This window comes from Ochotona princeps, chromosome 2 (assembly GCF_030435755.1).
Source record: "Ochotona princeps isolate mOchPri1 chromosome 2, mOchPri1.hap1, whole genome shotgun sequence".
Taxonomy (NCBI): Eukaryota; Metazoa; Chordata; class Mammalia; order Lagomorpha; family Ochotonidae; genus Ochotona; species Ochotona princeps.
Genome location: NC_080833.1, coordinates 11,880,705 through 12,125,196, shown reverse-complemented (window position 1 = coordinate 12,125,196; position 244,492 = coordinate 11,880,705). Strand labels below are relative to the sequence as shown.

At 49.2% G+C, this 244,492-nt stretch overlaps 1 protein-coding gene and 3 non-coding genes across 10 annotated transcripts; 3 read left to right on the top strand and 1 right to left on the bottom strand.

Moving 5' to 3' along the window:
- The first annotated feature begins 18,860 nt into the window (after nt 1–18,860).
- UBR4 (ubiquitin protein ligase E3 component n-recognin 4) lies at nt 18,861–169,393 on the top strand. 7 transcript variants are annotated; one of them, XM_058675913.1, is made up of 108 exons: nt 18,861–19,131; nt 26,187–26,284; nt 28,192–28,295; nt 28,938–29,067; nt 29,155–29,294; nt 31,328–31,430; nt 31,516–31,657; nt 31,785–31,909; nt 37,550–37,674; nt 38,233–38,292; nt 38,387–38,577; nt 45,148–45,247; nt 45,359–45,496; nt 46,891–47,008; nt 47,855–48,042; nt 50,749–50,908; nt 51,017–51,102; nt 68,156–68,325; nt 70,847–71,129; nt 72,604–72,739; nt 73,457–73,536; nt 73,980–74,108; nt 75,157–75,339; nt 75,472–75,594; nt 75,683–75,912; nt 76,626–76,747; nt 77,827–77,924; nt 78,734–78,891; nt 79,989–80,198; nt 81,145–81,246; nt 81,550–81,650; nt 81,898–82,096; nt 82,439–82,627; nt 83,064–83,127; nt 84,433–84,624; nt 85,143–85,213; nt 85,303–85,450; nt 85,848–86,075; nt 87,547–87,717; nt 89,297–89,479; nt 90,867–91,025; nt 91,266–91,418; nt 91,851–92,078; nt 92,343–92,500; nt 93,752–93,923; nt 94,422–94,623; nt 95,651–95,814; nt 96,194–96,410; nt 97,165–97,381; nt 98,142–98,174; nt 99,298–99,361; nt 99,856–99,990; nt 100,842–101,016; nt 101,662–101,745; nt 101,839–101,976; nt 102,942–103,063; nt 103,729–103,840; nt 105,998–106,128; nt 106,247–106,424; nt 106,869–106,973; nt 108,462–108,599; nt 109,290–109,464; nt 115,772–115,868; nt 116,715–116,822; nt 117,236–117,352; nt 121,547–121,756; nt 124,018–124,167; nt 128,640–128,867; nt 129,546–129,624; nt 130,038–130,283; nt 131,340–131,508; nt 132,026–132,170; nt 132,649–132,734; nt 133,380–133,467; nt 133,729–133,922; nt 135,664–135,903; nt 136,608–136,746; nt 137,778–137,903; nt 138,001–138,129; nt 138,917–139,260; nt 140,942–141,032; nt 141,289–141,373; nt 141,535–141,662; nt 142,913–143,042; nt 143,485–143,642; nt 144,304–144,413; nt 144,936–145,077; nt 145,421–145,502; nt 145,794–145,967; nt 148,176–148,297; nt 149,344–149,541; nt 150,245–150,325; nt 152,108–152,195; nt 152,651–152,778; nt 153,620–153,727; nt 154,440–154,559; nt 154,955–155,145; nt 155,574–155,747; nt 156,099–156,198; nt 158,061–158,279; nt 159,021–159,134; nt 159,995–160,137; nt 160,366–160,491; nt 161,146–161,340; nt 163,846–164,070; nt 167,316–167,406; nt 167,973–168,135; nt 169,009–169,393. In XM_058675913.1, the coding sequence occupies exons 1-108, from the start codon at nt 18,932–18,934 to the stop codon at nt 169,071–169,073; spliced, it is 15,684 nt and encodes a 5,227-aa protein (XP_058531896.1). In that variant the 5' UTR covers nt 18,861–18,931; the 3' UTR covers nt 169,074–169,393. The 7 variants fall into 7 exon arrangements, with proteins under 7 accessions (XP_058531896.1, XP_058531899.1, XP_058531891.1 ...); XM_058675916.1 differs by having other exon boundaries at nt 101,836–101,976; nt 108,468–108,599; XM_058675908.1 differs by having other exon boundaries at nt 101,836–101,976.
- On the bottom strand, nt 60,316–60,422 carry LOC118758654 (U6 spliceosomal RNA). Its single transcript, XR_004995755.2, has one exon. It is a non-coding gene; the product is annotated as a U6 spliceosomal RNA (small nuclear RNA).
- LOC118758637 (U4 spliceosomal RNA) lies at nt 79,173–79,319 on the top strand. Its single transcript, XR_004995740.2, has one exon. It is a non-coding gene; the product is annotated as a U4 spliceosomal RNA (small nuclear RNA).
- Nucleotides 169,394–226,507: 57,114 nt separating the features above from the next.
- Nucleotides 226,508–226,614, top strand: LOC118758659 (U6 spliceosomal RNA). The gene has a single exon (XR_004995760.2). It is a non-coding gene; the product is annotated as a U6 spliceosomal RNA (small nuclear RNA).
- The last annotated feature ends 17,878 nt before the right edge of the window (nt 226,615–244,492 follow it).

Below are 244,492 nucleotides of genomic sequence, written 5' to 3'. Positions count from 1 at the left end.
GAGCAAGCAGGGTTTGCATCTTACCGGCCTGATCTTGGGAGCTTTAAGATAGGAAGCTGGCATTGCTGACAGCTGCTGTGTCTGTGACAAGTTAAAGGAACCCTAAGCATTTTCTCTTGCTCGTGGGTGTGAGGGCAGATGGGCCCTTTCTGTTCTGTGCAGAGTGACACGTACAGATGTGCAGGGAGTAGACCACTTCCAGCCCTGTGGGAGAGGTCCCATGCAAGTGTCGGAATAAAGCAAATGATGAGTGACACAGGTCTCAGGCCTCTTTTGTGTCTTTGCGGATCACCTGGAGTGGCCTTTGCAGCAGAAGAAATGAAAGCAGTACGCAAGTGGAGTGAGCTTATTCTAGAAGGGGGACATGCTGATTTAATCCTGTGCAGGCTTGGGGTGTTTGCGAATAATGAAGCTACCCATCTTTCTGCGATCAGGTGCTGATGGTAACGTAAGGCAGAGGAGGAGAAATGGTGATCATGTCACTGTAATGATAAAGTTGTCAAGTCGGTAACAACGAGTGAGTGAACATTTAAAGCTCTCCAGGAAAAACAGGCGTTTGTTCCTTCTCACTCGAGCCGTATTTCGGTGAAGGTGACATGGGAGAGCCGAGTAAGTGCTAGCTGAAGTTCTGTAGTGTGGAGGCCTAGCTGGGATTTTAACAGTCTTACGTATCTTTTTAAAATAGTTTATTTATTTGAAAATAAATGTCACAGAAAGAGAGAGGCAGAAGCAAGATCAGAGAGACAGAATGTTCCATCTGCTCAGGACTGGGCCAGGCTGGAGCCAGGAGCCAGGAGCTTCATCCAGGTCTCCCACATGGCTGGCATGGGACATGGCCCTGAAGAGTTGGATCAATTCTGCTGCTTTTGTGGGTGGATTAGCAGGGACCTGCCTGGGAAGTGGAGCAGCCAGGACTCAAACTGGCACTCCCAGGGGGTGCCGGCACTGCAGGCAGTGGTTTAATCCTATGTGTCAGAGTTGGCCCACAGCAGCCTGAGGTGAATGTGAGGCAGCCAGACCATGTGCACCTGCTAGTCTCTGTACTTGCTTTAATCATCACAACTAGTGAGAAGTCATCTCAGGACGTGCTGGAAAAAACTAAAGCCGCACAGAAGCAAGTCCTTCCTTATTCCCAGCTTTCCTGCAGAAATCTCAGCTCTCCCATCTACTTATGTGCTTTTTTTTTTAAGATTCATTTATTTTTACTGTAAAAGCAGATTTACAGAGAAAAGGACATACAGAGAGCAAGATCTTCCATTCACTGGCCAGAGCTGAGCCAATCTGAGGCCAGAAGCCAGGAGCATTTTTTTGGGTCTCCCATGTGGGTGCAGGTCCCAAGGCTTTGGCCTTCCTCAACTGCTTTCCCAGGCCACAAGCAGGGAGCTGCTGGATGAGAAGTGGAGCAGCCGGGATATAAACCAGCACCGATTTGGGATCCTGGCACGTGCAAGGCGAGGACTTAAGCGACTAGGCTATCACGTCAGGCCCATTTACTTGCTTTTCTTCCTTTCTTCCCCATGCATATCCCTCCAGCCATCTTTTCCACTGTCTTCATGAATCAGGTTAGTTGGGAGCCTCCTATAGTGATTGACTTTAAAAGGGCGATCCTCAGTATTTTCCAGGCACTTTCATACCAAGTTTAGTGTGAGTCTAAATACGTAGCACTTGGTCGACGGACTCATCCTCACTGGGCAATAGTGGGAAACGTGGCCTCTGTCAGTTTCCTCAGCCTCTGACTTGCAGTGAGGGTCAGTGCTGCGAGTGTTCCTGAAGCAAATACCGAACTGCAGTCAGAACAGAAGATTCAGGAAAGACAACACGCCTCCCCCCTTTTCAGATTTATTCATTTGAAAGAGTGATGGGGACACAAAAGTCAGAGAAGTCGCCCATGTGATGGCTCACTCCCCAAATGGCTCCAATGTGCTGCAGGGACCTCTGCCTTTCAGGCACACTAACAGGAAGCTTGATGGGAAGCATGGAGTAGCCAGGATTAAAGCTGGTACTCCAATGTGGGATACAAGCAGCAGTATAACTGCTGTACTGTAATGTCTGCCCCAAATACAGTCCATTTTTGACTGATGGAATCGTGTGTGTGTGTGTGTGTGTGTGTAAAACAGGAATATGTTCTTACTGACTCACCCTTTGAAAAATCATAGCTATTGAGGCCAGTGTGGCACAGGGATTAAGTGGCCCCCTGTTGTGCTGGTATCCCATGTGAAGACTGGTTCAAGTCCTGGGTTCTCCTTTTCTGATCTTTACTGGATGCCCTAGGTAAGCAGCAGAAGACAGCCAAGTCCTTGGACTGCTGCCTCCCACATGGGAGACCTGGTTGGAGTTTCTGACTCCTAGGTTCTGCCTGACCCATCTCTAGGCACTGCAGCCATTTGGGGAACAAACCAACATACAGATGACTTTCTCTCTGGTTCTCCCTCTGTAAATACATCTTAAGAAATGCTGGGCCCAGTGCAGTAGCCTAGTGGCTAGTCGTCACCTTTCATGCACCAGAATCCCACACAGACACCAGTTCTAATCCCGGCTGCCCCACTTCCCATCCAGCTCCCTGCTTGTGGCCTGGAAAAGCAGTCAAGGATGATGGCCCAAAGTCTTGGGACTCTGCACCCACATAGGAGACCCGGAAGAAGTTCCTGGCTCCTGGCTTCAGATCAGCTCAGCTCCAGGCTTTGCGGCCAGCTGGGGAGTCAAGCAGCACACAGAAGATCTTTCTGTTTGTCTCCTCTCTCTGTAAGTCTGACTTTCCAATTAAAAAAAAAAAAAATACATATATATATATATATATATATATATATAGAGAGAGAGAGAGAGAGAGAGAGAGAGAGAGAGAGAGAGATGTTTTAGGGCCCGGTGCAGCAGCCTAGCAACTAAAGTCCTCGCCTTGAACACGCTGGGATCCCATATGGGCACCGGTTCTGATCCCAGCAGCCCCACTTCCCATCTAGCTCCCTGTTTGTGGCCTGGGAAAGCAGTTGAGGACAACCCAAAGTCTTGGGACGCTGCACCCGCATGGGAGAACCAGAAGAGCTCCTGGCTTCTGACTTTGGATCGGTACAGCACCGGCCTTTGTGGTTACTTGGGGAGTGAATCATCGGACAGAAGATTTCCTTTCTGTTTCTCCCTCTCTCTGTATGTCTGACTTTGCAATAAAAATAAAATAAATCTTTAAAAAAAAAGGAAAGTATTATTATTTATAATTATTATCATTTTGTTAAAAAAACTGACAATTGGGGCTGGCATGTGGCTAAGCCTCCATCTGTGGTGCTGGCATCCCATATGGGCACCAGTTTTTGTTCTGCCTGCCCTTTCCAATCCAACTCCCTGCTAATGGCCTGGGAAAGTGGCAGATGGCTCAAGTCCATAGCCCCCTCCATCCACGTGGGAGACCCGGAAGGAGCTCCTGCCTTTGGATCAGCTCAGCTCTGACCCGTCGCAGCTATTTAGAGAGCAAACCTGAAGCTCATGGTCTCTTCTCTCTCTTTCTAACTCTCAAATACAAATAAAACTGAAATGATTCAGTATTATTGAAACTATCCTTCAATAACAAGAGAGGCACTGGCATTTACTATGAATTTTTTGTTCCTAAGTTCTTTGAAAAAATTTTTGAAAGTAATGTCAAAAATGAAGATGAATCTCCCCTTCAAACGCCTCTCCTCACACTGTACTTCCCAGAGGTCACACAGCGGAGTCGAGTTTGTCGCTCCCCTCTCCTGACCACCATGTTCTTGTCTGTAACACATCAGGCGACTCCCATCGCAGCCGTGGGGATCTCACACTGCTGCTGGTGATCACAAGGTTTATTTATTTGTCAAGTAGAGAGACACATCACATGTTCCCACCCCTTGCCTCATTCCCCAGGTGCCTGCAAAGAGACAGATCTGGAAATACAATCCAAGTTTCCAACTCAGTGACAGGAATCCAATCACTGCTGCCTTCCAGGGTCTGCTTTAGCAGGAAGCTGGAGGCACAATCTGAAGTTCCAGATTGAACACAGGCACCCTGATACGGAATGTATGTTCAGGCATTTAAAAAAAAAAAACAGATTTATTTATTCTCATTTGAAAGTCATACAGAAGAGACAGAAAAAAAAATTTCCAGCTGCTGGTTGACTCCCCAAATGGCTTCAAAGGCCAGAGCTGGGCCAGTCCAAAGGCAGGGGCTTCTTGGTCTCCCATGTGGATGTAGGGGCCCAATCACTAGGATCATTCTCTGCTGCCTTCCCAGATGTTAACAAAGAGCTGGGGCAGAACCATAGTCACCAGGACTTGAGTAGTGACCATGTGGGATGCTGGTGCTGCAGGTGGGGGCTAGGCATGCTAAGTCACAGTGGCATCACCGTGTATCCCGAGCCCAGCAGAGAGACTAGGGTTGAAAAGAAGACAACACACACTGGGTCATTCCTGTAAAGAGAATGCAGGATGCCGTTTATTAAACTCCAGGTTGCCAGTTCCTCCCAGTATTTATCCAATCCTCAAGTGGCCGCCCTGAAATCCCCTGGGGACATAACTTGACAAGCAGGAAGCAGGAACTTGTGGTTAGGCCGGGGGGCTGAATGTGTCATGCCAAGATTGCATGCCCTGTTACACCTCCTGAGAAACAAGCTAAGCTGTGGAGTTAACCCTTGGGAGACTGGGCCCTGCAGATGTCCCCCTTTTTTTGTTTTTTAATGGATGCCTGTCTTAGGTTGTCCAGCAGTCAGCTGACGCCTTACCCGTCATGGGGAGCCCCGCCTGAGGCACGCCGGATCCCTGTCTTAGGTTGGTCATCAGCTCTGCCAGATCTTACCTGTCTCTGGCTGCCCATCACGCATCATGCTCAACCAGACTTGAGTGCTAGGGTTTTCCACAGCCAAGGTCATCGTGGCTTTGCCAAATGATGAAGGTCATGATGGCTTTGCCAAATGATGATCTGCTCCAGGGCTTGTTGCCTGCATAGGCGGCAGAGAAGAAGAAACAGTGCTGCAATCATGGCTACGACCATCAGTCCCATGGCCAAGATTCCGCTCCATTCCTTTAACATCCATGCTGCCAGTTTAATGCTATTCCACGGGGTAACACATATATGATGGTACATCAGGGAGCAGCTGGAGATCTGCATTTCCCATGGGCATGATACCGGGAAGTTGCACCACTGCTGCCAGGGTCTCCTCCTCCCAACGGCTTTTATCCTGCAAGAACATCATTAGGAGTGGGATCATGCAGAGTTGGAGCCAAGGAGATTTGTCGTGTAAGTCTCTTGGGCACCCATCTCGGTGTTTCTTCATCCTGAGGAAAAACACAAATGGAGCCTCGTCCCCATGTTAGTACTGGATCTGGTCCCCGCCATTTATTTGTGGCCAGATCTTTCCATTTTACTTGGCCTTTATTCTCATTAGCAGGGCGGAGCCAATGGCACTCTGCAGGACCTACATCATTAGTGACAGTCAAATTTAACACATAGATGGTGCATGCCAGTAGGGAATGGGGTGAGCTGCAATGCTTAGCCACATCCCCCTTTTTTACTTTTTCTAGATAAACTTTAAGGGTGCAATTGGCACGTTTGACAATGGCCTGACCCTGAGGATTATAAGGGATGCCTGTTTTGTGAGTTATATTAAAATCTTGGCAGAACTTCTCAAAACTCCGGCTAACATAGGCCAGCCCATTATCAGTCTTAATTTGTTTGGGGACCCCCATATAAGCAAAGGCATGTAAGCAATGGGCTTTAACATCTTTTAATTTCTCTCCTGAATGAGCGGAGGCATATATTACATGGGAATAGGTACCAATAGAAACCTGTGCATATTGAAGTTTTCCAAAGGAAGGGATGTGGGTAACATCCATCTGCCACACATGATTGGGCAATAACCCTCTGGGATTAACCCCTAGCGATGGGACAGAACAATATTGAGCGCAGACTTCACAATTGCTGACAATCTGGGTGGTTTGTTCTCTAGTCATCCTAGCATGTAATCTCAAGAGAAGCTGCATTGAGATGGAACCTTTTGTGAAGGCACTCTGCCTGTTCATAAGGGTCCATGGTCAGGGATACGTGCAACACCTGAGTCAGCGCATCTGCCCGCGCATTACCCTCGCTTAGGGGGCCAGGCAAGGAGGTGTGCACTCTTATATGCCCAACAAATAGGGGATCAGTGTGCTGCCAAATCTGCTGCTGTAACTGTAAAAGAAGCAAATAAACTGAGGAGGTCGGGGCTATATAGGCTGCGGTTTCTAAAGGTAAAATGACATGAGCCACACGGCAGCTGTCTGTGTATAAATTCAGGGGCTCATTATGATAAATTTGAAGGGCAAAAAGAACAGTGGCTATTTCGGCGGCTTGAGCTGATTTGTGGGAGATGGAAACAGCCCGTTCTTCATGTCCAGAAACTATAGCAGCCTTTCTTCTAGCCAATTCATCGGTAAAAACCACACGGCCTCCTAATACAGGTTGTTGTCTAATTATTTTGGGAAAAACAACCGGACGTCTTTTGAAAAACTGTACCAAGGGATGGGAATGATAATGATTAATTAGCTGAGCAGAAATCATCGCACAAAAGACAGACTAATCATCAGTATTATTCTGCAGCCATACCACCTGTTGAGAATCATAGGGAAAAGAGATGAAATCAGGATATTTTCCAAAAATCTGCAGGCTGATCCTACATGCCTTATACAACAGAGATACAACAGCAGTGGGATAGGATTGCACGATTTGTCCAGTGGATGCTGGGGAGTGGACCCAATATATAGGTCCAGTCTGCCAAAACAGTGCTGTAGGCGCGTGATGGAAGGAAAGACCAACAACCATACTGGTGCCTTATAACTCACATAGCTAACATGAGCATTATGAATGGCCTGCTGGGCTAACTGTAAACATTCCCTGCCTTCTTTGGACAATTGTCTGGGTGAGGAAGGATCTGGATCACCTTTAAGAATATCAAAAAGGGGCTTGAGTTGCCCAGTGGAAATATGCAAAGCAAAATTGGTCAGATCCAATTAATATCACCCAACAAACTCTGCAGATCATTCAAGGTCTTCACATCACTTAATCTGATGATCAAATTCTGAGGGGTTGGCAAAAGTTGATGGCCTAAATACTGATAAGAAAAATCCATCTGGGCCCGGCGGCGTGGCCTAGTGGCTAAAGTCCTCGCCTTGAACGCACCCAGATCCCATGTGGGCGCCGGTTCTAATCCTGGCAGCTCCACTTCCCATCCAGCTCCCTGCTTGTGGCCTGGGAAAGCAGTCGAGGACGGCCCAAAGCTTTGGGACCCTGCACCCGCGTGGGAGACCCGGAAGAGGTTTCTGGTTCCCGGCATCGGATTGGCGCATACCGGCCCGTTGCGGCTCACTTGGGGAGTGAATCATCGGATGGAAGATCTTCCTCTCTGTCTCTCCTCCTCTCTGTATATCTGATTTTGTAATAAAAATAAATCTTTAAAAAAAAAAAGAAAAAAAGAAAAATCCATCTGAATTTTATCTGGGGTAACAATCAACCGGCTATGGCTAAAGCCTGATAAATGCATTGTCCTGCTGAGGATAGAATGGAACGGGTTTCAGCCCAATTAAATAAATATTTGGAAATTGTGATTTAAGTCTTTTTAAGGCCTTATCCACATAGATCTGACAAATGGTAGGGCTGTCATTCCCTGAGCAGGACCCAATGGAAATGCTGGAAAGGAGCTTTTAGATTGATGGACGGTAAGGTAAAGGCAAAACGCGAGCATCTTCCGGTGCAAGGGAATGGAGAAAAAGCAGTCTTTTAAATCTAACGCAAGCATATGCCAATCTTTCGGTATTCCCACAGGAGATGGCAAACCAGGTTGCGTGGCCCCCATAGGGGCCATGAAGGCATTTACTGCACGTAAATCTTGCAAAAGCCTCCAGTTATTATTTTTCTTTTTAATAACAAAAATTGGGGTGTTCCAGGGAGAGGTGGATGGAATAATATGTCCAGCCTCAAGCTGCTCCTTTACCAATTCAATTGCAGCCTCTAATTTTTTGCTTGAAAGGGGCCATTGTTCAACCCAAACTGGTTCATCTGTTTTCCATGTTATTTTAATGGGTTCCACTAGCTGATGAGGCTGCTCTACAATGGCCCCTGCGAAAAATGTCCTAACCCTGTTTTATTCCCTGGGCTATGAACTTCAATCTTTTTATCACAGACCAGTTGGGGGTCACCTTGAAGATATCTGCCCAAACCTTTTCCAGGAAAGTATCCCTGTCTATTAAGCATATTTGGCACAGGCTGAGAGGTCAATACAACATTCACGGCACTCAATAAATCTCATCCCCACAGGTTGATAGGAATATGTAGCAAAACATGGACGGAAAACTCCTGCATGTCCTTCTTGATCCTTCCACCTTAACAACTTGGTGCTTTTCTGTGGCTGAGAGGTTCCTATCCCTTGGAGAACAGTTGGGGTGGCCTCTAATGGCCAGGAGCTTGGCCACAGTGACTGGGATATAACTGTGCTATCGGCCCCAGTATCAAGTAATCCTGTGAATTTTCTCCCTTCTATCTCTAACTGCAAAGTGGGTCGGGTTTGTATGTTGGAGACTCAACATGCCAAGGGGCCGGAATCGCCAAACCCTCCTTGTCTATCCCTTATAAACGGGGTTGTCGGTTGGAACCTTGGGGATCAATATCAGCTGGGCAAATCCAGCTCCTGGTGGAATGATCATAGTGCCTTTGGCTGATTCCGCCATGACTTCTATTTCTGCAGGGGTATTCTCATCTATCACTCTTGGGAGTACTCTGATTCCATGCATAGTAGCACTGCTTCTTCCTAGGATCAGGCCCAAGGTATTCTTAGGCAACGGGCCCCTGACTCCTGTTTTTGTCCATTGGGGCCCCAGGAGCGGGGTCAATACCTCTCTGGAGGTGGCACAGAGGTCCAGTCCTGTGCTACCTGGTGTTGCTCTGAGGAGGGTTGAAATGTCAGTGTTCCTTGCCATGAGAGAGGGACTCTGAAAGGAGTCAGCGCTGTTCCAGAAGTTGCAGGTGTCTGCTGGGCTCCGTACACCTGAGGCATGGGGGGTCCGGAGTGGGTCCCTGGTCCCGTTTCTTGACAAGGGATTGCCCTGGGTATCATATCTGGACCTGCAGTCACTGCTCCAATGATAGCCTTTACGGCATCTTGGACAAAGACCTGGAGCCGGCAAGGATTGTGGGGGTGATCTTCCTTGTCGGGGAATTTTGGGGCACTGTTTTTTAAAATGTCCAGGCTGTCCCCATCTGAAGCAGGCTTTAGGACGCGCCCTAGGGTGGAGCCGAGGGTGCTGAACAGCCGCTGCTATCACTTGCCCGAGGACATGGGTGGAGTCAATATGTCTGCAAATTTTAAGATAATCATGCAGGGACTTATCTCTGTGGGACTGGAGAGCATCCTGGCAATATTTATTAGAGTTCTCAAAGACTATATGCTTAATTACTGGCATAACCAGTTCCACGTTACCAAAGATTTTAGTAGCAACCTGCATAATACGGTCCACAAATTCTTGAAAAGGTTCTGTAGGACCTTGCAAGACCTTGGAAAGCTGGTCTCCTGTATTAGTGTTAGGTAAGGCCTTCCAGGCTCCAAGGGCTGCATTTGCTATCTGTGCATAAACTCCTAGATCATAATTAACTTGTTGTTGGATGCCAGCATAAGGTCCTGTGCCAGTAAGCATTTCAAGGCTTCGATCTGCATGTCCCCCAGCCACGTTCTGCTCAGCAAAAAATCTGCACCTATCTTGAAAGTCCCCACTCCATAGGAGAAAGTTGCCACCATCGAGAGCGGAGCGGCACAATTGCATCCAATCACTAGGAGTAAGATTCAAACTCGAAAAGGATTCTATGAGTGCAAGAGTAAAGGGCGCCTGAGTGCCATAATCTTTAACGGCCTGCTTTACATTTTTCAGGTCTTTAAATTGAAGGGGCTGATGCTCCCGGCGAAGGGGACCTCCTCGAACTGGGACCTTTAGTTCAGGGAAGCATTGAACCCCGCCCACCGGCTGATCGGTGGGGCCGTCACTCCATGGCCTCGTGGGGTAATTATTGGGCAGAGGACCCATGGCTTCCTCCTCAGGAGGAGAGGTAGGGATCACAAAATTAGGGGCATATGGTGGCAGCCATGAACTGGACAATTTGCCAGAGGAACGTTCACCTATTCCTGCCTTCTTTAATTGCCTTTTAATGTCGCTAATTTCCCATTTTAAGGAAACCTTCTCCTCATCTCCTTCGTCCTCACTCTTTTCCGAGGAAGAGGCCTCACTTGGGGTGGCCGAGGCTTGGATGGACCGTGGAACCTCCCTCCCCTGGATTTCTTCAAAAGTAGTCTGCACTTCTCTTAATTGTTTCTTAACTTTCATTTTATCAGTAAATAATGAATCACGGACTAAACGCCACAAAGAAAAGGTGGTAATGGGGAAATTACCTGGGTCTTTTTGTAGGCAGAACCGTTAAATCGGCCTTAACCTGTTCCCAATCAGGGATACTCAAACTGCCTGAAACAATAAACCAAGGACTACTAGATTGAATGGCTTTAACAAAATTTCTAATTATCCTAATTTTAACTGGTGTCCCCTGTTGATGTAAGGAGTTCTTTAAGCTCGGTGACTAATTTATCCTGGGAGAAGGCAGAACCCATTTTATCGTCCTTTTCGCAGGATAAACTAATCACCAAGACCTAACTATATTTCAAAATAAATCTCCCTCTCCTGTCAAGGAAAGGCTTACAGTATGTCCCACTTACCTTAATCAGCTGACCAGCCTCCCGGAACGACCCTTCGTGGAATCCTCTCTCTCTCGATCTTGCTGGGACCTCCAGATGTTGGCAACACCCACGTCACCGTGTGTCCTGAGCCCAGCAGAGAGACTAGGGTTGAGAAGAAGACAACACACACTGGGTCATTCCTGTAAAGAGAATGCTGAATGCTGTTTATTGAAACTCCAGGCTGCCTTTTATACTCTCCCTAGTTCCACCCAGTGTTTATCCAATTCTCAAGCAGCCACCCTTAAATCCCCTGGGGACATAATTTGACAAACAGGAAGCAGGAACTTGCGGTTAGGCTGGGGGCTAAATGTGTCATGCCAAGATTGCATGCCCTGTTACACCTCCTGAGAAACAAGCTAAGCTGTGGAGTTAACCTTTGGGAGACTGGGCCCTGCAGATGTAGGGGCCCAAACACTAGGATCATTCTCTGCTGCTTTCCCAGATGTTAACAAGGAGCTGGGGCAGAAGCTTAGCCACCAAGACTTGAAGCAGTGACCATGTGGGATGCTGGTGCTGCAGGTGGAGGCTTGGCATACTAAGTCACAGTGTTGATCCAACATGGGCATCTTAACTACTAAGCTATGCCTGCCCCATAATATTGAACATCTTGAGTGTTACTCCATTAGGGATGTTTGAGTTCAAACACTTTAGGAAAGCCTAACTTAAATTATTTAAGCCTTCTTTCCAAGCATTTATAAAATCAAGGATAAAATGCTTTGCCATTTTTAAGGAGTTAAAAATTTAATGTTCAGGGGCCTAGTGTGATAGCCTAGTAACTAAATCCTTCTGTGCACCAGCCAGGATCCCACATGGGTGCCAGTTCATATCCTGGCTGCTCCACTTCCCATCCAGCTCCCTGCTTGTGGCCTGGGAAAGCAGTCAAGGATGATGGCCCAAAGTCTTGGGACCCTGCTCTGGCTCTGCTTCAGATCGGCTTAGCACTGGCCATTGCAACCACTTGGGGAGTGAACCAGTGGATGGAAGATTTTTCTTTCTGTCTCTCCTCCTCTCTGTATGTCTGCCTTTCCAATAAAAATAAAAATAAATTTTTCTTTAAAAATGTAATGTGCAGAGGCGGCCTTTGACACATTTCACACTGGATGGTACCAATTTCACACTGGAGTGCCTGGTTTTGAGCTGTAGCTGCTCCTGTCTGCACTGTGTTTCTAACGGATGCCCTAGGACGGAAGCAGGGGGCAATGCATCAACTAGTTAGGTCATTACCATTCACATGGGAGTCCTGGTTGAGTTTTGAATTCTTGTCTTTGGACTGGCCCAGCCCTGGATGTTGTGGCCATTTGGGGAGGGAACCAGCAGATGGAAGATCTCTCTCTCTCTCTCTGCCTCTCCAATAAAATGAAAGTAAATAAATACATTTTTAACAAGAATGTGATGTCACCTGAGTCTGACCTACTTGTCACCAGCACCGAGACTCATGCCAATTTTTAATTTGGGACACTGAGAAGATTCCTTTTCCAGGACGGAGACTAAGAAGACTTAGGGAGGTGTGTATACATGCTCCTCTGCAGTGTTCTACCATGCTATCTGAATCAGTGAAAGCCAGAAAAGGAAACTAAAAATATGTTCAAAGAGCACATTGGATTAGAAGTTCCATGGTTCTATGGTTCACACCATGGCTGTATTATATATCCTATGTGCTATATGGACCAGAATATGATTAGCATGCGAGGGGCTGGCACGGTGTCATAATAAGCTAATCCTCTGCCTGTGGTGCTGGCATCCCAAATGGGTGCTGGTTCTACTTCCAATCCAGCTCTCCATTAATGATCTGGGAAAGTAGTGGAGGGTGGCTCGGTTCCTTAGGTCCTTGTAACCACATGAGTCGGAAGAAGCTCCTGGCTCCTGTCTTTAGATCGGCTTAGTTTAGGAGATTGTGGCCATATGGGGAGTGAGCCAGTGGATAGAAGATCTCTCTCTCTCCCTCTCTCTCTGTAGCTTCGATGTTCAAGTAAAATAAAGAAATGGTAGCTTGTTGTTGATAGTAAAAGCTAATTGCAGAAAGACCTAGAAAATTTTTCTGCCAGGTCAACTACATATTTCCTCCTCGAATAAAGCTGTTTTAAGGTGGTTTGGCTATGGAGTTAGAACAGGAGCGGTACTGTCCTTTCTGTGGTTTTCACTGCAGGCTTCTCTCTAGGGAGGAGATCAGAGCACTCTCCCTTCAGGCCCTCCCAGCCCCATTCCCACCAGTGCTGAAAACTGCGACACAATTCTTTAGCTCTGCTTCTCCTGCACTTTACATTGTGTGTCATGGTAGGATCCTTAGTGTTGCTTGGCTAATCATATAACATGTTGATAAACTGTTGCTTGTGAAAAATTTTATTCTGGGGCCTGGCGGCGTGGCCTAGCGGCTAAAGTCCTCGCCTTGAACGCACCGTGATCCCATGTGGGCGCCGGTTCTAATCCCGGCAGCTCCACTTCCCATTCAGCTCCCTGCTTGTGGCCTGGGAAGGCAGTTGAGGATGGCCCAATGCATTGGGACACTGCACCAGCGTGGGAGACCCGGAAGAGGTTCCTGGTTCCCGGCATCGGATTGGCGCGCACCGGCCCGTTGCGGCTCACTTGGGGAGTGAAACATTGGATGGAAGATCTTCCTCTCTGTCTCTCCTCCTCTCTGTATATCTGGCTGTAATAAAATGAATAAATCTTTAAAAAAAAAAAAGAAAAATTTTATTCTGACGCAACTTGAAACCAACTGGAAAAGCTGTAAGAATAGTAAAAAGAGGGCCCAGCATGGTAGCCTAGTAGCTAAAGTCCTTGTTTTGCGCGTGACAGGATCCCATATGAGCACCGGTTCTAATCATGGCCACCCCACTTCCCATCCAGCTCACTGCCTGTGGCCTGGGAAAGCAGTCAAGGACGGCCCAAAGTCTTGGGACCCTGTACCTGCGTGGGAGACCCAGAGGAGGCTCGTGGCCTCAGATCGGCTCAGCTCCAGTCTTTGCGGCCACTTGAAGAGTGAAGCAGCAGAAGGAGGACCTTTTGCTCTGTCTCTCCTCTTCTGTATGTCTGACTTTACAATAAAAATAAAGAAATCTTAAAAAAAAAAATAGTAAAAAGAATTCCCAGGTGCTTTCCAAAGTTCTCAAGGCAAACATTTGATGCATTTGCTGTTTCCACTCTGTCTCATTTTCTCTCAATCCAGCGGGTCAAACTTTCCCAAGAAGATAAACCTTAGAAGATGGGAGTAGCAGAACTGAGATATTAAAACTGGTATTTTGTTTGTTACTTTTAAAAAATATATATTTATTTTTATTGCAAAGTTAGATATATATAGAGAGGAGGAGAGACAGAAAGAAAAATCTTCTCTCCAATGATTCACTGCCCAAATGACTACAACGGCCGGTGCTGAGCTGATGTGAAGCCAGGAGCCCAGAGCTCTTCCAGGTCTCCCATGTGGGTGCAGGGTCCCAAGGCTTTGGGCCGTCTTCGACTGCTTTCCCAAGCCACAAGCAGGGAGCTGGATGGGAATCCAGGCTTCCAGGATTAGAACCAGCATCCATATGGGATCCTGGCGCATTCAAAGTGAGGACTTTAACCACTAGGCTACTGCACTGGGCCCTATTTCTTACTTTTTAAAAAGGATTTATTTATGTGAAAGGTAGAGAGAGATTGATACCACTGATGGTTCACTCCCCAAATAGCTTCAAAAACCCGGCCCAGGCCAGACCAATGTGAAGAGCCAGAAACTTCTTCCATGTTTCCTACATGGGTGTAGGGGTCTAAGTGCTTTGGGCCATTTTTACAGTTTCCAAGGTGGGTCACCAGGGAGCTAGAACAGACGTGGAGGAGTTGGGATTTGAACAAGTGCCCATATGGAATGTTAGTGTTGTCTTACCCTGCTGCCCACAATCAGTGCCCCTGAGTACTTATTATAACTTTTGTTTTAAAGGTATATTTATCTTACTGGAAAGAATTCTGAAAAGAGGGAGAGGAGAAAGACTTTCATCCGCAGGTTCTCTTCCCAAATGGCTGCTACAGCAGAGCTGGGTTGGTCTGAAGCTGGCAGCCAGGAACTTCTTCTGGGCCTCCCATGAGTGCAGGGCCCCAAGGGTTTGGGTGTAAGCTCCCACGCCAAAAGGGAGCTGGATCAGGACTGGAGTAGTTGAACATGAACCTGTGCCCATATGAAATGCCAGGAATGGAGACAGTCATTTGGTGTTGCCTCAGAGACCTTGATGTGGGGAAGAATGTTCCAAGGGTGCCATTTTGAGCGGTCTTGGTAGTTCTGAGATGCAGTCAGTTTTGTTGCTCCAGGGTTAGGTCTGTTGGCTCACCGGGTCTGTTTCGGTGTATTCACAGGTCTAGCATTCACCGTAAGGCCTGGTCAGGAGAGCTGGACAACCTGTTCTGCTTGCCATCTTTCGAGGATGTACTTGATGTCCTCTGTTGGCTGAGATGAGCTGGGTGTCATGTGCATCTGGGTGTGTTCACTGCATGGGTGTTGCAAGTGGAGACATCCAGTCCTGATAACTCTACTCTAAGGTCAGTCATCTATTTTGTGATTTTTTTTCCTGAGGCTGCGGTCTGAGTCTAGTGATCTTGATGGGGAATCCCACTTAAGCCACCATCCCGCCCCCTGTCCCAAGGAGTCCACAGACTTGACTCTTGTGTGTTCCAGCTAGTACAGGGTCAGGTTCGGTCCATCACCGACATTAGCCAACATACATATTGGTGGATGCCATAGTGTGGCCAGTTTCATTCCCAGCCCCATCGCTCATGCAAACTGGCAGGTGCTGTGGATTAGCTTAGCTCAGCCCACTGCAGGAATTTTTTTTTTAATTGAGTGGCAGGGCAGGGGTGAGGGAAGAGGGTACTCCCAATCTCTTGTTCGGTCCCCAAATGGTGCCTGTTTGGGGCTGAGGCCTGGAGTTGGGACCTCTATCCAGGTCCTCCACATAGTTGGCAGAAACCATTTGAGCCATCCTCACTCCCTCAAGAGCCTGCACTGGCAAAAACTGGAGTCAGGAGCCAAGCTTGGGGATGAAAGTCTGGTGCTGTAACGTGGGGCAGGGTGTGTTAATGCTAGGCCACATGCCAGACCCTATGCTCTATTTTTTCTTTTTTTTTAAGATTTATTTTCTTATTGGAAAGGCAGATATACAGAGAAAAGGAGAGACAAAGATCTTCCATCCACTGGTTAACTCTCCAAGTGGCTGCAACAGCCAGAGCTGAGCTGATCCAAAGCCAGAAGCCAGGAGCCTCTTTCAGGTCTCCCACGCAGGTGTAGTGTCCCAAGGCCATCCTCGACTGCTTTCCTAGGCCACAGGCAGGGAGCTGGATGGGAAGTGGGAGAGCTGTTGGGATATGAACCGGCACCCATATGGGATCTCAGTGCATTCAAGGCGAGGACTTTATCCACTAGGCTATAGCACCGGGCCCTATGTTTTACTTTTTTTTTTTTTTAAGGTTTATTTTTTTTGACTAGAAAGTCAGATATACAGAGATGGAGAGACAGAGAAGAAGATCTTTCGTCCGATGATTTACTCCCCAGGCAGCCGCAATGGCTGGAGCTGAGCCGACCTGAAGTCAGGAGTTTCTTCCGGGTCTCCTATGCAGGTGCAGGGTCCCGAGGCTTTGGGCCATCATCAACTGCTTTCCCAGGTTACAAGCAGGGAGCTGGATGGGAAGTGGGGCAGCTGGGATTAGAATTGGTGCCTGTATGGAATCCTGGCTTGTGTAAGGTGTAGACTTATTTATTAAGCTATGGTGCTGGGGCCCATGCCATCTAAATTCAGAGTATAGATGCCATTTTAAATCTTTGTGGCAACATAAGAACAAACTTTCCAAGTAGAAATTGTGTAAAAGAACATTAAAACAAAGCTTTATTTTTATGTATTGGAAAGGTACAGTGACTGTGAGGGAGAAATCTTCCACCTGCAGCTGCACTCCCTCAAACTGGGCAAAGCCCACATCAAAAGCAAGGACCCTGGGCCATCGTCCACTGTTTGCCCACAGAGGACTTGAGCTGGCCTTCACCTGGGTGCCAGCTTTGCAGGCACAGGCTTCACTTGCTACACCACCACACTAGCCTATAAAGCGAGATCTTCAGAGTACCGGACTGCTTCTATCTGGCGAGAGCCGGAGCTATCACACACACAGAATTCTGAGTTTAGATGGAGGTACACATCTTCTTTTGATAGTTTGTAATTGTCTTTTAGTCCTTTCATTTTTTTCTTTCCATGTTTTAAACACTTTTTAATTGAAAAGTTCAATTTACAGTGAGAAGGAGAGACAAAGAGGAAGATATTCCATTTGCTGGTTCACTCCCCAAGGAGTCGCAGTGGCTGGAGCTGGGCTGATCTGAAAGCAGGAGCCAGGAGCTTCCTCCAGGTCTCCCACGCAGGTTCCAAGGCTTGCCCATCTTGCACTGCTTTCCCAGGCCACAAGCAGGGAGTTGGATGGGAAGTGGAGCAGCCAGGATATGAACTGGCACCCATATGGGATCCTGATGCATGGGGAAGACAAGGACTTTAGCCACTAGGCTATGGCGCTGGTCCCTATTTTCCTTTTTACAACATTAATTTAAAAGGCAGAGTGACAGAAAGAAACCTTCCACCTGTTGTTTTATGTCCCAGATGGCCACAACAGCAGGGGCTGGGCCAGGCTAATGCCAGGGGCCAGGAGCTCCATGTGGGTCTTGTCTGGGTGACAGCACCCTAAGCACTGTGGACATTTGCCACTGCCTGCCTGGGCACATTAGCAGCAAACTTGATGCTGGCGGGGGAAAAGATATGAATATTTGATATGAATGTTTGATCCTCTGTTTCCTGAAACTTTTCCACAGGAAAGATTGTAGATTAGCTTTGTCCTCTAGTTAAAATAAAATGAGTGTCCTGAAAACACTATAAAATTCTCAGTCTCGGGCTTTTCCTTTGGGGCCTCGTGCAGTATCTTAGAATAAAGCAATATTTATTGTGTTCTGAAAAGTTCTTTCCTGCTTGTTTGTTTGCATGTTTGCATGTTCCAGAAGCTCTCTGGGGCTGGTGCTGTGGAGTAAGCAGCTGTTGCCTGCAATGCTGACCTCCCACTAGGGATGCTGGTTCAAGTCCTGGCTGCTCCGATTTTGATGCAATTCTCAAGTAACTGGCTAGAAAAAGCAGGAGGAGAGGGCCCAAGTGTTGGGGCCCTCTACCCACATGGGAGACCTGGAGGAAGCTCCTGCCTTTGGCCTATCCCACGCCAGAGTTGTTGCAGCTATTGGGAAAGTGAACCAGCAGAAGGCAATCTCTCTCTGGAACTGTGCCTTGCAAATAAGTAAAAAAAACAAATTCCTCTCTCTTTCTCTTTTTTATTTTTAACGAAAATTCCTGTTCTTACTCCGGGTAAAGAGTCACGAAAGAAGATGCCAGCCCTTCACAAGCTCCATTTTCCTTCACACGGGCTAGGACTTGACCCAATTTTATTCCGAATGCAAAAGAGATCTTACAAAAAAAAGAGATCTTCTTCCTGCGGATAACCGCGCCCCACGAGCCTTTCCCGCCGTCCGCAGGCGCCTCGGTCTCCCTCGGCGGAGAAACCCGGGGCAGACGCAGCGTCACCTCTGGCGGTACATTCTAGAATGTCCAGAGCAATCCGAAGCGCGAGGCTGGGGCTGAGCAAGGCGGCAGAGCACCTGGCAGTGCCTGCAGAACACAGAGCCAGGGTCAAGGTCATTTCGGGGCAGAGGACCCTCAGGACCACACTTGGCGAGGTCGGGACGTGAATAAGAATAAAAGTAACGGAGAGAATGTAAAGGAGAAACGCTATTGGGCTGTCCCTCGGGGTCTTCTCGCTTTTAGCTGTCCCATTCTACTCACGCACTAGTGAACTCTACTGTCCTACAAAAACTCACTGAATCCAAGTCACACACCTCCACCTGGAACCTGGAAGCCACTCGCGTCTTGTCAGGCTTGAGCGGCTCCCACTGCGCAGGCGCGCATCCCGCTGCATCCCGCCGCTACCTGCAGTGTTCCATTCCGCGCAGGCGCGACGCCTCGGCCCTGCCCCCTCCGCCACGCCGCGCCTCTCTAAGCCTGCGGGAGCCAGAGACGTCACGTCGTTTGGCCGGCGACTGCGGCGCGCCGGCTGACGCAGCCGCACGCGTCACTTCCGCCCCCTCCCGGGAGGCGGCGCTGGGCCGGTGGCAAGCCCCCGGAGGGAACCGCGGTAGTAGGACGGAAGATGGCGACGAGTGGCGGCGAGGAGGCGGCGGCGGTGGCGGCGGTGGCGGCGGTGGCGCCCGCACCCGGGGCTACGACCCCGGGGCCAGACGCCACCCCGACCCCGGGCTGGGAGGTGGCCGTGCGGCCCCTGCTGTCCGCGTCCTATTCCGCCTTTGAGATGAAGGAGCTGCCGCAGCTGGTGGCCTCGGTCATCGAGAGGTAGCGGGCGGCGGCCCCGGCGGGGCGGCGGGGGGGAGGGAAGGGCCGGCAGGTGGTCGGCGAACGCCCGGCCGCCTCCCCCGCCCCCGGCCCGCGGCGCTCGCGGACCCCCCGGCCCCAGTCGTGGGGCGTGCTGCCGGAGACGCCCTGTGCCTCAGTGTCCCCGCCTGCGCAGCCCAGTCCTGCGGCCGCCCTCGCGGGAGAGGGGGACTCGGAGCGGCCGGTTCCCGGGGCTGAGGCTGGATGAGTTGGCATTTCTGCTTCTCTACCCGCGCCCAACCCGGCCCCGGGCGGGGACGGATCCCCCCAATCGTTTAATAACGGTCTCTCTCTCCTGGGATGGTCTCCTCGGTCCCTCCCGTACCGCGCTGTGTGATCGAAGGCCGCTAGCTGCCCACTGGCGACTTTGTGTTTTGGATTGTTTGCACGCCCTTTGTACATTTCTGCTGCGGTGTGATTAAGAACTCTTCAGTGGGTGCGTTCAAGAGATCGTTTCTCCAGAGGGACGGATTCGTTCTCTCGGGGAAATCCCTCCAGATGCGTTCTTTCTCATTCTTCTCCCTTGCCTTGGGTCTGTTAGCTGGCACCTGTGTGGTCCCTCTTTTTGCAGCGAGATGCCCAGATGTTGAGGTTGCTCTGCGAAGGTGGCATCTCCCAGGCCTCTCTTCCCTGGCAGTCTGTCATTAGTTTGATGGTAGACCTGGGTGTGTAGAGCCAAGTTCACTCAGTTTTTTTTTTTTTTTTTCTGGTCAGAGCTTGTTTAAGCAACTCCTTGCAGTTGCTAACTGTGTCATTTTAGCTGCATGCCAGAAAGGGTATATCAAAATGTTATCCACAGAGTTTGAAATCGTTATTTCTCCAAGGAAGGGGTGATTTTACAACCTGTTTATTACAGTGCTTCTTGTTACTGTTAGGTTTGTGGTGCCTTGAATGGGAGGATTTTAGGAAGTGACGGCTGGGTTTGGTAAAGCTCCAGCGCTCAGGGCTCAGATGGATTTTCCTGTGTCATTTTTCTTTTTCATCTTTTTTTTTTCTTTTAAAGATTTATTTGTTTTTTATTGGAAAGATATGCACAGAGAAGGAAAGACGAGAGGAAGAGCTTCCATCTGATGATTCACTCCCCAAGTGGCTGTAACGCCCAGAGCTGAGCCAATCCAAAGCCAGGAGCCAGGAGCTTCTTCCTGGTTTCCAATATGGGTGCAGAATCCCAAGACTTTGGGCCGTCTTCACCGCTTTCCCAGGCCACAGGCAGGGAGCTGGATGGGAAGTGGGGCTGCTGGGATTAGACTGGCACCCATTTGGAATCCTGGTGTGTGCAAGGCAAAGGACTTTAACCAATAGGCTACCGCACCAGGCCCTCTTTTCATCGTTACATGTTGAATGAGTGGCTTCTTTTTTGAATGGTACTATTTACCACATTTGTGTGTGTATTTTTAGGAACGGAACCATGAGCTGAGTAGGTTCTGAGTCGTGTGGTCTGTATTCTGTGACCCTGTCTTTAAGCTGTGATAGTTAAGCAGCTTCCTCCAACCTGAAGAAGAAACCATAACTAGGTTTGCATTTTTTTTAAAAAAATTTTTTTATTGGAAAGTCAGATATTCAGAGGGGAGAGACAGAGAGGAAGATCTTCCATCCATTGACTCACCCCACAGGTAGCTGCAATGGCTAGAACCGTGCCGATCCAGAGCCAGGAGCCTCTTCCGGGTCTCCCACATGGGTGCAGGGTCCCAAGGCTTTGGGCCATCCTCAACTGCTTTCCCAGGCCACAAGCAGGGAGCTGGATGGGAAGTGGGGCTGCTGGGATTAGAACTGGTGCCTGTATGGGATCCCAGCGTGTGTAAGGCGAGGACTTTTAGCCACTAGGCTGCTGTGCTGGGCCTTAGGTTTGCATTTTACCGTGCAAGTGATGATCCCCACTGAGTACTGGCTCCGAGAATCCAGATGGTCTGTGTGTGTAGACACCAGTAAGACCTCTTTATTATGGGGTTTCTATAACACAAAGTTGGTAGAAGGCAAGGTCTTTGAAGTTTGTTCTGGTTTTGGGGTTAAGTTCATTTCAGATGTTGTGCGTGCTCTTCAACTCTGTGACAGGAGTGTGATTTTTAAAAATTCATTTATTTTTTTGGGCCCGATGGCGTGGCGTAGCGGCTAAAGTCCTCGGCTTGAACGCGCCGGGATACCATGTGGACGCTGGTTCTGGTCCCAGCGGCTCCACTTCTCATCTAGCTCCCTGCTTGTGGCCTGGGAAAGCCTTGGGACCCTGCACCCGCGTGGGAGACCTGGAGGAGGTTCCTGGTTCCCGGCTTTGGGCACAGCACCGGCCTGTTGCGGCTCACTTGGGGAGTGAATCATTGGACAGAGGATCTTCCTCTCTGTCTCTCCTCCTCTCTGTATATCTGACTTTGTAATGAAAAATAAATAAATCTTAAAACAAAAAAAATTCATTTATTTTTTTAAAAAAAGATTTGTCTGAGAGGGACAGTTTATGAGGGAGGAGAGACAGACAGGCATACCCTCTATCTGTTCACTTCCTGATGTCTGTAATGTCCAGGCTGGGCCAAGTGGAAGCCAGTAGTCTGAAATTTTGTCCAGGTGTTTTGTGTGGGTGAAGGGGCCCAAGGACTCAGCTGTCCTGTCTCTTTCCCAGGCACATTAACAGGGAGCTGGATCGAAGTGGAGCAACGGGGTCTTGAACTGGTGCCCAAATAGGATTCAGGCATTGCAGGCGGCAGCTTGATGTGCTGTGCTACACCACTGGCCCTTGTTTTAATTTTTATTGACTTGAAAGGTAGAACACTAATTCAGGGGAGGGAGAGTGAGTGATCTTGTGTCTGCAATGCTTTTAACTATCCAGGCTGGCTCAGGCCAGAATCACACAGGCCTCCTGCGTGGGTGTCAGGAACCCCTGGCATTCCAGGTGTGGGTTAGCAGGAAGCTGGATGGCAAGTGGGGAAGCCAGGACTGGGACCTACACTCAGATGCAGGTGTCCTGAGTGGCCTCCTAAACCACTCCACAACAGTACCTGCCCCTGGAGTATCGTTTTAACAAAGACTTCCAGGAATATTTGGCTGTTAAATTCTTAGTGAGAACATAAACATACCAGGTGGTCACTTTGCTCTGCAGCATGACTCAGCGGAGTGTCGGTAAAGAGCCAGAGAGTAAAGAATTGTTGGCCGTGTGGTCTGCCTGCCGACTGCTCAGCTCTGCCGTTGCGGTGTGGAAGTAGCCACCCACAGCTGTCCGGATTCCTGATTGGGCATGGCTGTATTCAAAAATTTTTTACTTTTTTTTTTTTTTAACATTTGCTTATTTATTTGAAAGAGGGACAGAGAGATTGATCTTTCATCTCCTGGTGTGCTGTTCCAGTGACTGCAAAGCCAGGTGGGTCTAGGCTAGCGTAAAACCAAGAGCCAGGAACCACCCAGGCTTCCCATATAGGTGGCAGGGGTCCAGTTGTGGGAGCTGCCAGCTGTCTTCTGCCACCCTGGAGCTGCATTAGAAGGCAGCTAGCTGAGCGAGAAGCAGAGCTGGCGCTCTGATAAGGGGTGCTGGCTTGACCTCCTGAGTCCCAGGGCAAGCCCCCCAGTCTTCACCCCTGGCTTAGCACATGTAAAAGGTGCCTAGCTGTCGGTATACTGTTCTGCTAAGTTTTGTTTGCCTTTCCGGACAGCAGTAAGCATTTCAGGATTGTGGAAGTATTTTTTTGCACTGCGGGCTGTCACGGGGCACCAGATCAAGCCAACAATGATGGAGGTTGAGATGGGCTTTGTGTTCTAGATTCATCGCAGGTTTAGATGTTTAGGCTGCTGCTTGTGAGATTGCCACTGCTGTCTTACACAGTGTCCCCTGGGTGGACGTCCTGCTGTTCTAGGGTGGTCTCTGCTCCCTGCTGTGAGGTCCTAGGGTGGTCTCTGCCCTGCTTCCACCCGGCAGCCTGCTCATCACTGCTGTGCCGTGTGAAGACACGTGCTGTCAGAGACGTTTCAGCCCTCCTCTGCTCTTGCGTGCTTGGGTGGTTGAAATAGATTTTTTAGAGAAAAGATAGATGAAAGAACTTCCTGGATCTTGAGCCTGTTGCGGCTTGTTTGAATGTGTTGCTGAACTGTGACAAAAGGAGTAGAGCAGATAGGCGAGAAGTAAAGCCTCAGAAGTGCCCTGCGCTTTGTAAACAAAGCTGCTTAAGGGGTCCGTTCATTCTGAGGTCTGTTGCCTGTAACTAGCATATCTTTTAGTAGTAAAGATTGGGAATCTTAGGGGTCTGGCACGATGGCCTAGTGGCTGGATCCTCTCCTTGCATGTGCCGCGATCCCATATGAGTGAGGGTTCATGTCCTGGCTGCTCCACTTCCCATCCAGCTCCCTGCTTGTGGCCTGGGAAAGCAGTAGAGGATGGCCTAACACTTCGGTGTGGGAGACCCCAGCAAGAAGCTCTTTTGGCTGTTGGCTTGGGATTAGCTCAACTCTGACCGTTGCAACGAGTTGGGGAGTGAACCAGCAGACAAAAGATCTTTCTCTGCATCTCCTCTCTGCAAACCTGCCTTTCCAATAAAAATAAATAAATCTTTTAAAAACATCAACAGAAAAATCTTATAGGACTATTATTTTTTCAGACAAGAAACGGCACTAGAATTAGCTCAAGATAGACCACGTGTCAAATGTGGGATTAATTACTCTCCTCTTCAATGTAGGTTTCTGTATTAAGGTTCAGGAATTCCTTTCTTAACTCAGGGCAAGATATGCTGGTGAGTGTGGTTGTCATTGGACAATCTGGCTGAATTTATAGAGGAAAGAATATGCCTGCTTCCTCTCAGCCAGGGCTTCCTGGGCCACCTGGCCTCTTTAGTCACGGATCCCAGGGATCTGGCGGATTGTAAATTGCAGAGCGCTGCTGGCCAAGAGGCTATTAAAATGGTTCCATCACATGTTGTGAAGAAATTTCCTGAAGATATTGAAAAGGAGAGGAAGGAGATACAGCAATGAAATGTTTTGAATTTATGTGCCGTATGTCATTAGTTGAGGGCGGACCTACAGGAAAAACAACAAAACAAAATAGTCCCCCCACCGAAAGAGGTGGGTAGTCCCGGGGCTCAGCCCGCAAATCTTTGCAGGTGCTAATGGATCAAGTCAGGAATGTGAGGGAAGCATCTGGAAGCTTTCAGTTCTCTGCTTGACACAGCAGTGTGTGTGTGTGTACACATACATGTAGGTGTCTTGAAGCAAGGTGGTTTCTGTGCTTGGGAGTTCATGAGTCTCATGAGAGGGAAGAGGTGTGTGGGTTTTCATAGTTTACAATAAGAAAAAGGAGCAGTTTGTTACCCGAGGGGAGGAGGAGATGAATCTGTCTTATTATCCACCCCCTTAGATTTCCATATCTTCCCAGAAAGGCTGGGCATTTGCATTAGCCAGTTTTGCCTTATTTATACCGTTGTTGCGCCTCCTTGCTGTGCTTGTAAAAGCTGCAGAGCCGTGGCTGTGCGCGGTGTGGGCGGCTGTGCGCGGTGTTGGCAGCTGTCCTGGGCCTCAGCTGGGAAATTCCTTAGAAGCAGGTGTTGCAGGAAGATGGCTTGATCGACCTGAGGAAAGACAAATGTTCATCTTTAAGTCTGCTTTTCTTCTTCCTGTGTGTCAGGTTTGCCTTCGTTCTGCCCCTTCTCACCAACTCGAGCCTTTTGTCCCATTTTTTCTTGTTTTATTTTGTTCTCATTTCTCAGTAGTCTATGGTGTTTCCATGTTTGTTTGTTTGTTTCTTTTTTTTTTAAAGATTTATTTATTTTTCAGTACAAAGATATACAGAGAGGAGGAGAGACAGAGAGGAAGATCTTCCGTCCGATGATTCACTCCCCGAGTGAGCCACAACGGCCGGTGCTTGCCGACCCAAAGCCGGGAACCAGGAACCTCTTCCAGGTCTCCCACGCGGATGCAGGGTGCCAAATCCTTGGACCGTCCTCTACTGCTTTCCCAGGCCACAAGCAGGGAGCTGGATGGGAAGTGGGGCTGCCAGGACTAGAACTGGCGCCCATATGGGATCCTGGTGCGTTCAAGGCAAGGTTTTTAGCTGCTAGGCCATCGTGCCAGGCCCCTCCATTTTTGTTTCTTGAGAAGTGTGGTTGGGGTAGGGAAGTATGGCAGCTCCTGGTACTTAGTGGCTTGTACACTTTGTTTCTTTATAGTTAAGAGGTTTGTTATGTCTGCTGACTCTACTGGCTCTTCAACTTCCCACGTTTCTCCCTTGCTGCTCCAAAAATGTTGTAAGTGGTGCTGAAGGCCACTTCGCCTGCTCTGTCATTGGCTGTCTTTCCCCAAAGTGCCTTCTTCCCCATTCTTTTCTCCTTCCTTTTTTCCCTTTCCTTTCCTTCCCTAAGTGACTGCAGTGGCTCGGACTAGGCCAGACCGCAGCCTGGGCTCCCACATGGCACACGGGTCTAAATACTGCTGCCACCTTCTGCTGCCTTCCCAGGCACATGGGCAGGGAACTGGACCAGCAGTGGAGCAGCCGGGACATGAATTGGCCTCTGTATAGGAGGCCAGTGTCACAGTCGACGTCTTAGCTGACTGTGCCACAACACTGGCTTCTTTACAGGGAAAAGGCTGCTGTAGGTGTCCTGGGGAGGATGTTGTTATAAGGGGTGACACTGAACCGGGCAGTTCAGTGCCTTTACTTCTACATAGTAGGTATGTTTTGTTATCAGAATGGGAATGAGAGAAACCGATCGAGATCATCCTTGAGGTGGGCAGTGCTGTCGTTTCTGTGGGAAACCCGTCGGGCTGAGAAGAAAGGGGTGACTCTGAGCTCTTGAAACGGAGGCTTCTTAATTAGTGTGTCACAGGTGCCCCCCACCCCCTCCACCCCATCCTCCTGGCTCTCCATCATCTTAAGCCTGATAGGTGGAACAGGATTTAAATTTTTCCCGGTTTTGCTTTCTCAATCTTGATTATGCAGATGGTGAGGCTACCTACTAAGTGGGATTGCTAAAAGCTAGCTAAGGCAGTGCCTACAAAGGGTGCCTGGCGGAAGTGAGCCCTGAGTAAGTATTGTCTGCATTCTTCTCTTGCAGCGAATCAGAAATCTTGCACCATGAGAAGCAGTACGAGCCATTCTACTCCTCTTTTGTTGCACTTTCCACACACTATATTACAACCGTCTGCAGCCTCAGTGAGTATCCCGCTCTGTCGCTCCGTCTGAAGGCTCATGGATCAGAGGGTTGTTTGTTCTCTTGTTATCGTGTCGGGGCAAGTTGTGAATGCAGCCCATGTTTCCGCAGTACACCAAGAGAGGACACAGCTGTCAGTGATGCTGAGGCAAATGAATGGGCATTGGATTCTGTTTATTTACGTTTTAATTGAAAGACAGCAAGACTGAGACAGATCCATGTCTGGGCCAGATCAAACTAAAAAAATTTTTTGTAAGATTTATTTATTTTTATTGGAGAGTCAGATATACAGAGAGGAGGAGCGACAGAGAGGAAGATCTTCCATTCGATGATTCGGTCCCCAAGCGGCCGCAACAGGTGGAGCTGAGCCATTCCAAAGCCAGGAGCCTGGAACTTCTTCCGGGTCTCACACACAGGTGCAGGGTGCCAAATCTTTGGGCTGTCTCTTGACTGCTTTCCCAGGCCACAAGCAGGGAGCTGGATGGGAAGCGGGGCTGCTGGAACGTGAACTGTTGCCCATATGGGATCCTGGCACGTGCAAGGCAAGGACTTTAGCAGCTAGGCCACGCTGCCGGACCCTCTTTTTTTTTTTTTTTTTTAAGATTTGTTTCTTTTTATTGGAAAGGCAAGTTCACAGAGAAGGAGACAGGAAAGATCTTCCATCCTCTGGTTCACTCGCCAAGTGCTTGTAATGGCTGGAGCTAAGCCGATCTGAAACCAGGAGCCCGGAAATTGTTTCAGGTCTCCCACATGGGTGCAGAGTCCTAAGGCTTTGGGCCGTGCTCTGCTGCTTTCCCAGGCCACAAGCAGGGAGCTGGATGGGAAGTAGAGCTGCCGGGACATGAACCATTTCCCATAAGGATACCTGACACTGGGAAGTGAAGGATTAGCCAGTTGAACTATTGCACTGGGCCCCCAGCTGCTCCATTTTTGATCCAGCTTTCTGTTAATGGCCTTGGGAAGTATTGGAAAAGGGGTCATTGGGCCCCAGCACTCACATGAGAGATCTAGAGGTTGCTGGCTTCCAGCTTCAGACAGCCCAGCTCTGACTATAGCGCTTGTTTGAGGAGCAAACCAGCAGATAGAAAAATCTCTCTGTGATTCTGACTTTCATGTAAAAAAAAGATTTTTTTTTTTTTAGTTACTGAATCTTTATTTCCATTTTTAGCGATTTATGCTTATTCTAGGAACTTGCTGCTCATGGGAGAATCACTTTTAGCTTAAGGAAATTTACTTTTCCTTTCATGGAATGTCATTTAAAACCTATTGTAATAGAGAACGATCACTTGTTAAAAAATGAAGGAAAGGATAGGGCCAGTGTTGTGGTGTAGTGGGTAAAATGGCCACCTGTGGTAATGGCATTCCATGTGGACACTGGCTTCAGTCCTGGCTGCTCCATGTCTGATGCAGCTCCCTGCTAATGTGCTTGGGAAAACAGTGGAACACGGCCCAAGTGTTTGCAGGGGACCTGCAGGAAGCTCTTGGCTCCTGGGTTTGGCCTGGCCATTATAGCCATTTGGGGAGTGCACCCGCAAAAACAAGATCTCCTGCTGTTTCTTCTGTCTGTAACTTTGCCTTTAAAGTAAATTAAAAAAATGTATTTTTTAAAAAATTGAGGGAAAGGCAATGATGATATCTGCTTCATTGAATTAGTTTAAGGATTAAACGAATTAATTAGTTTGAAGAGTTTGGTGCTGATACTTTAGTTCTCGTAATTTCTGGTGTTTATACGATCTAACTGGTGTATAATCAGCTGTCTGTCAGGTTATCTTTGTCTCTTGGTTGTTGGTTGTGAATTGTCATCAGAATGATATGGAATATGGTGAGCTCAACAGTTGATTTGCCTCACTTACTCACTGTGAAGCGGAGCATTTAAACTGAGCTTAAGTATGTCTTCCTGCTTTCTCAGTTCCTCGGAACCAGCTTCAGTCGGTGGCAGCAGCTTGTAAAGTCCTGATTGAGTTTTCTCTTCTCCGTCTGGAGAATCCTGATGAGGCATGTGCCGTGTCCCAGGTAAGAGCGACGCTCCATTGCTGCTCCTAGTTTTGTAGTAGAATTGTGACTAGTGGAAGTAATGGAGAATGGTGACGTGGAGCAGGGGCTAGTCCACTTTCTCTTTAATAGGACGCATGGTGTCACTTGCAAGTAGTTACTCTATCTTTGTACTGTGAAAGAATCAAAGACATTACGCTGTGCTCCGTTAAACACGACCTAGTACAACAGGCCTGGGACTGCAGTGGGGCTGTGCTTTGCTAACCTGGGGTTCATGGAGCAGTGCAATCTTTTTCAAGGATTGACAATTTATGTACCTACACAGACCAGGCAGGCAACATAAAAGGAGTAAAAAGCCATAGTTGAGAGGTTTCAGATCCCAGCTATAAGGACACAGGCTCTAGGTACTGTGGCCATGTGGAGGTCTGTATGGGAGACCTTCCCATTTTTAAGAAGCTGGTTATAACTTTAAATTAAAACAGATAACACGAACGCAATGATGCCAGTCTGCAAGCCAACTACGTGGCCTGAGAGCCATCAGTTTGCAATCTCTGCTGTAATGATTTCTCTCAAATTACAGCTGTTTCTGTGAGCCTAAATTTGTCCATTGTGATTCCCAAAAGTCGAAAGGTGTTTATTGAAAGATACAATTTTTTGTTCCAGAAACACTTGATCCTTCTCATCAAGGGCCTGTGCACAGGCTGCAGCCGACTGGACAGAACTGAAATCATCACGTTTACAGCAATGATGAAGTCTGCCAAGCTGCCGCAGACCGTGAAGACGCTTTCTGACGGTGGGTGAGCCTGCTGCAGATGGCTGCTGCTTGTGGGGCTTTGCAGTGCTGCTCTGCTCACCCAGTGTGTGCTGTTGTGTTTTGCAGTGGAGGATCAGAAAGAGCTGGCTTCCCCAGTAAGCCCGGAGCTGAGGCAGAAGGAGGTGCAGATGAATTTTGTGAACCAGCTGACCTCGGTTTTTAATCCTCGAACTGTAGCATCACCGCCCATCAGTCCACAGGCTCTGGTGAGTTCCTTCAGACAAATGTCTTTATCGCTGAGGAATTTAAGAATTCGCTAGAAATTTACTGGAAAGTGAGTCACGTATTTCATGTAATGTAAATGGAGCAGGCATTTGGCACAATGCTGAAGATACTGTTTGGGGACCTGTATTACGAACATCAGGTAAAGCAGTGCTGGTGTCCCATGTGAGTGCCTTTTGGAGTCCCAGCTGCTCCGTTTCGGATCCAGCTTTCTGCTACTATGTCTGGTAAAGCAGTGGAAGATGACTCAGTAGGACCCCTGATCCCCATGGGGGAGAGCTAGTTGAAACTGGGTTTCTGGTTTCTGCTTGGCCCACCCTTGGCTGTTGCAGGTATTGGGAGAGCAAACCAACAGATAGAAGTTCTTTATCTCTTTCTTTTTGTAACTCTGCCTTTGATAAAATAAGTAAATCTTTAAGAAATTGATGCTGTTTGCGAGTGTCCGGATTGAAGCCCAGTTCTCCTGATTCTAGCTTCCTGCTAATGGGCACCTGGGTGGGCAGTAGGGAACGTTCCAGGAGTTGGGTCGCTGCCAGCCATGTCCAAGACCCCTATACTGTTCAGGCTCCTGGCTCTGGTCTGGCCCAGGCCTGCTGTTTAGTGCATTTGGAATATGAAGCAGGAGAGTGCTCTGTTGTGTCTGCAACCTTTTATACAGCAATATAAAAATATGGTATTGTATGCCATACTAGAAAAGAAAATTGTTTGTTTGTTTATTTATATCTGAAAGGTAACATTACCAAAAGAAAGGAAGAGGTAGATCTTCCATTTCTGGCTCACTGCACAGAAGGCTGCAACAGACAGGACTATGCCAACCTGAAGCTAGGAGACAGTGTGACCTGGGTGCAAGGGCCCAAGGGCCGTTTGCTGCTGCTTTGCCGGGCGCGTTAGTAGAGAGCTTATAGGAAGTGGAGTGCCCAGGGCTTGAATCAACACCCAGTAGGATGCTGGCATTGCAGGTGCAACTCGGCCTGTTAACTATATATAAGATTTGTTCTATGTGTTTGGAAAACAGAGTTGAGAGAAAGAGGGAGAGACAGATTTTCTATTTACTGGTTTACCTCTAAAGGACAATTTGATGTCAATCAAATATATTTTTCTTGGAAAGGCAGAGTTGCAGGGAGAAGGAGAACAGAGAGATCTTCATTCCCTGGTTCTGGCTTTGCCCTAATGACCACAGTGACTGGAGCTGGGCCAATTCAAAGCCAGGAGCCTGGAGGCAGGAGCTTCCTCTAGGTCTCCCACATGGGTGCAGGGACCAACGTACTTGGAGCATCCTCTGCTGCTTTCCCAGGCCACAAGCAGAAACTAACTCGGAGGTGAAGCACCCAGAGCACAAACCAGTACCCATATGAAATGCTGGCACTGCACGGCTGAGGATTAGCTTGCTGTGCTACCAAACTAATGCCAGTGCCAGTCTCTGCAGAATGTATATATATATGTTCGTGTGTGTGTGTGTGTGTATTTTCAAGATTTATTTATTTTTATTGGAAAGTCAGATATCAGAGAGGAGAAGAGACAGAGGAAGGTCTTCCATCTGATGCTTCACTCTCCAAGTGACTGCAGTGACCTGGAGCTGAGCCAATCCAAAGCCAGGAGCCAGGAGCCAGGAGCTCCCTCCAGGTCTCCCTCCAGCAGGGTCCCAAGGCTTTGGGCCGTCCTCGACTGCTTTCCCAGGCCACCAGCAGGGAGCTGGATGGGAAGCGGGGCTGCCGCCATTAGAACTGGCTCCCATAGGGATCCTGGCACGTTTAAGGCGAGGACTTTAGCCACTAGGCTACTGTGCTGGACCCCAGAGTTTATATTTTAAAGCCATGTATTTGTTTTCACTTCTGTTGTGAAAATAACCTGTATCATATCCAATATTAAGTGAGGAATGCTTTTTTGTTGTTACTAGCGTGTCTGAAGAGTGTCCATGGAGCTCCCAGTTTCTTTGCACTGTGGCTTGCTTCTGAGCTCCAGGGGCATGGCAGCGCACAGGGGACAGGGCCTTGATAGGTCCTGTGTGTTTGTGCAGGTGGAAGGGGAGCATGATGAGCAGTCCTCTACAGATCAAGCTTCTGCTATCAAAACCAAGAATGTGTTCATAGCTCAGAATGTGGCGAGTCTTCAGGAGCTTGGTAAGAGTCGCAGTGAGTGTCAGAAAGCTGGTTCCTCTGCTTCCGTCAGCTCTGAGATCTGCACGGTGTCCTTCCTTTACTCCAGGTGGCTCCGAGAAACTGCTGCGTGTCTGTTTGAATTTGCCATATTTCCTACGTTACATCAATCGATTCCAAGATGCAGTGTTGGCCAATTCCTTCTTTATCATGCCTGCCACTGTAGCAGATGCCACTGCAGTTCGTAATGGGTAAGGTATTCTCCTCTTTATACTTGGCATTCAAGTAAAGGATCTAAGGGGTAGTTTTTATGATATGCTGATTTTCTTTATTGAAAGTAGGTGATTCTCAGAGACCCCAATGTCTGTTCTGTTGCAGTTTTCATTCCCTTGTGATAGATGTGACTATGGCTTTGGATACCCTTTCTCTGCCTGTGTTGGAACCCCTCAATCCTTCCCGTCTGCAAGATGTGACAGTCCTCAGCCTAAGTTGTCTGTATGCAGGTGAGATGCTATTTCTGGTGTCATTTTCCCTGGAGTACAAGTGTAGTTTTAAGAAAGTATAAGAATCTGAGCACTTTTTTTGCATTTCACATCTTGGTAAAACAAGGTCTCAGTAAGACATTTTGTAAATGATCCTATTACTTAGCTCCTGGGTTAGTGTTGTTTGCATACGTTCTAAGATGTGTGGGTATTAGCTGTCTGCTATATAAAATGTCAAGGACTATTGGGATGTTGAGATATGTAAGATACAGTCCCTGCCCTCAAAGCGTACTCCCAAGCAATGAAGGAGAGAGTGTGCCCTACAGAATGGGAGGGTTAGAGGAGTAGGGTAAGTGCAGGATATTTATGACAAAGCAAGAGGAGAGCATTTGAATCTCGCTGTCTGAAGAAGGCTTTCTGGAACACATGCTATCTGTTTATGTGGCTAAATATGAAGAATGCTTTTATTCATGTTTGCTTAAAATTTCTGTTCTTCCTCTTGATTCTACGCTTTGGAAGTAGGATTTTATTTAATGTTTACTCTTTGCAGTTATTGTTAAAATATTTTTAAATGCAAATTACTACTGCTTAGTGTTAAATGTAAATCCAGTGAGAACCTTGGTATGTTTTATCAGGGATGACAATGTCAGATGTTTGCTTGGTTCTGCACCTGAGGGTTGGAATAGGCTGTCTTGAGAGCACCAAAAAATTGGAGAAGTTGTTTGATCTCCTTAAATTGTTTGTGTGAAATAGGAATATGAAGATAAAAGTCTCTTATTACTAAATAAATTTTATGTCAGGGATAATGAGAGGTGAGGAGTAAATGCTATGGAAAGTAGAAAAGGCAGACTTCCTTTTTGAGTTGAGAAGAGCAGTAGTTATGAAGGAGTTCTGATGTATCTTTTTAGTTTTAGTTTTGATGGTGTTTACGTAGTTGATCAAGGTGGGAAAGGTCAAGGATCAGGGGAAGTGGGCAAGACCATTGTTCACACATTTTCCTTTTCTTCCTGTACCTGGGGGAGGGGAAGGGAGGATACAATGGGAGAGACCACACCCAGCCTCCCCAGTACCCGACGTCATCCCAGGGTCCCTGTTGTGCAGCAGGTTCTGAGGGTTCTGCTCAAGTGGTTTCGATAGTTCTGAGCTGATGTTGATATTGCCGCTCCAAGGATGAGGAGATCCTTCCAAGGTCGATTGACTGACATTGTCCACCTCAGAATCTCCATTCGCCCAGAAGTTTGCTGTCAAGCTTCACTGGGGTAGTTGATCAATTTGTTCTGCCTTCCTTACTTGGCACACCAGCAGGTGCTGTGGTAAAGCCCAGCCCTGGCCACCACGCTCTTTTGGCCCTCATGTACACAGGGGACGCTAAACCCAGTCAGAGTGACCCCCAGGAACCCCCACTGCACGGCCCCCGGCTCTGATTCCTGCATCTGCCAGCATGTCCAGTGGGCTAGGTCTGTTCCACATCCTATTCAGCTTTTGTACATATCATTGGGCATTGAAGCCTATCTCAGTCCAACCAAATACACCCTCCAGCCCACACTCATGCCAGCGGGTGCTACTCTCTGTCCAGCCAGTCCCGCCCCCAGTCCTGGTTCTCATGCTCACCAGTGAGAGTTGCATCCCATCAAAGAGGCGCCCACAATCCCTGCACTGGACCCACTCCCTGCCCTGGATCTTGTGCTCTCCAGGTGGCTCTACAGTCTGGCTCGACAGGACCAAGTTCCAGGATTTGCCAGCTGCTGCGGCGGCGGCAAAGCCTAACCCTCCTGCCCTTATACTGGCTCATGCCTGTACCGGTGGATACCGTTGGTTAGCTCAGCCTGGCTCTCCCCCAACCCAGCTCACATGTAAGCCAACAAGTGTTGTAGCCTTGCCCAGCCAGGTCTGCCCCCATTTCTAGCTCTTGCGCTCGCAAGCAAGAACAGTGTCTCAGTTCCTGGGCCAGATGTGGGGTGGTCTCCACATCTCCCTTACTGTGTTCGCATATGCCACCTAGTCTTGCAGGTACTGGTGGGTGCTGTGGTGTAGTCTGTCATGGTCCATCTCATCTCGGCATTTGCAGGCTGGTGCTATATCCTAGCCTGGCCTGGCCTGGTCAGCCCCCGTCTCAACCCTAATGGGAACTGGCTGGTGCTGCAGCCAGACTCTGGCTGTCCTGCACCTCATCCTGATTCTCAGAGCTGCCAGTGTGTGTTATGAATTGGCACAGCCTGTCTGGCCCCCAGACTTGAACCACATGTATGCCGGCAGGTACTGTAACCTGGTCTGGTCTGGGCTGCTCCTTGCCTTGGTTCTTGTGCTCACCTGCAGGAACTCTGTCCTGACAAAGGAGTTCCTTAAGCTGCTTCTGAGGTATCTTTTTTTTAAAGATTGATTTATTTTCATTGGAAAGACAGATATACAGAGAGAAGGAGAGACAGAAAGATCTTCCATCTGCTGGTTCACTCTCGAAGCGGCTGCAGTGGCCAGAGCTGAGCCAATCTGAAACCAGGAGCCTGTAGCGTCTTCCAGGTCTTGCACATTGGGTGCAGGGTCCCAAGGCTTTGGGCCATCCTTTCTTGCTTTCCCAGGCCACAAGCAAAGAGCTGAATGGGAAGCGGGGCTGCTGGGACAAAAGTCATTGCCCATATTGGATCCTGACACGTGTAATGTGAGGATTTTAGCTGCTAGGCTAAGGCGCTGGGCCCCAGGTGGCATTTCATCACAGCTATTCCTGGCGAAGGGCATGCAGAGCCATAAGCTTCTTGAGGTTTTGAAAAGCGTGATGCATGTTTATAATTCTAGAGCTTTTTCCTTCCTCTGTTTGACTTTTTATTAGAATTTTATCTTTTTAAAAGATTTATTTGTTTGAAAGACAATTCCACAGAGATGGGGGAGAACCCATCTGCTGGTTCACTCCCCAATTAGTCACAGTGTCGGGGGCTAGGACAGGCAGAATCCAGGAACTTGAAACTGTTTCTGGGTCTCCTGGTGGGGGCAGACACCCAGACACTGGTGCCATACTCTGCTGCTGTTAAGTTTCAAAATGGCAACGGATGCCAGGGTTGCTCGTGGCAGTTTTACATACTGTGCCACAGTGCCAGCCCCTCAAATTTTATTATGCATGTAATGAGCTAGTGTGGTTTTTGACTGGATCAGCTATTCAAGAAAGACGACTTTATTGTGCTGGCTTCAACTTTATGAAGCCAGCACAATGGCTCAATTAGCTAATTCTCCCCTTGCAGGTCCCAGAATCTCATATGGGTGCCAGTTCGTGTCCCAGCTGCTCTACTTCCCATCCAGCTCCCTGCTTGTGGCCTGGGAAAGCAGTAGAGGATGGCCCAAAGCCTTGGGACCCTGCACCCACATGGGAGACCCAGAAGAAGCTCATGGCCCTTGGCTCAAGATCCTCTCAGCTCTGGCCGTTGCAGCCACTTGGGGAGTACAACAGCAGATGGAAGATCTTTCTCTCTGTCTTTTCCTTTTCTATAAATCTGCCGTTCCAATAAAAATAAATACAAAAAAGGGGAAAAAAGAATTTGATAGCATGTGTTAAGGCTATTTCAGAATCTTTTTTTTTTTTGACATTTTGCATGTTTGATTGCCACAGTGAGACAGACAGTCCAACAGGTAGACACAGATCTTCCAAACGCAGCCAGCAGCCGGGGCTGGGCCAGGTCAAAGCCAGGACTCCACTTGGGTTTCCCATGTGGGTGTCAGGAACTCAAGCTGTTGAGCTGTCCTGTGCAGCCTTGACCGGCTCCTAAGTAAGGAAGTGGGTCAAAATCATAGAGCAGCGAGGACTGGAAGCAGTACCCTGAGAAGAGATGTGAGCCTCCCAGTGGCAGCCTAACTGGCTGTGCTGCTGGTCCACACTGTGGATCCTGCTGGCTGCAGCAGACCCAATGGGAGCAGGCCCCTGGTTCTATTTGTGCCATGGCTCTAGTAGAGCTCCCTTCACAGCAGTGTATCGAGAAAGTGCTGGTGCTAAGGCAGGCATCAACTCTTGGTCCATAGGATTCATGGGTGGTGGTGGTGGTGTTACATGTAGCTGGACAGAAAATGGGATTGCAGTCATTTGGATCATATCCTGTAGATGACGGAGACCACTAAGGATTCTGAAATGTAGTGGGCTCTGAGCTGCATCTTAGGCAAAAGCTTTCAGGTGGGTTGTGCGGGAGGTTGTGGTGTGAGGAAGTCCTGCAGGTGGGCAGCTTGGTGAGGAGGAGTTTGCAGTCACTTGGATGAGATGCTCTGCGCGCTGACGATGAGCAGCAGCATCGAGAAGAGAGAGCCATGGTAGGGGTGAGGCTGTCTTGCTCAGCCAGAGTATGCTGCCTTTGACCTTGAATTTATAGGTTTGAGTCTTACAGGTTTTCAGGGGATTTCTTTCCCTTTTATTTATATAAAAGAAACAATTTTCATTGATTTTGTACATATAGTTGTAAGGACCTACCCTCCCCCATGCCTTTTTTTTTTTTTTTTGAGGATTTATTTATTTCACTACAGTCAGATATATAGAGAAAAGGAGAGACAGAGAGGAAGATCTTCCGTCTGATGATTCACTCCCCAAGTAAGCCGCAACGGTAGGTGTGCGCCAATCCGAAGCCGGGAACCAGGAACCTCTTCCGGGTCTCCCACGCGGGTGCAGGGTCCCAAAGCATTGGGTCATCCTCAACTGCCTTCCCAGGCCACAGGCAGGGAGCTGGATGGGAAGTGGAGCTGCCGGGATTAAAACTGGTGCCCATATGGGATCACGGTGCGTTGAAGGGCGAGGACTTTAGCCACTAGGCCACGCCGCCGGGCCCCCCATGCCTTTTCTTAACTGTCACATGGAGCTCAGTGTGCTCAGTTCATAAAGATTAAAGATTTTACAAACTCATACTTACATTAAAGATTTCTGGCTTGGTTTTTCATTGAAATTTTGTCACTAGAAGTCCAATGCGCTATCCATTACGCCACAGAGCCACCTGTCATTGAAATTGTGTAAGGCTTAACTTTATTTATTTGAAAAAGTTATAGAGGGCCGAGCGCAGTGGCCCAAGCCACTAAAGTCCTTGCCTTGAATGTGCCAGGATCCCATATGGGCGCCAGTTCTAATCCCGGCAGTTCTACTTCCCATCCAGCTCCCTGCCTTTGGCCTGGGAAAGCAGTTGAGGACAGCCCAAAGCCTTGGGACCCTCTGCCCACATGTGGGACCTGGAACAAGCTCCTGGCTCCTGGCTTTGGATTGGTGTAGTACCGACCGTTGCGGTCACTTGGGAAGTTGGATGGAAGATTTTCCTCTCTGTGTCTGCTCCTCTTTGTATATCTGATTTTGCAAAAAAAAAAAAATCTTAAAAAAGAGTCATAGAAAGAAGGACATTCATCTGCTGATTCACTCCAAATGACTGCTACACCTAGGGCTCGGCCAGCGTGAAGCCAGGAGCCTGGAGCTCCATCTGGGTCTCCCATGTGGGTGGCAGAGGCTCAGGTACTTGTGGCATCTTGTGCTGCCTTCCCAAGCAGATTTGCAGGGATCTGGATTGGAAGCAGAGTAGCTGAGACTCCATATCACAGTCTGTTATGGGGTGTGTTGTATGCTGCTTAGCCCACTGTGCCACGGTGCCAGTTCTTGTGTCTCAGCTCTATGGATTCTTGGGAATACTCGCTTGCAATCGGTGTCTTCTTTTTCAGGTGTGAGTGTGGCAACGTGCATGGCCATCCTTCATGTAGGTAGTGCCCAGCAAGTGCGGACAGGATCCACAAGCTCCAAGGAGGAGGACTATGAAAGTGATGCAGCTACAATTGTCCAGAAATGTGTAAGCCAAGCATGTGGGAATATGGCAGCCTTGTGGCCGGTTGTGTTTTTCTTCCTGGAGAGATGGGACTTAGTGTATCCTCTACATTCCTTTCCTGGGTGCTAGGTCGAGAAGGAGGTGGACCTTTAGGTTGTTCATTTGGTGTATTGGTTTGTACAGGTGCTTGGCCGCCTCTGCTGGCACCACAAGACGTACTGCACCGTATGGTGGCAGTAGACCTTGTGGAAGGTTAGTCATTCACTTAGGAAATACATTTGAGAGAGTACTGTGTGTCGGTGTAGTTACGGGACATGTGTAAGAACAGGTCATGTCAGTGGTAAGTGCGTCATGAACTGTGGTCTCAACGACGTGGGCCGAGTGTCCTGTGTTACGTGTGTGAGGGACTTCCTCTGAGAAGGTGACATTGGGACTCAGGTCCCGGTGAAGATAGGGAATATGAGCATTGAAAGGGGACCCAGGCATGTTTAACTGTTCACGTTTATTTAGGGTGGGATTTAGCATTTATAGTGAAATATGTGAACTTGCTCAGGTTTTTTTTGTCTGTTTGATGTTGGGCAGCTTGAAATCTATGACATGATTGGACAAGCAATCAGCAGTTCACGCCGGGCTGGTGGTGAGGTAAGAAGCAGTCTCTGCTGTGTTTCTGTTCTGTCTTATCATTTCCAAGGTGTGAATACCTCTGCTCATGCTGCCTTCTGTGCCTTGACAACAGCACTATCAGAACTTCCAGCTGCTGGGTGCCTGGTGCTTGTTAAACAGCCTTTTCCTCATTCTGAACCTGAGTCCCACTGCCTTGGCTGACAAGGGAAGAGAGAAAGATCCGCTGGCCGCGCTCCGCGTCAGAGACGTCCTATCCCGTACAAAGGAGGGAGTGGGCTCTCCTAAACTGGGGCCTGGAAAAGGGTATGTGTCCGTTTGATGAGTAAAAAATCGTATTTGTTTTGTTTCCCTGCCATTTCATATTGATGAGGAACTAAAGTTAATAACTTAAAAATTATTTTATTTTATTTTTGATATTGTTTACGTAGCTGAAGGGATGTACATTCATGTGAGTCTCCAATTAAGATCAGAACGGGGAGGTATGAAGCGTAGGTGGGTGGGACAAATGTTTTTCTTTCGTTTTCTCTCTCTTTCTGCTGTGTCTGCAGAGGGGGAAGAGGAGGGGCAGCTCCTTGCTATCAGAATATGTCAGCATCTAAGGATGGGAATGGTCATTCAGTGACACCGTAGAGCTTGTAATGTGGGGGAGAATGTTCTAAGGGTGTTACCCAACTGATTTTCATGCTTCTGAGACATCATTGCACCAGGATTGAGAAAAGTTTTCTAAGGGGTGCATATGGACATGCTGTCACTGCACAGGCATCAGAGACTGAGCAGTCCCAGTCCTGATACATGAACTCAAAAGGTTGAAGTTCTTGGGCATCTTCTGTGCAGTAGCCTCCAAGACCACCGAGGGGTGAGGCGACAGTGCTCTTCCTCAGCAGAAACATTGGAGGCAAACTGGTGGTGAAGAATGTCTGTTTATTTGAGAGAAGTCACAAGCTTATATAGGAGAAGGGGGCAGGCAGAAGGGCGGTCCTGACAGTACTTCCACCCAACAATGACACTGTGAGTGGCTAACAGATATGTCTATCTCTCTGGACCCTCCAGTGAAGTTAAAGGTTGGGAAGCACAGGAAGCTGTGTCTCAGGGCAGACTCCATACCTGCTGACAAATCAGGATGAATGTAACATTTGACTTCCCAGGGTTGTTTACAAAGGAAGTCCTAGCATAGCTAGATAAAGGAGCACAGAAGAGAGACTGGGGTGCAGCCCCGCATTCTTGTCTCATGCCCAGCAAACAGGCCATGTTGGGGCCTCAGTTTAGCCCAGGACACAATATGCTCTGTATCTATGGCCTCTCACATGGGCTAGGCAGGCAGAGATCCAGGGACGATCTCCCGCATGAATCGCATATGTTGCTTCTGGATCCAGTCTTGTCATGTTTAGGTTGGTGATGTGGCCCACTTTCCCCTTCTCTCTTAGGCAGATACTGCAACATAATCTAGCCAGGCATGCTGCTCAGCCCGTTTTTACTTATGCCAGTGTGCAAGGGCAATGCTACTTAGCTCAACCCAGGCCTCCCAGGTGGGCAGGTGTCTTGGCCTGACCCAGACATGCCCTCTAGTTTTCTCCTTCTAAACCATCTTGTCTCAGTTCCCTTACCTACCTGCAAGTACAGTGGCCCAGTCAAAGCCCTCCTAAGCCACTCCTTGTCCGTCAAACATGCCCCAGTGTTCCCTAGTCCAACATGTTCCTAGACCCGCTTCCCCCAGTAATCTGTAGGCCCCCACTGCCCAGTGGTACGCAGTATGACGGGGCCAGGTTGGTGTGTCCCAGCCTAGTGCCCTTGCATGTACCGGGATCCTATATGGATGCTGGTTCATATCCCAGCAGCTCCGCTTTCCATCCAGCTCCCTACTTGTGGCCTGGGAAAGCAGTCGAGGATAACCCAAAGCCTTGGGACCCTGCACTCATGTGGGATACCCGAAGGAAGTTCTTGGTTTCTGGCTTTGGATCGGCTTAGCTCTGGCTGTTGTGGTCACTTTGGGAGTGGGCCATCAGATGGAGGCTCTTTCTCTCTGTCTTTCCTACTCGGTGAGTATTTCTTTGCAAAATAAATCTTTTTTAAAAAAGGTAGAATAGGCACTGTGCTGATTCAGTGGCATAGTTACCAGATTTGGCATTAACCAGGCCCAGAATGCCCATAGCCATTGGCTGCTTTTCCCAGAAATACAGCACTTGCCTAGGTTACATGGCAGTCTAGGTAGTTGCCTACAGTTGGGGGTAGCAACTTTTTGTATTAGCAATATTTGGCTTCTGTCTGTTTTGAATTTAACAATTCATGATGGTTGTGGACCACTGTTTCTACATATTAGCTGCTTAGTTTTGGATAAGTCATTTTGACTTTTGATAACCCTTGACTCTGGCTTATTTCCTCACCTGTCACAGGGAGAAAGTTATTTTTTTGTAGTTTACATTGTAAGGTTTTTATGAAGTCCAAATTAGGAAAAATACTTCTGATTTGTAATTGGGCTTGTTTTACTTGGAGATGTGTATTTAGCCTGTAAATATGAGAGTGTTCTCCTCCTCTTGTTTGTTTCCTAAAACACTTGAAAGTGTTTTGATTAAGTCTGTGCAGAAAGCTTTGCCTTGGAGGAAAGAATTGCTGTTCATTCAGTTCCTTTGACATGCTAATCACTTGAGATGTTGAGATTTTTAAACTACAAAGAAACAGTGCTCTGGCCTTTGTAGAGTTTATTTTCTCTCTTCTTTGGAAGGACTAAGCAAATTAATTAAACACCTATGGTTAGTTATCACAAATAAAAATTAGTAGGTGCTGTAAAGAATAAGCCAGGGTCAAGAGTTATCAAGAGAGCTGGCAAGTATTTTAATTAGGAAGGTCCGTAAAGGTCTCTGCAGGCACAGTGTGGAGATAATGTGTTGAGAACGAGTATGCCAGGTAAGTAGGTAGAATGACTCAGGTTGGAGGCTTAAGTGTGACTGGCATTTCTGAGGACCAGCAAGGTCGATGTGGCTGGAACGGATTAATTGAGGGGCAGGGATTTTAGAAAACTAGGTGCCAGCGGGCCCGGCAGCGTGGTCTAGCGGCTAAAGTCCTCGCCTTGAAAGCCCTGGGATCCCATATGGGCGCCGGTTCTAATCCTGGCAGCTCCACTTCCCATCCAGCTCCCTGCTTGTGGCCTGGGAAAGCAGGAGAGGACGGCCCAAAGCTTTGGGACCCTGCACCCGCGTGGGAGACCTGGGAAAAGGTTCCTGGTCCCGGCATCGGTTTGGCGCGTACCGGCCCGTTGCGGCTCACTTGGGGAGTGAAACATCGGATGGAAGATCTTCCTCTCTGTCTCTCCTCCTCTCTGTATATCCGGCTTTTCAGTAATAATAAAAATCTTTAAAAAAAAAAAAAAAAAAAAAGAGTGAATGTGTAGTTGTTCCCCACCTTGCTAAACTCAACTGCCAAATCTGACAATTTGTCTGCAAATTAGTAATATCTATTTCTCTTAATTTAAAAAAAAAAAAGAAAACTAGGTGCCAGCATTGTGGTGCAGTGGCCTTCACCCGTGACATCAATTTCCCACATAAGAGCAGTACCAGTTGTTCCACTTCTAGTCCAACTTCCTGCTAATGTGCTTGGGAAAGCAGTGGAAGATGGCCCGGGTGCTTGGGCCACTGCCACTTTCTTGGAAGACCCAGGTGAAGCTCCTGGCTTCTGACTTTGGCCTTGTCTACTCTGAATGTGTGGCCATTTGGGGACTAGAGCAGTGGATGGACGGGCTCTCCTCCTGCCTTTCCCACTCTCCCTCCCCTTCTCCCTTTCCATCTCCCCCTTTCCTTCTCTCCTACCTTCCCCCTTCCCCTTCCTCTATTTTCTTGCCCTCCTTCCTTGCTCCATCCCTCCCTCTTTCTCTTCCTGTCTTCCTGTAATTGTGCCTTTTAAAAAATAATCTTTAACCAAAAAATTATCTAAAATTAGGTCAGAGAGGTAGGCAGTGCTAAATGCAGTGTGTAACTGTTCATGGGTTTCATGGGTTTATAGCAGGGACGATACATGACCTGATTTATTAATGATCTTCAAATGCAGCTGCTTTGTGGAGGCTGGACTGCAGAGGGCGGAGACAGGAAGGAGGGAAAACAGTTTGGAAGCTAGCACTGTATTCCAGAGCAGAGAAAAGGACAAGCTGAACTAGATTGGCCAAGACAGAGCAGGCATCCAGTTGGATATGTTGGAGGGTACAGCTGACAGGGTTTGCTCATGGCTTTAGTGTTGGCTCTGGAAAAAAACAACAACGCCACAAGTTTTTGGCTGGACAACTGGGCTGTGTAACATGTACATATACATATGTATTTGAGATTTATATATTTTTATTGGAAAGTCAGATACACAGAGAAGAGGAGAGACAGAGAGAATGATCCTCCATCTGCTGGTTCATTCCCCAAGTAACTATAGTGGCTGGAACTGAGCTGATCCGAAGTCAGGAGCCAGGACTTCCTCCAGGTCTCCCACGTGGGTACTGGGTCCCAAGGCTTTGTGCCATCCTTGACTGCTTTCCAAGGCCACAAGAAGGAAGCTGCGTGGAAGTAGAGCAGCCAGGCAGGATATGAGCTGGCACCCATATGGGATTATGACATGTGTAAGGTAAGGATTTAGCCACTGAGCCATCATGCTAGGCCCTGTGTAAAAAAAAAAAAAAAAAAAAAAAATATATATATATATATATATATATATATATATATGTACGTATATATAATATATATTTTATAAATGTGTGTGTTAAGGTTTATTTTTATAGTAAAGGCAGATTTATAGAGAGAAATAGATACAGAGAGAAAGATCATCTCTGCTGATTCACTCTCCAAGTGGCTGCAGTGGCTGGAGCTGAGTCATCCGAAGCCAAGAGCTAGGAATTTCCTCTGGGTCTCCCATGCAGGTATAGGGTTCCAAGTCTTTGAACCATCATTCACTGCTTTCCTAGGCTACAAGCAGGAAGCTATTACGCTGGGTCCGATAAATCCTGTTTTGATAAACTTGAATCATAAATTTTTGGAAACATGATTAGTTTTCATTTTTGGGTAAATTCCTGGAAGTGTAATTGTTACAACATAGAGCACACACATTCAGAATTAAGGGGTAAAAAGAGAGTTCCAGTTTGCTAGTTTGTTCTCCAAATAGCTGAGGTGCCTGGAGCTGTCTTGGGCCAAAGCTGGGTGTTTGGAACTCAGTCTAGGTTTTCCATATGGATGGCAGGATCCCAATTCCATGAGCCATCAGTGCTGCCTCATGGGGTGTGCTTGGCTCTAAGCTGCGGTCAGGAGCTGGGACTCAAACTCAGTAACTGCTATAGGAGGCAAATATTCTGCTAGCTGTAGGGGAATGCTGGCTCTGGGCAAGTGTATTTGTTAATTTGAAATGTTAAACTCCTAGAAAAATTGCACTGATTTGCATTGCTCTCCATGTGTGTGCGCATGCCTGCTTCTCCAGTCCTCTCACACTGGGGATCGTAGTCTTCATGCTTGCATAGCTGGAAGAATCCTGGTGACTTTGCTCTCACTGCTTTTCTTTGGTTGACACTGTAATCTTACTCCATTTTGCATGTTCATTAGTCATTGGGGTTTTTTGGGGGGAACTCTCTTATGTCCTTCTTTTATCTGTTTTTTTTTTTTTTTAATTTTTGATTATGGGCCTGGTACTGTAGGCTAGTGGCTAAATCTTCGCCTTGCATGTGCCGGGATCCCATGTGGGCACTGGTTTGTGTCCCAGCTGCCCCCGTTCCCATCCAACTCTGTGCTTGTGGCCTGGGAAAGAAGTAGAGAATGGCCCAAAGCCTGGGGACCCTGTGGCCGCGTTGGAGACCTGGAAGAAGCTTCTGCCTTCAGATTGGCTTACTCTGGCTATTGCCGCTAACTGGGGAGTGAATCATCAGACAGAAGATCTTTCTGTTTTTGCTTTTCTCTGGAAATCTAACTTTCCAATAAAAATAAATCTTAAGATTTTTTTTTACCTGATTATTTGAAAAGCAGAGGAAAAGCTAGCGAGTCAGACAATGGGAGATCTTTGATAGCAGTTCTCTCCACAGATTCCAAGGATAGCTAGGTGGGGCCCGGCTGAAACCAGGACCCCAGAATTTAATCTGGGTCTCCCACATGGGTGGTAGGTCCTAAGTCCTGACGTGTCTGCTTCTGTCTCCCTGGTGCACAGTGACAGGAAGCTGAATCAGAAATGCAACTGGAGCAGCCAAGACAGGAATCAGTGCCCATATGGGTTGCTGGTATTGTAGATAACTACTCTATGTGCTGTGTTACAGTTCTGGTCCCTGACCCCCCAAGACTATTTAAAAAATAGTTTAAATTACAAAACACGCAGAGTTGGGCAAGTTTCTTCTGGGCGGAGTATTCTTTTTTTTTTTTTTTAAAGATTTATTCATTTTTATTACAGCCAGATACACACAGAGGAGGAGAGACAGAGAGGAAGATCTTCTGTCCGATGATTCACTCCCCAAGTGAGCCGCAACGGGCCGATGCGCGCTGATCCGAAGCCGGGAACCTGGAACCTCTTCCGGGTCTCCCACGCGGTTGCAGGGTCCCAATGCATTGGGCTGTCCTCAACTGCTTTCCCAGGCCACAAGCAGGGAGCTGGATGGGAAGTGGAGCTGCCGGGACTAGAACTAGCGCCCATATGGGATCCCGGGGCCCCCAAGGCGAGGACTTTAGCCGCCAGGCCCTGGGCAGAGAATTCTTAACCTGAAACCTATAGAAACCTGTCAACAGGCTGTAAGTGTTTTTCAGTGACTGTGACCTCACACACTTATACAGGGTAAGAGCTACAGATTTTGTAAAAGATCTGTGAATCCACAAATGCAGGATGCACTGTGAGGTTGTAATTCATTTAAGATTTGTGTTTCCTCTTCTCTTTGTGCAGCCATCAGGGCTTTGGGGTGCTTTCAGTAATACTAGCTAACCATGCGATCAAGCTGCTGTCGTCACTGTTTGAGGACCTGCAAGTGGAGGCCCTTCACAAGGTGAGGAGATCACGCCCCTGGGAATTAGCACATTGAGTGCGGGTACAGTTCTGTTGACTTAGGCTGTTCTTTCTGGCAAGTCATTGTCTGAATTCCCTTGGGTTCCGTCAGGGTTGGGAGACAGATGGGCCCCCTGCAGTGCTCAGCGTGATGGCCCAGAGCACTTCCATTCAGAGGATTCAACGGCTGATTGACTCAGTGCCACTGACGAACCTGCTCTTGACGTTACTGTCAACTTCCTACAGAAAGGTAGGTGCAAATTAAACCATTATTTCAACGGAAGAACTTACAGCATGTCATCTTTTTAAATTAGATTGACAATAGTGCTGTGTTTTTTATTTCTGATAATTTTTTTTAAAGATTTATTTGTTCGAAAGTGTGTCAGAGTGTGAGGCAATAAGATCTTCCATCTGCTAGTTCACTCCCTAAAGGGCCACTGTAGCTTAGGGCTGTGCCAGGCCAACGTCAGGAACCTGGAACTCCTCTGGGTCTGCTATGTGAGCAGCAGGGACCCAATTCTTGGGCCATGTGGCGTATTAGCGGAGAGTTGGGTTAGAAACAGGAGCTGAGGCTCAAAATTGTCTCTGATACGGGATTCTAGGATGGTAAGCACTGGTTTAACTGCCTGTGCTGCTGTGCTGGTCCTAGTGTTAGTGGTTTTGAAGAAGGTACTTAACTAGTTGCACATAACCTAGACATTTGAGTTGACTGGTGACTACTAGGATGTGTTACGTGAGGCCACTTGGTGATTTGTGATGATTGGTAAGCTGAAGTAAAACCAGAGGACACATTTGGGGTGGAGGTTGTTACATTGCGTGACCTGCTACCTGGAATGCCTGTCTCCTTGACAGATCAATGGTTTGTGTTCTGGCTGCTTGCTTTCTTTTTATTTCCCCCTTTTTAAAAAGATACATTTATTTTTATTGGAAAATCAGATATACAGAGAGGAGGAGAGACAGAAAGATCTCCTGTCTGCTGATTCATTCCCTAAGTGGTTGCAGCGGCTAGAGCTGAGCCAATCCAAAGCCAGGAGCTTCTTCTAGGTCTCCCATGTGGGTTCAGGGTCCCAAGACTTTGGGCCATCCTCTACTGCTTTCCCAGACCACAATCGGGGAACTGGATGGGAATCGGGGCCCCCAGGACACGAACTGGAACCGATATGGGATCCTAGTGTGTGCAAGATGAGGACTTTTGCTGCTAGATTATCATGCCAGGCCCAGTTGCTTCATTTCTAATTCAGCTTTGTGCTAATGCGTTCTGGAGGCAGTGAATGATGGCCTAGTTGTTGGGACGGAGTTCTGGGCTCCTGGATTTTGCTCCTGACATGGCACTTGAGGAGTGAGCCAGGGGGTTGAAGGTCTTGGTCTCTCTGCTACTCTGGCTTTCAAGAATGAAAATAAATAAATAAGTATTAAAAAGAAAAATAACCCGTGGGTGCTCTGGAAGTTTTCCTGTCTGTATTCTTGCCACGTCGCTGCTGAGGCGTGCTTTGTGTGGTCCAGCCACTGAGAGTTCGTCATAAAGAAGAGAAAGACTTCTCAGATTTAGAGAGAAGGAATGAGCCACGGAGACGGTGGCTGGGGCTCAGCAGACTGGCCCCGGCGTTGTGGTCGCTGTTTCCCAAGGCTCTGCTGTCTCCCCAGGCCTGTGTCCTGCAGCGGCAGAGGAAGGGCTCCATGAGCAGCGACGCCAGCGCCTCCACCGACTCCAACACGTACTACGAGGATGATTTCAGCAGCACGGAGGAGGACAGCAGCCAAGGTAGGGCTGCCCTTGCCTGTCCAGGGATTCTTGCCCAAGGAAACAGTGGAGTGGGAAGTTTTCTAGTAGGTTTCTGTTGATGCTTCTGCCTGCCTAGCACTCAGAAATGACGTGTTACTCCAGTAGAGCAGCTTGAACTGTTGAGGATGGAATGATGGCCAGGGCTTGCAGCTGAGCCCAGGCTGCTCTTCATTGCTTGTTCTCCAAAATCCTGACACCTAACAGTTGCTCATATTTCTTCCCTTGGTGATTCATTTTGTGATACCTACCCTGAGCTCTTCATTGCTCTTCATTGCTTGTCCTCCAAAATCCTGACACCTAACAGTTGCTCATATTTCTTCCCTTGGTGATTCATTTTGTGATCCCTACCCTGAGCTCTCTCAAAGTGAAATCAGGAGGTATTGAGTTTGGCTGTTACTATAGATCTGTGGCTTAGGGAAGCATAAGGAGTGAAACGCATGCCTTGTAGTGCCTCTAAGTCTGGGAGAGAGTGAAAAAGCTAGCTACCTAAGCTTCACCTGAGAGTACGGGAGAGAGGCTTGATTCTCCCATCATGGGGTTACATTTGATTAAGGCATGTGTGAATTGCTTTTGTGAATGTGTGGCTCATTTCTAATAAAATGAAGTTGTTTCTCATTTTTGCAGCTTTATTGAGATATAATTAATGTAAAATTGTTAGGATGCTCTCATTTTATGCATGCATTCAGATGCGTTTTGACAAATCTACGTAACCTGTAAGCTCCACCACAGTCAGGATACTCTTCTGTGCCTTTTGATGTAGGCACCTTTGGAAAGCAAATATACCATTATTTTGAAAAGATGCTTTTTGTTCCGTTCTCTATTCAGATGATGACAGTGAGCCCATTCTGGGGCAGTGGTTTGAGGAGACCATCTCTCCCAGTAAAGAGAAAGTGGCTCCTCCACCCCCTCCTCCGCCGCCGCCACTGGAAAGTTCTCCTCGGGTGAAAAGCCCCAATAAGCAGTCCTCCAGTGAAAAGGGCAACATTTTGGCTAGTCGCAAAGATCCTGAGTTGGTAAGCATGGGTTCCTGGTTTCGGAGGTGGGCATCTGCAGGAAGGGATGTGGTGAGAAGCAGATGATTTGAATGTAACTGGATAACTACCTGTAACTGCCTGTAATGTTTAGTGATGTTTTTGTGTAGGACTTACCTACATTGGTAATATTTCATTAAATAACTTGTATTCCTTCTCGTGCATACCCTGGAAGGTAGCAGGAGATGGGTGAAATACTCAGATTCCTGCCACCTGAGTGGGAAACCCAGATGGAGTTTTGGGCTCCTGTGATTGACCTTCGTGTCCTAACCTGTTGCTCTGGCCATTTGGAGGGTGAACAAGTGAATGGAAAATCTATCTTTCTGAGTCTGTTTCTATCTTTCTGTCTTCTCTGCTTTCAGATAAATACAGTTCAATAAAAGAGGAGAGTTTGAATACTGCTTTTACAAATACTTGCTAACTTGTGACCTTGGGAAAGTATCCGAACTTCTCTAAGCCCTGGTTTTGTCTGTTAATGTATAGGAAGGATATTATGAAATATTATGAAAATAATGATGCCATATTTTGAAAGCTCTCAGCGTATGTCTCATTGTAAGAACTTGTTAAGTGTTGGTCCGCCAACATTTGTTAATCATTTGCTGTCCATATTAGTGATGAGTCAGGCACATTATCTAGTGAAGGGTATGGGCATTAAAGATTTATTTATTTATTAATTTTTTTTAAGATTTTATTTATCGGTATTGAAAAGGCAGACATACAGAGAGGAGGAGAGACAGAGAGGAAGATCTGTCTGTTGATTCACTCCCCAATGGCCGGAGCAGGGCTGATCCAAAGCCAGGAACCAGGATCCTCTTCCAGGTCTCCCACATGGGTACAGGGTCCCAAGGCTTTGGGCCGTCCTCTACTGCTTTCCCAGGCCACAAGCAGGGAGCTGGATGGGAAGTAAAGCAGACGGGAGTAGAACCGGCGTCCATATGGGATCCCAGCGCATTCAAGGCGAGGACTTTTTTTTTTTAAAGATTGATTTATTTTTATTACAAAGTCAGATATACATAGAGGAGAAGAGACAGAGAGGAAGATCTTCCATCCGATGATTTACTTCCCAGGTGAGCCGCAACGGCCGGTGCTGTGCCGATCCGATGCCGGGAACCAGGAACCTCTTCCAGGTCACCCACATGCGTGCAGGGTTCAAAAGCATTGGGCTGTCCTTGACTGCTTTCCCAGGCCACAAGCAGGAAGCTGGATGGGAAGTGGAGCTGCCGGGATTAGAACTGGCGCCCATATGGGATCCTGGTGCGCGGTGCGCGTTCAAGGCGAGGACTTTAGCCGCCAGGCCACTGCGTCGGGCCCAAGGCAAGGACTTGAATCGCTAGGCCGCCATGCCAGGCCCTAAAGATTTGTTTTTTCATGTAGCTTTGGTTATTTGTTTGAAAGGCAAAGAGAAAGAATCCTCGTTTTCATCTGCTGAGTTACTTCACAACTTACCACAAAGGCTGGAGCTGGGCTAGGCTGAAGCCTGGAGCCTGGAACTCCAATTCAGTCTCTTACGTGAGTGGCAGGGCCAAAGTGCTCGGACCATCCTTCCTTACTTTCCCAGGTCCATTGACTGCTGAATCAAAAGTGAAGCAGGGCCTGGTGGCGTGGCCTAGTGGCTAAAGTCCTCGCCTTGAACGCACTGGGATCCTATATGGGTGCCGGTTTGTGTCCTGGAAGCTCCACTTCCCATCCAGCTCCCTGCTTGTGGCCTGGGAAAGCAGTTGAGGACAAGCCAAAAGCCTGGGGACTCTGCACCCATGTGGGAGACCTGGAAGAGGTTTCTGGATCCTGGCTTTGGATCGGCATAGCATCGGCCGTTGCGGCTCACTTGGGGGGTGAATCATTGGACGGAAGATCTTCCTCTCTGTCTCTCCTCTTTTCTGTATATCTGACTTTGTAATTAAAAAAAAAAAAAGTGGAGCAGGCTGAGCTTGAACCACTGCTCGTACAGGTTGCCGATTTACCGGCCAATAGGGCCGGACACTAACATTAAATATTTACATGATAATTCAATTTTAATAGAGAAGTCCCAGGTATTTTATCTGTAATAGTGATTAATATAGACATCAGAATTGAATAAATACATCAGTGATGTTCTAGACTTGAAGACAGGGCCTTATAGAGGTGAAAGAAGAGGCTGATTATATCCTATGTAAGTCCTGTGTGATCCTAGGCTGTTTAGCGAAGCTGTTGTCTTAAATGGAAGTTAGTATTTTCTGTATCTGGTGGAGTTACACGGAAGGCCAGCATTATGATGCATTCGGTTTAAGCTGTTGCTTGCAACACTGGCGTCCTACTTGAAAGTTGGACTGGTGTGCCGTGCTCCATCTTCCAGCTAATACCCAGGGAAGACAGTGGATGACGGCCCAAGTACATGGGCCCGTTACTCATGTCGGAGACCAGGATTGAATTGTAACTCCCGGCTTTTGCCTTGCCCAGCTCCAGCTGTTGCAGGCATTTGGATAGGGCGTGAATTATTACATGGTAGATCTCTCTCTCTGTGTCCCTCTTTCAAAGAAGTAAATAAACAAATGTATTTTTAAAAAAATGACAAGGGGAAAACTCATATAGTTGAACTGCCCCATGTAAGTAATTTTAAATTTATTTTTATTGCATTAAACCTGTGGATGGATTGTGTTTCTTGTATTCTGAGCTTGTGATTCTGATCTGAAGTTTATCTGTTCCTTCCAGTTCTTAGGTCTGGCTTCCAACATTTTGAACTTCATCACCACTTCCATGCTGAACTCTCGGAACAATTTTATCCGAAACTATCTGAGTGTGTCTCTTTCAGAACATCATATGGCCACGCTGGCCAGTATCATCAAGGAGGTGGACAAAGACGGGCTCAAGGGTCAGTAACATGCCGTGTGCCTGTGAGGTGCTTCCTGGTGCGGTTTGCCCATTGGAGAGCAGTGTGATGTTGAGCTGGAGGAGTGATTAGCTTCCCTTTGTCTTCAAGGTTCATCAGATGAGGAGTTTGCTGCAGCTCTCTATCACCTCAACCACGCTTTGGTAACTTCGGACCTTCAGTCCCCCAATCTTCAGGTTTGTGTGCACCAAAAGCTTTTTGTTTGTTTTAAAGATTCATTTATTTTTATTTGAAAGGCAGAGACAGGGCCTGACGCAGTGGCCTAGTAGCTGAAGTCCTTGCTTTGAACCAGCGGGGATCCCCTATGGGCGCTGGTTCTAATCCTGGCAGCTCCACTTCCCATCCAGCTCTCTGCTTGTGGCCTGGGAAAGCAGTCGAGGATGGCCCAAAGCCTTGGGACCCTGCACCCATGTGGGAGACCTGGAGGAAGTTTATGGCTCCTGGCTTCGGATCGGCGCAGTGCTGGCCGTTGTGGCTCACTTGGGGAGTAAATCATCGGACTAAAGCTCTTGCTCTCTGTCTCTGCTCCTCGCTGTGTATCTGCCTTTGCAATAAAAAAATAAATCTTAAAAAAAAAAAAGAAAAGAAAGGCAGAGACAGGTTATCCATCTGCTTATTCACTCCCATAATGGACACATTGGTTAGAGCTGAGCCGATCTGAAGCCTAGAGCCGGGAACTTCCTCCAGGTCTCCCATGCGAGCACAGGGTCCCAAGGCTTTTGGGCCATCTTCTGCTGCTTTCCCAGGCTATAGCAGTGAGCTGGATAGAAAGTGGAGTAGCAGGGAATTGAACCAGCAACCATATGCGATGCCAGTGCTGTAAACAGAGGCTTAGCCTGCTATATACCATGGCATCAGCCCCTAATTGCTTGTTTTGAAAAGATCAATTTATTTGAATGATAGAGTTGTAAGTAGTGAGAAAGAGATCAGGCAGGGTGGGGAGAGACATAGGTATTTTTTTTTAAATATTATTATATTTTTCACAATCTTTACATAGTTAATTAGGGTAAAAAGGTTCAAGGGCTATAGGAAAGTGGGTAAGACTATTATTTCCGTATTGTTTCCTTCATGTATCTGAGGTAAAGGGGTATATTGAGGGAGAGGCCCTACCCTGTTTTCCCACCCACCCCAGGTCCTGGATGTAGGGCATGCTCTGAGATTCTTGCTGAAGTGGTTTTAATAGTTCACCAGTTATGAATCACTGCCAATCTTGTTACTCCAAGCATGATGAGGTCGTTGAAGAATCTACTGATTGACATAGTCTATTACAGAGTCTCCATTTGCCCAGTATTTTGCTGCCAACATATAGCTGAGATGGTTGATTGACTTGTTCTGTCTTCTGTATTTCTTGGTTAGGGTTCTGAGTCCGACGTTTCGATTGGGGAGATCTCCAAAGAAACTTTGTCTGAGGTGTTCTTAGACCAGATTCTTGTATGCACTAGCAAGTACAGGGCCCGGCATAGTCCATCTCCATGATCAGCTGGTGGTTGCAATTGCTGGGTTGGTTCTGTTTCAGCCCCAATGGGTGAACCAGTGGGTGATGCAGTCCAGCCTGGCTCTGCCCAGCACATACTCGGCCCTCGCATAAACCAGTGGGAGCTGCAGCCTAGACGGAGCGACCCACAGTAACCTCCACCAGGCCCACCCCTTACCCTGGTTTGCCAGTATGTGTAGCAGACTAGTCTAGTCTGTCCCATACCCATTTGGCTCTTGTACATGTCAATGGGTATTAAAGCTTAGTTCCATCTCATCAGCTCAACTCTCTAGCCCTCATGGATGCTGTTGGGTGCCTCTCTGTCTAGCCACCCCAACCCCTGTCCTAGTGTTTGTGCCCTCCCGTGGGAGTGGTAACCCAAGAGGGAGGAGCCTACTATTTCCCTCCCAGGCCTTTCCCACTCCCTGATTATTCACTCTCCAAGTGGTTCTGTAGTTTGACTTGACAGAATTAGCCCCCAGTGCCAGCTTCTGCCAGCTGATGCTGTGGCTAAGCCCAAACAACCCTCACCACTCTAATTGTAGATTGCACCAGTAGGAATAATCCACCCTGCCTGGCTTTTGCCTGATCTAGTCCACATGAGGCGCACAGGTGTTGTAGCCCTGCTTGGTCTGGTCTGCCCCCATCCCAGCTCATGCTCTCCAGTGGGAGTAGCTATCCTGCAAGGGAACCCCCACTTATTCCCCCTGCCGGCTCCGGCCCCCTCCTTTCCTGGTTCTCACATGTGCTGGTTGGGTGCTGCAGTCACATCTGGCACAGGCAACCTCGCCTTGGCATTCCGTATTGTGCACTGGTTTTTGTTGCGACCGAACCCGGCTCGACCCACACTGTTCTGGTGCTCGGATTTGTCAGTGGATGACATGAACTGATTCAGCCTGGTCTGCCCCCGACCCGTGCCGAATGTATGCCAGTGGGTAACTTTCCATGGCCTGTTCTGGGCTGTTTCCTATCATGTTTCTTGCGCTTACCCGCCGGGTCTGTGTCCTGCCAGAGGAGTTGCCCAGGCTCCTCCATCAGAACCTCTCCGAATGCCAGATTTTGCGCATACCAGGGGTCCATGAGCCATACCTACTCAGTTCACCTCCTGTCCTAGCAGGAACAGTGGCTTTTCCTGACTGCCATTCAAACCAAACTGGTCCTTGCTGTTGGATGTTTCAGCCCAGTCACGGCTCGTCCATACCCACATATAGCTCATACATGGCTCAGTTGGGGTTGAGACCTAGCCTAGTCCATCCCACATCTACCCTCGTCCTCCAGGACACCAGACGGTGTTGAAGTCTGGCCCAACTCGGTGCATCCAATCCCAGGCCACACTTGTGCCAAGGGAGACTACATTCGTTTCCTGATCAGAACGCAGCCCCCATTCCGGGCCACACGCCCCTTGGTGGGAACCTCAACCTAGCCAGGGTGTTCCCTTAGCTCTCCAACCAGGCCTGTTTCCAGCCATAGATCACATGCATGCCAGTGGTTGCTCTGACTCAGCTTGGCTCAGCCCCTCACCTGTCCCAACCTCTGCCTTAAACACTGTGGCTTAGTGTTCCTGGCTCACACAGACCAGTAAGTGCAAGAGCGTAGCTCGGCATGACCTGTGCTCCATCCTGGTTCCTAGTTTTGCTTGTGGGCTAAGGTTTGTTCAGTCTTTCCTGGTACACCCCGTTCCATTACCAATTGACACATTAACCAGCTGTTGGAGCTACTCTGCCCAGCTTGTCTGACCCCCAGGTCTGGACCACATGTTCACCAGCGGGAGCTATGACTTTGCAGAGGAGTTTCCCAATCCCTCCACTTGATCCACTCCCAAACCCAGTTCTCATACATGTCATTGGGTTTTAGGCCAGTTTCCGGCGAAGTCTGGTCTTCCAATTGGCCTTTTATGAGCTGGTGAACTTTGCAGCCCGGCCCACCCCACACCCTATTGAGGATGCACATTTGGGTGCTGCTGCCTTGACCAGTCCAGACTGTTGTGGGTTCCTTTACTTGTGATTGATGGCAGGCTCCTTGGTCACACCTAGCTTAGTCCATCACCACCCCAACTCTTGAGCTAACCATTGGGGCTAGAATTTCCACAGGGTTTGGCCCACACATCCCCCACAGAATCTACCCCCGGGTATGGTTTTCGAGTTCTAGTTAATGTAACGGCCCTGCCTAATGTGACCCGTCTCTTGATCCATCATCATGTCAGGTAATAGGATATCCTGCTGGACAAGTCCCGAGCCTTAGCTTTTGTGTGAACTGGTGTTCAGTGGTCAGCGTTGTTCAGCATTGTTCTTCAAAGGAAGAGTTACTGTCATTGAGAATCTTTAGGATTGATTCATGTTCCAGAAGCACAGTGGGTTCAACTTGGAGCTACCTAAGCAGCGATTCAAAGAACCAAAACCCCAGAGGTCCTGGCGGGGTGGCTAGCAGGCTGAGCCTGGCACCAAATGGCGCACTGGCAGCCCCGGGGGACAGCTCACCACGTGCACGAGGTGGCTGGAGTCAGGCTCCGAGCAAGAAGACGCCCTGTCCTGAGACCCACCAGCAGCCAAGAGGCTGCTGAAAGTTTAAACCACCAGGCCCAAGGTCATACCTCTCCCCAATCCCATCCACTGCCTAGTGAGGGTGGTGGGTGGGCCCCTGGCCTCTGCCCGCTCAGCCCCTGAGATACGGTATTGTATGTGCTGTTTTACTCCTCCAAAGGCTGCAGCAGCTAAGGCTGGGCCTGCCCTAACCCAGGAGATTTACAATCCATCTGGGTCTCCTATGTGGCTGGAAGTGGGGGAGGCAAGAACTGTTTGCTGTTGCTTTCCCGGGTGTGTTAGCTCGGCACTGGATCATGACTGGATCAGAAGGAGAGTGGCCAGGACTCCAAAACTGGTGCTCATATGGGATCCTCACGTTGCAAATAGTCACTTAACCCACTGCACTAAAATGGCTATTCTGTCACCAGGTTTTAGAGGATTTGGTTTCGGAAAAGTTTTTGATTGTTTTTACATCACCTTACTGAAATGCACACCAGGAGATTATTCTAGAGTGTCCCTATAATTTAATTAGGAATATTTGAATAGAAGATATGCGTGCTTTACCCCTAAATCTTGGTGTATAAAGGGAAAACTGCCAGAATGAACTACTGGTGGTTATTCTAGTAAAAATGTAAATGAGACATAAACAGGGAAATATGTGCAGTGTCGTTAGTAATTGAAGATTGACGTCACAGAAATTAAAATGCTGTTTTTTATTTTTATGATGTTTACATAGTTGAGATGGACAGATTCACATGTTGACCACTTTTTAGGGTGGGATGGATTGAGGAATGGGGGAAACTAGTTTTTTTTTTCCCTGTATCTGGAGGAAGGCAGGAGAGAAGGGGCGAGGGCCTCTCCCAACAGCCTAACCACATCAGTACCTGGAGATGAGGAATGGCCACTCCATGTCATGATAGGGTCCAAGGGTACTGCTTAAGTACACTAGTTCTGAGATGCTGTTGATTTTGTTGATAAAAGGATGAGGAAATCCTTCCAAGGTCCATTTACTGACATAGTCCACCTTGGTGTTTCCACTTCCCCATATACTTGCTGTCAAAGCATGGCTGGGAGAGTTGTAGAGTTTGTTTTGCCTGCCTTGGTACTACATGTCCTCTGCAGGCCTCAGTGAACTGGTTGTCATGTCCCCCATGTGCACCTGTGCATGCTGTCCACTGCACAGACTTCAGCAACTGAGGAGGCTGGTTCAGACACATGCATTCCACGGTCAGACCACAGATGCTATGGCTTTCCCTGTGGTTGGTTTCTGAGTCCAGCAGTTCAGTTAGGGGATGCGGTGTTCCCAAAGAAATTTTGTCCACAGTGACATGAAACCTGACTCCTGTGTGTGCCAGTCAGTGTGGGTCCAGCTTGGTCCATCACCCACATCAGCCTACACACACTGCTGGTTGCAGTTGCCTTGTCCGTTTTCTCCCCATCCCCATCTCATAAGCAAACCGGTACATGCTGCTGCCCACCACATACTGCGTCGTCATACACATATGTGGGAACTATTGCCTAATCAGAGTAAGCCCCCAATGACCCCCACCAGGCCCTATCCCCAGCTTTGGTGTCTGCACATGCCAGCGTATATAGCAGACTGGTCCATTCGGTCCCGCATCCCTTTCAGTTCTTGTATACATCGGTAGTTGCTTCATCCTAGCGCAGCCTAACCCACCCTACTATCCAGCACACACTAATGCCTATAGGTTCTACTCTTGTCCAGCCTGACCCACCTCCAGCCCTGATCAGCTTACGTGTGATGGTGAGTACTGTGGCCCACTCTGGATGGCCCGCCTTAGCTTGGCATTTGCCGGCAGCTACTAAAGCTTGTCTCGGCAGCCTACCCCAGTTCCAGCTCATGCTGGCAGGTGCTGCAGCCTGGCCCAGCTTAGCTAGCCCCCAGTCCCAGCCATAATGTGAACCAGCCAGTGTTCCGCAAGTTCTCCTCTAGGCCAACTCCCAGACCCAACATGGTCTATCTCCCACTCTAAGCCTTTGTGTGTACTGATGGATGTTGTAGCCCAGCCTGCCCCACATAAATTCTTGGGTGCATCTATGGGTGTTGAAGCCTGAACTAACCTCGCCTTTTGCGATCCCCAGCACCTTATGTGTAGGTGAGTTCCATGATGTTACCTAGTTTGGTCTATCACCACCCCCAGCTCTTCAGCAAACCAGTGGATATTGCAGTGCCACAAGGGTGAACCTGCATATCCTCCTCAGAATCTGTCCCCAGACCTGGTTCTTTCATGTGCTGCTTAACGTCATGGCTCAGCCTAATGTGACCTATTGCCTGCTCCAACAGTCACTGGTGGGTACTATGGTCCAGCCCAGCCAGATAGGACCCCCTAGTCCTAGCTTTTGTATACAGTGGTAGACAATGGTAGATGCTAACTAGCACAGCTTAGGTCTCCCCTGAGCAGGTGCCTTGGTCTGACCCAGACCAATACTCCATTTTTTCTGTTCAGAACCGTTGGGTCTCAGCCACCTTGCTTATTGGCAAGTATAGTGGTCTTGTAAGTGGATGTCCCCTGAAGTTATTATTCCTTTTAAAAGAATCAAACTGGGGCCTGCACTGTGGTTCATAGGTTAAGCCTTTTGGTGTCAACATCTCATTTGGGTAGTAGTTTGAGTCCCAGCTGTCTCACTTCCATTCCTGCTTCCTGCTCATGGCCCAGGAAAGCAGCGGAGGATGGCACAGTTGCTTGGACCCCTGCAACCACATGGGAGACTTTGGTACAACTGCCTTTCCAGGCTTCTTGCTTCAGACTGGACCACCTCTGGCTTTTGTTGCCATTTGGCAAGTGATGGAAGAGCTCTCTCTTCTCCTTCTCTCTGTAACTTTGACTTTCAAATAGAAAGAAACAAATCTTAAAGAGAAAAATGAAGACAATATACAAACCCTGCTTCTCAGTCTACCACTGAAACCTTTAGACCTCAATCGTGAGCTAGAGTTCTGTAGTTTCTCGCCCTACACAAGCAGCTGGTAATTTGCAATCTAAGTCTCAAGCTCCTCATTTTTAGTTCCCTGTGTTTCTACATTCCTTAACTGGAAAACAGCTGGGTCAGTTGGTTTTTTTTTTCTAGCAGGTGACTCCATGCTGAATGTAATCCTTTCAGCTCTTTTGTACTTCCTTTTCTGTCGTGTGGATTTGCTGCGATTGTGCTTCTGCGTGACTGTTGTGTGCTTGCTGCTGTTTTGTATGTGGTTGTACCACTCTGTTCACTCTTTCCTTCCTCATTGATGGACATGAATTTTATCCATGGTGCATTGCTATTACAGGTGATACCTTGATCGTTGTGCTGGGATTAGAATTACCAGGTTGTTGAGTGTGAACCTTAAGTCCAGGATGCCCAAATATTCTGTACTATGGGTGTGCGTGTTTTTAGCCTGAGTAGCAGTGTGTCAAGTCACATGGATTCACATCCTGCCACAACATTTGATGATGTCATTTTTTTTTAAAGATTGGTGTATTTGAAAGGCAGAGGGAGACAGAGATCCTCCATTTCCGACTCACGTACCCAGTGCCTGCCACCGCAGAGGCCAGGCGGGAACCGGAACCGGGAACCAGGAGCTTCCACGTGGGGAGGGCAGAATTGGAGTGCTTTTCCCTTCATCCTGTGCTCCCAGGATGAACCGGGGCCCACAGCAGGTGCTCTGGGATGGGACGGGGACAGGCTGAGCGGCAGTTCCACCTGCTGTTCCACATCCCCTGGCCCAGCAGTATCATACTTCGATAATTTTTTTTTCTTACTAAAATTTACTTTAATGGGTCTCAAAATTTTGATAAATTTTTTGTTTCCTTTAAATGTACAAATTTTAATAACTAATAACTTAAAACACATAGGATCACTGGTGAGTACTATGATCTAGCTCTGCCAGATGGGACCCTCGCCCTAGTTTCATGTGTAATGGTGGACGGTGGTAGATGCTAACTAGTCGTAGTTCTCCCATGTGGGCTGGTGCATTGGTCTGACCTGGAAAGATCACACACCGCACTCCCATACCTGTTCACAGAACATTCTCCTTTCCTTCCGAAGGTTCTGTAGGCATTGTGTCACTGTCCAGCCCTTCACAATCCACCAGCAGATTTCAGGAATTTAGGGCTGCCTTCCAGATTCTTCCCAGAAGGAAGACCAGTCTTTAGTTAAGTTCAGCAATCTTGGAAACAGTGTGCACCATGTGATGATCCAGTAAAAGCGGCACAGCATGCAGTGATTGGAACTGCATGTTCAGGAAGATCACTGGAGCAGCAAAGCCAGCTGGTGGGTCACTCTTGCTCTCACCATTCCCACCATTGCTGCTGCTGGCAGCATTGCCACGACGAACATTTTGGACAGACAAGTTTTTTGTGGTTTTTTTTTTTCCTTTAATTTGCACTTCAAAAAAATTTTTTTAAACATTTGTTTATTTTTATTGGAAAGGTTGATATACAGAGAGGAGGAGAGACAGAGAAGAACATCTTCCATCTGATGATTCACTCCCCAGGTGACTGCAATGGCTGGAGCTGAGTCAATTCAAAGTCAGGAATCAGGAGCTTCTTCTGGGTCTTGCACACGGGTGCAGGGTCCCAAGGCTTTGGGCCGTCCTTGACTGCAAGCAGGTTGCTGGATGGGAAGTGGAGCAGCCGGGATTATAACCGGCGCCCATATGGGGTCTGGGCGTGTTCAGGGCGAGGACTTTAATCGCTAGGCCACGCCACTAGGCCCTAATTTGCACTTCTCAAAAGAATTGTTTATTTATATTTTAAGGACAGAATTACACACACACACTCTCCCATCTGCTGGCTCATTCCCTATATGACCAAATGGCCAGGGCTGTACTAATAAGCCAAGAATCTGGAGCTCTCACATGGATTCAGGAGTCCATGGACCGGGGCATCTTACACTGCTTTGCTAGGCACATTAGCAGAGAGGTAGATCAGAAGTAGAGCAGCTGGGACTCTAGCCAGTACCCAAAAGGGTTGTTGGTGCTGCAGGCAAAGGCTTAACGCACTAAGCGCAGCACCAACCCATTGGGTACCTTCTTGACGTTGAAGCCTGTGTTGTCCCCAGGGAGGGGCTTCAAGTGACTTGACGTCAGTTGTGATGCTGACTGGAGTAACGGTGATATGCCAGGTTTGAGAGCACCAGTCTGTACTTGGCCCACAGGAGTAGTGCCAACACTACCGATTTTGTAGATGTCTGGTAGGGGCAGATTCAGCGGCTTGTCAGTTGGTCTTACTCGTGGGAGGATGCAATCCAGGGCTTCAAACACGGTGATGCCGCTGGCATTGCCATCTGTTTTTTTTTTTTTTGAAATTTAAGGACAGACTTTTTTTATTGCTTTTTAATTTTTTATATGGTACATGGTGAAAATATAATGCACATTAACTCATAAAAAGTATTGGCAAAAAAATATGGAACGCTTCACGAATTTGCGTGTCATCCTTGCGCAGGGGCCATGCTAATCTTCTCTGTATCGTTCTAGTTTTAGTATATGTGCTGCCAAAGTGAGCATGGCATTGCCATCTTTGTGGGTGACTTTCCCTTCGGATGGGAAGTGGGGCTGCTGGGATTAGAATCAGCGCCTACAGGGATCCTGGCACATTTAAGGTGAGGGCTTTAGCTGCTACACTATCAAACCGGATCCAATAGATTTTAATTTGGTAGATCTCTTAAAATTTGCCTTGAAACTACCTTGAAGTTTTTCCTTTGTTTTCTAACTTTTAAAATTTTTTCATGAATTTCTGAGAATAAAAGTATAACTCAAGGGATCGATATTTGGCCTAGTGGTTAAGTTGTTGTTTGTGATGCCTACATCTCATATTGGAGTGCCTGAATTCAAGTCCTGGATTGCCTTTTGATAGTAACTTCCTGACAGTGTACACCCTGGAAAACAGCAGGTGATGGCTCAGGTTTTTTGCATGGGAGACCTAGATGGAGTTCCTGGCTCTTGGCTTCAGCTTGCCACAGCCCTGGCTGCTGAAGCCATTTGGAGAGTGAGCCAGCAAATGGCAAAAACCCTTTTTTAAAAAAAATATTTCTTTTATTTTTATTGGAAAGGCAGATACACAGAAAAGAGAAGGAGACAGAGAAGAACATCTTCCATCTGATGATTCACTCCCCAAATGACCTCAACGGCCGGAGCTGATCCGAAGCCAGGAGCCCAGAGTCTCTTCTGTGTCTCCCACACGGATGCAGGGTCTCAAAGTTTGGTGCCATCCTCCACTGCTTTCCCAGGCCACAAGCAGGGAGCTCGATAGGAAGTTGGGCTGCCGGGATTAGAACCGACACTCATGGGATCCTGGCGCCTGCAAGGCGAGGACTTTAGCCGTGAGACTACTGTCCCGGGCCCAGCAGATAACCTTTTTAATAAAATTTTTAGAAATATATATTTTAGAATGGATTAGAAATGCTTCAGTTAGTGAACAGCCTATAGTGCCTCTTCAGCTGTGGGTCGGTCAGAGTGTCTCCTATCAACTTTATCAGCTCCTCTCCCTGATCCGAGTTATTCAGGGAGGTTTCAGAGTTCCTTGACTAGGACTTTTCCTGTCTAAATTTGCCTCCAAAATAGGAAGAAATATTTTTCCTTAGGAACCTCCAATTATGACATTGTTTGCTTAGCTTTTTAAAAAATTGTTAACGATCTTGTTTGGGCATTTGGTTTGGTTTCTACTGTTAACCATGCAGGTTGCGGGAAAGGGTGTGTGTGTGTGTGTGTGTGTATGTGTGTATGTATATATATATATATATATTTTAAAAGATTTATTTATTTTTATTACAAAGTTAGATACACAGAGGAGGAGAGACAGAGAGAAAGATCTTCTGTCAGATGATTCACTCCCCAAGTGAGCCGCAACAGCCGGTGCTGCGCCAATCCCAAGCCAGGAACCAGGAAGCTCCTCTGGGTCTCCCATGCGGGTGCAGGGTCCCAAGGCCTTGGGCCATCCTCGACTGCTTTCCCAGGCCACAAGCAGGGAGCTGGATGGGAAGTGGAGCAGCTGGGATCAGAACTGGCGCCCATATGGGATCCCGGGGCGTTCAAGGCGAGGACTTTAGCCGCTAGGCCACTGCGTCGGGCCCGGGGAAGGGTATCTTTAACCTCCCTTTTCCATTTTGCCTAGAAACACAGGATTTTAAATCTGTCTGCCAGTTGTTGTTGCTGTCATGGAAGAAAGTGAAGGGCTAGCTCATCTTATCTTCATCTGCCACATAGTAATCCTCTGTCAGCCCCGCCCTTGCCTGTCGTTCCTGGGCAGTCATGTGCACTGCTTCTTTACCTGGGCGTCTGACTTCAGTACATGCACATAGGACCTTCTGAGAGATTTGTATTTTTTTTAAAGATTTTTATTTATCTATATTGGAAAGGCAGAAATGCAGAAAGGAGATGCAGAAAGATCTTCTGTCTGCTGGTTTATTTCCATAGTGGCCACAGCAGCCAGAGCTGAGCCAATCCAAAGCCAGGAGCTAGAGGTTTCCTCTGGGTCTCCCACGCAGGTGCAGGGTCCCGAGGCTTTGGGCCATCCTCTGCTACTTTCCCAGGCCACAATTAGAGAGCTAGATGGGAAGGGGAGCAGCTGGGACATGAACTGGCACCCATATAGGATTCCGGTGTGTACAGTGTGAGGACTTTAGCTGCTAGGCTACCGCGCTGGGTCCCCTAAAGAATTTTATAATGGAGATAGTTTGTGCAAATAAACAAATAGAAGTTATTTCTTGAATATTGTCTTCAACTGTCAGAGCAGTAAAGGACTACAATTTTTGCTTTTTTAATTTGAAATGCAGCATTGGAGAGAGGGAGAGATACAGGCAGAAGGAGCTCCTCTGTTTCATGGTTTACTCCCCAGATGACTTTAGCGGCAGGAGCTGGCCCTGCCAGACCCAGCAGCCGGGAGCTGAGGCTATCTTTAACTGCTTCCCCCGGCTGGGGGCTCAGTCGAAAATTGGCAGTCACGCTGGCTTGCATACAGGATGTTGGCATTGCAGGCTGAAACTTAACTGACTACACACAGTGCTTGTCCCAGCCAACAGCTAATTTAATGTAGAGTCCATTGCCAAAAACGGAGTGGGAGTTGTCAGGAGAGAGAATGCCTGCGGTGGGACCGGAAGTGGGTAATGTAGCGAAGCTGTGCCACGTGCTTTGGGGAAGATGAGTAACAGTAGAATGCTAAGTGGGGAGTGGATGGGTAGGTGCCCCAGGCTAGAAGAGGTTTCCTTGGATGGAGAGGTTGTGCAATGTTGAGGCTGCAGAGCCATTTGGGGGTCCTTATATAAAGCAAATAAAACAAAGTCAATGTTGAAGCCAGCTGGAAGTATTGTCTTTGTGGTTTGCTGGTGGGAAGAAAATGGTGTAGTCACTGTGGAAAAGGATTGAGGATTCCACAAGTAACTAGATAACTAAACAGCTGTATGGTATCGAGTAGTTGCAGTCAGTTGCCCATAAGGAATGAGAGTAAGGACTTGAGTGGATTATTTGTATGACCAGGTGATAGTCTTTCTGTGTAGCAGCCAGAAGGGGGAGACAATATAGGTGTTTGCAGGCTTTCGGATGGTTAAACAAAATGTGGTACATCCATCCGAAGAATGTGTCCGTTCCTTAAAATGGAAGGAAATTCTGACACTTGCTTCTGCATGGCTGAACCTTAAGGACATGTTGCTTTATGAAATAACCTAGTTAGAAATGAACATATGCTGTATGATTTCACTTAGATTAGGTGCTTGTAGTAGTCATTTTCATAGAGACACAAGTTGGATGGTGGTTACCAGGTCCTTGGAGGAGGCGGAAATGGAAATCTTGTGGATTTGGGGCACAAAGTTTCAGGTGGAAGAGATGACAAAAGGGTCTGGAGCTAGAATGGCAGTGAGGGCTGCATGGTTATGTGTCTGGGTGGCAGGCTAAACCTCCACCTATGATGCCAGGATCCTGCATGGACTGGACATGTCTCAGCTGCTCCACTTCTGATCCAGCTCCTTGCTGATGTGGCTGAGGAGGCAGTGGAAAATGGCCCAGGTCCTTGACCCCTGCGCCTTCATAGGAGACCCATTGTGATGCTTTGGGCTCCTGGGTATAGCTTAATTCTAACATGACCATTGAGGATATTTGGGGGGAGATCTGGCAAATAGAAGATTCTGTCTCTTGTCTGTAACTCTTCAAAAATAAATAAAAAACCATATAGGCTCTTGTGGTGGCTCAACAGGCTAATCCTACACTTGTAAGTGCTGGCATCCCATATAGATGCTAGTTCATATATTGGCTGCTCACTTCTCATTCGGCTTCTTGCTTATGGCCTGGAAAAGTAGTAGAGGATGGTCCAAGTCTTTGGGTGCCTGCACTCATGTAGGACACCCAGGAGAAGTTCCAGGTTCCTTGGTTTTGACTGAGTCAGGATGGCTTTTGTGGCCATTTGTTGAGTGATTTTAGAGCTCTCTTTTTCTCCTTCTCTCTGTAAATCTGCCTTTCAAATGGAAGTTAAATGAATTTAAACAAAAGTATGTGTTCTCAGTTCCACCGAATTAATGCGTGTTGAAATGGTATAATATTTCTTACCATATTTTGACACAGAATGTAAAAAAATAAAATAGTGTTTGGCTCATGGTACTCTGGTACCTGTGTACTGTTAGTGGCTGTCTTCCTAATTTGTTAGTGTTTAATATTATCACAGCCTATAGGTATGTTGATTCAATAAATATTCGTTGAACTTGTACTGTGCAAAGTACTGTTGTATACACTGGAGAAATAGAGACTATATGGAATTATGAGGAAAGAGGAGACATGATATGGATTGATGACTCATGGCAGAGATCATGGCAAATTATTGATTGTATCAAAGGACGCCTAGAGAAACATCTTGGGTGAGGACTGCACTCCGAGCTCAGATTAGGCTGTGAGAATGCTGTTGTCATTTGCGGACAGGAGAGTTTGGGGGGGTAGGAAAGGGTGGATTTCTTTTTATTTATTTATTTAGATTTTTAAGTTAATTTATTTTGGGCCTGGTACAGTAGCCTTTGACTGAAGTCCTTGCCTTGCATGTGCCAGGATCCCCTATGGGCGTCAGTTTGTGTCCTGGCTACTCCACTTCCCATCCAGCTCCCTGCTTGTCGCCTGGGAAAGCAGTCGAGGACAGCCAAAAGCCTTGGGATCCTGTACCCACGCGGGAGACCTGGAGGAAGTGCCTGGCTCCTGGCTTCAAGTTGGCTCAGCTCTGGACATTTTTGCCACTTGTGGAATAAATTGACATATGGAAGATCTTTCTCTATCTGTAAACCTAACTTTCCAGTAAAAATAAATCTTTCAAAAAAAGATTTGTTTTTAGTTGAACAGCAGATTTTACAGAGAGAGCAAAGATAGAGAACCTCTTCCAAATGGCCACAGTGGCTAGTACTGAGCTGATCTGGAGCCAGGTACTTGGAGCTTCTTACCATTCTCCCATGGGACTGCAGGGTCTCCAGGGCTTGGGCCATCCTCCATGGCCTTCCCAAGCCATAACCGGGGGAGCTGGATTGGAAGTGGAGCAGCTGGGACATCAACTGACACCCAAATGGGATGCTGATACCTCAGGGTCAATTAGTCTGCTGCCCTGCTATACTGGTCCCTAAATTTGTTTTTCAAAAATTCATTTATTTATTTCAAGGTCAATGTTATGTGGTTGGGGCGGGTATAGTCAGAGATATTTCGTGTGCTGGTTCACTTCCCAAATGTCCACAGTTGGTAGAGCTGGATTTATCTGAAGCCAGGAGCTAGGAGCTTCCTCCAAGGACTTCCATTTGTGTGCAGGGGCCCAAGCATTTGTGCTGTTTTTCACTGTTTTCCAAGGCACGTTAACTGACAGAAGGATCAGAAGTGGAGCAGAGGGAACTCACACCGGTGACTATGGGATTCCAACGCTGTAGGCAGTCGTTTTTGTCTCTATTCTACTGTGCCGACTCATGTTTATTTTATTATTTTAAGAGGTATATTTATTTACTTTCAAAGGCAGAAAGAGAGAGGAAGAGAGATCTTGGGTCTGATGGTTCCCTCACTGGCTGGCCATGATGGTCAGGCCAAAGTCAGGAGCTCCATTCAGGTCTACAAAACAAGTAAAGGGACCCAAATGCTTTGGCCTTTTTCCTCTGCATTCCCAGGCACAGTAGCAGTGAGCTGGATCTGAAATGGTGCAGCCAGGTGGCTTAGCCTCCGGTGCCACAATACTGGACCTGCGATTTCATCTTAGATTTGAATAAGTTTTGAGATTCTGTGGAGTAAAGACTTTAGAAAATAGTCTGAGATTCATGCATTGAGGTGAGGATTGATAGTGTGGTTGAGAATTATCCACAAAGGACAGTTGTGGTGGTAAAAAACAAGCTGGAGGGAGGAGAGCCAAAGCTCTGTCGGGGGCCAAAGAATGAGAGCAATGTAGGTAAGGGAAGGTTCCAGAAAGTAGAGTCACAGTTGGTTCAGCCAAAGTTGCTGTTGTATCTGCTATGGCAGTTTACTTCTTAGAGTCAGTTCCCTATTTAGAGCTGATAAGGTTTGAAGTAGTAGGGGAAAACCAGGTTAGTGTGGAATATTAACTAATTTCCAATGGTTCTCAAGGCATAAAATACTGACACAAATATGAAGAGAAGCAAAAATCCTCACTTAAAAATGTATCATAGGGACAGGCATTGTGGTGCTGCTTAGGGTACCCCATTGCGTTGTGCAGTGCCTGGCCCAAGTCCTGGCTCCTCAGGGCCTGGAAGGCAGCAGGAGCTCAGCGTTCGAGCCAGTGTACATGCATGCAGGTGGATTGCGGCACTGTTGCGGCTGTTTCCTAGTGCTGCCCTGTGTAGCAGGGAAGTGTGTGTGGACAGTGTGTGGACAGCGTTTAGCTCAAGGCCCAGCATCAGAAAGCTGCTCGTGAGAGCGACTACATTTTAAGATAATACTCATTTCCAAGGCTGCTTTTTAACGATGGAATTTACTTGGGCAGGTTTGGAAATTTGTCCCACCTTCTGAGGTAACCTTGAGTTGCTGGTTTCCTACTAGCACGCTGCTGATCTCTGATGTGTGTGTTAGAGAAGATAACTGTAGCCAGATGGAGCTGAGCTGAAAGTGAGCTCTCTGAAAGACAACTGGAGGCAGCAAAGTAGCTTGATTAGTTCTAGATACCTTGGCAACTTAGCGGCGGAGTTTTCCTGCTAATACTGTTAGTGTAAATTGTTCAGTCTCCTTGCTTTTGGTGTTAGGTTTGTTATGTGACTATTTCTGAAAACTTGTCTATCACTATAATTATGTAAAAGGTTTCCTTTTGGGAATGGTGGTTGTGGTAATAGGTTAATTCAGCACTTGGAATTTGCACATCTTTATGTGTAGGTGTGCTTAGTTTGGGTCTTGGCTACTCCATGCTGTGGTGTAATTTCCTTCCAGAGCACTTGGCATGCTGCATGCGATGGCCCTGGTGTTTGGGTTCTATCACCCTCATGGGAGGGGAGACCTGGGTGGGTTCCTGGCAGCTGGCTTCAGTGTGCTCTGGCCGTCTGGGGAGGGGCTCAGGTGGAGGAGAGCTTCCTCTGTGCACGTCTCTTCTTTCTCCCTCTTTCACAACCCTCCATCTCTGTTAACCTTTCTTTCGAATCAATAAAATCTATTTCTTAATATAAGTTTTCTTTTGAAGGCACTGATTTCTCATGGGTTCTTTGGAAAATTATCCTGCTTCTGCTATTTAAACATGTTTCTTCCCGTTAAGCAGCTCATTTCAAACAATTAATGGGTATTTATGCGATTAGATTAGTCATTTTCACCTTTTCCTCCTTTACTGAACTAGAGTGATCTTTGTCCAGGTCACCTCTCAATTTGACTCTGTTTCCCCCCCCCACTTTTTTTTTGTAAGATTCATTTTATTTTTATTGGAAAGTCAGATTTATGGAAAGACAGAAAGATTTTCTCTCTGCTGGTTCACTCCCCAAGCAGCCTCAGTGGCTGGAGCTGAGCCGATCCGAAGCCAGGAGCCAGGAACCTCCTCTGGGCCTCCCATGTGGGTGCAGGGTCCCAAGGCTCTGCTGCCTTCCCTGCCACAAGCAGGGAGCTGGGTGGGAAGTGGAGCTGCCGGGACACAAACTGGCGCCCATAGGGGATCCTGGCAGATGCAAGATGAGGACGTGGCCACTAGGCCATCGCTCCAGGCCCTGGTTCCTTTGTCCTTTGCTGTACTTGATGCATGTTAGAGAGTGTGACTAGCCGTTTGACCATGTTCCTGTGTTACTCTAATGTGTCTCATGTGTCTGTCACTGCAGAACACCCTGCTGCAGCAGCTGGGAGTCTCCCCTTTTTCTGAAGGCCCTTGGCCTTTGTACATTCACCCTCAAGGCCTCTCGGTGCTTTCACGTCTCCTGCTCATCTGGCAACATAAGGCTGACGCCCAAGGTGACCCTGATGTCCCTGAATGCCTCAAGGTTTGGGACAGGTAAGCAAACCACATGGCAAGACCTGTACTGAAGATTATGTCCTTGAGTTTTTTCTTTTTTTGAAAGTCAGATATATAGAGAGAAGAGGAGAGACAGAGAGGAAGATTTTCCATCCGATGGTTCACTCCCCAAATGGCCACAACGGCTGGAGCTAAGCCAATCCGAAGCCAGGAAACAGGAGCTTCTTCTGGGTCTCCCACGCAAGGGTGCAGAGTGCCAAGGCTTTGGGCCATCCTCGACTGCTTTCCCAGGCCACAAGCAGGGAGCTGGATGCGAAGTGGGGCTGCCAGGATTAGAACCAGCACCCATATGGGATCCCAGCGCATTCAAGGCGAGGACTTTAGCCGCTAGGCCACGCTGCGCTGGCCCCCCGCCCCCCCCCCTTTTTTTAAGCTGTGTTTATTTTTATTAGAAAGGCAGATATACAGAGAGGAAGAGAGTCAGAGAGGAAGATCTTCCGTCCGATGGTTCACTCCCCGTGTGACCTCAGCAGCTGGAGTTGAGCCACTTTGAGGCCAGGAGCCAGGAGCTCCCTCCAGGTTTCCCACACGGGTGCAGGGTCCCAAGGCTTTGGGCCATCTTCAACTGCTTTCCCAGACCACAGGCAGCAAGCTGGATGGGAAGCAGGGCTACTGGGATTAGAACCGGCGCCCATATGGGATCTGGGTGTGTTGAAGGCGAGGACTTGAACTGCTACTCCATCGTGCCGGGCCCCTAGTTTTGTTTTTAATTTGTTGAATTTTTTGGTAGATGGTTTAAATTTATTGTGATGATAAGTTTCTGGCATGGGGAAGAGTGAATTGCAGGAAGATGTCCTGGCAAAAAAGAAGTGTGTTCACAGCAGTTTAGTAACAGAATGTTCTATGTTATGGATTTGGTTATAATTGTTAACTGGGACATGAATCTTAAACATAACCAGTTTGATCTTGACCTGATTTCTTGAAAGAGAAGCAAGAAAGCCAGCTCTGTTCTTGATTATTTTGCTTTCAGCATGAAATCACTTAGAGTGACTTGCAGTCTTGTTTTGGATAAATTTTAAAGAATTTTTTGCCTTGGGGGAAGCTCAGATTAATCATCTAAATCCTCCTTCGATGGACCTATATTTGCCATTTTTGTTTACATGGTTAGGAGTCTTCAAAGCAGTTTGTTTTCTTAAAAGGCTTTGCTTTTCTGTTCCCCATTTTAGCATCAAATAGCTCTAATGCTGGATTTGAGATATTATAAACCTTGAATGCCAATAATCCAAATACATTTTTTCTGAATGAAATCCTGCAAAAAGACTGGCAGGTTGGGAGTGCAGTGGTACGAAGAAGGGACTCCCTTTTTAAAATACAATTATTTTTCATTATTTCCAAAGGCAGTATAAATAATTGGCTACGTTTGTTTATTTATTAAGCAGAAAAGTTCTGTTGATAAGTTTTCTTATTGGCAGAATTTCTTTTACTTAGTCTTATGACCTGCTGAGTTCTTTTTGACTATAATTCTGTGCTTTTAATGTTACCAGAAACTCTCAAAGCTACATTGCATTATAGAATTAAAGTATAGGGAAAAGTAATCAAGTTGGTTCTTTCTGTCTGGAATTTTCCATTTCAAAGCTGCCGCTGCACTTACAGGAGGGATTTTAGGTCTCGAAAATGCAGGGTGGCATTAATATAACAGTGCTACGGTCAGAGCTGTGAAGAGTTCTTCAAAATGTTTTTTTTTTTTTTTCTTTAATATTCATTTATTCATTAATTACATTGCATTACATGACACAATTTCATAGGTACTGGGATTCCCCCCCCTTCACCCCAGACCCTTCCCCCATCATGAATTCCTTCACCTTGATGCATAACCACAGCTCAAGTTCCGTTGAGATTCCCTAATTAAAAGTTTACACCATACAGAGTCCAGCATCCCACTTGTCCAGTTCAAGTTCAACGGCCTCTTAGGGAGGCCCTCTCAGGTTTGTAGGCAGAGCCAGCAGAGCGTCACCTCGATCAATTAGAAGCTCCAACATATCCTTCAAAATGTTTTGTGGCCAAATCCGGTTTGACTGTTTCCAGAACTTAGTAAGTTTTGTACTGCTTTGTTTTTTTTTGTTTTTTTTTTTTTGTTTGTTTGTTTTTTAAAGATTTATTTATTTTAATTACAAAGTCAGATATACAGAGAGGAGGAGACACAGAGAGGAATATCTTCCGTCCAATGATTCACTCCCCAAGTGAGCCGCAACGGGCCGGTACGCACCAATCCGATGCCGGGAACCAGGAACCTCTTCCGTGTCTCCCACGCGGGTGCAGGGTCCCAAAGCATTGGGCCGTCCTCGACTGCTTTCCCAGGCCACAAGCAGGGAGCTGGATGGGAAGTGGAGCTGCCGGGATTAGAACCGGCGCCCATATGGGATCCCGGGGCATTGAAGGGCGAGGACTTTAGCCACTAGGCCACACTGCCGGCCCCTCTACTGCTTTGTTTTTATGTTGATGCTGGCATTAAGAGGTGTGTTCCTCTAGCCTTTGTGTAACTCTTTTTTTTGTGTGGTAGGTTTTTGTCTACAATGAAGCAGAATGCCCTGCAAGGTGTGGTCCCCAGTGAGAATGAGGACTTGAACGTGGAGCACCTGCAGCTGCTGCTCCTCATCTTCCACAACCTCTCTGAGAAAGGTCGGCGCTCCATCTTCACCCTCTTGATCCAGACCATCCAGGAGCTGAGTGTCCACATGGATGCTCAGATGCGCTCGGTGCCTCTCATCCTGGCTCGCCTCCTTCTGATCTTTGATTACCTGCTACATCAGTACTCCAAAGCCCCTGTTTATCTGTTTGAACAGGTACAGACCCTTTGTGCTCTATTCGCTTTACTGATATCAAAAGCTTTGTTCTTCATGAGTCTTTGATGATCCAAAGCCCAAGTGAGCTGCTCACCTTCAGTTTCAGGGGTTGGTAGTGGTTTACTGGTTGATGTTTGCTTTCACTTGATGTCAGAGTGAGGCACGCAGGTTGCTTGCTTTAATGTGTTTGTTGAATTATGGGTTTCTGTCCCATGTAGTGCCTCGTTATGCTTGTGGCATTGGGCATCAGGACAGTTTTTAAAAAAGATTTATTTATTTCTTGCTAAGGCAGATTTCAGAGCGGAGAGACAGGAAGTTCTTCCATCTGCTGGTTCACTGCAGTAATCGCTGGAGCTGAGCCAGTCCAAACTAGGAGCCAGGAGTTTGCTCTGGGTCTGCTGTGTACGTGCAGGGTTCCAAGGCTTTGGAATGATTTGGCTTTTATAATGAGGGAGTTTGACGTATACTGGGATTCCACTACTGCTTTCTTGGGCCATATGCAGGGACCTGGAAGGGAAGTAGAGCACCTGAGACACAAACTGGCACCCTAATGGGATCCTTACACTTACCAAAGGTAGGATTAGACAATTGAGGCATCGTGCTGTTCCTGGCAGAAAAAAATTGAGAATCAGAATTCTTTCCTGAACACATTATGACAACTACATGGTATTTACATGGTTTTAATAGTAAAATAGGTTCTCTGAGAGGGTGTGCATAGGTTGTATAGAGATCCTGCACTGCTTTTTTGTATGAAACTTGGATATATGCACATTTTGGGACATTGTGGGTTCTGGAACCAATCCCAGTTGAATACTGAAGGACAGTTGTGTTATTTAATGGTTGAAGAATGACCAAACAGTAGTTTTGTGGATTTGAAAAATCCTTTGCTGGTGTTTGGGAGGGCCATGTAAAAGTTAACCAGTATTTCTTTTTTTTTTTTTTTTAAAGATTTATTTATTTTTATTACAAAGTCAGACATACTTAAAGGAGGAGAGACAGAGAGGAAGATCTTCCGTCCGATGATTCACTCCCCAAGTGAGCTGCAATGGGCCGGTGCTGTGCCGATACGAAGCCGGGAACCAGGAACCTTTTCCGGGTCTCCCATGTGGGTGCAGAGTCCCAAACCTTTGGGCCGTCCTCGGCTGCTTCCCCGGGCCACAAGCAGGGAGTTGAATGGGAAGTGGGGCCGCCGGGATTAGAGCCAGTGCCCATATGGTATCCCAGTGTGTTCAAGGCGAGGACTTTAGCCGCTAGGCCATTCTGCTGTGCCCAACCAGTATTTCTCAAAATGTTCTACTGAACACTATTCCCTTTGTGTTCCATCAAGAAGTGCTTTTCAGACATCAGAAAAATCTTTTTGGTGTTGCCTTTTGGGTTGTGAATGTCTCAGGCTTTGTTACATACAGGTTGGTTCTCGAGGCTGGAGGAGGAAGCAGAGTGGTGACTATATCCTCCTTCATTGGTGTTTTCAAAGGTGCAGCATAACCTGCTGAGTCCTCCTTATGGGTGGGCCAGTGGCTCCCAGGACAGCAGCAGCCGCCGGGCAGCCACTCCTTCCTATCATGGCTTCAAAGAGGTAGAAGAGAACTGGGCTAAGCATTTTTCATCAGGTGAGAAAGAAGATGTCACCAGGAAACTGACCTTTTCACCTTTGCAGGGTCGAATTTGAAGCTGAAAAATCAACCCACCTGCTTCACTCTGGTCTCTGGGTGTCTCATTACCTACTTAACAGATTCAATATGTTTTTAGAAATTAACTCCTTCGTATTCCATATTTATTTTTTAAAAACAGCTGTAAGAATCAGGATTACTTATGTCTGTCGCCTTGAATTTTGTATGGATTATTGGATGTTAACCCCATTTTGTGGAAACCTTTATGAGGCCCTAGACTAAGTTTATAGTCATCCCCTCAATAAGCCTCTCTCATTTTGGGGAAAACAAGTAGCAGTGAAATGTAATGTATTCAATTTAATGATACAGTTTAGTCACGTAACCTTGATTGAAGAGCACCTTGGTTCACTGCTAGAGCTGTGGTTCTCACACAGGATGGTTTTGCCCCAGTTCAGGGGACATTTGGCAGGGCATGGAGACCTCATTGGTTTGTCAGGTGTGGGGAAGCGCTCCTAGCATTCTCTGTGGAGGCCGGGGATGTTGCGGAGTGTGTATTGCACTGGATGAATCTCTCTTAGCCAAGAATTGTCTGGCCCCAAATGTCAGTAGTGCCAACTTTGCAAAAGCTTGTTTGAGCATATTTTCTTTGTTATATTTTTGTCTGTTAGGCAGAGCTTCAAACGAAGCCATTCTTTTAATAAACTTACTGCTTTTCAGATACTGTTCCACAACCCAGATTCTACTGTGTGCTGTCCCCAGAGGCCTCAGAGGATGATCTGAACCGACTGGATGCTTTGGTACCAGGAATTCTAAAGACCCATTTTATATGTTGTTTGGGTAGTCTTCAGCAAGATCAGTCTATCGGGGGAAGGAATGATTTGGCTTTTATAATGAGGGAATTTGACGTATACTAGGATTTCAGCTTATTCAAAAAGGAAAACATTATTTTGAGATTTGATTAGCTATATTTTTGCTGTTGGGGTTGGATTCTGATGATTGACAGAATCCTCATTTCTGATTGTTTGTCACATGCAAATACGCTAGCAAACAAAAGCAGGTGCCTCAGTGTCACTCTGCTCCCTGCGTGTCACTGGCTCGGGGAAGTCCCAGAATTCAGATCTGCTGCAGGAGAAATGAAGTCAGATGTGATGGGCTGTTCTGTCAGTCTTGAGGTTGAACAATCAGGCATAAGTTGCAGGAAGAAATATTTTAGAAAAATGTTTTTCTTTCTTGATATTAGGCGTGTGATGTGCTTTTCTCCAAGCTTGTCAAATATGATGAGCTCTACACCGCTCTGACAGCGCTGCTTGCAGCTGGGTCCCAGCTCGACACCGTCAGGAGGAAGGAAAGCAAGAGTGTCACAGCCCTGGTAAGGCCGCGGGAGTTCACGGAGGAGGGTGCGCTGGGCGCGTGCTAACCAAGGTATTGAATGTCTGCAGTGTTTATGTTGTTTAGGTGGTTATTTTCACTTAACAGATCATTTATTATTTTTATATTTTGTTTGGTTAGCATTTGGAAAATTGTCTTTAAGAGTTAATACCTCCCGGGCTTGGCAGCGTGGCCTAGTGGCTGAGGTCCTCACCTTGATCCCATATGGCTGCTGGTTCTAATCCCGGCAGTTCCACTTCCTCTCTATCTCTCCTCCTCTCTGTATATCTGACTTTGTAATAAAAATAAAATAAATCTTTAAAAAAAAAGAGTTAATACCTCCCAAGAACTTTGTCTCCCATGGGTACTGTTTGATATGTGATATTGAAAGCCTCACACTTTGCACCTACATTGTTTTAAAAAATGTTCATGTGTTTAATTTAACTTATTGGAAAAGCAGAGCGGGAGAATTCATCTTCCATTCCCTGGTCCAGTTCCCAGTGCTTGTGGCAGCCAGGCCAGGCAGGAGACAGGAGTTCAGTCCAGGTTTCCCATGCAGGTAGCAGGTATCTGCTGCTGCTTCTCATGGAGCACTTTGGCGTAGAGTTGGGATTTGAACCTGGCCATTCTGATGTGTAGTGCAGGCCTTCCAACTGATGTCTTAACTACCATGCGAAATCCCTGTCCCTGAGCTGTTTTGTAAGGTCCTTTGAAAGCTTTGAGTGTCTGTCCATCTGTCTTTAGGGGACTTCAAAAAGTTAACTCAAAGTGCATATTATGAAGAAACTATGCATGATTTCATAATGTTTTCTACTAAAAGAAACAATTCCATGACTGTTTTGACATGCCCTTGTACTTTTGAAAGTCTTCACAGCAATTGTAAGCCACAGGGGCTGGCAGGTTGTATACCTGGCAAGCAGAGCGTCGTCCTGCTCTGTTTTAATCATTTGGCAAATCATTGGGAGCCAAAGTTGTCTTACAAAAGCTTTCTGGCCTGTGCACAGTGTAGAATGTAAATGCTGTGTGTGTGCTTCTTTTGCTGCCTTCAGGAGGCCTGTGCCCTTCAGTATTACTTCTTAATATTATGGAGGATCCTAGGAATTTTGCCACCGTCAAAGACTTACATGAATCAGCTGGCCGTGAACTCCCCCGAGATGAGTGAATGTGACATCTTGCATACCCTGAGATGGTCTTCCCGCCTCAGGATCAGCTCCTATGTCAGCTGGATAAAGGTACCTCAGTGGGACACAAAGCTTGCTGCCATGGGGCAGTCAGAGCCAGGTGTCTGTGCTTACAGGAACTTTAAAGAGAATGAAAACTGTGGACACGGTTTGCTAAATAATTTCTAATTGCTGTCCAAATAGGAACACCTTGTCAAACAAGGAATGAAGATGGAGCATGCTGCTTCCCTCATAGAGCTAGCCTCCGCTAAGTGTAGCTCGGTGAAATATGATGTTGAAATTGTAGAGGAATATTTTGCTAGACAGGTATGTTATTGTCAGAATTGGATTGATGGAACCTGGCTCCTAGCACATCCCGTAGCGCCACTGATTAGTGTCTTGGCTGTCGTTCAAGATCTCGTCGTTCTGTAGCATCGACTACACCACCATCTTGCAGCTCCATGAAATTCCCAGTCTGCAGTCCATTTATACCCTGGATGCTGCCATCTCCAAGGTCCAGGTCTCTTTGGATGAGCATTTTTCTAAGATGGCTGCCGAAACCGATCCTCACAAGTCGTCTGAGATCACCAAGAACCTCCTTCCCGCAACTCTGCAGCTCATTGACACCTACGCGTCCTTCACCAGGTTCGGTGGACAAGCGCCCTTTGCGCAGTGATTCCGTTTACGTGTTTGGATACCCATTTGGTATAATGTTATCTTTTCCAATTTGAAAAGCTAACTGATGGGAAGTACGGATGGTTTAAGAGGAGTTAAAAAGTTTAAATTATAATTTGTTGAATATTTTCTAGCAATTTATTTGTAGGGCAAGAGATAATGTAATTTTTCTAATCTTTATCATTTCTGTTACTGAGAGGCACCAAAACCAGGTGCCCAGTGCTGCTTCTGGGTCTCCCATGTTGGTGCAGGGGCCAAACATTAGAGCCATCTTTCGCTTTCCCAGACACATTAGCCTGGAGCTGGATTGGAAGTGAAATAGCTGGGATTTGAACCATTGCTCATATAAAATGTAGCTGCCACAGTGGAGGTTTAACTCACTGTGGTACGGTGCTGGCCCCAGAAGGGAAGGTTTTGGACAAAGTTGAGCCATGAATCTAAATTACAAATGTGATACAAATGCTAGATCGTTTTGTAAGTACTTCAGATACAACAGTGAGCAACACAGACCCAATGATGGCTTCCTGTATAGGCTCTGGTCTGAATTAGTAGGTGGTTGCTATCAACTGATTTGATAGGAAGCTGAGGTACAGGTTTTTCAACTTTCCTAGGATTACTGCCTCCTAATTCTGATGCGATTAGGTTTTTGTACCCTCACCAGTGTCCCCTGCTTTTTCCTTCAGAGCCTATTTGCTGCAGAACTTGAATGAAGAGGGAAGCACGGACAAACCTTCTAAGGAGAAGCTGCGTGGCTTTGCTGCTGTGTTGGCTATTGGCTCCAGTAGGTGCAAGGCAAACACTTTGGGTGAGTGAGCAGGCGTGCCTTTGCACACTGTTGCCGTACTGCCATTAGCTGCTTCCCTCCCTCTGCCTGCTTGTGGCCCTCGGCTTTCACTGGATCCTCTTTGCTCATCTGTCTTGATTTTCTCATAACCGTTGAGTAAGTATTATTAGTATCTCCTTTACGCTCATTGGGAAACTGACAGAGGTGTTATTTGCCCCAAGTCCTTCATTCTGAAGTTGATGATCTGGAATTCCAACTGAAATCAGTTGGCTCCGAAGGATTGGGCTGTTTTGCCTTTATCACAGTTCTTTGTTCTTTTCGTTTCTAGTGATCAGGAAGACTAGTCAGCTGCTATTTTCTGCTTGGAAAAATCTTTTTCCTGGATTAGGAATGATCTGATGGAATTTTTGAATGTAGGGTGCAGTAATTTCCCCTTTAGAATTTATATCCATTTGTGTTCTTGAATTTCAAGCTTTATCCTTATTTAATATTTATTCATGAGTTAATGACACACAAAAATCTCCCATCTACTATTCTATTCCCCAAAGGCTTATAAGAGCCAGAGCTAGCTCAACTCAAAGCCAGGAGCCACTGTCTCAATCCGGATCCTCCACGTGGGTGGCAAGGTCCCAAGTACTTGAGTTCTCGCCTACTGCCTCTCAGGGTACACAGTCTCCGTGGAGCCAGAATTGGGAGCCCAGGCACTGCAGTGTGGGCTGTGCTGATCCCAGATGGCTTCTGCCAAACTCCCACCCTGCACAGTTTCATTTATTAGTGCTTAACTGAATGTTATCTTAGTGTACATTAGTGATCCCTGTGCCTAGCATTTGTCATTGAGAAGAGAGAAAGAATGCCTGTTCTTAGAAAGGGAGCAGGTGGTTAATGGTGATTTTTTTTTTAATGTGGCCTGCAGTGGCTCACCCTACCTTGTTTATATTGTTTTCAGTTTTCTTACAGTATACGTTGGTATTGTTTGCTATTAAACAGTTACTGGTTCTTGGCTGTAGAACTGTCGCAGAAATATTCATCTTACTATTTTGACATTCTAGAATGTAGTTTTGTTTCATGGGATGGTTTCTTGTCCTTTTTGTCTCCTCTAGGCCCGACGCTGGTTCAGAATCTGCCCTCCCCGGTGCAGGCTGTGTGTGAGTCATGGAACAACGTCAATACCAATGAGTTTCCCAATATTGGGTCCTGGGTGAGTCCCTGCCTGCTGCCTGGGGAGAAGTGCTGGGCAGTGGCCTTCTTGAGGCTTGGGCCGAGGTCTTCCTCCTGTGCAGTGCTTTGCTGTGGCCAACTGCATGATCAGCAGTCATCTAATGTTTTGATTAGTTCTTTGTTCTCAGAGGAGAAACCACCTTGCTTCTCTCATCTGTGTTTCTTCATCTATTACATAGATTGTGATAAATTTTTAAAATGAAAAATGTCTAGTGCGTTACCTGGCCCATGAAGTCTCAGTAAAGATGAACTGCTTGGTTTTGTTTTTAGATTATATCCTATTCCTTTACTTACACTTGTCTGGGATGACATGTGAATACCGACTATTTAGTCTTCTGTTAGTTTGCTTGTATATTTTGTATTTGAACCACCTCATGAACAGCTTTTTGTCATTGAAGTTCCTTGCAAAAGCTAAGCATATTTATCTTTGCGGTTGTGACCTATGTTTTCACCACCGAGAGAGACAGTACAGGCCAAGTGTGAACAGGTTCATTGCAGAGTATAGATCTTTTTCTGTCAGTGCTGACAAACAGCAGTTCTTACTGTTAAATGCAATATAGTCTACTTGTTTTTAAAACATATTGTGTATTTGTTGAATCTAGTTGCTATCTTTGTTCTAACAAAAACTATGAACTGTTTATTTCCTCTGCCAACTTTTCTTTCCAGGACTAAGCAGAAGACAGTATTTGCAAACCTCAGAAGGGTTTTAGTTTCTTGTTTTTCTTTCCGTGTGAGGATGCTGTCCTGTGTGGAGGTCTGTCCACTCACAGCAGACTTGCTTCCTTTCAGCGCAACGCCTTTGCCAATGACACCATCCCGTCGGAGAGCTACATCAGTGCTGTGCAGGCCGCTCACCTGGGGACCCTCTGCAGCCAGAGTCTGCCGCTGGCTGCCTCCCTGAAGCACACCCTCCTCTCCCTGGTTCGGCTCACTGGGGACCTGATAGTGTGAGTGCTTGTGTGTGAGGGTCGAGGGGTCTGTGTGCTGGGTTTGCTGATGGAGCACAGTGAGAGCTTTGCTGCCTGTATAAATAGGAAGGCTTTTTTGTGTCTTCAGCAGAGAGAACCTGTTGCTCTAGTATGTATTAACCTTGGTTGACTTTCATTGTAGACCTGACAGGACAGCAGAACATTGTCTGTCTTGTTGTTTACGGCTTTTTAGAAAAGGCATCCTATTTCTAAACCATATTTGTAACTTAAAAATTATTTTTGTTTAAAATTTAAATGACAACTTTGTGCATTGTCAGTATTGTAGCCAGTGAGGTTTATTTGAGGTACGGTTATTGTTAATTGAAAACTAAAATTTTGTCTTCCACTGACTTTAGCTTTTTAAAATATTATTTGCATGGTTGACAGGCATGCACACCCATGTGTGCCTCTGAATGTGGAATTTGGGTATAGTGGATGAGATGTATGTTTCATTTTTTTTTTTCCAAAGTTTGTCCACAATGGAAACTGAATTTCAAGTGACTGGTAAATTAATTATCTGCCGTTTCCCCATAATCATCTCTGGTAGTTGGTTGCTGCCGCTGTAGGTACTGGGGAGGACCAGTGAAGGAGCTGTGGCATCTTCCTGTGTGTAACCACAGGTGCAATGTGTCTCATTGCCTGAGTGATCCAGGTTCCTGACACTTCTGGGAAGCTTGTCTGGATGGGTTACTTGGCTGAGGTTTCAGTTATTGTTTGTTCGTTCGTTCGTTCGTTCGTTCTTCCTTTCTTTCTTTCCTTCCTTTCTTTTCTTTTCTTTTCTTTTCTTTTCTTTTCTTTTCTTTTCTTTTCTTTTCTTTCTTTCTTTCTTTCTTTCTTTCTTTCTTTCTTTCTTTCTTTCTTTCTTTCTTTCTTTCTTTCTTATTATAAAAACACATCTTCCTTGACATTTTAACAAAGGAGTTTTTCCCATGGAAATAATTTTTGCTTCAGGTTTCCAGGGGAAAAAGCAAAATAAACACCTTCTCCCCAGAAAATAATTGAATTACATCATTGCTGCCTTTCAGCTTTTGGAGGTGTGCATATTCACTGACTTGGTCCCATTTTCTGTGCTGCAGTTGGTCAGATGAGATGAACCCTCCCCAGGTGATCCAGACCCTTCTGCCGCTGCTGCTGGAGTCTAGCACGGAGAGCGTGGCTGAGATCAGCAGCAACTCCCTGGAGCGCATCCTGGGCCCTGCTGAGTCAGATGAGTTCTTGGCCCGAGTGTATGAGAAGCTGATCACTGGCTGTTACAACATTCTGGCCAATCATGCTGACCCCAACAGGTGGGTCTGGTGGAGGAGAATGGAAGGTTCTGTTCTGATGTGCATTTTGCATTCACAGGGAAATGTGTGAATTTATTCAGATTTGCATGATCATTTCTTAGGAACAAAATTGAAAAGTGAAGACTGAAATGTTCAGATTTAGAGATATAAATAATTGAATAAGTGATTCCTGCATGTTAATGCTAGATGTGATGAGAGTACAATTCAGACAAGTTACATTTCTATTGTTTTTGCTTTTCAAGGTCCCCCCGCCCCAATTAATTTGAAAGGCAAAGTTACAAAGTGCGGGGGAGACTGAGGAAGAAGTTTTCCACGTGCTAGTTCACTCACTTCCAAATGGTCCTAATAGCCAAGACTGAGCCAGGCTAAGGCAGGGTGCCTGAAGTTCCAGCTGAGCCTCCCACATTGGTTGAAAGGACCTAAGCACTTGGGCCATCTTCTGCTTGCTCAGGCGTGGAGCAGCCTCGATTCGAACTGGGACCCATATGGAATGCTGGTGTGACAGCTGGTGGTGGCTTAACGCACTGTGCCACCATGCCAGCCTCGTTACTAGTATTTTTGAGACCAAACTGTTTTGTTTGTTTTGTAAGATGTGTTTATTGTTTATTTGAAAGGTGGAGAAAAAGAGAGATTTCCTTCTGTTGGTTTATTCCCGAAATGCCACAATGAATAGAGCTGGGTCAGTCCAAAGCTAGGAGCTTCTTCTAGGTCTCCCATGTGGCTTCAGTGGCCCAAGGACTTGGAGGCATCCTCTGCTGCGATCCCAGGCCATTAGCAGGGAGCTGGTTCAGAAATGCAGCCGCTGGAACTCGAGCTAGTGCCCGTTATGGGATGCCAGCATTGAAGTGGAGGATTAGCCTGTTGGGCCACTGCACCAGCTCTGACTAGATTAGGAGATTGTAAAACATTTGATTAATGGTGGTTAATTTTTCCTTCTGATTCTCAGTGGGCTGGATGAAGCCATCTTGGAGGAATGTCTGCAGTATTTGGAAAAACAGCTGGAAAGCAGCCAGGCCCGCAAAGCTATGGAGGAGTTTTTCTCCGACAGGTGAGCCATATCTCCCTGATTCAGTGAGTCGGTGTTGAATACTTCCTGAATGACAAGAGCTGTGTGCGTTGACTCCAGTCTTCCTTCTCGGGGAATCCCTGAGGCTTGTTTCCGGGTCTGTACCTTGGGGAGGACTGAGGTCAATTGCTGACTCCTTGAGGTTATTGATGAGTGGTGTGATTCCAGGAGCACTGTGTGGTTGGCTCATAGTGGCTGTTTTCCCCGGAGGAGATGAGATTGTAAAGAAATGGAAACGGATGCCTTTTATCTGAAGCCTAATGTGATTCTCCTGTTCCCCCCCAGTGGAGAACTTGTGCAGATCATGATGGCAACAGCCAATGAGAACCTCTCTGCTAAATTCTGTAACCGAGTTTTGAAATTCTTCACCAAACTCTTCCAGCTGAGTGAGTGACAGCTTTTGGTAATCTTCTTAGGGGAACTTTGATGTCCGGCTAATGCTGTGCATATCTTCTGCCCGAGTTTAACTGTAGCATAAAAATGCTAACAAGTGGAGAAAATCCCTCAGAGAAAGTTTGGAAGGAAGTTGAAAACTTGCTTGAAGCCCTCTCCCCTTTTCCTGGCCTTCCTTTTGCCCCTTCCACAGCTTGCTCCTGCCTTCATCCCTGGCCCCACTCTGTCCATGTTTCTTAGCTGAGAAGAGCCCCAACCCAAGCCTGCTGCGTCTGTGTGGCTCTCTGGCTCAGCTGGCTTGTGTGGAGCCCGTGCGCCTGCAGGCCTGGCTCACCCGCATGACCACGTCACCCCCGAAAGATTCGGATCAGCTGGATGTCATTCAGGAGAACCGGCAGCTGCTGCAGTTACTGACCACTTACATCGTCCGGGACAACAGGTAGCACTATTGCTTGCATGTTACATGTCTCTCCCGCCCAGAAGTTTGCTGATGTGTGGAGCTGTCTTCCTTAGACAAACTGAGAACATTTTCAGTGTTATGTCCCCCTCACAAGTCTGAAGGACTCTATTTTGATTTCTTGATCATTCCTATAGAAAACTTCTGTTTTAAATTACTGGCTTGCCAAGTATAATCTCAGTATTTTGTATACAAAACACTGGGGTTGATAATGTATCCAATACTCAGTTTTTCGTTGGAAATTTTTTGTAGTTATACATTCGAGATAGAGTCAAGTCAGCTTCTTATTGGAGAGTCACTGATTGGTTCTTTCTTTTCTACCAGCCAAGTTGGGGAAGGTGTGTGTGCCGTGCTCCTGGGCACCCTGACCCCCATGGCAACAGAGATGCTTGCGAATGGTGATGGGACTGGCTTTCCTGAACTCATGGTTGTGATGGCCACTCTGGCCAGTGCAGGCCAAGGTGCCGGTCATCTTCAGCTTCACAGCGCTGCTGTGGACTGGCTGGGAAGATGGTAAGTTGATGATGACCTTGAAAGAGCTCCTCTGTAGGTTATGACATTGCTTTTGGAGAAGGGGCACTTTTTTTTTTTTAACGTAGAGTGAGTTTTTCACTTAGAGTGAGTTTTAAGGAAAGTTTACCTCTCTCGTTTTTAATTGGGGATTGGGATGATCTAGTCATTCTATTCATGCAATATTTTGTCTTCATTATTTTCCTGGTAGAGTTTTTAGTTTATTATTTTAAGAGAAGTCTTGGGAAGAGTATACCATGTGTCAGCAATAGAATTCTAAGACCACAGCACCCCACACTATGTGACTGTCACTTTGAGATTTGTTAAGTGCCTTTTGCTCAGCTTATCCACACAATGATTCAAACTTCTTGGTTACTTAGATGATGTTATGTCTCCTTTCCCGTCCTGCTCGCCCTCCCCCTCTTTTTCTTTGGTACAGTAAGAAGTACCTGTCACAGAAGAACGTGGTTGAAAAGCTGAATGCCAGTGTCATGCATGGCAAGGTAAGAGCCATCCGGGAGCAGAGAGGAAACGATTCTCATCCCTGGGGTCAGACACACATCGGGCTGCCCTTTCCACTGGCCTCTGTCCTTGGCTAGCCTACAGAGGATAAAGCTGGTCATCCCCAAGACCTCCTAGGTGTGTATTTGCTAGCCGTGTGCCCTCAGCCTTGTGAAAGTGGCCACAAGGGATAGGAAGGAAAGGGTCTCGTACGCTGTGGATTCCTGCCTCTCTCAGTACTTCTGTGCTGGGAAGACTGCTGTCAATGGCAGGAGACTGCAAACTTTCCCTCCCCTTCAAACCGCGTGCTGGCCTTGTTTCATTGACCTGAGCATCCTGCTCTCTGTGGTTTGAAGTTGAAGAAGTTTGAAGTTGACGGCAGTTTGCATCCAGGCATTTTCTAACTCCCCTCAGCTCCTGTACCCAACATGGCAGTTGACTTGCCCCTGGCACCCAGCACGGTACCGTTAGTTTCTCCTCCCTTTCTTGCTGCTCTTCTGTCAGCACCCCGAAATGTCAGCGTGCAGAGGTGAAGAGCCTCCACATCCAAATCCGATAGCAGAGTGTCGGGTGAGCAGCAGGTGTGACTGTCTGCTCTGCTTTACTGGGACATTCTTTCTTTGCCTGCCTGTCCTTTTTCTGCTCTAGTTTAGAACTGAGTGATTAAAATGTCTTAAATTAATGGTAAAAGAAAATGCTAATGATAAGGAAAAATGCTAATAAGAATCTTTTTATGCTTAGAACCATAATCTTGAATAAATTTGATCTCATTAATTCCATTCTCAATTTAGAAGGTACTGTGAAAGTATTCTTTGAATGACCATGGAGCTGGTCTTACGCCTTGTGGATAGAGCTGCCACTGTGCCACTGGGATCCCAGCTGCTGCGCTTTCATTCTAGTGCCCTGCTAATGGCTCATTAAAAAGAAGAGAACATGACCCACATGGGGGGTGTGGATGAAGCTCCTGGCTTCAGCATGGCCCAGCCTGGCTCTGGCACCATCTGGGGAGTGAGCCAATGGATGGAAGATCTCCTCTGTCCTTCCATAGCTCTTTGTAACTCTGACTTTCTGATGAATGAATAAATTTCAAGGAGAAAAAAAAAAAAGAATTCATTACATTTCTGCCAACCAGCTATGTACAGGGATAAGTGCTAGGAAACTAGATAATTGAAACATTTTGTTTATGAATTGTTTTCTTTTTTTTACTTTTATATACCATTTTTTTGATCTTGAGTTCTGGTGAAAGCAGTTTACGTATCAGTCACAGGAGGCCAATGTTTATGTGGATTTGCGATCTTCTCTTACAGCACGTGATAATCTTGGAGTGCACCTGTCACATTATGTCTTACTTGGCTGATGTCACGAATGCTTTGAGCCAGAGTAACGGGCAAGGTCCAAGCCACCTGTCCATGGATGGTGAGGAACGGGCCATTGAGGTGGACTCAGATTGGGTAGAAGAGTTGGCAGTGGAAGAGGAGGATTCCCAGGCTGAGGACTCGGTATGTATTACAGTCAGTCAGTCTGTGAAGGTGAATTCAGATAACACTGCGACAGGCCGCTGGCTCCCTTTCTCAGCTTCTCATGAGCTTTCTTCTAGCTTATGTAACTAATGCCAAATTCTGATCTTTTCTGCACACAAGCCAGCCATTGGCACCTGATCTCTTGAGTTGAGGACTTTTTATAATGTGTATGTGCTTTTTCTCTCCAGAGGCACTTGTTTCCTACTACTTTAATCTTCGCATCCAAAGTAGAATTTCTGGAATGAATTCTTTGCATGAGTGATAGGAGCTCCCTTGTTGAAATTTTATGTTTTACTTTTTTTTCCCTGAGGCCTGAAGTTTTCACCTGAAATTGTGGTAGATTTTCAGTTAGTTGGCTGTTTCTGTTGGGCCAGGATTCTGTTGGTCATTTGTGAGTCTGCTCCTCATGCCCCATAGGGTATTGACGTGGGAGGTTTTTATGAGGATCTGTTGGGAGGCATGTATTTCTGATTAAAGTCACTGAACTCTCTTTAAAGGATGAAGATTCGCTTTGCAATAAACTCTGCACTTTTACAATCACACAGAAAGAATTCATGAACCAGCATTGGTAAGAGTAATTCTTGCTTTTTGGTCAGAGTTTCTGGTCTGTGATTATTGGCACTTGTGAGCTTATTTGCTGGATCTTATTTTTTATAGGTATCATTGTCACACCTGCAAGATGGTCGATGGGGTGGGTGTGTGCACGGTGTGTGCTAAGGTTTGCCACAAGGATCATGAAATTTCCTATGCCAAGTATGGGTCCTTCTTCTGTGATTGTGGGGCCAAGGAAGATGGCAGCTGTTTGGTAAGAGCTTTAAAGCCTTTATTGAACTGAAAAACATGACTTGGTAGCAGTACAGAAAAACTGGAATGTTCCCATGTCACCTCCATGGTACCTGGGTGTGGGTTTACGTTCTGCTTTGGTCACTGATGATGTGTATGAGCCTGGCTTCGGCACCTCCCTAAGAGTGTTAGAACTAACCGGCCTTTGAGATTTTAGTTTTTCTGCAGACCTCTGTGTAATTGTGGGTGTTATTACCAAGGCATAAGGAAGTCAGTGAATATTATGAACATAGAAATTTGTCATTTGGCTATTTAATCAGTTTTTCCTTTGGGCATATTTTCATTTGAGATTTGATGCACAATTTATTTTGTTTGTGCTATGGCAAGCATTTTGGGAGTCTGGCATTTTGTGTCCCTAGGCACTGGTGAAGAGAACTCCCAGCAGTGGCATGAGCTCCACCATGAAAGAGTCAGCATTTCAGAGTGAACCCAGGGTTCCAGAGAGTCTGGTGCGCCACACCAGTACCTCGCCAGCCGACAAAGCCAAGGTCACCATCAGTGATGGAAAAGTGGCTGATGAAGAGAAACCCAAGAAGAGCAGCCTGTGCCGCACGGTGGAGGGTTGCCGGGAGGAGCTGCAGAACCAGGTGGGCCAGAGGCAGGGCAGGCAGGGCTGGCACGTCAATGTGGCAGGCAGAGGACCTGCATCTGACCTGGCAACCAGTGCTTTCCTTTTTTTTAACTTTTCTGATTTTTATGGTGTGAATCTAAGCACTACTTGGTGTTAGTCCTAGGGAGACACTTAGGCCTGAGGAGTTAGCGGTGCTGTGGGGGTGGCTCAGGTGCAGCTTTGTAATGCTCTAGGGCACCTTTCCTGGACGGTAGGCCTCACCTGAAGCACAGGTGCAGAAATAGTTTGAGTAATTTCTTTATTAGTTTTCCAACAGTGGTACGTTTTCAGTGTCAACCTAGGAAAGTCTTTGGAAAGTGGATGAAAAATGAGTTAGAAAATGCTTAGATCAAAAATTACAACTTTTAATAGTATTCATTTCCATGAACTTTTTGAAGATCTTTCATTTTATTTATTTATTTGTTTATTTATTTATTTATTTATTTTCTTAAGATTTATTTATTTTTGTTACAAAGTCAGATATACAGAGAGGAGGAGAGACAGAGAGGAAGATCTTCGTCCGAGATTCACTCCCCAAGTGAGCACAGCGGCCGGTTCTGTGCCGATCCGAAGCCAGGAACCAGGAATCTCCTCCAGGTCTCCCATGTGGGTGCAGGGTCCCAATGCATTGGACTGTCCTCGACTGCTTTCCCAGGCCACAAGCAGGGAGGTGGATGGGAAGTAGAGCTGCCGGGATTAGAACTGGTGCCCATATGAGATCCCGGGGCATTCAAGGCGAGGACTTTAGCGGCTAGGCCACACTGCGCTGGGCCCGAAGATCTTTCATATACACAGGTTTCAAAATGTTAGTGCTCTAAAATTGACACCTTTTAATTCTATTTTCCACAAACTCTTTTTTGTTTGTTTCTGAGATTTATTTTATTTGAAAACCAGAAAGGGAGGGAGATATACAAAGAGGTGTTCTATCCACTTTTTACTTCCCACATTGCTGTAAGATTTGGGACCAGGCCAAAGCCAGGAGCCAGGAACTTCATTTGGGTCTTCCTAGTGAGTGGAAGGTGCCCAAGAACTTGGACCATCTTTTACTGCTTTTACAGGAGCAATACCATTGAACTGGATTTAAAATGGAACAGCTGGCACTGAGTGTAAGATGCTGGTGTCACAGGTAGCACCTTCTCCCAGTGTGCCAAAATGGCTAGCACTTTATAAAGTCCCCTCCTGTATGTATAGGAGAGGGGTTAGCCAGTTATATGTAATAATTGCTTTCACAGATTAGGGTCTCTGCTTGAAGACCATAGATTTAGAAAAGTGGCTTCAGTTGGTAGCACAGTTAGCTTATTCACTGAACTTATGCAGGTAATGAGATGATGGCTACATTAGTCCAGTGGAAGTGGGGAAATTGGATTCTGAAGTGAGTTACCAAGGAGGTTTTCTATTGTTAATGTGACTTGTTTTCTCCCTCCCCTCTTTGTGTTCATACTTCTCAGGCCAATTTCTCCTTCGCTCCTCTTGTGCTAGACATGCTCAATTTCCTCATGGATGCCATTCAGACCAACTTCCAGCAGGCGTCAGCTGTCGGGAGCAGCAGCCGGGCTCAGCAGGCCCTCAGTGAGCTGCATACAGTGGGCAAGGTGGTTGAGATGACAGATCAGCTGATGGTGAGTGTGTCGTGGCCATGCGGTTAGGTGGTTGTGAAAACAAGCAAATTGGAATACAGAAGTGTGCTAGCCACTCTAAAAAATATATTTAGAACAGTTCTCTTTCCAGCCCTTTGGAACGTAGAATTTTAGGTACCATGATATCCCCAAACCATTTTATGGACAATTCCTTCAAAAAGAGTGAAGGAATCCTAGGTCACTGAGCATATCCAGGATGACTGTGGTTTTCATGTGATGAGGGCTGTGTTACCCACTTGAAGACCTGCTGCTGCAGCACTGAGACTTGGAGGTCTCATGCAGCCTTCCTGGCCTCTTTAGCAGCTGTTTTAAGTAGGGAGAGAAAAATAAGTGATGGCGTTTTCTAAAAGAAAATGAACAAATGTTGTGAATGAAACAAATGAATTGTTCTCATAAGGTGGTGGCTGTTTTTAAGGATTAAACTCACATTGAAAATACACACGTATTTATAACTGCATTGTCACATTTTATTAAATCAGATTTCATAAAAAATCAGTCATGGTTTAAAGCAGTAGAGTTTAGATTTTTAGATATTAAGGATGAAGTAAAAAATGCTGGAGCAGTGTTGGTACCAGCTCTAATGTTGCTGAATACAGTTTGCCAGGTTAGAGCAATAAAAAAATTGTTTTCACTATTTTATAAACAAAGGACATTTTAACATTTAGAAGGCTAGTGTTTGTGGCTGATGCAGTAGCACTGCAGGCTGATCCTCTGGCTAGGTCACCAGCACCCCACAAGGGGACCCAGCTCATGTCCCAGCTCTTCCACTTCCATTCCAACTCCTTGATAGTGGCCTGAAAGAGAAGCAGAAGATGCTGCGATTCTTTGGGCCACTGCACACTTGTGGGGAAACCCAAAGGAAGCTCCTGGCTCCAGGCTTTGGATTTACTCAGCTCTGGAAGATGCGGCCATTTCGGAAGTGAATCAATGGATAGAAGATCTCTCTCTCTCTTAAATTTGTGTTTCAAATAAAGTAAATCTTTAAAAAAGAAAAAGGCTAGTATTCTGTTAGTTGTGAGTAACACCACTCTCTCTTTTTTTTTAATGATTGATTTGAAAGGCAGAAGGAAAGAGGGAGAGTGGAGGGAGAGAGATCTTTCATGTGCTAATTCACTCTCCAGCTGGCTGTAGTAGTCAGGGCAGGGGCAGGTCCCGGCTGGGAGTCAGGTGCTGCATCGGAATCTCCCATGTGGGTGGCAAGGACACGTGTTTGAGCCGTCCTTGGTGTGTCTTAATGAGGGAGTTGGATTGGAAGTGGAGTAGACTGGAGTCAGACCTGCAGTTTGAGTGATATGGAGTGTAGGCACCCTGGTAGGTGGCAGCTTATTCCACTGTGCACCCTAGCCACCCCTACCCATACCCCTCCCACCCCACCACAACACACTTCTTGTTGGGTTCATGATAACTTTATTAAATTTACCCATTTTGGGGTGATTAGAGGTTGAAGTCTCTTGCCTTAGACTGCCTAACTCGAGCAGTGTTCCAGTCATGTGAGTAGTGTGTAAATTCTTCACTTACAGACCTTAAAGCCACCTGCTTTCTCTGCTTCCCCCTCTGGCAGGTTCCCACCTTAGGCTCTCAGGAGGGTGCCTTTGAGAATGTTCGGATGAATTACAGTGGAGACCAAGGCCAGACAATTCGACAGCTCATCAGTGCGCATGTGCTCAGGCGGGTTGCGATGTGTGTGCTCTCCTCCCCTCACGGGCGCCGCCAGCATTTGGCTGTCAGCCACGAAAAAGGAAAGGTAGTTCCTCCACCATCTTCTCACTCATTTTATTATTTATTTATTTTATTGGAAAGGCAGATATACAGAGAGGAGGAGAGACGGAGAGGAAGATCTACCATCCGATGGTTCACTCCCCAAGTGGCCACAACAGCCAGAGTTGAGCCACTCTGAAGCCAGGAGCCAGGAACATCTTCTGGGTCTCTTAAGCTGGTGCAGGTTCCCAAGGCTTTGGGCCGTCCTCAACTGCTTTCCCAGGCCACAAGCAGGGAGCTGGATGGGAAGTCTGGCTGCCAGGATTAGAAGTAACACTCAAATAGGATCCTGGCGCATGAAGGCAAGGACTTTAGCCGCTAGGGTACCCAAACCTTTTTTTGTGGAACCCCAAAATATTCTATTTGAGGTAGATCACATATGACTAGACAAAGGCTATTTCCAATTAGTAAAATGCCACTGAGAACACTTGCTGTATGCTGCTAGGAACAGGTTGTGAAGACGTTGTCTCCCGGTCTTACCCACTTAGCTTACTCTGACAGGTACAGGCTGAAAGATGCTTTCCCAGGAAGGCTGGGTAGTCCTTGTTTAGTCCACCCTGTCATCATCGCCCTCTGGGGCCCAGGGTGGTTGGTGTTGCTTTCAAGAACTCTAGAGGTTAGAAGAACACAAAGTGTCTTAACTGATGTTTTTTTTTTCTGGTCTTCCTAGCACCACTAATGTTGTTTAACTTTACTCTAGCTGAAAATAGAGACAGTTCCAAGAAAACTAAAACCATTTTGAAATAGTTTTTAAAAATTATTTTTCTCTTGTAGAATGATTCTTTAAAGGGTGTTTGATTTTCTCTTTGTTTTGGATTTTGATTTCATTGCTGCTTCTTTGCCCTCATTGGAAGGAGGGAAGGAAGATATTTCCTCTTTGAACAAGGGGAAATAGAGGCTAATAATCACTCTAGGGTTTTCCTAAGAGACTTATCCACAAGAAATTCTGTGTGGGGTTGGCGCAGTGGCATGTCAGTTAATCCTCCTCCTGCTGGCACTGACATCCCTACGAGTCCTGATTCATTTCCTGGTCGTTCCACTTCCAATCCATCTCTGTGGCCTGAGAAGGTGATAGAGGACAGTCCAGGTCCTTGGGCCCCTCACCCACATGGGAGACAGGGAAGAAGCTCCCAGCTTGGTTTAAGCCTGGCTTAAACCTGTTGTGGCCATTCGGGGAGTGAAGCAACAGATGAATGATCTCTCTCTCTCTCTCTCTCTCTCTCTCTCTCTCTCTCTCTGTGTGTGTGTGTAAAGTTTGCTTTTGAAATAAAAATACACGTTTAAAACAAACGGACATGCAAACCCTGGGCCCTTGCTGTGTGTTCTTGGAGAGGACTGGGGTTACGAGTGAATTGGTCATTGCCTCTTTGCAGATCACTGTGCTGCAGCTCTCTGCCCTCCTGAAGCAAGCTGATTCCAGCAAGAGGAAGCTTACTCTGACCCGCCTGGCCTCCGCCCCGGTCCCCTTCACCGTGCTGAGCCTCACTGGGAATCCCTGCAAGGAGGACTACCTGGCGGTGTGCGGGCTGAAGGTAAGAGCCTGAGCATGGTTGGATTACCTTGAGCCTTGGAGCCGAGACACGTCCCTGTGCACATCTTTCTTGGCATTTTTTTTTTCAGGTTTTCAGTTTGCTTTGCCTGCCCGTGGATGTGACCTGTCACATTCCCTTCATGAAGGCAGGGACTGTTAGGGGAGTAAAGGAAGCGATAGAGCTCTGCCATCCTTTAGCTTACTTGATCTTTAACCATTTTGTTTCTTTCCTTCTTTCCAGGACTGCCACGTACTTACCTTCAGTAGCTCAGGTTCTGTTTCAGATCACTTGGTGTTGCATCCCCAGTTGGCCACAGGGAACTTCATCATCAAAGCTGTGTGGTTGCCAGGTTCACAGACTGAGTTAGCAATTGTCACTGCGGACTTTGTCAAGGTGCTGTTATAATTCTCTGATGATAGGGTCTTAGAAATTACTCCTTTTAATTTCAGAATGTTTGTTCTCTTTTATAATCTGGCTTTCCCTTGAGCTTAACAGTAAACAGTCAACACAGATTGGTGCCTTCTGTTGTATTGCTGAGCAGGGCCTGTTCATGTGTAGGCAATGTGGAACTAGACTGGTTTGATTGTCCCTATCAAACACATGCCTATTATTGTACTTGTTGCTGAATTTGTTTATGTGGGCCACTATCATTTCTTGAAGGATATTAATAGGTATTTTATCTCACCTTGTACACCCAGATCCTAATGCCTCGTAGGCATTGTTGAGCAGACAGTGAATGCTTTGCTCAGCAGCTGTAGCTATGTAGATTCCCTGGGGAGGGGATGAAGTATCTCTCTCTCACTTAGCCTTTCTGCCATTTTGCAGATTTATGACCTGTCTGTTGATGCCTTGAGTCCAACTTTCTACTTTCTTCTGCCAAGCTCAAAGATGAGAGACGTCACTTTCCTTTTCAATGAGGAGGGGAAGAACATCATTGTCATAATGTCTTCGGCTGGCTACATCTACACACAGCTCATGGAGGAGGCCAGCAGTGCCCAGCAGGGGCCCTTCTATGTCACCAATGTGCTGGAAATCAGCCATGAGGACTTGAAGGTGGTGCACACTTTGCCGTTTTCTGCTCCAGATTGCATAGATTTAACAATTCCTCCCTCACCATCCCGTTTATATCTTTCTTTTTCCTTCCAACTTTTAATCAAAGAGCAGAAATTCTTGTCCTTTAGGACTAAACTGATTTGTCCTGAAATTCTTTTACTCTCAGGGAGTTTGGAAGACTTGATCATGTTTTAAAATTACTAAGCAGATAGTCTGGGTAAAAACAAGAATTGAACATGCGTGTGTGTGTCTTTCTCGCTACAGGACAGTAACAGCCAGGTGGCGGGCGGTGGCGTGTCCGTGTACTACTCCCATGTGCTACAGATGCTCTTCTTCAGCTATTGTCAAGGGAAATCATTTGCAGCCACCATCAGCAGGATGACCCTGGAGGTTTTGCAGCTTTTCCCTATCAACATCAAAAGGTGAGCGTGAGTGTTTCGTGTACTCACATTCAATATGGAAGCTCCACTTGTCTCCCAAGTTCTGTTTTGAATCTGGGAAACCTTCTGTGTCCTCCATCTGCTCTCTCCCCTGAGAGGTTATTGCACAGGCATAGCAGAATCTGTGGAAACTCGGCCCTCACTGAGCTCAACATGAAATCCTACAGCTACGTCAGCAAATTCAATTAAAAAAAAAAGAAAGATTTATTTGAAAGGCAGACACACATACACACACAAAGAGAAAATTTGAGAGAGACAGAGAAAGATCTGTTTGCTGGTTTAGTCCCCAGGTGGTCACAAGAGCCAGATCTGGGCGATGACAAAACCTGTAGCCAAAAACTTTATGCTGGTCTCCCTTATGAATGGTAGGAGCCCAAGTACCTGAACTTCTGCTGCTCTCTCAGATCCATTACCAGGAACCTAAATTAAAGGCAAATAGCTGACGGCTCAGAGTGGGACTCTAATATGGGAGGTAAGTGGCTCAGGCAGCAGTTTAATGTGCTGTGCCATGACATTTGCCACAGTAAATGATCTAAATATACTTGCGAAGTTTTGAGAGTAGACAGGTTTCTGATAGGCAGTCATTTTGCCATATGCCCTTTGAACTTCCGCCTCGGGGAATATAATTCTATTACTAAGTAGAAAATGGTATTGGTAGTGGGACATGGGTAATGTTGGGAGTTAGAGAAGGGAAGAGGAGATTTGGGGTTTTTGGGTATCTTAGTTGTCATTATGCAGCCACTAGCATTTTCTCTCAAGCTGCTCTTTACAGACTTTCTTGTCAGATGCAGTGTTGTAAAATGGACACCAGAATGGATTATTATCATATTATGTTATACTATGTATATAATATATAGTTTATTATTATTATTATATAGCAAACCAGGAGATTGTTACAGGACAGTGGATCACAAGTCGTAAGCAGTCATGGTCCTGTGCAGTTAATAGCCTAGAGGTGCATAGGGCTACCTCTGTCAGAGTATCGGGCTCAACAGTGGAGACACTAATTGTGTAGGGCTTAGCAGTGGAATTGCTAAACAAGGGCTTTTCCTAGGGGCATGTGCTGGAGTGTACGAGACTGGGCATAGCTAGAATATCATGCTCAGTTTGAACCTCTGGCCAAAGAGACTACTCTAGGGGCATGTGGCTAGTTACAGGACAACATTTAGATTAAGTAAAAAACTCTTAAGTGGTGGTTGACAGCCTAGCTTAGGTCACTTCTGTTGTCTGCAGTTCCAATGGTGGCAGTAAGACTTCTCCTGCGCTTTGCCAGTGGTCTGAGGTAATGAACCACCCTGGACTGGTGTGCTGCGTCCAGCAAACCACAGGGGTGCCGCTGGTGATCATGGTGAGGCCAGACACACTCCTCATCCAGGAAATCAAGACTCTTCCTGCGAAAGCAAAGGTTAGTGCCGGAGCGCTTCTCTGAGAGCTCCCTTTAAGTTCCCTTTAAGCTCATGCACTCACTCGCTTTTGAAAGATCCTTCCTACCCTAATTAAATATGTAAACATTATCCAAAAAAGAGAAAAAGAGAGCAGTTAACCTCCCCAAATGGCCGCAGCAGCCAAGGTTGGGCCAGGCCAAAGCCAGGAACCAGGATCATCTCAGATTTCCCATGTGGGTGGCAGGGACCCACATCCTTGGGTCATCATCTGCTTGTCCTGGATCAGAAGCAGAGCCACTGGACGCCTTAACTGGGGCTTTGATGTGGGATACAGGCATCACAAGCTGCACCACAGCACTGGCCTCCTTTCTAGCTCTTTGTGGGGCCTACGTTGTCCATCCTCTCCCTGACCCCTTACATTGCAACCCCACCTCATTTAGCTAGTTACCTTCCTTTCTTGTGGTTCTGATAGATACTCAGTCTGGACACTAACGCCTGCCATTGTCTCCTCTTCCTAGATCCAGGACATGGTTGCCATCAGGCACACAGCCTGCAATGAGCAGCAGCGGACGACCATGATCTTGCTGTGTGAAGATGGCAGCTTGCGCATTTATATGGCCAATGTGGAAAATACCTCCTACTGGCTTCAGCCGTCCCTGCAGCCCAGTGGTGTCATTAGCATAATGAAGCCTGTGCGAAAGCGCAAGACAGCGACCATCAGTAAGGCCCCTTTCCAGACTGTGTGTGTGTGGCAGGGTGAGAGTGCTGATCTAGACAGCAGCTTGGAACTCAGGCTGGACTCATGCGTGTCTGTGAGGAGATGGTGGCTCTCGCTCTTGCACATTTTGTAGCATTCTGTGCTGCTGCTTTGGTTCCCAATGGCAGACGCCCATTGGCTGGTCTCTCTAAGACAGCTGTTCTTACCTGGGATAGTGATGTCACAAATAGATCTCACCAACTAGTGAAAAACGTGACTCTGAGCAAGTAGTGAAGCTTCTGTTTCGGAGTGAGTGAATTTGGCTCAGCAGAGACCATTGCACATTATCTTAAATTGGTTTTCTGGAGTCTGTATTTTATCTAATGGTGTAGACCATCTTATAAAGAAATAGCCGGGCCCGGCGGCGTGGCCTAGCAGCTAAAGTCCTCGCCTTGAAAGCCCCGGGATCCCATATGGGCGCCGGTTCTAATCCCGGCAGCTCCACTTCCCATCCAGCTCCCTGCTTGTGGCCTGGGAAAGCAGTCGAGGACGGCCCAAAGCTTTGGGACCCTGCACCCGCGTGGGAGACCTGGAAGAGGTTCCTGGTCCCGGCATCGGTTTGGCGCGTACCGGCCCATTGCGGCTCACTTGGGGAGTGAAACGTCGGATGGAAGATCTTCCTCTCTGTCTCTCCTCCTCTCTGTATATCCGGCTTTTCAGTAATAATAAAATCTTTAAAAAAATAAAAAAGAAAAAAAGAAATAGCCTTTGGGTTTTTTTTTAAAAAGGGCAACTTGCAGGAGAGTCTAGAGTTAGAAATTAGGCATAGAACACCAAATTGCTTCATGTTACTATTTATGCTGAAGTTAGAATAATAACCACTGGCGAACTGGCCTCACATGGGCATCAGCCTAATGCTCACATGAGGATCCAGAACTGTTCTTGGAAAGCCAGAGTGTGCAGGTGTGAGCTCCTCCGGGGCGGGACTGGGGACAGAGGAGACAGCCTACAGATGTGTGATGCCGCCCTTTGTTATTCTGGTTTCCACAGCAACCCGCCCATCTAGCCAGGTGACTTTCCCTATTGACTTCTTTGAACACAACCAGCAGCTGACAGACGTGGAGTTCGGTGGTAATGACCTCCTGCAGGTCTACAATGCACAACAGATAAAACACCGGCTGAATTCCACCGGCATGTATGTGGCCAACACCAAGGTGAGGACTGCATTGGGCTGGATTCATGTTCAGGGTGGAGAACTCAAACGCTGTGGTACAAGAATACGTCTAGAATGCAAATTTGAAGTGTACATTTAGTTACCGGTCCTCTGTTCTAATTACATGGTTCGTTGACAAAGAAAGGACTCCCTTCCCATTGGGTTGGGTTTCCATTGTTACCATTAGGATCACTGTGCAGAGGGCAGTAGGGCATTACTGATCTGAGAAGGAAGGCGGGTCTACTACCTGCTTCTGCTTTCATGACTAGGGAGTTGAAAAGGTAAAAGTCTTCTCCTGGGTATACATTGTGGCATATCGGAGGATTTCTAAATTTAAGAATGCCTTCTAAATCTCGGGTGTGTGTCTTCTCTCTCTGTAGCCTGGTGGCTTCACCATTGAGATTAGTAACAACAATAGCACCATGGTAATGACAGGCATGCGGATCCAGATCGGGACCCAGGCCATTGAACGAGCCCCGTCGTACATTGAAATCTTCGGCCGGACCATGCAGCTGAACCTGAGTCGCTCGCGCTGGTTTGACTTCCCGTTCACCAGAGAGGAAGCCCTGCAGGCTGACAAGAAGCTGAACCTCTTCAGTGAGTCACCAGCCCTGCTGCATGCTCCGTCCTGGGATCTCTGTCCTTCTGATTGAGCTGTGTTCTCTGCTTCCTCTGAAATGTAGAAGAGCAAGGGGACAGGAAGGAGGGTGGGAAGGGCCAAGTTCTGTCAAGTATTCACTTTTGGGGTGTTGAATCAGCCTCCCTGATGAGGCTGCTTCTGTGCTTTTATTCAGAGAAGGTGCCAGAGTGAGATCACAGGGCTTTCTTAGAGCCCAGATGACCATCTGGGGCTACACTCTGCTAAGAGGCGTTTAGGAATGCCTCACTGCGCTGTTGAAAACTGAAAGTCTGCAGAATATGAATGCAGGTCTTTCTTGAGACTGGCTGCTTTTCTGTCATTTACTGGCCACCTGTCTGATGCTCTTTGCTCCTACAAGTGGCTGTTGGTGTGAGTGGTGATGATCTGTACTTTGACCAGAGCAGGTTCCTAGCAGTGGATCCCTGGGGGCGAGGAGGGGCAGATGCAATATCCTGAGAGCACAGGAGGCTCCTTGAAGTGATGCTTCAGGTCTCTTCTGAGTGCGACTTGGTAGATTCAGTCTGGAACTGGTTTACATGCGTTCAGCGTCTGCACATGGCTGAAGTGCTGCTGCTGTCTCTGGAAATGAAGTCCCTCTGTGTGTGAAATTGGTGTTGTTTGTTCCTTGGCCCAAACTGGTTTGGTCTTTGGAGGTGTGGTGTTAGCCCTTTAGAAAATGTGCTTCCTAAAGGCTTCTCTTGCTTATTACAGTCGGGGCCTCGGTGGATCCAGCAGGTGTCACCATGATAGATGCTGTAAAAATTTATGGGAAGACTAAGGAGCAGTTTGGCTGGCCTGATGAGCCCCCTGAAGAATTCCCTTCTGCCTCTGTCAGCAACATCTGCCCTTCAAACCTGAACCAGAGTAATGGCACTGGAGACAGCGACTCAGCTGCCCCTGCTACGACCAGTGGGACTGTTCTGGAGAGGTACCAGTGCTGCCGGGGCTGCCTTCACTTTGCATCATCTTCACTCTCACTGCAGACCTTCCTGTGGCTTGCGACAGTCAGCGTCTGATAACCTAACTATCCCAAGTCTAGCCTGTGATTTTTTAAATTTTCATATAAGTCCCTGAAATTTGGTTTGTCCTTAGTGAGCAGATAAAACTTGAGAAATGTGCTCAGAGCTGTCTGATGCCAGAGGCTGTTGGAGCAGAAGTTCTTTTAATGCTCAGGCACCCTTTGGAATAGCCAGAGCTGCAGACCAGAAGGTGTGTAAGCCACTGTGTGTGACTAGGATCTGGCCTTGCGAAAGTGATAGGGAAATAGCCTCCTTTCCGTTCTGAATGCGCCATCTTCTCATCTTTCTCTGCAGTAGCCACCTACATGGCAGTGACCTTGCCAGCAAGAGATGCTGCTACATCTTAGCTCAGAGTTCCAAGTCGCCTTAGGTCTCCCTCCAGTGGCGCTCTCACGCATTGTGCTTGGCTTCTGTGTGCTAGGAGCTGCTGGTTTGCCATGGTAGACAAAATAATTCATGATGTAAGAGTGGAAGTTTCTTACATTGTAAATCATAAGAATAGCTTTGCTTGGAATCACTGCCTCCCACCAGCAGCCCGCCCAGCCCATCTTTCTTTCTTTACCCCCCACCCTGTTCATATATGGTTTGCTGAGGATGTGTTTCCAGGTTTCTCTGAGCTTCACATTTTTTTTCCTTTTTTTTTTTTTTTTTCTTTGCTTCTCCCCCAAGTTCTGAAACTGAGTCCCTAACCAAGCTGGACCGGTTAGTATGCCCTCTTTTCTTTTCTCTGCACGAGTGAATGTGTGTCAGAGAGCAGTGTCCCTGATGGTGTGGCTTTGTCTTGATACTGCTCCTGTTAAGTCCTCCTGCTTCTTTCTGTTCTGGGCATTGCATGGCTGCAGAGCTCTCCATGTGTGAAAACTGCAGCGTATGGAGGATGTGAGTGTACACTCGGTGTGGGCTGTGTGGACTTGCCATGCTCTCTCTTTCCCTCACCCCAGTCCTCTCTGCTCCTTCTCTGTAGTGGATGAGGAGGGGGTGGGGCGGAGGGGCAAGCAAAGAACTGTTACCATCTGCTGAGCTGCTAGAAAGCTCCTTCTGTTCGCCTTTGTTTCCTGCTAGTTACTCTTCCCTTGTGCTTTATGGCCTTTCCCTAACCCGAGCCCTTTTCTCTCCAGCTACCTTACCAGTGCTTTCGCTCTGTCCAGAGCTCAGCTGTTAGGATGTTAATCTTTTTAGTATACTACAGGAACCTCAAAGGAGTACACCCTGGGAGCCTGTTACTTGGTACCTTTGGACTTCCTGTTCCCTTCCTAGGGGGGGAATTGCTCAGTTTTCTGAGAATGCTTTGTATTACTTCTTGAATGTTGGCAACTGGCATGCTTGTTTTGTCCCCTACTTAGGGGCTTATGGAAAATGCTTTTGTCCATTTTTCTGGAGATATAAGTAAAAGTAAAACCTTAACCATGCCAGTGTAAAAAGATGGCTTTGACCTTTCCTTTCATGGGTCCCTTTGCCCACTGATCTCTGGGCACCTGAGCTTCGGGTCCCATTGCATCTAGACTGTAAACCCATCGAAGTGATCCCCGCCACAGGCAGCAGAAGGAAGCGTGTTTTATCCTCTTTGAGGAAGAAAAGCCCTGTCTTTGAGTTATGGATTATGAACATGGCCTCAGGTTGATCTTGGAGCAGGAGCCAGGTTTCTCCTGGCAGCAGCACAGGAAGTGATGTGCATGGTGCCTGTGGCAGGTCTTACTGTGCTTTGATTTTGTATTTGGCATTCATTAGCTGCCCCCCAGGTCCACACAACTGTAGTTTGCAGAAGCTAGCACACAAGGCAGAGAGAACGGCTATTGTACTTAAGCCAGGTTTTCTGTCTCCCCAGGCTGGTTGTGAGTTCTTTAGAAGCCCTGGAAAGCTGCTTTGCTGTTGGTCCAATCATCGAGAAGGCAAGTGACTTCTTCAAAGCGTGTGGGAGCTTTCTGAAGAAGTGGGGAAGCCAGTGGAGTTGTTTGAGGCCCCAAGGGCTTGCACTTAAAAAAAAAAAGAAGATGAACACTTATAGCATAACCTTGATTTGTAAAGAAGTTCCAGAGAAGTCTGCAGCTTAAAGCCTGTGCCCTATTTTGGGGGGCCTGTAGAGAGAGCAGTGGAAAGAAGGATGAGTGCTGGTGCAAGAATGCTGCTTGGAGAGTCATGAACTTGCCGTCTCTTTCTTCTTCCCTCAGGCTGAAGGAGAATTATAATTTCGGGAACCATTTTGTTTTTTGGTGTGTGGTTCCCTGGATTTATTTTGTTATGTTGTTTTTATGGCTCTTTGCAGACTTTGTAGAATATTACCTGCTCCAGAGCTCCTTGAAGGAAGGGGAGGGCTGCAGTGTAGACAGCTTATCCTGCACTGAGTCGATGGTATTAGTGATAACCCTGTTTTCTTTTGCATCAGGAGAGAAATAAGAATGCGGCTCAAGAGCTGGCCACTTTGTTGCTATCCCTGCCGGCACCTGCCAGTGTCCAGCAGCAGTCCAAGAGCCTCCTGGCCAGCCTGCACACCAGCCGCTCGGCCTATCACAGCCACAAGGTGATTTTTCCCTCACAAGGATGCATTTTGTAGGGATGGAAGTGGAGGTCCTGACAGGGAAACAAGGCTGTTGGACTCAGAGGCACGGTGAAGCGACATGGAGAAAGGTCCCAGTGTGTCATGGGAGACTGATGATGCCTTCCACATCATGCTGGCTCCCAGGCCTCTCAGCTTAGGCTTTTTGTCCCGCTGTCCGCAGCAGCAAGACTTAAGAAAGAGGAGGAGGAATGCTGAAGGCAGAGGGCTTCCCTCTGGAAAAGAGTAAAGCAAGTAGATTACCCGGGAGCTGTCTTTAGGCCTCCACAGTGGGACTGTACAGCAGGGCTGCTTGTTGGTGAGGAGAGCCTCGTGTGGGGAAAGCCGGGCAGAGAGTGTCTTTCCTAGGGCAGTGAAGAGCTGCTAAAGGAAGAAAATTGGGTCAGTTTCCATAAATGGAAAAGAGGACAGTTTAGACTCACAAGGAGAGAAGGCTGCAGGGGAAGTGACCAGTCCAGAAGCCCTGCTTAGCTCTTGTGTCTTCAGCCGGGTAATTGAGAAATGTGTGTTTAACCTGCTGACCCTCGTAGAGAAGACAGTTTTGGAAATAATCTTTGGACAGTACAGTACGTAACCTTTGGGAAGTAAATTAAGGCCTGCCATTCTGGAGGATTGTATGGGTTCTGTTTTCCCTATTATAATTTTGTATTGATTTTATTGCTGTTTTTTAAATGACTGATTGCTTCTGTATGAAGAAGTGGTTGGTGGTAGTTAGCCTGTTCTCTTGACAGCTAACTGCTGGGTTTCTGCAGGCCTCAGCTTTGGTACCCAACCCTTGCGTATGTTTGATTCTCTGTGACCCTGCTGTTTTCTAGGATCAGGCCTTGTTGAGCAAAGCTGTGCAGTGTCTCAACACATCCACCAAAGAAGGCAAGGATTTGGACCCTGAGGTGTTCCAGCGGCTGGTGATCACAGCCCGCTCCATTGCCATCATGCGCCCCAACAACCTAGTTCACTTCACGGAGTCCAAGCTTCCTCAGATGGAAACAGGTGAACCTGGCCTATGTGGCCCTGGCCCTGACCTTGGCTTCATGCAGCTTGTTTCTGGCTGTCTTGCTGTTCTCACTGGCCTCTCACTGACGCATGCGCTGAGATAGGGATTTTAAGCCTGGTCTTAAACTTGCAGGGTTTTGCCGTAAGGGTGCTTCCATTGTAATGGATTCTGTTTCCTGTGCTTACCATTCTGATGTTCTTGACATCAGCAGTTGCAAGTACTTGAGCTCTTCAGGGTAAAGCTGAGATTGACTGGGCCCTGCTTGCTTTAAAGTAATAGTCTTGTCTTGTGTTTTAATGCTGTACTTTTGCTGTTATTTAAAAAATACATATAATGGCCTTTCTGTTTTCCCATCTTTCCTCATGTTGGCTGGACGCCAGAACTATTTTTCCATTGTCAGCTAGTTTACTGATACCTTTACAACTCTCACTGTTGAGCAAAGCTCTACTTGCTGCTCTGTGTGGTCATCGTTCCATTCTGTCAATACTGCAGTCCAGACCGTTCTGGAGCCATCTGATGTTTCTGTAGGTTTTCAGAGTTGAATGGTTGAAACCGACATCTTTAAACCTGCTGATAAAGATCCTGAGTACTTCCCTTCTTCGTTCTAACACGTGGTGTTTTGTGTGATATTCCTTCCCCAGACTGTTTTTTTCCTAGATGTGCCTGCTGGAGTCTAGGGATAGTTGGCATATTGACTGGGGCCCCACTTGAAACTCCCTCCCCAGGCAAGCTTCCTTGACCTGAGTTAACCTTAAAACAAATTAAATTTCATCTCCTGACTTACCGCTGTTAACAACTCTCTCTCTCCTGCTTAGAAGGAGTGGATGAGGGGAAAGAACCGCAGAAGCAGCTGGAGGGAGACTGCTGTAGTTTCATCACCCAGCTTGTGAACCACTTCTGGAAGCTCCATGCATCCAAACCCAAGAATGCCTTTCTGGCACCTGCCTGCCTTCCAGGTATCGATGTTAATAGGAGGGATGCGTCAATCTTGATACAAAATGAAGCCTGGTGTGAGCTGTCTTTGAGCAGCTGAGGTCTCTGTCCCGTGACCTTCTGCATCTGTTTCTTCCAGAATTAATAATTGGGAACCTCAAGTCTGTGAGACGTGTGCCTTGTTCTCAATGTAGGATTTAGCAGTGTGTCAGACAGTGGGGTTTTCTTGAATTGAATATTTTCACACAAAGGGGATATGTATGTCCTTAGTGGTGTTTATAATTGTTTTTTAAAATGTTTGGAATTGTGACTCAAAGGCAGTTCAACAAGTGAAAACTAAGCATTAGCTTTTGAATGATTTTACTTTCACGCCACTGCTGCTTTTAATAGCTAATTTCTCACAGTACACAAATTTCAGGTGGCAGATTAAGGTTGTGAATAACAGTGCGGAAAAGTGGAGTGACCTCATTTTTGTTTGGAGGTTACTCTTCCAGAAAGCCTGAAGGTATGCTAAGTTCATGTCTGTCGAGAGTCTAGGGATAGTTAGGGCGCATTTTGTATCTGTCTTCCTCTTCCCATTTCCCTAACTTTCCTGTTCACAGTTGTAGAGAATTAGCTACTTATTCTGTGATGTAGGACGTTCTTAAGAGGCTTTCGGAAAGATTTATTTAGTGGGGCTGCCATTGTGGCATAGGGTTTTTTTGTTGTTGTTGTTGTTTTTCTTAAAAGGATTTATTTATTCATCTGAAAGAGAGTTACAGAAACACACACAGAGTTTGCACTGCTGGTTCACTCCGCACATGGCCACAGTGGCCAGAGCTGGACCAGGCTGAAGCTAAGATCCCAGGATCCCATCTGGCTCTGCCATGTGGGTGGAGAAGCCCCAACACTCAAGCCGTCTTCTGCTGCCTTTCTAGGTGCATTAACGGGGAGCAGGAAGGGGAATGGCTCTATGGCTCATGTCAGATAATGTTTTTCTTTGTTGTAGGCCTAACTCACATAGAAGCCACTGTCAATGCACTGGTAGACATTGTTCATGGCTATTGTACCTGTGAGCTGGACTGTATTAACACAGCAGCCAAGATCTACATGCAGATGCTGTTGTGTCCTGTACGTATTGTTAAAGCTCCCCTTATTTCCCGCCACCCGAGATTGTCTGGATGGTTTTAAAAACAAAGCAGTTTACTAAAATGAATTAAATAAAATAGGCTTAAAAAAGGAAGTTGATTGGAATTAAGAGTTTGAAATATCAATGAAAGCTTTAAGATCTTACTCTACGGGAGAAGAAGCTGTAGAAAGGAGATGATTGAGTCTCCCTTGTTCAGTGTCATGTCCACAGTGCCTGCCTTGGTGATTGCTGCTTTGTTAGTAACAGGTAACGTAAGTGTGAAGACATGAGTGAGCACCTCCAGATCTCTGTTTCCAGGGATGCTGTCACAGGAGTTCAGTATTAGCACAGAGCTGAGATGAGCATTGTAGGGCGTGATCATCTGGTAACAGGCATGGACCCATGAATGGGAAGCCAGAGTAGCTTCAGAAGCAGATAATCTGTGATGAGCCTGTGACTGCGACTTAGAGACCAGGAGGCACTAAATGGAGTTTAATAAACGGCTCGATTTAGAAATGCAGATTAGCCTGCTGGACTGGGCAGATGAATTACAAGTGAGAGTGAATAGGTCTTCCACATGCAAGTAGTGACCGACCAGAGAAGTGTTACCTAGCATGTTTCCTGAATAGTATCCACCTGAGCATGATGGTTTGCTTTTCAATCTCAGGACCCTGCCGTGAGCTTCTCTTGTAAACAAGCTTTAATTCGAGTCCTCAGGCCCAGGAACAAACGGAGACATGTGACACTGCCCTCCTCCCCTCGAAGCAACACCCCAATGGGTAATGTGAGATCTGGGTTTGGACTGGAGTCTGTGTGCGTGTGGGAGAGAAAAAGCAGGTGTAGTGTCAATAACTACTCATATTGATGAACGTCTTGCAGACATGTATTTGTTTTTAACCCTGAAGAATTTGATTGCATGTAAAACTATGGTAAGCAGAACAAACATAAAGAAAAGCAGGGTTATAAGAAGTGAAACGTACCATAGGAAAATCGAGTCAAGTATTCTGAGGCTACATAGTAAGGTCCTATGTGGTTGAAGTTCTGGGGCTGGGAACTCTGTGGGCCCAGAGTGAAAATAAGGACAGAAAAATCACGAGAACCAGAGAGAGAAGATTTCTCAGGAAAAATCTGCTTTACCTGGGGCAGAAGCTCTTCACTGACGGCCTCATTCTGTTCCTGAAGGGACAGATCCTCCGAAGTTGCAGAGGATTCTCCCTCGGCTCTCAGTACCAGGCAGTCATCAAGTGAAAGTCACATGTAATTTAAATTTTTCTTGTAGCACATTATAAAGAGTAAGGAAATGATAATTTATTAAAACTATCATTTAAACATAATAGTCAACATAAGAATTTATTAGTGACATAATTAGTTTATGATACCATCTTTGAAATCCACTGTGTATTTCACTGAAGTGGCCTGTCCTCACTTGGAATAGCCACATTTGAAGTGTCCAGTGGCTACCTGTACTTTGTAGCGGCTTTATATCTGTGATGGTGCAGTTCTAGAGAATTAGATTTGTTATTACTTTCAGTCTTTCTTCAATACCACTTATCTAAAGTTTTTCTTTTTTTAAGATTTATTTATTGTTTATTTTTACTGGAAAGCCAGACATACAGAGAGATGGAGAGACAGAGAGGAAGATCTTCTGTCTGCTGGTTTCACTGCCAGCGTGGCCACAATGGCCAGAGCTGAGCTGATCTGACACCAGGAGCTATAAGTTTCTTCCAGGTCTCCACGCTGGGTACAGGGTGCCAAGGCTTTGGGCGATCCTAGACTGATTTCTCAGGCCACAAGCAGGGAGCTGGATGGGAAGCGGGGCTGCCGGGATACAAACCAGTGCCCATATGGGATCCTGGCGCATGCAAGGTGAAGACCTTAACTGCTAGGCTAAGGCACTAGGCCCAATCCCAAGCTTTTACTTCTTTCTTTTTCTTTTCTCTCTCCTCTCCTCTCCTCTCCTCTTTCCTCCCCTCTGCTCCCCTCCCGCCTCCCCTTTCTGCTCTCCTCCCCTTCTCTCCTTCTCCTCCTCTCTTCTCCTTCTCTCCCTTTCTCCTTTTCTTTGAGGCACAAAGAGACAGATCATCCATTCACTGGTAAACTCCCTAAGCACTGAAATAGCTGAGACTGGGCCAGAAACTCAGTCCTGCTCTCCCACCTGGGTGGGAGGGACAGAGCTGCTTGAATAGTCACGTGCTTCCTCCCAGGGTCTGTGTTAGCAGCAAGCTGGAATCAGCAGCAGAGCTGGGACTTGCAGTAAGGCACTGAGGTACCAGATGTGGAAATCCCATGTGGCATCAAGCATCATGAGCGCTCTGGCAAAGACCATGCATTACCTGAGTTTGGTGACAGTTAGGCGCTCTTTTCCCTGGCAACAATCTGGAAGGCAGAGAGCTTGTGTTTCCCACCGAATGAGGACAAGGCCTCCACCCTTTCCTGACAGTCGGGAGTCTCACCTGGCAGGCCTCCTCCACCAGACCCCACCAGACCTGTCTTTGGGGTCCTTGGTTTCCACCTGATGCTTTTACATTTCAGTTCTGATTCTTCTGCTTAATAGTTATGTAGCAGCATATAACAGTCCCAGTTTTGTGATTGTTTTTAGAAAAGAACTGGAGAAATAAACTCCAAACTGCAATTACACATAATGTAAGCCTCGGGGTTGTGGGTATTTTTTGTTTGGTTTGTCTTATGTTTTCTTGCCTTATCCAAGGCTTCCTAGGAGCTGGTGGGAGCTTGTGGGACCTGCCAGTCTCCGAGATCTTTCCTTCATGGAATTCAGGATCCCAGATGCTGCTGGATTGAGAAGCCAGAGAACAAGGCGACGCTCAGTCCCCAGGAGCATTCCCTCTGAAGCTTAGGGTGCCACCTGCTAGTTGTCGAGGGTTTGTGTGGCCCCATGGCGGAGGACACTTTGAGGTGACTCAGATTTCTTGACTCAGGAGACAAGGATGATGATGACGATGATGATGCAGACGAGAAAATGCAGTCGTCGGGGATCCCGAGTGGCGGTCACATCCGTCAGGAGAGCCAGGAGCAGAGTGAAGTGGATCATGGGGACTTTGAGATGGTGGTGAGTCTCCGTGGCAGGAGCGGAAGGAGGAGCTGCGAGCTGCCCTCTTACTCTTGGGCACTGCACTTTCATCAAGTTTTTGTTGCCATGGGAGATTAACAGAGCTTTCTGTCTGCAGTCAGAGTCGATGGTTCTGGAGACAGCAGAAAATGTCAACAACGGCAACCCGTCTCCCCTGGAGGCCCTCCTGGCAGGTGCCGAGGGCTTCCCCCCGATGCTGGACATCCCACCTGATGCAGATGATGAGACCATGGTGGAACTAGCCATTGCCCTGAGCCTGCAGCAGGACCAACAAGGTAGAAGGCAAAGGCAGGAACGAGGCAGCCCATTGACCTTGCACAGGAAGAAGAGTCTGAAAGTTCCTGTTAACTAGCTGACTTAGACTGACCCCAAATTTGGGGAGAGATGGATCTGGGTGAGAGCTGTTCGGAGATCCAGGTGGAGAGTGAGAGGGGCAGGGGTTGTGGTGGCAACTGGAGTTTGGGAGCCAGTCTCCTTGCTGCTTATGTGGTCTTTTGGATGATTTTCTCCCACCGCTGTTAGGCTCTTCTAGCTGATGTCTCGGCTGAGCTAAAGGAAGCAGTATGAACTTTGTTACTAAACTTGGTGGGTGGAGAGCAAGTGGCTGTTGCTTAATTTCCTCTAGGCCAGAGGGAGACTCCAGAGGGCAGCAGTTGGCCAGATTGGTGCTGTGGATGGGGAGTGGGGGGTGCTGTGTTCACTCTCCACTTGTTTCTCAGGCAGCAGCAGCAGTGCCCTGGGCCTGCAGAGCCTGGGACTGTCCGGCCAGGCACCCAGCTCTTCCTCTCTGGACGCAGGAACCCTCTCTGACACCACAGCATCAGGTAACTGTCCACAGCAAGAAGCATGGCTCAGGGCTCCAGGACCCTCAGGCCTTGTTTCCGGGCTGTGAGAGTGTAGTGGGCAGCTGCTTTGACAGGCCATTCTGGGCTTCCTGCTTCTGCCTTGGCTTTAGAAATCTGAATGCTGAAGGCATAGCGGTGCAGCTTGGCAATGATACTCATGGCCCCGCCTCCTACTTTGCATGGCCCTGGCTTCAGCTAATTTCCTGAGGAAAAGCTGAGAGAATAGCTTGTAGGCTGATTAGCTTCAGGGCTTAAATTACTATCAAAGTGCTCAGCATTTAGACAATACTAAAAGGGATTCCAGAAAGAGAATTCATAGCTTCTACCTTGTTTTTGTTTGCAAATAAAAGTAAAGATGCAAATTATGCTTCAGAGTTTTCAATCAGTGTGGCTTAAACCATCAGGGATTTGTAAACTTGAGAGGTTTTGTGTTTGTAGATGATTAAGACCTGTAGAAATCACTAGAGCTCATTTTCTTTTTACTTTTAATTTTTTGTAATCTTACATAAAAAGTATTTTCTAAATAGATACTTGGACCAAGTAAAGGATGATGTGACACCAGAAAAATCTGCTGGAAAATCAACCCTTGAGTAATTTAGGGTTGATTTATTTATTTGTATTGGTGCATCCCTGTGTTTTTGTTTCGTTTTGTTTTGTTTTGCTTCTTGGGTGATGAGGAAGTTTTACTCTAGATAGAAAAGGGAGAGGCTGGCTGTCCCCACCTGCTGCCATGGCTTGCTGCTTTCCCTGGGTCTCTTCGGTTGCTGTCATTTCAGCTTTGAGATCACTGTCCTGGTGCCAGCTGTGTCCCTCCATGCTCTGGCTGTTCTGGCTTTGCTCCCCGTGTATCTCATTCAGCGTTTTCCTCCTGTCTCAGCTCAGCCCTGGTCCTGGATGCTGTGGCTGTCTCTGGGGAATTTCCTTGCTTCATTATTAGCATTTGATGAGGATTACTAGGAGGTCGAAAATTTCCCAGTGAGCTCCCTTCTGGACCACTTGAGTAAAAAAATTAAAAATCAAACATGGTTGATTCAAAAGGTCAGAATAAGTGATTTCCTAACAGAAGCGCAAATTAAGTACAAAACAAATCTTACTTCACTTCAGAGTTCTGTTTTTTGATTGGCAGTGGCCAGTTTAAGATCTCTCAGCAGGTGTCAGTAGCACCTAAAACATGGTGACCATGTAGCACTTAGCTAGAAACAGTGTCCAGTGTCAGCTTAGTGCCCCTCTGCACTGAGTGACAGTGAAGGAAATGCCCAGTGACCTGGGTTTTCACTCCTAAGTACTGTTTGCAGTGTGCCATGGATAGTGTTTGTTCTGTTAGTGACTAATTGGCAAGTGAATCTTTCCCTTTTTCCCTGTTATGACAGGACATGTAAACCGCATTGTGTCCTCTGCACTGTGTGGTTTGATGCCTTTGCCCCACGGAGGGGTTTGTACCTGTAACAGCTCTTGTTACTCTCTCAGCTCCAGCCTCAGATGATGAGGGCAGCACAGCAGCGACGGACGGCTCTACGCTTCGGACCTCTCCTGCTGACCATGGTGGGAGTGTGGGCTCGGAGAGCGGGGGAAGCGCAGTGGACTCGGTGGCTGGCGAGCACAGTGGTAATGTGCCTGGGGGTCCTGTTCTCCTTGGTGGAGGGTGGGAACAAAACAGGAACCCTTGCCTGGGACCTTGGCTTGCTTTTAGCACAGACAGCTTGTGAGGATTCGTTGAAGTCTTGGGCTTGCATAGTGTACCTGGCTGTGATGAACGGTTCTGGTGTGACCTGGAAGCTCCTTCTTGTCTTTTTTTTTCCCCTCCCTACCTGATAAGGGGAGGATATTTTTAGGCAACCTTATTAATGATCTGATAGGGTAACATAGCAAGTCATGCCCCGCGCATACTGGCGGATGAGCTGGGCCTCTCGGTTGAGTGAGCAACACAAAGCCACTGTGGTTTGACCTTGTAAATCAGCCCGTGGTTGACAATTGGAAATGAACATTTTTTGTGAAGGAGATTGAGCAGCTGGTAATTCCTCAGATCAGTTTCTGTTTCCTCTGAAGTATGAGATGGGATTTGGTCAGCAGTGGAGATGCAGCTGGTTCTAGAGGAGTCCGTGGACTGTAGGGGCAGTGGCTGCTGTGCTGGTGATGGCCAGTACTTCAGGGCCACGGTCAGGAATGCAGTCTTCATTTAGCTTCTCATGCAAGAGAAAAGCGCAGATTTGCCTGTTGTCTGCTAACCATTGCTGGTTTCAAGGTGCCGTCGTACTCTGGGAATTGACATGCATATTTTTTGCCAATGCTCCGCAGTGTCTGGTCGGAGCAGTGCTTACGGAGATGCTGCAGCAGAGGGGCATCCAGCTGGACCAGGAAGTGTCAGCTCAAGCACTGGCGCCATCAGCACCACCACTGGGCACCAGGAGGGAGATGGCTCCGAGGGAGAAGGAGAAGGCGAGACTGAAGGCGATGTCCACACCAGCAATAGGTGAGGGCTGAGCCACTCACAGTTAGGAAGATGTCCCCTCCAAGGTCTCAGGAATACAGACTGTTGGCTTATAGGAGGTGGGATGGTGACAACTCATGAGTCCACTGAAAATCTTAGGCAGTGCTCCGAATCTGACTTGCTGGAGTACCAGAATAATTACAGAGGTGTGGGCAGTTAGCCTAGGGGGTAAGACCACTCAAGTCCCACATGGGAGTACCTGATTGCAGTACTGACTAGATTCCAGCTACCTGCTAATGTGGACCCTAAGAGGCTGCGGATGATGGCTCAGTAATTGGTTTCTTTCTTTCTTTCTTTCTCTCTTTCTTTCTTCCTCTCTTTCTTTCTCTCTTTCTTTCTTCCTCTCTTTCTTTCTCTCTTTCTTTCTTTCTCTCTTTCTTTCTCTCTTTCTTTCTCTCTTTCTCTCTCTCTTTCTCTTTCTCTCTTTCTCTCTTTCTTTCTCTCTTTCTTTCTTTCTTTCTTTCTCTCTTTCTCTCTTTCTCTCTCTTTCTCTCTCTCTTTCTTTCTCTCTCTCTCTTTCTTTCTCTCTTTCTCTCTTCCTCTCTCTCTTTCTTTCTCTCTTTCTTTCTGTCTTTCTGTCTTTCTTTCTTTCTGTCTTTCTCTCTTTCTCTCTTTCTGTCTTTCTGTCTTTCTTTCTCTCTTTCTGTCTTTCTGTCTCTCTTTCTCTCTCTCTCTCTTTCTCTCTTTCTTTCTTTCTCTCTCTCTTTCTCTCTCTCTCTCTTTCTTTCTCTCTCTCTTTCTTTCTCTTTTCTTCTCTTCTCTTCTCTTCTCTTCTCTTCTCTTCTCTTCTCTTCTCTTCTCTTCTCTTCTCTTCTCTTCTCTTCTCTTCTCTTTTCTTTTCTTTTCTTTTCTTTTCTTTCAATTGGTTTCTTACCACCCACATGGGGAACCTGAATTGAATTCCCTGTTCCTGACTTTGGCCTGACCCAGCCTCAGCTATTAAGAGCATCTGGGGAGAGAGTCTTAGTGGATAGGAGCTTTCTGTCTCTACTTCTCTGTCTTTTGTTTCTCAGTTTTTTGGAATTAAATTAAGGACACGGGCAAAGTAGTCTTTCTCGTTAAGACTCCATTGAATCCTTTAGTAACTCTATAGCCATGAAAACGTGTATTTTTCTTACACAAATCCTTTTTTGTTTCATTATCCATAAGCTCATTATCCAACGTAGTCTTTATAAATGACACTCTTCTAGACTAATAGTAATACTAGAAAGATTTCCTTGTTCAGCATTTTTATAAAATAAAGGAGGGGGTGGGTGTTTGGCATGGCCGTTCAGAGGCCGCTTGCAACGTAGCATCCCTTTTTAGAGTGCCTGGTGTTCTCCCTGGCTGCTCTTCCCTTCAGCTTCCTGCTGATGCGCCCCTAGGAGACAGCAGGCCGTGAGGGTCCATCTGCACCCATGTGGGAGCCTGGGTAAAGTTCCTGGCTCTTGCTTTGGGTCTGAACTAGTCCTGGCTATTGTGAGCATTTGGGAAGTGAAACAAGTAGATGGGCTCTCTTATGTACTCTGCTGTTTAAACAAATTAATAAGTGTTTTGAAAGTAAAGGAAGGGAAAAAAAGTGAATACATGTTTGTGTCTAGAAATACCAGTGATAGAACATAATGGACTTGAGAGTAATCTGTAAATCCCAATCTGTCCCTCAAGAAAACTGGTGGGGGTTGATACTGGGTAGAGTGAGAGTATTCTTAAACAAATGGTCAAAAAATTCTGTGATTTTTTTTTTTCTTTTATATAATCTTTGGAAACAATAACAAAATGATGAGAAAGGAGAAGGAAGAACATAGTAACATTTAGGATAATAATATTCATTGATTTTGTTGAGGACAGTGATTATCAAATTAATGCAAAAATTGTGACAGTGTTTTTTTTTTAAGGTTATTTATTTGTGAAGATTTTTTATTGATTTTTATTGGAAAGATCACTCCTCAAGTGGCTGAAATGACCTGAGCTGATCCAAAGCCCGGAGCGAGGAGCTTCCTCCAGGTTTCCCACACAGGTGCAGGGTCCCAAGGCTTTGGGCTGTCCTCAGCTGCTTTCCCAGGCCACAAGCAGGGAATTGAAAGGGAAGTGGAGCAGCCTGGACACGAACCAGCACCTATGTGGGATCTGGCGCATGCAAGGCAAGGACTTTAGCCACTAGGTTATAGTATTTTATTTTTAGTTGACATTTTCATTTTCATTACAGAAGTAAGGGAATGGAGTTTATAGACCCATGGGGGCCAAGGAATAGGGGTGGATGCGATCAGTGAGAGATGTGTTTGGTGCTCCGTCTGTCCTCTCAGGGGTTCTGACTTGCTTTATCTGTGTCCTAAGGCCTGTTTAGTGTCCCTGTCCACTTGCAGTGTCCACAGGCCGACATGCTTGCTGAAGAACTTGGCCTGAAGCATCAAACCACTTGTTTTCTTTCCACCTGTGGAAGGAGAAATCAGTTGTGTGTCTCACGTGTGTCTGGGTATGCTCTTAAATCAGTAATAGGCGGCCCGGTTCCCACAGCATATGCTTTGTGGTTGGACACGTTTACAGGGGGTCCTTTTTAATTAGCTATCAAAACATTTTTTTCTTAAAATAATTCATTTTTTTTATTTGAAAAGCAGAGTTACAGAGAAAGGGGGTGAGATTTTTTCAGTGCCCCACTTCAGTTTCTTTTCTTTTTAATGTATTTTTAAAAATTTTATTTTTAATGATGTGAAAATAGTTGATCAAAGTGGGAAGAGTCCAAGGATCAGAGGAAGTGGTTTCAGTAGTTCTGAGATGCTGTTGATATCACTGCTCCAAGGATGAATAAATCCTTCCAAAGTCAGTTGGCTGACATTGTCCACCTCAGAGTCTCCATTCACCCAGAAGTTGCTGTCAAGCTTCACTGGGGTAGTTGATCAATTTGATCTGCCCTTGGTTCTCTGTAAATCAGTGGGTGCTGTGGCCCAGCCCAACTCTGCCCACCACCTGCTTGACCCCCAGGTACGCCAGGGGGAGCTGAAGCAAACAGATCTTACGATGTGCTGATTCACTCCCAGAAGGTCTGCAGCAGTTGGGATTGGGTGAGGTAAAACCAAGAGCTTCATCCTAGGCTCCTAGGTAAAATGTGCAGACCCGTCTGCTCTGGCTGCTCAGATTACATGAGCAGGGAATTGGATCAGAAGTGGAACAGGCAGAAATGCAGCCAGTACTCACAGGTTGCTGGCATTGCAGGTGGCATCTGAGTCCGCTCCCTGTTTCATTCTTTATGCCCTTTCCTATCTTTTTCTTGACTTACTGTATTGGCTGAGGGTGCCAGTTTTTTACAAAAGCGGTGATGGGTGAACATATCTCATTCACAGATGTAGCAGAAGTTCAGTGTTTCACTGCTCAGTGTTGTTCCAGCCAGTAGAGGCAGTAACATGGACAGGGAGAGGGTCTGGGGATGAAGCACTGACAGGAGACCAGTGATGGTAGAAGTCTCTGAAGGCTCCCTTTATTACTGCTTTTATACCCTTCCTCCCAAGTCCTTTAGTCAAACAATAGGATGCTGAGGAGATAGTAAAGCTTTAAAGCAGAAAAAAATACTAAACTCTTTAAGTATAAATAAGACATAATTTGTATAAGAAGGAAAAGAGAATTCTAACAACAAAATCAAGATAGAGACAGGAAGAAGTCTTCTGTTCTTTTTGTGGCCTCAATGACCAGGGCTGGATCAGGCTGAAGACAGGAGTCTGACAGGGACTTGGGGAACCTGCTGCTCCCCCAGATGTGTTAGCAGGGAGCTGATCCAGAGTGAAGCAGCCAGGACTCAAACCAGCACTTGCCCACGACACCAGAGCACTGGCCCCCTAGTTGAAATTATTTTCTACTTTCTATTGTGATTTAGTCTTTGATTCATGAGATATTTGGAAATGTATAGTAGTACTAAATTTCCAGATATTTGGTGATTTTTTGTGCATCTTTTATTGGCTTTTGGGTAACTTTTACTGTGGTTGAAAAACATACATGCTTTACTCCTTTGAAATGTATTGAGACTCATTGTTGCTTCCAAAGTGATGTATCTTTTTAGGGAATTTTTGGTGCTTTTAGAATGAGAATCAATTTAGGTTGCTTAGCCATATTGACAGTGGAAATCTCTGTAGTGGTTTCAAGTTAATTCTTTTTCATAAATGAGATAAATAATCAGCCAGTGGGTTTTCTTGTTGTTTGAAGTAATAAAAATGAATTTTAAGTCACTGAAGAAAATTTGCAATACTGGTAGTATTTATTTTTTTCAAACGTCAAAGAGTTTGAAAAGCCAGTAGTCTGGCATGATTTGGGTTCCAGTTCCCAATCTGCTCATTTTGTTGCTGCATATTGTCTTCCTTGTTTGCACAGTCAGAAGATGCCGATCCCTGTCAGCACTTGCTGCGTTTTATCTAACACGCTGTTGGGCTGTTGCCGTGATCTCCTCTCCACTACTACAGCTTCCATCCAGGGCAGATAGTTCACATGCAATCCTCGCACAGTTCACTGAGTTACTACTAGACCCAGGGTAGACGTTCACCATATATCATTGTGTTCTGAAGAAAAGTGGATTCATTCCTTTATGTTCTGTGTAGATAATGTAGTTATGTATTACTCGGGTAAGGCCCTGTACTTTCATTAGTTTGAAATATGCTAAATAGATACCTGCTAGGGTGTGTAATATATGAAAAAAATCAAACACTGGAAAATAGTAAATATGGGCATATTTTTTTTTTAAGATTCATTAATTTTTATTGGAAAGTCAGATATAAAAAGAGGAAAAGAGACAGATCTTCCGTCCAGTGTTTCACTTCCCAAGTGGCTTCAACAGCTGTAGCTGAGCCGATCCGAAGCCAGGAGCCAGGAGTTTCTTCTGGGTCTCCCACGTAGGTGCAGGGTCCCAAGGCTTTGGGCCGTCCTCGACTGCTTTCCCACGCCGCAGGCAAGGGAGTTGGGTAGAAAGTGGAGCAGCTAGGATTCGAACTGGTGTCCATATGGAATCCCAGTGCATGCAAGGTGAGGACTTCAGGCACTAAGCTACCACACTGGACCTGGGCATATGATATCTTAGGAATAATTTCTATGAAAAATAAGGTCAGAACAGTTGCTAATTATGAAATTTGGTCCGTTAATTTGCTTAACAGTGATGCTGGGGACCGCCCATCGCCTTGTCCCTAGGACCTTCATTAATCCCGTGGTCATGTGCCTGCTGTATGCTCTGTAGCGAGAGTGCCAGCAGCACTGAGTACAGAGTCAGCTGTGTTTCCAGGCGAAGGAGGCAGGGCAGGAGCTGAGGAGAGGAGAGGAGAGGGTATTACTGACACAGAGATTTTTTTTTTTCTTTTAAGATTTGTTTATTTTTACTGGAAGTGCAGAGTTACAGAGAGAGAGGAGAGACAGAAATCGTTCATTTACTGGTTCGCTCCCCTAATGATCACAAAAGTTGGAGCTAGGCCAGCACAAACCAGGAGCCAAGAGCTTTTTCCAGGTCACCCATGTGGGGACAGGGTCCCAAAGACTTGGGCTGTCTTTCTGCTATTTTCCCAGGTGCATTAGCAGGGAGTGAAATGTAAGTGGGGCAGCTGGAACTCAGAGCAACATCCATGTGGGATGTTGCTGCCACAGGTGGAGGTTAAGCCTGCCATGCCGTGGTGCCAGCCCTGACATTGAGCTTTACACTAGGAAATGATGAACAGCGTGTGAGTGCTAGCAAGTATAGCAGTGACTTAACCATCCTAAGGACTTGGACAGCATGGAAAAAAAGGTGTGGATTACCATTCTTCTGAATAATGTAGACATGATCTAAGAATTCCAAGAGATAAGGTGCAGTGGTCAGACAGGGCTTGGTGTTGGAAAAAGTCCCAAAGTGTGCACATCTGTGGGTTTCCTTTCAGTGCCTCCGTGGTTTGCAGCAGCTGTACTTGGTTTTTTTTTTTTTTTTTTTTAATAAATCTTTTTTTTTTTTCCTTTTAAGATTTATTTTATCTTTATTACAAAGTCAGATATACTGAGAGGAGGAGAGATAGAGAGGAAGTGGAGCTGCCGGGATTAGAACCAGCGGCCATATGGGATCAAGGCAAGGACCTTAGCCACTAGGCCACGCTGCCGAGCCCCTGTACTTGGTTTTAACAGAGCAAGATTTCTCCTATGTTGCTAGTGTTTCACATAAGCGTTTCTTCCCTTTTTTTTTTTTCAGTACTAGAACCTTCCCAAGTGTTTGGCTTCTTGAGGCCTGTGTTGGCAGGAGGAAAGAACTCCCCATGTCCTTGGCCAGGTCCTGCCTGTGTACTGCCTCACGTTTCCTGTCTTGCCTTTGGTCCCTTAGGCTGCACATGGTCCGTCTGATGCTGTTGGAGAGATTGCTGCAAACCTTGCCACAGTTACGCAATGTTGGAGGTGTCCGGGCCATCCCTTACATGCAGGTATCGCTCAGCTCACCGGGATCTCTCACAGTATCATGGGACATACGTGTTTTCTGGAGGGCCTGAAAGCTTTTGTTTTCTGTTACAAGATAACAGGAAGATAGAATAAGATTTTAATTGCAAGTCACAGCCATTTATAAATGAGCTAAAGGTCAGAGATGAAGAAAAAAAAAGTGTTCAAGATCATTATTGACAGAACCAGAAGTAAATGACTAGTCCTAATATTCTGTGTCTACAGTATTTCTGTAGGGGCTAAACAGATTTGGAAGCGGTAGAGAGGGAAAGAAAATGAGAAAGAAAGAGCTTTTCCATCTTCTGTCCCACTCCCAAAATGGATGCAACAACCAGGGCTGGGCCTGGCTGAAGCCAGGATCCCAGAACCTCTTCCAGGGTGACTCCATGGATGAGGATGTCCGAGAAGATGGGCAATCTTCCACTGCTTCCCTGGGCACATTAGTAGGGAGCTGGAGCAGAAGTAGAGAAGCTGGAACAGGAAATAGTGCTAATCTGGGATGCAGATGACACCAGCCCCTTGAAATTGTTCTTGTGTTCTTGCCTCAGCGCACTGTCTTGTCTCAAGCCACTTTGGCTGGTTGCAGTGAGCGATGGAACCTCGTCCAGTAGTTGTGCAGACACTTTGCAGCCTGTTTTCCATGATGTCAAGCATAGCATTTATCAAGATTTGGTTCCTCTGACTTGACATGAAAGCTTTGTATCATCTGGAATGTATATCTGGCGTGTGTTTAACCCTTGAATACTCAGTGCATTTGGCAGGGAAAGTAGGAAGGTCGAGAAGCAACCTGTGTTTAGAGTGGTTAGTCTTCATTGTTTTGCTTTGCTTTCCAGGTCATTCTGATGCTGACTACAGATCTGGATGGAGAAGATGAGAAAGACAAGGGGGCCCTGGACAACCTGCTCTCTCAGCTTATTGCTGAGCTAGGCATGGATAAAAAGGTAGAACTTGAGAGTCACGCTTTTACAAGCAGCAATGGGCAGGAAACCTCAGGTTCTCCTTCCCCTGTTAAAGGAACCTCCCCAAGTTTCCAGGAGTGCTTGTCCAGTAAGGGACACTTTTGCTGGAAGAACATCTTGTTTGGAGCCTGCTCATGCATTAGGAAAAAGACTGAATTCTGGCCCTCATGGATGTTGTAGCTCATGAGATGAGAGTGTTATGGTTTGTGTCTTAATATGACCTACTGAGTGTCTTGGGCATTAGTTATCCTGGGTGTAGGCCTCAGACACCTTGGGAGCTGGTTTGTGGTTCAGTCTGAGCAACATTAGGACCTATAGGCTTGAGGAAGTCTTGTTCAAAAGGTGCCTCAAGCTTCAAGTAAGTGTGGGCCGGTGGGCATCTGCTCCTGCTGCAGGATGTCTCCAAGAAGAATGAGCGCAGTGCTCTGAATGAAGTCCACCTGGTGGTGATGCGACTCCTGAGTGTCTTCATGTCCCGCACCAAATCTGGCTCCAAGTCTTCCATCTGTGAGGTGGGTTAATGTGGAGCATTCGGGTGGGTTTGGGGACAGGTCAGAGGATTGGCTGAGCTGGGGCTGAGGACAGAGGACATGGTTTTCTGTTGAACTGAGGCTGTTTATGCCCGAAGGGAGTGAGTCTAAGCTGTCACCTCTTGAAGAGCAGAACCTCCACCTTTTTCAGAATCCGTTCCCAGACCCTGTCTTTACCAACAATCCCCCCAATGGAGGGGTTAAAGGGTTTAAAAGTCCCATTATTGAAAAGCAAGGGCCTGTTTGGCAAGGCACAGGGTGGCTAAGAGGATTCCCTGAGTGTCTGTTTCTGTTAAGGTATGGTAATAAAGCAGAGAGAAAGCAATGTGTGTGTGCTGAAAGGAGATTAACACAAAGCAGAGAAGGTGGGAATTGAGGCTGAACTGCAGCCAATCTTAATGAGCTTAGGAGCTGTGGGGCTTGCTGGGATTTGCAAGGCTCTCCTAATGGTCTTACTTACAGTAGATTTTCTCCAATTTTTCTGTGCATGTGATCTCAGCCCCATCTCCTTTGGAAGCTGTTGTTGTAGAGGAGGCTCTAGATGAGGGGGGAGGTGATTAGTAAGTACCTATAGTTGGAAAGTTTCCCTCTCTTGACCTGGGCTTCTTTTCTGGTTGCTCAAGGGGAAAGAGAAACGCCAGCTTATCAAGGGAGAGAGATTTTCTAATCCTTGCCTCCTCTGGCTCCTGGCACTTGCTAGAGGTGTTAGAGTTTAGGTCAGTGTTTGTTTTCTCTTAGCACGCGGCTGTTCAGAAGAGCTAGTTGAGAAACTCAACATGAGGCTGATTATCTCTTTGGTAACAGCTGACCTTAAATGCCTTAGCACCCACCCAGCCTTTTTTTTTTCTTTTTTTTATTAGATTTTTGACAATCCTTACATAGTTAATTAGGGTAAAAATGTTCAAGGGCTGTAGGAAAGTGGGTAAGACTATTATTTCCATATTGTTGCCTTCATGTATCTGAGGTAAAGGTGTATATTGAGGGAGAGGCCCCAACCAGTTTCCCACCCACCCCAGGTCCTGGATATAAGGCATGCTCTGAGGTTCTTGCTCAGGTGGTTTTGATGGTTCACCAGTTATGAATTGCTGCCAGTCTTGTTACTCCAAGCATGATGAGGTCGTTGAAGAATCTACTGATTGACATAGTCCATCATAGACTCTCTGCTTGCCCAGTATTTTGCTGCCAACATATAGCTGAGATGGTTGATTGACTTGTTCTGTCTTCTGTCTTTTCTTGGTTAGGGTTCTGAGTCCGTCATTTCGATTTGGGAGATCTCCAAAGAAACTTTGTCTGAGGTCTTCTCAGACCAGATTCTTGTTTGTACTAGCAAGTACAGGGCCCGGCATAGTCCATCTCCATGATCAGCTGGTGGTTGCAGTTGCTGGGTTGGTTCTGTTTTCAGCCCCAATGGGTGAACCAGTGGGTGATGCAGTCCAGCCTGGCTCTGCCCAGCACATACTCGGCCCTCGCATAAACCAGTGGGAGCTGCAGCCTAGACGGAGCGACCCACAATAACCTCCACCAGGCCCACCCCTTACCCTGGTTTGCCAGTATGTGTAGCAGACTAGTCTAGTCTGTCCCACATCCCATTCGGCTCTTGTACATGTCAATGGGTATTAAAACCTTGTTCCAGGTCATCAGCTCAACTCTCTAGCCCTCATGGATGTTGTTGGGTGCCTCTCTGTCTAGCCACCCCAGCCCCTGTCCTAGTGTTTGTGCCCTCCCGTGGGAGTGGTAACCCAAGAGGGAGGAGCCCACTATTTCCCTCCCAGGCCTTTCCTACTCCCTGATTATGCACTCTGCAGGTAGTTCTGTGGTTTGACTTGACAGAATTAGCCCCCATTGCCACCTTCTGCCAGGTGATGCTGTGGCTAAGCCCAAACAACCCTCACCACTCTAATTGTAGATTGCACCAGTAGGAATAATCCACCCAGCCTGGCTTTTCTCTAATGTCGTCCGCATGAGGCGCACAGGTGTTGTATCCCTGCTTGGTCTGGTCTGCCCCCATCCCAGCTCATGCTCTCCAGTGGGAGTAGCTATCCTGCAAGGGAACCCCCACTTATTCCCCCTGCCGGCTCCGGCCCCTCCTTTCCTGGTTCTCATATGTGCTGGTTGAGTGCTGCAGTCACATCCAGTACAGGCAACCTCACCTTGGCATTCCGTATTGTGCACTGGTTTTTGTAGCGACCGAATCTGGCTTGACCCACACTGTTCTGGTGCTCGGATTTGCCAGTGGATGACATGAACTGATTCAGCCTGGTCTGCCCCCGACCCATGCCGAATGTATGCCAGTGGGTAACTTTCCATGGCCTGTTCTGGGCTGTTTCCTATCATGTTTCTTGCGCTTACCCGCCGGGTCTGTGTCCTGCCAGAGGAGTTGCCCAGGCTCCTCCATCAGAACCTCTCCCAATGCCAGATTTTGCGCATACCAGGGGGTCCATGAGCCAGCCCTACTCAGTTCACCTCCTGTCCTAGCAGGAACAGTGGCTTTTCCTGACTGCCATTCAGACCAAACTGGTTCTTGCTTTTAGATGTTTCAGCCCAGCCATGGCTCGTCCATACCCACATATAGCTCATACATGGCTCAGTTGGGGTTGAGACCTAGCCTAGTCCATCCCACATCTACCCTCGTCCTCCAGGACACCAGACGGTGTTGGAGCCAGGTCCGACTCGGTGCATCCAATCCCAGGCCACACTTGTGCCAAGGGAGACTACATTCGTTTCCTGATCAGAACGCAGCCCCCATTCCAGGCCACACGCCCCTTGGTGGGAACCTCAACCCAGTTAGGGTTGTCCCCTTAGCTCCCCAACCAGGCCTGTTTCCAGCCATAGATCACATGCATGCCAGTGGTTGCTCTGACTCAGCTTGGCTCAGCCCCTCACCTGTCCCAACCTCTGCCTTAGACACTGTGGCTTAGCATTCCTGGCTCACACAGACCAGTAAGTGCAAGAGCGTAGCTCAGCATGACCTGTGCTCCATCCTGGTTCCTAGTTTTGCTTGTGGGCTAAGGTTTGTTCAGTCTTTCCTGGTACACCCCGTTCCATTACCAATTGACACATTAACCAGCTGTTGGAGCTACTCTGCCCAGCTTGTCTGACCCCCAGGTCTGGACCACATGTTCACCAGCGGGAGCTATGACTTTGCAGAGGAGTTTCCCAATCCCTCCACTTGATCCACTCCCAAACCCAGTTCTCATACATGTCATTGGGTTTTAGGCCAGTTTCCGGCGAAGTCTGGTCTTCCAATTGGCCTTTTATGAGCTGGTGAACTTTGCAGCCCGGCCCACCCCACACCCTATTGAGGATGCACATTTGGGTGCTGCTGCCTTGACCAGTCCAGACTGTTGTGGGTTCCTTTACTTGTGATTGATGGCAGGCTCCTTGGTCACACCTAGCTTAGTCCATCACCACCCCAACTCTTGAGCTAACAGTGGGGCTAGAATTTCCACAGGGTTTGGCCCACACATCCCCCACAGAATCTACCCCCGGGTATGGTTTTCGAGTTCTAGTTAATGTAACGGCCCTGCCTAATGTGACCCGTCTCTTGATCCATCATCATGTCAGGTAATAGGATATCCTGCTGGACAAGTCCCGAGCCATAGCTTTTGCATGAACTGGTGTTCAGTGGTCAGCGTTGTTCAGCATTGTTCTTCAAAGGAAGAGTTACTGTCACTGGGAATCTTTAGGATTGATTCACGTTCCAGAAGCACAGTGGGTTCAACTTGGAGCTACCTAAGCAGCGATTTAAAGAACCAAAACCCCAGAGGTCCTGGCCGGGTGGCGAGCAGGCTGAGCCTGGCACCAAATGGCGCACTGGCAGGCCCGGGGGACAGCTCACCATGTGCACGAGGTGGCTAGCGTCCAGGATCGAGGCATGAGACGCCCTGTCCTGAGACCTACCAGCAGCCGAGAGGCTGTCGGTTAAACCACCAGGCCCAAGGTCACACCCCTCCCCAATCCTGTCCACTGCCCAATGAGGGCAGCAGGTGGGCCCCAGACCTACCCAGTCTCGGAGACTTCCCCCCTCAGTGTACTCACCCCGGTGGGAGCAGTCCCCAGAGCCCAGGCAGGCCCGGGGACAACTCACCACGTGCACGTTGTGGCTGGCGTCTGCCACGCAGCCTTCTGTATGTACATGGCATCTCACCTGCCCTTTGTGTGTGTTCTTGCTTCCAGTCATCCTCCCTCCTCTCCAGTGCCACAGCAGCAGCCCTGCTGAGCTCCGGGGCCGTGGACTACTGCCTGCATGTACTCAAAGCACTGCTGGAGCATTGGAAGAGCCAGCAGAGTGAGGAGGAGCCTGTAGCTACCAGCCAGCTGCTGAAGCCACATGCCACTTCATCCCCACCCGACATGAGCCCCTTCTTTCTACGCCAGTATGTGAAGGTGGGTCTTTGGCAAACAAATACTCCCGTCCCTCATGCGCAGGATAGGCAGGAATGGAGAATCTCTGTAAGATGTGGACCTAATTAATCATGGTCATCTCAGTTTTCATAACCATTTGGTACTTTTCTGTAACTTTTAGGGCAGAAAGTTCTTTGCGTCTCCAAAGACCTATTTAACTCTCCTGCCTTATCAGCTCCATCTCCCCTGTGTGCAGCCCTACCAGTCTGTGTGTTCCTTGTGGCATGGCTGTTTCTAAAATCCTTTCTGCTCCCTCTGTATCAGTTTCTTCCCCCCTCATGCCCCCTTAATTCCTGGACCTTCAAAACCTGGCTGAAGCTGGAGCATCTTTGGAAAGCCTGCCCCAACACACACTGACCTGTTACCAACTATACCCCTGTGTTCACAGTAGGCAGAATATGCAACCAGGCTAAAGTGTCTGTCATCAAATGAATAGATACAAAAAAGTGGCAAATACACACAATGCACTATTATTCGTAAAAAGAATGAAGCTTTGTCATTTGCATCAGAATGATTGAAACTAGAGGACATCATGTTGAGTGAAACAAGCCAGACACAGAAAGAAAAGTACCCTATGTTCTCCCTTATATGTGCCAACTGAAATTAAGAAAACAATAGAAATGCCCGTATCAGTTTTTCTGCAATACAATGTTATGTCATTTTGTTTTTAATTTTTGTCAGATTATTTTAATGTAATATTTTCATGATCTTAAGATTATTTAAAACTTTGAGTGAAATTGAGCATCTTTTCATTTGATTATTATTCATAGCATAACCCTTGCCTGTTTCCCAGAACTGTGGTCTTTTTACTTTGTTTGTTGAACTCTGTGTTTAGTGGAGCATTAAGCCTTGATTATAATGTAAATTAAAGATATCAAAGAGAGAGAGAGAAGGAAGGAAAAATAACCTAGTGGTCCTCCTCCGTCCCAGAGGGCCCTGTGAGCACTGACGCCTGTCCTCCTCCGTCCCAGAGCACCCTCTGTGTACTGACGCCTGTCCTCAGCACCCTTTGTGCACTGACACTCCTGTCCTCCGTCCCAGAGCACCCTGTTTGTGCGCTGACACCTGTCCTCCTCCGTCCCAGAGCGCTCTGTGTGCACTAACGCCCCGTCCTCCATCCCAGAGCGCCCTGTGTGCACTGACGCCCCGTCCTCCATCCCAGAGCGCCCTGTGTGCACTGACGCCCCGTCCTCCATCCCAGAGCTCCCTGTGTGCACTGACGCCCCGTCCTTCATCCCAGAGCGCCCTGTGTGCGCTGACGCCCCGTCCTCCTCCATCCCAGAGCGCCCTGTGTGTGCTGACGCCCCGTCCTCCATCCCAGAGCGCCCTGTGTGCACTGACGCCCCGTCCTCCATCCCAGAGCGCCCTGTGTGCACTGACGCCCCGTCCTCCATCCCAGAGCGCCCTGTGTGCACTGACGCCCCGTCCTCCATCCCAGAGCGCCCTGTGTGTACTGACGCCCCGTCCTCCATCCCAGAGCGCCCTGTGTGCACTGACGCCCCGTCCTTCATCCCAGAGCGCCCTGTGTGCACTAACGCCTGTCCTCCTCCATCCCAGAGCGCCCTGTGTGCACTGACGCCCAGTCCTCTTCCTCAGAGCACCAGCAAAGACCGTGTCTTGCTGATGGCACCTTTAGTGCTTAAAGGAAAGAGACATAACTGAAGTTTGAGTACGTGAGATGTGCCGTGCCCCTTCACTCCAGCAGTCTTCCTGATGAGTGTGTAACCTAGAGTTACCATTGTCTACATGGCTTTCCCGTCTTTCAGTGCCCCTGCCTGGTGCTGCGTGAGAGCCCGAAGATCGTGGCTGAATTAATAATCCTGGCTCACATGGTTTCCTTTAGGTATTTCTCGTGGAAAAGTTTTTGGTTTCTAGGAAATGAAATGGATCTCTCATAGAAAATCAGAAATCCTTACCAAGTACTGTGTTTTCATTTCTTTGCCATCTTAGCTCTAGGTTTTATGCAAGAAAGAATAATCAATCCAGTGTTAAAGACTGCAGAGTAAAATGTTAGAACTTTTAAGAGCACCGAAGTCTTGTCTCCCCTGTAACCTTTGTGTAGGTTTAGTTGCCCCCAGAGCCTAGAGACCTTAAAGGATTTATAAATTAAATTGTTAGTCAGTGGCGCCCTCCCCTTGGTTTGAAACGTTCTCTGTTGAGGGAGCAATAGTAACCCAGCCTACTTCCCAGTTGTCATGGAGAACTGGCAGGCACAGGTCCTGAAGCGCATGTTCTTCTCCCAGGGCCATGCTGCTGATGTGTTTGAGGCCTACACTCAGCTTCTGACAGAGATGGTGCTCAGGCTTCCGTACCAAATCAAGAAGATTGCCGACACCAACTCGCGGATCCCGCCACCTGTCTTTGATCACTCCTGGTTTTACTTCCTCTCAGAGGTGAGTGTCTGGGAGGAGGCGCAGCCGCATTGGCGTCTGTGGCCCTGTGTCACCATATCCTCGGGTGGCGTTTCGCCTCTCAGGGTCCTCCTACCCTTTCAGAATGTGGTCTTGCCCTCCAAAACTTGCTGTGTAGTTAAACTATGGTAGATGTATGAAAAAACAAACTTCTTCTGTAGTTTCTGATTCTGTTGTTTGACTCCTTCACATGTGATGATAGGAACAAGTTAATAATTCCAGTGCTGTCAGAACAGTCATCATTACAGTATGTGGAGGATTGGTTCAACAGCTATATGAAAAATTCTCCCCCAAAATATCAGCAGGAAAATTGAAGTAACAGATAGCTGCCAGTAGCCTTAAGTGGGACGGCAAGAGGAGCCGACAGAGCTCTCTGCAGAAGAGGTGCTGTTGCTGGCACCTCGGGACCTGTGAGGGAGAGTTAGGACAGAGGCTGGGACAGCAGGCAGAAAGAAGGAGCAGGCCCTTTCTTCCTCCTGCCTGCAGCTTCCTTCTCGTGCTCCTGTTGGCAGAAACTACGAGAAAATCCACTGCCCTAGAGGCACTGCAGCAAACCTGATTCTGGACTGGGTATCATAACTTGGTTTGGTGGGATGAGTTTGTTTGTTTGTTTATTTTAAAGTTTTTTTTGTTGTTGTTTTGGAAAGACAGATTTACAGAGGAGAGACAGAATGATCTTCCATCCACTGGTTTATTCCCTAAATGGCTGTAACAGCCAGAGCTAAACCATTCTGAAGCCAGGAGCCTCCTCTGGGTTTCCTGTGTGGGTACAGGGTCTCAAGATTCTGGGCCATCCTCTACTGCTTTCCCAGGCCACAAGCAGGGAGCTGGATGGGAAATGGAGCAGCTAGGACATGAACCAGGCGAGGGTTTAGCCACTGAGCCACAGTGCCGGGCCTTGGTGGGTCAGGTGTAGAGCTAAGAGGACTCAGATCAGTATAGCAAGCTGGGAAAATAAATCTGTTGCCCAACCTCTAGTGACTGGTCAGTGCAACTTCTGTAGCTCTTCTACCTGAAAAGTAATTTAAAATGCTCTTCTGTCTAGTTTCACTTTGGGTGGGCTGGAATGGAGGGCAGCTTCTTTGTAGATTCCTAGGAATATGAAAAAGAAAGTGAAGATTGCTTCTTTCTGTGCCTTTCTCATGGTTTCTTTAAGGAATGCTTAACTTCGCCAGAGATGGATTTGGCTGGGAGGAGATAAGTTGTTCTGGGTTTGTTGATGTTTCTAGTAAAGTTCAGTAAAGGCCAGGGTGCTGAGCCACTGTTGGTACAGCTGCGGCCCGAAGTCACTGCCTGCTTTTTTTTTTTTTTTCCGCATTTTAAAAAAGGATTTATTTATTATTTTTTATGGGAAAGTCATATTTACAGAGAGAAGGAGAGACAGAAAGTTCTGTCTGCTGGTTCATTCCCCGAGTGGCTGCAATGGCCAGTGCTAAGCCAGTCTGAAGCCGGGAGCCTGGAGCTTCTTTCTGAGTCTCCCATTTAGGTGCAGGTCTAGAAGAGGCATATTCTTTTAACTTTTGTTTAGTGTGGAAGAATTTTGTTTCATTTTCAAAGACAAAGGAAAGTTTTGCTGGGTACATTATCCTGGGCCGGCATTTTTTTTTTGGAATCTGGAATATGTTGCTCCTTTCTCTTTTTGCCTCTAGAGTTTCCTGTAAGAGGTCCCATGTGAGTTTAATTGGCATTCCTTTACATGTCAGTTGATTTTTTTCACATGCACATTTTAGGATCTTTATGTTCGATTGAGGAAAGTTTGATTATCATGTGTCTTGGTGAAGATTACTTTTGGTCAAACCATGTTGGGAGTTCTGTGCCTTTCCTGGATGTTGTTTCCCAATTCTTTCTCTAGATTATTATTTATTAGATACATTTTGAAACCTAGCTTGAGCAGTGCGCGGTGGCCTAGCAGCTAAAGTCCTAGCCTTGACAGTCCAAAGCCTTGAGGGCCTGCGCCCACATAGGAGACCCAGAAGAAGCTCCTGTTTCCTGGCTTTGGATCCACTCAGCTCAGACCATTATGGCCACTTGGGGAGTGAACCAGTAGATGGAAGATCTTTCTTTCTGTTTCTCCTTCTCTCTGTAGATCTGCCTTTCCAATATAAATAAATAAATAAATATTTATGAAAGAAAAAAAAAATAAATAAATAAAGTCCTAGCCTTGGATGCACTGGGATCCCAAATGGGCACCGGTTCTAATCCTGGCAGCCCCGCTTACCATCCAGCTCCTTGCTTGTAGTCTGAGAAAGCAGTTGAGGACGGCCCAAAGCCTTGGGACCCTGCACCTGTGTGGGAGACCTAGAAGAGCTCTTGGCTCCTGGCTTTGGATTGGCACAGCTCCACCCATTGCAGCCACTAGGGAAGTAAGTCAGTAGATGGAAGATCTTCCTCTCTGTCTGTCCTTCTCGTTCCATATATCTGACTTTACAATAAAAATAAATGAATCTTTCAAAAAACACACACACACACAAACTCAGCTTCTCTTTCTGCACCTTCTGGGACTCCCATAACTCTTATATTTGGCATTTTCATAGTGTCTTTCAATTCTTGAATACTGTTTTAGCTTGATCCACCTCTGCTTCCAGCTTTTTGTTTGTTTCCCCCTGGTGACAGGAAATATCTTATAATTTTGAGAGTTTTTCTTCTGCCTTCTTCATTCTATTTTGGAGACTCTCCACTGTGCTTCTGATTTGCTCCACTGTATTCTTCATTTCTGATAGATCAGCTTTCATTTGATTCATTTCCAGTGTGACATATTCCTTAAATTCTTTGAAAGAGCTTCTCGTTGCTGAGAAGAAAATTTACAGCAAGTGTTTTGAATTTTCCCCATTTTCTCAGTCTTCCTCAGGGAACTCTGAGGTTGGCAAAAGGTTTTGCTCCTTTGCAGGGGAGTTTTCAGTAATATTCATTGTGCATTTGTCTTTTTTTTTTTTTTTTTTGCTCTTGGTCATTGTACTTCTGGTTAACAGAGTCTTCTCCTTGGGTCAGGTTTCTAACCTCTGTCACAGGTCTACAATTCGATTTTAATTATTGCAGTTGGTACATGGTTCTTTATTTGCAGTCACTTGTGCCACTCCCTCAAGTGAGTTCCAGGTCTGGGTTCTTATGTTAGATTTCCACCATGGTCTCCATAACCCAAGCTCCTGGCTCAGCACTCCTCACCTCCTGTGATACTGTGGTGAGGCTGCACTGTTGTTTGTAAAGCCTTTCCCCTACTTCCGGTTGGAGCAGGTCCCAGGATTAGGGAGACACCAGGTGGCCTATATAGCTAGGTTGTTGGTGGTAGTGATTGTGCTGGCCATTAGGTCTGAAGGCCACATGGACATGTTTTGACCCATACGATGCCATAATCGGTATTATTTTCCTGTGAGACCAGTGCAATGCATTGAACTTAGTGAGTTCAGTCCCAGCTCAGTGTATGTGCAACTCACTGTTGTCTCTGCAGACATAAAGCCTTTGCCATACTGTATAAAATGGTGCCTAATATGCCACTACTAGAGTTCTTGATTTGCTGGCCATCACGTCTGGGGGCTACTCAGACCACTCTTTTTTTTTATTAAATTTATTCATTAATTACATTGTGTTGTAATTACATAGAATCTGGGATTCTCCCCCCCCACACCCTTCCCCCATGGTGGGTTCCTCCACTCCGCTGCATAACCATAGTTCAAGTTCAGTTGAAATTCCCTCCCTGCAAGTATTTGCCAAGCATAGAATCCAACATCCCATAGTCCAGACAAGTCCAACTACTTATTGGGTAGACCCTCTCTGGTCTGAGGGCAGAGTCAGCAGAGTATCTTCCCGGTCAAATAAAAGCACTAATATACCATCTGCAACAATTAACATTGTTATGGAATTAATTGACATGGTATTGAGCAGTCAACATGTTAAAAATAAATGCGATTTCTTAACCACTTTCTGTGACCCCCCTACTCAGACCACTCTTGGGTGGAACCTGTAGGATGCCAATTGTTGCAGTTCACTGAGCCAGAAATGAGTTCACTCCCAGCTCAGTGCATGTGTATACTGTCCATAGCCCTTGCTTCCTGAAACAAAATGGTGTATGATTTGGCTGTAGTGGGCAGGCTCGCTGTGAAATCCACCCTATTCCCACACTGCCCGTGTTTGACCTGCTGCTCTGTCTCTGCTGCTGGTCAAATCAAACAGACCAGCAGGATGGGCAGTTCTTTGTCTGGGTTTTGCATCTGAGTTCACAGTAGACATCCCTTCTCACCTTGTTGCTGGTGGAGTTCCGGCTGCTGGTGCATTTTAGATCACTGCTCACTGAATTCCCCTGGGGCATCAGTCACTGCAACACCACATTGTAGTGTCCACTGCTCTCCAGTGTCTCCAGGTGCCCCTCTGTTGTTGTTCTCTCCTTTCCTATTTCCTGGAACGTGCCCTTTCTGGTTCATACTGGCTAATGTTTCCACTGCCTGCTTTGTCCCCCGAAGTACCTGATGATCCAGCAGACGCCATTTGTGCGTCGTCAAGTCCGCAAGCTACTGCTCTTCATCTGTGGCTCCAAGGAGAAATACCGCCAGCTCCGGGATTTGCACACCTTAGACTCCCATGTGCGTGGAATCAAGAAACTGCTGGAGGAACAGGGGATATTCCTTCGGGCCAGTGTGGTGACAGCCAGCTCCGGCTCTGCCTTGCAGTATGACACGCTCATCAGCTTGGTAAGAGGACTGGGGAAAGACAGGATAGGGACATAGCCTGTGGTAAGGCTCAGCCAAGCTGGGAATAGGGTGAACCAGTACAGGGCCTTTATATAGAGAAGATCAGTGCTAGGACTGGGTGCTGCACCAGGCACAGTGAGCTTCGGGATCTAGGATTTCTCTCCCACTGTTGCTCTACATCTTGACAGTATTTCCTCCATTTTGAGGCAAGCTGGCTTGATGTTGTAAGCAGTGCATTTCTCATATCATGGAGAGGACCAACGTTGGTTTCACCCTTCAATACTAAAGGAGGTGTGGCAGGTAGAATGTGAAAATATATTACTGCCTAAAGAAAAGTCTGGACTCAGGGGGAGTAAGCTGAATATTTTGTACCGGGTTTCTCGTCTCGTGTTCTTCGTGATTGGTTGTGTTTGTAGCACACAAAGGAAGCAATCGGGATTGCAGTTTTTCAATTCATGCCTTACCTTTGTTGTTCCCTTAGCTGATCATCTGCAGGTTCCTGAAAACAAAGGGCATTACTTGGGGAATAGAACAGAGGCTAGCCTTGACTACAGGGTCAGCCGACATCCCAGGGGAGGCTGCCTAATCAGGATTGTGACCACTTAAGGCAGTTAGCCTGGCATTTGTTTGGGCTGCTGGTTGGAGACTTTCATTTCTCACGCCTGGTTTCCATTTCAGATGGAGCACCTGAAAGCCTGTGCAGAGATTGCCGCCCAGCGAACCATCAACTGGCAGAAATTCTGCATCAAAGATGACTGTAAGCAAGGCTACCTTTTGGTTGCTGTTCTTTCATTTCCTCAAAAGCTGTGTGTGCTGCTGTATGTTACACACTGGGCTGGATGCTGAAGGAACACTTCTAAGCGAGATAGATAGAACTCTGCAAAGAAAAGAAGGTGAATCAAAAAGAGTGATAAAGGCTGAAAGTCTAACGTTGAGGGCGCTCGGGGAGCACCAGGTAGGTCCTCTGCCTCCTGAAGCTGAGAGGCGCAGAGAGGTCTGGGGAATCCCTTCCAGGGAACAGTGCAAACTTCAAGTGTGTAGGTGGTATAAAGCTTTTCACATCATTCCAACAGCTTGAGAGCTGGTGGGAACGGAATGCATGGCAGTTGTTCCTATGCTTAGATGTAAACGTAGTCATCTTGGAGTTGAATTCCACCCTTCTGCTTTCAGCCGTCCTGTACTTCCTCCTCCAAGTGAGTTTCCTGGTGGATGAGGGAGTGTCCCCTGTGCTGCTGCAGCTGTTGTCCTGCGCTCTCTGTGGCAGCAAAGTGCTCGCTGCCCTGGCAGCCTCTACAGGGACTTCCAGCACGGCTTCCTCCTCAGCCCCTGCGGCCTCCAGTTCTGGACAAGCCACAACACAGCCCAAGTCTTCCACTAAAAAGAGCAAGAAAGAAGAAAAAGAGAAGGAGAAAGACGGTGAGAATCACCATCTTGTCTGGTGACTGGGATGATGGATATGGCTTCTCTTTGAGAGCACATGGTTTGTGCTGTCCTTTGGAAAGGTGGGGACCCTAAGCTCCAGATGCTCTGTGGAGTCTGCTCTGGCTCCGTGGTATTATGTTGCACATGACCCAAAACAGGGTGATTTCTCATACCAAGTGAAAGTCATAGGGAGATCGAAGTATGTTGTAGGCCATTTCTTCTTCCTGTCAACACCTACTGTATTTCATAGATGTCCAATTTCAGTGAGATGGTGCTTAATGAACTGTTCGGGATCTTTTCACTAACCCCTCTTTTCTTAGTCTGAGACCGGAGAGCAGTAGTGAAGACTCACTTCCCTCCCGTTCCTCAGATGTCTCTGTGTAGGTGTGTAGTAGTGTTGACTTTTTGATCACACACTTTTTTCTTATTAAAGATTTATTTATTTTTATTGGAAAGGCTGATTTTTATAGAGAGGAAAGACAAAGATCTTCATCTGCTAGTTCACTGCTAAAGTGGCTGCAGCAGCCAGATTTGAGCCCATCTGAAGCCAGGAGCTTCTTCTGTGTGCTCTGTGCGGGTACAGGCTGCCAAGCCTTTGGGCCATCCTCTGCTGCTTTCCAGGCCATCAGCAGGTACAGGCAGCCAGGACATGAACCGTTGCCCATGTGGGATCCTGGCACTTGCAAGGCGAGGATTTAGCCATTTAGCCATTGTGGCAGGCCCTGTTGCACACTTGTGAATGGAAATTCTTCCTCTAGTGTGTCTGTGTGTGGATAGTGTCAAGCATGATAGGCACATTGTCCTGTGATTTTTTTGGGCATTGTTATGATGTCTCTTTTGAGACATTTATCCCCTGGTAGCCCATTTATCCCCTGGTAGCCCATTTTCACTTATCCCTAGTAGATAAGTGAAAATTGTTTTTGGAATTAAAGCCACATAGAATCTTCAGGAAGGGAGAATTTTTGCCCTCTCCATTTGGCAACAGAGTCCTTGGGACCCCAAATGCCACTTTTCTGTTCCCCAGCCCTCAGTCTTATCCTCGTTTTGCAGGCGAGAGCTCAGGCAGCCAGGAGGACCAGCTGTGCACAGCTTTGGTGAACCAGTTGAACAAATTTGCTGATAAGGAAACCCTGATCCAGTTTCTGCGCTGCTTCCTGTTGGAGTCCAATTCCTCCTCTGTGCGCTGGCAGGCCCACTGCCTGACTCTGCACATCTACAGGTAGGGTCAAGCCTGGGTTTGGCACGTCTCTGTGTGTGTTTCTGTCTCAGTTGTATATCACATACTCTTTCTCTAAGTGTCACTGTTTAGAACAGCCTGTTTAGAACACTGTTGGGCAGTAGGGATTTTTTGATTGAGCTGTGTTTTTTTTAGCTGTTGTACAGATACCATGTGCAAACAGTGATTTGTTTTCCCATCAGAAGGCTAAGTTTAGGAGTTTTCAAAATGACTGGGCTTGACTCCGTGGCCTAAAGTAGTTGAGTTTCTACTCTGGAATAATGTTCGATGATGGAAATGGATCACCTGCTGAAGATACTAACTTTGCTGTGTCTGCTGGGCCTTACCATATTCTCACCAACCATCCCAACTCCATCCAAAGAACAACAAAACTGTTGTAACTTACCCCAGTATTTTAGGGGAAATTGATAGTCTGTCAGGCAGTACCTGGGCTTTGTGGTAATTAGGGTGCCTCATGCCTTTCTGTTGCTTGTTAGTATGAGCTGTCATTTATCCACAGAAACTCCAACAAGTCCCAGCAGGAGCTCCTGCTGGATCTCATGTGGTCCATATGGCCAGAACTCCCTGCCTACGGTCGGAAAGCAGCCCAGTTTGTAGACCTTCTTGGATATTTCTCCTTGAAAACACCACAGACGGAGAAGAAGGTAACAGTTGATTTGTGGGCAGAGAAGCTAATTTAATTTTGTGTCTCTAAATGCTCCCAAGATGTAAATACTATGTGGATAGTCTACGCTAGCAAATAAATAGGCTCTGAATTTATCTTAGCCCAAGCAAGTAGGTCAAGTGGGGGAAGGCAGTGCAACTCCCTGAAGTTGCTTGGGAAAGAAAGTGTCCCTGGCTTTGGTGGCAACCTGGCTGGCATTACCAGAACAACACCCCTCCATCTGCTCAACTGTTGTGTGGCTTTTCCATAAAAGGAGAAACAGTTTTCCTCCATAAGGTGAAAAGAAAACCTATCAAGAAGATAGAGACAGAATCTGTTGTTACTCAGTAGGAATTAGCCTCAGTTTTGTGTGATTTTTCAAGGGAGGTCAGCATTAAGCTGGAAGGAAGAATGACTAGAGTCTTTCTCTACTAACAGACTCTGGGCTTTAGCTTGCTCTCTGTTGAATTCTGTTTCAGCTGAAGGAGTACTCCCAGAAGGCTGTGGAGATCCTGCGCACTCAGAACCATATTCTTACCAACCATCCCAACTCCAACATTTATAAGTGAGCTTTGGTTTGCTTTCTGCCTGTTTGAAGCTCAGTCGACATGATAAGTAGCTCCTTGTGCCACAGGAAACATGTCTGGGTGACCTTGGAATCCCTCCCATGTAGCCCAGGCTTTCCCTGTTGAAGGTGCTGGAAGTGCAAGTGTTGAATTTAGGATTCAGTGAGCAGTGATACTTATGTAAGAAGGACCTTAATTTCAATGGTTTAAGTCTTAATAATACAAAACAAATTTATAGAAAAAATCTTCATTTATTTAACAATTTTTTAAAAAAGAGGACATTGATTATATTGACAATTTGGTTTTTTTGTTCCTTTAGTTTATTAGAAACTTTTTGTTAAAGCTGTATTGGAGTATAATTTTTATACCACAAAATGAACAATTGTAAATGTACAATTCAATTATGTTTTTAATAGTAAATTCATTATAACTCTGCTTTGAATGAATTTTAATGCATCTTGGGATTCCACTTCAGCGCAGTTGGAAAGTGGGAAACACCAAGGTCGGGTAGTTGACATTTCCTTCCTGTGACTTGTAGACCCTGTTGGATTTCTCACCTTCCCTAGCTGGGGGGACACTGGGTCATGGCGGTCAGGCTGCCCAAAGCAAAACCTTGCTGCTGCTCACACTGCTTTCTTCCTTAGCACCTTGTCCGGCCTGGTGGAGTTTGACGGCTATTACCTGGAGAGTGACCCCTGCCTAGTGTGCAATAATCCAGAAGTGCCATTCTGTGTGAGTAGCATCTTCACCCAGGCATCCTACACCCCAAGGGTGATTGATTTTTCATTTCTAGAAACTAGTTGTTAGCAATTAAATGTTTCCCTTCTTGAAGGATGAACATCAGTGGTAATAATCCTTTTCTGCCATGTTTGTGACCTTACATAGAAACTTCATCTGTGGATGAAGAGGGGCTATATGGATGAGTTCTTAAGGCAAGAGGAGGAGCTGTTAGCCTTAAACTAATACCAGGTTTCTGTGTGCTCTTGGATTTAGTACATCAAGCTATCTTCTATTAAAGTGGACACACGATACACCACCACCCAGCAAGTGGTGAAGCTTATTGGCAGTCATACCATCAGCAAAGTGACAGTGAAAATTGGAGACCTGAAACGGACCAAGATGGTGCGGACTATCAACCTGTATTACAACAACCGAACTGTGCAGGCCATCGTGGAGCTGAAAAACAAGTATGGGCTTTTCAGACTTGACTGGGTGGCAGGTTTGTAGGACTCAGTACCCACTGCAGTTCCAGAAAGGGGCAAAACTGCACTGATGTGTCCTTTCATTGACCTCACTGCCTGTCTAGGAAAAGGCAGAGCAGAGCCAGGGCCTTCCAGCCTTCGCTTACCGGTGCCAACTGGGGCAGATGGGTTCTTATAAAATCCCCGATGTTAGGAAGTAGCGGCCATGTCTTGGTTGTTAATTGGGCTCCTGCTTGTAGACGAGCAAGTACGTCTCAGGAGGCTCCTCTGGCACGTGCTGCTTCGTTTCTGGCACGTGCTGCCTCTCTGCCCACATTGGATCTTTATAACCGCTGGATCGATCGGTATAGATCGGGGCACGTCACAGAGGCTGGAAGAGGCCCTCGCGTGGATTATTGTGTGTCTGCTGTCACAGAGACTGCTGTCTGTGTTGAGGACTCAGGCATTGCTGCCGTGCAGAGCGTGTGCGGGATGCTGCTTGACTAGGAAGACTTGCAGTGCTTTCCTGCACATGGTGGAAGTCTTCCTGTTATTCCAGGAGGCAAAATCGGGCCAGTGTACCACATCAACAACTGGCCTGGAGCTCTGCTTAAGGAAATTTTTTTATTTGAAAAGCGGAGTTGATACTGGCAACCTGGAAGTAGAAGTTGCTTATTGGGAGGTCCATTCTATCTTCTAGCTCATTCCCCAGATGCCCATACAACCTGGGACGGCAGAAGGGGTGGCAGGAGATACGGAGGGTCAGGCCTAGGAGCTTGGTACTTAGTCCAGATCTTCCATAGGTGGCAGGGACCCTGGTACTCTGTTATGGGCAGTAGGTATTGTAACCAGTAGCTTAACAAGCAACTCTTCTGTTGCTCTGAGTCAGCACAGCTACTTGAATCAGTTCAGATTCCAGCGCTGCTACCTCACTGTGTGACTGTGTGCTAGCTAATTGTGTTACTGTAGTCACTGCTAAATTATTATGTGCTCTTTTCTCATTATGACTTGACTTGGTGCATGGTCCAGACCCTAGCTATGGCCCACACTGTGAAGCAGCTGAGCTCTATTGAGCAGGATTGTGGGAATAGAACCTGGCTTGTCATTTTCATTGCAACTGTTGCGATTATAGGCCTGGCATACTTTTCAAATAATGTCTTGTTAATGTGCTTTTGTTTTCCTGGGAATGATCATATATAAAAGCTTAAAGCAGTTGTATTTTTTTTTTTAAAGGCAAAGTTTATTTATTTGAAAGGCAGAATTACAGAGAGGGAGACGCAGAGGAAGTGAGAAGTCTTCTATCCACTGGTTCACTGTCCAACAGCCAGGCCTAGCCAGGAGCTTCATCCAGGTCTCCAATATGGGTGCAGGGGCCTAAGTACTTGGACGTTCCTCTGCGGTTCTTCCAGGCACGTTAGCAGGAAGTTACACTGGAAGTGGAGCAGCTAGAACTCAAACTGATACCCGTGTAGGATGCCATTGCTTTAGGCTGTGGCTTAACATTCTGTGCCACAGCTCTAACCCCCTTTTTACTCTTTTTTTTTTTACTGAGAAAATGCAGTGGAGGAGTTTCTTTTTAATGAGCTTGCTGTTTCCCAGGTTTCTTTCCTTGAAAGCACTCACTGATTACCTTACAAAAACAGGACAGTTTCTTCCTTTCACCAGTCAGCAAAACCAAAGTTTCATTCTGTTCCCATTGAGAGGCTCGCAGGCCCTCTAACCCTTCACCTGACACCGTTTCTCCTAGGCCAGCTCGGTGGCACAAAGCCAAGAAGGTCCAGCTGACTCCTGGGCAGACCGAGGTGAAGATCGACCTGCCATTGCCCATCGTGGCCTCCAATCTGATGATTGAGTTTGCAGACTTCTATGAAAACTACCAGGCCTCCACAGAGACCCTCCAGTGCCCACGCTGCAGTGCCTCTGTTCCCGCCAACCCAGGGGTGTGTGGCAACTGTGGAGAGAACGTTTACCAGTGTCACAAATGCAGGTAAGCCAGGGCTTTTCCCCAGGTTAGGGCTTTAGAGATGCCTTACTTTTTTCTTTTTGCTTCTCCTGTATCTGGAAGACAGAGTTCTATTAGAGACTGAGATCTTCCATCTGCTGCCCAACTCCTAAGTTACTTCCATCTGCCGACCAGTGGTGGATCAGGCCAGAGCCGGGAACTTGGCTCCCACTTAGATGTGGGGACCCAAATACTTGGCCTGTATTGAACTGCTTTCCCTTGCAGATTAGCAGGGAACAGGCTCAGAAGTGGGACAGCCAGGACTTGAACTGGTGCTGTCAGTAGAGGCCAGTGTTGGAGGCAGCAGCTTAACGTGCAGCACTACATCACCAGCCCCACTTTGTATCTATAACTCACTGTGGGTAATTTTAGAATATTTTTTAAAGTTGTTAAAAAAAAAAATGTTACACCAAGTGGGTCTGTGGCTCTGGAGAGAGGAGGGAGGATGGGAGGTGTGGAGTGACACGTGTGTGTGTATGCTTGCTCTCATCCTGAGGCAGGTCTGTGGGGACAGGAGTGAGTTCCCTGAGTTTAGTTCTGGACCTTCCTTTCTTAACCTGGCTGCTTAAGCTGTTCTCACTTTTGCTGTTGTCCCTACAGTCAGAGTATAGAAGTGGCACAGACCTCCTTCAAGTCCCCTCACCCTGCCTAACACCTGTTTTACTCACCTAGTCACTTTGGTTCTTCAGGTCCATCAATTATGATGAAAAGGATCCTTTCCTTTGCAACGCCTGTGGCTTCTGTAAATACGCTCGCTTCGACTTCATGCTGTATGCCAAACCTTGTTGTGCCGTGGATCCCATAGAGAATGAAGAGGACCGGAAGAAGGTGAAGCCGCACCTGGCCTAGACTTAGAACAGTAGCCTCCGTCTTGACCTTGAGACAGAATTGGTGAAGTGTAGTGTGCTTGTCCTTTTAACTGAAGTCTTTCTCAGCTCTAGTGTTGAGGCCTAGCTTCTGGGTGCAAGCAGATAGTACAGAAGGAATGCTGCAACATGGTTTGCATGGGATTTCGGAGAAGGGCTGATTGGCTGGAAACGAGTCTTTCATGGATTTGGAAAGGCCAAAAGAATTTGGATGATTGACCTTGCATTTGTTCAGATTGCTTCCCATCACAGCCGTTGGCATTTTTTTAGTGTTAGCTTGTCTCGGTAAGCATGGGCTGGTGGGGGAGGGTTTCTGGTGAGTGTAGGGTAGTGAAAGTTGGGGGAACTACCAGGATGAAAGAAGAACATTGAACTTTATAGTCAGCCAAACCAAACTGCCCATTTCTGGTTTGTTTTTTCATTCTTGTGTGACTAGCATCAGTTACTTCTCTCTACATTGTGTGTGTGTGTCACATGTGTATATTGTATGTTCTGTATGTGTTGATTTTCATTTGCTTAAGAAGCAGAGCAGCAGAGAGAGACTCTTCCAAACACTGGTTCGTTTTCCAGATGCCCTCCATAGCCAGGACTGGGTCAGGCCAAAGCCAGGGACCTAGGACGCCATCTGGGTCTGCCATGTGGTAGCAGGGGCCTTAGCTCTTAAGCCATCTTCTGCTGCCTCCCAGTGTGCATTAGGAGGAGGCTAAAATAGAAGCAGAGTGATTGAGACCTGAATTAGCACTCCAGTATGAAAATGCAGGTGTCCCAAGCCATGGCTTAACCCACTGCACCGCAGCGTCTGTCCCTCTTGTATGCCATTCGTATAACCAACCTTGTAGGATTATTGTGCAGAATAGGGAAAATACGGGAAACATAGTGCCTGATTTAGAGGAAATGTTTCAGTAATAGATAACAATTAGTATTATTACTGATTAGGAAAATTAGGGGAAGTCATTATGCTAGAAAACGTTCACATAGCTCTGTTCCTTCTAGGCTGTCTCCAACATCAATACACTTTTGGACAAAGCAGATCGTGTGTATCATCAGCTGATGGGGCATCGGCCGCAGCTGGAGAACCTGCTGTGCAAAGTGAATGAGGCAGCTCCAGAGAAGCCACAGGTGATGCCAGCTAGAGAAGGGGCATTTATAAAGGACATTGGGTGGTGATGAGAGCATCTTGGGGTTGAAGTTGACACTGGTCCCGTTGGGCTTGCAGGATGACTCGGGAACAGCAGGAGGCATCAGCTCCACTTCGGCCAGTGTGAATCGCTACATCCTGCAGTTGGCTCAGGAGTACTGCGGAGACTGCAAGAACTCTTTTGACGAACTCTCCAAAATCATCCAGGTAGGAAGATGGGGGAGGCTGGTGAGTGTGATTTTCTTGGGGTGTTGTTTCTGGAGAGTCCTGCCGCAGTCATCCTGCCCTTGCCCCAGCCAGGAAGCAATAACGTCACCCGGAGATCCGTCTGTGGTGCTCTTCAAAGGGTGCGTTTGCTATTGGAAACTTAGAAGGGAAGGTCGCATAGATCAGCTTCTCTTGGTCATTTCAACTCATCCACTTGTAGTACAGGGGTTACTAGTTTTCAAAAATGGAAAGCCAGGATTTTCTGTTTTGTTTCCTGGTGTGTCCTGTTTGTCAGCTTGATAAGCACGGACACTCCAGCTACAGTCCCCCGAGTAAGCCAGGTGTAAGCTGGGACAGTGCAGCACTGGTCCCTGTGGTCCGTGGGAGGGAAGGCTGGCTGTAGCTAGTGGCACTTCATACAGGAGAGCAGCCACTTGCCTGCCTTCGCAAAGGCTTGTGTGCTACATTTGCTCCTTACGCATACATTTCTGGTTTTTTTCTGTGTTTTGTGAGAGACTTGGGAATTGAGAGCCTGAATCTGTAATCAGTTGGCTTTTCCCTGCATCTCTATCACGGTCAAGCCAACTGAGCATCACTGTTTACCCGGTGAAATGGAGAGAAATTATGTGACTGCTATGTTACATACTTTGAGTGTATGCAGAATATTAAGAGAATTAAGAGAATGCATTTAAAGTTTATTTTCCAAAGCAGAGCTGATTTTTAAACTGACTCTTTTTCCTAGATTTTAATTGCTAATTTTTTTTTTTTTTTTGTCTTTTATTCTTAGAAAGTCTTTGCTTCACGCAAGGAGTTGTTGGAATATGATCTGCAGCAGAGGGAAGCGGCCACCAAGTCATCCCGGACTTCTGTGCAGCCCACGTTCACTGCCAGCCAGTACCGCGCCTTGTCTGTCCTGGGCTGTGGCCATACCTCCTCCACCAAGTGCTATGGCTGTGCCTCAGCTGTCACAGAGCATTGCATCACACTGCTGCGGGCTCTGGCCACCAACCCAGCCCTGAGGCATATCCTTGTCTCTCAGGGACTTATCCGGGAGCTGTTTGATTATAATCTTCGTCGAGGGGCTGCAGCCATGCGGGAGGAGGTCCGCCAGCTCATGTGCCTCCTGACTCGGTGAGAGAGTGCACCTAGTGTGTGGGCACTGGGGTCGGTGGCAGCATCGAAGCTGAGAGCATTGTGCTCTGATGGCCACATGGGCTAGGTGGCAGAAACAGGAAACCAGGACGATGTCCACAGCATAAAGGACAAACTCACGGAGCACTGAATCCCAAGTTTCCTCATAAATGGTGTATTTGTCTTGTATTTTTGTGGGTTCCAGTGGTGTGTCCTGATGAGGGAGGAGAGGGCAGTGAGCAGGCAGTTGAACTCCTGAAATCCTCACGGAGCGCTGGGACCAGGGGAGCTTAGAGTTGGACCAGAAAAGTCCAGTTCAGCATGTGACGCCTCGTGTCATGGACAGATCACTCCGGTTTCTGAGCCCTGCTTTCCTCATCAGAAGAGTCCTGATGCTGGGGAATGCCTGAAAGACTTGTGGAGAGGATGGGTGAAGGGATTCCATAATTGTTAGCCCTTTTTTTGTTGTAAGATTTGTTTTATTTCAAAGGCAGAGTTGCAGAGAGAGGTCTTCCATCCAGTGAGTCCTTTACTAAATGATTGCATCTGCTGCTTGGCCCAGTCCAAAGCCAGGAGGCTAGAGTTTTTCTGGGGTCTCCCTAGGACTTGGGCCATCCTCTGCTGCTTTTCCAAGGCACGTTAGCAGGGAGCCAGATCAGAAGTGGTATAGCCACAACTCGAAGTGGCATGCACTTGGGATGTCAGCATTGCAGGGGATGGCTTTACCTACAAGGCCACAATGCCGGCCCCCACGCATTTTTGAGGAGTGTTCAGTGTGTACCAAATACTGCTCCTAGAGTTTTATGTGCATTATTCACCAAATATGTGCATAAATTCTCGAGCAGATTAGATGCCTAACAAAAGTTACTTGCTAAATTATTTATTCACTTATTTAACAAGTTTGTGCTGAGCATCTGCTGATCCTGGGGGTACAGAGCTAGAGGAGGTAGGTCCTCACATGGCCTGCATTCTACAGTGGGAGAACTGCAGGAAACTGACACAGTGTGATTTCAGGAAATAGGAGGGTAAGGAAAGATAACAGCAGAAATGGTGACTCCGATTTCGCACGTGGGCTTCCTCGAGAGGCTGAATGTCTGGCAAAGCTCTGCATGTCAATTGGCACAAGTCCTGCCAGGGTCTTGGCGTGCAAAACAAGACACCAGTGGAGGACCTTGGCGGCAACAGGTGCCAGGAGTATCAGAGAAGCACCAGGCAGAGGCTGGGCCAGTACCTGTTAGGGTCTCAGAGTCCCTTCAGAGTGTTGAGAACCAAAGAGCAGTGTGAGGCGGTACATGCATTTTCTACTCTAATAATAGAGATGTGATAATGAAAAGCACAGTTGGGAAATAGAGGGACCTCATGGGGAAGGATATAGAGGCACTTGGAGAAGGTAAAGAGCTGTGATAAGATTAGGTGGCCTCCTGGGTATTGCAGAGTTCCCAGCAGGCAGCGCCTGTGGGTCGTATAGCCTGGGTCGTGGATCAGCAGCTGAGCTATTCTTTCAGTGTTAGTGTCTATTCCCAGGGAAAGCAGCTGCAATGTGCCCTTTTCCTTGCAGACCGTGGTTTGTGAGGCAAGAGAGATGTTGGCCCTTCCTTGGGTTTGTGTTCTCTGGGCTCCTTTGGGCAGCACAGTGTGTCACAGCCAGTCTCAGTAACGTGGCTCTGTTTCTTTCCCCTAGAGACAATCCAGAAGCTACGCAGCAGATGAATGACCTGATCATCGGCAAAGTCTCCACTGCCCTCAAGGGCCACTGGGCCAACCCCGATCTGGTAAGCAGAGCGGCTGTCCTCTGGGGCTCCTCTCTCTGTTGCTGTGTGTCCTCCTGTCTCTGTGACGGAGGAAGGAGCAAACGGCACATGTGCAGACCTTTCATCCCAGACACTGTCCTCGGGAGAGCCTGGGCACAGGGGTCTCCATGTCAAGACCCCCATCTCAGCCAGGTCCACTCAAAGGAGGCATTGGGCTGTGGGTCCCCGGAGCAGAGCCTAGACTTCGTCCTGAGACCCTTCTTGGCTCACCCCCTAGGCGAGTAGCCTTCAGTACGAGATGCTGCTGCTGACAGATTCCATCTCAAAGGAGGACAGCTGCTGGGAACTCCGGCTACGCTGTGGTGAGTTTGGGGAACATGTCTGGGTAGGGGTCTCGGCAAAAGAGACTCCAAAGTGTTGTGATACCAGGAAAGGGGCAAAGCAGAGGGTGCAGGCCCCATGCAGTCCCTGTTAGTCAGCAGCCGTGTGTTGTGGTTGTGACTGCCCTTCCTACCATCTCCAGCTCTCAGCCTTTTCCTCATGGCTGTGAACATTAAGACTCCCGTGGTTGTTGAGAACATCACCCTCATGTGCCTGCGGATCTTGCAGAAGCTGATCAAGCCACCTGCTCCGACCAGCAAGAAGAACAAGGTACTGGGTCAAGAGGGGGAGCCTAAGAGGCATGTGCCGGAGAACAGCGGCCCCTTGTTCCCTGGTCCCCTGGGTGCCCTGAGCAGGAAACTAGAGAAGTAGGAAGCTCAGTCCTGTGAAGGGTGCCCCCTTGGTCTGGTCTTCTCAGCTGTGTCAAGTTTCCTTCTCAACTGTTACAGCACGTGCAGCAGTAATTGGAGACCCTAGATTCTGAAACAGGTCTTTGTGTTCACATCCTAGCTCTTCCATTTCCCAATGTTGTGACTGCAAGTTTCTTGTATTCCTGATCCTAAGGGGCCATCCCATGGTGGGAATCAGTCTTCCCTGGCTGGGGGATTGCTGTCCAAGTGCTGAGCACCAGGGTTTATGTTTCTAGGGGTGTCTGGTCACTGAGTGGTTTGTCATGTTCTCCTTGCCCGGCTCTGTGCAGACAATTCTCCTTCCTTCCCTTCATTTCCCATCAGAGTTGAGTCCTGGTGAACCAAGATTGTCTTGGTTAAAAGACAGAGCCTTGTTTTCTGTAGGCAAACGCTTATGTTTATGTCGTTATTGACCTATCAGCGAGGAAGCCCAGTGCTTGGACTGTGCTCAGGTTTGACCTAGAGAGAGCACCACTTCTCAGGATGGGGTTCCCAGACCCCAGATTTCCCAAGATTTTGGAAAGGGGAGTCTGTGAGGACCAACTTATTTTCTAAATTATAGTAACATGTTGTTTGCCTCTTTTTACTTGCTTGGTGTTTGGGCTGATGGGTCCAATCTAGTGCTGGCAGAGTTTGCTGGTGCCCTGTTGTGAGAAGCCTGTGGCCAGCTGTTCCAGCATTTCTGCACTGCCATGTGACTTCATTCAAAAACATCTTGATGAAGTAACACAGAGTAGTTTGACTAAACCTCCTCTCTGGAATACTAGAACAACTGGTTTAGGAAGCTGGCTAAGGCCCATTCTGGTCCCTTGCATTCTGGTAACTGCTCGTGACCCCTTGAAAATTTATACTTTAAGAGACTGCAGCTTAGTCTTGGAGCAGGAGTCCGCGCATGCAACTATGAGATTGTCTGTAGGAAGTCACTTGTGTCCTTCCTTTCCTTCCAGTAAAAACTCAGTGATCTTATTCAGGTGAGATGCAGCCACCCAGCTGGATTGTGGGGTTTAACGGGAGCGTATGAGAGGGCACAGCAGCTCTGCACTGCTCCTGAGTGCTGCCCAGTGCCCAGCTGTGCTCAATCTCCCCCCTTGCTGCGCCTGTCCCCTCTAGGATGTCCCCGTTGAGGCTCTCACCACAGTGAAGCCTTATTGCAATGAGATCCACGCCCAGGCCCAGCTGTGGCTCAAGAGAGATCCCAAGGCGTCCTATGAAGCCTGGAAGAAGTGTCTTCCTATCCGAGGTGTGTCTGTCGCCCACGCACGAATGGGGCAGTGTTAACTTGGTCTCTGTCTGCCTTTGTGGTTTTTTTTTCTTTTATGGTTTCTTTTATTTATTTGAAAAAGTTACAGAGGGGAAGGGTGAGATGGAGAGCTCTTCCATCTGCTAGTACACTCCTGAGATGGTCGAAACGGCCAGGACTGGGCCAGGCTGAAGCCAGAGCCTTCATCTGGGTCTCCCACATGGGTAGCAGGAGCCCAAACACTTGTGCCATCCTCCACTGGTTTGGGAGCTGGTTCAGAAACAGAGCAGCTGGAAATGAACTGGTGCCCAGATGGAATGCTAGTATCGCAGGCAGTGGCTTTACCTGTACACCACAGCACTGGCTCCCCACTGCCTCGGTCTAGACACCGCCCGTCTGTCACTCTTGCACTTACTCAACCCTCCTGCTGTCGATCTGACAGGGGCAGATGGCAATGGGAAAACCCCCAGCAAAGCAGAGCTCCGCCATCTCTACTTGACCGAGAAGTACATCTGGAGGTGGAAGCAGTTCCTGAGTCGCCGGGGCAAGAGGACCTCCCCCTTGGATCTCAAATTGGGGCATAACAACTGGCTGCGACAGGTGAGCAGCCATCTCCTTGACCCCTGACCCCTGGCCCCAGACCTGGCCCAGAGGCCGGGCAGTGTGTGCGTGCTCCTCACCGCGTGTCTGCCCTGTTCTGCTCTTGCCTCCTCTTGATCCTTTCAAACAGGAGGAGGTTGAGCTTCTTGGCTGGCAGCCCCTGGCATGGGGAATGGCCAGGTGGATGCTCCTTTCACCTTTTCTACCAAGCTTGGGCACTCTGCTCTATTCTGTGCCCATGTCACATGATGGAACCTCAGAGCCTGGCTCTCTGTTCTCATCCATGTCTTCATCCTTCTCTTCCTCTTTCTAATTAATGTTTTAAAGAGTTATAGCAGTTATATTGTAGAGAAGCTATTTGTTGGTTTTTATCAAAGGAAAACCTATAAGCTCAGCATCTGTCTCTTCCCCCAAAAAAACTTACTGAACTTTGCTGAGGACAAAGACTTCAGTCTTCCAAAACTGTGTTCCCCAGTCTGGCTGATGGAGAAGTGTCTGTCTGCAGCCATGGCTCTTGTGTTAGCCGGGGAGCTGTACCTGTAACATTTCCCTGGAGAGGCTGCCCTTCTCAGGGCTGGGAGGCAGTGACTGTACTCTCTGTTGGGGTCAGGGGGGCAGGCTGTCTCCTGAGCCTCCGATTCTCCTCTCTGCTGTCCTGTAGGTGCTCTTCACCCCAGCAACGCAGGCCGCACGGCAAGCAGCCTGCACCATCGTGGAAGCTCTAGCCACCATCCCCAGCCGCAAGCAGCAGGTCCTCGACCTCCTCACCAGGTATCTTGGGGTCTGGGCCAAGGAAGGTGGGGAGATTTGACCTAGAACAGTAGCCTGTTGCCCAGAGGAATCTGTGGGTCAGGGTTGGAGACACACACCTATGGTCTGTGACTGTTTTCATCTCACGTAGAAACCCACAGAAATGATTGTTAAAAAGCTGAGCTGTAGTGCAGTGCTAACAGCAGGAGCTAACGTTTATTGACATTTAGCAGGCGTTTAATGTTTTGGCCTGTATAATCTTGTGTTACACTTAGAGTAATAAGCAGAGTAAAAATGTTTGAAGGGTTTGGCATTCATTCCCTATAGTGTGTTCTAGACTTGGAGCTCCACTGCCCAGCAGGGGCCCCTTTCCTAAGTGGGGGCGGTGTGTTCTAAGATCTTCCCAAGGAGTAGGCTTTGGGTTTTCTCAGATGCCCCTGCTGCCGCCATCAGGCCTGCAGAGGGAAGAGCAGGAGATAGAGAGAGCCTGCAGCTGTGGGAGCTGCGGGGCCTCCCTGATGGGCCCTGTCTGTCCGGCTGCAGTTACTTGGATGAGCTGAGTGTGGCTGGGGAGTGTGCTGCAGAGTACCTGGCTCTGTATCAGAAGCTCATCACTTCGGCTCACTGGAAAGTCTACCTGGCCGCTCGGGGAGTCCTGCCCTACGTGGGCAACCTCATCACCAAGGTATCTCATCCCACTGTCTGAGAAGCTCCTCTTCCTCCCATTCTGTCCTCACTGCACTCTGATAGAAACTTGTATTCTTTCTGTTGAGGAAGATGTTTGTTAAAAATACATTTTGAGGCTTTGTCTTTTTGCTAGTGCAGCCTGTTGGGGGCATTTCAGGTGTTCCAAGTTTTTAAGCAATCTCTCAGCGCTGCAAGAGCTTCTTAGAAAGGAGTTCTGCGAGAGCCGACTAAGAAGGTGCTGACTGCTGAATGTTTTGGGGTACCACCGTCTCCTACAGTGGTGGTGGAGACTGGTCGTACATCATGGGCTGTATGTTAACTGTGCTTGTCATCCTTTTTAGGAAATCGCCCGGTTGTTGGCCCTGGAGGAGGCCACCTTGAGCACTGATCTACAACAAGGCTATGCCCTCAAAAGTCTCACAGGTAGAGAAGCCTGGCCCTGCCCCAGAGCGTCATCCTTGGTGTGTTTACAGCACTGACCCTGAGCTGCTTGGGTGCCGGAGTTGACTCCTGTTGACTCTAGTGCAGACTTACACTGTGTCTTCCCTCTTGTTGAGGGGTTTACGTGTTTGCTGTTGACCAGTTCATTCCAGCCCTGCCCTGGGCTCTCGCCTGATTGCCCTGCTGTTTTGTTTGTTTGCAGACTTTTGAAGACAGCCTCCTTTTTAGCTTCTCATCCAGTACTCTTACAGCACCGGTTTTGTATCCCCATAGGCCTTCTCTCCTCCTTCGTTGAGGTGGAATCCATCAAAAGGCACTTTAAGAGTCGCTTGGTAGGCACAGTGCTGAATGGCTATCTGTGCCTGCGGAAGCTGGTGGTGCAGAGAACCAAGCTGATCGATGAGACCCAGGATATGCTGCTGGAGATGCTGGAGGACATGACCACAGGTAGCACTGCTGAGCAGCTGGAGCTTGGGGCGCACAGAGCCCCTTGGGGGCTCACCTGACATGTTAGTATGATGTCCTCTACTCGGGCAGAGCCGGAGGAGGAGGGCAGACAACTCCCTGCCTTCAGGGCGAGACCCCCTATCAAGAGCATTGGCTTGTGGATGACAGTTCCAAGCTAGGCTCAGTCATTGGTTATTTTAGCTTGAGCTTTTTAGATAGGGTAGAGATCTAGGGTTCTCAGAAAAGCTCTTCTTTATTCTGGAAAATTCTCAGTCGTTGTCTCACATTGCCTCTGGTCCAGTCTCCCTTGTTTTTCCTGATGAAGCCTTATTTTCGCTCTTGTCTACATCTCTTTTAATAAAAGATTTACTTACTTAAAATGCAGAGACACAGAGACAGAGACACAGAGGCTTCTTCCATCTACTCGCTTGCTGTCCAGACGACTACAGTGGCCAGGGCTGGGCCCGACTGAGGCCAGGAGCCTGGAGCTCTGTCCTGGGCTCAGACACTTGGGCCATCTCCCACTGCTTTCTCCGGTGCCTTAGCAAGGAGCTGGCCCAGGAGATGCAGAGCAGCCGGGACTTGGGCCAGTGCTCCGCGACAGGGTGTCAGTGTCACATGTGGTGGCTGAGTGTGCTGCACCACAGTGCTGGCCGTGCTGTACATGTCTCTTCAGCCGCGCCTTGATAGTGCTCCTCTTCCATGTTAATGTGACATTTTGGGTAATTTCTTCAGGTCATCCATTGTTTTCCTCACTATGTGTAATTTTTTTTATGCCTCCCATTGAGTTCTTAGAGTTTTAGATTTTATAGTCCTTGCCTTTGTATTCACATTTCCCATCTCTTTAATAATTTTTAAACATTTAACATATTTGTGTCTGATAGTTCAACAGCTGTTTCTGTTTGCTCTTCTGGCTCTTGTTCATGGTGCTTTCAGTGTATCACTGTATTGGTGACTTTTGATTGTGACCTTATAATTTTGAGGTTTGCCGGGGGCAGTATTTAGGACCAAGTTAGTGGTCGAATTTCCCTGAAAGGCTTTGTAAATTTCTGTGAGCCTTCCAGGGCACTGCCATCCCAGACTGTCCTGATCGTTGCCTTTTTCAGGGCTGCTTCCTAAAAGTGTGAGGTTTGAGTCACCTCTGGGCGAGGGCAGCTTGTTAAGAGTTCTCACAGGAAAACCGTCTCCTCTGCTCAGTGCTGCGGTTTATGGAGAGACCATTGCCCTCCAGCCATTTAGCCGAGAAAGTGGGAGCATCACTTCTAGCTGACTGGATTTGTACATGACAGTGTGCGGAGTCCCGGCTGAACTCACTGCCTCATTACATGTGACCTGTATGCAGGTCTCAAATCCTAGCAGGTTTGGAAACCCCAGTTCAGTCTGAAACTGTTTTCACTGTTTTGCTTATTTCCTTAGGTTTCTGATTTCTGCTCATTTTTGGCTATTGATTCTTGTTTGCTGATGTGGTTCATTCCCTTGATGGCCACAACGGCCAGGGCAGGGCTAGGCTGGCACTCCATCCAGGTTTTCTGGGTGCAGGGACTCAGGGACTTGGACCATCTTATGCTGCTTTCTCAGGCACATTAATAGGTAACTGGATTGGAAATGGAGCAGTGGGAATCAAATTAGTGTCTGTATGTCCATTGCAGCTAGCTGCTGAGCCGGCTATGCCACAGTGCCAGCTCCTAATTCAACATTTTAAATAAGGAGTTCCAGGTTAGGGAACTTCTGCTATATTGCCCATTGTCATCAGTCCACGCTGTGTTGGCCGATGACCTTATTAGTGGGACCCTTGAAAAACAATATATTTCCTTCCTCCCTAATGACACAGTTATCTCTGACTCTTAGAGAACACTGCCTAATCTTTAGAATGGAGCTTAAAACGGTCACTTCCAGCTGATTTGACTAGAACACAGTTAGGATTATTACTTGGCATTTTTGATTGCCTGCGTCAGGCATGGGGGTGCTAGGTTAAATAAGGCCTTGTGTCTTTCCTTCAAGACAAGCTTGGCTTTGGGTTGTTGCATTGAATGTGGCCTGGGTATAAAGCAGTCAGCAGTGAGTTGAAGTATCAGGGCTGCCATGTAGGACACTTACAGACTTGGCAGGGAGAAGGATCCGGTCACAGTCGGTGTGTCATTTAAACTCTCATGTCGATGTACACAGGTGGGCTCTCCTAACTGACTGGGCTGCTTTGCTTTCTGGCAGGTACAGAATCGGAAACTAAGGCTTTCATGGCTGTGTGCATCGAGACAGCCAAGCGCTACAACCTGGACGACTACCGAACGCCGGTGTTCATCTTTGAGAGGCTCTGCAGCATCATCTACCCTGTAAGCAGGTGCTCCTTCCCGCGGCGCCCGGGGGCCGTGAAAGGGGAGTCTCACTGGGAGCGGTTGTGGGCCAGTCTGTTTTAGGAAGATTTACTGACAGGAAACAGAAGCTCTCTTCTTGTGCCTGGTGGGGAATCAAGACCTCCCTTGGTCTTCTTTCCTCAATTCAAGGTCAACATTAGACACTTATTTTATCTCTTAAACTAACACTGGTCTCCCACTTCCAAAATCCCATTGCTTATCAGTCCACCATGCTGTGGAAAGCTTTTTTTGTTTGTTTTAATTTTGAGATTTGTGTTTATTTGAAACAAAGAGATCTTCATTTGCGAGTTTTCTTTCCAAATAACTGTAACTGAAGCCAGGAATTCCATCCAGGGCTCCTTCATGGGTGGCAGGCAGGGGCCCAAGTACTTGGGCCTTCGTCTGCTGTTTGCAGGTGCATCAGCAGGAAGCTGAGTGAGGAGCAGAGCAGCCAAGACTCAGAGTCACTGCTGTGATGTGGGATGCTGCGATGCTGCAGTCACAGGCGGCAGCTGAGCCCAGGTCCCATCATGCTGCCCCAAGGAGCAGTTCTGAATAGAAAGGCATTTTCACATTCTCCCTTTCCCCCTTGTTTTATGCGCACCTGTGGTGTGTGTTTTCTCCTAGCCTGAAATTTATGAAAGTATGGTAGGATCCAAAGTCCCCTTGTCGTAACTGAGGAAGGATGCAGTGGCAGTATTACCTGTTCACAATGGACTGTTGTGGTTGGGCAGCTTTGAGTGGTGAATCGCAGAAACGCCCTCTTCGTGGCCGTCAGTGACAAAGCCATTCCATCCCCAGTGTGGTAGTTACACAGGAGACAAGCAGGTCCGTTCTGACCTGTTTGTTAGCCTCGCAATCCTGCTCAGATGTTCAAGGCTTCAGGAATCATATCTGGCTGTTTTGGAATCCCATGTGAGAGGCTTGATGAGTCAGGTTCTCCCTCCAGCTGTCCACAGGGAAAGGTCACCGGGGATGAGTCTGCCTCTCTGTCACCCCAATTCAGCCTTCACTCTGTCCTGTAGGAGGAGAATGAAGTCACTGAGTTCTTTGTGACCTTGGAGAAGGACCCCCAGCAAGAAGACTTCTTACAGGGCAGGATGCCCGGGAACCCGTATAGCAGCAATGAGCCTGGCATTGGGCCACTCATGAGGGACATCAAGAACAAGATTTGCCAGGACTGTGACCTGGTGGCTCTGCTGGAGGATGACAGTGGGATGGAGGTAACGTACCTGGGAGCCCACTGCCCTGATTGGAAGCAGGGTTAGGGATCAGATCCAGGTGCTTCCCCTGAGCAGCTGTTTGACCTTGGGCGGGTCTCTTCCAGTTCCTCATCCACACATTGTGGTTCATGAGTCCCACCTTCCTGGGTGTTAAGATTCATTTCCTGTGAAAGGTTTTGCCCAATGGCTGGCATGGAATGAGTGGTTAGTGCCTAGTGGTGATGGTGGTCGGTTGCTGCTGCTGTTGTCACTGCTGGCAGAGGCTTCTCAGTTTACAAGTTAATTGAACTCCTTAAATGTTGGCGTTGTAAATCCTCTGCAGGTGTGTTGCCTTCCTACAGACAGCTGGAATGGTTGGGTATTCAAGTACACATGGTGAAAGGCAGGCATTGTGGAGTGAACAAAGAAAAACTGCTTGTCCTGGTACTGACCCTCTGATGGACCAAGGACAGGAGGAAGTCCTCAGCAGGGGTTTTAGGCAGGAGTCCTCCATTGCATTGGAATGTTTGTGACCCTGAAACTGCACAGCAGTCTGTGTCGTGCACACACGGGCATTTGTTTAGCACAAAGATGTCTGTCAAGGGGCCATGATACACAGAATTAGGAATCCTGAAGTGCTGCCGTATAAACTAGCACTGCGTCTTGAAATGTGTTTGCCTTGCAATTGTGTAGAATAACAAACTCATCTGTTTTTCTGTTCAAGCTCCTAGTGAACAATAAAATCATTAGCTTGGACCTGCCTGTGGCTGAGGTTTACAAGAAGGTCTGGTGTACCACAAATGAGGTATGTGTGTGTTTTCTTGCTTGAAGCTGTGGTTTTCCTTTTCTGACTTAAGCCAGCTTGTACCAGGAGAAGCCATTGTTAATCCCCTTACACTCAGCTTGCTGCCACACTTAGGAGCCTCTGCCCAGTGTGTGGGTGTAGGGAGAAGACCTTGTCCTCTCTGGAGGTTGCTAACTAGCAGAGGTTGAAGAGCTTCAGGAAGATGCAGGCATTTCCTGCCCTGCGCAGTCCCAGGGCCAGCCAGCTCCTGAGGGTGCTGTGACGGGCAAGGCCTGATGCTTTGGGCCCTTTGGAGAGCGTTGCCGCTGACATTTCGTTCTCGGCTTCTCTGGGCTTGCTCGTTGTTCCAAACATTTTCCCAGTTAGCTGTGTTAAAGGCCTCATTTTTATTTTATTGGTAGGGAGATTGAGATTCAAATCAGCACTTGTTCTTTTTTTTTTTAAAGATTTATTCACTTTATTGTAGTCAGATATACAGAGAGGAAGAGAGACAGAGAGGAAGATCTTCCGTCTGATGATTCACTCCCCAAGTGAGCCGCAACGGCCGGTGCGGGCCGATCCGATGCCGGGAACCAGGAACCTCTTCTGGGTCTCCCACGCGGCTGCAGGGTCCCAAGTCCTTGGGCCATCCTTGACTGCCTTTCCAGGCCACAAGCAGGGAGCTGGATGGGAAGTGGAGCTGCCAGAATTAGAACCGGCGCCCATATGGGATCCCGAGACATTCAAGGCGAGGACTTTAGCCGCTAGGCCACGCCGCCGGGCCCGGCACTTGTTCTTGAGAAAGGAAGGTCCCCTTGCCCCCCAAATGCTTGCAACAGGCTTGACTAGGTCAGGCTGAAATCCCAGGCTCCTATGGGTGGCAGGGGCCTGAGTGCTTGGTCACCGTCTGCTGCCTTCCCAGGTGCATTAGCAGGAAAATGAACCCAGACACTCAGATACAAGATGCAAATGTCCCAAGTAGTAACTGCTGCGTCAGGCGTGCAACCCTCTTCTTTTTAAATCTTTGTGACGTTTCTATCCCTATTTGTCCTTTAAATGACCAAAATATGTAACTGAATTCCAGGAAGCTGTTGGGACTGCACTCCAAACTTGCTATGCTTAGTCCCAGACATTCCTGAAATAAGTTGAGCAGCGTATCTGTACATCTGACCTTTAGTTTGTTATACAGTTTGGCCTTGCTCATTTCTGTTCTACCGCTTGGGCTGAAGTCCTGGTCCCACTGGACTGCTGCCTTTGGACAGCCGTTGCTGCTGTCAGTGATGTTTTAGTATCCAAACAGAACAGCACAGGTTTGATACTAGATGCACATAAAAAGCAAAGATGAAACTTCTGTGATGTAGGGAACTCAGTGAATCCACATGGGCAGCTCATCTCGCCTTTTGAGCCACAAGGCAAGGTAAATGTTGAGACTCGTTCATCCCTCCCATTGGCATGCACTGTTCACTGAGGGGTCCTCTGGCCAAGTCCAGAGTTTGTAATAGCTTTTTCTCTGGGCCTTCAAATGCTTAATTATCATAGGACCTAACACATGAAACACTCAATAAATAATCATTACATATTGTTTTATGAGATTGTGTTTGTGAAATGTTTCCCACAATGTCTAGCCTGACACAGTCACTCAATAAAATTAGCTTTATTGCACCTTTGTGAGCTTTGTAAGTTTGGATTCTGGGAGATTTTGTTGTTAAGAGGTTCTCCACATTGCTGAGGCACTGAACAAGGTGGGGTGTTAGGTCCTCTGCACTTTTCTGGGCCCATTGACAAGTAAGTTTCTCTGTACAGGGGGAGCCCATGAGAATTGTTTATCGGATGCGAGGGTTGCTGGGTGATGCCACTGAGGAGTTTATCGAGTCCCTGGACTCCACCACAGGTAATAATGGTACTTTGCCCAGGACAGCATTGAGCTGAGCGGGTCACTTCTCAGGACTTGAGTATCAGCAGATCTCCAGGAATCTGCATCGTAACTGTGGAGGGTAAAAATGCCAGCATCCATGGCCTGGTTCTGACAGCTAAGGGGTTGAGCACAATCTGACTTCTAGAGGAAGTTATGCAATCAGAAACAAACTGATTCAGATTTATTTTTAGCTTGGCTTTTTTTTCTGCCATTGGTGATAATGGTACATATATGTTTCACAGTTGTAACTGACTTGAACCTTAAAAAAGCTCATAGGAGTGAGATATTGTAGTTTATTATCCAGTGCTGGCCTGTGGTTGGCTGTGTCTTTATTGGAGGTAAGGAAAAGACTGTTGGCTAACATCCTGGCAGAATGCCCCTGGATCGCTTGTTCACTGCCCCTATTTCTGTTTGTTTTCCCTTATCTGCAGATGAAGAAGAAGATGAAGAAGAAGTGTACAAGATGGCTGGGGTGATGGCCCAGTGTGGGGGCCTGGACTGCATGCTTAACAGACTGGCAGGAATCAGAGATTTTAAGCAGGGGCGCCACCTTCTTACAGTGAGTTGAGGGTCAGCAAGGTGGGAACCAGCCTTTAAGCTTTGATAGAAGTCATTGTTCCACTTCACCGTAAAGGGCAACATGGTGCTGTGGCTATTCCCTAAACCATCCAGACCTTAGACACCTCGCACTCCTACAATCCAGTGTGATGGCAGCCTTCTCTGATACTTCAGTCATCCTAGGAGCCACCATCTGATTGTCTTCCCAAATAACTGCACTGGTGTCGATCAACGTTTTTCTTTTATTATTGCTTTTCAAATGGGTTTCTGTAATATAGCTGCATTCTTGCACTGTAGAGTTTTGTTTGGGGATTCATACAACTGTCTCATTAGTAAGGATTAAAGAAGTCCATGGGTGCCACAGTGGTACTACCTTTTCAGCTCACAGGGTGTGAGAGAGCGTGTATGGTCATGGTCATGCCTGTGGTTGAAGTGACTGCCCTAGTTCTGAGCTCGTGGAGGCCATGGGCTTTGGGATCATTCTGCCTTCTGTTAGGTCAGTTCAGTGTCTGAGTTAGTACTGAGGTTTTTCCTAGACCAACAGAGCAGCACCTGTCCCAGTAGGAGCTGGTATCTCTGCCATAGTTTTAGCATTTGAGGGTGTGGGGGGGAATACCCATCCCACAGGAGCTGCCTCTGGAAAATACTGCTCTTCTGAAATGCCAAGCTAATGGGAGAGCCCAGCCTCGGCCTGTGGAGCTACCACTTTTCACTGCCCTCTGCATCCTAGAGAAGGCACTTGGTGATCGGGCCTGGCTCCTCTTAGGCATTTGTTTCCTGCTTGTCTCTTCGTCTTCCACGTGCAAATCAGCTCATGGATTCTGACTGTCTTCTCTTGTCAGGTGCTACTGAAATTGTTCAGTTACTGTGTGAAGGTGAAAGTCAACCGTCAACAACTGGTCAAGCTGGAAATGAACACCTTGAACGTCATGCTGGGGACTCTAAACCTGGTAAAGAAAGTGGGCTGTGGGTGATGAGGAGGGAGTCTTAGGGGTCCTGGTGGGGAAACACCTCCATTCTGGGGTTAGATACAGGGCCTCAAGCTTTAGTGCAAGCCCTTCCGTCTGGCTGCCTGATCGTTCAGTTGGCCCTTCTGCTGGCTTGTGCTCATGCAGTTGGCATGGCATCACACCCAGCACCGTTCCTGTCCATGTCCTGAGTTCAAATGGGAGAAGCAGGCCCTACAGATTCCACAGCACACACTCGCAGTCTCTGGGAGTTCAGGCTGTGAAGGGCACCCTTGACCCTTGAACCTTGAGCGGTTGCAGGGTTTTCTGTTTCTTTTAATCACTTCTCTTTGATTCCCTAGCAATTAAAAAAAAATGTATTTGTCTTTATCTATTTGCAAGGCAGAGCAGGAGAGAGAAAAAAACAAAGACCTTCCCTTGTCTACTGACTTATCACCCAAATGTTCACAGTAGCAAGGATTGGACCAGGCCAATGCCAGGAGCCTGGAGCTCTCCAGCTTTCACATGTGGGTGACAGAGTCCCCAATACTTGGGCCATTCTGTTGCCTTCCAGCGTGTAGTAGCAGCAAGCTAGATTGGAAGCAGAGTAGCCTGGACTCAAGTTGGTGCTCTGATAGAGGACATGGCAGCTTGCTCTGTGCCACAGTGCTAGTGTAGTTTGGTCCTGAGAGTGACTGGGTCTCCCTCCCTACAGGCCCTGGTAGCTGAGCAGGAAAGCAAGGACAGTGGGGGAGCAGCCGTGGCTGAACAAGTGCTTAGCATCATGGAGATCATTCTAGATGAGTCCAACGCTGAGCCCCTGAGTGAAGACAAGGTGAGTGGAGTCGTGTCCCCATGTTTCAGGCCTGGGGGCCTGCGCTGACGTTGTCAGCAGTGGACTTGCTTGTGTGTTACTGAGTTCAACCAAAGATCATCCAGCCCACTCACATCATTTAATCAGTTGCTCTCTGTCCATAATATCTCCCATTCTAATTGGTGCTAATGACTTGGCTGGAGCTGTGAGCCTTCTGTTGGCAAGGAAGCGAAGGGGAATGTTTTGATCATTTGATGCTGAACAGAGCCACCACAGGACTTAACGCTGTTGTTATTCCCAGAGAGCTACTGGAGCACAATTCTTAATGACTGAATGGGAGTGAATGAGCTTTGGGGTCAACCGTTGTCTGCAGCCACCATCCTGGCTACATGAAGGGCCTTCCCCCTCCTTTGCAGGGAAACCTCCTCTTGACGGGTGACAAGGATCAGCTTGTGATGCTCTTGGACCAGATCAACAGCACCTTCGTGCGCTCCAACCCCAGTGTGCTCCAGGGCCTGCTTCGCATTATCCCATACCTTTCCTTTGGAGAGGTAGAGAAAATGCAGATCCTGGTGGAACGATTCAAACCCTACTGCAACTTTGACAAGTATGTGACTGGGTCAGAGTCTCCACAGAAACCCTCACCCTCAGTCCTCTGGGGCTCATGTAGAATCATCCAGATTTCTCAAAGATTCTTGTGTGCTCTCTCTGGCTTTTAAGGGTCTCAGTCTAGCTGGGGAGTCAATGGAAGTATATTGTGTTAAATTAGCAACTGGCCAGGCAGAGAAGGTATGGCTGTTGGTGAAATGGGGAAAAGTCTGATAAGGTCGGGGGAGTCACGTTTGAGGGTGTGAAAACACAAGAGAATGTCAGAGAACGTTGTTGAGCAAGGGCGGGGGTGCCGGGAGCCAGGTCTGAAGGCCTTTAGGTTTAGTGAGAGTTTTGACTAGTTCCTGTGCTGGTTGAAGATCAAGGGCAAGGCTTCATGGGTTTTGTCCTGCTTGTCACACACTGAGCCTTGCTCTTCCTGTGTAGGTATGATGAAGACCACAGTGGCGATGACAAAGTCTTCCTGGACTGCTTCTGTAAGATAGCAGCTGGCATCAAGAACAACAGCAATGGGCATCAGCTGAAGGACCTCATCCTGCAGAAGGGCATTACCCAGAATGCCCTGGACTACATGAAAAAACACATCCCCAGTGCCAAGAAGTAGGACTCTGCCTTGGAGGGTCTCTCCCCTCCCTTTTCCTGCTCCAGCACCCTCGTGTGTCACAGTTCATGCCTGCTCCTTGGCCCTGCCATGGGGCCTTCTGCCCCCTCTGGCAGCTCTCAGGGTGACCACTCAGCCACTGCGCAGTCCTCCAGGGCTGTGGGGAAAGGGGCCTGGGTTTGGGTTTTTGTTCATTTTCAGAGCTGGTTGGTCTTTGTGATTCTTTGTAACACTCTGGGAGGGTCCTGCCTGAATAAACCCTGCTAGTTTAGACCAGCCAGAATCAGCAGCTGGTTGCTAGGTAGCCTTAGCCTCCTGGGCCCACTCATATGCCTTCCTCTGCTCTGCAGTTTGGATGCGGACATCTGGAAAAAGTTTCTGTCTCGCCCAGCGCTGCCGTTTATCCTGAGGCTTCTCCGGGGGCTGGCCATCCAGCACCCTGCCACCCAGGTGAGTGGCTGGCATGCATGTACACCTTACTCTCTGCAGGCAGGGCATGCAGGCTGAGGGAAACAGCGACACATCTCCTCCATTTGCCTCCGACTGAAGAAATAGAACCCCCTGGTTTACCTCAAGATGTTTGCCACCCCCTGGAGGAGAATCTGGAGCCGCAGGGACTCAGAGGGCAGCCAGTGCATTTCTGCATGGATGTCATTGTTGGGGATTTCTCGTTCGGAGCACTCTTAATGGGGACTTCAATAGGTCCTGGATCATCTGTGCAGCAGCTGAACTAACTGGGATGGTTGACAACTAGGCTGGATCTGTGGCCACAGGCCCTGGGACTGAGTACCAACACCTTGTGTTCTGCTCAGCCGGAGGCAGCTAAAAGCTTCATTCTTAGGGAGGTCTGTCTGGGTCACTCTGTAACTCATTCCTAATCTCTTACTCACTGTCAGTCCTTACAAACTCCAGTCCAGGTCCACCTGTAAGAGGGACAAGGACTGGACTCATGTTTTCTTTGAGTAACAGGTTTGTGTGTGTGAAAGGCAGAGTTTCAGAGAGAAAGAGAGAGTGCAGTATCTACAGTGATGGGGGCTGGGGCAGTCCAAAGCCAGGAGCCAAGTGCTTCTTCTAGGTCTCCCACGTGGGTACAAGGGACCAAGCACTAGGCCATCCTCTCTGGCTTTCCCAGGCCATTAGTAGGGAGGGAGCTGGAGCAGCCTGGACATAGATAGACCAGCCTCTGTATGGGATGCTGGTGTCCTAGGTGCTAACTTTACCTGTTAAACCACACAAAAGGATTTCTAAGAGAGCCTGGCACTTGCAAATTTGAGGGGCACAAGAAGTGTGAAACATTTCAAGAAGTGAAAAGAGTTGCATATGGAAGGAAGACCTAAAGTACTGCCTTGATATGTGCAGACAGACAGTCCCTCCCTCTCTCTTTCTCTTTCTTCCCTCTCTCCCTCCCTCCTTCTCTCCCCCTCACTGTGGGTGCTGAGCTTGGGATGCTGAAGGCCAAGTTCGGAGCAGTTGACATAAGGGCTGGGCATTAAGGAGCACAGGACGTGCAAGGACCTGTGATTTTGCTGAGACGGGTCTGACGAGTCCCCAGTGTGAGACGATTGATGAACCAGCGAGCGCCTGTGATGACTGCTGCTGAGCCTTCGCCTCACAGCCTCACCTGTTGCTTTGCATTTGCCATCAGATTCACAGTACTTGCTATTGTGTCACTTGTGATGGGGTGGTGGGGTAGCAGTGATGTGAAGGTGGCTCTCAGCAAGCGACCTGGAGTGCTTCCTGGGCACAGCTCCTGCCAGTGCTCTGCCTTCCCCCTCCCCGGCCACAGCCTGGTGCTGCAGCCCCCACTGCCAAGTCCCTTCTGCACAGGGCTGTCTTAGTGATGGCTGCTTTTGAGAAATTGCTCATCTCTCCACTTCCACTGGAGCAGTACTACCTGTAGCATACCTAGCCTGAAACAATTGCCACAGGTTTGGTTGACCTAAAGGCTTCCAGGTGAGGTCAGGGCAGTCCCTTGTGAATCGCTATTTGGGCCTGTTATGCCTTGAGCTCACCCCTCACCTCACCAGCTGCTGCTGCTTCTCTCCCTGGGCCTTGCTCTTTCACTATGTTGTCTCATGTTGAATTATCACCGTGACCTGGCATTACCCCGTTGCATATGGCACGATGAGGCTGAATAGCCTGTAACTAACTGGTCAAGGGACAATGGCAGAGCCAAACCCTTCCATCTGTTTCTGTCTCTGCCAGTATAGAATCAAAGGCTTTGGCTACCCACTGAGTGGTTTCTAAACCCTGAAGCTTCTGGGAGCAAGTCTTGTCTAACTGGAGGCATGTTTCTCTGGTCTTGTTGGCAGGTTCTGATTGGAACTGACTCCATCACAAACCTGCATAAGCTGGAGCAGGTGTCCAGTGATGAGGGCATCGGGACCCTGGCAGAGAACCTGCTGGAGGCCCTGAGAGAACACCCTGATGTAAATAAGAAGATTGACGCGGCCCGCAGGGAGACCCGGGCTGAGAAGAAGCGCATGGCCATGGCGATGAGGCAGAAGGCTCTGGGCACCCTGGGCATGACGGTAAGGCCCTACCCAGCCCTGCTCGCTTGCCCACACTTAATGAGGAGATGGCCGTGTCCCTGCCGTCTATACCCACAGTGTGACTGTTGTGTGCATTCAGTGAAGACTCGGGTGGGTTAACTAAGCCTGTTCACAGTGGTAGTGCACGTGCTGACCACACCAATCATTTAGGGAGGCTTGTTGTATGCTTTGCTTTCTGCCTTGGAACATTTTATTTCAATGGTTCAGTGAAGCCGGCCTTACTGTAGCCATGTTTCAGATGAGGAAGCTGAGATGGAGAGGTAAGATCGGTAGGCCTAAGCCTGTCACCAAGAAGTGGGCGAGAGGATTTTGAACCTGGGTCTATTGGACACAGGCTGTTTGTGCCCTTTTTAATATCCCACCTTGAAGGAAGCAGTAGTCCACCAGAGAGCCTTTTCGCAGCCAGGGGAATTGTCAGCAGACCAATACTCACCCAGGAAGTGGATCGAGTAATGGCCCTGGGCAGCTGAAATTGGGTGTTGCTGGCACAGAGGAGCCTTTTTTGGTGGCAAACAGTGTTCTGCCAGGGTTCCCACACTTCAGTGCTTCCTGTCAGAAGGGGAGACTGGCAGAGGAGTCTGGGTCTTGGAGCCTTCTTAGATGACTCCTAACAGGCTCTCCTTGTGGTGTATGTGGAAGAATACCCTGTTCTGCACGTCCCCTGGCAGGGGAAGAGGGCATGTGGAAATGTTCTGACCTGACTCCTGGGTGTCTCCACAGACAAACGAAAAGGGCCAGGTTGTGACCAAGACGGCGCTACTGAAGCAGATGGAGGAGTTGATTGAGGAGCCGGGCCTCACATGCTGCATCTGCAGGGAGGGGTACAAGTTCCAGGTACAGCTGCTGGGCTGCGCTCCAGCCTGAGGACGTGCGACCCTGCCCCGTGTTCTAGGTGGCCTCCCTCCTGGGGCCCAGCTTGTGCTTGACGGGCTAGGGAGGAGGCTTAAAGCTTAGGAACTGTCAGGAGGACTGCGGCGATGGTGGTTGTTCTTGATCCAGCTTCTCTTAGACAAGTAGCCCCTTGAGTTTCCATCTGTAAATGAGGCCTCATGCTTGGAGCTTTACGGAAACTGGCTAGTTTCTTCTCTATGTAAAAAAGCCCCAACTTCTGGTGAAAATGACAGACAGAGCTAGAATTCAGCCTAGACTCCTTGGACTCTAAACCCAGGCTTAATACATCATGGTGCTTCCATTCTGGGGCCCTGCAAAGGAGCTCAGACCCTGCCCCTCTCGCTCGTTCAAGCAGAGCGCCTGCCCCAGAGAGGAGTCTGCAGGTTCCCCCCTTGAATCCAGCATGCATGTGCTACTTGGCACCAGGGTTGCAGGAGGGCAGGCCCCTCCGTACAAGCCTTGCTGGGCCCTGTACCCCCTGCCACAGGTTCCTCTGCCCTGCTTGGTGGAGGATGAAGGGCAGATGACTTGTCAGGAAGCTCTTTCTGGCCTTTTCAGACAGCTGAAGCATCAAGAAGAGGAAGGTGACTTAGTTTAGGCTTGTATTTCTGCCTCTTTGCACAAAACCACATTCCTACTGGTTGCTGCTTTTTCATGAGGCTGTGCCTAGCTGAGTGTTTACCCATGGCTGAGGGCGACCTCACCCCCTCGCCAGCACACACACTTGCATGGTTAAAGCGACTTTCTAAAGCCAGTGGGGAGCTTTGTACTCACCTCCTCTCCTCTCTGTGTTGTCTCTGCAGCCCACCAAGGTGTTGGGCATCTACACATTCACTAAGCGGGTCGCCTTAGAGGAGATGGAGAACAAGCCTCGGAAGCAGCAGGGCTACAGCACCGTGTCCCACTTCAACATCGTGCACTACGACTGCCACCTGGCTGCCGTCAGGTGGGCATGGCTTGTGGGGAGCGGGCCGCTGTTCTGCCGGGGTGGGCCTCTTCCCCAGGGCCTGCACTTGCTGGCGCTGGCTCTGCCAGCTTGGCGGTCGCTTTGCCCTAAACTGAAAGCAGACTTGCTAAGCAGTGTTTGCCATTAAGGTTACAAGTGGCTGTTTCCACTTCTGCCGCTCTTGGTTCATTCCAGTACTCACTGGTCCCTGCTCTCCTCCCTGTGCAGGTTGGCTCGAGGCCGGGAAGAGTGGGAAAGTGCTGCCCTTCAGAATGCCAACACCAAGTGCAATGGGCTCCTTCCCGTCTGGGGGCCCCACGTCCCTGAGTCAGCTTTTGCCACTTGCTTGGCGAGGTGAGTGTTGAATATTTGCCTGGTAGAAATGAGTCCAGGCCAGTCCGATAGCACCATTTCCTGTCTTGGGGAGCTGTCCAGAGCAGCTGAGGATGGGGGAAGGTACTTACTGAGGGGATGGTCTGCAGTCCAACCTCAGGCTGACAGCAGCCAGCACCCTCAGCTTCTGAGGCACTGGGAAAGTACTGTCAACTCTGTTGGTCTTCAGCCTAAGACCTGAGATCTCTGCCCTCCAACTTAGTCCTTGAAGCCAAGATTTCCCAGTTTTGTACAGTGAGTGAGTAACCTGATGTTTAATAATGAAAGTGGCTCAGTGGTAGGAGGGATATTGTAAAGCCATGGTGGTTGTAAAATTCCAAGTAAAGCTTCGCCAGAGGCTTTGTGTCATTTTGATTCCCACCCCAAATCCTGTTGGGTGATAGATCCCTGGCAGTAAGGATAATAAAAATGGGCAATGTGTGTGAGTGCTTACCCTCTGTGGTCATTATACCCATTCTGCAGATGAAAGTATCCTCGTGCTTGCCTCCACACTGTTCTGGGCATTCCCTTTGTCTTTTCCGTTTATTCACCCTGATAGCCATCAGAAGGGCTTCTGTCTGCCAGGCTGGGCTTTTGCCAGGAAACCCAATTGCAGCATTTGTTCTGTTTCCCCAGGCACAACACTTACCTCCAGGAATGCACAGGCCAGCGGGAGCCCACGTACCAGCTCAACATCCACGACATCAAGCTCCTCTTCCTGCGCTTTGCCATGGAACAGTCATTCAGTGCCGACACCGGCGGGGGAGGCCGGGAGAGCAACATCCACCTGATCCCATACATCATTCACACTGTGCTTTATGTCCTGAACACGTCAGTATCCTGTCGCCCACACGTGGCTCTCAGCTCACCCACCCCATCCCCCTTCTTTCCCATGCCGACCTAAGGCAGCCTTTGTCGAGGTAGGGAAGTTCATCTCTTGAACCGGAGAAGGAAGCTACAAGGGTGATTTCCTTTTCCAAACTGCCTCATCTTCCGCTATGGGCAGCCAGGAGCTACATCCCTGGACTGACCGGCAGGGCATCAGGAAGTGGGAGAAAGCCAGGCCGCTGAAGTCTATGTTGATGTAGCCACTACAACTACTTTCAAGACTCCTGGGTGGTGGGAAGCCGTGTTGGGGCTTCGCTGCGATCCTTAGCCCAGGATCACAGTGAGTTTTTAGAGGTGAAGGCAGCAGAGCTGGGTTAGTGATCCCTGCTTTCTCTCTTGTTCTCTCTTGTGTGTAATGCTTCTGGCAAGTGCAAGGGGCAAAGGGTGATGACATCTGGAGGGGAAAGTCAACCAGGAATGCAGGCGCCAGCAACAACACATGTGTAGTTTTTGGCCAGTTGCGCATTAGATTGATACCTGGAAGTGTGATTTGAAGGGGGCACTTGGAGGGAGTAGGGAATCTTTTATTCCATTCTGAAATTTAAAAACAAGACCAAGAGGCGTATTATGTCTTGGCATATGGTTTTGTTTAAATGGGTTCCTACTTGTAAGCCCTGTTTCCTGCAGTCTTGCAGGCCTCCCGGGCAGGGCTCGGCGCCTGTGCACTGCCCACCTGTGTGGCTGGCATGCAGCCCAAGCGGCAGGACAGCCTGTCTCTTGTTCCCTGGGGCCCGCCCTCCACAGCAGTGTTTTCTCCTTCCCTCCCTGCCCTCCTGAGACTGCGGGCTTCATTGTTGAAGATGCAGGCAGGTCTCCGTCAGCACATTACATCATCTGCTGAGCCAGAAGCAGATGCTGTTGTCGGAAGAAGCACCTGCCTCACAGAGCTTGCCGCCATCCGCGCCACGCAGCAGGCCTGAGCGGGCTAATTACCAAGATTCCCGGGGCCCTGGCCAGCCCTTGCTTCTTGCAGAGACGTGTCTCTTGGCAGTCTTGAGGTGGACTGGACTGCTCCCTTCTACACGAAAAAAACAAGCTCGGCCAAGAAAATGATTTCTGTGATTTGCTTCACTGGAATAGAACCGGTGACTTCGGGGGTCCCATTGGTCCCATAGGCCAGGCATTTTTAGCTCTGGCTCATGTCCGTTTCAGGAGACAGGGAGTTGACTCTGTTCCTGTGGCCTTGGTCAGTCAGAGGCTGAGCTGGAGGCTTTGCAGGAGGCCACTGCTCTGCCACAGGCTGTCTTCCCTAACCAGCCATCTGACTTCGGTGAACTTGGTCTCAAGGCAGCGGGGTACCAGTGGTGGAACTTTTCCATGTGAAGGCAAATGTGTCACCCCTTGGCTGCCCTGAGCCACAGAGTGAGACCTGAGTGATGACAGATGAGGCATGATCCAGGAGGGGCAGTCCAGTGTATCCCCACATTGTGGCCATGCCCATTCTCCAGGTGCCCTGCGCCCTGTCCTCCCACTTTCCTTCAGCCCAGTCTGTAGCAGTGTCATCTGCCGCCTTGGAAACTGCACTGTAATGGCTGCTCGTGTCATGTTTGTTATGGAAGTAGGCCTGCCTATCAGGCAAGTGTGGCAGGAGAAAACCATGAGGAAAGTCGAGCCAGAAGCAAAGACTGCAGTGACTTCCCGGTGCCTGGTCAATATGCCATTGTCAAAACTTCACCCTAGGAGGGCAGTACACACATCGGCGTGGAAGGTTCAGGAGCAAGGCTGCTAGGATTCGATACTACCATCCTACTCCAGGGTGACTTTAGGCACAAGATCTGCCCTCTTGTGTACTGTAGTTTCCTCTGCTCCGAGATTGGAGTAGTGATTGTATCTTATCTGTCCTTATGAGGCTCAGAAGAGATCATCCACATCAGACATGTAGAGTGGTGCCCATTGTCAGGCTTGTGGCAGCTCTGGTGAGAGAAGAAGCAGTGCTCGCCTGGAGACCAGCCTTAGAATTGAGGGGAGGAGCACAGGCTGTAGAACAGCCAGCCGTCAGGAGCCAAGGTTGGGGCCGGACACACACTGCATGCAGGCCCCTGGGAAATAGAAAGGCTGTGTGGATTGAGGCTGTGGATATGAGCCAGGGAATCTAGCTTTGTGCTCCAGCTGCCTCACTTAGGAGCTAGGTGACTGGTCAGACCGCCTCACGTCTCCGAAGTTCCCAAGGAGTTGGAACAGTTGCATGTGGGTGCCTGACAGCAGAGTGTCAGGAGCCACTAGTTGTTTAGGATTGCGCTGGATCAGAATAGACGCCACACAGGAGGGCCTGGGCAAAAGGCGGCACTTGTATTGCCAGAGGGGAGGGAGGGAGGCCTCATGGCTGCAGCTGGTAACATTCACCCAACCAAGTGCTCACAAATTGTAGGCGCAAGCCAAGCCAGTCTTTCCATCTGGCTGCTGGTGCCTCCCCGCACCCTGCTCTCATCATACCCCTTTTCTTTCCAGAACTCGAGCAACTTCCCGAGAAGAAAAGAACCTCCAAGGCTTCTTGGAGCAGCCCAAGGAGAAGTGGGTGGAAAGCGCCTTCGAGGTGGATGGGCCACACTACTATGCAGCACTGGCCCTGCACGTCCTGCCCCCAGAGCAGTGGAGAACCGTGCGCCTGGAGATGCTGCGCAGGCTGCTGGTGACCTCACAGGCTCGGGCTGTGGCTCCAGGAGGCGCCACCAGGTCAGTGCTTGCCACGGAGAGCCCCGCTGCCTGGGGCCTTGCTCTCTGGTTCAGCAGTTGGCCCTGACCAGAGGCCGTCCGAAGGCTGGCAGCTGCCTCGGCTCTTAAATTCTGTATCCAGCTAGTGGAACAGTGGATCCAGGCTTCCTTGCTGGAGGGAATTTCAGAACAGCGGCCAGGCATGAGTGATACATTTAAGGAGGAAAGCCAAGGGCACCAGGGGCCGAGAGTGGGGACCAGGTGTTTGACTGTTGTTGGTCTGGGCATAAGCAGGAAAGTGTCAGCATGGTCACAGGTAGGGACTTCCTGGTCCAAAGCTCATTGTCCCCTACTTCTCCACCTACTATGTTGGCATCCCATCGGCACCTCTGTGCTCTTATTCTCTGTTCATGCACATGTGTGCCTGCCGGAGAGGAGGGTGCCTTCCAGGAAGGCAGTGGACTGCTTCTGTGAGCTGTGCTGTGATTCGGTCAGTTAGGGAGGTGTCCACAAACAGCAGATATCACCATTTCTTTGAGGGAACCCCCTAAGGGCTGCATAAATGGGACACTTCTTCCCCCTGAGCCATCAGCCTGCACTAGGGAGCTGCACCTGTGCCCCTCAGATGCATGTGCCTCCATTTCTGGAAAGTCTGCCCCTCTTTCTGCTGCTCCCCTGCGATCCCCAGGGGTCTTTCCACATCTCTAGGTCAGGTTGGACACAGAGGGCACATCTTAGGCAGACCAAGTGGCACACAGCTGATCTCCTGCCATCAGCTCTGCTTTATGGGGTTCAGGAGCCTCATGCCTCCAGGTTGGAGCTGCCCCACAGAATCTGGCCAGTCCTGGTTTGTGTGTGCACAGTAGAGGAGGGCGAGTCTTTTTGTTAGGCTGCTGCATGGCCCCTGTCCCCATTCCAGAGGTGTCACATTCCACTGTTACCCAAGAGCTGCCGGATGCCCAAAATCCATGAGAGCGCTGGGGAGTTGATAGGTCAGATCTGGCGGCCGCATTCAGGCATGTGCTCTGGGGCTTGCGTGGCAGGTGTGCAGGCTGAGCCCGCCAGGACTGCTTCTGCTTTCGCTAACCGTCCCCAGCAGTCAGGAAGCCTGTTTGGTCACAGCTTGTTTGGGAAACCCAATATGAGGTGCAGGTGTGGGTTGCCATTTTCTCTGTAGCCGTTTAGTCACTGGACTAATTAGCCTTAGATAATTAAGTAGGGCTGGATCGTGCAAGATTTCTGCTCACCAAAGCAGAACAATCACAGAGGACCATCCCTGGCCAAGGGCTGGGGCCGGGAGCTGAGCAGACTGGCCCAGGTGCTGGAGCTGGGATTCCAGGGAGGAGCAGTCGTGGTTGGAAGGGTGTTCAGAGCGTGTTTTGTGCTGGTGGGGCAGTGTCCATGAGCAGGCCCGGTGGCTTCTGTGCTGGTGGGGTGGGGGCAGTAGGAGGTACACGGGAAAACTGACCTGCATATTTGACATTCAGGGAAAAGGGGTCTTCCTGTGCCAGAAGCCTGCAGTATTTAAATCTGGAGCCCCTTCATCTTCCCTCGTAGCCTCACCTGTAACTTCCTCTGGAGCAGAGTGTTTTCCTCATGCAAGGGCCTCCCTTCTAGTCGTTTCCATTTTGAGCTGCAGCATCTGCGAGCAGCTTTGGCAGTGGAGAAAGGAGAAGGACACTGATAGAAGGAGGTTCTGGCCTCGTGTTAGCAAACAAGAGATTGCCTCACTGCTTGATGCTCCTGTGAGAATTAAATAAAGCGAGTGCGGATGTGAATGATCTAACCCATACTAGGCAGTCCCTTCACTTTAGGCCTGTATAGTTTTAACTTCTGAACTACATAATATACACACTTACGCACACACGCATCTTCCATCTGCTGGTTCATTTCCCAGATGGCTAGAGCTGAGCCAGGCTGAAGCTAGCAAACCAGCTTCCAGGTCTCCCACCTGGGTGGAGAAGGCCCAAGGACTTGAGCCAACCTCCTCTGCTTTCCTCAGGCCGTTAACAGGGAGCTGGATCAGAAGTGGAGCACGTGGGACTTGAGCCAGTACCTATATAGGATGCTAGTGTTGCAGGTAGCAGCTTTACGCACTGTGCCACAACACCATCCACTGTTTCCACAACCCTTACACTTGCACATGCATGTTAATACTAAACATCCCAAAACATGGGATGTCTTACAAGGTTCACAGTGCTCTGTGACAGTGCTGGTCACCCTGAATCTTAGGACAGTTGTGGCAGTTTACAGATGAAGTTCCCTGCAGCCTGGAGGTGGAAGCGCACCCCACCTCCCTTCACCCTCCTTATGTCACGGGGGCTCTGTCCACTTTGCTCCTCCCCTCACACCAAGAGTGTCTCCTGAGAGGGCAGCCAAGGTGGTGCACGCCACCCCAGGACTCCAAGGCACTGGCTGCCTTTAACCCTGAACCGAATCGGCAGGTTACGTAGAGAAGCCAAAGGATGTGTTAATGGCACCTAGAGATGTCGGGCGGCCACACGTCCTGAACTCTGCCGGTACTCGACACTAGTTTCTACCAGCTGGCTGCTTCGACACAAAGTGCACCTTTGGAAGGTCTCTGGCTGATTTGGGGCTGTTGACTTTGCGAAATAAGCTTTTCCTGATGGGAGTGGCAAGATTGGAGTACAGAGTGGTTAATTAAGTCGTGGAATCCGTGAGGTGGTGTGGGGCTGTGCAAGGAAACATGGGCATCCTCCCAAGTCAGGGGCTTTATTTTAATTTATATATTCATTTGTTCTTATTTGAAAGGCATAGCAGCAGAGAAGGGAAGGAAGAGATAGGCAGAGAATCTGCCATCCAGTGGTTCATTCACCACATGGCCTCAATAGCCAGCAGTGGGCCAGGTCACAAGCAGGAAACCAGTGTGGTCTCCCATGTGGGTGATATGGCCCCAGCAGCTGGGATCCAAACTGGCCACTCTGATGGATGGCTTGTCTCAAGTGGTGGCTTAACCCACTGTACCACAACTCCAGCCCTGGGAGAGTTTTGGGTGTCACTGTTTTGCTGTTCTCATCTTCCTTGGACTTAGCAGCCGAGTACTGAGAGAGTCATATGCATTTCACTGAACCCTTTCGGAGTAAGTAAACCTACAGGTACCAAGGCTTCACAAGGTTGCCTTCTTGCTTGTCACCAAGAACATGGTTAAGTGGCTGGGCTTATGCGAAATGCCTTTGTAGGAGCTCTGCCCCTGGCACCCCGGGCTCTGCTCTGCCCCTGAGTGTCTCCTTGGTGTTCTTTTCCAGGCTGGCGGACAAGGCAGTGAAGGACTACTCTACCTATCGGGCTTCCCTGCTCTTCTGGGCCCTCGTCGATCTCATTTACAACATGTTTAAGGTAAGGACAGAGTTGAGGCCCGCCTTGGTCTGCCAGGATGGAAACATACACCCCCGAGCTGGGAGCCGGCCCCGTGTCTGGGTGGCTCTCCTCTGTGGCCTGAGGGTACTCTGCTGCTGAGCAGCAAGTGGCTCCTGTGGGCAGGCAGGGAGGGTTCATGATGGCAACCGTGGCCCTGGGATCACTCCTCTCACCCGCCCTCAAGCTGAGCTTGCTGCGAGCCCACGACCTTTCCATGTCACACGGGTGTGAAGGCTGTTGCCCTGTGGGACAGACTCAGCCCTGCAGGCTGCCTGGGACAGGCCGCTGCCCTGTGCCTGAGAGGATCCCTTCCCCTGAGCGAGAAGGCTCAGCACAGGAAGCTGTTGGCGTTCCCTTGACTTTGCAGACATAGTCACTTGTTGGAGCTTGTGTGTGATGAAGGATCCTGGGAGGATGCTGTTCCTGGAGCTGCAGCATGCCCTCAGGATCGCTCCAGTGTGCTGGGGCAGAGGGCAGCTCGGGCTGAGGCCAGGCAGCCCTGAGTCATCCACCTTCCCGGCCCTGTCTCCTGTTGGTTCTTGCAGAAGGTGCCTACCAGTAACACGGAGGGAGGCTGGTCCTGCTCTCTGGCCGAGTACATCCGCCACAACGACATGCCCGTCTACGAGGCTGCCGACAAAGCCCTGGAGACCTTCCAGGAGGAGTTTGTGCCCGTGGAGACCTTCTCAGAGTTCCTCGACGTGGCCGGTCAGTATCAGGGTTTTCGTGTTGCAGCTCTGTACCACAGGCCTGTGTCTGCAACCATGGGGCTGTCCAGGGCTTGGTCTTCTGGGAGCAGGCACAGGCGGACCAGCCTGTTGGTCAGTACTGGTGGGGTAGCAGCTCCAAGCTGCACCGCCTGGGCCTCGAGCTGCCCGCCGGCCATGAGCCAGCTCTGGGCAGAGCAGGAACTTGGTTCCTCCATTTTGGAGCGTGGCTAGCAGAGGCTTTGAAGAGAAACCTGTTGTTTGTCAGACCGGAACTAGAGAGTGGCAGAGCTCTATCTTGGTTCTGGGCATTAATAGCTTTTCAGGGAATTAAAATGCAAATGGGGTTGTGCCTGTCTCCCCCTGCCTTCTGCACACCAAGACCCCTGCGGTTGTACCTGCCTCCCAGGAGACATGGAAGGCTTTTCATTGGAAATCCAAAACAGATGGTAAATGTGAGAACAGAAGAGAGTGCTCCCGAGTTATGGGTGGGGTGGCATCCTGGGAGACACAGTGGCAGGTCCTCATCCCCAGCTAGTGAAACGCAAGGCCAGAGCCTGCCCTGCCCCTCGCAGCCCTTCAGCACAGAGCCCTCAGCCTCTCTTGGGACCCGCATACGGCTGAGAAGGTGTGAGAGGCTGGCACATGCTGCCTGCAGGTGCTCTCGCAGACTGCTGGCCCCTCCCCTGCAGCCATCCCTGCTTCTGTGCAGGAGAGGGTGTGTTCACTGACTGCCCCCAGGTCACTGCCGCTGGCAGCAGGTGGCCGCCTCCAGCCTATTGTGGCATGGAGTGATACGTGCGTGGACGTAGCAGCTGTTATTTGTGCGGCTGTGCACACCACGCCTGAGCAGCACGGGCCCTGTTTGTTCCAGGTCTCCTCGCAGAAGTCCCTGATCCGGAGAGCTTCCTGAAGGACCTGTTGAATTCAGTCCCCTGACCGCCCCAGGGCCGGCGCCATTGAGGAAGACTGAAGCAAGCTTGCCTCCCGCCGTGCTCCCCTGTCCTGTCCGCCGGCTCCCCGTGGGGTGCTGCATTATTGCCCCCCACTCCCTGACTCCCTCCCGGTTGTTTCTTGGAGTGGTTTGGGGTTTTAGGCTTCCTGTTCTCCATGCGTGTGGTGCACTAGTTCTGAAGTTGTCTGCAACCCCAGCCATCGAAGGACCTGTACGGACCTGGGAGCCAAGGCTTGTCCTTGCCAGCCTAATACTTGAGTGTGCACATCTTGAGAAATAAATGAATGACTTAATGCACCTAGAAGTTGAAGGTGTTGGCTGCTGCCTGAACCCATCCTGGCAGTGCTGGCTGTACGCTGAACCCCACTCCCTGGGCCCCTTAGTCCCTAGCCGAGCCAGGCCAGTCTGGGCCGGGGAGTAGAGATGCTTAGTAGCTGTGTGTCACCCCCCACCACCCCAAGCACATAGTGTTGCTCTTCATTGTTTGTCTTTGGGAGCTGGAGCACGGCGATTGTTTTCATCCTCAGTGAAGGCAGGCAGGCTGCAGGGAACGGGCCCTCGCAGAGGCCCTAGGAGCCCCTGACGTTCCCAGGGCAAGGCCTGGCGGGAATCCTGGGGTAGACATGGATCAGCATGCTGAGGGGACCAGCCAAGCACTCTGCAGACACCCAGCAGGCTCATGTTCCTAGTGGGACAGCCCCGACAGGTGGTTGCCTTGGAAGCAGCCATGCTGGCCAGAGTGCACCAGCCACGTGTTTCTTGGCAGGCTCACACCCCTACAGCGACCCCCAGAACCTCCGAGAACTGCTGCCGAGCCACACTCATGGCGGCAGAATCGAGCGGGCGGACCAGCGTGTCCCAGGGGACAAGCACTGACAGATGCCCGTCTCCTGTTCCTGTGGCTACTCCACTGAGTGGTCTGTGCGGCTGACTCCTCAGACCAGACTCTGAGACAGGGCACCCATGGCCTACACAGAGGACTTCCACAGTCTGGGCTGCCCACCCTCACCCCCACCCCCAGTGTCCCTGACTGGGCAGCAGGCATGAACACCAGGCAGGGACTCAGACAAAGGCAGTTGGTTGCCAGGCCCCGCTGACAGCCCTGGGCATATATGCCCTCATGGGCACATGGGCTGTTGAAGGCCCTGCTTGACTTTGGGGTGAGGCAGCAGCATAGGCTCCTGGTCAGGTGTCCATCTGTGCCTTGTCTATGAAACAGTGGGAATGTTAGTTTGCATAGGACCAGCATGGCGAGGCCAGCGCGAGATTGGTGGATGGTAGCTTATTGGTGAGCCTGCAGGCCAGGCCTCTAGTGTTCCAAAACCCCTGGTCGGGCCATTGCTGGCTTGACCCTTGCTGGAAGAGGATTCTAGGGGGTGGTGGGAGGCAACCTCGGGCCTTGCTGTAGGATACAGGACAGGGTTCTAGAACCTGGTCCATCCCAGCTTGGCCCACCTGGCCCCGGGTGTGGCCCGCAGTGTACTGAAGTACAGGAATCTCACGCCCTTGCATGTCTGGGTGTCAGACATCCAACCCAACACGCACACACCTGTGTGCATGGCACGCACGTCCCGCCGCCAACACAGGTTCTGTTGCCCTGGCGATGGCTGTTTTACTCTCCAGCTCTGCTGCTCTGCGTTTCCCACCCTCCTTGTCTGTTGCCCCATCTCTGAGTGTTGCCAGCTCGTCCCCGTTGGCCTCCTGATAAGCTCAGAGCAGCTGAAGGAGGCATGCGCAGCTGCAGCATCTCCCCATTGCTTTGTGTTCACCCCTGTCCCTGGAGTTTTAGGTCCAGCCTGGGAAGGGCGGCTGCTCTGGCCCTGGTCAGCCATCCTCCACCTCTCTCCCTATGCCCTTCTGCTCTGACACCTGCCTTGTAAGCTAGGGATCAGTTGGCACAGAGAGGACAGGACGCCCAGGATCCTGACTTGAGGCTGACTCACTAAGCCAAACAGTTGGCCTGGGCCAAGGCTGTTACCTGGAAGTGTTGACAGGAGCAGGGGTGCCAGGTTCGGAAGGGAGGTGGGAGGAGGGTGACCCTACTGAGCGTCCCCAGCTCACTTTCTCCATCACCGTGCACTCCAGCTCTTCCCTCCCACCTCAACCCCACCACCCCCTGGCACCGCCCCGTTCACATCCTGGGCCATGATTGACAAGCAGCTGAGCAGCAAATCAATTACAGCATCAGATTGGCCAGGCCTCTTGGCAGCAGGGAGATGATTTCCTGTGGGGCTCCCCAGGCAAGGAAGTGGCTATTGGGAGGTGGCTACAGCCAGCATCGGGGCTGGGTCAGCAGGAGCTGCCCTTGCTGGCCCCAGGGAGCCTGGAGTGGTGGGGAGCCAGTGGGCAGGGCGTGGTCTGTGGCGTGGGTGTCCTGCTATGGCAGGAGTGCAGCAGGTGGGCCTTGGCCTTGCTGCTGTGCCCTCCACCTCCCAAGGTCCTGTTGTTACTTCACCAGTGACAGTGCCACTGCATCCAGCCCCAGCGTCCCCCAGCCTGCCTGGTCTCCCCAAGGGGTCCCTTGTCAGGCCTCTGTCACTGCTGATAGCTTTACACACTTGTGGGGGCAGTGCTCCCACTGAATGCCTGCTACTCTGACGCGGGAGCACAGCCTGCTGTGGTCACTGAGCCTCAGTCACCCTCATCCTTGTTGAAAGGGAACCAGAGCTCAGGAGAGGCAGACTTGCTCAGCCAGGACCATGCAGCCTGGCTGGCCTGAGCCCTGCTCCCCATCTTAGCTGGTTAGCTCATCCTAGCTCCCAGCCAGAGAGCACAGCTTTGGGAGCCAAGGCTTGGCCAGTTACTGGTAAGTGGGGCAGCTACAGCCATGGATTAACAGGCCACATGCTGGGAACTCTGCTGAAGGCTGGGGCCGATGAGAGGTAAGACCCTGGGAGCCAGCTCCAGGGCTGTAACAGCAAGGCAGACACGCGGGTTCCACCCCACCAGAATGCCACCAGGGCAGTTTTGGGCTTGGAACTCTGAACTACAGGTGTCCCAGCTCTGGTCCCCCTCATGAGGCAGGGATCTGCCTGTTGGTGGGGACAGGGTCACAGCCCTAGCAAGTGTGTCTGCTGACAGCCACACAATGCCACTCTTGTCTCCTCTTCCAGCTCTGGAAGTGGCAGCCGAGAGCTGCTTCTCCCAGCTTAGCTCAGCTTGGGCCACCTACCCCGCCTGCACTCCGGCTCCCAGTGCCAAGAGAACTCTGGCCAGCTCCGAGGGAGACCCAGAGGAGTGGCCCAGGTCATGGCTAAGAGGTCCACTGCCGCCCTTCCACTTTTCCTGGGGGGTCTGTCTCAGCAGCATCCACTTGAACTCCCAGAGCAGAGTCAGGATAGCAAGTTAAAGTTGACCTTCAGGTCAGTGACTGATAGTATAGTGTAAGCATATCCCATGCAGCATTTGGGCCCAGACTTAGACACTAAAAATTTGCTTCATCATTCTCTGGAATTCAAGTTTAACCGGACATCCGGTATTTTTATTTGCCAACTGGCAAACCTGGCTCAAGTGCTTAGTAAACACACTGACTCCTGACATGGAGGAAGGCACTGACCTCAGTGACAGAGAGGAGACCTAAGGCCAGACCTGCTGCAGGACTCGGCTCGGGAAAGCCTGGGCTGTCTGGGGGGACCTGCAGGTGCACAGGCCAGAGGATTGAGGTGAGGGCCTGAAGGGAATGGCTCTGGAATGACCCCCGGCTTCCAGAACCCTCAGCCTTGACCTCCGTGTAGTGGCTTCTCCTGGGGCTGTGCTGTGGGCTGGCACAGGCCTTCCTCAGCCTCTCCAGTCTGTCATTCTTGTCACAGCTGCCCACCTCTGCCAGTACATGACCCAGCACGGTGGCTGGGGTCAGATTCGGGTTGAGAGGGCTCAGCCTCAGGACCTGCCCAGAGGAGGCCCATGGAGTTGGGAATAACTGAGCCCCAGCAACGGCCTCGGTCCCATGTAGGGACGTTTGGAAGTGAGGGAGGTATCGGTCACTGGTGGCAACTGCCCAGAGTCCTGTCTGCCGCCTGTATGTCAGCTTTGCACGTGGTCGTCTGACACCAGAGCATCCCTATAAGATGCTGGGACCAGCTGTTTTCCTGGTTGGCCACAGGGCCAAGCCAGTCATCTAGTTTTTGTTGGTTGCTTTAAGGTTTATTTATTTGAAAGAGTGACAGGGAGAGGCAATGTTCAGCCATTGGCTCACTCCTCAGATGTCTGCAATGGCCACAGCTGAGTCAGGCCAAAGCCAAGGAACTCCCACGTGAGTGCAGGGGCCTGCACACTTGGGCCATCTTGCACTGTTTCCCAGCTGCATCAGAAGAGAAGCAGCTGGAATTTGAAGCAGTGTGCACATGGGATGCAGCAGTGTAACACACTGCCACGACACTGGCTCCCTGGCATCTGTCGTTAATGGACACCTGAGCCCACCTCCTGGTCTGGGACCTCACCTGTGCCTTGTGGAGGCCACACCCGTACTCAGATGCCCCCGTGCAGACTCTAGCCCAGGGCTGGTGCCACAAGAAGCAGGAACGTTAGTTCCATTGTTGGGGGGGGGGGGGGTTGTGGTGCAGCATGTTAAGTCACCGGCTAGGGTGCCCACACCCCGTACTGCAGCACCCACATCTGAACTCTGCCACCAGCTCCCTGCTGATGGGCACCCTAGGAGGCAGGAGGTGACATCTCAAGAACCTGGGTCCCTGTCACTCCCATGGGAGACAGGATAGAGTTTCCTGCTCCTGGAGTCAACCTGGTCCAACGTTGGCTGTTGTAGCCATCTGGGGAGTGAGCCAGCAGATGGAAGACCTCTGTCCCTTTCTCTTCCTGTGTCTCTGTCTTTCAAATAAAAGGAAAGTCAAGGATTTTTTTTTTTTACATGAGATGACAGTTGTGGATGGCAACCTTAGTGGATGTGAAGCCCACCCCCCTGCTCCATCACGTCTGACAGGGAAGCCTCAGTTTTCTCATCTGTATGAAGAGACCCTGTAGAGTGGTTGCAAGGACTGAGTCCCCTACTCAAGCGAGACACCTGTTGGCTTGTTTGGGGCTATACTGGATTGCAGGCGGTCACATGAACATGGGATCTGGGTGCGATCTCTGCTTGGGGACCCCTAGCCACAGGTCTTGGTGTGGACCCCTCTGAACAGTGCCAATGCACAGCTGTAAGTGTGAGCTGACAGCGCCTGACACCCATGAGCTCATACAAACCCCTGCCCTTCTCAGGCTTCAGTTTCCCTGTCTCAAGAAGTTGTTGCTTGGACCAACTTCCAAGGGCCCAGCCACCCTCTGGGACATGTCCACGCACATACAGGCCTGCCCCATGCCCACAGCTCCCCTGGCCTGTGCCACTGCTCTGCATGTTAAGATCAACATAACACACGTGGCTGGCTCAGGGGCACTTCCCTGGCACTGCCTGGCCCAGACCTGAGCCCCACACAGCCCACCCTGGAGAGGCCCAGGAGTCAGAGGGCTGCACCCCAAACCCTGCCTTGCCCCCATTCCCTTCAGATGCCAAGATACCAGGTGGTATTTCCCAGCCGGAGGGGACAGGGCCACTGCTGGCCAGGCCCAGGGAGGGCCAAGAGCGTCCATTCCTACATCAGCCAGGGACTTCGCCAAGCCCACAGTTCTGGCCTCTGCTCAGAGCTGCCACTGGGATCCCATGGCCACATTTACCAGGGCAAAGGTGGGAGGGTTCAGGTGGAAGGTTGCTTGGCCAAGGTCACCCAGTCAGTGTCAGAAGCAGGCTGCAAAGCCTGCAGTCCCTGAGCTCCCCACCTGCAGCCCAGCTCTGGGATGGACATGACCTTCAATATCACTGTCCCGGGGGGTGGCCTCCACTGTGGTTCAGGTGGGAAGCCCCAGACTGGACTGTGTACTCAGCCATCGGCTTGTTGTGCCCCTGCCAAGGAAACTGTCCACTTCCACAGATCCCAGCCTACCCCAGGGCTACTCAGAAGACAAAATGGTATTTTTCAAAAAGATGTATTTATTTTTGTTGGAAAGCAGATATACAGAGAGGAGGAGAGACAGAAAGGAAGATCTTCTGTCTGATGATTCACTCCCCAAGCGGCCGCAACGGCTAGAGCTGAGCCAGGAGCCTCTTTCGGATCTCCCACGCGGGTGCAGAGCCCCAAAGCCCTGGGCCATCCTCGACTGCCCTCCCAGGCCACAAGCAGGGAACCAGATGGGAAGTGGGGCTGCTGGGATTAGAACCAGCATGTTCAAGGTGAGGACTTTAGCTGGTAGGCCATTGCGTCAGGCCCCAAAATGGTATTTTTAAAAGATTTGTTTATTTGAAAGTTAGAGTTAGACAAACAGATCAATCTTTCCTCTTCTGGTTAATCCCCAAGTGGCTGCAGCAACCAGGGCTGGGCCATTCCAAAGCCAGAAGACAGAAGCTTCCTCTGGGTTTCCTGTGTTGGTGCAAGGGTATAACTACTTAGACCATTTCTGCTGCTTTCCCAGGCCACTGACTGGGAGCTGGGTCAGAAATGCAGTAGCTGGGACTCTAACCGGGGCACCACAGGCAGGAGCTTAAGGTGCAGTGCCACAGTGCTGGTCCCTAGAAGTGGTACTTCACAATGAAACCTTGGTACCCGTGACCAGCACCTTGGGCACACCACTCGGCCTCTGCATCTTCATCCATGAAGAAGAGATGGTGCCTGCCAGGAGTGTGAGTTGAGTTATTTAGCCGCCAAGCACATAGCCCAAGGCTGACATAAGCATAGCCTGTCACTGACACACACGGCCATGAATGTGTCAACTGTCCATCAGGAGATGGCAGGTGGGACAGAGGGCCGCAGAGCTGGGGGGGAGGCTGGAAGAGCAGCCTGGCCACAGTGGAGGTGACAGTGGCGCCAGCCTGGCTGCCCTGCCTGTCTGGGAGACCCAGGAAGTCCCCTGACCCCATCCCCAGCCCTCGTGTCCATCTCTAACACAAGAGGCTCACGTGGAAGTAGCCTTCTTCCCCTGGGACTTCTGGAAGCTTCTCACTCCTGGTTTCCCAAGAGCCCCTGAATGCACTGCCCAGGGGCTGGACAGAGAACCTCCTCCTACACACCCGGTGAACGGGGGCCACATTGAGGCCAGGGCCTGGGCACAGGGCAGGTGCTGCGGTCTCACTGGTTGTCCTCCTCACTGGCTGCAGGTCCCGGCGCCCGTCAGGGACAATGTGAGAGCAAGCAGCTGGTGAGCGAGGCAGCTGCCGAGGCACCCCAGCCAGCCAGGTGTCTGCCGAGGCAGCTCAGCCGGCCAGGTGTCTGCCGAGGCAGCTCAGCCGGCCAGGGTCACGTGGTTGAGGCAAACTGAGCTTGGGCTCAGTGTCCCTGCAGGACAAAGCTCGGGCCCTGTCCCGAGCCAGCTTGAAGAACAGTTCATGATGGGGACATGCATTCATGGACCAAGCCACTGTGATCCCGTGACAGGGGCCAGAGGGAGAGACTTGACCTTGACTGTGATTTCTGAATCAGCACCTGTCCCAAGGGCGCTGAGGATGCTGGGATGAAAGGATGGTGTGAGGCCAGGGCAGACTGAGAGGGGCAGTAGGAACACTCCTTTATGGAACACTGGTCAATAGATGGCTTAACTTGTTGTGCCACAATGCCATTCCCAAACTTCCTTCAGAGTAAGTTTCCTCTGGGTCTCCCACGAAGGTGCAGGTGCATTAGCAGGGAGCTGGATCAGAAGTGGAGCAGCTGGGACTTGAACTGGTACCCCTGTGGGATGTTGACCCCCACTACACCACTGGTGCATTTGGGAGGGGACAGTGATGACAAATGAGGAAGCCGAGAAGGCACCAAGACCACGCCCCTCCTCCCGTGCTTTCTTCGGGCTGGGTCTCAGACATCTGTCTGCACCTTTGCCATCATGTAGAGCTTCAAGGACTCTAGCATTTTTGTTTTTAATTTTTAGGGGCCTGATGTCTACACAGTTCTGGTGGGGGCAAGAAGAAAAATAATGCAGGGGTGGGCGTTGTGGTATGGTGGGTTAAGCTGCCACTCGGGACGCCCATGTCCCTTACCAGAGGGCTAGAGATCAAGGCCCACCTCCACTTCTGATCCAGCTCCAGCTAATTCATACCCTGGGAGGCAGCAGGTGGTGATGGTTCAAGTGTCCGAGACCAGGATGGAATTCCAGGCTCCTGACTTCAGCCTGCCACACCCTGGCTGCTGCAGGCACTTGGGGGCAATGAATCAACCCATGGAAGAGCTCTCTCTGACTCTGTTCAAATAAATGAAAACAATTAAATTAAAAGGTCAATTAAAACAGAAGGAAAATACTACAAAAATATCTCGCCTTTGCCAACTGTGCAGATGCAGGTGAGTCCATTGCAAACCAGCTCTGCTTCCTGGACCCGAGCAGGGAGAAGATGCCCTAGGACCTGCAGCGCCCAAGGAAAACTTGGCCCCTTTCCCAGGTGAACCCCTGCCGTCCTCTGCCTCTGCTGAGTCTTGCCATACTCCAGGTAAGCTGGGCCAGGCATGGGAGGGTCTCCGGGTGGATCTCAGGGGCTGATGGGGGCTGGAAACCCCATGTCAAGGCCAGGAGCCAGATCCTCCGTGGGAGCTTGGCAAGAATGGGCATCCTGGGTGCTCAGCTACCACCACACCCCTCCCACAACAACACAGATTTCGTGGATCAGAGCCAGGAGTGGGAACCTGTAGATTCCCAGTGTCCCCCGACAAGGCAGGTGCAGTCAGCCCACTGGCGCCCACTGGTTTGGTGGCATGTCTGCCTGCTCTGTAAGCCCGGTCCCTGGGCCCCCTCCAGGCTAGGCTGGCACTGCAGGCGGGTGGCCTCAGTCCTTAGGAATGCAATTAGCAGCCCTGACAACAATGCCCTGGTTTTAATCATCACCCTCCCTGCCCGCTGCTAATTTGTTGTTTCTTTCATTGCGGTAACAAGCTCTCTCCTGGGGAGAGAGGTGGGAGAAGCTCTCTGCCTCCAGCATCCCCAAAAATCTGCTGGAAGCTGTGGGAGAGCAGGAGACACCTAATGTTCTCCAGGGCAATCTGGGAAGACTTACTGGTGGAAGTGGCACCAACAGGACCCAAAAAGGGGCTGGAATTGGGCCAGGTGCTGGGGACGTCATGGCTAGACACCATTCTGAGGGCCCCAAGTCGGAGGGAAATACAGAGACAATTGTGGTATGCCTGACAAGGAGGCCAGCTCAGCTAGGCTGGGGCAGTGGTCAGGGCAGAGTTCCTTGAAGTGGAGCATTGGGGGCTATTTCCAGGCCAGGATGCAACAAGAGGGAGGGGGAGGGGAGATAGGGTTGTGGCCACCTTCAGACCCTTCAGGACCCTAGGTCCTGTACTTGGCACAGAGCAGACCACATGGGCGGTTTCCCAGCATTCCACAGTTCTGATCCCTTCCAGCTGGAATCCTTGCCCAGGCCACCCCCTCCCCTCACCCACCTCTGCCCACTCTTCAGATCTACATGGAGACACCTGTAAGTCCCATTCTACCATGAGTGGCCTAGGCTTTGAGGTGTCCCGGCTGGGGCCCTGGCCCTCGTGGGGTGGCAGAGTCCAACTCTGCTGGATGTGTCTGCTTTATGCTCTGGTAGCGGGGAGCGGGGCTCAGCAACAGTGACTGGGGCAGCCAGGGAGCGAATCAGGCCTTCCCCAGGCCTACCAGGTGGGAGAGCAGGGTGAGAAAGTTGGCCAGCTGCAGTGGGAGCAGCAAATCCAAGGGGACTGCTGCCTGTCAGGTACACAAACCAAATGTGCAGTTTGAACTCCCAGGGCAAGCTCCAGAGCATCCCCAGCCCAGCAGGAATCCCTGCCACGTGGCCCCCATTGTGTGTTTAACCTCAGCCAGGACAGGTGCTGCAGTACAGCCCGGGGTTCAAGCCATGCCGCTTCCAGCCAAGGGCACTTAGGTGAGTGCACCTGCCAGAGCCTCAGTGGTCTCCACGACAGGCCACACAGCCAGTGCCCGCCCCTTGCCAACTGCCGGGGTCACAGCGCTGGAAGCAGGCAGGAAATGGTCAGGGCTCCTGTGACTGTCTCTACTAAAGGAGGCAGGCATTAGCCTAAGCTGCAGGACCCCTGGAGCCAGGCTCAGGACGGAGTCGCCCACAGTGCTGGGGGCCCTGCCTGTGCCCCGTCCATTCCTACCTCTGCTCTGTCAGGCATGAGGCCATGGTCAGCTGTGATGTTTTTCCTTCTTTTCTTTCATTTCTTTTAAACGATTCTTTAATTTATTTGAAAGTCAGAGTTAGAGAGAGAGAGCTCCTTCATCCTGATTCACTCCCCAGATGGCCACAATAGCCAGGGCTAGGCCTGGCCTTAGCCGGGAGCCAGGAGCTTCATCCAGGACTCCTGCGTGGGGACAGAGGCCCACGCACTTGGGCCATTCTCTGCTGCTTTCCCAGGTGCATTAGCAGGGAGCTGGCCTGGAAGTGGAACAGCCTTTACTCAGACTGGCGCCCATAGAGGATGTCAGAGTCATAGGAAGTGGCTTTACTTGCTATGCTACAACACTGGCCCCAAGGTCTGTCTTAAAAAAAAAAAAAAAAAAAAAAAACTTAATTAAAAGTTCATTTGTTTATTTGAGAGGGAGGGACAGAGAGCACTACCACCTGCTGGGTCACTCCTCACATTCCAGGCTGAAATTAGGAGCCTGGAACTCAGTCAAGGTCGCACACATGGCTGCTGGGACCCAAGTCCTTAAGTCCTCACTGCTGCCTCCCTGCGTGCCTGCTGGCAGCTGGCTGGGTCCTGGGCCTGAGCTTGAACACAGGCACTAAGACATGGCACTGGGCATCCTCAGTGGTACTTTCAATGCCCACCCTGGGTATTTGAAGGGCCTGAGGGCACAGGTTGTGGAACCGCTGGAGTCCCTCCGTCCACTCCAAGTTACCACCCTGGAATTGGGCTCTCTGGACATGGGTCAGCTCAACTGTGAACCAGCTCCAGCAATTGTGCTGATGCAGGGGTGAGAACATTTTGCAAAAATAAATAAATAAATAAATAAATAAATAGATAGATAGATAGATAGATAAAATAATAAAAAAATTGTAACTAAAATAAGTTAAGCCTGCTCTGAGCTAGAGGCTCACTCAGGCGGCAGCAGGAGGACACTGAGGCCAGTGGCGCCCACTGCCACTCTGAACCAATCTTCCCCTTCTGCCCTTTCCTATTCCCAGAGGGCAGATCCAGCGGGAACAGCCTGAATCCAGCCAATCGGTGTACACCGTTGCTGTGGCGACAGGGATTGGCCACATGACCGAGGCAGGACCAGTCCCAGTGGGTCTCACAAGGGGTTGGGGATGCTGGGACAGGGATGCTTCTCTTTCCCAGCGGGTGCCATGTGAACTCCAGTGGGGACGCCATCTTGGTATGCGGAGGCACAGCCATGATGAAATGGGTATCCAGGGTTGGGGTTGGGGGTTCAGGAAGGCGGAACTCCCAATGGCTTTGGGGCCAGGGGGCCAGACAAACCCAAAACCAGATAGAGGTTGATTTGGGCTCTGATTTGGCTGTGGCTGACCCAGGTCCCCTAACCCAGGTCTTCCCTCACAGGCCGGGGTGAGCCTGCTGACAGAGGGTGCTTGCAGGCCCCCACCTCACTTTGACCTGTGAGCGCCTCTCGTGAGGCTCTGAGCCTTTGGCTCCTAAGAAGCTGGCTATGGGACCCAGGCGGGTCACCCAGTCCCAGCTGCTGGCCCCTACCTGGCTCCAGGGCACTGGGTGCTGGGGAGGGAGCCGTATTTCCCAGCAGGCCTCCTCTCCCAGCCCTCCCACTGGCCCCAGAGCCACCAACCCGGGGCACCTTCGACCCTGAATCATCCGCCCTCGGAGGCCTCCACACCTGAGCAATGAGGAAGTTGCCTGGGAGCTGGATTCCCCTGGGCACTGGAGGGTGGCTGCCTCCCACCGCCTGTGCCCTGGCTGTGCCCCCAGTGTTGGAAGGTCACCCAGGGGCTCTGCCCACACCTTCGCTTGCCTCAGTTGAGGGTGGCAGCAGCAACAGTTGAGGTCAGGGACTCCTGTGGGCTGGACACTGAGCTGGGTTTTGTGTTTTATTTTCTCCACGGTGCCCAGGGCTGCTGCAGGCCCACATTTAACTTCAGCAGAGCGGCCCAGGTACTGGGCAGCTGGGGGGATTGTACCCCAATGTAGCTTGTCTGAGGGGACTTCAAAGAATTCAAGGGAGAGGAATCCAAAATTTATTTTGGGGCCAGCACTTTGGCTTAGTAATCTAAGCCTCTGCTTAGAGTGCCAGGATCCCACGTGGGCACCGGTTTGAGTCCTGCCTGCTCCACTGCTGATCCAGCTCCCTGGGAAAGCAGCCAAGCGTGTCCTGCATGCTTCTCCCTGCATCCACATGGGAGATCTGGAAGAAGCTCCTGGTTCCTGGCTTTGCCCTGACCCAGCCCTGGCCATTGTGGCCATTTGGGCATGAACCAGGGAAGATCTTTCTATCTCCTTTTCTCTGTAAATCTGCCTTTCGATTAAAATTAAAGAAATACATTTTAAAAAAATCCCGTACCTTAGCTGCATATGACTTCGTACAAGTGACTTTGCCAGTCTGTTTCGACTCCCGCTGCTGTCCATTGGGAACGTTGAGTGACGGATTGGAGGCAGAGCTAATTCACACAGAAGGCTCAGAACAGCAGGCCTGGCGTGGAACAGCAGCGACGTGGGGCTGCGAGATGGGAGCCCTGTGGTGATGGCTGTGTGCAGGCAGAGGAGTAGCCTCAGAGAAGGCGGTCCTCCCTGGAGCACGGAGTTGAGTAAAGCAGATCTGTGGGATTCCAGAATCGGTTGCCTACCACTGAGGCAGCTGTGACATCAGAGCTCACCTGCAGGGAGACAGCTGCCCGTCTGTTCTGCACAGAACCCAGTCCTGTTCTCAAAGGCCTCCCAGATGGAGGCCCCACCTGTCCAGCCTCCAGGTGCTGTCACCACAGTCTTCGCACTGTGTACCCTACACCACTCATGCTGTCCTGCAGGCTTCTTTCTTCCGGGGCTGGCACCTGAGGGTTCTGCCAGGAGCCGACTGAATGTGGAGGTGATGGAGAGAAGACTGCGGAGAACCTGCTGGCTGCAATGAGCTCTCAGCAGAGGGAGCCGTGCTGCAGGAGGGTGGTGCCGCCCAGTAGGCTCCTGCACCCTCACTTCTGGGTAAGAAAGATATTTTAGAGGCCAGCACTGGGATCTAGATAAACCCATGTGGCCACCGGTTCATGTCCTGGCTGCTCCACTCTGATCCAGCTCCTTGCTAATGCGTCTGGGAGAGCAAGTCCTTGGATCCTTACAGCTATATGCAAGACCTGGAAGAAACTTCTGGCTCTTGTGTTCAGCCTGGCCAGCCATCAGGAGAGTGAACCAGCAGATGGAAGCTATCTCTCTCTCTCTGCCTTCCAAATCCTTAAAAGAGAAAAAATATGTTTTACATTACCTTGCACACCGCAGCCACGACGCACACACAAGACAGAAGACAAGTCTTCTCTGTTATGCCATATTTTTTTCTTTATTCATTAATCACATTGTATTACGTGACACAATTTCATAGGTACTGGGATTCTCCCCCCTCCACCCCAAACCCTTCCCCCATGGTGGATTCCTTCATCTTGATGCATAACCACAGCTCAAGTTCCATTGGGATTCCCTCACTGCAAGCATATACCATACACAGAGTCTAGCATCCTATTGTCCAGTCAAGTTCAACGGCCTCTTGGGGAGGCCTCTCTGGTTCGAAGGCAGAGCCAGCAGAGTGTCATCCCGATCAATTAGAAGCTCCAACATATCATCAGCAACAATCCAGGCACGATGAGGTTGGTGCAGAGTCCACTGATTGACACAGTCCATCATAGAATCTCTCCTTGTCCAACACCTCGCTGCCAACATATAGCTGAGGTGGTTGATCGATCTACTACATCTTCCATCCTTTCTTGGTTAATGTTCTGATTGCTCCATTCTGATTAAGAGAGTCCCCAAAGAGACTTTGAGGTGCTCCCAGACCAGGTTCCTACATGTATTAGCAAGCACAGTGCCCGCCATAGTTCATCACCCCATCGGCTGGTGGTTGCAACTGCTGGGTTGGTTCCACTCTCAGCCCCGACCTCCTCTGGAGCCAATGAGTATCTCAGACCATCCTAATTCTGCCCATCACACACTCGTCCCTCATTCAAACCAGTGGGAGGTGTGCTGGTTGGGTACTGCGTTCCTAACCGGCACATATGCCATATTTTCTCTGTTCTGTCGTCTGAGTTTAAAAGTGCTGCTTATGGCCTCGCGCCGTGGGTCCTGCCTGCAGGTTGAACAGCGCCACACTATGGTCGTGAGCTTAGGCTCCTGGATAGACCTGCGGGTTGCATTTCAGTCTGGAAGGAGAATGCGCTGACTCCAAGTTTGCAAGGCTGGGTGAGGTCTGTGGAGGGAAGGCTCCAGGGCACAGCAGGTGTACGTGACAGGGCAGTTGTGACTACCGCCTGGGTCGCTGTGCAGAGGTGGGGGGAGGTAAGAGGGGGATGTCACCTTGGGACTGTGTTTAGGAGATGTCAAGGAGGGTGTCCCCACCCTGTCGCGAGGTCCCCAGTGTTGCCGTTGGCAGTGATGGAACCTATGCAAAGTGGCTCCAAAAGAGTCTGTTTTACTCATTTGAAAGGTAGAGTGACAGAGAGAGAAATAACAAAAAGATACGTTCTGGTCACTGGTTCACTCCCCAAGGGCGGCCCTCGTCCAAATCGGGAGCCAGGAACCCCACCCTAGTCTCCATGTGGGTTCAGGGACCCGAGAGCTTGGGCCATTCTCTGCTGTTTTCCAGATGTGTTAGCTGGATCCAAAATGGAGCAGCTGGGATTTGCACTAATGTTCCGATACGGGATGCTGCTGGGGAGGCTGGGAAGAAAGGCAGACACTGTAACTACAGCAGGTGCAGGGACTTGCCCTGCTCAGACCGGTGGGCCCTGTCTGTCCTTAGCCGTCACGCCAGGTAACCAGAGGGCAATTCTGTGTAGCCCTCACCTGGGGAAGACGGGCACTCCGTGAAACCCGGAGGTAGTAAGTTTGAGGATTGTCTGTGGGACTCGCTGGTCCTGGTTTTGAGTGTGTGAACGTGTGTGTTGTGTTTTGAGATTTATTTTTTATGAAAAAGAATTACAGGGAGAAAGTTCTCTGCTGATTCACTTTCCCAAACGGGAAGTGGTGCAGCCGGGACACAAACCAGTGCCCATATGGGATGCTGGTGCTTGCAGACAAAGGATTAGCCAGTTGAGCTGTCACGCCTGGCCTTCCTGGGTTTGTTGTATCAGGTCCTCTCACCCCAGCTTTGCTGTGGGAGTCACCGTGATTAAGGGTGCTGTGTCTCCTGGCGGGCTCCCAGGGCTACCTAGGCCTCTCTTGGATGCTCCCAGACCAAGGTGCCTGTGGCCCAGGACTGGGTTCCCACCCCAGTCAGAGAGACCCAGGGCATTCCATGCCGAAGGGGATGCCAGGCTCCAGGGCAGGGCCTGCTGTGGCACAATGTGAAGAGATTATAGCAGCACTATAGGGCGGGCGCTGGGCTGTATCACCGAGCCTCAGAGCTTTGCAGGCCTGGGGGTTAAGGCTGTGCTTGTCCTGCAGTTGGGAGGCGTTGGGCTGGCAAGGCCTCCCGGGAGCATTGGTTTCCAGCATTGCTGGGTCCCCCCATCCTGGGCAAGTCTTAGGGAACCCAGGGAACAGGAGGCCAGTCAGAATCCTGCCCAGGGATCTGTGACTGGGGCTGGCTCTCACCAAGTTCGCAGCCAGTGCTGGGCCAGGCTCCGCTACCAGGGAGAGAGCAGGGACCTGCAGCGGGGGGCTTGCCTGGAGAGGTCTAGAAGACTCGGCCAGCCACAGCTTGGCGGAGCCCATGCAAGGTGAATCTGGAAGCCCTGGTTGAAAAGTTGCCAAGCAGCTCCTGTATGGTGAGCAGGAGGTCAGCTGTGTGGCCTACCTACCCAGAGACCGGCTCTGGTGCCTTGCTAGGGCCTCTGTGGTCTGGACAGCAAGCTTTCCAGTGCAGAGCAGAGCATACAGTTCCCCAGCCCTGCGGGTAGGGCCCTGAGGATCGTGTCAGCAGGCCCATTCCAGGGAGGCCAGGAGGGGTCAGCTGGGGCCGGTGCTGGGGTGCTCTGCAGCAGCCCTCAGCCGTGGGTGCCTCGCCTCTCTCGGTTCCCTTCCCCGTGTGTCTGTCTCTACCTCCAGTGCCCCCCGCCTCCCGCATGGGGCTATTACACTGGGTTAGGGGCTACTCTGACGATGTCATTGTCACTGGCTGTCTGTCTCCTAATGAGGTCACAGTCTGATGTTCCAGGGTTAGGACTTGGGAAGCTGTGTGTAGGGAAGGGGATGGGGGACATGATACCACCCACAGTGCTGGCCCCCCAGAGGCCTCCTGGGGTCTGGTTGGGCTCAGTGGAGATTAGCAGGTACCTGGGCTGTGTCCTGCTCTCCCCCCTTTCCTGGAGCAGGTGAACTTGCCCTGGAGGAAGCTCCTGTGCCCAGGAGGACTTAGCAATGGAGGCTGGCAGGCCCCTGCTTCACTTTAGAGGACTGAGGGAGGCCACAGACCCTGACTACCTCCCAACCTGCCTCATCCTCACAGCTGCCACGGGACTGGCCGCTTGGAGGCGTCCTTTCCAGAAAGGTGCTTCTGTTCGGTGCCACTGCCACCACTGCCTCTTCCATCTCCATCTCCACAGCATCAGGTCACACGGCCCCAGCTGTGGCTGTGCTGGCATGGCAGAGCCCAGAGCTCCATGGGGACCAGGAACCGGGGGGACTTCCAGGAGATGTGAGGCTTACCCAGTGCCCTCCCCAGCTGCGGGCCGGACAGGTAGGATGTGCCATGTCCTGGGCACAGCCAATGGGCTGGGTCCTGGGCTCTCTGCTCAGCAGATACCTAGGGCGCCGGTGTCTTGGCTTCAGCCTGATCTGGTATCATCTCTGCTTTCCCAGCGAACATGAGTTACCACTGAGAAAACGTGCCAGCCACACACTTCGGGCCTTTTCCCTCCAACTGCTGTCCCTCTCCTGTTTCCTTGGCAAGTGACGTCTGCAGACGGACAGGGGAGCGGCAGACCATTGCCTTTTAAGGACGGGGTGTTTCCTTCTCCTGACTCACCTGCCTCTCCTGCTGGCCCTCAACTGTGTGCCTTGCCTGTTGAAACTGTCCAGGCACTGCCCCTCCCAGGAGGGCGGCCCCCAGCCCCCCACCCTTCGGGCTTGGGAGGCCAACTCAGCGCTGAAGTCACTCTTGGCTGGCTTTTCAGGCAAGCGCCTTCTTGCCTGGTCTGCTGGGTTCTCACTGGCACCCCAGCTCCACCGGGCTGGCATGTGGGCCGGAACCCTAGACAGGTGGTCGGTGAGTGGAGCCTGGCCCCAGGCCCCGCTGATGTGGGACTGCAGGCTAACTCTGGGCTGGGACCGGGCAAAGGTACTGGGGTGAGCAAATGAAGTTGTTCCCAGGTGGCAGGCACCTGCATGTGGTCTATTGCATGTCCTTTGTCACCAGCCCATTCAAGGCCACTGCCCATCCTGGGCTGTCAGTCCCCTGGCTACCCAGGCACTGGGGAGGGACTCCTGACCTCCCAGGCTGGACTTTACAGAGCCTCCCCACTTCTGGCTCCCACTCCTCCAGGTAAGCGAGGGGCCCAATCTCCTGGAGTCTGTGTTTCAGCTGCCCTCCTGCAGGACACACATGTGTGGCAGTGGGCACGGCAGTGTCACCTGGCCTGAGGGGAACAGCTCCTGGATGTTCAGGCCCCAGCTATCTGGGTTCAGCATTCAGTGTGCCTGCATTGGCTCCAAACCCCTGCATTGGCTCCAAACCTGCTCTCGGGGTCAGAGGAGGTGCTGGCAGGTACCTCTGCTTCTCCTTCAGCAGCGTCTACTCCGTGCTTTATGGCTGGAAAGCAGCAAACAAGAAAAAGACAAACCATGAGGTCTTCAGCAAGAGGTCCTTCCTGTGTCCAGGGCTGCAACCCTGCCGCGTTCTGGAGATAAAGCCGAGGACACGCCAGCTGGTGTCACTTGGCCCTGCCTGAATCCACCATCAATAGCGCACGCCTGGCAGCACTGAGCTGTAGACTACTAGAGCCCACGATGACACAGTGGGCAGAGGATCACTGTATTGCAACACGTAGATTACTGAAAGCCAGGGGCTGCAGAGGAGCCTGCTGGAGGGTGGACGGCACCAGTGCCCGGATGCAGGCTTTACACATGACCCTTCTTGTCCAAGACAGATTGATTTATTAAGAACTTTCTTAAAAAAGACATTTATTTGAAAAGCAGATTTGCAGAGCCAGAGAGGGAGAGACAGAGAGAGAGCTCTTTCATCTGCTGGTTCATACCCCAAAGGACTGCAACAGCCGGAGGTGCAATAATCTGAAGCCAGGAGCCAGGAGCTTCTTCTGGATTCTTCCATGTGGGTGCCAGACCCCGAGGACTCGGGCCATCATCTGCTGTTTTCCCATAGGAGCTGGATCAGAAACAGAGCAGCTGGGACTTGAACAAACACTGTACTATTAGATACCAGCATCACCAGTGTCTTAGCCCACTGTACCACAGCAGCAGCTCTGGTCTTGCTTTTCTTACTGATGTCTTTCGGGTTGTATAGCATGCAGGCTGGCAGCTGAAGGCAGCCCGTGGCCTGTGTTTGTATAGTCAGTTAGATAAGAGCAGCTTTTGTGTTTTTAAAGGGTTGTAAAAGCAAACAAACAACAGAAGAATATACTGTGATGTTCACATGTAACCCAGAAAACCTGAATCATTTAAGCTTACCCAGGACCAGCACTGTGGCACAGTGGGTAGAGCTGCTGCCTGCCACATTGGTATCCTCCTTTCTTCTTCCCTCCATTCTTCTTTTTCATCCTGCCTCTCCTCCATCTCCAGGCTTTTCTGAGCACTTTCTTTGGTCAGAGGCTTATAACCCCATGGAGACACAGACCCAGGAGGAAGCTACCATGACTGCTTATCCCCAGGGCTACCAGTGCCCCTGTTTGGAGAAGGGGCCTTGGGGTGGGAGGACTGGCTGGGCGTGCGCATTAGCACAGATACTGCAAGGAGGACTTAGCATGGGGTTTCCTGGATCACATGGGAGCCAGCACAGACCCCTGGGCACTTGGTTCACACCACCAGGTGACCTCGACTGGGCCTCACGGAGCAGTGCTTGGAGTCCCCTGGACTGGGGTGACAGGAGTGTTTTGGTGACCAAGAAGAGAACTTTGATGTGAGCATGAGGAAAACTGGACCGCAATGTTGGGTTGGTAGTGCTCTGGCATGGCTGAAAACCAACTGGGAGGGACAAGACAGGCAGAAGGTTCGGGAAGTGTGGATTTGTGGGGCTGAGCCTGGAGGACAGGGCATCGCGTGCCAGGCTGAGGATCTGGCTTCCCCTCGGGTGATGGGCATGGCGGCTAGCTTTGTGCCAGGGTTGGATAGGCGATGACAGATGCGCGGGCATCCTCCCACGGGCCGGGCGGGGTGGGCAAGGCGGGCGGCTGGAGGCAGCCAGGCTGTGGCAATCTCAGGGGCCCACACCTCCTTTCCATTGGGGGGAATTGGGAAATGACAGTGGGGTTGGGGGTGGGGAGGCCGAAGGACACCTGTATTTCCTCTTAGTCACCGATGCTAACTTTCAGCATATTTTTCTCGCATTAGTCACACCTGAGGTGGTGGTGAGTCTCCTGGCACCTAGGATAACTGAGGCAGGGTGCCAGGGTGCCAAGGAGGTGCTTACCTGAGACTGTCCCCGCCCCCATTCCTGGGAGCTGGGACCTAGGGACCAGGCTGCATGGACAGGCCAGTCCCAAGCAGGGGTGGGGTGGGGGTTGGGGTCTTGAGCTGGGGCTTTGGTTCCCACATCAATGCCTCTGAGGGACACAGGGAGTCAGCTGCCCTCCTGGGACCTCTGCCTCCTCACCCTAAAGTGGCAAGGTTGGCCTGCATGCATTCGTTGGGTCCAAGTTCACAAAGGTCTGCAAGATTTGTGCCCAGCTTTTGTTACCAGATTGTGCCCTGCAGGGGTTGCCCTTGTCACCGGGGCAAAGCCATCCTCCTAAGACAACGGGCCCCTAGCAGCAAACCCAGAACTGCCCAGATCTGTACCCTGCCCACCTCTGAACACTGCAGTTCACCAGGGCACCCTGTGGCTCACCAAGGTTGTTGCTCATCCAGGGCTCCTGAGAGCTCCCTGAATATGCTGGGTCCCCTGGGCAGGGCCTTGGCACAGGGTGGTCTCTACTCCTGCATCCCCAGCTTAATCTGAAGTTGCCACCATGACTGTCCTCAGACTGTCCTGCGGAGGCCTAGCCCAGTCACTGCATCGCCCCAGGGAGACTCCAATGATTCCAAGGAATGTCGGGAAATTCCCCAGGCAAGACTGGATTCAATTCAGTTTACAAACAAAATGACAGCTGCCTGACACTTGGGTGGACAGGGAATGAAGCCAGGCATCCCTCTCTAGTCTGGGCCTCCCTCCGCATTGTGCTCATAGTCACATAGCTTTGTGATGGTGGGGTCATCTCCCTTTCACCTCCCCGGGCTGACTGGCCATGTCCCCAGAGCAGCTCATGGCCCCAGCTCATCTCGCAGCACTTGGGGATCCAAGCAGATGTGCATATAGGCTCAACACCTACGGCCTCATTCCCGCCCTTCCTTCCTCCGCAGCAACTTTCTCAGCACCCTCTTTTTCCTTTATAACCCTCTGAGGTGTAATTCCCCATGCACAGGAGGTCCCTGTTTTTCTGTGACATTCCAGGGGCTGGCTGTATCACCTGTTCATAATTCTCTTGTTGGAGCATAGAGGGGGGAATCAATATCTTTTTGATATTATGAATCATGCCGACAGGATCATTTGTGCCCATCTCTGTGTGGACATGGGATTTTAATTTAGCCAGGAAGAGAGAGGGTGGGCCTGCCAACTCCAAAAATTTAATTCTGAAATGCTCCAAAATCCTGACTTGCAGAGGACCGACCTGATGGCCCAGGTGAAAGATTCCATACCAGCTTGCAGGCAAAACACAGGTGCACTGAAAATGTAGAGAATTATCTTCAGGCTACATGTATTAGGTGTATATGACACATACACGCATTTCATGTTTAGACTTGGGTCCCATCCTCAAGCTACATCTACAAATATTCCAAAAATCTGAAACACTGTGGTCCTAAGCATTTGTATAAGAGATACTCAATCTGTACTTGGGTTGAGAATTAATGGATCGTAAGATGAAGGGCTTTTTAAAAGACCGTTGGTGACAGTCTTGTAGTGCAGAGGGTTAGGCGCTGGTTTGAGTACCAACTGCTTTCCTTTTGATTTAGCTTCATGCCAATGTGCCTGGGAAAGTACTGCAAGATGACTCAGAAACTTGGGCCCCTGCCACTCCTGTGGGAGGCTCAGAAAAAGTTCCTGGCTCCTGCCTTCAGTGTGGCGCAGCCCCAGCCATTGCAGCCATCGGGAGGGTGAACTAGCAGATGGAAGATCCCTCTTCTCTTTCTCATGTCTCTCTCTCTTTGCTTCTCTCTAGATATAACTTTGCCTTTCAAATAATTAAATCTTGGGGAAAAAAAAAGACTGCCCAGCTGTTTTCCAAGTGACTCTATCATTTTACATTCCTGGCAATAACACCCAAAACCCCAGCTCTTCAACTCTGCCCCAGCACTCAGCAGTCTGCTGTTGCGTCTTGCTTTTTCATCTCAGCCACTTTACCTGGTGGCAGCATGCAGAACAGCAATGGTGAGGACAGAAGGCCTTTGCTGGTCTGAAGACAGGAACCTCCAAATGCCACCATGAAATAGGGTGCTGGCTGTGGGTGTCTCAGCTGCGTTACCAGGTGGAGGAAGTTCCCTTCCAGTTTGCTGAGAGGGTGCTCCTGTTGTTGTAACAGGTGTTGCATTTTGTCCAACGCATTCCCTACTTCTGTTGAGGAGGCTGTAGTCTTCTCCCTTCTCCCTTCTGTGGTCGCTTGGGGCAGTGAGCAGGTGGATGCTGGGCTCTCCCAGGAGCCTGGTGGCCAGGGTGACTCTCCCTCGGCCGTGAGGCGCTCCGCTCAGCCTGAGTGGCTCTGCTGGGTTGTAGAATTCGGCATGCATTCTCATGAGGACTGTCTAGCTGCGGGTTTCTTCCTTGGGACACAGGACTCACGCTTCTTCCTCTGGTCGCAGCTTCTGTAAGATTGCTGGGACTCACCAGGGAAACGGTCCAGGACTGTTTTTTAGTCTCTGTGTGGCTAAGTTTTTTATTTCAGTTTTAAAGAGTTATTTGAAAGGCAGAATTATAGAGAGACAAAGAGGGAGAGAGAGTTCTCTTTCATCTGCTGGCCCGATGCCTGAAGCCAGGAGCCAGGAGGTTTTTTTCTGAGCCCCATGTAGGTGCAGGGACCCAAGGACCCGGGTCCATTTTCCACTGCTTTTCCAGTCTCATTAGCAGGAGCTGGATTGGAAATGGAGCAGCCAGGACTCGAACTGGGGCCCATAAAGGCAATGGCTTTACCGGCTAGACCATAGGGCTGGCCTCTGTGGCTAAACTGTTAATTGCCAATTCAGTTTCTCTCTTTCTTTCTCTTTCTCTCCGTTACCTCCATTCTTTCATCAAGTGTTTAGGCATATGCACTTATAATTGCCATAATATTTATGCCACATGTACTCTTTAACATTGAACTTCCTGTTTATAGTAATATACTTGTCTTTTTTTTAAAGATTTATTTATTTAAACTACAAAGTCAGGTATTCGGAACTCAGAAATCAGAAATCAGAACTCAGAATTCTGAACTCACAATTCAGAACTCAGATTTCAGAATTTTTTTTTTTTTAAAGATTTATTCATTTTATTACAGCCAGATATACACAGAGGAGGAGAGACAGAGAGGAAGATCTTCCATCCGATGATTCACTCCCCAAGTGAGCCGCAACGGGCCGATGCGCGCCAATCCGATGCCGGGAACCTGGAACCTTTTCCGGGTCTCCCACGCGGGTGCAGTGTCCCAAAGCATTGGGCCGTCCTCAACTGCTTTCCCAGGCCACAAGCAGGGAGCTGGATGGGAAGTGGAGCTGCCGGGATTAGAACCGGCGCCCATATGGGATCCCGGGGCTTTCAAGGCGAGGACTTTAGCTGCTAGACCACGCCGCCGGGCCCAGATTTCAGAATTTAGAACTCAATATTCAGAATTCAGAACTCAGAACTCAGAATTCAGAATTCTGAATTCAGAACTCAGAATTTAGAACTCAGAATTCAGAACTCGGAATTCACATCTCAGAATGCATAACTCATAGCTCAGAATTCAGAACTGAGAATTCAGAACTCAGAACTCAGACATAAGAACTCAAAATTCAGAACTCAGATTTCAGAATTTAGAACTCAGTATTCAGAATTCAGAAAGCAGAACACAGAATTCAGACCTCAGGACTGAGAATTCAGAACTCACACTTCAGAATTCAGAAATCACATATCTGAATTCATCCTTTAAAAGCCAGAGGAGGAGAGCTAGAGAGGAAGATCTTCTGTCCGATGATTCACTCCCCAAGTGAGCGCAACGGCCGGTTCTGCACTGATCCGGAGCCAGGAGCCAGGAACTTCCTCCAGGTCTCCCACGTGGGTGCAGGGTCCCAAAGTATTTGGGCCGTCCTCAACTGCTTTCCCAGGCCACAAGCAGGGAGCCGGATGGAAAGTGGAGCTGCTGGGATTAGAACCGGCGCCCACATGGGATCCTGGCTCATTCAAGGCAAGGACTATAGCCGCTAGGCCACGATGCTGGGCCCATCTCTTTTTTTCTAAATATTTATTCTAATATTTATTTTTTATTGGAAACTTTTAAAAAAAAGTTTTATTTATTTTCTATTGGGAAGGAAAATTTACAGAGAGAAGGAGATACAGATCTTCCACCCACTAATTTACTCCGCAAGTGGCCGCAAAGGCCAGAACTGAGCCGATCCAAAGCCAGGAGCTTCTTCTGAGTCTCCCACACGGGTACAGGGTCCCCAGGCTTTTGGGCTGTTTCCCAAGCTACAAGTAGGGAGCTGGATGGGTAGTAGAGCAGCTGGAACACGAATCAGCACCCTTTTGGGATGCTGGTGGATGTGAGGTAAATATTTAGCTTCTAAGCTATCACACCAGGCCCTGGAAAGACAGATGTACAAAAAGAAGATACAGAGAGGAAGATCTTCCTTCTGCTAGTTCACTCCCCAAGTGGTCACAAAGGCTGGAGCTGAGCTGATCTGAAGCCAGGAGCCAGGAGCTTCCTCTGGGTCTCCCATGCTGGTGCAGGATCCCAAGGCCTTGGGCTCTGCTCTACTGCTGTCCCAGGCCACAAGCAGAGAGCTGGGTGGGAAGTGGAGCAGCTGGAATTTGAACCGGTGCCCACATGGGATCTTGGTGCAAGCAAAGTGAGGACTTTGGCCACCAGGCTACTATTCTGGGCCCCTATTTTTGTGATTAATATAAACAGTCTAGTTGTTTTTTGCTTCTATTTGTGTTTTACATCCTTCTTCAACCTTCTTTCCCCTTGTATATAGCATATAATTAGATTTAGCTTTTACATCTACTCTAGGGGGCATCACTGTGGCTCAACAGGCTGATCCTCCCCCTGCAGTGCTACAGTCCCATAGGGTTGCTTGTTTTAGTCCCGCTGCTCCACTTTCAACCCAGCTACCTGTATATGGACTTTCAATGCTGAGGAGGATGGCTCCTGGTTCCTGGCTTCAGATTCACTCAGCTCTGGCTTTGGGGCCATTTGAGGAGTGGATGGTAGATCTCTTTGCTTCTGTAGATCTGCCTTTCAAGTAAAAATAAATAAGTATTTCAAGAAAAAGCATGATGTCCTGTGAGGGAGACGGTGGGGAGGCTTCCCATGGTTTGCGACAGAGAATTGGGATCTGGGAGGCTCTGGGCCACATTTAACAGACCTGCTGGACAAACTACCCGCTATTTTGTGATCTATTTGATTATGCAACGCCTTGTTCCTAAATGAATTTGAGGCAAATGACTGTAGATTTTTGAAACCAACTATATGTCAGAAGCAATATGTGGTGTTATAATAAATGTGTTCTGTTCCTCCCCCATCCACCCAGGGGAAATAATAGGAAAATGGTAAGTTCCTTAGGACAAAATGGTAAGTTTCTTTTCATGCTTGGGATATGGTTCTGTGCATAGTAGGTACTCAGCAAATGTTCCTAAAGCATTGGTTCCTCAACAGTTAAATTACTGAGTACCTGCTCCAAGATAAACACTCCATCAGATCCTTTGGATGGAAAGGTAACTCAAAACATGTAAATGAATTACTGCAGTACTGTGAGATAAGTACAATTAAGAAGCTAGCTATAAAGTACAGGGGTAAATAGAGAAGTGATTATGTCTTGAAAAAAGTTGGGAAGTCTTGTCTTCTAGAGATCATTTTTAAGCTGATTGTTGGAAGAATTAGGGACTTGCCAGATGGAAAAGTCCAGGCAGAATGTAACACAAAGTGAAAAGGCCAAAATCTAGGAATGACAGAGTGTGTTCCTAGTTTGTTTGTTTGTTTGATTGTACTGCCTTTGTTTCAGGAAGAATTGAAGGTAATTTATGTTCCAGTCTTTTCACACTGGAGTGGTTAGAGATGAGACTCAAAGATGGCAGGAAGTATATTATCAAGAGTTTTTGTAATTGATGCTTGAATATGAATTTTATATAAAGGAAAACGAACCCAAGAGGACTGCTAATCAGATTTGTTGTGAATTTTCTGAATATTGAATGAATGAAGATAGAAATTGAAGATTAATATGTACATTTACATGATTTCATTTTTGTAAAAGGCAAAAGTGCATTTATGTGTGTTTATATATACTTGTATATACAAAGGAAAATGTTTCAAAGGATATACTTTAACTTGTTCACAGTGATAACCTCTGGGGAATGGGATTAGAGGGAAGGGGATTTATGTGGCTGTCTGTATACTGGGTGGGATATTGTGCTTTTATTTCTGTATTTGAATTTTTAATAAATATGTATTATTTATAATAAAAAAATTTAAAAATAAATTAAAAAAAAGAAAAAAGAAAAAAAAACCTTACTGTGATGTATCTCTGCCTTTTGATGAAATCTTGAACCCATTTACATTTTTTAAAAAAGATTTTATTTATTGTTATTGGAAAGTCAGATATATAGAATGGAGAAAGACAGAGAGGAAGATCTTCTGCCTGCTGATTCACTCCCCAAGTGGCTGTAACTGCTGGAGCTGAGCTGATCTGAGGCCAGGAGCCAGGAGCTTCTTCTGGGTTTCCCATGTAGGTGCAGGGTACCAAGGCTTTGGGCCATCCTCGACTGCTTTCCCAGGCCACAAGCAGGGAGCTGGATGGGAAGCAGGGCTGCCAGTACACGAACTGGCATTCACATGGGATCCCGGTGCGTTCAAGGGGAGGACTTTAGTCACTAGGCTACCGTGCCAGGCTCTCCTTTCACATTTAATGTAGCTAATGGCTTAATTAGCCTTGACTTGAAATTTTGCTACTTTTCTCATGTTCATTAATTGCTTGTTTAAAAGGCAGAGTTACACACACACATAGAGAAGAGACAGAGGCAGAGAGGGAGAGAGCTCTTCCATTCACTCCCTAAATGGTCACAACAGCCAAGGCTGGGCTGGGCCAAAACCTGGGTGGCAGGGCTCCAAGCAGTAAGCTGCTCTCGCAGGCACCTAAGCTGGGAGCAGGACCGGAAGCAGAGCAGCAGAACTCGGGCCAGTGCTCCGATATGGGCAGCTGGCACCACAGGTACCAATTTAACCTACTATGTCACATCTCTGGCCCCAAACAAGTATTTTTAAATGTATCATTTAAATTCTCCTCATTATGGCCTGGTGCAATGGCTTAGAGGCTAAATCCTCACCTTGCATGCGCTGGCATCCCGTGTTCCCATCCGGCTCCCTGCTTGTGGCCTGGGAAAGTAGAAAATGGTTCAAAGCCTCAGGATCCCGTACTCATGTGGGAGACCCAGGAGAAGCTCCTGGCTCCTGGCTTCAGATTGGCTCAGCTCCAGCCGTTGCAGCAAATTCTGATGTCCTTTGCTCCTACCTGTGGCTCTGTGTCACCACCAGGTGCCAGTTTCCTGCAGTTTGACTTTTTTTTTTTCCAGTTTTCCTTTAGTTTTGATTATAATGTAGAGAGTCCAGAAATATGGCATTTTTATGTATCTGTAAGAGTTGTTCCTTAACTTCCAATGGAAAGACTCATTTCACTGGCTAGAGAATTTTGTAGAGACTCTCTCCACACTTGACGGCCTCGTCAGGTATCCTCTGGTCCCTGTGGCTGCAAGGAGAGCTCAGCTGCCCACCACAGCCCTGTTTTTCTTTTGGGAGACGTCACTTCTCTGTTTCTGCTTTCGAGGTTTTTGCTTTGTGTTTCACGAGTTTGACCATGATTCATCCAAGTGATTCTCTGTGCGTAGCCCTCTTGCTGAGCCTCCTGATTTATTAGCCAAGGAATTTGCGCCAAATTTGGGGAGATCTGGCCATGATGCTTTGGATTCTTTTCTCTTTTCTCTCCTCTGGGAGAGAAAAATTACATAAATGCAGTAAGACTTGACACAGTGCTTCAGATTTCTGAGACTTCTCTTTGCTCTAAAAGAACAGTTTGGAGAATTTCTACTGATTTATTTTCAAATTTACATTTCTTCCATGCTATTTCACAAGCTCTACTGAATCTATCGAATGGATTTTTTTTAAAAAAAAACTACTTACGATACTTTTTAGCTCTAGCCTTTCTATTTGACTTACAGATAATTTTTTATTTTTCTGTTAGAATTTCTAGTCATTCAGTCACATTTTCAATGAATTTCTTGACATACATAATACCTCCTTCTAAATTTCTGACATCTTAATCCAATGTTTGGGTCCACTCAGTTTCTATCGACTTTCTTTTTCCTGCTATGGGTCAAACTTTCTTTTCTTTGTCTTTGGTTAAAAACTGGATTTTGTGGAGTGTTTGACCATGGGGCTTGGGTGCAAGGAGCCCTCAGACGTGTGGCAGCTGCTGGAGGTGTCTGAGCCAGGTTGGACCCAATGTTTGGGATTCTAACCATGGACACCACTACCACGTGGTGAGTGAGTCCTGGACTTTGGGCAGCCAGCACACCAAGTGGCACCAGGCTCTGCCAGCTGGCTGCCCAGCAGCAAGCTCTAAGGTTTTTGGGGTATGTAATTGCTGCCTAGGGATGGACATCCATGAATAAAGCCAATGTGTGTGTAGGTGAGGAATGAGTCTTTTGTGACTCCCAGCAATGGGGTCACTGAACTTGCAGGCAGGTGTAGGGACTGAGGCATGGTTGTTAGGAGGGGAGAGTCCATAAGATCTGTGTGGGTCAGATTGATTCACCAGCCCACATGGGAATCCTGAGATGGGCTGTTAGTACAGAACATCGCTGACTACTACACGCCAGCCCACATGAAAGCTATGGCTGGGGGCCTGTCTGACAGGGCTAGATCCCAGTACCTGACTGAGTGCTGGAATGGGGGATGGGTCACATTAGGCAGGGTCATAACACTAACCAGCACATGAGAGAACCAGGTCCTGGGATAGATTCTGTGGGGGATAAGTGGGTCCAGCCCTGTGGAAATAGACCTGTGGGTGACACAGCTTAGAAACCTGCCCCAAGGAGAAGAATCTGCTAACCAGAAGTACAATGACCAAGAGCAAAAGAAGAGACAAAAGCACAATGAATATTACTGAAGACTGCCCTGCAAAGGAGCAAGACCTTTTTGCCAACCTCAGAGTTCACTGAGGAAGACATTGAGAAAATGGGGGACACAGAATTCAAAACACGTGTTAGAAAACTCGTCAACAATGAGAAGCCTGTAAAGCAGGCATTCAAGGATTTCAAGGAATATGTCACACTCTATCTCTCTGTCTCTTTCTCTTTGCGTGTGTATGCCACTCTGTGTTTCAGCTAACTAGCTAGCTAACTAGCTAAGTACACGAACATTTAACACACAACTTTCGGAACAAACTGTAAAGCAGGGAGGTGACAGTCAAAGGGCATGAAGTTCTAGAAATCATGATAGCCGTCAACGAATTTCTTTCTCTCTTGGAACAGGAAGTGGTTACTAAATCCTTCCAAATGAAGGCACATGTGCTGCTGTCTGTCGATGCCCATGAGCCCTACCTGGGTGAAGTTCTTGTGGGTAGCAGCAGGCTGGGCCAGCCTCTCCGTGCCTCTTCTTTCACTGCCTTTGCGAGTCTCCAAGTCCCCGGATGCTCTCACATTGCCAGCCATTCATTTTCTTCATGGGTCTCTGTCTCTAGTGATGTGTGAATTGTTTTGTGGATTTCTAAGCAAGTGTGAGGCAGTCATTCCCTGGTGACCTTTATTTTACCCAACGCAGGTGGCTGTCCAGCATCAAGTACCTACTTCTTTTGGTCACCAAAAAATAAGTCACCTATCAGAGGGAGCTGTCACTTCTGCCACGCTCACCAATGACAAACCCGGGCTGTGTGCAGAGCACCCCTTGCCTTTGCTGCCACTGGCCCTGGCTTCTCAGACTCATACCGGAGCAGCCTTCCCACCTGCCCTCACCCCCATCCACATAAATCTCCCTTTCCCCCAAGAGCTGTGCTGGGGGCTGGACTCCTTGGCTCCTTATATGCCCCGTCTTAACACTCACCCAGCCCTGCCAGAGCCTGGGGGCCCCATTCCCATCCCACAGCCAAGTGACTCGAGGTTCTGAGTGGGGCGGTATGGGGGCCTCACCCAGGTGACAAAGCAGGTGGGTTGAGGCTGGCAGGTCAGGGTTCTGCCAGGAGTGACAACTGCCCCATGTCCGCCCCTGAGGTCTGGCTGTGGGCCACCTGCTCCCAGCCAGAATCTTCCAGTTGCCAGTGCCCACCTTGTGTTTCCAGCCCTGGTCATTCTTGTGTGTTATTAGCCAGGAGCTGCCTGGCTTGCTCTTCTCTGGGCTCCTGGGCTCAGCACTGGCTGAACACACAGCAAGTACTCACAGACACTTCCCCCTCTGTTTACTCTGTCCTCCACCCTCTCTTCCCACCAGCAACGCCTGGTGACCATGCTGGTCGCTAGAAATTACCCTGAGGAAGACAGGAAATGTCTTTGCTCTCATCTTCTATCCCTGCTTTCTAGAAAGAAGCCGGGTCATCTAAGCCACCCTCCACACCCAGGACTAGGGAGCTGATTTTTTTGCCAAGGTCATTTGCATCTTTGCAACACTATTTGTGGGTCATAGGAAATTATCAACTTAAGGATAAGCTGGCTGGGGTCCGCATTGTGGCACAGCGTGTTAAGATACCGTGTGCAACTCCAGCATCCCCTATGGGCGCTGGTTCACAGTTCAGCTGTTGCACTTCTGATCCAGTTTCTTGTTAACACTTCTGGAAGAGCAGTGGAAAATAGCTTAAGTTCCCAGGTCACCAACTAGGAGCATACAAAGGAGATGCAGATGGAATGCCAGGCTTTGACCTGGCCCAGCCCCAGCTGTTTTTGCCGTTCGGGAGGTGAACCAGTGGATGGAAGATCCCTCTCTCGCTCTCTACCTCTTTCTGTAGTTTTGCCTTTCAAATACATAAGGAAATAAAACAATGTGTAAATCTTAAAACATCAGCCTGCTATACATTTGTTGAATTTTGAGTCCTACCTACTGTTGCCTTGGCAGGGTGAAACCCATGTTACTGCCCACAGACCTGCCAGTGCCCACTTTTTTGGTTAAACACAATCCAGTCTTACAGAAATCAATGAAAATTCCAGGTGGTTGAATATTTAAAATGCATGAGGTTGACGCCCTGACATATAGGCTAATCTTCTTCTTCCTGTGGCGCCAGTCTATCATCTCCCTGGTTCATTCCCTAAATGGCTGCAGTGGCCAGAGCTTAGCCGATCCGAAGCTAGGAGCCAGGAGCTTCCTCTGAGTCTTCCGTGTGGGTGCAGGGGCCCAATGACTTGAGCCAGCCTCTGCTGCTTCCCCTGACCCTAAGCAGGGAGCAAGATTGGAAGTGGAGCAGCCAAGCCACGAATCAGCACCCATATGGGATGATGGCACTTGCAAGGTGATGATTTAGTCTTTGAGCCATTGCACTGGGCTCTGTGTATCTTTTTTTTTTTTAATTTTTAAAAAGATTTATTTATTTTTATTGAAAAGGCGAATATACAGAGAGGAGGAGAGACAGAGAGGAAGATCTTCCGTCCAATGGTTCACTCCCCAAGTGACTACAACGGCTGGAGCTGAGCCAATCTGAAGCCAGAAGCCATGAGCTCTTGTGGGTCTCCCACGTGGGTGCAGGGTCCCAAGGCTTTGGGCTGTCCTTGACTGCCTTCCCAGGCCACAAGCAGGGAGCTGGATGGGAAGCGGGGCTGCCGAAGTGGGGCCACCGGGATTAGAACCAGCACCCATATGGGATCCCGACGCGTGCAAGGCGAGGACCTTAACCACTGTGCTATTGCGCCGGGCCCTGTGTGTCTCTTTAGAATCATTTCGGTCACACTAAAATCATTTCATTTTACGGAGTCACCAAGGCCCAGTGGGTGACCAGTCTCGGTCAAGGTCCAGCAGCTTGAAAGGGACAGAGCCGGGTTGGCACTCAGCCCAGTGGTGCCTTGTGCCTTGCGCTGCCAGCTCCCCTGGCTGTCGACGGTTTTAACAGAAGCAGAAAGTTCAAAGGAGATTTCCCGGGAAGCCAGGATCAGTGGCTGATGAGCTCACCTCGCGGCAGCGAAAGGCTTTGCCGAAAAGAGCTGAGCACAAAATACCTTTGCCGTGAGGGAGCTAAGCTGGCCTGCACAGCCTGAGTCACCACAGCTTTTCACTTTATAAGGATGTTCGTGGTCCCCTGGGTGTGCCTTGTGCCCTGTGTCCCCGTATGGGAGAGGCAAGGTGAGGTGAGCCGGACTCAGCACACACAGCACTGCTGGACCCAGGGCTCTGCCAGTGCGTGCCCGGGGCCTGCCCTGCCTCTGTTTTGCACAGAGCCTGTCTCTCCAGCTGGTCCCTGCCAGCGCAGGTGAGAACATGTACCCAGCCTCTAGTGGGCCTGGCCCCTGCTACCCTTAGCTGGTTAGACCTGGGGGTCAAGTGCATTTTCAAGTAGCAGCTCCACTTGCCAGCAACCCCTGCCAGTCAACCTTTTCCCCAAGGGCAGATCTTTTGCCCTTGGAGTTGCCACGGAGCTGGTGTCCCGTGCAAGACTGTGGAGAGTGATGCCCAGGACCCATGTGCCCAGTCTGCCTGCCTCCATGCACCACAACGCTCAGTCCCCAGCCTGCCTGGATCTGCCAGAGGCCACCTCCTCGTGGGGCACACACACACCCGTGCTCCCTGAGCCCAGTCATTGTCCTTCTGCTTTCCCACTGGAGACGTCCCCTGCAGGCCGATGCTGTGTGCTGCCTACTCCTGCTGCCAACCCAGGAGACAGTCCCAGGCTGTGTTTAGATTCCATGCACCTGCCAACGCTTCTTTCAGCCACGAGGGGGTTCACATTAATACCCACCCATTTCAGAGCTGGAAAAGCTGAGTCTCAGAACTGTCTAGGTTTTGTAGCTGGCAAGGTCTCATGGCCTAGTCCATGAGATGCTCTCCCTCTCTCTCTCTCCGGCTATTACATTACAGGGAGCCATGCACTGGTCCTCGTTTACAAGGTCAGGGGTCAGCAAAGCCTCCCAGAAGCAGGAAGTGGCCTGGAAGCAGCTCAGGAATGTGGGCCATCTGAGGCCACGTTTGGAACCCCTTACTGCTGCTAGGCAGGCGTTTACTTTGTGTTGGAGCCTGGCTAATGATTAAGCTGAATGTTAAGGTGGTAGGGGAGGGAAAGAGGAGGTTTGGCTCCAAAACCAGGCTCTCCCAGGTGGGACCAGAGCAGGGACCCAGCCACCCTCCCTGGAGATCCCGTGCCAGCCTGGCATGAGCATGTCACCCCTGCTGCTTCTGGCATCACCTGTCCAGCAGGCCCACAGTGTTTGAGCAGAAAGCTTGGGGTTCCAGACAGTGACATCTGTGCTTTCCCAGCTGAGAACCTGGCCTTGTGCTCCCTGAGCCTGGCACTCCCGCCTGAGAAGTGAGAACGCCAGGTTCTCTGGCTTCCCCGGGGCTTGGGGCAAGCAGCCGAAGGGCTCCGGCTTCCCTCCGTCACTTGCTCCCTGTGCAACATGAGGGTTCATTTCCTGTCTCTCTGCAGGGACAGACCCCAGGGCTGGGTCCCACCTGCTCACTCCGAGAGCGTTGTCTCCCCTCCCGGGACCCCCAGTCACCTGGAGCCAGGGGCCTGATGCTGGCTGCAGGCAGGGTTTATAGCACACGATGATATCCAGCAGTTCCCAAGCCCTGGGCAAACAGCCAAGGAGTGGGGCCTGAGAATCTGCATTTGTAGCAAGCTCCCAAAGGACCTGGGACCACACTTCCAGTTGTGAGCACACAGATGCCGGCCAGGGCGTGGGGCGTGGAAGCCCCAGAAGTGTCCGCTAAAGGATTTGTAAGTGGGCGGTCGCCTCCTGAATGCCATTTGGTTGAGGTCACAAGTATTGGGCACTGAATTACTTAACCTACTTATTCCTTTGTTCAGCCAGGAAGTTTGTACCGGTGATGGGAGTGGGGACATCGGCCCCTGTCTGCTCTGAGCCTCGTGCATGGGGGAGACTGACGAGGGGCTTGGTACCCCAAATCAGAGTAACTGTGGCTGTTCTGGTTCTAAGACAGGCACCTCACCCCAGTTCAGGGGTCAGGGGAGGGCAGCAGAAGCTGAGAGCCATCTAGCTGGGTGTCCCAGGGCAAGGAGGCGGAAGCGGGTGTGTGAGGTGGCGAGGCAGGTGTGGTATGGGAAGCAGGGATCATATAGACATGCGCAAAAGACAGAGTCTGTCTGCGTCAACTATTCCACAGCCTCCTCTGGAGGGAAGTGCTAAGCGGGGAGGAGGCTGGGAGAATGGGGGTCACAGCTGTGTGTCAGCGATGCATGACATCACCAAGGGACAGCCCCTCTCTGGGCCTTGGTTTCCTCTTCTGTAACTAGCAGTGATGGTTCTTAATGTGAGCCCTGTGGGAGGGACAGGTTAAGCGGTGTGAGTCCGGCTCCTAGCAGGTGGCAGGCCACTCAGGCAGCAGAGGCATTCCTGTCCAGGCAGGAGGTTCTGGTCTCCCAGTGGTCTCCGCTGTGGGCAGAGGAGTCCTGCTCTGTGATCCACATGCCTGTCCCGAGCCCCCTGCCAGACCCCGAGGGGTTCCTAGGGTGAGGAGTTAGGTCATCACTGGCTGCCAAGAAACACCAGCTTGGGTAACAGGGTTATGGGCAGACAGAGTCCTCCTGGGACAGAGGAAGAAGAGGCAGAAGCCACATGTCCCTCCCTAGCTGACACCTGGCAGCATTTCTCCTGCCCCATTGATGGCTCCACCTGGCCCCACCTGGCCCCAGAGCTGCTCCTGGGCCCTGCCCTCTTCCAGCCCCTGCCCTTCCACCCCACCTCTGTTATCTAATTTTCCAGAGCAGGCAGGAAGTGATGTGGAAATTGGCATTGGATCTGCCTCCTGGAACCCGTCCCTGTTGGCCTTCCTGGGGCATCAAGATAAAGGACAGTTGAAGGGTCCCTATGGGGCCCCTTCCGCTGCACCCTCAACACCCCCACAATGCCAATGGTCGTTACTCAGAAGCATGAGTGAGGCTTTGCTTGGCGCCACTAAAGGGATGGAGAGCCATGAAAGGGATGGGGCCCCACATTCTCACTCCTTCCAACCAAAACGTGAAAAATAGTGTCAAGATGGAACACAACAAGGATGACTTGAGAGAGAGCGCCATGGGCTGGAGTCTGCAGAGCTGACCGGCACTGGACACTCGAGTCCTCACTCCTTGGTCTCTCATTTGTTCCTTCCCATCTCTCTCCATGTGTCCATGCATCTGTTCACTCGCTCTGTCGCTGCGAGGCATCACAGCATGCTTGGGTTTCCGCACCTGTAAAACAGACAACAAACATGCCTGCCCGGTGAGGCTTTCGTATCAAGGGTGTGAGTGGGTGTAAAGGGCTCGTCACAGCTCCCTGCATTTACAAAGAATTTATATAAATATGTGTTTGCTATTGTTGTTTGTTTATTCTTTTATCATTTCCTAAGAGACAGTGCCAAGGCAGGCCGGGGTTGGGTAGCCACCAGGGATCAGAGCTGAAGGGTAGTCCCTGACCTTGAGGAAGTCACAAAGGCTGGGCAGGCAATTACCGAGCCATGAGATCAGTGTTATGGGGCAGGTAAGCACAGGGCGCTATGGAAACCTGAAGGCGGGGCACCGCGGGAGATGGGGGTGTGTCCGACATCCTGGATCAGTCTCCTGGTCTCACTGGTGTGCACATGAAGGGGACAAGGGGACAGGCAGCACAAGGAGATTCTCAGAAGAACAGCCATGGTTTGGGGTGGCAGACTGGGACGGGTTGGGGGACCAGGGGCTGGACACTCCTGGATGGCTAGAGTCAATATTTTATCAGTTAGGTGAGTTTCCAGCACTTAGAATCATGCTCAAAATAAACAATCCCAAAATTAAAAAAAAAAATCCCTTTCCACTGTACGGAGACTTATTTATAACTAAGTTATACATATGAGTTTACCATATAAATATAGCATGTGTATTGCACAATAGGACCAGTCAAAGCATAACAGACTGCACTGAAAAAGACACTGCGGGTGTTTTCCACCTTGAGCCAACAGCTCCTCTTCTACTTTGCCTGGATCGGGTTCCCCCCACACAGTCTTAGCTCGCTGTTCTGTATCATAGGGTGCCCCAAAGCTGTGTGGCAGGGACAAAGGCAAGCCGCTGCTCCATAAGGCAGACAAGCAGGTGCACCAACCACAAGGTTTTCCCAGGACCAAGCTAGGATGCGGTCAGTCCCAGGCGGCCAGGGCCATCCTCACAGTCCATCTAGAACAATCAATCTTGTGAGAAGATTTTACAGGGGATGGGAAGGTGACTCCCCAAAGTGTTATGTGTGGGAGGGAGAGTAGCAGGGAATTTGGATTCCTTCCCACGTATGTTTTTAAAAGTGTTTTTTTTTTTTGAAAGATTTTATCTATTTTTATTACAAAGTCAGATATACAGAGAGAGGAGGAGAGACAGAGAAGATCTTTCGTCCAATGATTCACTCCCCAAGTGAGCAGCAACGGCCGGTGCGCGCTGATCCGATGCCGGGAACCAGGAACCTCTTCTGGGTCTCCCACGCGGGTGCAGGGTCCCAATGCATTGGGCCGTCCTCGACTGCTTTCCCAGGCCACAAGCAGGGAGCTGGATGGGAAGTGGAGCTGCCGGGATTAGAACCGGCGCCCATATGGGATCCCGGGGAGTTCAAGGCGAGGATTTTAGCCGCTAGGCCAATCCGCTGGGCCCCCCACGTATGTTTATAGGTGAATTGCTTGATTTGGGATTTCATTAACCTGTATGAGGCATTTTCTCACCAGAAATGTGTCTTGAGTGGCAGTCGAATGGATGGGGCCAGGTGGGCGATGGAAGGGCTCTGGCTTGGCAGCGGCGGTGGGGGAGCGGAGTAACATGGGCCTAGAGAGCCGGAAGGAGTGAGACTCCATGGGGCTTGGTGAACCACCCCCAGTGGGAACGGAAGGAAAAGCAGAGTTGAGTCCACTTGCAAGTTTCTGGGTGGCACTGCTAACATTCAGCACTTGGAGAAAGAAGGAGAAAGGGCAGAACTCTGGGCTGGACATGTGGGGATGTCTTCGCGACTTCCGACCCATCCAGAGCCCAGAGGTGGCACCCACAGGTGCTGACCCTGAACCTTCTCTGCCGGCTGGGAGGTCACTCTTGGCTCACGGCTTACAGCATGAAAGCAGCTTTGTCCTAAGATACACAGCTTTCCATCTCCCCAGAAAGCCAGGTCCCGTCAGTGTGCTTGGGAACACTCCGTGTAGCCAGGGAAGTAGTGTGGGTTAGGCTGTGGGGTAGGGCAACCAATGGAGGCGGTTAGGTCAGGCCAGCCTACAGTGCTGAACTCTGCTATCGTGCTGGTGGCGAGGGTGCTCATGCTGGGCCTGACCAGGGAGCTGTCATCTTGCCTTTGCAGGTGTATCTGTTTCTGCTCCAGGTCTTCTGCAGCTCTGCTCAGAGACGCGAGTGTGTTTAGACCTCTCAGTGGCTCAATCCCTTCCTCGCTGATCAACATCCTTTTAATCTCTGGCAAAAACCCTTGTCCTGAAGTCAACCCGGTCGGATGCTAGTATAGGACGCCGGCATTCATGCGACAAGTGTTTTGCTAGAACATATCGTCCCACCTTTATTTAACTTCATGGCATCTTTTTAAAATTTATGTGAGCTTCCTGTCGACAGCACATAACTGGGTCTTGGTCGATCCGATCTGACAGTTGGCCTCCAAGTGGGATGGTTTGTACGATTTGCATTTAAAGGAATTACTGACACTGTGTGTATTTAAGTCTTGCTATTTGCTTTTTATTATCCCATCTCTCTTCTTTAAAAAAGATTTGTTTTTTATTTTTATTGGAAAGTCAGACATTCAGAGAGGAGGAAAGACGGAGAGGAAGATCTTCTGTCCGCTGATTCACTCCCCAAGTGACCGCAATGGCTGGAGCTGAGCCAAGCCAAAGTCAGAAGCCAGGAGCTTCTTCCGGGTCTCCCATGCAGCTGCAGGGTCCCAAGGCTTTGGGCCATCTTTGACTGCTTTCCCAGGCCACAAGCAGGGAGCTGGATTGGAAGTGGGGCCACCAGAATTAGAACTGGCGCCCATATGGTATCCTGGTATGTGTAAGATGAGGACTTTAGTCACTAGGCTACCTCAGTGGGCCCCATCTCTTCTTTGCTTTTTTCTAGATTTGTTTATTTTCATTGGAAAGGCAGATTTACAGAGAGAGGGACTGACACAGAGAAAGATCTTCCATCTGCTGCTTCACTCCTCAAATGGCACAATGGCTGAGGATGAGCCGATCCAAAGCTAGGAGCCAGGAACTCCTTTCTGGGTCTCCGACGTGGATGCTGGTCCCAGGGCTTTGGGTCTTTCTCTACTACTCTCCCAGGATACAAGCAGTGGGCTGGATGGGAAGTAGAGCAGCCAGGACACAAACCAGTGCGCATACGGGATCTTAGCACGTGCAAGGTGAGGATTTAGCCGCTGAGCCATTGTGCTGGGCCCATCCCGTATCTTTAAAAAAAATACTTTTTATTTGAAAAATCAGTGTTACAGAGAGAAAACCTACGTCCACTGGTTCATTCCCCAGACGGCTGCAACAGCCAGCACTGGGCCAGACCATTGCCAGGAACCAGGAACTTCATTCAGATCTCCCATGTGGGTGGCAGGGGCCCAAACACTTGGACCATCCCACGCTGCTTTCCCTAGACTCATTAGCAGTTGCCTGGATTAGATGTGGAGCAACCAGGACATGAACCAGTCCCCATTGGGGATGCTGGTTTGTGGTTTCACCTGATAAGCCGCCACATCAGCCCCTCCCATCTCTTCTGTTTTTTCCTTAATTTTCCTTTCCTTGGCTTCTTTTGGACTGATTATTTAAGAAAATCGTTCCATGTTATTTTGATTTTTTAAAAAAATGGTCACTTTAGCCTTAATACTCTTGATCTTTCACTTTTCATACCCCATCCACCTAGTGCTGTACCATTTCATACACATTTTACACATGCTTTGCACACATGAGCACGTCCAGGTTGTGGAAAGTGAAAGTGAGAAGATAGGTTGCTTTAGTATAACAGCAGTTTGGAATCCACGCACCTTTTTTTATTAGGCATGTCTTTCATGAATGTTTTGGAGACTTTCCATGCTTTGTTTCATCTAAGAAACAGAATATTGAGTGTGCTATAAAATAAAGGGTTTATTACAATAATTTGATTTTATGCAATTTTATAGAGTTGGCTAACTAGTCAATGAATGACTTTTCTTTTCATGTCTGGTGTCGGTGTATTGACGTTGCAGTTTGGCCACAGGAAATGGATTGAGAGAAGGGGAACAATCTAGAACTTCTGGGTCATTTCCTCTTCCTCTTCCACGATACCAGCTTCTGTGAAGGGAATAACCTGTGGGGAGGCTGAGGCTCTCCCCCGTGTGTTTGAACACACAGGAAGAAACTGCAGCGTGTCCAGCAGGAGCTGGACGACCTGGGGGCCTCACTGCTGCCTCGTGCCAATGGGTGGCCCAGCAGTGAAGGGCTCGCACCTGCTGTCCCTGCACACAGGAGAAAATAATACCAAACAACTGCTATGTTATTTCACTCTCCAAATGTCATGGAAAAAAATGTCTCCTGTGACCCAGACTAACTCAAAACCATTTCAGGAGAGGGATTGATTCTAAGAACGGACACAGGGCTCCAATGGGGCTGAGTGGACTTAGAACAGCAGCCTGTCTTTGCATGGCCCTGCAAACAGTTTGCCTGTACATACACTATACCCTCAGAACACACTGCTATGATTACATTAAACAGTATCTTTAAAGAAAAAAAAAGCAAAGGGAAACGCTTTGTAGGAATTTCCTTAACTATTTCTTGTGGTGACAAAAAGTTTTTTCTGTCACTGTTTAAAGGGCACTGGGGCTAGGTGTAGATGGCTAACTCGACAGTGTTTCTAACCTACAGCAGCTCCATTGTCCCCCAGCTTACATCGTTGCTGATGAGAAGATCCTGGCCCTTCTTGTGGAACAAGTCTTTGTCGGCTTCCAGGATTTCCTTGTGGTCGCTGGCTTTAGCTGATTACCTTGGTGTGGGATTTTTCCATTTGTCTTGGTTGGGGTTTCTTGGGTTTGTAGGATCTGTGGGTACATAATTTTATTACATTTAAAACATTTCCAGACATTATTTCTTCAAATATATTTTCTGTGCTCTCCCCTTCTCTCCTCTCCTTCTTGACATTCAGCTGTAAGTATTTCAGTCTGGTATCACAGGTGCTGAGTTTCATTTTCTGTTTCACTTATTCATTTTGTAGAAAGTGTATTTTTCCATGGACTTTTTTTTTTTAATATTCGTTCAGTTCTATTTTTTACTTGAGAAGCAAAGAGACAAAGACAGGACAAAACAAATACATCTCACTTGCTAGTTTCCTCCCCAAATGTCTGCAATGTGTGGGGCTGGTCCAGGCTGAAGCTGAGAGCCAGGAATTCAATCTAGATCTTCCACGTGGGTGATGGGGTCCAACCAAACCCATCACCTGCTGCTCCCAGTGTCTGTGTCAGTAGGAGAGCTGCGACGGGGAGCCAGGGCTCAGGCCAAAGTTCTCGGGTCATGTTTTACTCACTTCTCATCTGATGTGAGAGGTGGACCTTCTAGGCAACATTGTCACATGTAAACCAAATAGGGACTAGACCAAATTCCCACTCCTGTGCCTTGGCTCGGATGAATTCCGTTGCTGTACCTTCAGACCCAGGGCCCTTGTCCTCTGCAGTGGATAAAATGTTCTGAATCCAACCAGCAAGTTTTTCATTATACATATGATATGCTTTCATTTCCATTTTGCTCTTTTTACATTTTCTGCTTCTCTCTTGATTAGCTTTTCCAGAAAATACTTCAGTGCAGTTATCAAACTATAAAACTCTATGTAAAAACAAACTACAGGAAACTATGAAAACCACGCAGGCATCTTTTGGTGTGATTTCCATTGTTTCTCTTCAGGGTCTGCTTCTATCGACTGATTTTTCTCCTAGTTTGGGGTGACATTTTCTGCTTCCTGGCATATAGGGTCATTGCTGAGCAGCTGCTGGACACAACGATGTTACTATGTCGGGTGACACTGTGTTTTCGTCTTCCTTAAAGAATGCTAGACTTTGTTCTAACAAGCCCTCAGGTACCCTATGGATCAGCTGGGTACTTCTGAAGCCCGTTTTTAAGTTGGTGTGGACCAGTTGACACCCTGGGATGACTGAGACATGATCTCCATGGAATCCCCACCCCACGGGTTTACAGCGAGTTCTGCAGTTGGCAGAGTCTCAGGGGCCTTGAGCCATGTCTGTGTGCATGACTTAGTACTCAGCACCAGCTGAGGCTGCACAGCTTCCCCTTTCTGGAATCTGTCACACAGCTGCCCCCTGGACTCCAGTCTCCGAAGGTCTCCCACAGCAGGATCTCTGCCTTCTGCCTGGGAGCCTTCCTGCTGGACGAGGGCCTAGACCCCACTCCAGGCAGACATGCAAGGCCACCCTGGGTCTTCTCCTGGGGTTTCTCTGCTGGGTCATGGCTTGTGATCCCTGTATTGGGTTCTTTCCTTTGTCCAGTTTTCTACTTGCCTCAGATGTGGGAGGGGGCAAGTCCAGTCCTTGCTGCTCCATCGCATCCAGGGGCAGAGTTCAGAACGAGACGAGCTCGCTGCGGCCTGGATTAGATGTCAGTCCTCTCTTGGGAAACCTGCCCCTGAAGTCTGACTCTTCTGCGGGTCTGTCACACTCCATCTTAACTTACAAGGTGACACTCAGTGAATCACAGGGCCTTGCACTTGGGCACAGGGTAACTTCCCTGGGCCTGGCATGAGAGAAGCACTTAGAACGTAAGGTTGGGGGCCTGACATAATGGCTCGATTGGCTAATCCTCCCCCTTTAAATGCTGAGGTTCCATATGGGTGCCGGTTCATGTCCCGGCTGCTCCACTTCCCATCCAGCTTCCTGTTTAGGGACTGAAAAAGCAGAAGACAGCCCAAAACCTTGGGACCCTGTACCCACGTGGGAGACCTGGAAGAAAATCCTAGATCAGGCCCGGTGCAATAGATGGTGTTTAAAGTCCTTGCCTTGCATGCCTGGGATCCCATATGGTCGCCGGTTCTAATCCCGGCAGCTCCACTTCCCATCCAACTCCCTGCTTGTGGCCTGGGAAAGCAGTGGAGGACGGCCCAAAGCCTTGGGACCCTGTACCCACGTGGGAGACCTGGAAGAAGCTCCTGGATCCTGACTTCAGCTCAGCTCTAGCCGTTGCAATCACTTAGGGGTTGAGCCTGTGGATGGGAGGTCTTTCTCTGTCTCTCCTTTCCAAATTGAATAAATAAATCTTTCAAAAGAAAGTGAGGTTGGATTTTCCTGTGTGGCTCAGCAGTGAACTGAAGTGACCCTGATGAGGCAAGGGGTGTCCCCGGCTGAAACCCAGGAGGACTGGTTCCTTCCTCAATGCGGTCACTGGCAGGCAGACTCCCAGGTAAAATCACAGGAGTGTACAATCCTCCCTTATTAGGGCGGGAAGCCGTCGGGGAGATCGGTTAAAAGAATCCGAGCCTGTCCAGACCCGCCAAGGACATCACGCTGACGTCAAAGCTGAAAAGCTGCTGATCCCAGCACAAAGCAAGGCCTTGACCACGGGCACCCTGACAGCACCAGAAGAACCTCCCCAGGGGGCAGGGCCACTCCCAAGGATGGGCCCCTGGGCCTAGACTCACCTTCTCTGCAATTGGAGGAGCAGTGAGGTGTGGGTACTAGCTCAGTTAACTGACTCAGTTTCCCCGATTGCATAGTGGTGGTCTCTAAGGCTCTTTCCAGCTATGGCAGCTAATGCTTGGGAGTCCTTGTTGCCAGATCTGGGGGGTCGAGGATTGGTTTATTTATATGAAGATACATCTACTTGTTTGAAGTTAAAGATCTTCCATCTGCTGGTTTGCTTTCCAAAATGGTGACAATGGCCCTGGCAGGCTCGGGCAGGCTGAAGCCAAGAGTCAGGAATTCCATCCAGGTCTCCCACAAGGGTGGCAGGGGCCAAAGTACTTGGGTCATCTTTTACTCACTTCCTACTAGCAGGGAACTGGATCAGAAGTAGAGCAGCCAGGACTTGGACTGGTGTTCTTATGGGATGCTGTGGCCCTAGCCACATGTGGTTTTAATGGCCGTGGTCCATGATGGTGGTGGGCACTCTCCTGTGTGTGGGGGGGACCCAGTGTCTCCAGCTGCTCCATCAGCAGCCAAGAATGGTTGTTCCCTGGGAGCCGGCTCTGAGTCTACCCAGGGAGAACCCAAGCCCGCTCCCCGTTTGTTGTTTCCAGGATCATTAATTCCTAGTGATTCACTTACAGGAGCAAGAGAGGAACAGGTGCAGGGAATGCCAGCTTGCCTGGGACCTGAATGGGTGTAATTGTCCACTGCCTGAGAGGGCCTTTGTGTTGGACTGCTCTGAGCTGGCTGGACCAGAAGGGTGAATCGTTGGCGCCAAGATACAGTCCTATATCTTGCTGGAGAGAGTGTCTGCTCTCCTGGCCCAAGCTCAGGCATCTGGTTTTCCTAATGACATGGAGCCCACCAGTAGGGGTGAGCAGGAGGGCAAGATTAGGGCCAAGTGCTGATCCTGCCTGATTCCTTGTCTGACCCTGTCTGGGGCATGCCATGCCACAGCATACCATCATGTTATGCCATGATATGCCACACTTCATCATGCTATGCCACACCACATCATGCCACACCACTCTATGCAGCTCCCTGAGGCTCTCTGGGCCCAACTATGATACCCAATGGGAACTCCTCAGTATGTCTGTTTCCATTTCATTTCCCTCTGTATGAGAGCTAGGATGGTGCTTCCTGACTTTCTAGCCTGTGCGTCTGGAACAGATTCCCAACAAACCATTCCCGAAATGTGGCTATTTGAAATCAGATTCCAACACACAGGGATGGGCTGGGGATGATGGGGAGGGAGAAGAGACCCCCAGATTAAACCACCTTTCTGGTTAGCCTCTTAGCTTGTGGGTGACCATGGGCAACTCCCGTCCCCTCTTCGTGTTGTAGGCTCTTCCACCTGCAAAATGGGACAGCGGTACTAACCTCGCTCTTGCTGTGGGGAGAACAGGGGGACACATGCGTTTGTATTCTGTGGACACAGGATTGTTGGGCACACAAGAGGCTTGGTTCCCTATGCCACCCCACAGGCACATTCTCCAAGCCCAAGCAGAAGGTTACACAGGCACTCAGCTCTGTCCCTTGTCATTACCGACCTTACTGTGTGGCTTTGGGCGGAAGACTTAGCGTCTCTGAGTCTCTGCTCATCCAAGTAATGATCTTGCTGGAGTTGCTGTGACAACCACGAGCAATCAGGTGCAGCCCTGTGTAGCCAAGCGCAGGCTCTGTCATTAGCAACTGCAGGGAGGAGGTTAAGGTCATGGGTGACTGGTGAACTGGGTTTGGATCACAGCTCTGTCAGGGAGGCCTTTCCTGCCTCAATACCAAGTCTGCGCAAGAGGGTAATGTAAGGGGTTGTGCAGCGGTGTAGCAGGTGGAGCCCCCTGCCTGTGGCACCTGTATCCCATATGGGTCCAAATTCCAATCCTGGAGTTTCCACTTCTGATCCACTTCTGAGCTAATGAACCTGGGAAAGCAGTGGAGAATGGCTCAAGTCCTTGGGTCCCTGCACCCATGTGGGAGACCCAGGAGAAGCCCCCGGCTCTTTTTTTTGGATCATTCTAGCTTTGGTTGTTGTGGCCATTTGGAAAGAATGGAAGATTTTCTCTCTCTCTCTCTCTCTCTCTCTCTCTCTCTCTCCCTCTCCCCCATCTCTCTCTCCCTCTCCCCCATCTCTCTCTCGCTTTCCCTCTCTCTCTCTTTCTCCCTCTTTTTGTCTCTCCATCTGACTCTCTATAACTCTGCCTTTTAAATAAATGTAAGTAAATTGCTGATCACAGAACACTTGATGTGACACTTGATGGCCCAGCCTGTGTGGGCTTCATTCATGAACTTCTCCAGGAGGGGTGTGCTCCTGGGGACTGAGCAAGGACTGACTTGGGCTTACTCTGTATTCACAGCTAGCAAGCCTGTCTTCACAATTTCTAGTTTGTGTATTGATATGTCTGTATCTATAAGGCCCATGGTTATATATTGATCTTTAACTTGGAAATACATAAACCTAGAGGTGGGTGTTGGGCACACTTTCAGTGCCACTTGGGATGCTGCATCTCACCCTGGAACACAGGCGTTGAGCTCTGCTTCCTCCACTGTTGAGCCGGCTTCCTGCGAATGCACTCCGTGGGAGGCAGCAGCTGATGGCTCAAGCACTTGGGTCCCTATTACCCACATGGGACATCCAGATGGAGTTCCCAGCTATTGCTTTTGATCCAATCTGAGTTGTTGTGGACATGTGTGGAGTGATCTAGCAGATGAAAGATTGCCTGTCTTTCAGAAATAAGTAGCTAAAAATGCGCAAAGAGATTACACGACCTTTGCTCTCAATACCAAAGGGTCCCCTCTCCTCCATGCCAGGAAGGACACAGCTGGGATCCCAGGGGGACAAACACTCCGGCTCCAGTAGGGACTCATCGTGAGCCTGGAATTTCTTTACTGGGAATGAGGCCGCTTGCCTGGCAACCCCTGGTCCAGTTGGCCCCACCGGAATTTCTAGATTCCTAAGCCAGGGTGAAGGAGGCGCCCCTCCTCAGCCTTGACTTTTCTGGGAAGGGTTTGGTCTCTGTTTTGAAGCCTTGTTGTGGAGTTTCCATGGGGCTGCCTGGGCTTGGTGATGGCTCAGATCTCAGCCGCAACACCCTACTACCGACAGCAAGCAGGGACCCAGGGAGGCCGCACCTGCATCTGCCTGGCTTCCGGGGCAGGATGGAGGGAGACTCGGCTCGGCCAGGGGCAGCACCAATGAGCTGGAAATGAGAAGCCAGGAACAGGGTCCAGCATGATGGCTCAAGTTGGCTAATCCTCAGCCTGCAAACACCAGGATCCCATCTGTATTCCGGCTGCTCCCTTCCCATCCAGCTCTCTGCTTGTGGTCTGGGAAAGTAGAGGAGGATGGCCCTAAGCCTTGGGACCCTGTACCCATGTGGGAGATCCAGAAGAAGATCCTGGCTCCTGGCTTAGCGCCAACCATTGTGGCCATTTGGGGAGTGAACCAGTGGATGGAAGATCTTTCTGTCTCTCCTCTCTGTAAATCTATCTTTCCAATGAAAATAAATAAACAAAAAGAAAGTCACTGAAAAGTTAGATCTACAGACAAAGAGCTTCCATTCACTAGTTCTCTTCAAGCGGCCACAACGGCTGGAGCTGAGCAGATCCAAAGCCAGGAGCCAGGAGCCTCTTCCAGGTCTTCCACACGGGTGCAGGGTCTGAAAGCTTTGGGTCATCCTCTACTGCTTTGCCAGGCCACAAGCAGAGAACTGGATGGGAAGGGGAGCAGCTGGGACACGAACTGGGGCCCACATGGGATCCTAGCAGTTTCAAGGTAAGGATGCCGGGACATGAACTGGTGCCCACATGGGATCTCAGTGCATGCAAGGCTAGGACTTTAGCCACTAGGCTACCATGCTGGGCCCTAAATAAATCTCTTTTTTTGAAGGAACAATCAGCAATGGACCTGAGTGTGCAGCATGGGCCCAGGAGCACAGGGCCTGGCCTGCCTCACTCCAAGGCCAGCTTTCTGTCCCTTGTGCCAGCCGGGGTCCCAAGAAATGTACTGGGTTCCCTAGTTATCTGTGGACAGGGGCTCCACAAGCATTCCTTTCTTGCTTCTCTCCTTCCTATCTTCCTTCCTTCTTTGTCAGCGCCGCTCTCAGGCCTTGGTCATCGGGTCAAGTTATAACCCAGCTGGAAGACAGTAGTTCCAGGAAAGCCTTATGATTACGTGTTTGCGTTCAAGACCCCTTTCAACATGGGATGAACTTTGGCCCCAGAAAACAACACGAGGCCATTCAAGGGACATTCTGCCCACGGTACTTACGAGTGGCCCCTGGATATCCTCCTGAACGCCCCAGATGAGAGTTCCAGAGTGGAGGCCCGGCTGACGGCCTTGCCTGGAGCCCGTATAGTAGCTAAGGCGATGCTTCTTAGCTGAGGCATTCGGGACGTTTCTCAAACATGGTGCATCTGTTGGGACTGCACTGCAGACAAGCTAGGCAGTGAGCCTCTTCTCCCGGAGCTCCCAGTCTGGAGAGGGACGACCAAGAAAGAAACGAGCAAACAAAGGGTGCACAGACCCCACCCGCAGAGGGGGTGGGAGAGGTCTCGGGTGAAGGTCGGTGGAAGCGCCAGACAAGGTTAGTTGGTGATAGTGGGAGGCAGTGTGAGCAGTGTGAGTTGAGCAGAGCTGGCTGGGAGGGGAAGTTCAGACTAACCCAATGACCAGAAGGAGCCAAGGTTTGTTCTCCGTTTCAGGTTTTAAATTTGCCCAACTGAAAGCAGCACAGGCATGATGCCTGACTCCTTTCATTTATTATTATTTATTTGAAAGGTAGAGAAGAGAGAGAGAGAGAGCAAGAGAGAGAGGGAGAGAGAGCAGTTTGCTTTCATCTTCTGATTCACTGCCCAAATGACTGCAATGGCCTGGGCTGAGCCAAACTGAAGCCAAGAACCAGAAGTCGAAGATGCCAGCTGGGTCTCCCACGTGGGTGGCAAAGGGCCGAGGCCTTGAGCCATCTGCCCCTGCCTTCCCAGGTGCTCTAGTAGGGAGCTGCATCAGACGCGGAGTAGTTGGGATTTGAACCAAATGGGAATGTTGGTGTTGCAGGTAGCAGTTTAACCCACTTCACCACCATGCCAACCCCCCTGATTGATGCAAATTTCTATCAGTTCATTTTGTTTTAAATGCTGTCAAAATTTTGATGGCACCCACACATGGAATGTTCTTCCATTCTCCTATCATTGCCTACTATTTTCCATTCTCCTAAGTTGCTTGTAGTCCTACAACTGTTCCAAAAATGGGGAACTCAGAAATTACAGGGTGTGCTTGCTTCCACATTATGAGAAATGGCCTGTGGGCTCCGCAGAGTCCTCAAGCTAATTTATCTCCGCCCTGGCCACTTCTGAAAGTACCGATTTCTTTATATCCTTGCCAACAGCTCCTCTTGTCAGCTTCTTACAATTTTGACAATGCTGTGGATGCAAAATGGTAACTCATTTTAATTTGTGTTTCCATGATGACGAGTGAAGTTAAACGTGTAATTTTGCATTTATGGGCTTTAGGGATTTCTGCTCGTGTGAGTCGTCTGGTCCTACCCCTTGCTTGTTTTTCCACAAGGCTGTCTTTTTCTAACTGACTTGGGGGGTTGCTCACACACTTGCTTGACTTACTAACCCACGCCAGCTTTCAGAAATGTTGCAAGTGTCTGCTCCCACAGTTTACCAGAAGTTCTTAAGGAGTGGAGTGACGGCATCTGATGGACATGTTTCAAAGGTGGCCTTGGCTGTGGGAAGAAAGAGGCGGTGACAGACACAAGTGGAAGTGGGGAAACAAGTAGGATCACTCTAGTGGCCCCGGGAGGGAAGCGGGTGCCTGGGTCAGGGTGGTGGGAAGGGTATCGGGAGAAGCAGATAGGCCAGGGCGGGAGACCTGCAGACAGCAGGACTTGCTGATGAGCTAGAAGTTGGGTGAGAAGAGACGATAAGGATCGGGGTGACTCCGGGATCTTGGCCTGTGCGACCGGGTGGATGGGCTGCTATGGACCGGGATGGAGAATGACAGGTGGAGAAACTGGTTTAGGCTGTGGATGCGGGAATCAACATTTCTATTCTCCTCACGTTTCATTTGCAGTGGTGGCCTGTGGAGGTCCGGGTTGGAATGTCAGGAGAGCTGTGAGCCTGGAGCAGGTGCCTGGGGCCCACGGGCTGAAGGAACACGTGAAAAGACCAGGAAGTGAGAGAAGAGGCCTGGGGGCAGCCCGAGGCGCCGTGGAAGCCGAGAGAAGGACAAAGAGGGTATCTGAGAAAGGGGGAGTTGTGGGTTGCATGGAATGTTGTCAGGAAGACATGCAAAGGCCAGCCTGAGAAGTGGCCATGGCCGCCGAGCTGAGTAGGGTGCACCCTGTGCTGTGGCAGAGCCCTTTTGCTCTGCTTCCCCTGGCTGCCCTATTTTCAGTAGCTGAGGTCAGCACTTCTAAAAAGGACGAGGTTCCCACGGTCCTTGTCCGCTTCCTAGCCAAGAGTGTCCCAGCTTACCCTGGCACAGCCCCCCGGGGGAGGTTGGTGTCATGTGTAACTTAGGGTTCCCCTCCAGCGGTGAACTTCAACTGAAAGGCAGCATTATAGACACATCTGCTAGTTCTCTCTCTAAATGGCAGCAACAGCTGGAGCTGGGCTGGTTCTGGGTCTCTCGCGAAGTCTTAGGATCCCAAGTGTCACCCTCTGGTGCTTTCCCTGGCCACAAGCAGGGAGCTGGATCAGAGTGGAGCAGCTGGGACTCGAACCGACACCCATACGGAATGTTGGCACTGTAGGCAGAGGCCTAGCTAGAGGCCCCACGGCACCAGCTCCAACTGTAAACTTCTTAATCGTCTTTTCTCTTGTACTCATCTGTCTGTACCCACTGTTTGCCTCATGCCCATGGGCAGAGCTGGGGACCAAACGACTCTAGCAAGTGCTCAGTGGGCACCCCATGGGTTTTTAGCACAGCACCTGGCGTGGTGTGCGGATGTGGCGATGAAGATGGCCCAGCCCTCAAGAACTCCCCACTACCCAAGAGGACAGAGTAGCAAGCACAGGACCAGGGCGTGCGTTGGGCGGCGTGGGACCCTGCAGGGAGCACCGTGGGAACTGGTGGATCCCAGCCTCAGGAGTGGGAACAGCAAGCAGCAAGTGGCTGGATGAGAGCTTGGGAAAACACACCGGGCACCCACACCTGGGTGGCTGGCTGTGGGCGGGGCCGGCGGGGGTGGGGGAGTTTGGGGAACAGCCTGAGGGCAAGGAGGGGCTGTTTGTGTTGTTGACATTTGGAACTGAGAGGGGCCATTGTTGGACAAAGTCTGGGGTGTGTGGGGTTGGCCCCGGGCTTGGGGGGCGGGTACTGTCTGGGTTGTCCCTGCACCGACTTAGCATCCCTTTGCTGAGTGCACAAGGTGCTGCCTCTGTCTCTAACCCACACAAGCAGGGACATCACTGAGTTTGCGGGGATGAGGACAGACCTTTCCGCCCAGTGCAGGGGTGTCTGAACGTGGGCCCCATGTGGTTTCACAGGTCCCAGGAGCTGACCCTGCGCACACACAGACATACGGGGTCCCCACTCTTGGCACCAGCTATGTCTTCCCTGCTCATACCGCTGAGAGGAAGCCAGAAGTGTGCCAGCTTGGGCCTGAACAAGCCGTGGCTGTCAAGAGTGCTTCTTGCATGAGGCCACGAAGCCACAGAGAAGGATCCAGACTCAAACCCAGAAAGAATCCGAATCCAGAGTTCCAGCTCCATTCATGCACTCCTGCCTCTGCTCCTAGGAGGTACGACCATCTTGTGCTTTCCATTTTACTCTAATATTCCTTTCCTTGGAAGTTTCAGATGGTGAGTCTGAAAGATGGAATTAGGGCTGGCATCACAGCGCTGCAAATTAAGGTGTTGCTTGTGGTCCTGGCATCCTATATTGGAATTCACGTTCAAGTTCTGGCTGCTCAGCTTAGGATCCAGTTCCTTGCTAATGCGCCAGGGAAGGCAGCAGAACACGCGCAGGTTGCTGTCTCCACGTGGAGAACCAGGATAGAGCTCCAGGCCCCCAGCTCCTGCTCGTTGCAGGCCTTTCGGATCGAGCCAGTGGACGGGAGCGTTCTCTCTGCATGTCTTTCTGTCTCGCTCTCTCCGTCTCTCCGGATTTCAAATACAAGAAAAAGAAATCAGTAAAATTTTTGAAAAATCATTCATCCATAGAAAATGTGTCTGAAGTGAGTCCTAAATAGTGGTAACAATAAGCTGATGTCCCAGCATCCAGCATTACAAACCCCTTGCAATTCCCTGGATGCATCGCGCGTCCTCAGTTCTGAGACCTTGCCTTATTTCTGCTTTACCATTTTCTTTACTGTGTCTGGCAGTTGCAGAGAGTCCATGCAGTGCGGTGCCTGGATTTGCATGCTCTCCAATGTTTAGCTACCGCCGCATGTTCTTGCTCCACATTATGTCTGTGACAGTCATAATGCCTTAGTCCACTTTCTTTATTTTTTTTTCTATTTTATTTTTAATCTTATGGTACCATTCCATAGGCTCTGGGATTTCTCCTACCCCCTCCCCAAATTCCTGCCCTCCAACTGATGTCCCCCATGTTATTACAATAGTATAGTCCTTCATAAGCAGTTGTAAGTCCATCATTCTACTATTGAAGTGTGTCCTGACATTGCTGGTACAGACAATGGCAGACGGTCCCGCATCCTATTGTCAAGATTTATCCAATAGTTTCATGGAGAGTCCTTTTTTGATTTGGAAGTAGAGATGCCTACTTAATTGTATGTTCACATCTGAATAAGATAATCTCTATTACACAGTCACTATACATTCCCTTAAATGAGAAACCATGAAACAAAATCAACAACAGGAATAAAGTTAAAATTTTACAGCACCATGGAGTTAGCTAACATGCTACTGAATAACCAGTGCGTCGATGAAGAAATGAAAAAGAAAACACAAAATCTTCTTGGAGAAAATGATGCTACTGTGTAATTTACGAGTCAGTGAAGAATTTAATAAGAGAAAACAAACTATTTTAAAAACAATATCAAAACCCACGGGTTGCAGCAAAAGCAGTATTGAAAGGGTTATTGATCTTATAATTTTCATGAAGGTTGCTTTATATCAGAGAGAATGTATGGTATTTGTCCTTTGGGGATTGACTTGTTTCATTGAGCATAATGGCCTCTAGTTGGAACCATTTGGTTGCAAATGGTGTAATTTCTTTCTTTTTGATGGCTGAGTAGTATTTCATGAGGTAGATGTGCCACAGTTTCTTTAACTACTCCTCTTTGGACACGGGCATCTGGGTTGTTTCCATGTCTTTGCTATTGTAGATTGTGCTGCTGTAAATATAGCTGGGTCATGTGGCAGGTTTGGAGTTCTCTAAGCACTCTCCAAACTGATTTCTACAGTGGTTGTACTAGACACTTTTTTAAAAAAGTTTATTTGAAACTCAGAGTGCTAGAGAGAGAGAGAGAGAGAGAATGAATCAGTCTTCCATCTGCTGATTGCGGATTCACTCCCCAGATGGCCAGTGGCCAGCACTGAGCCAGGCCAAAGCAGAAGTTCAGAACTCCATCCCAGTCTCTTATGCAGCCGGCAGAGGCCCAAGCACTTGGGCCATCTTCCATGGTTTTTCCCTGCTGCCTTGGCAGGGAGGTAGATTGGAAGCCAAGCGACTAGGATTCTGATAGATGCCAGCAAAACAAGCGGCAGCTTGAGCCACTGTGTCACAATGCCAGCCCCGACTTATCCATTCGCTGCTGCTAGAACTGAACACCACAGATGGGGTGATGAATGAACAATGCAAATGTGTTTGCCTTGTGGCTCTGGGGGCAGGGGAGTCCAATGTCAAGGCACCGTGTGGTGAGGACCTTGTTATCTCAGAGGAGCGTGAGACACCAAGAGAGGCAAGGGGAAAGTGCTCGGACTCTGATCAGCAGCCCACACCCTGGAACTCCGTTCTGAGGCCATGACACTCATCCATCGCTGACTTCTAAGTCAGGGCCTACTTCTAAGTCTATCATCATGGCAGTTAAATTCAACGTGACTTTTGTATATGTGCTGCCGAAGTGAGCACTCAACGTGATTTTTGGAGGGGAAGGGCACAGCACAGCACCTGCGCCATTGAGCGTGGCTGTAACTCTCACCTGCCCTACCGTGGTGGCCCATGCTGTACCCAGAAGCCACACACAGTCAACCTGCTCTTCAGGGACATGGGATGATGGCATCAAGACTCAGTGCTCCTCTTGGTGTGAGAGTCTCCAGGTGGGGCGTACAGGCAGAGAAGCACTGGGGAGGCGGGCCTGTGAGTCTGAACTTGGCCAGACAATGCCACTCTGCCTTCCAGACGGTTGTGTGAATTTAGGTCTGCCCTAAGGAGTGGATAAGAACTTGCATTGTTCTCCAGCTCAGCAGACACTATGTTGTAAGACTTCCATGTTTTTGCCAACCTGGTGGGTGTGAGCTGGCATGTGGCATAGGTTTTAAACTTGCATTTCCCTGTCAGCAAGGGAATTTGGCCATCTTTTCATGTTTATTGGCAATACTTTCTTATTCGTGCCATGTCTGGTTGTGTTTTTAGATTTTTTTTTCCCCCATCACATTGCCTTTTTGGCCTTTTCTTTCTTTCTCCATTGCTTTGCCTCTTCTTGATGCTTTAGGAGCCCTTTGGATGGTCAGATCTGAATCCTCTGTAGGCACTTGGGGTTGGTCTTGTGCTACAGCAAGTTAAGCCGCTGTGTGTAACGCTGATACACCACAGATACGTCAATGCCAGTCCTGACTGCTCCACTTCTGATCCAGCTCCCGGCTAACGCACCTGGGAAAGCATCAGAAGATGGCATCCCTGCCAACCATGTGGGAGATCCGATGGGGCGCAGGACTCCTGGGCTCTGCGTGGCCCAACCCCAGCCATTGCAGCCACATCTCTGCCTCTCACTGTGTCATTCTGACTCTCAAATAAACACATCCTTTTTCATTTCAAACAATAAAATTTAAAAACTATTCATGCTCTGCCATTTCCCAATCTGCAGCTTAGTCTGTTTAGGTTTTAGACAGCATGCTTTTGTTAGCATATGTTCTTACATTCTGCATTGCGGGCTCTGTTGATGCTTTCCTGGCTGGGATATGCTTTCTGTATCTTTTTAAAGAACTCTCTACCTCCCTTGAGATAGTAAAAGCAGCCTTCGAGACTTTTTCCTAAGCATCTTGCTGGGTTCATTTAGGTCTTTAATCCACCTGGAATTGATGTCGTATTGATAAAGATCCAGTTTCAGGGTTTTCCATATGGATAAGCAACTCTCCGGGCCCCATGTACTGACGAGTGTGTCCTCCACACCGATGTGCAAACTGTGACTTCTATATGGATCATATTTCCACATAAGCTGCGGCCACGTCCGTCCTCTCATCTAACTCACCACCGGTCCAGGTGTCTATCCCCAAGTCAATTCCACACTGTCCCAACTTCTAATGTTGTCAACTAACCTCTAGAGAAAAGAGATGTCCTCCTGGAGCTGACCAGCAGAGTGACAGAGAGGGGAGGAGAGACAGAGATCTTCCCATCTTCTGATTCACTCCTCAAATGCCTGCAGTTATTGGGGCTGGGCCAGGCCAAAAACAGGAGCCAGGAACTCCAGCCTGGTCTCCCGTCAGGGGATCAAGCACTTGGGCCATCTTCTAGTGCTTTCCCAGCTGGATCAGAAGCTGAGCAACTGGAGCTCAAACCCGCAGGCTGATGTGGGATCCTGGCATTGCAAGCAATGGCTTTAACTGCGCCCCCCGCCACCTTGGCACAAAGTCTACAAGACAAATCTGAACTCTACCCTCTGTTGGCTGTGTGTGGGAATCCCTGGCTGGGCTGGCAAACACTTCTTCAGTTGCCAGCGTGCCCTTCGGGATCCCAGGTGACCATGAACCATGCTCACTGCTGCGTCATGTGATAGTACTGGTAGTGGTACCATCTACCACAAGTCCAGAAGATCCACGCTCACCACCAAAGTGGGGTGTCTGTGAGCACCGATTGCCATTACATCAAGGTAAAGTTGAGCCTCCAGAAGTTGGGGACCAGCTGTGTGGCTTGTTCCTAGAATGTTCTGTTTGGCTCCTTTTGAAACTCTATTGTTCATGTTCAGCTCAGTTCTCTCTCTCTCTCTCTCAATATTCATTTATTTTTATTGGAAAGACAGTTACAGAGAGAGAGACCTTCTCTCAGCTGGTTCATTCTCCAACTGGCAGCCATAGCCAGAGCTGAGTCAATCCGAAGTCAAGAACCAGAAGCTTCCTGCAGGTCTGCCACGTGGGTTCACGGGCCCAAGAACTTGGGTCAACCTCTGCTGCTCTCCCAGGCTGTATGCAGGGAGCTGAATCAGAGCTTCCAGGGCTGGAATCAAAGCCCATACGGGACGCCAGCACAAAAGACGGAGGCTTAGCTTGCTATGCCACTGGGCTGGTCCTAGTTCAGTTCTCTTTTTAATGGATTCAGTTGTTTAAGTTGAATGTTTTTAAAGACAATTTTGCAACTCCTTTGTGAAAATTTACTGGGAAAATGACCAGAGAAATTAGGTATATGAGGAACATGTAGGGTTGGGGGAAAGGCGGGTGAGAAGTCACCTTAGGGGCAGGTTAGGCTCTGGGCAAAGACATTGCTTGGGATGCCTGCATCTCAGGTCAGAGCTGAGACCACATTCTGAGTCCAGGCCCTACCACTTTAGAGTCTACCTGCAGGAGGCAGGTGATGGCTCTGATCCTGGGCCCTGCCGCCCACGTGGGAGCCCTGGATAGAGTTCCTGGCTCCTGGCCCAGTCCTGGATGTCCCGAGTATACCAGGAGTGAACCACTGCGTGGAAGTACATGCTCTCTTTCTTTCTCCTGGTTTCAAATAAAGTAAAAAATAATAATAAGAAGGAAAGCACCTTAAGGCAAGAAAGAGATTTGTACAGTGAAGGGAAAACCCCAGTAGTCAGGGACCAACTGACAGGGATGTCCGGCTGGCAGAAGGGGTGCAGGGTCCCAGGAGAGGCAGAACACGTGCCACCTGGTTACCTGGTTTGGAAGGGAGGTGCTGGATGGGTGAGGGCCTTCTCTCTGGCCCTCTGCTGCCCCAGGACATTCTCTGAGAAACGGGAAGGTTCCCACTGTCAGACAGGGAGGTGATGGGCTGGGAAAAGCCTGGGACTACCTGGCCACTTACAAAACCCAGGGAGGCTTTAAGGGCTGCCCTGGAATGAATGATTGGTGGATCTGTGTCTCCTAAAGTGCAGATTCGAACCCTTTCCCTGGCAGAACTAGCCTATGTTCTCCACTCTGAGCTCCTTTGTATGCCATTAAAGGTTCCCAGGAGCCCGGCACTCTTACATCCCAGCAACCCACAGCTCCTTTCATGGTCTCCTTTGCACCTGCTTGCCCTGGCACCTGCCCAGAGTGCCCTTCCCTGTCCACATACTTCAGCAGCAGCCTCCTGCCACTCACCCATGATTCCCAGCGTAGGCTTTGCTCACCTGTTTCCCCTCCCATAGAACTTCATTTTTTGCAGTCCTTGATCATTGTGTCTCCTCCACTAGACTGTGGACTTGCTGGGGGCACAGATGGTGTCCCGTCCCCAGGAGGTGAGCTGGGTCAGGCCACCAGGCATATTCCCATGGGGAAATGTCCACTGGACTGTAGTAAGGAGATAAGAGCAGTAGCCAGGAGACAGCCAAGGCCTGAGGTCAGGAGGAAAGCAGGCCACACTCCCCAGGGGGCGTGCCACCTAAAGAGGACAGAGGGAGGTGCTGGAGCCTGGGGGGACAGGAAGGGAGGGGGCGGGCAGAGATGCTCACGCCCGGCAGGAGCCGGGTCCTGGACCCTGGTGCTGGGCAGGCATACAGGCTCCTCAGGGTGCGCCAAGGGGGCTGTGACAAAATGTTCTCCTCTTGGGAATCTCTGCCAATCACAGGACCCTCTCTGAAGTCAGAGGATGGGAAATCTCCCAGCCTCTCGTTTCCAAAGAACCTCAGGGAATCAACTGAACCAGGATCTGGAGACATGCTGTGATGCTGGGGACCCGTGCTGTGTCTCTCTGGGTCACAGTCCCCCTATCTGTAAAAGGGGATGGTGGAGAAGATGCAAAGTTCAACTAAAAAGTGAGATTCACACTGACAACTGACATGCACACGAGAAGCTGCTCCTGGCCTTTTGTCGTGGGGAAATGCCCAGCAAAGCTGTGTGGTGAGACGCCAGCAGCACAGCCAGCATCCTGGAAGGACAGCGACAGGTGCGAGTGATGCTAGACAGCAACAGGTGCGGGTGAGGCTGTGCGGATGGGAGGCTTGTGTGCTGCTGGTGGGAAAGGCAAAAAGCCTCTCTTCAAAGCAGTAAGCAGCGCTACCGCGTGCCCAGCGGACCCACCCCTAAGCATCCACTCCAGAGGAACAGAACCTTACATCCACCCGATTCCAGTGTGGCCACTCACTGCAGCATCCGTTGCCATAGCTGGAAAGCAGGAACAAGTCAAACGACCACAGGGTCATGAGTGGCTCTGCACCAGGTGGTGTCCCCATGCGAGGGAGCTCCGCTCAGCAATTCAGACAGAAAGAGCAGCTTGAACAACTACAGCAGGGAGGAAACCCAACCACGTGCCGCTCAGTGGGAGAAGCCAGACACAAAAGCCCCCATCCCGCACGATCCCATTTATAGGATATATCCGGAACAGGCCATTCTCTAGAGATGGAAAATGCAAGCACTCGGTTAGTGCCAGGGGTTGGTGTGGTTGGAGGCGATGAATGAAAGTGACAGACCTTGGGCAGAATCCTAATCTCAGATGGTAGCCAGCCCTGACCACGGCAAACATTGAATCACGCACTTTAAAAGTACAAACTCCATGGTATGTAATTCAAGATTCCATGAAGTTGCTTTTAAAGGCCGGGGGAGGATTGGCATGGTGCCGTATCAGGCTGCAGCACCGGCATCCCATAGGGTTGCTGGTTTGAGTCCCAGCTGCTCCACTTCCAATCCAGCTCCCTGCTTGTGGCCTGCAAAACAAGCAGAAGAAGGCCCAAGGCCTTGGGACCCTGCACTCATGTTGGAGGCTTGGAAGACATTCCTACCTCCTGGCTTTGAATCAGCTTAGCTCTGGCCATCATGATCATTTAGAGAGCGAGCCAGCGAATGGAAGATCTCTCTGTCTCTCTCTGTAACTTCAGGTAAAAATAATACATAAGTGCTTGCTTCGGCAGCACATATACTAAAATTGGAATGATACAGAGGAGATTAGCATGGCCCCTGCGCAAGGATGACACGCAAATTCGTGAAGCATTCCATATTAAAATAAATAAATAAGTAAATAAATCCTTAAAAGGGGGGGGGGTTGTTGGAGCCAGCGTTGTTGGCACAGTAGGCTAAGCTTCAGCCTATGGTGCCAGCATACGATACCGGAGTGCCTGTTTGATTCTGGGCTGCTCAGCTTCCAATTTGGTTTCCTGCTAATGTAGCTGAGAAGACAGCAGGTGAGGCCCCACCACTTGGACCTTTCATTCATGCGGGAAACCCTGATGGAGTTTTTCTGTTCCTGGCTTCAGCCTGGTCCAGTCCTGGTTGGTGCAATCATTTGGAAAGGAGCCAGACAGTGGATGGAAGAGTCTCTTTCTGTCATTCTGCCTTTCATAACAGTCAATCTTAAAATAAATAAATAAGGGACCAGCATGATGGCTTAGTGGCTAAATCCTTGCCTTGCAAGTGCCAGGATCCCAAAATGGCATGTCCTGGCTGCTCCATTTCTCATCCAGCTTCCTGCTTGTGGCCTGGGAAAGCAGTGGAAGATAACCCAAAGCCTTAGGGCCTCTGCCACCATGTGGGAGGCCCAGAAGAAGCTCCTGGCTCCTGGCTTTGGGTCAGCTCAGCTCCAGCCATTGCGGCTACTTGGGGAGTGAACCAGCAGATGGAAGATCTTTCTCTCCCTATCTCCTTCTATCTGTAAATCTGCCTTTCCAATAATAAATAAATAAATATTTAAAATAAATAGACAAATTAATAAAAGGAGGAGCCAGGGGTGTCCATCAAGCAAGGTTGTGGAGGGATGAGCTTGGAATATATGCATGGTGCTTGTGTGCCTGGCGCCCAGTAACAGCTCATTAGAGAGACAGGGGTGCCCTGCAGCCTCCCCGCTCTGGGTGGGCTGCAGCTGCCCTTGCCCACAGTGGTAGCCGCTGGGGTCTTCACTTTCCTGTCTCTGTCCCTACTCCCCTCCTTGCGGTACTACATTGAAGCTCATGAGACACAATGTTTCACACACCTGAGCCTTCACCTGCTCCAGACGCATGTCCTGTGAGCTTCGGTGTAGTGTTCCAGGCAGGAGCTGTGATTTGAGTCCTAAGGGAACTAATCACATCTCAGGTTCTAACATCCCTGCCCCGCATCCTGCTGTTGTTGTCCTGCACCACCCTGGGCTCCCCATTCACTACAGAGGCTGGTGATAGGGTGGCATGAGGCTAGAAGCCAGGGGAGGAACCAACCAGGGATTCCCCAGAGCCAGGGGCAGTGCCTGCCATGATGCTCAGAGCTGCCTGGGCTGGTACAGTGTACAAAGCACTTCTTAAGGATTCATGTGTCCTGGAGGCTAGCCTGAGCTCGGACTTGCCTACTTGGACAGAGGACAACAAGAAAATAAGTGTCATCGCATCATGACAATCAACGTCATGTAGCGTCGTTGTTCAGCCTTACCCCAGCCTGGATCAGCCATGGGCAGCAGTGCAGGGGGTGGTGTGCTGTCCCCCGATCCGGCTGCAATCCCTGAGTCACTGAAGACTCAGGGTGCGAGTGGCTGAGATTGCCTGTGACCAAGCTGATGGCCAGTGAATTACTATTGCTAATAATAAAGCAGTAATCATATAATTGGATCCATAGGGATGGGATGTGATGGGATGTGAGTGAGCGAAGGCTTCAGAGCGTCTTAGAAAAGCGTCAACAGGATGGTGATGAAAGTCACATGTTCATAAAGAACATCCATTGTAAAACTAGAAGGAACATCAATGCCGGGGAAAGGGGGAGGGGCCTTGGGGAAGGGCATGGGCAACCCCAGAACCTATGGAACTATATCTTAAAATAAATTATGTTTAAAAAAGAAAGAAAGAAAAAAGTCACGAGACACCCGAGTCCAGCACACACAGGCAGGTGAGGCCCGGGGCAGGAGCCAGATGGCCGCTCCTTGCCCACGCTGGCCAGCTAGCCCTGGTCTTCAGTAGGCTGATGAAGGGGAAGGGGGTCAGGCCGTGGAGAATGTCAAGTATCCTAAAGAGAGAAGGCCTTCTGACATGCCAGGCCTTGGTGGCTTCGTCTGAGAAATGGGAACAAAGGTGCTTTGTGTGCAAGAGGGGAAGAGCTAGGACACTTCAGGAGCCTTGTAGATCCTGGCATCCTAATTGGCATGAAGTGCCTGGTGAACCTGACCAGGGAGAAGACACCAACTCAAGGCTTGCAAACTTGCCACCTGTGCCTGAGTCTGCTGCTTGGATGCATTTCGTTTGTCTGGAGTAGTTAAGAGTTTGGAAGGGTGAGCATTTTGGCACAGTGGGCTAAGCTGCAACTTGGGACACCTTCGTCTCACACCAATGCCTGGGATCAAGTCCCATCTCTGCTTCCAAGTCAGTTTCTTGCTAATGCACGTTCCGGGAGGTGATGGCCCCGAGCACTTGGATGGCTGCCTCTCTCGTGGGAGACCATGGAGGACAGAGCTGGGGGTGTTTCTGGCTTTCCTTTGGCCTGACCCTGGCCATTGCAAACATTAAGGGAGTGAACAAGCAGATGGGAGAGCTCACCCTTTAACTCTTTCACTGCTGGCCCTGCTTCCCATCCAGCTCCCTGCTTGTGGCCTGGAAAAGCAGTCAAGGGTGGCCCAAAGCCTTAGGGCCCTGCACCCGCATGGGAGACCTGGAAGAGCTCCTGGCTCCTGGCTTCAGGTCGGCTGAGCTCCAACCATTGTGGCCACTTGAGGAGTGAATCATCAAACGGAAGATCTTCCTCTCCGTCTCTCCTCCTCTGTGTATGTCTGACTTTGCAATAAAAATAAATAATTCTTTTTTTTTAAAATCAAATGGCAAGCAATGTGGAAGGTTTAGTATATGGAGACTATTTCAAGACAGTCACAGAAAAATGAGATCCAAAGATAAGCTTATTTTGGTGCAAACAACAACAAAAAACCCACACCTGAAAACCATGCTGTGTTGTTTCGTTTGTTTTGTTTTCCTAGCATGCATTTCCCAGAGGCATTTTGAAGATCTCTGTGTGCATGGGCTGCAGGTTATCCCTGCATTCCATTTGCATGAACTTGCTGAAGGGCCTTTATACATGCTGCGGAGAAACGACACCAAGTATCATCAAGTATCCTAAAGAGCCACAGACTCAAGGACCTGAGTGAGCTGACACCTTGTGAAGGTGGGAGGGGGCGTGTCAGGGCAGGCCCCTCCCAGGACACCCCAGCGCTTCCTCCAATCACGAGACACTGGGTGCAAGTTACCTTTGTGTTTATTGTTGTTGGTGGTGGTGGTCAGGTACTCAGTTTTTTCTAATACTTCTGACACCGAAACAGATTTTTTTTAAATTAATTAATTTATTTATTTGAAAGAGTTACAGAGACAGCGAGATCTTCTATCTGCTGGCTTAATCCCTGCAAATGGCCACAAGAACCAGGGCTGGTTTAGGCCAAAGCCAGGATCCAGGAGCTTCTTCTGGGTCTCCTATGTGGCTGCGGGGGCTGAAGCACTTGGACCATCTTTCACAGGTAAAGAAGCTTTGAGCTGGATTGGAAGTGGAGCAGCTGGGACTTGAACCAGAACCCTTATTGGATACGAGCTTTGCAAGTGATGGCTTAACCCGCCATGCCACAATGCCAACCGTGAATGATATATATTTTTTTGCCACATCAGTCCTGCCATTCTCCAACACTAGCTGGGAGCCTAATTCAGTCTTGAGGCCAACTTCTTAGAATCAGTGCAGGCCCCACAGGTTAGAGATTCACCCCACAAAACTGCCTCCACTTAAGACAACAGCCCTTGTCCTGAGAGGCCACCTGTACTTGCCACCAACTGGCAAGTGCACCGGGGATCCCCCCCCCAACCAGCTGCTTCTTTAGGTTTGGTAATAGACCGACGTGGCCACTTCACTGACACTGGCCGGTTACAAGGCTACAACTCCAGACCAGCCAACTCGAGACATGCAGAGGGTCAGGCAGGGCCAGGCACAGCACCCCCACGAGTACCAACCAGGAGCTACCCTTTGGGGTACAGGGAGGCTTCATTACATAGGTTGATAAAACATTAATGATTAAAATGGCTCACTGGGACTAATGTTGTGGCCCATGCTGTGCCTGCATCCCATGTGGGTAAGGGTTCGAGTTCTGGCTGTTCCACTTCTGGCCCAGCCCCCTGCTCATGTGCCCAGGAAAGCAGCAGAGGATAGCTCAAGCTGTACCCTTGTGGGAGAGCAGGTAGAAACTCCTGGCTCATTGCTTCAAACGGGCCCGGCTTCATCATTGCAGCCACTTGGGGAGTGAACCAGACGGAAGATCTCTCCGCAACGCTGCCTTCCCAATGAATAAATAAATCCTCTTTCAAACACTTGATCTCCAACCTCCCTCTCCTCCCCAAGGGTGGGAGGTCAGGAGGCCCCGGAAGTTCATCTTCATCCTAAAGCTTTCTAGGGATCCCAGGAGTCTTTCTTAACACATACAGGATGGGGTGGGGCATGATGGTGGTGCTGGCACTGTGGTTTGTGAGCAGGCATCCATATGAGCACTGGTTAGAGTCCTGGCTACTCCACTTCTGATTGCTTCTCTGCTGCCAGGGATGCAGCCAAGAATGGTCCACCTGCTTGAGCCCTGCCACCCAAGTGGGAGACTCAGGTGGGATACCAGGCTTCTGAACTCAGCTTGGCTCAGCCCCAACCACAGAGGCTGTCTGGGATGTGAATGAACAGATGGAGGGTTGCTATTCTCTCTTTCTTCTCTCTCTCCTCCACCCTTGCTGTTGCTCTCTGTAACTCTGTCTTTGAAATGATTCTTTTTTTTTTTCTTTTCAGAAAAGAAAGTTCATTTCAAGGATTTTTGAGCCAGGAATTTGAGGCAAGGATCCAATGTTTATTTATTGTGCCATGGACAGACACTTTCCAATCTGTCACAGATCCCACCACTCCCTATTGTCAGCTTTTCCTGGTTCGTGGATTTGCATTGCCTGTTCAATCAGTCAGGAGCCCTTCCTGAGTGTTCTTGTCTCTGTCACCAAACAGTTTCCAGTGTGAGGGAGGAAGAGGGCTGAGTGGTTGTTATCGTCTGGTAAGAATAATCATGAAATGAACATCAAGTCTTTAGAAGGATTTATTTACCTATTTGAAAGAGTTCCATTCACTGGTTCACTCCCCAAATGACTGTAACTGCTGGGACTGGGTCAGGCTGAAGCCAGGAGCCCGGAACTCTCTCTGGGTCTCCCGCGTGAGCACAGGTGCTCAGGGACTTGGCCCATCTTCTACTGCTTTCCCAGGTGTATTAGCAGGGAGCTGGATCAGAAGTGGAGCAGCCTGGACTCGAACCATCACCTGTATGGGATGCTGGCATTGTAGGTGATAGGTTAGCTAGCTGAGCTGGCCCATTGTTGGATATTTATAGTGTGAGGGTTTCTGTAAAAAGTTTAAAGGAAGGCCTAGCACAATAGCCTAGTGGGTAAATCCTTACCTTGAAACTGCTAGGATCCCATGTGGGTCCCATTTCGTGTCCCAGCTGCTCCCCTTCCCAACCAGATCGCTCCTTGTGGCCTGGGAAAACAGAGGAGGATGGCCCAAAGGCTCCTGGATTTGGTTCTTTTTTTTTTAAGATTTATTTTTATTTTTATTGGAAAGTCAGATATACAGAGAGGAGGAGAGACAGTGAGAAAGCTCTTCCGTCCGATGATTCACTCCCCAAGTGAGTGCAATGGCCGATGCTGTGCCGATCCGAAGCCAGGAGCCAGGAACCTCTTCCAGGTCTCCCACATGGATGCAGGGTCCCAAGGCTTTGGGCCATCCTTGACTGCTTTCCCAGGCCACAAGCAGGGAGCTGGATGGGAAGTGGAGCTGCCGGGATTAGAACCGGCACCCATATGGGATCCCAGCGCGTTCAAAGCGAGGACTTTAGCCGCTAGGCCACTGCGCCGCCAGGCCCTGGATTTGGTTCTTCTTAGCTCCACCTGTTGTGGAGACTTGGGGAGTGAACCATTGGATGGAAGATCTTTGTCTCTCCTTCTCTCTGCCTTTTCAATAAAAATTAAATAAATAAATATTTTTTTAAAATTTGCATCAGCATTAATACATCATTTGATTTAGTTTTCTATGACCTTTCGAAGCATGTCATAAGCCAGGAACTGTACTGAGTGTGTTGGATGCAGCATCTCATTTAATCTGCATAGCAACTCCTCCAATTATGTGCTCCAATGTTCTCCCTGTGTTCAGAGAGCACATTTTCTAGTATGACACAGCAAGGAAGGTGGTAAGCCTGAGGAAGCCCAGGTTTTAAAGTGGGGTAGATCACGTGCGGGGCGGGGGGTCTCCACTCAGACGCCTGGGAGCAGGTTTGCATCGAGGTTTTCAAGCCTGTGTTTCTCTGTCCAAACCAGTGCATGATGGCACCTGTCTCACAAGGTCACTGTCGTAACTGAGTGAAGGAGACGCTCCATCCATGACTCTCACTGCCTTAGCCTAAGCAGAGGGGCTGCTAGACAATTGGTATGTGTCCCATACCCACCACACGAGTCTGTTCTGGGACACCTCTCCCCAGAAGTGCCCCCCTCACCAGATTTCAGCAGCCCCACTGGGGTCTTTGTGTCATTTTCAAATTCCCCAGGACTTTGGGTTATATGACAATGTTCCGTCCTGCGCCTGTGGCCCCTCATAGCCCAACGAGCACCTCTGAACCCTGCAGACCTTGTCAGTCAATGTCTTCAGCCTCCCGTGGCATCACTGAGGTCTGCTGGGTCCCTGCACTGGATGTGGGCCATGGCTGCTGGAGGGCACGGAGTACGCCCTCACCTCTCACCCCTGCTCTGCCTGCCACCCGGTGAGGCAGAGCACAGGACCTTGGCGGGTGGAGTTGACCATCACTAACCCTGGGTGGGTACACTCTTCTTGCCAGGACATGCATTACAGGTGACCCACCTTGTGTCACTGAACTCTTCTGTTTCTTTTCTAGATGACTTTTTTCCATGAAAAATGAAATCAAAATCAAAAGCGGACCTGGAGCAATAGTTCAATCTTTAAACCCTCACCTTGTGAGCACCAGCATCCCATATGGTGCTAGTCTGTGTCCTCTAGTCCGCTTCCCATCCAGCTCTCTGCTCATGGCCTGGGAAAGCAGTTGAGGATGGTCCAAAGCCTTGGAATCTTGTACCCACATGGGAGATCTGGAAGAAGCTCCTGGCTTCAGATCGGCTCAGCTTCAGCCTTTTCAGCCACTTAGGGAGTGAGCCAGCAGATGGAAGATCTTTGTCTCTCCCTGTATATCTGATTTGACTTTCCAATAAAAATTAAATATGTTTAAAAAGTCAAAAATATTTTTGGTGAAACAAAACTGAAATCCATGCATAGATCTGTCTGTCATGATGTGTATTTTCATGAATTTCCAACCCCCCGCCTGCTAAAATGCTTTTGTCACTGTGATAAAGTATACATAATATAAAATCAGCCATTTCTACTAGTTCTTAAAAAGATTTATTCACTTCATTGAAAGTCAGAGTTAACAGGGAGTTGGAGAAAGGCTCCCCAGGCGCTGCACAACGGCCAGTGCATGCCCGGGTTGAAGACAGAAGCGTCACCCGGGTCTCCCATGTGGATGCAGGAGCCGGAAACATCAGCCGTGTTCCTCTGCTTTTCCCAGATCATTGGCAGGGAGCTGGATCAGAAGTGAAGCAGCCAGGGCACTAAATGGTGCCCATGTGGGATGCTGTCATTACAGGTGGCAGCTTTACCTGTGGTGATAGAAGTGGTGGTGCCTATTTCTATCACTTTTCAGCATACAATCTAGTAGTAGCATTTAGGTATCTGCATGATAAAGTGGTGTAACCCTCAGCATTGTTGATTTCCCAGACTGAAACTCTGTCCCCAGTAAGGACACATCCCCTCCCTCCAGCTCTCCATCACTGGTCTCCTCCCAACCCTGAGACTTTGCCCATCCTGAGCCTGGTATGAGTGGACTCAGCCAACGATAGTGGCTGGCTTGTTACATTTAGCATTGAGTTCTCTAGGCCACCCTTCCATAGTTGTTGCATGTGTCAGAGTATCTCTCCTTTGTAAGGCTGAGTGATATTCTATTGTGTGTGGCATGCACATTGTGTTGCTGCATTCACCATCACACTTGGGCGCTGCCACCTGTGGGCTGTTGTGAATGCGGCTGCTGCGGAACCAGGCGTGGTAGTATCTGAGTTTCCACTTCAAATTCTTGGGCCTTTTCCTAGGAGCGACAGAGGGGGCTGTTCTGTCTGACTTTGGAAGCAGTCACAGAAGCTGTTTCCATGCAAGGCTCCGTGGTCCACTCCCATGAGGGTGCAAAGGATGCTGGGTCTCCACTTGCTCTCCAACACCTGCTCTTTGCCAATTCTGGGTGTGAGCCACCTGGCAGAGGGAAGCAGTGTCTTATGCAGGTCTCTGTCTCCAGGTTTTGGGGGCCTGTGCCATAGCCTGTGTAACAGCAGGTAAGCTGAAGTTTGAAGAAGTTAGGTTATAGTGAAGTCAGAGGTAGGATTTGAATCCAGACTCCTATGATCCTCAAACTGCCCATCTCCCACTGTCCCAGCCTAGAGGACGGGGGCTCTCTCTGTTCCTTCATAGACAATGAGAGGGAGAAGGCTCTATTGAGAACTGTTGGCTTTAGGGGAGCTTGTCAGCTTCAACCTTCAGAGCTGAACGAGGGAAGCTGAGGCCCAGGAAGGACAGGTCACGGCTGAATGAGCCCAGGATGGACGTCCCTGGGTCTCCCGGCTCTCTGGAAGCACCTGTCCCTTCCACACTTGCCCTCTGTTGCTTCGCCTCAGGGCAGGAAGGACACACAGAGAGGCCATCTGGACTCCAGGCCTGGTGACCACTGCCAAGGTCACAGCTGCATCCCTCTGCCCCCTCCCACAAGCAGCCTGCCTGAGGCCCCAAGGCTGGGCGATGGAAGCTTTCTTGACAGAGGGGGATGGAACCCCAAAGAACAAGGTTGAGATTAGGGGATTCGGGACTCTCCTAACCAGCTCTCTCAACAACACAACCCCAGGGTTTATCTCTGGGGGGCGGAGTGGGGACAAGGAGGTCTCGTGGGCAGGCTCCAGCTCAGGACAGAGACTTGGCTCAGTAGCCCAGGAGGTGAGGCCACATGTCTCTGGGTATTGGCGGTGAAAGCAGGTGCGTTTCCATGCAAGAAGAGAGTGAGGGGAAGGGACACAAAGGGAGGCAGACATAGAATTGGGGCTTTGGGTTTGTCTAGCCTCAGTGGCAGTCCAGGTTCTGCCACTGCCTGACTGGGTGACATTTTATTGGAACCTCAGTTTCCCCATGTGTAAAATGGGTGTGTGAGGGCCCGGCGGCATGGCCTAGCGGCTGAAGTCCTCGCCTTGAAAGCCCTGGGATCCCATATGGGCGCCGGTTCTGATCCCATCCAGCTCCCTGCTTGTGGCCTGGGAAAGCAGTCGAGGACGGCCCAAAGCTTTGGGACCCTGCACCCGCTGGGAGACCCGGAAGAGGTTCCTGGTTCCCGGCTTCGGATAGGCGCGCACTGGCCCGTTGCGGCTCACTTGGGGAGTGAATCATCGGACGGAGGATCTTCCTCTCCGTCTCTCCTCCTCTCTGTATATCTGGCTTTCCAATAACAATAAAATCTTTAAAAAAAAAAAAAAGAAATTAGAAAAGCATCAAGTAAATGATCTAACCATACATTTGAAGGAGCTAGAAAATCAACAGCAAAGCAATCCCAAGATTAGTAGAAAAAAAAAAAAAGAAAAAAAATGGATGTGTGAGCACAGCCTCATGATCTTGCTGAGAGGATGACAGAATTGTTCAAACAGTGCTCAGCACAGTGCCCGCCCTGGACCAACTGCTTGACAAAACTAGCTGTAATATAATTCAATTTTTTTTAAGATTTATTTATAAGGCTGTTATACAGAAAGAAGGAGAGATACAGAAAAATCTCCCAACTGCTGGTCCACTCCCTGAATGGTCATAATGGCTGAAGCTGAGCTGATCTGAAGCCAGGAAATCCTTCCAGGTCTCCCACGTGGGTGCAAGACCCCAAGGCTTTGGGCCGTCCTCAACTGCTTTCCCAGGCCACAAGCAGGGAGCTGGATGGGAAGTGGAGCTGCCGGGGCGTGAACAGGCACCCACAGGGGATGACGGCAATGGGAAGTTGAGCCATTGAGCCAGTCCCCAGGAAAGAATTTTACCTGCACAGATAACTATGGTTGACAATGACTAATTGTGAATGTTAAAACAGTTGGTGCTGAGGGTAAGATGTTCTCATACAAAGCGTCATCAATGCCAAAGGTCGCGGGCACACTGCTGACCCTGATCTGGTCACTGCACAGCGAACACGTGTCTGCCAGAGTCACACGCTGCACACCTCAGAAGGTACAGGTGTGTGTGTCAGCATAAAAGACAAAAGCATGTTCAAAAGAGAGCCTTATTCCTTGTAATATCTTGATGTGGGGATTATATTGTAAACAAGGTAACAGGCAAAAAGTACTCACCACTGGCCCTAAGAATCCCAGAGCTATTATTATTATGATGCAGAAAATACATGGAAAAAAAGTTATTGATTGATTTGAAAAGCAGTGACAGAGAGAGAGAGAGAGAGAGAGAGAGAATCTTCCACTTGCTGCTCACTCCCTAAGTGCTCCTAACAGCCAGGGCTGAGTCAAGCTGAAGGCAGGAGCCAGGACTGTCATCCGGGTCTCCCATGCAGGCAGCAGGGGCCTGGTACTTGAGTCCCCCTCTGCTACCTCGCAGGTGTATGAGCAGGCTGCTGGTTAGGCAGCAGTACTGAGACTCAGTCCCGGGCACTCTGCTACGGGCTGCAGGTGACCCAAGAAGTACCACTACCCACTGTGCCATTACCTCAGCCTCATGGAAAGGTATTTTCAAAAGCAAAACTCGGGGCCTGACGCGATGGCTCAACCAATGGCTAAATCCTCACCTTGCATGTGCCAACACCCCATATGAGTGCCGATTCTTGTCCCACCCAGCTCCCTGCTTGTGGCTGGGAAAGCAGTAGAAGACAGGACCACAGCTGGCGGCTTAGCTTGTTACGCCATGGCACTGCTTCTACAAGTGCACATTCAGCAATGGGTCTGCTTTGTATCCTGTGCCTTTGCCCTTAACACAAACAGAAGGGCTCACCTGTCCTAGGGCTAAACACTTAGAGATACACACAATCTATGTTCTTAAAAAAAGATTGATTGATTGATTTGTAAGGCAGAGTTACAAAGAAAGAGGGAAAGCCAGACAGATACATATTTAGTTATACATATATTAGCGTTGGTATACTACACACACACACATACACATACATATAGTGCTATATATGTGTAGTGTTGGTACACAACACAGATATACACACACAGAATCTTTGATTTATTGATTCACTACTTTGGCCCAATGACCAAAATGGCCAGTGCTAGGCCAGACTGAACAAAGTCAGGAGCCTGGAACTCCTTCTGGGTGACACCCACACGGGCTCAGGGACCAAAGCACCTTTTGGGCCCCTCTCCGCTGCTTCACTGCTTTGCTAGGTGTGTTAGCTGGGAGGGAGCAGCCGTTACCCAGGCCTGCACTCACACGGGATGCCAGTTTGCAGCTTAACCTGCTGTACCACAGTGCTGGCCCCCTGTGATCTGTTCTGACTGGTCATCCCGGAGCAGGTGTAGACCAGGGAAGTCTCTTCAATGAGCAAACAGCTGTTATCAGGAAGCCTGGCACAGACACCGTGACCTGGGATGGAGAGGCATTTTCAGGTTGTGCTAGGGACAATGAGGCGACCTTTGTGCCAGCAGGCCAGGAGGGGCTCATCCCCCTTCTTTCAGAGGCCTTGGGAGGGGTGCACTCCCGGAGGCAGGCTCTTTGACTCGCCCCTTCCTTGCAGGCCTCTCTGTCTCCATTGCCGGGCCATTTGTTTCACCAGAAATTGGACGGTGAGGCCACAGAGGCCCTGCCCTGTCCTACTCTGATGGCTTTCCCTGACACATGGGAAAGCCATTTGCACACCAGCAATCGCAGGTGTGGTAACTGGGCGGGTGGGGGAGGGGGACCCAGTTCGCCTTCTAATGGGAAGCAAAGCCAGCCGGTGGAGCAGACAAGAGGGGCCCACCTGCAGGAAGGACGCCCTGCCTTGCCCGCCCTGTGCTTTCTGGAACTCCCAGTGTCTCCCTGGTGACCAGCCACTCACCAAGGGCCCCGAGGCTCCTGGGGACATTGCAGCATCCACAGTGACACATGCCAATTGCGATGACCACGGGCTTCAGGAGCTGTGATCTCTGGGCCCTGGAATGAGGAAAGGCTCTGCCACTGAGCAGCCAGCTCCTGGTCTCCGCCGTCTGGGAAAAGAGAACCATGAGTCTTTGCTGCGATGGCGGAGACCGCACACACCTAGCTGTCAGTGTGATGCCTGACATGCGAGTGCTCCGGACACAGCGCCCTGGGAACTGAGCTAAGTGATGGTCAGGGACGTGGGACTTCCTGAGGCCCGGGACCCACCTCCTGGATGGGTTGCTTCAGGCCCGAGGGCCTTCAGTGACACGTCTGTGGTGAGAAAAAGGAGGCAGGAGGAACTGTCTCCTCCCAGGGAGGCTGCGGGCTCCCCTGGACATGGCAGTCCCCTGTGCAGGCGACACTCCAACACCCTGTCAGTTCTCACCACAACCCCTCAGGCCACGGGAGCAGGGAAGATGGGGAGGCCAGGGTGCAGAGAGGCCCACCTGGTGAAGCAGTGGCTTTCAGTAAATTTGCACACAGCACAGAGCAGGGCCCTGGGTCTTCGGGCCTGTGATCCAAGGGAAAGAGCAGCCTGGGGGTGGGACACTGGTCCCAGCTTCTCCTTCCCGAGGGAGATTTGGGGCCAGCGTCAGAGCTGGGGGCTTTCCCTCCCTGCACGAGATGAGGGAGAAGTCACATCGTGATTCGAGGGAAAGGGGGTTCAGCAGGCTTCTGAGTTTTTTTTTTCTTTTTTTTTTTTTAAAGATCTATTTTATTTTTATTGCGAAGAGGAGGAGAGACACAGAGGAAGATCTTCTGTCCGATGATTCACTCCCCAGGTGACCGCCAGCGGCCGATGCTATGCCTATCAGAAGCCAAGAGCCAGGAACCTCTTCCAGATCTCCCACGCTGGTGCAGGGTCCCAGAGCTTTGGGCCGTCCTTGACTGCTTTCCCAGGCCACAAGCAGGGAGCTGGATGGGAAGTGGAGCTGCTGGGATTAGAACCAGCGCCCATATGGGATCTCGGTGTGTTCAGTGTGAGGACTTTAGCTGCTAGGCCACACCGCCAGGCCTGGCTCCTGTGTTTTTCATGACTGTTGGGTGAGGGTGTCTTACCTTCCCATCCTCCCAGAATGTCTAGAATAAGGGGTACAGAGGAGAACAAGCCTCTCTCTCTCTCTCTCTCTTTTTTTCAAGATTTATTTGGAAGGTAGAGTTACAGAAAGAGAAAATCTTCCACTTGCTGAATCACTCCCCAAAGGCTGTAACTGCCAGAGTGGGACCTGTCCGCAGCCAGGAGACAGGAACTTCATCTGGGTCTCCCTCCCCAAGTACTTGGGCCGTTTTCAACTGCTTTCCAAGACACATTAGCAGGGAGCTGGATCACAAGTGGAGCAGTCAGTACTTGAACCAGCGCCCGTATGTGATGCCAGGATCACAGGTGGAGGCTTAACGGGCTGCACCACCACACTGGCCTCCATCAGAAGTCTTACACACTGCTGAGCAGTTATACAATCACATACACAGCCTGGGCAGTGGGGGGAGGGGTGCAGTGCCCACCAACACTGAACACACACGTACCTGTGCCTCAGCAGTCCTGCCCCTGGGGCCCCACAGAAACTTCATCCTAACAGCCTCAAGCTAGAATCCGCCTAAATGTTCACCTACAGCAGAACGGAACACATCGACTATCATGCATTCACACCGTCTCATGTTATGAAGCAAGGAGGAAGAGGATGCTGCTACACACAGCTCTGGGGATGAGCCTCTTACATAGAAGGTTGAGCAAAAGAATCCCAAAAGGGTCCAGCATCATAGCCTAGTAGCTAAAGTCCTCCTCACCTTGCATGCACCAGGGTCCCATATGGGTGCTGATTCATGTCCTAGCTGCTCTTCTTCCCATCCAGCTCCCTGCTTGTGGCCTGGGAAAGCAGTAGAGGATGTTTCAAAGCCTTGGGACCCTGCACCCATGTGGGAGACCTGGAAGAAGCTCCTGGCTCCTGGCTTCAGATTGGCACAGCTCTGGTAGTTGCGGATAACTTGGGGAGTGAACCAGTGGGTGGAAGATCTTTCTTTCTGCATCCCCTTCTCTCTGTAAATTTGCCTTTCTGGTAAAAACAAATAAATCTTTTAAAAAGAAGAAGAAGAAGCCCAAAAGTACAAGATCTGAGTCCAGCTTTCTGCTAATGGCCACCTGGAGACAGCAGGTGGATCCAGGGGCTTGGGTCATTGTCACTCATGGAAGGTCCAGAGGGAGTTCCTAACTCCTGGCTTTGATCTGGTCCAACTCTGGCTGTTATAGGCATTTGGGGAATGAACCAATGGTTGGAAGACAACATCATCTATCTTTGTCTCGGCCTTTTAAACTAACATAATTTGCTTGTGCAAAATGGATTAAAAGTCTCATGGTGCAGCAAGTTAAGCCAGTGCTTGCAATGTTGGCATCCCGTGGAGCACTGGTTTGAAACCCGGTTGTTCCACTTCTGATCCAGCTCCCTGCTAATGTGCTTGGGAAAGCAATGGAAGATAGCCCAAGTGCTTGGGCCCCTGGACCACTATGAAAGACCAGAACGAAACTCCTGCCCCTGACCCTGGGCTGAATTAGCTCTGTCCATTGTAGTCATTTGGAAAGTGAACCAAAGGATGGAAGACTCTCTCTCTCTCTCTCTCTCTCTCTCACTTCTCTGTAACTCTGTCTTTTGAATGAAAAATAAATTTTTTACAAAAAGGTTTATTTTGATGCAAAGATTTTTGGAATCCCAGCACAAAAGGGATCTCCAAAAAGTCCCTGCAAATGCATGTGGTGTAAGAAACTGTGCATAGATTGATAAACTTTTCCATGAACTTTTTGAGGTTTCTTTATATTGCGTAATTTCTTAGACACAAACTGCTAGAAAAAGCTAGCAAGGGAGCCAGGTTGAGAGAATGAGCACTTGAGCACCTCCAGGAGCTATCACGTGAACAGCAGTAAGATGGAGCCTTCTGGGGTGATCCCATGTGTACATCTGCAGAGATTCATGGAGGTGTAGCCTCACTGTGCATTAACTGAACTCAAGTTGTATCCAAAGTGCAAACAAGACAACAGAGGAAGATGCAGGAGGGAAAACGCTGCCAAAGCTAAAATCTGAAGGATGAGTCATAGCCGGCCAGCGAGGAGGGGGACCACATCCTGCAAGGACCTGGCCACAGGGGTGCACAGCGCTGCTTCTCCAGGCTCTGGGCTGCTTTGCACTTCTTTCCACTCACTTGCAGGTTTCCATTGAACCTGCAAACAGGCTGTTGGAATTGTTTCAGCATCTCTGTCTTCACTCCGTGCTCCAGGGTTCCAACCTCCGAGTTGTCACTGAAAGGAGCTACAACCAGAGCAGCACAAAATGGTCTCAGAGTTCAAATCTGGACTCAGAGTTGGGCTGGGCATGACTAGTGTGTTCTTCCATAAGTCATCTCTCCCAAATACTCCCCCTTTTTTAAAATCTATTCTAATTTTATTTGAAAGGCGAAGTTACGGACAGAAGGAGAGACAGAGGTCTTCCACTCATTGGCTCACTCCCCAAGTGACCACAATGGCTAGAGCTGAGCTGATCCAGAGCCAGCAGTTTCCTCTGGGTCTCCCATGTGGGTGCAGTGCTTGGACCATTCTCCACTACTTTCCCAGGCCATTAGCAGGGGATTGGGAAGTAGAGCAGCCGGGACTTGAACTCGCACCCATATGGGATGCTGGAGATGTTGGTGGAAGCTTAGCCTAGTATGCATGACTCTAGCCCCCTTCTCCCTCTGAACCCTCACTTTAAGCTTCTGGAAGAGGTGTGTACAATATATGGAGTTTTAATACAGAGTTGGAAGGGAGTCAGAGAAAAGACTTGAAGGTAAGGACCCCTCCAAACCCGTGATGCCTCAAAGCCATACAGCAGGGGCCTGCTTAGGCTCCTGTAGTCCTTCCAACCTCTGATCACCTGGAGCTTGGGCCACTGCCCGGAACAGTGTCTGGCACATACTTCGGGTTCCAAGGATGTTGGCTCATGGTAGTTAACACTCCGTGCCAAGTACGTCACCCATGCGTATTCACCCGATCCTCACTGCAACCCTACCAACAACTACTTCCCATTTCACAGAGAGGGAAACTGAGGCACTGAGAACTCACCTGAATTCACCATCACCAACTGAGACCAGCCCCAGCTTCCTTCTTCCTATGCACACTGCCCTAAAACACCAATCTATGGTACTGCCCAGGCTGCCCTTCCTGGGGTCTGTTCTCCACTGGTCTAGAGAAGGTGCTGGAAGCCACTAGGCCTCCTCCAAGGCTGCTGACCAAGATCAGCACCGTCAGGGCAGCCAGCGGGACAGGCTGGCGCCTCGACTTCACTAAAATCCACGCCCTTTTCAAGGAAGGAAAAACCCACCCAGGATAATTGCTGTGCCAACCGACTGCTTAAGCTGTCTGTAAGCCCGGAGGTGTCTGTGGAGGATGAGGTTCTGCCACGTGCACCGGTCACCCTTTTGCCAAGTCTTTTCTTGGCTGTGTTGGCATCACTGTTTCTATGGTGGGGAGGAGACCTGGCCCATCTCAAGAACTCGCCTGTGCAGCTTAAAGGATTAATCTGCACCCAGAGCACCCTAGAACTTGCAGACACTCCCTTCCCCTGTGCTGTCATGTTCTACTGATCTCATCCTTTGGCCATGCAGAAACCTGAAGGGAATGTTCTAGAAACTGCAGCCCTGGGGTGGGGATGAGAGGGGACATCGGAGAGACTGGGCAGTTGAGGGTCCCCAGCCATCGGAGCAGGCTTCAGTGCTGCAGAGGGAATATTGGCTGTGGGATTGCTGGCATTGCTTTATTTTCTCCTACTTAAGGCTTCTTAATTAAACAAGCAAACAAAAAGGTGAAATATGATGATGATGATGATGAGGATGATGATAGTTAACGCTTATGGAGAGGCCAGCGTTATGCTGGATACTGTGGCTAGTATTCTGTATGAGCACGGGTTCAAGTCCTGCCGGTTCCACTTGTGCATCGACTCCCTGCTAAGGCACCTGGGAAGATGGTGGATGAGGGTCCAAGGACTTGGGCCTCTGGTTGGAGTTCTTGGTTCCTGGCTTCACCCAGGCTTCGTTCTAGCTCTAATAACCTCTGGGGAATGAACCAGATGGGACAATCTCCTGTGCTCTCACTCTATATCGCTCTGTCTTTCAGATAAATAAATCTAGGCAAAACAAAACAAGAGCCACTAACATAGTGTGTGCATTTCTGGAACACGCTAGCCTTCCAGGCATGGATGCATGAACTCTGCCTGCCAGGCAGGAGGTCGTCAATCTCACTAGTCCTCTTTCTGGATAAGAACCTGAAGCACAGAAAAGGAAACAGAGTCAGCTGATGGCCAATAATTAATGTTTAAAAACAGATCTGCCACCAGAAGGAATAAATGGCAGACACCCATGACAGGGGTGGCCCTTGAGTCCCATTCACTGAAAGGAGCCAGACACAAGACATCCCGTATCATAGGGTTCCACTCAGACGGTGGGCCTAAGAAAGACAAATCTAGACAGAGAGTAGATTAGTGGTTGTCTGGAGCAGGGAGTGGAAATGAGAATTGACTCTAAGTGGACACAAGCGATCCAGAGAGATATGAGGTATTCTAAAAATGCCTAAGAGGGATGGGTGAGTTATATGATATATTGTAAAATAGTCCTCAAGAACATTGTAGAGCAAAGAAATGTAATTGAATTTGCAAATACATCTGTTGAGCAGGCAGGA

What these genes read in the sequence shown, in the direction of transcription:
- UBR4 (XM_058675908.1), top strand. Translation starts at nt 18,932, where the DNA reads ATGGCGACGAGTGGCGGCGAGGAGGCGGCGGCGGTGGCGGCGGTGGCG. An exon ending in AGGAATATTTTGCTAGACAG is followed by an intron (nt 75,595 to 75,682) that starts GTATGTTATTGT and finishes CTGTCGTTCAAG; the next exon opens with ATCTCGTCGTTCTGTAGCAT. An exon ending in CTCTGACACCACAGCATCAG is followed by an intron (nt 106,974 to 108,461) that starts GTAACTGTCCAC and finishes TTACTCTCTCAG; the next exon opens with CTCCAGCCTCAGATGATGAG.